At 38.1% G+C, this 288,358-nt stretch overlaps 1 pseudogene; it reads left to right on the top strand.

Annotated features, from left to right (window-relative positions):
- The first annotated feature begins 117,741 nt into the window (after nucleotides 1-117,741).
- Nucleotides 117,742-118,222, top strand: LOC110292013 (sterol carrier protein 2 pseudogene; annotated as a pseudogene).
- The last annotated feature ends 170,136 nt before the right edge of the window (nucleotides 118,223-288,358 follow it).

Below are 288,358 nucleotides of genomic sequence, written 5' to 3'. Positions count from 1 at the left end.
TAAATAAAGCACACAGAGTAAACTCTGTCCTATTATGTAGAGGATGCTAGTCTCAGACTGAGGCAACTTTGGCCATGTATCTTGTAGGTAATGCGCTCCTTTGTACTTTATTATTATTTATGCGGTATAGAGTTTGGGTTTTTTTTTTTCCTGGTTCTAGTGATAACTTATGGAGTCATTCTATCATTGCTATGCTCTATATTCCTAACATTTTTCTTTTTGCTTCTACTTCTGTTCAGGCTGTTGATAAATAGTAGACAATTTTGACAGCATCTTTTGTTGTGCTTAAGAAAACAATGATATTTTAGAAATGTTTATAGTATCTTGGAAACTAGATTTCTGTGATCAGATTTGTTCTAGTTTTTTTTTTCTTTTTTCAGGAGAAAACTAAAGTCTTGTCTGCCTATTGTGTTGGGTAGCCTCTAAGGGACACACAATGATTCCTTGTGTCCTAGGTAAATGCTCCTGTGCAATGCCCATCTCTTGGGCATGAACCGGATGTGTTGTCAGATTAACAGAGAAAGTGGTATGAGTGATGGGCTGCCACTTCAAGATAGGTTGTACAAGATTATAATCCCAACTCTCTCTGCCTCTGTCTCTTTCTCTTTCTTTCCATCTCTCTGTCTTTCTCTTACACACACACACACACACACACACACACACACACACACCATTTTACACAAGTCAGTAACCATACTACAAGGAGTGAGCATGAGCAGTCTACAGGTGTTTTCTGAGTTCTATCAACAGCCATACAAGTGCAGTTTGAGAGACATTGCTTGCAGTTGGACCTTAAGGTGGAATGTAGTCCTGAATGACAAAAAAAAATTGATTGTAGCTTCTTAAGAGACCCTGAGCCATAACCACCTAGACATTCAATTTGTTATCCTTCACTCAGAATCTGGGATAATAAATGTGTTTCAACATAAACTCCTATATTTTAGGGAAATTTGTTATTTGGTAAAAGAGAGTATCAATCAATTCACTTCATAAAACATACATCTAACTTACTATTATAGAAATTGAAATTGAAATATAGTCTTACATAGACATCAAGGTGGGCTAAAAGCATGCAAATTATCAGGCAGTGGAGTTATAATAATAAGCAAGAACTAAAGTGGGAGTATGATTCCCCAGTTAACATCCTGCACTAAGCAAGTTTTTGTTTGACTTTATTTCACTGTGATGGGTGCATGTGTATATGTGTATGTTTATTTGTGTGTGTGCATGCATATGTGTATGTGTTTGTGAGCATGCATGAGTCTATGAGTATTCACGTGTGCTTTTGTATGCAAGTGTATGTATTAGCACATGTATGTGTACATGTGTGTGTATGTTTATGTGTGTGTGCATGCATATATGTTTGTGTGTTTGTGAGCATGCATGAGTGTGTGACTATTCATGTGTGTTTGTGTATGCAAGTGTACACATCAGTGTGTGTATGTTTACTGTGGAGGGTGTGCACATGCACTAGGTTAGATGGCAATGTGTAGTTCCTGCCTTTGTGTGGGTTCTGGACATGCATGCACAAGGCACAGGCTTGAAATATAGTTTTACCTACTGAGGCATTACCTTAGCCCCTTAAAAATGCTTTTCCATTATAGAAACATCTTACCTCTTTATTAGAACTATCATGTCACAGAATTATTTATTATATTTAATTTAGAGAAATAAATATGTAGAAGAATATATTTTTTCTTTTTTTATTTGAACTTGGGTTTTCTTTTTTTTTTTTTTCTCAATTGATTGGATGAATAGATGTCAATGTCAAGTGACCAGAAAAATCCCAGGAGCAAATTTAAAGAAATGTCATCACCCAGACTCAATTATTATGTATCAAGTATTCATTTTTCTAATTGGAGTCATAACTTGGAAACATTCAACATTGCAATGAATCCTATGAACTTTAATACTTGAATACATGACTTTAGAATAATTCAGAATTTCAATCAGTGTTTCTTTCTACACTTAAACTGGGGCCTTATGAGATAACTGGTCAGCTGAGAAACTTTGTAGGCTTTATGTCTTCCCTAATCATAATTACATTAGGACTTGTTTAATCTCAGTTACCAGGCAAGATTTCTTTTCCGTGACTCACTTTGCCTTTAGCTACTTGTAGATGATGACTATGCATTTTTTCAGATAAAGAGTTTTAGAATTACTGTATTTATAAAAAAGCTGTAAAAGCAACCCGAAGTTTCCATGCTCCTTTTATTACCTTAATTTTTTCACTAGCATCTAACATTTCTTAAAATCAGTCAAAAGTATTCATGTTATTATTACTTACAGTTTCCAGATTGCAGGAGCTGCTTAGACTTTCCTTGATTGTGACAGTCTTGAAAGGTTTAACAAGCATCAGTTACCTATTTTGAAAGATATCTTTGCATGGAATCATAGGCCTTTGTGCCCATACATGGATTTTCTCTGTGCATAAGAGAAAACAGGACAGAGCAGGGCTCCCAGTGTCAGTGTTCATAATTTACACTCATTGGAATTCCCTCACGTCTCTCCACCAAACTTATACTTTTGTGCCCCTTACATAGCGAGGGGAATCAGTGTAACATCCAGGCTTCAGAATGGACGGTTCTAGACTCAGGAAGTTCCTTCACATGCTTTGCAGTCATTATTGGTAAGGAATGAATCTTAAGCTTTCATGTAATTCTTCATTTCAACATCTACTAATCATGTTCATTACTTTCTTGTTTTTGTGACCAAGCATTTGAAAAAAAACAAACAAAAAACAAAAACAAACAAAAAAACAGCATAAGGGAAATTTGTCTACTTTTTGTATAGGTTTGAAAGCATAGTTGAGGTATGGCAGTGGGTGCAGCTGGAGGAAGTGGGATATGGGGCTGCTGGATCACATCTGTATGAACCAGGCAGGAAATGGCTGTGAAACTCTCAACGTTCTCCCTGACCAAGGCTCTGAAGGTTCCACGAACTCCTCCAGTTGCTTCACCAACTGTGATCATGACTTCAAAGTACCAGCCAGTGGGGATATTTCACATCAAACTGTATCACATATGAATTCTTTTTTTTTTTTTAAAAAGATTTATTTATTTATTATATTTAAGTACACTGTAGCTGTCTTCAGACAGTCCAGAAGAGGGCGCCAGATCTCGTTACGGATGGTTGTGAGCCACCATGTGGTTGCTGGGAGTTGAACTCTGGACCTTCAGAAGAGCAGTCGGGTGCTCTTACCCACTGAGCCATCTCACCAGCCCCACATATGAATTCTTATGTCCTTCATGATCTCTTATCATGCCCCATGTCCTAAATTCCCAGTGAAGTTACTTGTAGCTGAACCATGCAGCACATGTCATTTTCCATTTTATTTCTTTAGCCACTTTTCTTGGCTAGATTTGAAAGCTTAATGTCTAACATCTCTTCTGCATCATATCCAGGAGAGATGTTAGGAAATATATTGGGTTTTGTTTGTAATTTGGGATTTTAAAGGGTATCTTCCCCTTTGGATTATTCCTAACAAAACATCAACAGAAAACCGCTTGTGTAGCTGTAGATAAAGCCTTTAACATAACCGATTATTGGATTTTGTATAATGTAGATTTGTATCTGAATAGTGTGTGATCATGATCTTTTGGTGACATGCAGTCAGTGAAAAATGAGATTGCCTAATGTAAACTCTGGCCTACACAGACTTAAAGCATCGAGAAGCAAGACCTGACTACAGCTTCCTGTATGGGCCTGAACAAGTGTTCCTGTTAGAAGGTTGAGAGTGAAGCTGAGAGTGAAGAGTGTCAATGTGTAGTGATGCATAGAGGCTTGGATAAGATGGATGAAGAAGCTATAAAGTTACCCACCTCCTCTGTTCTTCTTTTCAAACCTGGTGAGTCAATAAAGAAACATTCAGTGGATGTTAAGATGTGGGTAGAACCTGAGATGACAACACATGTGTATCTTAGTAAAATGACAACTTTTATTTCCCTTTCAGTGAAACTGCTTTTTATCATTATTAAAATTGCTATTTATATTTCTTCTTCTTTTTTTTATTACTTTCATTTTATTACAATGTGGCTGTTTTTTAAAAACCTTTCTGGTTGTTACTGACAACTGTGTTCTAAACATTTGCTGATGTGATTATGAAAACAATAAGAAAATACAGTAAGTAAAATAGGAACAGAGTAATAATATTCAGAATATACCATTTCACAAATATGCCTTTCTTGGCTAAGAGTTGCAGTGATCCATGCCAGACCCTGTTGGTGGCAAAGCTCTCAGAGCAGAGAGGCAGGGCAGCAGAGTGTCTGCTTCTAACAAGATGATTTTGTTATAGAAACAGCATGAAGAGAGAAGGTGCGGTCTCTGGGACTCATGGGGACTTGGTTACTCTTTTTTTTCTCCCAAGATGACAGTAAAATCTGAAATGTAGGATGTCAGGTGGCTCAGTGGCTGAAGAGTATGTTTGGATTGCAGAAAAAGAGAGGATGCTGTTCTGCAAGTTTGCAAGGATTACCCCCACTTCAGCACCTGCAGAGTAATTTACTCCCCAACCCCAAAACTGGCATGAATAAAAAGAAAAGCAGAAAAACTTCACTTTCTAAAATACTTTCTGAGATGACTTTAAAAATCAAATTAAATATTTTAACAGGAGTTGATTTCTTTACTGTTTATATATTTAGAATATAAGGTTTGGGGATGATTTTCTCTTGTTTCTTTCATGTAATCTCTTATTTAAGACATTGTTTTTCCCCCACAAAAATGTTTTTCTATTCTGCAATTCATTTTCTATTGAATTTAGTGACAGGGTCTTGTTACTTATGTTTCAGGATGATTTGACAATTCCACCTTTGCTTGAATGTCTTAATATTCACTTAGTTATGAGAAAAGAAGGCATTGTAGTGTCTTAGCCAGCAGTATCTGATCCTGAATGCTCAGCTCAGTCTAAAGTCATATAAACCCACAGAACTGGATAATGCTTGAGACTGAGGAGATTCACAAATGTAGGTGTTGAGTATATGTTTTAATGTTAACCCGTTTACACATGATGTGCCCTCTCCTCCCTTAGTCACAGAGTTCCCACTGTTGTGGGTCATATGGGGGCATTTTCTGCCTGACATCTGAAAGGATTTGAATTTCACTCTCTACTTTAAATATATTTAAATGAATTGAATATATTTTCTTATAGTTCCCATCTATTTAAACAACAAGCACAGAGCTCTCAGGGTCTCTGCACAAGCATATAACCAAGAGTTTATTTGGGTGGTATGACTCATTCACATCTCTGAACCATGGCATCATTAGGAGGTCTGACAAATGTCAGAGAACTTGATGTGAGCTTCCTGCTGCTGCTTTTCCCTTTTGATTTCAGTCTTCTTTATTTAAATACATGGTGACTTACTGGAGCTCCAAGAAGATGTATTGGTAAAAGCTGAATTTAAATAGCACCTCATACTTTCTTTGTTTTTCCTTTTTCTGCATTCCCCCATTTGGCAGTCAGTATTGTGACTGAGGCATAGATATGCTTTATTGATTTTAAGTAGAATTATTCATCAAGATGATTCTTTAACTTTTAGCATCTATCAGTGCAATTAAACATATTTTGCATTTTAAATTATATATTTATTTATGTTCTTACTGGACTAAGAGGAACATGGAGGTCAGCTTCAATCATAGCCTTTTTACTGGTGTTAAATTGAAAAATTAAATATTAATCATAAATAATACCAGATTTTATCTGCTGCAGCAGCTCTTTTTGATTATCTATATATAGATGCATTGCAACATTATCTAGCAATCTGCACTTGCATTTTATTAACATTTATTCTGAATAAATTCTTCCTTCAGATATGAATTTGTTCAGTATGAGCAAAAGATCCTCTTTTGTTCCCTCCTGTCACTTAGCAATGAAGCCGACTATGAAGAATTATTAGGACAATGAAAATTAAGCAAGAGTAAAGGCTGTAATTCGAGAAAGAAATAAATTTGCAGTCAGAAGAGTGAATGGGGTTTGGAAGATTTATTCTGTCTTTTAGAGTTGTCTGTTCTCTGCACAGTAACATCAGACATCATGGTGTTGATTAGGACTTTGCCTCATTAATAGCATTTCTAAGTGGCCAGCTTTTCAGGTCCTATGGGAAATGTCTTTGGGTCTATCCTTTATCTGTGCCATGAATGAATCAGCCACTCCTGGTATCTATCTATCAGCTGGGGAGACAGGAGTAGAATGTCCTGTCAGCCATGTGGATGTATAGTCAAGGAAAGTAAATAAACACTAGGCATACTGGTGATACAGGAAATCTCAGGCTTGACATAAAGGGACGTTGGTCAATTCTTCCTGATCAATGTTCTCCTATCAAACTAATTGTTTATAAGTAAGAACTTTAAATGACTAGTCATAAGAATCATAAATAACGGATTTATTTGTACCACTTAACTTTATATTTAGGTTAATATATATTGTGTAATATTAATCTATTAATATAATCTACAATATATTTTATGCTGTATTTACAATTTGTCATAATAACATGGATCATCATCTCACATAATACCATAGTGTAATTACCTATGGATCTAGGACAACAGGATCTGGTTCTTTGATTATGTCTATTTGTATTTTTTCCTTTTTTAATTAGATATTTTCCTTTATTTACACTTCAAATTTTATCCCCTTTCCCTATGTCTCCTTTGAAACCCTCAGATCCCCCCCCCCCACTAACCCACCCGCTCCTGCTCCCCTGTCCTGGGATTCCCCTACACTGGGGCATCAAGCCTACAATTTCTCTGAATGACTTGTATTACTTTGTCAGAAAAGATTATCTCTGTTTGAAGAACTTATAAGCATGTGATTATTTGGCTTAAGTGTTGGATTCACACTTGTAATGTTCCTACGGATTTCTATAGCTTCCTTCCTTCCTTCCTTCCTTTCCTTTCCCTTCCTCTTTTCCTTTATTATTTATTTATTTATTTTTACTTTTCAAGTCAGAGTTTCTCTAGTATAATGCTAGCTGTCTTAGAACTCACTGTGTAGACAAGGCTATCCACAAACTCAAAGAGATTTGCTTGCCTCATCCTTCCAAGTGCTGGGATTAAATGCAAATCTCAGTACAGCCTGACTTGTAACCATCTTTCATATATTGCATACCTTGAACAGGTATGTAGGCACCTTCTGAATTTAAATGCGGCATGAAGTTGGTGTGTTTAAGGATGTGAATCGTCTAATAAGTTTAATGAAGAACCAGAGTAAAATTTTGTGAAGCATGGAGGTTGATTATCTTTGAAAAAAATCAAGTAGAGCAATCCACTTCAGAATGGCTGGTGGTAAGATATTCATTTAACATGAGTGAGTTTGGTAGTCATGCTTACATGTTTGGATGTGGCAGTTTTATAGAAGGAGAACTGTGTTTAATGAGCATCTTGAAATAGACTGAGTTGAGGATGTATGTGAAGGAGAAGTAGGCTGATGACTACCCTAAAGAAAAGAAACCAGTTAACTTCTGGCTTCAGAGAAACTTAAAAAATTCTAGAATAGAAGTCCAGAGAAAGTGGCCCAGTGTCAGGCTTCTTCTGTGATAGGACATGACACTAGAGACAGGGGCTATGAAAAAACAAAATATTGCTCAATGAAAATGGTTGGCATTTAATTTAAAAAAAAAAATCAAAGCCATACAGGATGCAAAGTCTTCCAGAAACTCTCTTCCATGTTGCATTGCAAGACCACTGCCATAGCCAACTTCTGAACACATAACCTGCTCATTGCACTAAGCACATTGTTCAGTCTCTTTCTGCAGCGGATGCCTGGCACAGCATTGATCAGACTCCGGTGTGTTGTGCATGGTGAGGCACAGTGTTGTGATTGTTTGTACAATGTTTTCCCCTCCTACAGAAGTACAAGGCTTTAATTATGTAAAACTAAAATGTTTAATATTTCTCTCCTGCCATTCCTCAGCAATTAGGGATATTTTTGGACTAGGTTGAGTTAGAGTGCTTGGTTTTAAAATTGCTGCTTGAGATGCCAGCTATAGTCTTGAAAAAAAGTTACCTTTGCATTAGGATAGTGTTACCAAGAGCTGCTAACATGGTCCTAAAGATCCTTCTGTTATTTTCTACAATGTATTTATACAAACTGATACTGATTCTATTGATGTTTCAACTCTGAAAAATGAAGATGCTGCATCCCTAATATCAATTATTCAGCAAAATTTAATTCCTCACTGAAAAATAAACAATACATCTATCTCATTAATGTATATATATATATATATATATATATATATATGTTTTCATCTTTAATAACCACAACAATTGTATATAGAGTGCATATATGCCAAATACTTGTTTAAGATAAATTTCTTTATGCTTTGTTAACAGAAAATGTTTGAATTGTATATGTGCACTGATCCCTACATACTCAGGGCTTCATAAAATTTTCTTGGGTAAATGTCACAGGATTTTTTTCCTGTCCAATTATGTTGCGGCCTGCCCACAGTCCACAACACGAACGGTTCAACTGAGAATGGCAGTTCGAGCTGAAAAGAGAGGAAGCTAGACGGGGCGGAAGAAAGAATGGGGCCAAGACGATTCCATGTTCAAGGCCCACCTTTACTAATTTCAACATTCAGTTATAAAGGAAGGGGGAGGGATCCCAATTTCCCGCCAAGTAACTCGGGATCCAGTAGCAGGATGAACACGTGTGTGCCTCCAAGCAGCAAAGCCGACAGGGTCCAGCGGTGGGCATGGCAGCATGAATGAGCAGGAAACTCCACCCTTGAGCAAGCAGGTTCAAGCAGGTGGGGGAAGGGAGACCACACAATTACATCAGTGCAGGGGAGACCTGTGATTGGACAGGGAAAACGAAGAAAGAGTTAATTGTTGCAGAGAGACTGTCTCAGTAGGAAAAGGAAGAAAATGGGTATGGATATGTCATTTCCAGCCACCAGTAGCAACAAATTCACAAGGTTAGAAATATTGGGATAAAGCTTTTATCATTATCAGTTATCTCTGAAATTTTTGTATTGGCATCTTGTAAATTGTGATATCATTGAAAAATAAATCTGATTGGTAATTAAGTATTAAGTGACTTGATTCTACAGGAGTACTGGGTATTTTGATGTGGTGCCTGACCGTGGGATGCATGGTAGCTAGAAGAACTAGAGGAGTTGGGGTGTGGCACAGGAGAGATGGCCTGGCAGGAGCCCTGTGGTCCTGCATGACTGGAGAGTTGTCGGGTAGCAGGAACGCAGAAGTGTGGTCTGACCCCATGGAGAGTTGGCAGGTTCAATTTTAAAAATATTTCCTGCAACAGGTAAAAGTGAAAAAGTTAAATATATCTTGACCAGGAAAACCAACTAGCTAGACATTGTTCTGAGTGTTGGAGACACTACAGCAAAAACTAATGGCCAAGGGACTCCTACCATTCTTGATATAGGAAAGGAATCTGGATTTGGCAAAATCAGGTTGACAACTGCTGGCTTAGACATGGTATTAAGCATCCCACTTAATTAACAATTAATTGTTGGATAAGAGGGAACAATATGCTGTGCATGCTCATTTCTGGGTTCCAGGGATGAAAAACAAATTTGTCCCTAGAGATTTGTTTTTATATTAGGCAATTTTAGATAAAAACAAAGCTTAGTTAAACTTACTCCATAAACACTAGTGCTTATTTGACACTGTGTGTCATTGTGAAGTTATAACTAATGATTTCTGTATTTGTGCATAATATCTAGAATTCCATTTAGTTAATATTTACTAAAGTGTTATGTGTGACCTAAATTGGAGAAATGTTTCCAAAAGTGACCATAAAGATGCAGACTGACAGGTGTCAAAAGTTAAGTATGAAGGTAATGCTATGGAATCTAAAGAGACTGGGCAAATATGTGAGCATTTTCTTGAGTAATGATTGTTGCATGGGTGCCGAGCTGACTGTGGGCAAACCTGGGCAGTTGGTCCTGGTCTTGTATAAGAAAGTTGGCTGAGCAAGCTGAAGGAAGGAGGTAAGTAAGCAGCAACCTCCACAGTGTTTTCTTCTGTTCCTGCCTCCAGGTTCTCTTCAGTTCCAGATCGAACTTACCCTCAGAATAGACTGTCACCTGCAAGCCAAATAAACTCGTTCTTCCCTAAGAGGCTTTTAGAAAAGGTGTATACCTCAACAACAGAATGCAAACCAGGGAAAGAGATCATTTTAGTTAGTTTTGGATGCAGCAAGAAGGAACAGCTTGAATTAGACCAGGTTCTAGGAAAGGGCACGGCTCAGGCCAGAGGCAGAGAGCATGGAACATGGTCAGAATCTCACAGATGAGTCATAAGGTGAGGGAGTTCTTGTGGGAAGAGCGGAGAGTCCAGACTCTGCTCAGCTTCAAGTACCACACGAGACAAGCACGGTGGGAAGAGACATGTGTGGAGATGTACTCTCTGCAGTATACGAAGCAACATAGTGATGTTGTTCATATAGAAAACAGGCCTTCTGTTTACTTTGCGTTCTTTAAACATCTTTGTTTTGATATAAACTTTGATATGGATCAGTTAATTACATGGCATGTTTTATAAATCTCTCATTATATATCTCTAATTTTAGTAATTTCTCATATATTTCTAAAAAACATCTTCGTTTTTTTCAAATCTTTCCTATATCAATTTTGATAAATACTAAAAAAGCATATGTTGAAAGCTTTATCAACTACTTCCCAGTATTTATTGAATTATTTAGAATTTTCTCTCATGAAACAAAACAAAAGGTTGGTGCCCTAGGGCAGGGCTTTATTCCCCTCTTATTAATTGCAAGTGTCCATGACCCTTGCAATTAATCTTTTTTTCAGAACTATTTGTTTATTTACTTATTTAAATTTATTTATTTATTTAAATTTATTTATTTACTTATTTAAATTTATTTATTTATTTATTTATTTATTTATTTATTTTACACTCCATATTTTATCTCCCTCCATCCACCCTCCTACTGCTCCACTTCCCATACCTGCACCCCACCCGCTGTCTCCACATAGATGTTCCCACCTCGTACCTCACCTGACTTCTAAAATCCCTAGGGCCTACAGTCTTTTAAGGGTTCGCTGCATCATCTCTGAATGAATAAAGACCAGGAAGTCCTCTACTATATGTGTGTTGGTGGCCTCATATCAGCTGGTGTTTGCTGTCTGTTTGGTGGTCCATTGTTTGAGAGATCTTAGGGGTCCAGATTAATTGAGACTGCTGGTCCTCCTACAGAATTCCCCTCCTTCTCAGCTTCTTTCAGTCTACCTCTAATTCAACAACAGGGATCGGCTGCTTCTGTCCACTGATTGGGTGCAACTATCTGCCTCTGACCCTTTCAGCTGCTTGTTGGGTCTTCTGGAGTGAGGTCATGCTAGGTCCCTTTTTGTGACTGTTCCACAGCCTTAGTAATAACGTCAGGCCTTGGCACCACCCCTTGAGCTGGATCCCACTTTGGGGCTGTCACTGGACCTTCTTTTCCTCAGGCTCCTCTCCATTTCCATCCCTGCAAATCTTTCAGACAGGAACAATTTTGGGTCAGAATGTGATTGTGGGATGACACCCCCCCCCTGCCGCCATCTTCCAGCTGGAGGTGGGCTCTAGAATTTCCCTCTCCCTGCTGTTGGGCATTTCATCTAAGGTCCCTCCCTTTGAGTCCTGAGAGTCTCTCACCTCCCAGGTATCTGCATTCTGGAGGGTCTCCCCAACCTCCTACCTCCCAACGTTGCCTGTTTCCATTCTTTCTGATGGCCCTCAGGGATTCAGGTCTTTTCTCTCACCCCATAACAGATCAGGCTCCCCTCCCTCCACTATACCCCCATCATCCACTTTCCCTCCTAGGTCCCTCCCTCCCTCCCTCCCTCCCTCCCTCCCTCCCTCCCTCCCTCCCTCTCTTCCCACCTATGATTGCCTTCTTCTCTCTCCCAAGTTGGACTGAGGTGTCCTCACTTAGACACTTCAGCTTGTTGACTCTTTGAGTTCTATGGACTGTATTTTGGGTATTCTGTACTTTTTCTTTTTCTTTTCTTTTCTCTTTTCTTTTCTTTCTTTCTTTTTTTCTTTTGCTAATATTCAATTATTAGTGAGTACATTCTATGTAAGCCCTTTTGGGTCTGAGTTACCTAACTCACGATGATATTTTCTAGTTCTATCCATTTGCCTGAAAGACTCAGGATGTCCTCATTCTTAATAGCTGAGAAGTATTCCATTGTGTAAATGGACCACATTTTCTGTATCCATTCTTCTCTCCTGGAACATCTGGGTTGTTTTCTGCTCTGGCTATCACAAAAAAGGAACAAAGTCAAAGAAAAAAATCACATGATCACCTCCTTATATTTAGAAAAACATTTGACAAAATACAACACCCCTTCATGTTAAAAGCGTTGGAGAGATCAGAAATTCAAGGCCCATACCCAAACATAATAAAAGCAATTTCCTGCAAACCAACAGCCAATATCAAATTAAATGGAGACATACTTGAAGCAATCCAACTAAAATCAGGAACAAGACAAGGATTCCCACTCTCCCATATCTATTCAATATAGTACTCGAAGTATTAGCTAGAACAATAAGACAACATAAAGAGATCAAATTGGTAAAGAAGAAACAAAGGTATCACTATTTTCAGATGATATGATAATATACGTATGTGATCCCCCAAAGTTCTACCAGAAAACTTCTCCAGGTGATAAACAACTTCAGCAAAGTGTCTGGATATAAAATTAACTCAAGTGAATCAGTAGTCTTCTTTTACATAAATTATAATCAGACTGAGAAAGAAATTAGGAAAACAACTCCCTTCACAATAGCCACAAATAATATAAAATATCTTAGGGTAACTCCAACCAAACAAGTGAAAGGCCTATATGACAATAACTTCAAGTCTCTCAAAAAAGAAATAGAAGAAGATCTCAGATAATGGGTTACCTCACTCAGGATGATGTCCTCCAGGTCCATCCATTTGCCTAGGAATTTCATAAATTCATTCTTTTTAATAGCTGAGTAGTACTCCATTGTGTAAATGTACCACATTTTCTGTATCCATTCCTCTGTTGAGGGGCATCTGGGTTCTTACCAGCTTCTGGCTATTATAAATAAGGCTGCTATGAACATAGTGGAGCATGTGTCCTTCTTACCGGTTGGAACATCTTCTGGATATATGCCCAGGAGAGGTATTGCTGGATCCTCTGGTAGTATTATGTCCAATTTTCTGAGGAACCGCCAGACTGATTTCCAGAGTGGTTGTACAAGCTTGCAATCCCACCAACAATGGAAGAGCTTTCCTCTTTCTCCGCATCCTCTCCAGTATCTGCTGTCACCTGAATTTTTCATCTTAGCCATTCTGATTGGTGTGAGGTGGAATCTCAGGGTTGTACTCACTGATAAGTGGATATTAGCCCAGGAACTTAGGATACCCAAGATATAAGATACAATTTGCTAAGCACATTAAACTCAAGAGAACGAAGACCAAAGTGTGGACACTTTGCCCCTTCTTAGAATAGGGAACAAAACACCCATGGAAGGAGTTACAGAGACAAAATTTGGAAGTGTGACAAAAGGAAGGACCGTCTAGTGATTGCCATATCCAGAGATCCATTCCATGATCAGCTTCCAAACGCTGACACCATTGCACACACTAGCAAGATTTTGCTGAAAGGACCCAGATATAGCTGTCTGTTGTGAGACTATGCCAAAGCCTAGCAAACACAGAAGTGGATGCTTACAGTCAGCTATGGAATGGATCACAGGGCCGCCAATGGAGGAGCTAGAGAAAGCACCCAAGGAACTAAAGGGAACTGCAACCCTATAGGTGGAACAACAATATGAACTAACCAGTACCCGGGAGCTCTTGACTCTAGCTGCATATGTATCAAAAGATGGCCTAGTAGGCCATCACTTGAAAGAGAGGCCCATTGGACTTGCAAACTTTATATGCCCCAGTACAAGGGAACACCAGGGCCAAAAATGGGGAGTGGGTGGGTAGGGGAGTGGGGGATATGGGGGACTTTTGGTATAGCATTGGAAATGTAAATGAGCTAAATACCTAATAAAAATGGAAGAAAAAAAAAGAAAATGGAGCAATTTCCCAAGCTCACAGATTGGCAGAATTTGCATAGTAAAAATGGCCATCCTACCAAAGGTAATCTAGATTCAATGCAATCCCCATCAAAATCCCTACACAATTCTTCAAAGACATGAGCAATTCTCAAATTAATCTGGAAAGGAAAAAAAACAAAAAACAAAAAACAAAAACCAAAATAACCAGAATAGCAAAAACAAGTCTTAACAATAAAAGAATAGCTTGTGGAGAATCACCATCCCCAACCTCAAGCTTTACTACAGAGCAATAGTGATAAAAATTGCATGATGTTGCTACAGAGATAGACACATCTATCAATTGATCATTAGAATAGAATTGAAGACCCAGAAATAAAAACACACACTTACTGTCACTTTATATTTGACAAAGACTCCAAAAATATACAATGGACAAATGAAAGCACCTTCAATAAATGCTGGTCTAACTGGCTGTCTATGTAGAAGAATGAAAGTAGACCCATATTTGTCACCATGTACAAAGCTCAAGTCCAAGTGGATCAAAGACCTCAACATAAAACCAGATAAACTCAATCTAACAGAAGAGGAAGAGGGAAAGAGCCTTGAACTCCTTGGCACAGGGGGAAATTTCTTAAACAGAACTCTAATAGCTCATGCTCTAAGATAAAGAATTGATAAATGACACCTCGTGAAACTGGAAAGCTTCTGTAATGCAAAGAACATAGTCAATAAGACAAATTGGCAGCCTAAAGACTGGGAAAAAATCTTCACTTATCCCACATCCAATAGAGGGCTAATATCCAAAATATATAAAGAACTCAAGAAGTTAATCACCAAAAAACCAAACAACCCCATCTAAAATGGGATATATAACTAAACCAAGATTTCACAACTGAGGAATCTCAAATAGCTGAGAAGTATCTAAAAAAATGTTCAAAGTTCTTAGTGATCCGAGAAATGCAAATCAAACGACCCTGAGATTCCACCTTACACCAATCAGAATGGCTAAGATCAAAACACATATTGGAGAGGATGTAGAGAAAGAGAAACCCACCTCTGTTGCTGGTGGGATTGTAAACTGGTACAACCACTCTGGAAATCAATCTGGAGGCTCCTCAGAAAATTGGACATAAGATCTACCTGAAGACACAGCAATACTACTCAAAAGGTGCCACACCATACCACAGGGGCACTTGTTCCACTATGTTCATAGTGGCCTTATTTGTGATAGCAATTCATCTTTGTTAAAAATTTTATACAACTTGACAATTTTAATGTTGTTACAGGTGGTTAGTATTCTTTTCCCAAAGGCCTTTGTATATGTAGTGATATGAAAGTACAGTCATAAATCTATTCCTACAACGTTTTTTTTTCAGTTTTATGTTACAAAATACATAAAAATGCTTGTTCCATTCAATTGTGATTACTGGAAATGGGCAAAATTGAGAAGTTCTGTTTCCTACAGTGAAACAATGTACCCTTGACTTCCCTGACAACTTTTCTGAGTTCTGCATACCCATTAACCTCATTACCTTTCAGAGAAGTTATAAGGTAAAATTTGGGGGGAAGGCTTTTCATTGAAAATACGCAAAATACTTAACCTTAACTAAATCTCAGCAAGAGAACCAGCCAGGAATATGTTGATAATATGTTGATTATTCTCATGGTGTGATCTCCCTTCTGTCTTCTAATCTCTCTCTCTCTCTCTCTCTCTCTCTCTCTCTCTCTCTCTCTCTCTCTCTCTCTCTCTCTCTCTCTCGTGTCTCTGTCTCTCTGCTCTCTCTGCAAGTGCACACATGGTTGTATGGGCATGTGTTTGGCTGAAATTGTAGCATTTTAAGCTCGAACTTTTCAGTTCTCTTATATGGCTTTTATAAAAGATTTTTCTCTATTCTAAATCAGAACTTTGCACTCTGTGCCACTCTTTCTTGTATTCTGTACAATTTCACCTGATGAGAAATTCTGGTTTTATTAGTTCCACACTGAGAAAATTTCTCCTGAGGACAGCCTGCTCCTCATGGCATTTATTACTGTGGAGTAATCCCCTTTTGATTTAGACTGATAATGAACGTTCACTCCAGTGCTTAAAACCCGGCCATTCTAGAACTAAAGCAAATGGGAGTAGATTGAAGAACTGAAGAAAGATACAAACAGTAAAATCAAAGTATTTGTACAGCTTCACTCTCCTTTGATTAAAGTTCCCCAGAAACCTACTTATATGAGAGAAGCTAAATTACTATAATTAGTTCTGAGATCTGCTAAGTGATTTTTACCTGACTGAACCAAGAAGAGCGTTAAGTCTTTAAGTGATTGTATTTTTTTTTTACTTATGAAAAATATATTTACCAGCTATATATTTTCTTCCTTCTGACAAGCTTATTTTGAAGTGTGTGTGTGTGTGTGTGTGTGTGTGAGAGAGAGAGAGAGAGAGAGAGAGAGAGAGAGAGAGAGAGAGAGAGAGAGAGAGATGTAATTAACTTCATGTGGTTGAGGCTCTGATACCTAAGGCTCCAGACAGCCCTGGAGCTTCCTCCGAGGCTTGTAGGCAGGTGCATCCTCCAAGTCCCTTTACCCCAGCAATTGTTCACAGCTCACAGGACCTGGGGCAGGCCCTTGTAAGCACTGCAAGTTTCATGAGATTCTCAAGTGTCTTGAGATTTGGAATGTTTCAATCCAGAGAAGACAGCTGCAGAGCATCCGGACTGTCACTTTTTCTGTACTATTTATAAGGAGACTTAGTCATGCCCACTCCCACTGGGGAGATTATAGTACGACCACCCAGGCTATAGGCTTCTGTGGTCCACTGTAGGTGTCAGGACCCAGAGCAGAGTACACCTTTTCTTGTTTTCTGAACATTCAGTCTGTGTGAACTTTTAGTATATTTTGCGCACTTTGCATTACTCTTTTTTTTTTTTTAATCTGAATGACCTGATAGGTTTAGTTGCTTGTACAGGCATCTAAGGGAAATAAGGGAAATGCACTGATGTTCATCTCCAGTTCTCTATAATTAATTTTCAAAGAATCTGCGGTTCAAGTTTCCTTAGTGTATGACTGTTTATAGCAAATACAGAGGGAAAGACAGTGTTTATGAAGACCACTGGGATAAAAGTCATTGTAGTACCAGAGATGACGCTTACGACTTTCTTTAGGGTGTTATTCCTTTTAAAAAGACAAATGGACCAACTGGGATCATTTTTTTCATGTACTTTTTCCTTTTGTGTGGCTGCTGTGTACGTGCACTAGTGTGTACCTGCTGTGAGTGCACACTAAGGTGTAGCTACAGATGCACAGTTCTATGGTTTAGGTCTGAGGTGGGTGTCAGGTGTCTTCCTTAATTCCTCCCCATCTAATTTTTTGAGACAGTTCTCTCACTGACTGTGAGCTGACGGAGCTGTACTGACTGACCAAGGGGCCTCAGGAATCCTTCTGTCTCTAACACACCACCATATCTGGGTTTGACTTAGATTCTAGACCTTGAGCTCAGGTCCTTGAGCTTGTGTGGTAACTGCTCTATTGAGCCTTCTTCCCTAAGAGCAAAAAGGTTGCAGGCAGAATCCCCCTGTTTCCATCCTTTTTCCACTTCCACACTTTCCACCCTACACCTTCCTTTCTGTCCCTGTTTCTGGCACATACACATTGGTGCAGGTGAAAAGAACAAGGCTGACAGAGGTCTGCCTAATTTGTAACTCTTGTACCAATTATTGTCTCTCATGTTGAGTTTAATTGTCAAATCTAAAAATGAGAAAGTTGGTTGGAGTAAGACATTGTTTCAAGGAAATAGCTACAGAAAGACGTTCCCAGTCTTTTGGGCAGTGTCTAGAAGGTATGAGCTTCACTCTGAAAAGTCATGTGATTCCATTTGGAAGGAGTTCATTGATCACTAATAGACTGACTATAGCTGTCCACATGCTGACCTGACATGTGAATCAGGATGCCAATAGGCTTACTTGACATTTAACAATATCTGACTAAGCAACTGCACTGGCCATTTCTTGTAGACACTACACATTCAGTTACATATGGAGAACCAGACCTAGTGACCATGCGTTTCTATAAATATGTGTTCCAATAACCCAGGGAAGTTTGGTATAAGAACTGCCTAGAAATGACGATCTGTAAGAATCCTGGGTGGACCACGTGATCCATGTTTGGCAACTCTACAGTTTTCAATTGAGAACAACTTAACCAGGTGACATGCTTAATGCATACATAGTTATCACAGGGTACAACTTACCCTATTTTGAGGATTTTCATTTCTGCTTGCATTCATAAAATACTCCTTTTTTCTTTTTTCACGATGTGCGATGCTGTATCTTTATGGTATTGCCCTTTGAGACTTTTCTGGAAACCATTTGATCCTTGATTATTTGTTAAGCTTGAAAGATGGGGCTTGCTATAGCCTGTGTGTGTTGCCATAATAAAATAGTAGGCACATGGGTATCTATAATTAATAGAAATTACTTCTCTAAATCTTGGGTGGCTGTGCTATCTAAGATATCAGGAAAAGCATCCGCAATAGTCCCTTGTTGCACCTCCAATGCTCAGAAAAGGCAGGGAGTGTAGGAGTGCTAAGCTGTTCTTGAAGCTTTCCATACTGACATCTTTCTGCACATGAAGGCAGAGCCCTCACACCCCTCAGGACTATCATGTAGCCTTTTACAGTTGTTGTATAGCCTTTACAGTTGTTATAGACAACTGATACTTGTCCACACTATCAGTTTATTTTCCAACACAACAGAACACTCAACTGTACAAGAAATTTTAAGTAATTTTGCTTCCATGCTCGCTTTTTGCCCTATATGTCTGTGAGCATTTGACTTAGAAGGTGATATGTTTGAGTTATTGGATCACTGTAGAGTAATTTAAGGAGGAGCCACACTCAGTAGACATGATCAAGCCATCACAAACACATGACCCTAGGATATGGAACCTGCTTCCTTTCTCTAACGATATAATATTGCTGTGTTTATTATAGAGGAGGAGATTTAGACAAGATCATGAGTCAATATTTATGCTTATGTTTATAATTCCATGATTGCAATGAATAAATACTATTTTAAAACGCCAGTTCATGTTTTACAAGAGAATTTTAAATATATTATCTCAGTTGACCCCACAAGCATTCTAGCCATGGGGGAAAAATGATTATTTGTGATTGACGAATAATTACTCCTGATTCAGGTTGAGCAACTTAGAAAATAAAAACCACAATTTTGAGAGTATTTAATATGGTTTAGATGATGTCATATGCACTGTAATCTTTATTTCATTACTCACTTGTTTATGTTCTCTCTCTTTCTTTCTTTCTCCCTGCTCTCTCCCATTGTTCCAGTTTTAGAGATGATATGATTGAAGCTCTGGAAACATTAGTGGTATGAATATTGCCACTGTGAGCATGAGCAGTGCGATGGGTGGAATTCCATCCATCTGACCCTCTTGATCATCCTTGACCCCAGCAGTGTATCTTGCCAATGTGAAGACACAAATGTGGTTCACACTAAGATCACACTCCTAGTAAATTGTTAGTTTCTGCGAAGAATAATTAGTTCAGTTTTCTTAGTGTATTGAAGAAAAATCTTGACATTTTAAATAGGTGTGAAAGGAATATGTTATAGAAAACTACAATTAACCTCATAGTAGAAAGTGACTTCATGTGATCAGTGCACACTTCCAACAATGCTGTTCAGACAGACTGCCTCCCTCGATAATGTCACAGGCTGTGTGATTAACATGGCAGTTGGCAGAGTGCTGTGGAAAAATGCAAGCATCAGACACAATGGATGTGCTTCTGCTTAAGGTGTGTTTCTACTGTTTGCCAGATGTGGTCTCTGGTTTCTTCTCCCTTTGCTAGTGGAAATTACTAATGGTTTTAATTTATCTGGGCTATTCAGTCACAGGGCTTACTCAATCTTTCGAGGTACAAGAAGCAGCCTTTGCTTTTAGGGAACAAGTGATGTAGGGATAAAGAAACTTAGGGTCTACCCTGAAGTTCTGCCAACACTGATTAAATAGGGAACCTCTTTTTTTTCCCTCTGGTCACATGCAGCTACAAGCATAACTAGAACAGTCACAGAATGATCAAACCAGCTGAAAGAATTCAAGACACATGAAGATGCTAAAAGTAATCTCACTTTTCTAGTTTCTCTGCAACGACATCAAAAAATGTTGTTGCAGTAGTCGCTGGTACACACCATATACAGAAAACAAAACAAAGGAACAAAACCTTAAGAGGGTCCTTGCCCTTCCAACCTCAATCAAAATTCATTTGAATGGAGTTTTGGTCTTATTGATTGACTGTCAAAATTATACCTGCACTCATGACTTTGCTTTACACTATAGACCAAATGAACATCCAATGAGAAGGAACTTAAGGGGGAAGCAGCGGGGCCCAGTCACTCATGGTGAGGGAGCTATGGCAGCAGCAGGGTGAGGCAGCAAGTCACCTTGTGTCCACAGGCAGAAGGAGAGAGAGCAAGAGTGGTGCTCAGCTTGCTGCATTCTCAATCTGCTTTTGTTTAGTTCAGGACCCAGCTGGTAGGGTGATGGCAACAGTTTTTTGTGGCTTTTCCATCCTCAGGTAGTTCTTTTGAGGATTCATTCACAGGCAGGAGACAAGCCAGAGATGTGATTCTAAATCCAGTGGGCAATGAAGATTGAGCCTCACATTCCCATCTCTTCCAGCATTCTGTTCCAATATAGACCAGACTTTATTACTGCTGCAGTTTGCCTAGCTGTTCATCTATGTCTGAGTGGGCATTGACAATCACTGAGGCTTAGTGGGTGCAGTTATAACATTTATCCCTCTTTCTACAAACAAGAATGGAGTGGCTGTGTGATAGATGGGTGCAAGGCTTGCCCTGTACAGAAGTAGGATCTCAGTCAAGTGCCTTAGCTTTCTCCCCTAACATTAATTGATAAGCTAGGAATCAAAACCTAAGTAAAGCTGGAGTTCACTTACTCAGGTAGAATGGTCCAGAGAGAGCCTTTGATACATTCCTCTCTTTTAAAGTTATACCTACCTTGTGCTTGTGTGTGTGAGAACCTGCATGCATACATGTGGGTTGGAGTGGAGCTCAGAGAAACGTGCAGAAGTAGCTGCCCTCATTTCTTCATATGGATCACTCTGGTCATTAGGCTTGGGTAGTAAAGCAATTTTACCCACAAGGCCACTTCACTGGATCACTTGAGCTAACTCTTTAAGAGTATGTCTTTCAATTCTTCCTTGCATACATGCTTAAGAATGCCTCTCATCAGCACTGAGTTCAATCATCTGCCACATATTTCAATTGATATTAAAGCCACAGTTTAACTTTTACCTCTATTTTAGTCATCTGTCCAGGTTCTTAACGTGGATAATAAAGTCACCCTCCTAAGACTGGCCTTGAGTTTATTCTTATTTGTATTTTTCCTTCAAGTTCTATTGCAGAATTTAGAAAAATGAGACTATTAAACTGTTAGTGAGAGTGTGCTGAAAGTTATTATTATACCAAACCAAAAAGAGTGGATTCATTTCTTTTTTATTAATCATCTTATGTGGCAGTGCATTCAGGATGATGGCCTGCTTCTTTCCTGTAGCTATGTGGATTATAGAGTATTTTTTTAATTTATTTTTTATTAGGTATTTTCCTCGTTTACAGTTTCAATGCTATCCCAAAAGTCCCCCATACCCACCCCCCAATCCCCTACCCACCCACCCCCCCTTTTTGGCCCTGGGGTTCCCCTGTACTGGGGCATATAAAGTTTACAAGTCCAATGGGCCTCTCTTTGCAGTGATGGCCGACTAGGCCATCTTTTGATACATATGCAGCTAGAGTCAAGAGCTCCCGGGGTACTGGTTAGTTCATATTGTTGTTCCACCTATCGGGTTGCAGTTCCCTTTAGCTCCTTGTGTAATTTATAGAGTATTTAATCCAGCATTTGTTGTAGATTGTAAAGTACTTAATACAGTATTTTTTAGGTTGCAGAGTACTTAGTACAGTACCGGCTATGCCACTGCAAGTGTTTCCTAATTCCCAATCACTTTGAAACCCCCATGTCATTTTAGTGTGTTAAAGGCCAGTTCTGAAAGACCAAAAGGAATGTGCATGGTTGGCAGGATGAACAGGCATGTGTTAGGCTCCTGAGGATTTCAGTACCATCTGAAGGTCTTATGGGTGTTGTTTCTGGATGAATAGCATTATTTGAGTAAATATGTTTAGCAGTATCAGGCTCACACAGTCTTTCTACACATAGGACATAGAAATAGGCATGGAGTGTGATCTTATAAGAAAACATGAGATCTTATAAAAAATAACAACAATATTTGTCAACCTGTCAGTAATCAAAAAGGAAGACCTCCTCTTTCCAAAGAGACAGAGAATAAAAATGGAATGCACATGGAGAAGCCTACCAATAAATTACTTTTCAGTTATAGCTACTTATCCAGAAAACCTCACTCTACTTGAATTCATATTTCAGTACAATGAACTAATAAAGGAGTCACATATACATACACACACATATATATGCAGATATGTATGCACATATATGATTTATATGTCATATGCATGACAAAAATATCACATGTATATGACAAATCTATTTCATATATGTATGTAATATATACATTATATACATATTATGTATAATATTTTATTACATATTACACATTGCATATTATACATTACACATTACTTACTATATATTATACATTATACTTTGTTATACATTATATATGATATCACATATTAAACCATAATTATACATCATACATCATATATCATATATAACATATTAAATATTACACATTACATATTACATTTTATATATTATTACTATGTAACATCTAATATATAAAATAATATATAGTATAATATAACATAATGAAATATAATGGAATAAATTATACAATATATTACATACATACATATTCACATCAAAGTCTTCTTAAAGAGTTACTATTTGAGCAGTCAAATATTCAAATTCTCAACCTCTGGAGCTTCCATGTTTTCTTTATTTATATAGCCAACTGGATGTTAGCATCCTATGGAGTACAGGTAGTAATATTTCCTAGCTTATTTTTATCCTGACATTTGACACACATTAGGTAGCCTAAAGCAGACAGTCATGTTTCAGGAATAACATGTTCTTATTGCAAATGACCTTGGCTTAGAGGAGATGCTTGGATTGTCTTGTCTTTCTTTTCTTTAGAAATGCAAGAAATGTGTTGGCAATTAGGTGCAACACACCACAGGGAGGTAAAGACAAGATTTTATTCCTAATTTTTACAATACCGCACCATTCTTTATACATACAATGTTGACATACAAGAAAACAATATAAAATAATACTAGGAAACATAATATAAAATAATTCAAATAATTCACAGAAATGAATGTCTTAACAGAACCAGTTCATTGTCACTAACAGAGAGAAGTCTGGACTATGATTTCACTGGTCATAAAATAATTTTACATGAAAAGTATCTTGGGTATAATCTGATGAATTGCTAATCACTAAAACAGAATGTCTTCAGCCTTGTATACAAATGTTATGTACGTGTGCACACAGTTACTACCTTGTACAAAATGTTATGTATGCATACTGTGATAGGCTTGTGTTCAAATGTTATATATGTGCACAGAGATATAGTGTTTATAGCTAGGACATAACAAAAGTATGGAATCACCCATGCTATTTTAGCTTTAGCTTTTATAACAATACCATGCAAAGGACAGATTGTCTAAGACCTATTGTGGTGTCCTTAGTATTTCCTATCATCCCCTTTGCCTTTAAAATTCATAGCATGATCACTCAAGGCAAATGTTGATTTTTTTCTCCCAATTGTTGATTGATTTAAAATTAGCCTAATTTTGAAAGTCATCTTTGTTTGTTTTTCTAAGATTTGTGCAGCTGTTTAAGACTCCCTACTCCACTGCCTTTGCTCCCCATTCTTGGTATATATATAACCTTTTAAACCGTCCTGTGCTCAGTTGTTTTCATATTACTGGTGACAAAATTACCACATCATGAAGATTTAGGTTTGCACTGAGGTCTAGTGATGGAGGCTTGAATCCTTGACTCCCTTTGAGGACTAGGAACTCCAGAGACTTTGATGATGAACATGTTGATAGGCACTTAGTTCTTAATTTAAAATTATTCTCAATTATTGATTGATGTCTGAAATGTGTCAACAGAACAAAAATCTTTAGGTGGCATGTCTGTCTTTGACATCATTGATAAATCTTAGAATTAGCAAAACCTAACTATCTTGTTATTCCCTAGACTGAAAAATAAAATAAATAGCCTATTTAATCTTAATTTCTGCTTCCACTTTTCTGGTAGTTGATCTCTAATGTATGATATATTTTTTGAAGGTCTTAGCTGTCACTGTGGACCATGTGGCAATGGAACTTCACAAACTGGCTTTCACCCTGAGGTGTTTAGTGACTTGGATTGATTTCTAAGTCTATTCTGAGTGTGATGAAAGGGGAAGATAAGCGAGTAGCTTTCAGAGTATGTGGAATGGTTGAGAACAATAGCTTTCCATTATCTGATTGTTGACAAATTCTGTTCTGGTCATTGCTATTCAAAACCTCCTCTAACTGATGCATCTCACAGGTTTTGTGTTTGTGTATTCTGCTTTGCATTTGATCCAATGACTGTGTTGGCCTGTGTCTTAATTGGAGTATTGCCTGTAAGGTGTCAGGTGGCTCTTCTCTGCCTCTGTGAATCCCAGCACACAGGACTGAAGGGTTGTGAGAGCCCCACAGTCCGCCTCCCTGTATGATTCCCTGGTTATATTATCATTTTCCTCTTTTCACATACCTAAACCTAAGCATGACTTCTATTTTTGTTCTTTGATGTGTTCATTTTCTTTGTAGCTCAGCCTTTCCTCCCTTGACTTAATATTTGTATTCAGTCATCAGTCCTGTATCCAGAGTTAAGTGGCCACCCTCTTGCACAAGACAGGACAATCCTCAGGTAACCTTGGACTGACTTAGTTCTCACTGCTTTATTACTAGTTGATACTAAGAATAACTGTGATTAACGCCCTCAGATACAGAGAGCCTGGTAGGAGTAAACCTGGTTCTCTGTGAGCACAGGAAAGAACACTCTCCACTCTGTTGGCACAGGATGTTGTAAGGTATAACTATTGACAAAATGACACTCAGTGCATGGACCTATCTGAGATGTCCTATCAGTGATACAGCTAGGACACTGGACAGATATCTTGAACTCTGATCCACTGGCAGCAATCTATAGATCTCAGTTGTTACTTCCTGCATATCTGTAATTAACAAACACATTTCCTTGTGATCTGTGGTATGGGTAGGTCTCCTTACCAGTCACAGTATGCTTTGATGTTGTGTTATTTGAATCTTTGTCAGATGAGAGTTGAATGTGCAAATCTAGGTCTCAAAATTAAATTAGAAGTGCTTAAACCAGACTTTGAATCTTGGCAATGTGGCTGCAGACTATAGCAATAATGGTTGTGTTCTAAAGCCCTTCATGGGCTAAGGAAAAACATGGGAGATTCTCCTCATAAAATGATTGCAATTTAATGATTACAATAATCAAGTATGCATACAATCATGGAAAATGTTATTTCCCATGAATTTTAGATGAATAGTCAGGATTATGAATTGGCTCTCTTGACTTAGTTTGTTCATTGGAAATAGCAGCATAGTAATTTATTATTACTTATTTTCTAATAGTAAGAACATATATAAAATCTTTACTGGGATTTTCAAACCAGTCATTTCATTTATGCAGACAAAAGTGCAGCTGACAAATCTAAATATGTATTTAAATGTACAGAAAATCATTATTTTCCCCCAAGTAAGCCCTCTATTATTCCTTGGAAATTTCTCTTTGCTATGTAATGGCTCTTTTGTTGGTGAGATTTTTCCTGAGTTATTCATTGACAGCTGCAAAACTGCTTTGCCAAGTTAAAAATGAAATCTGTATTTTGCAAGATAGTTATTTGTTAAACATGAGATGATTCATTTAGTTGCCTGTTTATAGTAGTTCTCAAGCAATGTAACTTTAGGAATGTATTTTTATCCCTTATGACTATTAAGATATCATTATATCCTTCCCTGTTTAGGTCCCTCCTGTCTCATGACTGTAATATCCTCTGCAATTAAACACTATCAAAATGAGCTCAGTATTTTTATTTTATACTCTCTTCATATTCATCTTTAGCTATTTCTCTACTGACTATAGAAATATAACCAAATGAAAATTATGTTTTGGATGTCCATTTAAAAGGCAACACAGCAGCCAGAGTGGTGGCTCTGAGATTAAGGGCACCTAATAGGTGCTATTCCAGAGAACATGAATTCAGTTCCCATCGACAGTATCAAGGGGCCTCCCCAGACACCTATATACATGTACACACAGCTACATACAGGTATACATGTACACATAATTATGACTACAAGTGCCGATCTTTAAAAGAATTCAGATTTAAAGGAGTGAGGCAGCCTTCCAGCTGTTTCTACCCAGTCTGCACACTGCTCTAATCTCTTCCCTACACTCACCTTGGATTCCTTCTAAGTTTCTACATCCTAGTGTGCATTACTGGAGATCACTTATGGTAGAAATTGATACTTAGCAGGAAATTATTTAAAGCATCATGAAAACATTGATTCTTTTTTGCAGTTGTATATTGAAACTACTTTCACAATAGGCATTTCTTGATTCATTTTGCTGTTTTTCTCTCATCTTTTAGGTTGAAGCTTGAGGAATCTTTAAGCAGTATGTGTGTGTGTTTGTGTGTGAAGTGTATGAGTGTGTACATAAAACACGTGTTTAATTTATTCATCTTTCTTTAAAATAATTTTAATTACAATACTGCAAAAAGATAATAATTGTACTCAAGAAGGACTAGCAAATTCATTTGTCAGATAAAGTCAGATTAAAGACTAAGATTTGATCTGACATCTCTCTCTGTAGTAGTAGTTTCAGAGGTGTGTACAGCCCTTAATAGTCAGGAGTCTCACAATTAGCTAACACCTTCTGGCCAAATATCCTAAGATTGAAAACAGTTTCAACGAGTGCATTCATGGCTTGAATTGGTCTTGGGAAGGCCAGAGCAACTTAAATGTAGGAAGTCTGTCCTTGAACTAGTACCTCCAAGCCAATCCCAACATTCCTTCATACCAAAGTCAATGAAGATTATTTATGGAGGTATGTTATCCAAAGGAAGCATTAGAAGAGGAGTTGACTGATGGTTAGTACATCAAAGAGGGAGACATAATGTGGTCTATCAGTCTGTGATGGATCACTGATATTGGGTGGCCCTAACCTGGAAGAAATAATATTTTTTAACTGCTCCACCTAACTTACTCCTTTAATGGGGTGGTTGTATAGGGGAGCCAGAAAGAGTGAGTGTGTCACTATATTCTTGCCCTACTATGTTTTTGGAGTCTGGTCAGATGGTGTCAGACAAGCATAGGCTATGCCAAGATCTCTGTTGCATTCTTTTTGACTCCTTTTTTATTTTACTGACAATAAAACTTTTAATGACAATACTGTATACAGATAATAATTGTATACCAGAAAAGGCTGCAAATACTTGACTCGGATAAAGAGAGACTACAGACTACAGATTACAGATCTGAGGTCTGTCTCTGTAGTAGGATCAGTGTAGTACCTCAGGCAAGTGGGTGTAGAGAAATGGAGCTGATAAATGATGCTTATGCAACCACTTAGAGATATGAGGTCAGAAATTAGACCATGTGTATGTGTTCCATAAATTATGGTAATGATACTTAGTGTGACAGTTCCCATTTTTCTACTAATATAGTCAAGAGATAGCAAGACTTCCATCTTCTTACTCTGCCCCTGTGACCCATTAAAATACTGAATCCTGCTTTCTTATCAGAGGGACACTGTGTAATAGTCAGGATTTCCTGGATGTAAGTAAAATATAATGTAGGATAGATAGTCAAGGCCTTGGTGGAGGTATGAATGATACATATAGGATACAGGAACAGGCTTCTAGAAGAGTAGAGGCTTTAAGTTGTCTAACTTATCTCCTGCAAGGAAAGTAATATTTTATAGTAAAGTTTTAATATTTCACTAAGGATATGACTTATTCAAATCTATTTGTTCCTGTGACCTAAGATTTGGGATAAAAAACAGGTTCAGGCAAATGTGAAGTTATAGCCATAACTCAGATTATCCCTGGGGTTAGAGCTCTTCCTTTCTGTTTCTCACCTCCTATTGTTCTATCTCTATCACTATGGTAACCATGGAGCAGATGTGGTCCACATGTTTAAGTGATAATACTTTCCCTCTTCCACTAACCTTTTCTTAGTGCAGAAGCTGAAATTATTAGACACTTCTTGTTGAGAGGGCAGAGGTAGCTAACCTGGATTTTAATTCCTAGTTAGCATGTTACAATCTAGGCCAAGTATTCTCTTCTGTAACTTTGAGAGATTAGATATTCTGCATCAGTCATACTTTAAATGTGTCCTAGATTCCCTGCATTCATTGACATGCTTTGGACTGAGAAGCTGAGAGTGGGGAGGGAAGCAACTAGGATAAATTCCTCACTTGCCCTTTATAAAAACAAACAAACTAACTAACTACTCTAGAACTTCTACCAGTTGTTTGGGAGACAGCTCCCTAGGCTCTGGAGTGGGCATGGGAACAGGGAAGGACTTATAGAAATCCTAGAAGAATATACCAAGATGAAGAGGAAATATGAGGGTAGGTAGGTCTATGATTTCTGAATAACTACCCAGTAACTGAAGATGTGGGCTGAATTCAGGCTTCTGTATCTTAGTGTGTTTACAGACATTGAAAGTTTTGTAGACAACCAGAGAACAAGGTTTCAGCATCTTGCACTGGCTAGTTCACAAGGTAGATATAAATGCTTTGCACTGGCTAGTTCACAAGGTAGATATAAATACTTGTATATAAACTATCTGAGGCACCTGCTTGAGTAGCCCAAAGCAGACGATCTGGAAATAACATGCCAATGAACAACAATCTAGCAGCAATGAGAGAATGAACAAGTGTAGCACCCCAGGTAGGTGGATGTAGACAAGTGGAGCTGATATATGATACTCATGCAACCATTTAGGGAGATGGAGTCAGAACTCTGACCATGTGTATGTGTTCCATAAATTCTGGCAATGATGCTGAGTAAAAGTGACTATTCCCACTTCTCTACTAGGATACTTAAGAGAAGGAAAGACTTCCATCTTCTTGCTCTGTCCCTGTAACCTTGATTGCACTTATTCTTAATAGTGCAATACTAGGATTTGGAGAAACAGTAGCACGTATGTATTGACCTGAACCCCACAAATAGTCAATTCTAGTGTATAAAGTCACTGAGGTTTCTGAGTTTGTCTGTTCCCATTATATAAGCTAGATCATCCTGAAAGTTGTTGAGATTCTATTTGCATTTGGGAAGTTTTGTTACATAGTTGATTCTCTTACTCAAAATTACTTGCGCAGAGACAGAGGTATTCACAAATGTGAAGGGATTTTAACATTTAGAGTGATGTGCTTGTCCTGTTATTATGGAAGGCAGGTTTGGGGACACTGATGCTCAAACTTTAATATATGTATTTATCAACTAGAGATCTTGCTAAAATGCTGGTTCTGACTTAACCCATGATGAGCACTCAGTGATTTGTACTCCCTCTCAGTAGTAACAAGGTTACTACCAAGTGTATATAACACTGAATCAAAGTTTGCGGTTGTACAGGGAATGTCCATGACGCTTAACCTTGCAAATGTTTGAGGAGAAAAATGTTGAACTGGTAAGTTATGATAAAATATGAAACAGTGACTCATGGGTTGCTTCCTGTGAGGTTGGACTATCCATATTGATATCCTTGTGGGAGTGATAACTTCCTGTCCTTCCATTGTTTAATATCTTGAGTGATAGGCAATTAGTCAAAACATTGGCGTTGTCCCTGATGCTCCAGTGAGCTTGGAGCAGAGGATTCCTGTCAGCTCCCAGGCTTTCATACCGATTTATGCATAACAGCAGTATACAGCTCGAATGTGCTCCAGGACAGTGGGACTGCGATCAAATATTTGAGATGAGATATTCTTCTCTTACATTTATACACATTATAAGTCAATTTTAATATACTCAGGTGTTTAGGCACAATCAATGGCATTCATTTAAGAATCACCATGTTTGAGAATATTAGACATTCTAGGTGTTTATCATTTTAGAATACAAAGAATCACAAATGCTATGGTAACACAGCTATGTATATCATGCCATGATTGAATTTACTATTTTGTCTTGGCAGCCATATTTTATTCCTAGCCTATGAACTTATTACATTTTATCAAATTGACACAGGCTAGTGTCACCTGGAAACAGAAAACTACAATTCCACAATTGGATAATTGCTCTCATCAGATTGACAAATGGGCATGTCTGGAGGGCAATTTCTTAATTGGTGATCTTGGGATGAGAACACAGCCTACTGTGGGTGGTGCCATACCTGGGCAGGTTGTATAAAATATGGTATCTGAATATGATCAAGCTAGTAACCACTGGTCCTCAACATTTTTTGCTTCAGTTCCAGCCTCCAGGTTTCTATATTGAGTTCCTGCTTTGGCTTTCCTAGATGATCGAGTGTGACCTACAAGAAAAATAAACCCTTTTCTTTTCAAGTTTCTTTTGGTTATAGAGTTTATCACAGCAGCATAAATAAAGTCAGAATAGTGTATATTCAGAAAATAGGAACATAGATTCCTTTGTTTGTTTGTTTGTTTGTTTTGTTTTTTGTTATTTTCAGTAGAATGAGTAAAGGTTTATGACCCTAGTAGACAGTTCAAGGTTTTTTTTTTTTCAAAATATGATCTGAACGAGAAGGGTGAAAGAACTCTCTGTAGACTGGTTTCTGGAGAACTATGAAGAAATGTATCTCAATGTTATATGCCCCAGTATAGGAGAATGCCAGGGCCAGGAAGCAGGAGTGGGTGGGTTGGTGAGCAGGGGGGAGGGTAGGGTTTTTTTTTTTTTTTTTTTTTTTTGGTGGGGAAACCAGGAAAGAGGATAACATCTGAAATGTAAATAAAGAAAATAAGAAAAAAAGAAAGAAAATACAAATTGTGGAAAATGTATGCTAGGGATAATGGCAATATCCTCTGATATAAGTTGTTTTGATCATTTCTTAATAACTGTATATTTAGTTCCTGTGATTTATTTTCATGCATTTATTTGCTTATTCATGATGGGGATATATTTAAGTTGATTCGTTTTTTTCTTGTGCTCAAATTTGCCAGTTGGTATGAAATTGTTAATAATGTTTTTACAAGGTCTTCAATAGCACTGTATATGCCTCAATAACCAAAATAATGGAATAAAATGAATGTAAAAAAAGAAATGTAAATAAATAAAATATCTAATATCTAATAAAAAGTTTGAATTCAATAAAAAGAAGAGGAAGAAGAAGAAGAAGAAGAAGAAGAAGAAGAAGAAGAAGAAGAAGAAGAAGAAGAAGAAGAAGAAGAAATCAAGTAGCATGCTATTAGCCACATGGTTCCGAAGAAGAATATCACTTTTGTTAGTCATTATATGTTAGAACTGTTGAAAGAATTTGTGTCTGCATCAAAGAAATCATTAAAAAAAGTGGTCGTTAAAAAAAAGAGTCCCTTGGAGAAGCCAAGTCTTTCCTTTTCACTTCATGATTTCTAATCTGTCTGAGGTGTCACTGTCCGAAGCATGAACACTTTTAGGAATCCCACACACTACCCTGTTGATTTGCTAGGTATACATTCACATCTTTTTTTTTTTTTTTTTTTTGAGATCAGAAAAGCCACATTTGCTTATTTTTCCCTAATCAAATTAAATTTGTTTGTTAAATGACAGTTATCAATCTAGGGGGATTTCTTCTTGAACTCAAGAGGGTCTTTTTGGTATTCTTATTGTTATTTGGAGTCCAAAGACTTATAAGGTGGCTGGGATAAAGAAAATACTCATTTATATTTATCTATTTCTCAATACTATTGAATATGTATTTTCACTAATAATGAAGCATATTTCATTCCAACAATTCCAAATGTTCAAATTCATCTTGAGATGAAAACTACTAAATAATTTTGAGTCTTTATATGTCCACCATATAGAGATGTTTTTCTGATTAAGTGAACTCTCCAAAATTCTATGAATTATGACAGCAATATATCTTATTTAGGAATCAAATCCTCAATACAGACATATTATGCTCAGGTTTTGGAAAATCTTTTCTTCAGAAAGGAAATGCAGACCCAATGTAGCCTCAGCAACCCAGATTTTATTTGTTTAAACCACTCCATATTTCCTGTTTCTCTTTAGAGTGGAAGGGAAAAAAAGATGGGTACCAGGAAACAAGAAATGGTGGGGTGGGGATGAGGAGGAAGATGTAGAGAGGTGGGAGGAGATGAGAGGTGGGATTCTTACATGAGTCTGGACTCAGGAAAGACCGGGCATCTCCAGGGTAGAAGACACTGAAGAAAACCTTCCCCTGTGAATCCTGACTCCAGTATCAGGAGAAAAGTTGCCATCCTAGTTCAATGGCTTTCAAACTAGAAGAAGACTTTCTGTTTATACCGGATCCACACTGTCCTTCCAAATGGAAGTCAATCTGAAAAATACACACTTCAGAACGCTGCTCGTTTAGAATATGCTTCCTGGCTCCGTGTCACAGCTGCCAGCCTTTGTCCCCTCTTGAACAGTTTTCTCAGGATGGCTTTTACTCACTGTAACTTTCATTTAAAATACCTGCCTTTAAAAGGCATGTATCTCTGAGCATGTAAAATAAATAACATTATTTTCCCCTTTAAAGTTCTTATGTATATTATTTTAAGAAAGTAACACTGAGTTAATTGAAAACGACCTTACAATGTAAAACATATTTTTATTTTCTGAATCAAAGAGTTTTTCCTTTTAACTTGGTCTCAGAAAGCACCCACCCTATCAAGAGAGCGTTACCAACACCTTTTAGGTTCTATAAGAAGCTACCTGAGCACTTTGGAAAATCCCAATTTTTTTCTTATCATAGCTTCTTCAGAACTATTCCACTAAGTGGTGTTCTTGAAGAAAAAATTCTTGATCACATTATTTATAAAACAACACCCAATTATTTCATTTTATCTAGGTTTCCAAATTAATTCATTTTATTTTATTATGACCTGAAAAATTAAAACAATGTTGATCTTTTTGAGTTGATCTCATTGTTACTTGTAAACTCATGTTGGATTCATACTTTAGGTTAACAGCTTTAGTTTTGTTGAGGATGAGTACCACAAGCCCCTGTAATTCCATTTTTTTTTTTACCAAAGAATGACCAGATTTTATAAAGGAGCAGAGCATCCATAATAAGCATGCTTCACACCTTTCAGTCCAAATATAATCACGGGCATATGTAAGCATTTGTGAATAGATACTTTGTAACAAATAAGATTTTTCACCAGAGACTATGAAAGCTAGAAGATCCTGGACAGATGTTATACAGACACTAAAAGAACACAAATTCCAGCCCAAGCTACTATACCCAGCCAAACTCTCAATTAACATAGATGGAGAAACCAAAGTATTCCACGACAAAGCCAAATTCACACATTATCTCTCCACGAATCCAGCCCTTCAAAGGATAATAACAGAAAAAAAACAATACAAGGACAGGAACCACGCCCTAGAAACAACAAGAAGGTAATCCCTCAACAAACCTAAAAGAAGACAGCCACAAGAACAGAATGCCAACTTTAACAACAAAAATAACAGGAAACAACAATTACTTTTCCTTAATATCTCTTAATATCAATGGACTCAACTCCCCGATAAAAAGACATAGACTAACAAACTGGCTACACAAACAAGACCCAACATTTTGCTGCTTACAAGAAACTCATCTCAGAGAAAAAGATAGACACTACCTCAGAATGAAAGGCTGGAAAACAATTTTCCAAGCAAATGGTCTGAAGAAACAAGCTGGAGTAGCCATTCTAATATCAGATAAGATTGACTTCCAACCCAAAGTCATCAAAAAAGACAGGGAGGGGCACTTCATACTCATCAAAGGTAAAATCCTCCAAGAGGAACTATCAATCCTGAATATCTATGCTCCAAATACAAAGGCAGCCTCATTCATTAAAGAAACTTTAGTAAATCTCAAAGCACACATTGCACCTCATATAATAATAGTGGGAGACTTCAACACACCACTTTCACCAATGGACAGATCATGGAAACAGAAACTAAACAGGGACACAGTGAAACTAACAGAAGTTATGGATCAAATGGATCTGGCAGATATCTACAGAACATTTTACCCTAAAACAAAAGGATACACCTTCTTCTCAGCACCTCATGGTACCTTCTCCAAAATTGACCACGTAATTGGGCACAAAACAGGACTCAACAGATACAAAAACATTGAAATTGTCCCATGCATCCTATCAGATCACCATGGACTAAGGCTGATCTTCAATAACAAAATAAATAATAGAAAGCCAACCTTCACGTGGAAACTGAACAACACTCTTCTCAATGATACCTTGGTCAAGGAAGGAATAAAGAAAGAAATTAAGGACTTTTTAGAGTTCAATGAAAATGAAGCCACAACATACCCAAACTTATGGGACGCAATGAAAGCATTTCTAAGAGGAAAACTCATAGCTCTGAGTGCCTCCAAAAGGAAACTAGAAAGAGCACACATTAGCAGCTTGACAACACACCTAAAAGCACTAGAACAAAAGGAAGCAAATTCACCCAAGAGGAGTAGACGGCAGGAAATAATCAAACTCAGGGGTGAAATCAACCAAGTGGAAACAAGAAAAACTATTCAAAGAATCAACCAATCAAGGAGCTGGTTCTTTGAGAAAATCAACAAGATAGATAAACCCTTATCCAGACTCACTAGAGGGCACAGGGAAAGCATCCTAATTAACAAAATCAGAAATGAAAAAGGAGACATAACAACAGATCCTGAAGACATCCAAAACACCATCAGATCCTTCTACCAAAGGCTATACTCAACAAAACTGGAGAACCTGGATGAAATGGAGAAGTTCCTAGACAGATACCAGGTACCAAAGTTGAATCAAGATCAGGTTAATGATCTAAACAGCCCTATATCCCCCAAAGAAATAGAAGCAGTCATTAATAGTCTCCCAACCAAAAAAAGCCCAGGACCAGATGGGTTTAGTGCAGAGTTCTATCAGACCTTCAAAGAAGATCTAATCCCAGTTCTTCACAAACTATTCCACAAAATAGAAACAGAAGGTACTCTACCCAACTCATTCTATGAAGCCACAATTACTCTGATACCTAAACCACAAAAAGACCCAACAAAGATAGAAAACTTCAGACCAATATCCCTTATGAATATTGATGCAAAAATCCTCAATAAAATTCTTGCTAACCGAATCCAAGAACACATCAAAACAATCATCCATCCTGACCAAGTAGGTTTCATCCCAGGGATGCAGGGATGGTTCAATATACGGAAATCCATCAACGTAATCCAGTATATAAACAAACTCAAAGACAAAAACCACATGGTCATCTCGTTAGATGCGGAAAAAGCATTTGACAAGATCCAACACCCATTCATGATAAAAGTCTTGGAAAGATCAGGAATTCAAGGCCCATACCTAAACATGATAAAAGCAATCTACAGCAAACCAGTAGCCAACATCAAAGTAAATGGTGAGAAGCTTGAAGCAATCCCTCTAAAATCAGGGACTAGACAAGGCTGTCCACTTTCTCCATACCTATTCAACATTGTACTTGAAGTCCTAGCCAGAGCAATTCGACAACAAAAGGAGATCAAAGGGATACAAATTGGAAAAGATGAAGTCAAAATATCACTTTTTGCAGATGATATGATAGTATATATAAGTGACCCTAAAAATTCCACCAGAGAACTCCTAAGCCTGATAAACAGCTTCGGTGAAGTAGCTGGATATAAAATTAACTCAAACAAATCAATGGCCTTTCTCTACACAAAGAATAAACAGGCTGAGAAAGAAATTAGGGAAACAACACCCTTCTCAATAGTCACAAATAATATAAAATATCTTGGCGTGACTCTAACTAAGGAAGTGAAAGATCTGTATAATAAAAACTTCAAGTCTCTGAAGAAAGAAATTATAGAAGATCTCAGAAGATGGAAAGATCTCCCATGCTCATGGATTGGCAGGATCAACATTGTAAAAATGGCTATCTTGCCAAAAGCAATCTACAGATTCAATGCAATCCCCATCAAAATTCCAACTCAATTCTTCAACGAATTAGAAAGTGCAATCTGCAAATTCATCTGGAATAACAAAAAACCTAGGATAGCAAAAACTCTTCTCAAGGATAAAAGAACCTCTGGTGGAATCACCATGCCGGACCTAAAGCTCTACTACAGAGCAATTGTGATAAAAACTGCATGGTACTGGTATAGTGACAGACAAATAGACCAATGGAATAGAATTGAAGACCCAGAAATGAACCCACACACCTACGGTCACTTGATCTTCGACAAGGGAGCTAAAAACATCCAGTGGAAGAAAGACAGCATTTTCAACAAATGGTGCTGGCACAACTGGTTGTTAACATGTAGAAGAATGCGAATCGATCCATTCCTATCTCCTTGTACTAAGGTCAAGTCTAAGTGGATCAAGGAACTTCACATAAAACCAGAGACACTGAAACTTATAGAGGAGAAAGTGGGGAAAAGCCTTGAAGATATGGGCACAGGGGAAAAATTCCTGAATAGAACAGTAATGGCTTGTGCTGTAAGATCGAGAATTGACAAGTGGGACCTCATGAAACTACAAAGCTTCTGCAAGGCTAAAGACACCATCAATAAGACAAAAAAACCACCAACAGATTGGGAAAGGATCTTCACCTATCCTAAATCAGATAAGGGACTAATATCCAATATATATAAAGAACTCAAGAAGGTGGACTCCAGAAAGTCAAATAACCCCATTAAAAAATGGGGCTCAGAACTGAACAAAGAATTCTTGCCTGAGGAATACCGAATGGCAGAGAAACACCTGAAAAAATGTTCAACATCCTTAATCATCAGGGAAATGCAAATCAAAACAACCCTGAGATTCCACCTCACACCAGTCAGAATGGCTAAGATCAAAAATTCAGGTGACAGCAGTTGCTGGCGAGGATGTGGAGAAAGAGGAACACTCCTCCATTGTTGGTGGGATTGCAAGCTTGTACAACCACTCTGGAAATCAGTCTGGCGGTTCCTCAGAAAATTGGACATAGTACTACTGGAGGATCCAGCAATACCTCTCCTGGGCATATATCCAGAAGATGTCCCAACCGGTAAAAAGGACACATGTTCCACTATGTTCATAGCAGCCCTATTTATAATAGCCAGAAGCTGGAAAGAACCCAGATGTCCCTCAACAGAGGAATGGATACAGAAATTATGGTACATTTACACAATGGAGTACTACTCAGCTATTAAAAAGAATGAATTTATGAAATTCCTAGCCAAATGGATGGACCTGGAGGGCATCATCTTGAGTGAAGTAACACAATCACAAAAGAACTCACACAATATGTATTCACTGATAAGTGGATATTAGCCCAAAACTTAGGATACCCAAGATTTAAGATACAATTTGCTAAACGCATGAAACTCAAGAAGAATGAAGACCAAAGTGTGGACACTGTGCACCTTCTCAGAATTGGGAACAAAACACCCAGGGAAGGAGTTACAGAGACAAAGTTGGTAGCGGTGATGAAAGGATGGACCATTTAGAGACTGCCGTACCCAGGGATCCATCCCATAATCAACTTCTAAACGCTGACACCATTGCATACACTAGCAAGATTTTGCTGAAAGGACCCAAATATAGCTGTCTCTTGTGAGACGATGCTGGGGCCTAGCAAACACAGGAGTGGATGTTCACAGTCAGCTATTGGATGTATCACAGGGCTCCCAATGGAGAAGCTAGAGTAAGTACCCAAGGAGCTAAAGGGATCTGCAACCCTATTGTTGGAACAACATGATGTACTAACTAGAACCCCGGATCTCTTGTCTCTAGCTGCATATGTATCGAAAGATGGCCTAGTCAGCCATCAATGGAAAGAGAGGCCCATTGGACTTGCAAACTTTATATGCCCCAATATAGGGGAATGCCAGGGCCAAAAGAATGGGAATGGGTGGATAGGGAAGTGGGGGGGCGCTATGGGGGACTTTTGGGATAGCATTGGAAACGTAATTGAGGAAAATATGTAATAAAAATATTAAAAAAAAATAATAAAAAAAATAAAAAGTAGACTGATATCTAGTTACACAGCTGCCCTTACATACAAATATAATTGTTATCAATTTTTTTAAATAAGCAAAAAAAATAGTAGTCTTTCTACCTAATGCTATACAGAATTTAAAAAGTAATTATCATTTTCTACAAATTTTTTTTTCAAGGAGAATCTGGACTATTGGACTGGTAGTGTATATGATGAAACAACATTTAAAAAAGTCTAGAGTGAATGATGATAATAAGTACCCGAAGAAATACATTTGGGTATTTGTTGGCACTTTGTAAGTGAAATACAAGAAAAAAAAAAAAGAAAGGAAGGAAGGAAGGAAGGAAGAAAAAGAAAGTGAAAGGAAAGGGAAGGAAAGGGAGAGGGGGAGGGGGAGGGGGAGGGGGAGGGGGAGGGGGAGGGGGAGGGGGAGGGGGAGGGGGAGGGGGAGGGAAAGGGAAAGGGAAAGGGAAAGGGAAAGGGAAAGGGGAAGGGAAGGGAAGGGAAGAGGTAGAAACTTACATTGAGAAATGCATATTTACCTTTGGCATGTGGTGCTTGCCCATACATAATATACACTAGTCTAAGATGCATGTTTGGTTAACCAGTATAATATTCTTTCCTGTTTAAATTTTTTGCTTATTTACAAAAATTGTAATTCCATTTCTAACTATAACAGAATGGTCACTTTGGACATTAAAACACCTACTACAAATGTGCACAGGAAATGCCCAAAAAGAAGCTGGGGAGTTATTATGTTAAAATACAAATGAGAAAAATATCAACTGACCAACAAGAGAAATTTAAAATTAAGAGTTAAATCAAATTCTGTTCCGAAAACTTTGATACATCTCATGTTTTACAATACATAATTTTTTGATAGATTTATTCATCAAAGTTTATCTTTTACTTATTTACATGAGTATGATTCTCCTTGGTAGTCTGTGCAACAAGCACAAATTCCCATCAAATCCCTTTTCTAAGTGATATGCTTCTTATCCATCCCACTACAGAAATCTGATAATTACACATAACTTCACTCCATACTCTGGAGAAAGTGGACGTGTGGTTTCTTTGCTGTTTTTGTTTTGTTTTGTTTTTCTTTGAATCTGTCTGCCTTCTCAAGTTTAGATTTCTAATGCTAACCAAAGCTGTGGTAGCATTCTACTTATGTTTCTTGCTGTAACCAGACACTCAAAAGAAGCCACTCAAGAGGGAAGGTTTTTTATTTTTTTTCTTACTTCTGGTTTAAGTCAATGTGGTACTTCACCATGCAGAACATGATGAAAGTTCAGCCCAGGCCTGTGGTGTTGGGAGCAGGAAGCTGCTTGCTGACATTCGATGTGTGAGAAAGCAGAGCAAGGCACAAGACGAAGGGCCAGGCAATACTCAAAGCCTACTTCTTCAACATCTCAGATATCAACCAACGTCAGTGTCAGTTAGCACCCAGTTCCCAGTGGTTCTAAAATCTCCCCACATAGCACCATTCTCTCGGGACACATTATAAACGTACACATGGGTTTGGCCTCAAAATCTAACCAATAGCTTGAATCCTTGTATTTGTGTTTCTGATACTAAGCATGTTTGTCTACACAGCTTTCCTGTGCTGCCTCCTATACCTCACACTGTTGTCTCTGAGGGTTGGGGGGATGAAACCCAGTGTCCTCATAAATAACTAAGTTCCCGAAAGAGAGCGATCAGAAATCCTGATGAACTCAGCCATCACATTGAGCTTCCCTGGGTGCTGGGCTCGCTCTCTTACACAAGATCTATTTTTTCAGAGGTTGCTACTCATCCCCCTACATAAAAAAGGTTATATGGCCTGTCCTTATTGTGTATTAATATAAGATACTGCTTCTAGAAGGTAGAGAAGGCAATGATGCTATCACCTCCTAAGTGAAAACTGCGATATCAGATATAATTGCCTAGTCTTCAAGACATATGGCAAAATTCCAGAGACATGGTTTTATTTGCCATTGTATTTCCTCATAAAGCTTTATATAACCTATTGACTTTATAGCACACATTCACTATGCCCTTGCTGTAATCAATGTGAGTACTCAAACAAATGATTATTCAGGGGCTGATTAAATGACATTTCCTCTTTAAAGCTTTTCTTAATGCAACATTAAGGGAGATTGTTTTTTTTTTTTTCTTTTCTATATATTTCTGAAACATTCTGAATTCCCTCTCACAGCAAGAGCAGCTCTTACTTTGAATCACGATTACTTATGTATGTATTTGTAACCCATGGTAGAAGTCTTCTGTAGTTAATTCATTAAAATATCCCAGGCTCACCAAGCAGAGTAGGTACTCAATAAACACATGCTGAGAACATAATTTTCCCACTGAATTTTTAAAGCCATTGAGCAAAAATTTGGTTAGAAAGCTTTCACTTTGAAATCTCTGGTCTGTTAATATCCGCTTAAAATGTCATGCTAAATCACTTTAAGAAAAAAAGGTTTTATGTAAACCAATTGCCATTAAAGATACACCACATGACTTATTCTCATAGGGTGTGCAAAAAACTGAGGTTCACCTAGAAGTCATGGCTCTCTTTCTCTACTTCAGTCCCAAGAGAACATGTGCTTGGCCTGTATGGCACATAGGAACAGACTCTTATTTCTAGTGAGAAACAGGATCTGGATAGAGAACTTACCTTCACCTGCATGGAACATACTTGCACACTTTGATATTTACTTAATCATACATTCAAGAATTTCTCCAAAATTTCTGAAAACATTCCACCTTTCTCCATTCTGGACCTTTTAGGGATCAAATTGTATCATCTTATTGTATTGCCTTGTACATTGGGAACTACATTAATCAATAGTGGGAACTGGCTGTGTCTGTAAAGATCAGTGGCCATCTGCTTTTAAATCATGAAGAAAATGGATCTATAGATGAATGCAGTCATGGCTTCATTGGTAAATCAAACTCATAGTATGCACACATCAAGGGCAGATTGGACCCATAATATAGATGTAAATCAAGTTGTTGATGGCTGTATTTGTGATTATATTTTTACATGGCATTTTTGCTTCCATTTCAATTATTAAATGTTTTTAAAGAATTGATATTAGTTGATGTTTTTTCAAATGCAATAAGCCATAAACAGGGCATTAATATTTTTGAATTTGTAGACATTTAGTAAGACATATGACAAGGATTTTCTTTCATAAATTAAAAACAAAACAAACAAACAAACAAAACCCAGCAAATTAAAGAGGAGGAGATAGGCGGTAAGGGGGCGTTATGGTTGTTATAGACAGTGCTAAGCTGATCTCTAGATTCAGAAATGTCTCTATCTTTATAAACAACAGACACAGCTAAGTGCTGGCCAACAAATTATTTGCCAAAAATATTTTAAGGATGTAACATCAGTGTAATAAATATTTGGCCATAGACAGGAAACCCACATGTTACAATGAGATATAGCAGCTGTGTTAATTAGCTTAGGCAATCATTTGTGATGTATATGCATGCCACATCTCAATCTATATACTTTCATTTTCTAATCTCTAGCACTGTGGAGCTATATGATCCATATGACACATCTCAGTTACACATACACACACACACATACACACAAACACTCTTAAAGAAAAATATTCATGAAATCACAAGATAAAACATCAAGTTTCAAAAGAATATATGTGAAGAAAAAAATCCCTTTGTGTTACAGGGTGTAGAACATTTTACTTTTGAATTAAAAACAATTATACTAGAAGTGTCAGAAATGCTTTTCTCTTCTGCTTGTCACATAAGACATATAGGTAATAGTATTTCCACAGAGACTTCAAGAGGATGAAAGAATAACTCATACAGCAATCCTTTCCATTCTTCCCTCAAAAGGTAGAAATCTCAGAGTGGTCCTCTGAGCTGGAAATCCCCTTAAAGAAGGGTGTCTGGGTGAAGTGAGACCTTCTCACCTTACACTCAGGATTACAGTTGCTTTATGGGATTTTTCCCTTCAGTTTCATTTTGCTGCAGTCCTTCAAAAATAAGGAAAGGGGTAAAGTGTAAGAGACCTGACTAGCAGCAGCACTGGGAGGTCACGTGGAAAGATGGATGACAGCTGTGTCAGGGCAGTGGTTTGGAGGATGGAAACACCATCACTGAGATTGTTTCCCTGAGCAGCTTCTAGTCTCCAGTGCCAGGAATTTAGGTCATTGACTGGCAGCTCCACATCTGATATTTAGAGAGAGAAAGTCAAAACTGCTCACATCAGATTACTACAAACAATGGAAAGGACACTCTCAGAGGATCACAGTGAATAATTAAACCCACCCGCTTAGCAAACAGACTTGGGTGACACAAATGCACACCACATAAAGAAATTGGAGGTATTTCTCCATGTGAGTGAAGAAATAATACTGTGGATTCAGGTGTTATTATAGCAATATCACAAGAATACTGAGCTCCAAATAATGAATACACAAACATGAATATGCAGATTATGCTGAACAGGTAATTTCATCCCACAGAAATTAAGAAAAAGCACTGTAGAGTGTCTCTGGCCAAGATGAGATGAAATTCTAAACACCTTGCACTGGACTCAGAGCATATCTAAAAGTTGAGTGTGTGTGACCCATGAAGAGACTCTGATGTGAAGTTTTCTCCTGGCTTGTGAGAGTGATCTACTGTTCCCTAAAGGAACACCTGCTTCAGGTAACTGCTCCTTTAAGCCACTCAAAGGCTTTTGCCAGCAGGACATGGGGCATCTCTTCTCATCCCTACCTCCTCTCATCCAAAGATCATGTGACTTAAAATGACACATTGAAGTGTCCCAAAGAAATACGTCTAGAATAGTTTCTGACTTTGACAATTATATGACTTGACTGCCCATGGATTTTAATCATGGGAAATAATGTATTCCAGTATTGAGAGGCTTCCCGGGTTTGTACACCCAATACATACCAACCACATCTGATGGGGTTTTCTGTGATTACTGAAAGCTGCTCATTTGGCTCACATTTAGAACACATAAAAGGAATAGATTTTTAAAGGAAGTTAATAATCTTTTCTTAATCTATAAAAATAGATACAAATTGTACAATATTTAATGTTAGCATTTACTCATGGAAATGTGATATATTTTTGTATGTATATGATTATATAAAAGTTTAAATTTATTATATCATACCCATTATTCATGAGTGTAATCATAAAAATAAACCTACCTGGTAGTCATTTTCTATTTAAATACAAAAAAATCAATACTATTTAACTCTCTATAGACTTCATTTATCTTGTGTCTTTTACTCAGTGCAGAACCCATACTGTGAACCTGTATGGGATACAAGAGCAGCTTTTCAGTATTGACCCTGTGGGTGCTTTTTCAACAATGCTGGAACAATATGTTTTCTAATATTGTATAAATTTCATCAAAATAGTGTCATGACATGCACAATCCTTTGTGACTTGCTTTTTATTAGCTCAACATGAACAGCCATCAAAATTCATTCATATTGATGTGGAAAATATAGGTCATTAGGTTTGCATTTCTGTGGACTGTCTCCCTATATGACTCCACCCCAATGTATCTAGGCCATTTCCTTACGAATGATAAACAGGCTAATTTTGATTTTGAGTGTTTTGTATGAGGCGTGTGGAAACATCCCCACAATTTCCTGCTAATTCAAAATCAAAACTTCCTCTAGAGCATGTGTTTAAAAGGACAGTCACTGCCTCTAGAGCATGTGTCTAGAAGGACAGTCACTGCCTCTAGAGCATGAGTCTAGAAGGACAGTCATTGCCTCTAGAGCATGTGTCTAGAAGGATGATCACAGCTTGCCTCACCCTGAAAAATTGTGTCAGGCTGATTTTAAAGTTGTCCGCAAGGGTTTGACTCCTAACCAAGAGTCTTCAAACTGAACTGTAATTATATTTGATTTTGTCTATTTTTTTTTTTTTACCATTTGTAGGGATTATAGATAGTTTGCTAACCCTTAACTTGGGTTTTGTTTCCTGAAAGCCTTTTTAAAGATTGGTGTTGCTTATTAACATTTTTTTCTACATTTCATATCTGCTGAGGCCACTTTTCTGCTTTTACACAACCATATTCTTTTCTGAGTTCTTTACCTATAATAGATGCCTTCTCCCACACTTTGTGGGTTTCAATTGATTCCCAATCTTTGGCTTATGTTCTATTAACAAAGGCCAACAGTGTTTTCTAAATCTGTAAATGCCATTTCTGTGTAAATTGCATCTTCTTTGAGATAACAGTAGATGCTGTCATTGAATGTACACTGTTAGATTTTGCTTTTAATTTTCAATTAACTGTGTCATCTGTATTTGGAATCAGGTATTTATAACACAAGGATTTCAACATCTAGTTAATTTTAATTTGATAAATGAAACATAAACAACTTATATCTGAAAATGAACTTAGACTCTCTCCTCACCCTGGAATCACGATGAAATATTTGGGATTATAGTAGTTGCCATACATAAGACTTCTTCATAGTTCCTTCAAGTAACTAAAAGAAACATGTTTACTGGTTGAATTATACAGCTGGTTATTATATATATATATATATATATATATATATATATATATATATAATCTTCTTAATTATTATTTCTAAAATAAAAATGGTGTGTGGAATTTACAGTATTCAATATCCCTTATTGGCATTTGTAGATATGAAAGTCACACCTGCAAAGTCTGCCTTTGTCTTTTGTAGTTAAAGTAAAAAGAATTATCTTGAAAATATCCTAGACGTTGATCAAAGAAAGAACTGAATAAACTTACAAAGAAGTATAAAGTACATTTCCCTCCATGAAATACAATCATGGAAGATGCATGGTGTTTAGACAATATCTAGGGTTTTGTGGTAAATGTGTGTGTGTGTGTGTGTGTGTGTGTGTGTGTGTGTGTGTGTGTGTGTGTGTGTCTATGAGACAGAACATGTGGTTAGAACAGAAAAGGCTGGACATATCAATTCCTGGTATTGCCTTGAGTTTTCAGGTTGGGGACAGGACAGGTGGAAGATAAAGAAATCTTTTTGTGGCTCTGCTCCCTTCCCTCCGTGCTGACAAGATGTCTTTCCATTGGTGGGAGAAGGAAGATATTCTGTAAGACCACAGCCTCCTGAAGCCTCCAGCATTGCAGTGAAGGTAGTAATGGAGTCTAGCAGGTAATTAAGTTGCCAAGAATTACCCTGCCATAAACCAAGGTAAGTACAGAACAAAGAGCAAAAGAAAACACAAGAGGAGCTCTGTGGAGCAACACCTCCAGAGATCCATGAGATATGTCACAGACCTGCTTCCTGGTCAGTAGAGAAAACTAAGGCTAAGAGGGCATGCTTTGTCTTCCAGTAACTCACAGAACTAAATGCTGGCAAGCTTCTCAGCAATGTGCATGTAATGGGGTCAGGGTCCTAACTGTAAGCATTGTCAGCTGTCCTTCAGTGGCTAAGGTCCAGGCCTTGTTTTATCCAGACAAGTCAGTGTAGACAGTTGTTGATGGGGAAGCTTTATTAATCCTGGGTGCACCAAGGCTAGCTGACCCCTCTTGTGAGTGACATTCTTTAAGAAACAGGTAGCAATAAAGAGCTAATTGAATTTGATCATTGCATGTGAGAACGAAGCATTTGCCATCCTTGGGGTGCAGTTCTGGGGCCTCCTACCTAATACACTGTGGATGCAGTGTGGGGCATCTTAACTGCCTCACTGTGGGTACAGTGTGGGACATCCTGCTTTTCACATTGTGAATGAACTGTGGGACATCCCACCTGTCTCACTGTGGGTGCAGAATGGATCATCCATCCCCTGACACTGTAGCATCTTTTGGAACATAGATTTGTCTCCTCTTTGACATCATCTTGTTAGAATATTTTCTTTCTTCCTTCCTTCTTTTCTTTCTTCTCTCTCTCTCTTTCTTCTCTCTCTCTCTCTCTTTCTTCTTTCTTTCTTTCTTTCTTTCTTTCTCTCTTTTTCTCTCTCTTCCTCTCTCTTCCTTCCTTCCTTCCTCCCTCCCTTCCCCCTCCTTCCCTCCCCCCTCTCTTTCTTTCTTTCTTTCTTTCTTTCTTTCTTTCTTTCTTTCTTTCTTTCTTTCTTTCTTTCTTTCTTTCTTTTTTTCTTTCTTTCTTTCTTTCTGTGTTCTCAAGTCTAAGTTTTTATTTATTCTTCTCTCACAAATGACATCCTGACTGCAGTTTCCCTTTCCCCTATTCCTCCCACTTAGCTTCCTTCCCCTCATGCAGCTCCTCTCCCCCTCCTTCAGAGTAGAATAGACCTCCCAGTGATGTCAACTGAATACAACATAACAATTTACAATATGACTAGGCACAAATCCTCATATAGAGACCGGATAAGGTAATCCAGTAAGGAGCAATGAGATCCTAATAGTAGGTGAAACAGTCAGAGACAGCCTGACTCCCACTGTTAAGAGTCCTACAAAAACAAACAAACAAACAAACAAACAAACAAACATCAAGCTAACAACCACAACATACACACTAAGGTCCTAGTGCAGACCCATGCAGGCTCTGTGATTATGGCTTCAGTCTCTGTGATTCCCTACAAGCCCTGCTTAGTTGATTCTGTGTTCTGGTCACTTTGACCCCCTCTAGCTCTTGTTTGCTTTCTAAATTCAACAATTTAAAGAGTTGGTTTGTTTTCCAGTCTTAGGAACTCTAATGGCCAACTTGTCTAGAAAATAAACATTGTGTTTCTTCACTATGATTAAATCATAACTCCAAGTAAATACCAGAAATCCCAGAATATCCAGTAATACTCTAGGGATGCTCCATTTATCAATATTTTAATATTTAAAGAGATGTAATACTTTATAATATAATTTTTACCAGTGATATTTTTAAATGTATGTCCATTTCCTGTTTAATGTCACATTTTCTGCCTTTTTTTTCCATTTCATTTAATTCAAAAGCATTTACTGAACATACTTAAATTTAAGGGCATGGATTTGATTCTATATGCATCAGCCAACAAAACCTGTATGGTATCTTATCATGGTGTTGATCTACTTAAATTAGTCATTAAGAACAAAGAACAGGGAGAACACTGGACCAATGAGACTTTAGTTGCCCAAATGCAGGACTTTGGGACTCCTTAGTTCTCTGAGTATTCCCAGGAAAGCTGCACCAGACCCATGGCAACAGCAACCACAGGAATCTAATGCATCTATGAGTTTTCAGTCACAAAAGGAAATTGAATCCTTTAGGTATCTTCCCTTCTCTTTGAAGGACCCTTGCCACCCTAGTGGCACATTCTATTGTTCCGTATGATTTATGGTTATTGTCACTTAAAATCTCTTTGCAAAAAAGTATTTTATAGTTTTGAAGGAGATTTTTTCCCTTTTATCTTACGCCTTTACTAACTTGACTTTTGGACTTGTTTTTTCTTGCTAGTATTTCTTCCTATCTCTACCATTATGTTTAAAGCTGAATGGCAAATGGCAAAGAGTTTTTTACTGCTTTTGTTTGAAACCTAAACCTTTGCAGAACACCATTTTTACTGACACCAGTCATCCTGTTTTATTTAAGTTGGAAAGCATATGCTAAAAGAATTGAAGTTTTAATGTGCATTTAGCTGTTTAATCTCAAATTCAGTAAATTGTACATATTGTTTCGTGTCATCAGAGATTTATAACGAACTGGAATGCCAACTCATCATGCCACAATAATATAGGCAAGTCATTTATAAGTTAAAATGCCGTAAGGGAAGAAAGTGCCTGCATACATATCAAGGACTGGGGATAGAGCAGACTGAGGGATTCTTATGAGTAAAGCAATAATGACAGTGCTTTTGTGTTTCTAAGTAAGAGGTAATGAAGAATCACTCCCAACAGCACTTTAGCTTAAGTGATTTGCTGTTTATTTAAGGGCTCCTTCATAAAATGATGCACTTACTGTCTCCTGGTTTTCTCAGCTGCCTTCCCTGAGTACACAGTAAACTGGAACAAAGTAAGTCACAGTTGATCCTCATGTCCTCGTGCTTTACATCCCTACGTCTTTGTCAGAACATGATGAAAATGACCCCAGTGTGGACATTATGGGGACCAGGACTGAATCTCTCTTCTCCTTCTGTGCCTGGTCTGTTGGAATTCCCCTCCCCTATCCCTTCCTCCTGGGTCACCCAGACATGTATACATTATACATACTAGCACATGCTAGTAGGTGCCAGAGTGAGCAGTGATCAATTCATTTGGTTCCTTTTTAAAGAGTGAACAGAGGCATGAGAAGGCGATCTATGAAAAATGAAGCCCAACACATGACCAGGGGCCACTGCCTTTATCGCAATTCACAATAATCCCAGGGTCTCAGACATTGTTCTGTGTGGTTGTTGTCATGTTCCACTCCCCTGGGTTCTAACTTATTCATAGGGTTTGCTCTTTGTGTAATTTCACCAAGGAGCCCCCTGAACTTGCAACTTTGTCTTGAGGACTTGGGAGATTGGTTTGCTTGTTTTGTTTTGTTTTGTTTTGTTTTGTTTTGTTTTGTTTTGTTTTGTTTTGAGTTTTCCTTTTTCCAGGAGAATATACCTCAATGCAAGGAAAAGACTTCACCATAGAGTTAGTCATGATTTTACTCATGTGTGCACTGGGTGTTGAGCACACACACACACACACACACACACACACAAACACCTACAATAAAGTACAATATGACCAAATACAATCAAGGAAAACATGCACTCTTATTACTTATTGTTATGCATCAACACATAACTAAAATATAATTCTCTCTTTGTTTGTTTTTAGACAGGAACTCACTGTGTAGCTCTGGCTGGTCTGTATCATTATAGAGATGAAGCTGGCCTTGAAGACACATTTTTCTTTTCTTTTCTTTTCTTTTTTTTTTTTTTTTGATTTATTTATTTATTATATGTAGCTGTCTTCAGACACTCCAGAAGAGGGCACCAGATCTCGTTTCGGATGGTTGTTAGCCACCATGTGGTTGCTGGGATTTGAACTCTGGACCTTTGGAAGAGCAGTCGGGTGCTCTTACCCACTGAGCCATCTCACCAGCCCCACATTTTTCTTTTCTTGTCTGCCAAGAACTAGGATTAAATGTGTGTGCCATCACACCCAGATAAATTATAATTTCAATGTCTATAGAATATTAACATGCAGATATTAGAGATTTTTCATTATAATTCCTCATAGGTAAAATCTTTTTTAATCAATAATCAAAATTTTAGTTTTGCATTTACTAGACTTTTGTACTTTTGGCATGAACTGTCTGTATGTCTTGTTTTATTTTAAATCAATGTTTTCATTTTTTATTAGGTAAATAAGAATTTTGACATATTAGATAAAGTAAAACTATAAAGGCAAACTATATATTAAACACCTTTTCCAAATATTTTTTCAGATTGTTTTTTTACTCTTTTAAGGTGTGGGGCTATAGAGATGTCTCAGTGGCTATGAACACTACAGCAGAGGACCTGAGTACAGTTTCCAACACCCATTGTTGAGTGGCTCACAGCACCTTTGATCCTAGCTCCAGGATAAGCATATAGGTATATGTATGTATATATGTATGTATGTATATATGTATATATACATATATATGTATGTATATATGTATATATACATATATATGTATGTATATATATTCACAAATACATATACATGCATATGCATACATACATATGAAATATTTAAAAATACTTAAAACATTGTAAATCTGTGTATCTTATGATGCCAGCATTCACAACAGAACAATACAAAGCTTCTCACGTCTCCAGGCAACCTTAGACTCTACCACAGTCCCCTGCACCTTGCCCCAGCTCTTCCATGCTCTTGTCATAGTTTCCTCATCTATGCCTGATCAGTCATGCTCCTCCACCAGTCTCTGTGTCTTTCTTGGTTGCCTTTCTCCTTGTTGCTATGGATTTAGTTTTCACCGTTCTTTCGCAAACATTTTGGAAACTGCCATGGATGTAACAGAGGTCAGCCTGTTTCACCTTCTTACAGGATGATGAGAGGAAGATTGAGGAAAAGACCTATGACTCGGATGCAGAAGGTCTCAGAAAAGCTCCTTGTTTTCCTTGTCTGTTTAAACTATTGAATAGTGATTAAACCATATCCATTATTTTGATAAGGGATTTGGAAGTTTAAAATAAATGTCATCTTGTTTTATAAGTTCAGTGTCAGAAGAAGTGCTGTCTGCATTTATATAAAACAGAAAGTTCATCACACATACAGGTGCCTAAAATTAACAGTAATAACAGTTGAAATGATGAATTGCACCAGGTGTTTATTGGAAATGCTGACAGGCAATAGAAAGCATATTATACCACCTGTTTGTCCACCAGCTGTCTATCTTTTTTTTTTTCCTTAAGTGAACTTCAAGGATGTGGTAATATGTCCATTGAATTCTCCATGTATGCTATGCTCATGTGGATGTCTTCAGGTTGTGAGCAAGAACATAGCTTGCTGCTTTATCTGTGGTTTACACCGCTTTTATGACAGTTAGTCCAGGTCCTTCATCTCTATCCAGATAGCAGCTGGACTAGGTGCAATCCTTTATTATATCCCGAGTTCTTACAGTGAGCTGTTTGATAAAACTGGCTCTGCCATTTATTATACAAATGAAATAAGCATAAGAGTTGTTTTTAATTCAGCTGCTTATCCCAGATCATCCAAGATAATTGCATAATGGGGCATGCACAGATCAATAATGCTGGTCCACTGAATCCACCTGACCTGTTTGTAAACACCATGAATGTCTACAACAGGGGGATGGCTGCCATTCCTTGTTCATTTGGCAACTAGCAGGTAGGGAAATTGTTTCTCAGTCCTGACAAGCCCTGGACTTCAAAATGGTGATGATGAGCTTCCTGGGCTGTACAAGTCTACACACTCCAGCTGGAGAGCAAGCATCCTACACTTAAAAATATTGTGCCTCTGCGACTAATTATGCTTTCGCAAACTTAGTACAACATTACTGTTTATTTAAACTTGGGCTGCATACGCTCTCCTTCCAGTGAATGGGAGCTATTCTGAAAACCACGCATAAACATCTATTTTGTAGAGAAACCAGCAATTAAGGACTTGTAATGAATTCTAGTCTTTTTCAATCTTTTTCAAAGAATACCATGGAACCAGAGAAAAATAAGATATGGGGAATCTTTAAGAGTGTCCTGTCTTTTTCTGTTGAGTTAAAAAATAATTCACTTTTGTATGTATTTTTCATTTTTAAGTTCATTTTTTTTCTTTGGAAATTGCAACCCAAGTCTCTCTGGAAGCACTCCACATATCATTATACAGCTTAAATATCTGTATTATTCTAGATCAGTAAACTTCTAGAGATATTTATATGCTGACAGTGCATCTCCATAGTACAGATTTGCTTAATCCAAGGAGTATATAAAAAAATGTTCCATAAATACTGGATATATTTTATAATGTGTAAATGTAGCCACACAATATAAAGTCCCATATAATTCAGGCTATTTGTAGACATAATTGACAACATTTTTCTGGCACATCAAGTAACATACATAGCTTCCTATCAGTTAAGGCATAGTCAAAAGAATATATGGCTATATGTCTAGCAAGGATCCTATTCATATAATAGAAATCAAGGCCAAATGCAGACTAAGTAGTAACTGGTGTAGGCAGAGGTATCCATACACCTGATCATTCCACCTGGAGAGGACTGACTGTTCAGATACCACCAGAGTGCAAGCATGGGACAGCCCTAGGCCCTTACACATATGTAACAGATGTGCAGCTTGGTCTTCATGTGGGACCCTTAATGACTGTAGCTCACTCTGTTGTCTGCCTTTGGATCCCTTTCTCCTAACTGGGCTGCCTTGTCTAGCCTCAATAGGAGAAGATGCTCCTAGTCTTACTGTAATTTGATATGTCAAGGCTGGTTGATATCCATGGGAGGATAAAGGGAGGGGGATAGGAGAAGGTAAGGTGAGAGGGGAGGATTGGGAGGAGAGGAAGGTGGGGAATCTGTAATCTAGATATAAAATAAATTAATCAATTAACTAATGGAAAAGAAAGAATAACCCCCTTCCTGTGCTCAGTGAAGGCCCCTGAAAATGTCAGGTGGCCCCCAGAGCCTCCTATGGTGATCTTCCAAGTGGCAGGCCTTTTATCTCCTGCAGCTGTTGGTGCTTTCTTGATATCCTGAATCATAAAGAATTTATAAAGCAAAGATAAGCATAGAGTTACAAGAGTAGGGCTGACTGTAACCTCCATATTCTCTCACTGTAGAGTCTCTATCTTTGAATTTCAGGAGTGTTTAAGGTTGAACTGGATTGCCACAATGGACTAAAATGTCACACCAGATTGGAATAGTGCTATGGACTGAAACACTGCACCAGACTGGAACACTACTCCACACTGGAGCACCCCACCAGACCGGAACGTCACAGTGAACTGGAACACCGTACCCGACTGGAATGCTGCACCAAACTGAAAACTGGCACCAGATGGGAACTCCACACCAGTTTCAAGATGTCACTTTATCACATACTGAGGATCTGTATAAAAAAGATCAAAACCAAGAAATGAATAAAATCAATGAAAGGCAAATGCTTACCAGTGTTCCTGGATAAGCCAGGCTAATGACAGACACACATATCCCGTATTATTAGACCATGCATGCTTTTTGGCAAAGAAAGCAACTCAGTGTTAGCAGCACTGTATTCTGACCTTCTTTTGTCAGCAGGACACTAGTATTACTTCTTATAATTGCTGTGGTTAAGTTTACAGGAGATACAGAATTAGCATAAGATCAATTTGTTCTTTATACACACTCCATACATATTGCCGAACCCTAGAGGAACTCTTTCTGGGTATTTTCTATTTAGATTTGATGTGCTAAACCATATACATTTCTTTTACATCACTCTATTGCCTGTGATGCACTAAGACAAACAAAATAGCAAGATAGCATGCTATTTTCCTCCCATTTTGATGATAATATTACTACTATTATTATTATTATTATTATTGGTATTGTTATTACTATGTTGTTTTTTACTGCCTGTGTCTGTCTCTGTGTGTCCTGAGAACCAACTGTGAAGATCTTCAAACAGGGAGAAAGATGCCAGGGACGAAAGCAGGGAAGCTAGTTAGGGAAACCTTGAGGCCAGGGCAGAAGTAGCACCGTGTGAAGCACTGAGCCTGAACAGGCAAAGGGGTCTTTTATCCTGAAAAATCAGTTACGCTAAGTACAAACTTCAGAGAAGGAAATGGACAGGTAAGCCTGGAGCAGAAAGGCTCATGCCGAAGACGCATTTCTTTTCAACTGTTTAAGTGAACTCTGAAGCCCAAGATCTCCTTCAAATACATGAGACATGTGAAGGTATGACTTTGAGCAAACTACCATCAGAGTAAAAGGAGGGCATGAACCAGTATTAAGAGGTACAACACAATATAAATGTCCTGTGCTATCAGAAACAAAACAAAACAAAAGAAAAAACAAACAAAAGCCCCCCAAAACTGTGTCCAGTATGAAGCAGACACCACTACAAATTAAATACATCTTAAAGATAATTATTACTTATGAAACTGTATATAATATGCACAATTATTTCAGTGCATATACATGTAAGTATGTGTATTTTGAATTATGTGCTTTTATTTCCAAGGAGCTTGTTCTTCACTGTTAAATACAGAATAGCATAACACTGAGCTAATCCATGCAAATGCCATTTTTATTCAATATTTCTTTAAAACAAATAGTGCTACATCTGCATACCTCACAGGTTGAGCAATATACGATGATATAATACTTAGTTTATGCATTAATTAGTAACAGTCTTCTTTTTGATAAATCTGAGTAGATTAAATGCTTCATCTTCACAATCAGTTTTCTTCTGAGGAATGCCGTCCCTGCGTGTGACAGGACGAGAGCTATTGGCTTGTTCAGAAAGAGTGTGAAGACGGACTCAAGAGAAACAAGTCTTGAGAACTGCAGCCTAGTCAGGTGTTGCTAAGGCAACCGCTGCTTGATAATAGTGTAGTGATAGGAGAGAAAAGTCAATCTGAGGAACAAAGCCTCTCAAAACCCAGAGAAGAAACAAAGCCCAGAAAACCCAGACGCAGGAGAAATAGCGTGCAATGGCCATGAGCTGCATCTTCATAGGCAGCAGAGTGATGGATGGAGCCCAACAGGACAGAAGCCTGCGGGATTCAGAAGCCTGCAGAATTCGGGCGCTTTTGCTCTCTTTGCAATCTCACAGCCTTAAATTCTCAACATTAGTCCATGATGCTCTTAAAGGATAGACTCTGAGACCCATCTCCAGATCCTCACAGCTGTTCCCAGGCATTTCCATACCCCTGTCAAAGGACCAGAGTCACGTGATACTAGCGTGGGCCGGTGCATGTACAAGTTTCCATATATGTGCATAGAAGTTCTGAGCCTGGGCCAAAAAACAATGGGAATGGGTGGGTAGGGAAGTGGCGGGGGGAGAGGGTATGGGGGACTTTTGGGATAGCATTGGAAATGTAATTGAGGAAAATATGTAATAAAAAATATTTAAAAAAAAAGAAGTTCTGAGCCTGACTCAGGACATCTTCCTAGGTCACCCTCCACCTCATTCATAGAGGCATGATCTGTCTATTGGTGCAACCCAAATCTTACCAACAGTTCCAGGACAGCAGTCTATCTTGCTCCAAGTTTTCCTGCCTGAGATTTTCAGGTTCTGGTGTCACAGGTGACTGCCACATACACCCAGCAATTATTTATGTAGTCCTAGGACTCTGACCTCTGCATCTCATGGCTGCCAGATAAACAATTTATCTACTGAGCTCACCCATTATAACTTTTGAGACAGGGGACTTGCTGATTTTGCTGGGCTGGCTGCCCTGCATGCTCCAGGGATCCTCCTGTCTCTGCCTCCCAGTACTGAGGTTATAAGCAGACATTATCACACTTGACTTTATGTGGGTTCTGGGATTCAAAAAGAGGTCATCCGGTCTGCTTTGTAAACACTTTACTGTCTGCTCCCTATCCAGAGCCCAGATTATTTCACTTTAAGGAGTCAGTAAGCATCTTTGAGGCTGGTTTTCAAACATGGACTAGTCCCATGATGATGGCAAGTAGCAGATGTTCACCTGAAGAGAGGCTCCTGGGAATGTCCTAGTTTACTGTTATCAATATAACAGGTGCTGCAAGTTAATTTGACTGGTTAATCGAAGCCGTTAGTAAAAGAAAGACGGAGTGGATGGAGATGGCTACTTTAAATCCTCCATTAGCCCAGTGAGTTGGATAATCTTTCTACCTTTCTAATGATCAGGATGAAGGTTCTGAGGATTAAAGCCTATCCATCATTGGTGAACACGAATAGCTGGGAGGAATCCTGAGTTAACTTTTGCCCTCCACCTATACAGGCTACACTTCCTAAAATCCACAGATACATACGCAGAACAATTTGTTCGTATTATTTTGGGTATCATTTCTACATCATTGTGCTATTGTTGGCTTTTTCAGGTTTTAGAGATCATTTTGCAAGAACTGGCTCCCTGACAGTAGAGATCTCATTATCCTAGTTGGATCTGGTTAAAAGAGCCAATGCCTTTTCTCCAAACCTGCAATTTTAATTTGGCTGCTGACCTGCTACAAATCACCCCACAAATCAGTAGAAAGCACAGAATCTTATTCAGACACTCAGGTTTAGGTCAGACATTGGATTCCTTAAAAATCAGTGCTGCATTCGGAAGTCCCAGATGTTAGAACTATGTTAGGGGAAGCCTCTTGTCTACAAACTGATACTATCCCTTTACAGGGCACATATTGAGGTTGCAAACAGTGCTGAGCAAGCAAGGCATACAGTGTTGAAAACATATGTAAGGCAAATCTGGGAAATGACCATTCCAGAGAACAAAATTTATGATGTTTAATTAAGAAATCAGCACTTACAGATCTCATTTTGTGCAATATTTGCTTTTCTAACTTGATTGATATTAATATGATGTTTAATGGTCATATATAACCATAGGCTTCACATATATTTGCAAGTTTACCACTGCCTTGATATACATATTTTACAATAACATTATAAATACTATGAAAACATCAGACAGATAAATGGTCAGGGAGACTTGCCCATGCTTCTTGGTATTTCTAAAGTAAGTGGGCTGTAATGGGTGCCATGGTATCAATCTTCTCAGAGGCTGTTTACATTGAACAATGCTCAAAAGGCCAAAGGGGAAAACGATTTAAAAGTTCTGCTTCCTGAGACCTCACTGAGTAATGAGCTCCAACTAAGCATGGATGCCGGCTCACTGTTCATGCAGCTGATTCAGAAAAGAAGCAAGAGCAAACTGTTGTAGAAGACATGCATGATTTCTCCAGGAAAATCTTCACACATTTGTAAAGTCAGATTTAAAATGCCTTTACTTGCCATCCTTTATTGTTGCTGTAAATCGGTGCCTGGAGCATGGAGCGGTGTGGGCTTAGAAGTGAAGGCCCAGCCTGTGTCAAAGGCCTTTGAACTTACCTCTGTAGCAAGTCCATTTCTCACTGAGCTTTTGCCTATAGTGTAAGGCCACCTCCTATAAATGAATGTGTGCTGCATCCGTGTCTATCCTGTCAAATATCAAATATACAGTCCAACAGCTACTCTTGATTTCTGAGTGTTTGTTACTATCTTTCAAAATTACCATCCTGGTCACTCATGTAAAACAGTGTCATGTTTCTCTGAGAAGTCGGGCGTGATAGTAATTAAACTTCATGCTTCTTCCAGGAACATTTGGTTTCAACAGGTTTTTTTCTTCTTCTTCTTTTTTCTAAGTCAGCATATTTTTTTTTCTTATCCAATTTATTCGGAAGAAGGAAACAGGATGGATCTGTTATTTAACCAAGCTTTTGGTTTACACTGCAATTTGAAAGCTCTGAACTCTTTCACTTCTGGTGTGCGGTGTTCTCCATCTCTGTCAAATCCTTCAAACTCTCTCTCCATTTCTCAAGGACAATTTCCTTCAGAGCAGTAAAACATACAAGACTAATCCACATCACCCCGGAGAGCACGCCCTGTGCACTGCAGAGGAAGACAGCTTTCCATCACCTATATTTGCTAAATTTCAGAGCTGTGGTTTAAGAGACGTGTGACATTTTATTAGCTTTTGCAATTTACCTTTGGAGGTTTAAGCAATTTAGTCAGTCAGGACATCAAATCTGGTGGCAGTGGGAGCTTTCTCCTTCTTGTGCAAATTTGCCTGGCTATTGCTTTCCATATTTATTTACTTAGTCATATGAACTGTGAGACTCTGTGAAATGTATCCTTGGTCTTTGATTCAGTTTCCTTTCTTGACAGCTCTAAAAACAGTTGGGATCTCAGGGTCTTTGTCTGACCTTCAGATGACGAGTGATTCAGAAGGATAGGGGTGGGTCATGGAACAGAGACATTAGCATCCTGTATCTTAGGATGTAGAGAAAGTTGGCTGAGCCCACTTCCTGTGCACAGTGATTTAATCCACCATTTCTCTGTAGCAGTCTACAAGACTGGTTTCTTGATTCAAGATCAGTGATTAGTTTTATATATGTTATTGTGATAAAGCCCTCTCACCGAAAGCAACTTGGGGGGGGGGAGATTTTTATCAGCACAAGGGCACGAGCCATCACAGAGGAAATCAGGGCAGGGACTTGAAGCAGAAAACATGGAGGATACAGCTTGCTGGTCAGCTTATAGCAGATCCATATTTAATTAGATTTCTTATGTTCCCCAGGACCACCTGCCCAGGAAATGTTGCCATCTATGATGCCAATCACAGAAAACCAAGTCCACTTAACATCAACTGACAATCAAGACAGCACCCCTAAGACATGACCAAAAGCCAATCAGTTATAGCTAATGAGGGCAACCAGCTTCCTGGAAATCTATAAAAGATAAATGTAGCATGATGCAGTCCATTTTATGCTACCCACATACAGTTTAGTTCATCTAAGCTATCCATCCAAGTAAACAAATGGCCAGTTCATAGTTATTGATTCACACTGGTTCTCCTTCTGTGATGGCTGATGGAAATCCTCAGGGATGCACTTGCTCTTTACCACACAGGGCTTGATCATGACTACCTTCCTGCTGCAGTGGGAGCCCCTGCTTCAACATCTCAGCATGTCCATGTGTGACTTAACCTTGCAAATGTCGCTGGAGATTGTCTTCACCCAGACACTGTGATAAGCTGATCCAGTTTTTTTTTTTCAGGCCACCAGAGTATCTCACTTTAAACACTATAGACTCCCCTTAGAATGACATCAGAGTGTAGGACTTCAGGGGTTTTATGGGATGAGAAAGGTTCTATTTATTGGAAATGTTGGCCTAATTGTGTGAGGTTCAGTGTCATGACAGATCCCTATAATCTGGGTTGGAAGCCTCGGAGCAGTGGACATCCGGATGGGACAGCCCATCCAGCCCATCTCTAGCCCATGATGCCCACAGGTTGGATATGATCGTGGCTTCCCCCTCACTATGAGGAGCTTAGGTTGAAGTTCTGATATGTGCCCAGCACTTTGCTGGAGAATTTCTGCCTCTCTGTGCTGCTGTTCAGCTGCCTGCAGTGTCCTGAGATGCTTATCACCATCACCTTCACCACCACCACCACCACCACCACCATCTCCATCACCACTACCACCATCACTAGCATCATTCCTTGCCTTCCTCTTCCTCCTCCTCATCATCCTTTGTTCAAGACAGGGTTTCTCTGTAAAGCTCTGGCTGTCCCAGAATTCACTCCATAGAACTGACTGTCATTCAACTCACAGAGATCTATTTGCCAATGCCTCCCCAGTGTTGCTAGTGCCTCAACACCCAGGATTGCCCTGAGATTTATACAGCTTTTTATTTCTTTAATGGAAGAAAGCCAGTCTCTGGTCAGTCTCTTCCCTCTGAATTACTGAATCAAGTCCTAGTTTTTCACTGTGCATATATTTTCCCCATTAATTTATTTAGCCAGATCAATGAGCCCTCCCAATCTCCTCTCATACAGGCCAATCCCTTCCCCTTCTCCTCTGAGAGGTTGGGGCCTTATGGGTGTCTGCTCACCCAGGTACATCAAGTCTCTGCAGTGTTAGGCTCATTCTTTCCCACGGAGGCTAAACAAGGCAGCCTGTTTGTGAAGTGGATTCCACAGACAGGCAACAGCTTTAGGAATATCCCATGCTCCAGTTGTTGGGAGACCCATGTAAAGACTGGGCTACATATCTGCTACATAGATACTTTGGGTCTCAGTCCAGCCCATGATCAGTTTTTGGTGGATGGTTCAGACTCTGGGAGACCCAAGGGTCCAGGTTAGATGACTCTGTTGATCATTCTGTGGAGTTCTGACCCCTTCCAAGTTCCTCAATCCTTCCCCCAACTCTTCCACAAGACTCAATGAGTTCTGTCCAATGTAGGATGGTGAGTCTCTGCATGTGTTTCAGTAAGCTGCTGGGTGACTCCTCTCAGAGGACAGTTAATGCCAGGCTTCTATCAGCAAGCATAACACATAGTGCCTATTTTAATCTCACTGCTCCCTGATTACTTTATATTACATTATAGCTTTTATTTTTCAAAGGTATTTATTTATTTGTAATTTTTAGATTTTGGCTGATATAGATGTTGAAAGAAAGCTCTTTTTTTTTTTCAAGCCGTCACTTTAACTCCCTTTTTCTATTCCAGTACCTATAAGTCTGCTCATTGTTCTTCTCAGCTATTCCATGATCTCCTCTTAACAAATGGTTGTTTAACAGAGTATCTATTAAACATCCAGATGGCAGAGCTTCCCCCACACCATGATTTGTTCAGAAGAAATGAGGATATTTTAAATTTCCCTTTATTCATAATAATCATGAAGATTATAGGATGTTGATTTTATGCCTTCTCATTTCGTGAATGTCCAATGAAACTGAGACAACGGTGTATTATTTACAGAGGCTGAGATCCTGTGTTTGGCTTTATTAAGTCCTGTCTCACTCATGTGCTGAGAGTAGTGAGCTAAACACACTGTTGCGATCCTCTTCTTATTCACTCTCCTTCAGATCTCTCTCACTGTTGTTTCTTTTCACAGATATTAATGCTTACTCTACTATCCCCGCAGATTGTGCTTGCTACTTTAGTCTTATTCTATGAATAGTGTAATGCTTTCAATGCTTGTCCTGTGTAAGGGTCTCAATCTCTGTTTTCTCCTGTTTCCATCTGCCTGGTGAATTTTACTTCCTGTTTTACTTGTGTCTGCTTTGGACAAATAGGATCTTAGAATTTGAATTGTTTATTCATAAAGTTGAAATTGATCTTGGTCTCAATTCCACCAGAGTTGCATGTATTGTTTATAAGGCATTTATTTCCTATTTGTGCATCTCCTTCATTACATTCGCTTTCATGTTAGGAATGTCTGCATTTTCTGCCAATGGCTCCTCCACCCATCTCTCTCTTCCTTCTTCCCTCCACCCACTCCTCCTTTCCCTCCCTCCCTCCCTCTCTCCCTCCCTCCCTCCCTCCCTCTCTCTCTCTCCCTCTTTCCTTCTTTCCTTCTTCCTTCCTTCTTTCCTTCCTTCCTTCCTTCCTTCCTTCCTTCCTTCCTTCCTTCCTTCCTTCCTTCCTTCCTTTCCTCTCTCCCTTCCTCCCTCCCTCCCTCCCGCTCTTTCAGGACCAAGGATTGAAGCCAGGATTCCATGCATAAGGCAGGTGCTTAGCCCTGAGTGCCTGTTGAATGGTGGCTATGCATAAGTGAGTCTCCAAAGCGCTAATCTATATTTCATTAAATGGCCTCAACTGTACCCTATGACATGCCAGCTAGAGATGTCTCTACCCAGATCCTATCCAAGAGTAGGTACCAAGAGCAACACAATGGTATTACTGGAATTTCCTTTAATTCTTCCTTTAGAATTTCTGGATCTTCGCAGCTTTGGAGGATCATACATTTCCCATGCTGTCTCCATTTGACCTTAACATGGCGTTTGTTTCAGTCAAGTGTCATGTCTCAGTTTTGGTTTTTTTTCCAAAATGTCTAGTTTATATATGTATTCTCTTTTTTGACAGAGTTTGTGTCAGTCATTTAAGAAATTGGTATTTGCTAATTCTTTTGATTTTCTTTTGAGACTGAAACTCATTGAGCAAGGGCTAAACTCAGATTCATTGTGTAGGCTGGGCTAACATTGAGTTCTTCATTCTCATTCCTCAGAGTTCAGGGGTCATGCTTACAGGCAATACCACTCTCTGAGTGCTTCAGGGGCATCTGTGTCCTCTTCAGTCATCACCGCAGGGTTGCCACCTTTTTCTGGTTCTCCTTGAAATTAATTAAGGGTTCATGCAATCTAGGTTCTCCCTAGTGCTATAAATTGTAGCTTTTATTTCTAATACAATTCATGATTTTACTTTAGTAATTTCTTCAAATTAATTTGAATGCATTTTCAATTCTTTTGTTATTAAATTTTCTTTTGTTCATACTTGCTCTTTGTTTTAATCTTTGTGTTCAAGAAGTTTCATGCTGTTTGAGGATATTTGAGTTGGTTTGAGTCACATCATTAAAGGTGTCAATCTGTTTTTTTGACTGTTCATAGGAATTTTTCACATGTGTTTCTCATCATTTTGTCATAAAGTTTTGCATGAGTATGAGCTATGTCATGCTTTTTCACATTTCACTTGCTTTCCTTTATTGAGTCTATTCTTAAAGTCCCACCCCTTCAATAAGCTGTCATTCATGAGTAAGTGGCAGTACTGTCTAGTGTCTGAGGTTAGGTGTTTAGAAGTCTATTCTCTTTCCATTTCTATATGACCTTGGTTTTCTGGTTCCTTCCTTCTCCATATGTCTTATCTGTGCACTTTCACTAAATGCACAGTGCAGTTCCGTTAAGGTGTTTCCTCTTTTTCACTGATGGATAGCTCCTACTTCCTGTTCTGGAAAAGAAAGTCTTCTTTCACTGTACTTAACATTATTACATCCATTTTAGTCTCTTTTGGGTGGTATATTTAATTTGTATTTTGTTTAAGATGGTTTTCATAGCTGGGGAACACTTGCTGGGATGTGTAAAGTTCTAGGTTCCATTTTCAGTACTAAACACACAAACACACACACACACACACCAAACAAACAAGAGCATGACTATTTTCATCTCTCCTTTTAAAGAAATGATCCCATCTATAGACTACTATGAACTTACTATGTGTCTCAGGCTGCCTTTGAACTAATCTTCCTGCCTCAGCCTCCCAAATGTTGGGATTCTTGTTACACATTCGCCTACTTGGGAGCCACCTCTGATCTGTTGTTGACTCTCTTAACCCAACTCCCTTACACACACACACACACACACACACACACACACACACACACACACAGACACACACACACAGACACACACACACACACACACACACACACACACACAAGTTCCCATCCTCTACTCTCAGAGACAAGGAGGGATGTGATGATAGCATCCTTTAAAGTCAAGACTCATCCTTTCACTGATGCTAAGAGAGTGTCTGTTTTTTAATGTTCTATCATTGTCTTTATTTCTTAGGAAACACTTGGATTTTTTTTAACAAGGTAGATTTACTGAATTAGATTAGGCCCATGACTCTGCATTTTAATAGATCATCATACTAATTCTATGAAAGTTTTATAACCATTTCCTTCTAGATTCTTTCATATCAAAATACTATGCACAGTCTGGACAGCAGATTGGTGTCCTGAGTAGCTGATAAGAGATAAACACAACCTGCACACACTAGAATCATTTGATTTGTTATGTCAAATTTCTGGGTATGCACCTGGGACCTAGAATGTATACATCTAATAAAAACAACATCTTTTTTTTTATGTTTTTTACTTGGACCACTTTTAAAGCTCTAAAGAGAAAGATTAATAGATATTTCCACCAAGGCTCTGCTTTTGGCTATAATATTTTCCCTCCCTATATTGCAAATGTAAATTTATCCACTGGAAAGAAGATTCCATGGGTCCATCTTGATCTGTGTGTAGCTCCTTGACAAAAATTATGCAGTAGGAAGTCAGAATGAAAACCAGAATATATCTCACAGTGGAAAGATGTAATGAGCAGAAAAGCAAAGAATTTCTATCAGCCATGTACTTAACTCAAGAGAACTTAGACTTTAATGTATGTCAGATTTATACTAGTTTCAACAAACCTGAAGGATGGTGTTTGGAAGTCAAATTCATAAGAATATAATATCTTACCACATAATATAATTTAATAATTTCAATGACCCACACAATCAAGATGGCCCTGGGACTTGGGGGTGGGGGAAGCCAGAACTCCTATTCCTAAAGCAGTACATTGGCATCTTGTGTGCTGTGGAGCATTATAGATGCCAGAGAATCTGCACACCATTCCCTGACATTGCAGGATGTGTTGAGTCCTTTAATAGCACAACCTAGATGACAATTCCCGGGGAGTAAATGTCAGTTTCATTCCTCTGGTTTTCTATAAAACAAAACTGAATCTAATTTTTAAATCCACACTTGGTTTTACAAATACGTTGTTGTCTGGTCACAATAAACACCTAAAGGAGGAGGTCATGGGTCTGTCTCTGCTCTGGTGCACTAAGGAGTGAGCCCAGCCTGTGTGCATCAGATATGTTGTACTCGGGAGAGTTTTAAGCTGTGTGTATAAAGAGTGTTTGAAAACACTTATCTACTTCTTTGCCAGTCACAGGAATTCAGTCAATAGTTTTCAGATGGAATCTGGGGTTAGGGAGATTAGCTCAGGCTCTCACTCACACATCACAAAACAAAAATCAAACCAAACAAAAAACAAATAACAACAAAAGAAAACAACAACAACAACAAAAAACCCCAACAAGTTTGTCTTCCTAGTTCTGAACTGATTTTTGCTATCTGGTTTCTATTAACTGAAAAGGACAAAATGACATGTTTTAAAATGACCAAATTTGTAGTGTAACAGATTAGAAAATAAATAATATTTGGTTTTCTGAGTTACTGGATTGTGTATGAGTGTGTGTGTGTGTGTGTGTGTGTGTGTGCCTGTCTTCTGTGGATAAAGATTGCTATGTGAGCTTGAAAAATTTAAGCAATGTTTGTTCACTAGAGGGTAATTAACAGACTACATGTAATATTTCTTCTTTTAGTACAATGGCTTCTATTAGAAAATGCCCTTTAGCTGTGGCACTATTTGGTTCTCTTATGCATCCTGAGGAGTACACAGACTTTGCTGGACTTTCCTGTTTGTAGCACACTACTGGCATGTAGCCCTATCTTTTGTGTGATGTGCACCATTTCCTTAGACTAGCTTCTATTCTTTAAATTTTACTACCTTTAATTCACAAAAACACCCTTTCATTTTAACCTTCTGGTCAGCCATTATTGTATTTAGTTATCATTATGAGTAATAAACAAAAAATGTATGTTGATATGTATATAAAGCTTTCAAGGCATGTTTATTGTTCTCATTGTCTTTGTGACAGCAAAAGCAAGTATTCTTGAGTTCACCCTAAGACCTGATGGAGCATGCACCACACCTGGTAGAGGAAGCCCTAGTCCTTAGATACTCCCCTCCACCAAAGAAGGTTGAGCATATGTGGATACTCAGAAGGAAGAAAAATGTAGTTTCTGAGTTTTCAGCTGTGTGCGTCACTGGATATTTCCTCACAACAGTATTTATTTCTGCAACAAACCTGCTGAGTCTTAATGTAGTTTTATGAATAATTACTTCCAGGGTTGCCAAACATTTTATTCTAGACCTAGATGTTCCAATGTCAAAAAACTCTGTAGTAGATGCATTTTGTTAGAAGGCCAAAGATTTCTGTGCAAAAGACTAAGTCAATATTTGTTCTGATCTCAAGCTTAGCCTTCTTAAAGCCATCTGATGCCTGTGGTTTAGATTACAGAGTAGTCCGAGTGGAGATTTGTATATAATTGATTATCTGTGTGGGGAACTGAGCTACTGATTCATTCCTGCAAACAGAAGAGGATCTGAGGATCTAAAATGCCCTGTGAATATGATTAACTCCAGGTGGAAACAGACTTCTAAAAAGGAGTTTTAATCGGGCTTATTTCAGTATAATAAAAATATAGTTATATTCTCTCACTGTAAAAATACACAATAACCAAAATTAAATTAGACAAGGAAGTTTTTTTTTGTTTGTTTGGTTGGTTGGTTTTTGTTTTGCTTTGTTTGTTTGTTTGTTTTGGTTTCTTGGGGGGGGTTGTTTGTTTGTTTTGTTGTTGACACAGCCAGGACACAATCTAGCACAGAGGGAAGTCAGAGAGAAGCTCAAGATGGAACCTGAAACAGAAACCACAAAGGAATAACACTTCTCTATTCCCTCTCAAGCTCACACTTAGCTAGCTCTCTCATAAAGCCTAGGGCCACCTGCACAGGGAGTGCTGCCTGCCATAGCTGACAGAAACCTCCTCTACTGGTTAGTTAACATTCTAGACAGACATGCATACAGGGCAGTCTGAGAGGTCAATTCCTCAACCTAGACTTTCCTCTTGGATGACTGTAGGCCATGTCAACTTTACAATGGAATCCAACTAGGCCAAAGGATAGCAGGAGTTTAATCAAAGACTATGATGAGGATACAGTATATTTCTGTCATCTTTAAAAATTTCCCAAGCTCTCTAGTTAACTTCCCTTCATTCCTGGCCTAAAGCCCCCACTACCTACCCTTCAACAGAAGATTGGATTTTCCTGCTGATGGGAGCATACAGTAGATTTCTTCTATATCATTATTAGTGTGTTCAGTGTGTCCTGCAGGCTTTGTTCACCCTGTTACATTATAGGTAGTGTGTTCAGTTTTCTGCTGAGCTGGGATCACTGATACACACAATGTGACACTTTCTTCTGCTATCATCATGGAAGGATGATTCTTCTTGATTCTAATTTAAGAATGTTATGAAGATTTTCTTAGCATTTTTTTTCTGTGGACATATCTTTCATCCCGCTCAGCTACATAATAGAGGTTTAATTTATAAGTTACATTCGTTTTAAAAATAGATTTTATTTTTAACCTGTACGTGGGTGTGTGTGCACAGGATTGCAGTTTCCTGCAGAAGCAGAAGACACTAGATCTCCTGAAGCTAAAGTAACTGGTCGTTGAGAGTGGCTTGACATGGCTTCTGGGAATCCAACTGGAGTTTCCTCTGCAACAGCAGTAAGCTCTCTAATCTGCCGAGCCGTCTTTCCAGTCCCTTAGATATAGTCTCATGCTTACAAGATGTTCTTAACGATCTTGGGCTACTTTGTGTTTCTTCTATAAGTATGCAACATCCAGTGACTCCATATTCTACAATGCTGTATATGGGTGTTGCAGTTCTGGAAATTCATGGAGAAATATTGCTGACTCTGAATTTATCCTCATTCTCACTAATTGCAATGCAACAGTAAAATATGTAACTATATCACTCATAATTTTATTTGCAAGTACTGATTATTTATTTATGGAGATAAGATCTTCCTCTTTAGTTAAGACTGGCTTTTTTGGTTCCACCTCACAATGTAAGTGTAGGAATGAGCTATTTTTAGTGTTGTTTCCTTTTTAAAAAGTTAGTTGCAGGGACTTAAAGTTATGAAGATCTTTCACTTGATTAGTTAGAGTTATAACAAGATATTTTATATCATCTGTGACTATTGCTAAGGGTGTTGTTTCCCTAATTTCTTTCTCAGCCCACTTACTATTTATATAAATGAGGACACCTGATTTTTCTTTTGAGTTAATTTTATATCCAGCCACTTTGCCGAAGTTGTTTATCAGCTGTAAGAGTTCTCTGGTCGAATTTTGGGGATCACTTATGTATACTATCATATCATCTGTGAATATTAATACCTTGACTTCTTCCTATTTAATTTGTATTTCCTTGATCTCCTTTTGTTGACTTATTGATCTAGCTAGAACTTCAAGTACTATATATTGAATAGATATGGAGACAGTGACATCTTTGTCTTGTCCCTGATCTTAGTGGGGTTGCTTCAAGTTTCTTTCTCTTTAATTTGCTGCTGCCTATTGGTTTGTTGTATATTGCCTTTATTAGGTTTAGCTATGTGCCTTGAATGCCTATTCTTTCCAAGACTTAACATTAAGGGGTGTCAGATATTGTTGAAAGCTTTTTCAGGATCTAATGAGATGATCATGCAACTTTTTTTTCTTTTGAGTTTGTTTATAGAGTAGAGTACACTGATGGACTTTTGGAAATGAATCAACCCTGTATCCTTGGGATGAAGCCTTGATCATGGTGAATGATGTTGTGATGTTCTTGTATTTGGTTTGCAAGAATTTTATTGATTATATTGCATCTATATTCATAAGTAAAATTGGCCTGAAGTTCTCTTCCTTTGTTGGGTCTTTGTGTGGTTTAAGTATCAGAGTCACCGTGACTACATAGAACAAATTAGGTAGTATTCCTTCTGTTTCTATTTTGTGGAATAGTTTGAGGAATATCTATAGTATATCCTTCTTGAAAGTCTGGTAGAATTCTTCAGTAAAACCATCTGGCCCTGGAATTGTTTTGGTTTTGTGAGGTTTTTAACAACTGCTTTTATTTCCTTAGGGGTTCTGGAATTGTGTGGGACAGTGGACATGGAGGAATAAAGGGGGTAGGAGAAAACCCACATCCCACCAGAGTTCCGGTGCTCTGGGCAGGCAGACACAGAGGACTGCCACACACTTTCCATGCGGCCCTGAGTAGGTGACTGGCTGTGGGAAGCTATGAATCTAGCCCACAGGGGGTGAACAAGGGGCAGTGGAGGCCAGAGATAACAGATTCTCATGGAGGCCAGAGATAACAGATTCTCAGTCTCGGGCATCCCAGACACCACTGGACACTGCAGAAGGACTGAGAACAAAATGGGTCCCCTAGGGGCTGCTCGGTCAATCAACTCTGGGGCCGAAGGGAGGAGAGGGCAGTGAGAGAGGGGGCACTGGGTGGTTTCCACATAGGCAAGAGTTCTTGGTCCAGTCTGTGGCTGGAATGCAGGAAGGCCTTCCAGCAGGAGGTTAGACTAGGCTCTTTAAGGGAAAGGCAATCTCATCGTTCAAGTGTGGCAGGCTTTGATGAGCAGAGACAGGGGCCTTGATGAGCAGAGACAGGCTATGGTTTTAGAGCTTTATTGTAGAAAGGCAGAGAGAAAGAGAGAAGATATAAAGAGAGAGGTCAGCCATGGCCATGTGGAGAGAGGGCAGAAGGGAGAGAGAGAAGGAGGGCTAGAGATGAGAGTAAGAATGGTGAGAGATTAAAAACAGAGAGGAGAGCCCAAGCAGCCCCTTTTATAGTGGGCTGGGTTACCTTGTTGTTGTCAGGTAAGTGTGGGGAGGAGTCTAGCCAGAATGAATGCCAGGAGCTTGGGGCTGTATCTGTGTGTCTGATAGTCACAGAATTATGGAGTTGGGGGCTCTGTGGTGTCAGGCACCTTACTCTGGGAATGTGACTCACCATTCTATCCTTTGAAGAGTTTTCTACTGGGTCGCCAGAGCAAGCAAGCCTCATTCAACCAAAACAGGCTACCTTTCATGGTCCCACAGAACTCTTTAGTTTAGCTGATCTTGACTTAACCTTGCTATGTGGGGCTATCTGTCTAGAAAACCATCCACTTCATTTTGATTTTCCAGTTTTGTTGAGTACAGGGTTTTGAAGTAAGACCTAATGACTCTGAATTTTCATCAGCTTCATTTCTTATGTCTTCCTTTTTCATTTTGAGAGAAATTGCATTTAATCTGTACACTGTTTTTGTTGAGATGGCCATTTTCATCATGTTAATGCTGCAGCTCCATAAACATGGAAGATATTTCCATCTCCTGAGGTCTTCAATTTCTTTCTTCAAGGACTTTCATTATATTTTAATTTTGTGTCTTTATTTTCACTTAATCCCAGAAAAAAATTAATTTTCTTGATTTCTTCTTTGAGAATTGGAAAAAATATTATTTTTCTTGATTTGTTCTTGAACCATTTATCATTCAGGAAAGTATTGTTTAATCTTTATGAGTTGTATAATTACTGAAGACTCATTTGCTGTTGAGTTTATGTTGTGATATGTGTGGTCAGAAAATATACAGACTTAGTTCAATTTTCTTAATTTTGTTAAGATTTGCTTTGTTGTTCATTTGAAATATGTCACCCAGTGCTCTTCTCCCATCTTCTTCAGGTCTTTACAGAAGTGCAGTTCTCCACAGGTGACTCTAAAGGCAACAGTATAACATGTAGCCTCTCAATTTTCTATCTTTCCTAATTTTCTTCTTAATTTTTCACTGGACTCCTTTTAATCTAATTTCCCAATTTTCCATATTTGCTTATGTCCTCTATACTTCAAGAGAGCAGTGAATTTAGTCTGGTTTTAGTCAGTGAGCCTACTTACTTGTTTGTTGTGTTTTGTTTGTTTTAGTTTTCTCATTCTTAGGATAGTTTTCAGCCTGTGTTCACATCAAAGTTTGTTCTTGAATGAAGGTGGTACACTTCGGGTTCCTTTGAATTCTTGTATAAATGGTGTACATCAAAAGAAGTCAGCCCAAAGTCTTTGTTCTTATAGATATTTATAAACAAAGAGGTGAACTGTCACACCTGTCCTTGTTGGTTGGAGGACAGAGGACACTTTACCATAGGTTGTCCTCCTGAGGTCACTTTTATATATATATATATATATATATATATATATATATATATATATATATATATATATATTATAGGTATTTTCTTCATTTACATTTCAAATGCTATCCCAAAAGTCCCCTATCTCCACCCCCCACTCTCCTACCCACCTATTCCCACTTCTTGGCCCTGGCATTCCCCTGTACTGAGACATATAAAGTTTGCAAGACCAATGGGCCTCTCTTTCCAATGATGGCCAACTAGGCCATCTTCTGCTATATGTGCAGCTAGAGACACGAGCTCCGAGGGTACTAGTTAGTTCATATTGTTGTTCCACCTATAGGGTTGCAGATCCCCCACCCCAGCTCCTTGGGTACTTTCTCTAGCTCCTCCATTGGGGGCCCTGTGATCCATCCAATAGCTGACTATAACCATCCACTTCTGTGTTTGTTAGGCCCCGGCATAATCTCAAAGAGACAGCTATATCTGGGTCCTTTCAGCAAAATCTTGCTAGTGTATGCAATAGTGTCAGCATTTGGAAACTGACAATGGGATGGATCCCTGGATATGACAGTCTCTAGATGGTCCATCCTTTCGTCTCAGCTCCAAACTTTGTCTCTGTAACTCCTTCCATGGGTGTTTTGTTCCCAATTCTAAGAAGGGGCACAGTGTCCATACTTTGGTCTTCATTCTTGTTGAGTTTCATGTGTTTTGCAAATTGTATCTTGTATCTTGGGTATTCTAAGTTTCTGGGCTAATATCCACTTATCAGTGAGTACATATCATGTGAGTTCTTTTGTGATTGGGTTACCTCACTCAGGATGATGCCCTCCAGGTCTGTCCATTTGCCTAGGAATTTCATAAATTCATTCTTTTTAATAGATGAGTAGTACTACATTGTGTAAATGTACCACATTTTCTGTATCCTTTCCTCTGTTGGGGGACATCTGGGTTCTTACCAGCTTCTGGCTATTATAAATAAGGCTGCTATGAACATAGTGTAGCATGTGTCCTTTTTACCAGTTGGAACGTCTTCTGGGTATATGCCCAGCAGAGGTATTGCGGGATCCTCTGGTAGTACTATGTCCAATTTTCTGAGGAACCGCCAGACTGATTTCCAGAGTGGTTGTACAAGCTTGCAATCCCACCAACAATGGAGGTGTGTAAATGGTTCTGGCACAACTGGCGGTTATCATGTAGAAGATTGCGAATTGATCCATTCCTATCTTCTTGTACTAAGGTCAAATCTAAGTGGATCAAGGAACTCCACATAAAACCAGAGACAGTGAAACTTAGAGAGGAGAAGTGGGGAAAAGCCTCGAAGATATGGGCACAGGGGAAAAATCCCTGAATAGAACAGCAATGGCTTTTGCTGTAAGATCGAGAATAGACAAATGGGACCTCATATAATTGCAAAGCTTCTGTAAGGCAAAAGACACCGTCAATAAGACAAAAAGGCCACCAACAGATTGGGAGAGGATCTTTACCTATCCTAAATCAGATAGGGGACTAATATCCAATATATATATATATAAAGAACTCAAGAAGGTGGACTCCAGAAAATCAAATAACCCCATTAAAAATGGGGCTCAGAGCTAAACAAAGAATTCTCACCTGAGGAATACTGAATGGTTGAGAAGCACCTGAAAAAATGCTCAGCATCCTTAATCATCAGGGAAATGCAAATCAAAACAACCCTGAGATTCCACCTCACACCAGTCAGAATCAAAAAGATCAAAAGTTCAGGTGACAGCAGATGCTGGGGAGGATGTGGAGACTGAGATCACTTCCTGTGCAGGAATACATATTCACAGAAACTGTGTACATGATTTTCTTTAAGAACACTTGTGTTTTTTTTTTGTTGTTGTTGTTTTTGTTGTTGTTGTTGTTGTTGTTGTTTTCTACTGGCTAAGAGTTAAATGTCGATTGGGTGTTATAGAGTCGGAACTTGACAAGACTTAAGAGACTAAAGCTTCCATCTACTTTAGTTAATTGCCTGTTCTATCTGCAATGCTTGGACCATCTATTTCTGATCCTTATTAGGGAGCAGGAAGACAAGCACAAATGTAGGAACACTCTGCCTGGGTACTTTGAATAAATTTTTTCCCCAATAGTTTCATTAGTCAGGATGACTTCTTTGTTTTCTATTTTCTAGCAATTGTTTAATAAAGACCCCCTTCCCTTGTTTTGTTGATTTTTTTTTATCATTTCCCCTTATTGTTATTTCACCAAAGTCTCTGACCAGAACAGATTCCAGCCATGTGTGCTTAATCCATCATCTTAGAAGGAAATGTTTTGCAGTGTTTTAAAATCAATCAGAGTTCAGTCAGTGGCTAGACTTCCCAGTTTTCAAGTCCATCCTAATGCTGCTGTCAGTGCTTCCTTTTCCTCTCCAGTCCTCACAGGAGCAGCATGTCTCATGCCCTTCCCTTTTCTCCCCAATCCTTACACAAGCAAAATGTCTCATGCTCCAAGGAAGATGTGCACAGAGAAAGTCTCTGTTCTGAGTGACAGCCTAATATTTTCCAAGACAAATTTATCTTAAAATAATAAAATCAAAGTGCTTTGTGTTCACAAAACTAAAAAGTTATCCCTGGTTCCTTACCGCAGAATTCAGAGTATAGTAATATAGGCAAGGATGCAGGAGAAACCTGGGAGATAAAGAAATTCTTTACAGCATCAGGAAACATAACCAACCCAAATCACTAACAAGTACCTTCAGTTTAACACTCTCTTGTTTTGATAGATCCTGCCATTGTTAGTGGCAAGAAATTATTTTCTTCATTTTGTGTAAATACAAAAGATAAGAAAACAACTTATCAAATTTGAGAGGGGAGGATGTGGCCTAGGAAAGAGGTCTTTAAGATGAATCAAAGACTAGAAAGGAGTCTTTTAGACAATGGATAAGAAAACTGTTAGGAAAGTATCCCCAGTATGAGAAGTCTTACCTCTATCACTTTCCCATGTGAAATGTGCCTGCAGCTCTTGGCAAGGAATCAAAACTATTGCTTACAAAAAGTTCTCAGGGCATCTATTTTGTACATGTTCTTGATAGCACACCACTACCTTCCTGCCTTTTGATATACGTATCCTGGCTGGACCTCTCAGTCAATTGTCACCATAGACAGCTTGAGTGAGACCACAAATCTTTAAGTACCGAATACAGAAAACCATAGAATATTATTTCAAGGTTGTAAGGTAAAATGACATAATTCATATAAAAGAACTAGATTCAAAATGAGTGTCCCATGATTGAGGAAACTGTCATTTCAATGACTGTATCCAACCATGCTTCTGTAACTCCTTTTATATTAGACAACTTATTCTTAGCAAGAATGATTTGTGATCTTTCTTTCTTCAAGGCCTGTGGATGAAAAAACATTTAAACTCTTTAAAAGGAGTGCACCCATTTTGAGGACTGTGGCTCTGGGGTGTGTATGTTTTTCCTATACTTTACAGTTTTTTTGTTTTTTGTTTTTTTGTTTTTTTGGTTTTTTGGTTTTTTTGCTTTGTTTAGATACCTTTAGCAAAAAAAAAAAAAAAAAAAAACATGATTATTATTTTGGTAGTATTACTGAATAATATTTAGAAAAACTGTCCTAAAGATAATCTAAACAGCACAGTATGATAAAGAATCAATGTTTTAGTAATTTCTGAGCAATGGATAAAGTACCCCTTCATGATTTTTCCTGAGAAAGCATGACATTCTTGTAAAGGAACACTTTCAACAAAAAAAAATTAGGAGGGAATCAAAGTTGTTCAGATTCCTTCAGTGGTCAGCTCATTGAAATAGTCATTTCAGAGCCCCACAGAATAGAAATGTACAAAACATATTCAGGATGTACCACATTTTCTTCATCCAGTCTTCTGTTGAGGAACATTTATGTTTTTTATAGTTTCTTGCTATTACAAATAAAGTTACTAGGAACATAACTGTGAAAGGACTCTGTGGTATAGTGGGGCATCTTTTTGGTATATGTCCAAGAGTAGTATAGCTGGTCTTGGGAAAAAACTATTCCAAGTTTTTTGAGAAACTGCTGAATTGATTTCTAAAGTGGCTGCATAAGTTTGCACTCCCACCAGCAATGGAGGAATGTTTTCTTTGCTCCACATCCTTGCCAGCATGTGCAGTCACTTGAGTCATTGATCTTAGCCATTCTGACAGGTATAAGATGGAATCTCAGGGTCATCTTGATTTGCATTTCCCTGATGATTAAGGTCATTGAACATTTCTTTAAGTGCTTCTTGACAATTCGAGATTTCTCTCTTGAGAATTTTCTGTTTATCTCTGTATCCCATTTTTAATTGGAATATTTTGGTTGTTGGTATCTATTTTCTTGATATATCTAAATCTATATCATCTATATACATAAATTTTGGATATTAGCCCCATGTAGTGTTGAAGAAGATCTTTTTCCAATATGTAGGCTGCCATATTCTCTTATTGATAGTATCTTTGCCTTACAGAAGCTTTATAGTTTTATGAGTTTCCATTCCACTGTTCTTAGAGCCAGAGCCATTGTAGTTCTGTTCAGGAAGTTGTCTCCTGTACCAATGTGTTCAAGGCTATTTCCCATTTTCTCTTCGGATAGATTTGGTATATCTGGTTTCATGTTGATATCTTTGATCCACTTGGACTTGAGATTTGTTTAGGGTGATACATGTGGGTCTATTTGCATTCTTCTGCATGCAGACACCCAGTTAGAATAGCACTATTTGTTGAAGATGATTTCTGTCTTCCTTTGTAAAGTTTTGTCTTCTTTGTCAAATATCAATTGGCTGTGGTATGTGGGTTTATTTCAGGGTCTTTGATTCTATTTTATTCATCTATCTCTTTGATTCTAAACCAGTGCCATGCAGTTTTTATTACTACTGCTCTGTGGTAAATCCACACAATGCAACACTTTTTAGCTATTATAAAATCTTGGCATCATGAATTTTCAGGCAAATGGATGGAACTTAGAATATCATCCTGAGTGAGATAGCCCAGAAACAGAAAAAAATGGCATGTACTCACTTATAAGTGGACACTAGCCATGAAGTGCTACAATTAAAAGAAACTGGATAACAAGAAGGTCCCAAGGGAGAATACACAAATCTCCTCAGAAGGGGAAATAAATAAATAGTAAATAGTCTTCCATCTGAAGTGGATGGGAAGAAGGAACTGGATAAGAGAGTGGGTAAGGATGGGAACAGGGATAGCAATCAGGTTTGGGCAGAGTGGGGCTGAGAAAGGGCTGAAAGTAGGATTCAAAACCAGTGAGGGGCAACTAGTCACTAGCTGGAGGCCTGGGACAAGGAAGGTTATGGGGAGTCTATGGAAGTGTCCCTAGCCTGATATCCTTACCAGAGGGGGAAATAGAGATTGAAGTGTTTACCTCCTATAGGGAGTCAGGACTTCCAGAGGAGGGGTGGGGACATCAATATACCCACAAAACCTTCAACTCACAATTTGACTTGCCTATAAAATGTGCAGGAGTAAAGATGGAGCAGAGACTGAGAATGGCCAACCAAGACTGGCCCAACTTGAGAACCATCCCATGGAAGAGACACAACTTATGACACTATTAATGGTATTCTGTTATGACTACAGACAAGAAGCTAACATAACTGCCTCTTGAGAGGCTTCATTCAGCAGTGGATGGAGGCAAATGCAGAGATCCACAGCCAAACACTAGGCAGAGTACAGGGAGTCTACTAGAAAGTGGGGGATAGAATGTAGCAAGCCAGAGTGATCAAGGACACCACAAGACAGAGTCAACTTTCATGGGTCTATAGGGGCTCACATAGCCTAGGCCATCAACCAGGGAGCATGCAGGAGTTAGACATATTTTTAGCAAATGTGCTGCTTGGCCTTTATGTGGTTCTAAGAAGTGGAGAGAGGGTTGTTTCAATGTCTGTTCCCTGCAATTGGATTCCCTTTCCCTTACCTGGATTGTCTGGTTGGTCCTCAGTGGAAGAGGATGTGCCTTGTTCTGCTTGGACTAGATATCCCAGGGTGGGTTAATACCAAGGAGCCTTGTCTTGCCCCTATGGGAGAAGATGCACCTGACCTGGCAGATGCTTGATGTGCTCGGGTGGGGTGTGCAATATCTCAGAGGAGAAGAGATGGGGAGATGGGGAGATGGGGAGATGGGGAGTTGGGGAGATGGGGAGATGGGGAGATGGGGAGATGGGGAGATGGGGAGATGGGGAGATGGGGAGATGGGGAGATGGGGAGATGGGGAGATGGGGAGATGGGGAGATGGGGAGATGGGGAGATGGGGAGATGGGGAGAGCATCTCTGCATCTCTGTAAGAGCACAGGTAGGGCAGCCTTTGGGATGTAAATACATAAATATTAAAACAAAAATATCTCCAGGATATACATCAAAACCTGGAGGTAAAATAATGTATTTTGTTAATGCAGTAAATTTAGAGGCCTGATTAAAGAAAGCCACTATCTCCTATACAACAATTACAGGAGAATTATCTCTAAGCACTGACCTTAGAGTTAAAACAAATAACTGAAAACAATTGTCATTAACAACATACACAGGAAGGTGCTAACAGTGTATTTTTTTTTTAATTCTGTTTAAGAGTCAGCATTTTATGTTTGAAACCCCATTGGAGAAACTGAGAAGCCTGCGACATTTAACTCATTTTTATTATTGAGTAGATTCTCACTCAGGAAAAGTGAGCAAAAGGTGCAGGGGTCCTCATGCAACCCTTACCACACACTGCCCCAAACCTCTATTATTGCTTTTAAAAAGCTTGGTAAATGTCTTACCTCTAAGAAGCCAAGGCATTGGTCTCCAAGGGTTCACTCAGCATGGTTTTGCACTCTGTGCATTTGGAAAACACATAACATTAGCCTATTACTACAAAATCATACTTAACCATGTAGAGGAGCAAAATTATTCCTCTGTACCACCTACGCTCTTCCCATCCCTCATAATGTTGACAATGCCCTAGCCATGGGGATCCTTTTTGCCTTTTACATAGTGTGCCTTTCTAGAATGTCATAGGGTTTATATGATATCTACATTTATTTTTATTTTTATTTATTTTTGACATCCTGTGCTTGGACACATGGTTTAAGGCATCTTCAGTTTTTATGTGGCTCAGTTTCTCTTCATCAGACCATTTATTCATGAGTGTTTCCCCCTGTGGTTTTCTATTCACCCACTGGAAGACATGCTGATTGCTTCTTCAATGTTTTGATAATTATGAACAAAAGCCCTGTAGGCACTCAGGAGCAGGCTTCCCTGTGAATAAATTGCCAATGTATTTGAGTAATTATCAAGGAGCTGGTTGGTGGATAGAGTGGTAAAGTTATATTTAATTTTGTAAGGAGTCATCAAAGTGTTTTTCAAAGTGGCTATACCATCTTTCCCCCTTTTTAGTACTAAGAAGGAAGTCGTAATACTTTGAGGGGATTTTGGTTTTGGATTTGTGTTATTTGAATAGTTATACAGTGATACAGTGTGAATATTGAATTTTCTAATGATCTATGATGCTGAACATGCCTTCATATGTATATTTTCATTGTGAATATTTGCTTGCTTTGGTGACAGGTTATCATATACATAACTATATCATTTAGTTGGATTGTTAATTTTCTTGCTGAATGATGAAAGATCTTTATCTGTTTTTACATCAGATTTTTTTTTCAGTAGACTTTTCTCAGTTTCCTTCTTTAGTGTGTGAACTGGCTTTTTACTCTGTTGACCTCTCTGGCCCTCAAAGAGAAGGAATTTAAACATTTAATAATATCTGATTTAGTAATGTGTATACAGCTAAGTCTAAAGCTGCTTTAATCATATTTATTTAATAATTATATATAACATATATTATGTCATATAGTCTATACTATGTTTAATACATGAAAGTTGAAAAGTATTACCACTTTTCAACTTTATATACTTGTTCCCTTGGTCATCGTACTTAGTAAGTGTGATGAAAGTATACATTTTGGTATTTTTTTGGGGGGGGTGGTTCATGTTTTGTTTTGCTTTTGAGTTTCATACAACCCAGGCTTATACAGAAATGGCTGTGAGGCTATGGATGACATTGAACTTCTAACTCTCACATGTGTTGCTACCACAGGTGCGCATTGCAACCTCTGTCTATACAGGGTACTGGGGACTGTTCAGTGCTTAGAGTTCATGCTAGCAAGTTGCACTGAGATCTACCCCCAGATTTGTTCCTGATCCTACTGAGAAGAATTTACTTCCTCACATTAACCATACTGTAGAGGTAGGTGTCTGGAGGATGATATGAGTTAGGTTCAGAAAGGTCTCCTCTGCTCCTACTGTGATTAGATCCTCCTCTGTGGATGGCTGTTGAATTTGCTTAATGGCTTTCTGCATGCATGGACAACACTGCAAGAGCAAGATTTTTATTCTATAGTTATTAGAATATGTAAAAAACTTGGGTCTTTATCTAACCAGATTCTTTACCTGTAGTAAATTCCATTTGGATACACTATGCCAAGATGGAGAATATGAAGTCTTAGTTACAGAAGTCTTTGAAAAAGGACACAGCTGAGCACAATATTGGTAAAAAGGTAATGTACATTTGCTTCCTATTTCCTAAAACATCAATACAAGTTATGTGATCATCATAAGCTTTCTCCACTTAAATTCGGAAAAATCTCCAGGAATTCACTAACTTACAGCCACAAAGAGCACACATTATAAAATGAATCAGTAGGTTAAAAACATATTTACCCCAACATATTTACTTTATATTTTTTGTGCTTCTTGAATGTAAAACCTCCCTTTACTCCAGTGTTATTTTTCAATGTGGCTTTTGTTCTTTCTATCTAGTTGCTGTGTCCTCATTTAGTAGTGTGTCTGTGCTCACAATACCTTTACAAAATTATTGTCTTGGGGTTGAGCCCAGCGTGATAAATGTGAGCAAGCTTTCTGTAGCCTCTTTACTCTTCATGGAGTATTGTAAGTATAAACCTTCCTCTCTTGCTTAAAATCCATCACTGGCTCATCTTTTATAGTTAAGATCTATGTTCCCTTTCACATACTAGAAACATCTTTCCCCCTCCATCCACCTCTTGTCATCCACTTTATCTTTATACAAATTCCTGTCTTCATGTTTGCCATTCTCAGCAGAGCAAACTGGTTTAGGACAGATGATTATAACATCCTCTTCTTTCTTCATACCAACTTACCCTTCATATATGTGTTAGAAGTGACCATCACAAATGTGGCCCCTAGTATCTGGAGATGCTCAAGTTGCATATTCAATAACAGTATAGGGATATGCAGATGGATAGGTGGTTTCTGTTACCTTTTGTCCTGCACAAATAATATTATTTTCTTTATAAAATAAAAAACCCCAGCTATTTATTAAGGGAACAGCTCATGAGCAGATCAGAGGGTCTGAATGGAAAACTCTGGCAGTCAATCTAAGATGGAAGGGTGTAGGCTCTCTCACAAACCTCTGGTTCTTCACAGTAAATCTTATATGAAAAATATATTTCTACATTATTGCAAACCTCATTTCCTCTCTTATGAAAATGAAATATATGTGGTATCCAATTCAAAATTTATAAATATCACTTAATATAATTGATATCCAAAAGCTTTGTTCTAACTCCAAAGTATTAGAAATACAAGATATAAGAAATATCCTCCACAAAATTATTTGTCAATTCAAAAGTTTTCAGTACTTAACTGTTATGAAAAGGAAGTTTACCTATATTCTGAGCCATGGTTTTGTGTCCAGAATAGCATTGGTGAGATGTAGTTTCCACTGGGTATATTAGAAGCACTCACCCTTGTTACCATTGTGGATAGCATACAGCAGGACCTGACTCCATTCAGCTAGGGCATGTTCATGAAAATATACCTCAGCTGCCCACCTACACAAATCTGTTGCCTTCATATAGTCCAAACCTCTTCACTTCTAACAAATGGCTCATGCATTTGGAATTTATAAATAAGAACTTCTCAATTAGACTTCATATAACTCTAAGCTTCACCTTGCCCATGGCGATTTCTAGAGGGTAGACTGCAGTGTGTGGATCTTACATCACACCTGAACATTTCTTATTGTGTGTCCTGTTTTGTTTCCTTCCTCATTGTACTATTGATTTCAATGACCTTCACTAATTACCTCCCCACTTGTTTTCACCATCTTGGAGTCTATTTCTCTCTAACACATAGGAGTCATATGAGAACAGAGAAAAAATACAAGGAATAACACTATTATTTACATATCCTTTAAATCGACAAGACATTATGGCTATCCAGGGATAATAATGAGGCCTCAAGTCTCTACCACATGGGTTAATAGACTGAGGGTACATTGTGTAGTCCATTACTTAGAAAATCACATCTGTGGAGATCTAAATGTCTAAAATGCTTGACACATGCTCACTCTCCTTGTTTAGCCATCCAGGGTTACAAGATGACTGCACTTTATGTTATATCACAGTCTACTCAAGAACAGGATTGGCTGTCATGGGATTGAGACAGAGTCCACATAGCAAAACATCCTCTTCTACACAAAGATAGTCTCAGCAGCATCTGTTCTGATTTGGGAAGGCATCTGACCTCCCATTCTGTGGTAACTTTTCTGTTTTATTTACTTTTCTTTCTATGTGTACTACTCTCACAACTATCTGGATATCATCTTCGACGATTCACTGAATGCATCTTTATCGTATTTTATCATAAAAGCCTTTTAGCCGTTTTCTGGACATTCCTGTATTCACGATCTAGTATTTGACAACAAGTTTTTAGAGCGATAGTGATAAATACATTGTTTTCTGAGTCTGGGAATGTATTCTGTGTTGCAACAGTATTACTAAAAGGGTGTACTCAAAGGATCAGATGAAGTTAAATGCAGATAAGAGTGTATCATTAAGGCACAAAAGTGATTTTGCATTGCTAGTGTAACATAATAAATGATAGAAAAAAGTCCTCCTGCCAGAGTCTTTGTTATTCCCCATAAGAACATTCCTAAATTGTCTTTCAACCAGAACTAATGTATATAATAAAAAATGCAGTGGCAGTGAAGTTGGCAACTGTGTCTTAATGAATATGTGCTGCGGAAAACGTGAGTAATTGACAGCATTGGAAACTCTAACTCTAGTAGCAGATACAGCTCCAGACACTCATTCCAGACCCTCTCCACTGTCCCCCTGGACAGTCTGGGTTTGACATATGAAAAGGCAATTAAATCTATTTAGCTTGCGTAGAGATGAGGATAAGGCTGTGCTGAGTCTCCATAGACAGACATCAGATTTATTTTGTTTCTGTTCTTTTTATTTTTATTTTTTTAAAGATTTTCTTAGCAATGGAATCTCTCAACTGAGATATTGGTTTTCCTAAAGGTGTCACTCAACCAGAGACTGTTTTTTTTTTTTTTTTTTAGTCCTACAAGAAAATTTAAAATGCTTCTGTTGATGTAATAAGTAAAAACACAGAGCAAATCTTCTCACCCATTTACATCGGCATTATGGTCTCAGCCTGAAAATTCACGATCACTCTATTCCTCCCCAGAGGTTCTTGGCAGGTCATCTGGCATCTAATCCAGAGGGCTGCTTGGAGTTCAACTTAGATCTCTATTTTTCCAGAAGATGGGAATCAAGCAGGGGGCAAGGTGCTAAATGGGAGAGTTATTCAGTACGCTGACCAGCATGGGCTTCTGGAAGTTATTACAAAAGGCGCATTGAAACCAGTGGCTCAGTGCACAGCAGTAGGCAAGGAGGGCAAAGAAGATAATAGTTGATGTGAGGAGCAGGAGGAAAGGAGTGGCTTGATCATTTCTTTACAGTTTGGCTTTTCGTCTGTTCCATAGCAATCTAAGAGATCTGTATTACAGAAAAAAATATTATCACCAGCAGACAGACAATGTGTTATATATCACCTAAATAACTATTGCTGACTAGGTTCTGTAAGGAAGGTGACAAGCTTTTCTGATGGAAGGAGGTCAATTAGAAAAGGACAATAATAATAGCAATAGCTAGGTGTCAGTGACCATGCTCCAGAGATAAGCAGGACCACAGGACAGTGAAACATATAGACACACACACACACACACACACACACGAATAGTATGATAACTCAAGAAAGATAAACATTGCGCCTTTTATTCAAAGAAGAGAAACTCAGATTGGAGATTTTAAGGAACTTTCAAGGTCACAGTGCCTGCAATGAGGTAATCTGAATTCTAGAACACTGTGGACAGCGAAGTGCAGGTCCTTCAACTCCATGGACTGGTGCCTTACTCATTTCCATAGAGTACTGAAAAGAGTTCAAGTGAAAATGACTAGAACCTTATACAGCCCTTGAATTTAGGCTATAAATACAAATTTAGGGTATGTAAATGTGTGAATGGCTCTTGATCTACTCTGGGATTACATCACAATAACCCTACTGTAGTCTGAAAATGTGTAGATATAAAATGCATTGAATAGCCCTAGCCTGTAAAAACTCATCAGTAGGTGATATGGTACATTGTAAAATGGTTGTTTGCCCTTGTGCTGGCTGGGCTGAGTGGGGGTCCTGCCTTGTGCTTCTTGCCAAAGCTTGTTACTCTAAAAGCAAATTGCACTACATGTCACTAGAACAGTACCAATACTTCCAAATCTGGAGAATGGATCCTTTGAAACTCACGATTCTTTGCGGCATAGTAAGGTTAAAAACGTTGTTACTATAACCAGAGTAGGAGAGAGACATCTGTACAGTTCATAAAACCGAGGCATGTTATCATTGATTTCCTATTAGAAGTCCATGCTTTTCTATTCCTTCTGTGACAAATTTTAGAAGAATAGTTTAGTTTTAGGGGTTCTACAGTTTCAGAGATAGAGTCCATGGCCACTATGAAGGGGTACAGGGGTAGGGCATGGCAGCAGGCAGACAGGCATGGTGTTGGAGCAGGAAAGCTAATATCTTATTCAAAAATGAGAGGTAGCTAGAGCTAACTGGGAATGGTGTGGGCTTTTGAACTACTAATTCCAACCCCTAGTGAGCACCTCCAACATGACCACACCCTAATTCTTCTCAAATCAGTCTGCCAACTGAAACACAAACATTTAAACATATGGGATCATTATCATTCAAAACACCACAGGCTGATTCTAGTTCTGAAGACAAAAAATGTTCACGAAAATGTTCAGAGACTTGAGCCTAGTGAATGGAGGAACTCAGACAATTTGAAGAGATGCTGCTGGCACAGGAGATAGAAATTTTAAACCCATTTAAATATGTTGTGCTAAAATGCACCAAATTCATTTCAAGACAGATACATAAATATAATCTGAAAAATAAAATATATCAATCATCTTCATAGCCATCATGAATATCACAAAAGCTAGTCAATAAAATGAAGAACTGCCTATTGATCTTGAATTTACTACACATATCCATCCATAAGCAGCGTGTGCAGAGAGCAAGCCACTGAAGTCTGCTTGTAGGAGCTGTCCAGAAATAAAGGATAAGAGCTAGAATGTCATAAATCTGTGGGGCTGGAGAGCTAGCTTGGAGGTTAAGAGTGCTTCCAGGTGAACCAAGCATAGGTCTCACACTGGGCAGTTAACTCCCCTGAAATTCCAGCAGCCTGTATTCTGATGTACTATTCACAACTCCACAGCTGCCAGCCTCCACTCACAAATAATAAAGAATTAATTTAAAGTATCATAAATCTGTAAACTTTATGAGCTTATGGCATCTAAGATGAGAGCTAATGGCATCTAATTAACACACCATAAAAAGAAATATCTACCTCACATGATGCCCTGTGTGGGAAGAACACAGCCTTGTGACATCATCTGTGTAAGTGAGGGGTTCCCTTGGCATGCGAACCATAAGGGATGTATGAGGATTACTGTCACTGCCATTGGTCGCATGATTATGGAGGCCAGAAAGCTGTACTCTCCTGTGCTTGCAAGCTGTGAACCATGAAGGCCAGTGTTAAAAATCCTGTTTAAAATCAAAGGTTAAATGATGTACAGATACACAGAGACAGAAGACGCATCTCCAGTTAAATGGAGGAACCGGGTACTGCCTCTGCCTCACCCCAGACATTTTATTTTCCCAGTTGGTACTTGTTTTGATTGGTATGGAAATTAAAATAAAATATTTCCTATGGCTTGAGAACTTTATACATGTGTGTAATGTGTGCTGATTAAACTCACACCCAATTCCCTCACCAACAAATCTAGCCATCATGGTTTCTTCTCATTTTCAACTGTTCTATTTTAAACCCGCTGAGTCCATCTAGTAATGTCTGTGAATAATCTCCTACTGGAGAATAAATAGCCAGTCAAAGGATCCTGGGGTTCTCCACATCCTTCATCTTTGTAACTTCAGCTTCTCTGATGTCAGTTAACCCTTATTTTAAAATACTCAAAACAGAAACAGCAGTAAATGTACCCGTCTTTGCTAACTTTACTCAGAGAGAGTATATCATCTGTCCTTCATGATAACCACATCATCTTTACTGAATATGTAAGTTTTGTTTATCTTATTCTCATTTTCTGAACAAAACATAAACAGCATTGTGTCACATTTGTTCTAATAAGTAATATAGGCCTGCTTTGTATTGAGAGGCTTAGAATCCATAGCCTTTGATGTCTGCATGGGATCTCACTGTAGTCTCCATGTGGTACCAAGGAGTGGCTGTATAATAGAAACAGATACCTTCTGGGCATTCCTAGTACAGAATGGTATTCGTTTTATCCTAAAAGTTTTAATTTTGTATATGAGTGTTTTGCTGGCATGTTTGTGCACCATTTGCATGTCTAGTGCCCTAGAAGATCAGAAGGGGGCATTGCATCCCCTGGAACTAGAGCTGAAGGTGTTTGTGAACCTTCATATGAATAGTGGGATTCAAATTCAAGTCCCCTGGAAGAACAGTGTATGCTCTTAATCATGCAGCCATCTTTCTAGCCATTAGCCCAGTAAGTCTTACATGACAAATTTTTCAGTTTTATCAGGAAAGATTTTACTGCCTTAATTTTCAGCCAGTTACACAGAATGTCTCAACACCTTTTAACTCTGACACTGAGTTGCTATGTGCAGTCTATGCTAAGAGAGTCTATGCTGAACAACTTTGTGTTTCTTCTGCCTTTACTCAAAACTTCCAGCCTATATATGCATGTGTGCTCTGCGTTTCTGTCTCTGTTTCTTAGACTACTCAAGTGTTTCCTGAGTGGAGCCCATCTTCTTGTGTATCTTGCTTTGTTCATCATCATCAGGGTGCTGGGAGAGGCAAACACATTGTTCCAAAGGAAGTAATGTGGAAATATTGATCCTGAAGAGACTCAGCTTTGTCTTCCCCAGATGCAGTATAAAGCTTTTCATAACTCTAGATTGACAAAATATGAAATAGAAAGAAAAACTAACTTACCTATACATAGGAATGAAATTAGCAAAGCTAAACTGTAAAAAAAATGAAAAAAATATGGAATTTTCATTTATATCTAACTTAGTATAAAAACAATTATAAAAGTTCAAACTATCTATACATTTTAACATTAAATTCTACTTATAATTTATTTATATTTTAGTACTTTGTTTAAAGCTATCCATGTACACTTAACTATGCCAAAGCTTACTTGTTTAGATGTATATGTTCTTGTTGGATATATTTATTTCTTCAAGAAGGTAAACATGCACTTACACCTCTCTCTCTCTCTCTCTCTCTCTCTCTCTCTGTCTCTCTCTCTCTCTGTCTCTCTCTCTCCCTCTCTCTCTCTCTCTCTCTCTCTCTGACTCTCTGTCTCTCTCTCCCTTTCTGTCTCTCTCTCTCTTTCTGTTTCTCTCTTTCTGTCTCTCTCTCTCTCTCTCTCTTTCTCTCTCTCCTAACATGTAGAGATTTAGAGAGAGGAAAGAAAGGAACACAAAGAAAATATATACATATAAATACATACAAAAAGGATGTGACATACATAAGAGAAGTTTAATTTGTAGAGCATACCATCTATTTATTGATATTCATGAGCTATTTTCTCTACTTGTAAATGCAACTATAGTTTTGCATTATAAATCTAGAGACAGACAGACTCACATTTTACAGATACACTAGTTTATTTATGAATTAAATAATACTGTGCTTGGATGCTTGGGAATAGACATGAGGATACAATCTGTAGTAGCTCATCACTGGAGTAGATTTTTTTTTCTCCCCAGAAGAGCAACTCTCATTATTGTCATAACAGGAGCCATGTGCTCTGGGCAACTAAGCAAAGTGGCTAGGGATGCTGGGCACTTTCAGGTTCTTAATTCAAGTCCCTAACCCATGCCCACATGGAGAGACATATCAGAAACATTTACCTTAATATGTTATAGAATATGACCATTTGCTTTTATACATTCTTAAATTATTCCAATCTAGATCAAGTTTACCAGGATGGAAGTATGCTTTATTTATTCACCAGATCCCAATATTGGGATGATGCATAACTATGACCAATGCAAACCATCTCAGGAGGATTTAGTCACAGATGTGCCAATTAAAAAACCAATTCACAGTGATATGATAATTAACCTGTTTATACCCAAAAGAATAATTAAGCCAAATCTACTGTTTAAGCTTGGGAAGTCCAGAGCTATGGAGCCCTTTGTGATTAGTAAACCTCACAAACCAAGATCATGGCTAGAAAGTAGATGTTTAGAGTATGATGACTCACTTGGTAAGCTAAGTCTTTAGAAGGGATCCACTCTGCAGTTTCTTTAAATAAATGTCTCTTTCCTGCATTGTTCTGAATTGATTTACACACATTTGACTAAAATGCAAATCTTCTGGGGCTCACTCAGACTATGAATCAAATTGTAACTAAAACACTAAGTTCAAAATGTGCTAGTTACATACCTGAAAAGTTCAGTGGGGAAATACTGCAGCGCCTTTAAGAAAATCTACAGTTAAAAATCTCCATCGTGCTTCAGCCTGTAGTCATATATTACTTGTGAAATTTGAAACTCAATTCTTCCTGTGTTGAAAGCTCTAGAAGAACAGAAATAACAGAAATTCTACGAGGAAAGAAGTGTGAAAAATTCAACATCTAGTTATTTGCCTAGTCTTAGGAAAGATTCAGGCACCCTGGATTCTGTTTCTCTTTTCTATGCTTAACACAGTATAGAAAATAGACTTTAAAGATGCAAAATTAGGAGATTCAGGGAGTTGAGAAGATGGGATAGTATTGGTAAAAGAAGGTATGTATCAAGACGTGGGAAGGGATATGTATTTGTAATTCTTCCTCTCTCTCAGATTGGGAGAAAATGAAGGGTCAAAAGAGTCTTAGGGACTTTTAGCTTGACCAGTTGAAAGGGAAATTCAGCTTACTAAGGAAACCAGATGGAGGAAGTGTTAATGTGAATGAGAAAAATTCTACCATGGCCATTGAAAGTGTGAAATGCCTGGTAAGTATGAAGCAGAGGTGTTAAAGATGATTATGTCTTGTGACTGATAATATTGACTGTCAATTTGAAAGGTTCTAGAAGCACCTGGGAGGCAAACTTCTGAGCTTATACAGGAGGGAGTTAATGGGTTGGGGTATTGACGAGTGAAATTCACACTAAATGTGATGAGCACTGTTCCACAGACTAAGTAGAAGTTGAGCTGAGAAGTTTTCCTCATCCTTCTCTGCTTTCTGACTGTGGATGCAGTCTGTCTATCTGGTGCACTCTGCAACCTCCTGGACTGCAGGCTTAAACCAAGAGCCAAAATACATACATACCTCCCTTGTGAAGTAACCTTTATCAGGTGTTTTATCACAAGAATAATAAAAAGATAACAAGTACAGATAATGTTAACATGAAGTTAAGATTTGCAAAATAAATCTATACTTAGACTAGTTATAGATATTTAAGAGCTTTCAGAGTGAACATTAGTGTGTATGTGTGTGTGTGTGTGTGTGTGTGCATATTTGTGTGTATTTGTGTGTGAATGTACAACCATTTGAACACAGATGTGAAGAACTGAGAAAACTGAATCACACATTACAGTTTTAGTAGAAACAGAAGCTGAAAACATTGAGCATGAATAGTGTGTAATGACCAAAGTGTTTTTCAGTGTATTGCGACTCAGAAATCAGGTGAGAAAGTATTTCTAGAAGGGCAGACTCATAACCATGCTCTCATTATTCTTAATCTAAGGAAGAAATCAAACACTGGATGGTTACTTTATGTGACATCATTAAGCCCACTGCTGCCAAAGTCAGAAAGTTCATTTATGATCTGCTCAGATTCACTTTGTTCTGTGTTAATTGACAAATAGGCACATGTTTCTTTATAAATCATAGCCACATCCCTTCTCATTCTATTGAAAACGTCCTCATTTCTGGCACCCTTAAGATACAAGTCAAATACTGGCTTGTCCTCAAGTGGTTCCAACTGAGAGCTTGTCTAGTCCTGGCTGTACATCAATCTCCAGAGAAGTACTGGTTTATTTCAGTCTTTTGAATTTAGATAACATATCATAGTCATCGTGGGGGGTGTAAATCACACTGAAAGCTTAGGAATCTAATGCTGTGGTCACCTGCTGATCACTGGGGAAAACACAGAGAAAATAAATGAGAATATAGATGATTCCCTGTGTCTCTTTCACCTGTTTCGTCCACATGGCTACAAAGGGCTGATATTACATAAACCGAGGCTGAGAATATCTGTGATTTTTTTTTCTCTAGAGCTACAGAGTAGCCTGAAAATATCAATTTACCTTCATCCTCCATAATTTTTTGTTTCTTGGAAGCTACATAGTGAATACACTTACTCCGACGGTACACTTACTAACATCAGCATCACAGTCAGGAGCTGAATGATTGACAGCTCAGACTGAGCTAATGGCGATCTTTCTGATAAACCTAAGGATGGCCTCACAGTAGTGGGTTCAAGAGGTAACTGAAAACAAATCTAACCCTGTGAATCCTGTTTGGTGTTTCAGGTGGACTCTTCAACTATCTCTTTGTTAGGAGGCATGTATGGCTTGTCGTTTGCAATCTGTGTTCATTTTTTATTTATCTGCACCTACCAGATGAGGAAACACTGCTTTGTAGCTATGTAGGCTGGACCTTCATAGGGTGGTCACTCAGACCTTAACATGCATCTCCCTCTGCCTTTGGGTTCCTACTCTTCCTGTTCTCTGTGCCCCATTGTTGCTCATCCACAGCAAAGGTCCTATACCTTGATTTGTGAGCAGTGCTCACAGTCTTCTCAGCTTTCAATTGCTCTCTGAATTCTTGTATGTCTCACCCAGATATATGAGGAGAAAGCTACAGATTGTATTTTCCCACATGTTTTTCAAAACTTAACTAGAAATTGTATTCACCAAAAGAATTATCTAATCACTAATGTGTATATTGATCACTGTTGACTGATTCCTGAATCTACAATGAATTAATTCTTGCAATGAGCTAGATAGATATACTATTTTTACCACCTAGAAAGTAGGGACATGAAAACAAAACAAAAAAAATGAATCACAAAAATCCCCACAGATCCACATCCACTAATAATTCTAAAGTGAGTAAATGAATGATACACATTTGTAAAATATAGTAAGGAGATTGTAAGCATACATGGCGAGAGCAGGGAATAACATGTGTAGTTCAAGATGTATCATGGAAGTGGAAGAACATTCACTGCACAAAATAGCTTATTAAGATGCTGCCCCATCACTGTCTTCCTCAGTCTCCCCTAACAGGGTCGTAGTTGTCCCAAGAACCACTTTCTGATGATGGAGTTGTTTCAAGAATGAGGAGAAACTAATAAGGTTAAACAAGTCACATCATGCAGATAGCTTTAGATTTCTCCTCTATCTGTATTCTGAGTATCTGACCTTGACGAATGTGACCTGTTATATGTTAGTGAGAGAAAGCTACATCTACTGATATAACTGAGTTAAAGGGCAGCTCCTTCCCAGCTGCCCTCATCAATAGGAAAGGGGAAAAGACCAATTCAATATGCTGCAGTTATTTTTGAATATTCACTCTACGGGTCTCAAACTGGACTGAGTACTAATAAAACAGAGGCTAGGAAGATATTGTGCTGGCTTTCAAGATGGGAAGTGTGGTGGAATATACATTTAATACTTAATTTCAACCCCAGAGGGCAAGTGCTGAGTAGGGAAGGATACATATGAAGGAGCCCTGATTTTGAGTATTGATTTTGAGAACCTGGGAGATGCATTAAAGGTTGTAGTACTTGTGTTGCAAAGACCAAAATATGATTAAGGAAACAAGAATAAGCTCAAGTGCTCAAGACCTAAGCAAGTATTTGGTGAACTCCCAGGAATACTGGGTAGGTTTAAGAAAGAAGATTTTGACTAAAATTAGAGAAAATCCTCAGTATTGGTTGGGGCAGAACACAAACATTGTTTTCCGAGAGAATGGTATTCAAGAGAAGCCACTGAATTATTTTTAATAAGGAAGAAAATTATAACTTTTAAAAGATAACAGTATATGTAGAGGCTAAGGAACTCAGAAACACATAATTTATATATCAAATTGTTTATCACTAACTACTCTATGAGTTAATCCTCTATATCTATATCATGATAAGAAACAGATGTATGTATATTCATCAATTTGATACAAAATTTCTAAACTTTGAATTGATATTTTATTTCATGTTGGAAGCTTATTAATGTTGTATATATTAATCAAAAAGGGTATAAAAATAAAGATTTTCTTATAAAAACAAAAGAAAGAATTGCCTATGAATCTGCCTCTTGATTATGAATAATAAGATTTGAAATACAATTTTTATCTGAATTTATCAGCGGCCCAAGGGTTTAGACTTTGTCACTTCCCTTAGATGTGTTTGAGGTCAAGTTGCTTACACTTTCTAGCTCCAATTTCATATCAGTAAATGGGTGTGAATACAATACCCTTAAACCAGTGGAGGGTTAAGTGAACAGTACAATATTAAATTCTTGGCACAGTGACCTAGACATTTCACAGGATCAACAAATACTAATGACAGTTGAGGCTTGTGACCTTCCATAGCATGGTGCTCACTAGGTTTTCTTTGTCTTCTGCTTTCATGGGTACTTGTTCAGAAAAGTTGAGAATTGGTGGAAAAGGTGGTAGAAAGGAAGTATACAAGGGCATCTAGGTTGTATGTGTTTCCCAGATATCTGAGAAGCAAGAGAAGAAGTGAACATAGTTCAGGGAACATAATGGTAGGGGTGAAAATAGAAATATTTGGAGAATGGAGTGGGGGTCTGTGGAATGCGGCTTCCTGGACGTGGCCACTTAACACCGCCCGTGGATACCTTCACCTGACCTGTACAATATGAGGCCTGTGAAGATCCCAGTGTAGAACAGGCTCAGGAGGACCCAAATCTAATTGAAGAGCTTGTGGCTGTTGGTGCTGTTGGAGGTTGAGATGCATTCTTGGGAGTATGGCCATTTGTAAGCTGCCCAGGCTCTAGTGAATGGACCCATAGCTACATATATAGGAACCGTTACTTGGAGTAAGTGGGTTACAGAAAATAGATGAAGATATAGAGATGAGACAGGGACACACTGGGGCAGTGAAGGGCATGTGGAGGAGGAAAATGTGTTGTTAAAAATGCTTCTCAACATCTTAGAGCAGTGACTAAAAGAACAGGTGAATATAGTCTCTTAGCTTCTGCCATAGCTCTGCATCTTCCAAAGAGAGGCCAAGACTGTCTGTCTGTGGGATCATTGCCCTTACATACTAGCCTGTCAGGTATTTCTCTCTAGCTGCCTCATGATCTTGGTAAAAAGGGCTGTGCTCCCAGCTTCACACACTGCACCTGTCCTCTGCCCACCTGGTCTATACACAGCTTTTGGAGGATGGAAACTGTCATTTCTTTCTCTCAAATAAGTGGAAAAATAATTACGCACCTTATATATTATAAAAAGAATAAAAAATAAAAAAATTAAAAGCATTTCATATTTTTAATCATTTAGGTTTATTTATTTGTTTGGTGTGTGTGTGTGTGCATGCTCTGTGTGTTCATGTGTGTGTAGGGTAATTGTATGTGCACAAATGTGTGTGTGTTCACATCTGTACACAAACATGGCCATAGTATGTATGTGGAAGTATGTTCTGACATTTCACTCTGTGGGTCCTGGAATAGAACTCAGGTTGTCAGGCTTGACCATTAACAGTTTTACACATTGAATCCTCTCATTCACTTACCACATGCTTCTGTTTCTCTTGGCCATTCGTGATTGTGTAGGTCATTAGTTAGATAGTAACTTGGTTTCCTCAGATTGCTTTCTTTTATCTGTTTCAAATTCCTACCCATGCTCCAGCCCTACACCTTGATCCTTCTTTGATGTCATCACCTTCTCCTGCTCCCTTCTCAGAGACTCCTGGAACCCATGCATCACCGTAAGCAGTGTGATCCAAATCACATAGCAGACTGAATGAGTTCTGGCCAACAGAGAGTTGTGGGTCAAGGTAAAGCTTATGGACTTTGACTACAAATATAAACATTTTCTGAAGAATAGAAATGGATCTTTAAACTTCAGGCAATCAACAGCATTGCAAGTATAGTCTAATTTTTTTCCCTGTAGGAATTTCTCTATCATACTTTGATACCTTTCCACCAGTGGCTTCCTACTTTGAGTGAATCAGAAACACATGAAACTCTGATGTCATTGAAGCTATGAAAATATTGGTGATCTTTACATTGATTGTCCCAGAATCAATATAAATAAGACAGGTTCCTAGAACTAGAACATTTGGAAAATTCAGATAGTAGACAAACGTACTTATATTAGGAAGGTGTTTGCAGTGTCTATCTGTTGCTAGTTGTCTTTGATCTAGTACTTTAGAAAAGGGGGTCTGTTTAAGAGAGTTATCATGGAAGATAGAGAAAAAAAAATCATGTTTCTCTACACTCCAAAAATCATGGAGTGTAGAGAAAAAATTCAGTGTTGGGATATCTGCAGGGACTATGGAAGAACATGGGGAAAGTGATGCCTAAAGTTGTTTGGGGGTAGTATCACTCTGGCAAGTAAGCTGCACCAAAAGTCTAAGTATTGCGTGCTTGTCAGCTATTATTACCACGTATCAGGAAAGAAAATTTCTGATTGCTACATACATAGGTGAAAATGTTTTATTCATCCTTGAACACGCTCATTCAGAAGCACTTATATCAGCAGGACATGTCTGCTCACCTCCTGGTCTCAGTGGTTCCTGCTTACTTCTTTGAGTCTGTCTTCACCACACCACCATCTACTCACTGTTCTCTATCAAGACAGGCATACTGAGTGGTTCACACACCATGGTCCTCTAATTGTACCACTTTGCTTGAAGGCAAGACCACTCTCCCCATGGATTACTCCACCACCTCTGTGGGTAAAGGCAGCAGCACAGGCCCAAGCAAGGCCAGAGTCTGAGTGGAGAAGCAGACTGGAGAACTATTTGAGCTACCCCTTCCACAGTGGTGGCTGGAAATCATGATGCGAACAAGAGAAAGCTGTCAAGTAATCATTACAAATGGTGTATAATAAAGTTATCAGAGAGATTTGCTGGCCTTTGCAGAAAATAAAATCAGAAGATTAGGCCAGCATAGAATTCTGAGAACCTCTAACAAATGACGGCCAAGAGTGGGTAATAAGGATTGACTCTGAAGATGGAGCATAGGATGCCAGGGAGGAACAAGAGTGCTGCTAAGAATGGGATGGATATCAGAACTCATACAGAAGGGTGAGCTCTATCACTCACCCCAAGAAGCTTATTCTACACTATTTGCTATGAATTAATCAGTGGGTGGTTTTCCAATGGAAAGCTTTAAAATACAATTAAAACTATAACATTACTGTTTCATAGTACAGATCAAATATCTAAAGTACTAGTGATTAGTACTATCTCACAGGTGATCCAGTACAGGAGTCTTCATTTCTTCACCATTTCTATAATAAATGACATGAACATTTCTAGATAAATGAGACCAATACCTGTCCCCCAACAGATCACGACTGACAATGTGGCTGACTGTATAAAGGTGTTTACTCTCATGCCTGATGGCCTGAGTTTCATTCCAGGAGCCACATATGTATGTGTACACACACACACACACACACACACACACACACACACATACACACACACACAAACACACACACACACAGAGACAGAGAGAGAACTATAATACAAAATAAATGCAGTAGATTTAGCATTCCTATAGTTGTCATTATGGAAAAACACTGTTTGAGCCAGACACCAGATTTAGTGACTGATGTAGATTTTCAGTTTTTACTGCATGAGAATCTTTTATTTTGTGTTCATTTGTTTGTTTGTTTCTTTTTTGGTTTTGTTTGTTTGTTTGTCTGTTGAGACAGGGTTTCTCTGTGTAGCCCTGGCTGTCCTGGAACTCACTTTGTTTACCAGGCTCGCCTTGAACTCAGAAATCTGCCTGCCTCTGTCTCCCAAGTGCTGGGATTAAAGATGTGCACCACTATCTCCCTGTGAGAATCTTTTTTAAACTCTCTATATTCATTTTGGTATTAGTGAATGAACATGGTGATTCAAAAGTGGGTATACCCCAGAGTATGCAATGATAAACTGTAGAGATGTGGACCAGGCATCATTGATTAATATTGTGTTATTGACAATATAGTTACTGACTAATTTTAATACACATATTGCACTCTATAGTAAGTGAAAAGTCCAAAAATAAACACAACAAAGTCTCTTAGCATAAAGTTGTTTTCATCCTACTACTGTGAGTCTGTTCAGCATACACTGGAGAACAATGAATGGGAAATACAGCCAGTGAGCTTCTTAAGAACAAAGACACCTCCATATTTGCTGTGACTCTTCACTACTTGGTAAAAGTATTCATATACAGAATGCATCTGATTAATGTCATTGGATGTTGAAAGAAACGTAAAATAAGTAACAGCAGAATCAAAGGATACAAGAAGGCAGAACCATATTGAAAAATACAAAGCTACATTCAAATGCAAAAATAACACATATTATGAATTTCAAAGGAATAAAGAATCCCTGTGTGAGTAAGGAGATTGAGCCGAACCTGTAGGAGAAGTGGCATTTGACTGGACTTTGTATAACAGCTCAATTTTAACAATTGGATATTAGGGTGATTCTTGCAATACAAAGAGATGTGCAACAAACACAGACATGTCAAGCAGAATCATTCTAAGGTTTTGTATGGATTAATAGTATGTAATTGCATAATTCATAATTTTATGTTAGAGACTGCTGTAGTGCAGATTATATCAGACCAATGTTAATAAATAGTGTTAGCAAAATCCACAATGTGAAGAAGGGATTTTGAGAATTTGAGTCAGCTGATAAACGGCAAACTGATTTGGAAAAGAATCTTTTTGCTAGAGTGCAAGGATAATTTGATTAAAAACTAAGATACTTTAAATTAGTCATATTGTTGGATAATAAAAAAAGCTTTGCCTAATTGTTGACTAAATAGACCTTATTCCTCCTAGAAGGGCTATTAACAGAAAGATTATAAACTGTAGACAAATGTCTACTTTGTCTATTTTCTTAGAACTGCTACACTCACTTAGGTGTTCAAAGAGACATTTCTCAGTCACTACCACATTGCACACAGTCACAGCCACCTGCTGGGATGCTAAGAGACAGAGACAATGCTCAGGACACACTACCACATTACACACAGTCACAGCCACCTGCTGGGATGCTCAGGACACACTACCACATTACACACAGTCACAGCCACCTGCTGGGATGCTAAGAGACAGAGACAATGCTCAGGACACACTACCACATTGCACACAGTCACAGCCACCTGCTGGGATGCTAAGAGATAGAGACAATGCTCAGGACACACTACCACATTACACACAGTCACAGCCACCTGCTGGGATGCTAAGAGACAGAGACAATGCTCAGGACACACTACCACATTGCACACAGTCACAGCCACCTGCTGGGATGCTAAGAGATAGAGACAATGCTCAGGACACACTACCACATTACACACAGTCACAGCCACCTGCTGGGATGCTAAGAGACAGAGACAATGCTCAGGACACACTACCCCATTGCACACAGTCACAGCCACCTGCTGGGATGCTAAGAGACAGAGACAATGCTCAGGACACACTACCACATTGCACACAGTCACAGCCACCTGCTGGGATGCTAAGAGACAAAGACAATGCTCAGGACACACTACCACATTGCACACAGTCACAGCCACCTGCTGGGATGCTAAGAGACAGAGACAATGCTCAGGACACACTACCACATTGCACACAGTCACAGACACCTGCTGGGATGCTAAGAGACAGAGACAATGCTCAGGACACACTACCACATTACACACAGTCACAGCCACCTGCTGGGATGCTAAGAGACAGAGACAATGCTCAGGACACACTACCACATTACACACAGTCACAGCCACCTGCTGGGATGCTAAGAGACAGAGACAATGCTCAGGACACACTACCACATTACACACAGTCACAGCCACCTGCTGGGATGCTAAGAGACAGAGACAATGCTCAGGACACACTACCCCATTGCACACAGTCACAGCCACCTGCTGGGATGCTCAGGACACACTACCACATTGCACACAGTCACAGCCACCTGCTGGGATGCTCAGGACACACTACCCCATTGCACACAGTCACAGCCACCTGCTGGGATGCTCAGGACACACTACCACATTACACACAGTCACAGCCACCTGCTGGGATGCTCAGGACACACTACCACATTACACACAGTCACAGCCACCTGCTGGGATGCTAAGAGACAGAGACAATGCTCAGGACACACTACCCCATTGCACACAGTCACAGCCACCTGCTGGGATGCTCAGGACACACTACCACATTGCACACAGTCACAGCCACCTGCTGGGATGCTCAGGACACACTACCCCATTGCACACAGTCACAGCCACCTGCTGGGATGCTCAGGACACACTACCACATTACACACAGTCACAGCCACCTGCTGGGATGCTCAGGACACACTACCACATTACACACAGTCACAGCCACCTGCTGGGATGCTAAGGGACAGAGACAATGCTCAGGACACACTACCACATTACACACAGTCACAGCCACCTGCTGGGATGCTCAGGACACACTACCACATTACACACAGTCACAGCCAGGACAGAGTTCAACACCAAAATGAGTATTTACTTTGGGCTATAAAATGTTATTTCATTAAAAAAAAATCTTCCCCATGAGAATTAAACATTTATTTCCTTTTTAATTTATTTTTTCTTTAGTCTTATAGTTTTTCACTGACTGTGGAAGTCAATGAACATTTATTAAGACTACAGCTGCTCAACATGAGTCCAAGAACTGAGACAGTAACCAGAAGGTGATTTCCCTCTATTGTAACAGACACTTAAAGCATGTCACTTCTACCTGTGAAGGCAAAGAAAGAAGGAACACACACTAATGGTCGGGACTGAGGCATACATATGTTTTTTGTCATGTCTATTTTGATTCCTTGACCTGAAATATACACAGGTGACAACAAAATATAGAAGTAGGATGTACATTTGAATCCATTATAACATTCTCTGAAGAAATCTCTCTCTCTCTCTCTCTCTCTCTCTCTCTCTCTCTCTCTCTCTCTCTCTCTCTCTCTCTCTCTCTCGTGTGTGTGTGTGTGTGTGTGTGTCCTATTTAACATGTTTGTTTATTGAATACATAACTAGGACAGTAAAACATAAAAAGTTAAGATAAGTGAGCATTGATTACTATTTTATCTCCTTTTTGAAATGTTATTGCTCAAACTCTTTGTAAAGTAAAAATAAGAAAACAAGAGACACACATGCATCCATGTCTTCTTCATGTCTTCATGTGTAGAAGAGATGGCCATCTGTAGACAGCTTCTGAGGGAAGCCATTTATTACCCCACTTTACTACTTTTCTTCATGTTTCCTGACTCCATCTCTTTTCCTCTCCTAAGTGAGCACAGCTTAGCAATAATAGCATTGTGTCCTGCACAATGTTCTATATTATATGCATATGAAATATCTATAACACCTCTAGCTTTTCTTTTATACAGCTATTTAAGTACAATCCCAAGTTACTTATTGTTCTGGCTCCATGATTCTCTGTGATATGAATGTCTTAAGTTTATTCAACAGTTTCCCCACTAAATATCTTCTGGTTAGTGTGTATTATGAGAATAACATTTATTACACAATTGCAAATATTTTTAATTTCAATTATTTTTTTACTTTGAAGTGAGACATTAAAGCACATTCTATCATTTGAAAACTTGTCTTCCTTAAATACTTTTAAGTGTCTGTCTCAGCAATTTATTTTATACTTAGTTCCGTCAATCAGTTTCAGGTCAGATCCTATGCCATATGCTTCAGACTACAAAACAAGATATAGTCTAACCCATAGAAACTCAAGGAGGAATTGGGAGATCAAGAATGTAAGTTTATATAAGATGGAAAACTCTTCATGAGACAAAACAGACCAACATAGTTTGTGCTCTATAGGGTGAAGATGCCCATGTGTAGATTCTGGTATTAAGAAATAATTGAAAATTCAACTGGATTTGAAGTGAGTGGGAAATGATCTCACAAATATGAAAATTATTTAAGAAGGTTGAGGAAAATTGGGATTCCACCCAGGGTTCCTTTAATAGAACCAGTAGGCCAGAAACATTTGCTCATGGTTTATCCTCTTGATTATCATGGACAGAGGCAAAGCAGTCTAAGACACCTCCATGTTTCCACTCTTGCACTTAAGTGTTCGGGGAAAAGTTCTCAGTGTACATATTACATCATCGGAAAAGCAATAATGGAAGCTAAAGTAAGGGGGAAGACTACTCTCTGACGTGCTCAGTGTTAGGGAAGTATAGTCTCTGACCTAGGGAGTTAGTAGAGTAAGGGTCAACTGTCAACTACTCTGCCTTTAACCACCTTCAGTTTGTGTGATGAATGGACAGTGCCGCACATAGAGGACCTCAATCTCACTGTGATGGGATTGTCACATCCCTTTTACAGACTGAGGACACAGGAGCCATCAGTGTGGGATCCTGTGTGCTAAAGCTCCCTCATCCACCTTTTCTGAAGTGCCTTACCACTGCTCTCCATGGATCAGAGATACATTCATGTCCAGAGTACCATGACAAACAGGACTGACTGAATTGATTAATTAATTCTAAAACCAAGAAGTCAGCACATATATCCAAACAATCTTAAACAAGTCTAAGAAGTACCAGTTGGTTGAGAGGATATTTGTGAGAAGGACAAGTCCGATGCCATTAGACATATCCCCATTTCAAGCTTTCCTAACAATTAAGAGCATGACATTGTTTTCCATATGAAGATCAACACTGTTTCTTTTATAGATTCATGCATTAAGCACTTTAACCACCTTCCTCCTGTAAAATGTAGCCACTTACACTTTTAGAAGGTTATAGAGACCTTCGCACATTCAAGAGACAACACCAGTGTACCGCCTTGCCCTTAGATAAGTCTTAAGAAATCTTTAAAATGTAGCTGCATGTGGTTATAGTAGGGCACTTTCTAGGAGGATGAATAGTTCCTCCTTTCCTAGGAGGATCTGCTATAGTTATTTACTCAGCAATGGGAGTCCTCCAGGCAGGAAGAAGGGCAGTGAAACTTTGCCTGACTTTCACTGAGATAAACAGTGTGCAGTTCTCACTGAATTCCAGGCATCAGAACACGGGCCAAGGTTGTTATGGATGATGGATTTGCCCTGAAAATCCTCCTCCTAAGCTGGTGCCCAGTCTGCACAATTGTGAACAGATGCTGCTGTACCTGGACAGATGCTTATGGAGAAGCACAGGGGTTGATACAAAGGGTTTGCTTGCATACTTATCAGAAAATCCACCCACACTGTAAATCTAGCACCTGGTGATTTGTGGAAGTGGATTGGAGGAGTCTGGGGATTTGAGAAGCTTGCTAAAGGTCAGTACTAGAGCCTAAATTATCTAGATGCTCAAATCTCTGTTTATAGTGGCCTATGCTAAATTTACTGTGGGGAATGGAGAACAAGCTGGCTTCTAGTCTTCCATAAGATTTGCCCATGTAGCCAATAGCACAAAATAGTTGAAGAAAAGTACTCCAGAAACAGCGATAGACATCTCCTGTCTGAAAGCTCACTGTTAGACTGTCTATGAGGTTTAGGCGAACCAAAATAATTCTATTAAGGCCTACTTAGATACTACTAGGAATCTGTAGAAATTGCTCATGACATTTCCCCCTACTTTACTCTGTAACCTACCTCCTATATGTAATGACAAGGAAATTTTTTCTGCTACAGTTATAAAAATTAGTTGTCCATTATATATAATGTTTGAATTGTTATGTAATGACTTCTAAGGTAGACATTTTTAATCTGTGGGATTAACCACAATGGCATTTAAATAAATGTCATTAATAAATAAGTAACATTTGTCCTTATTTATACCAAGAACTATTGTAACACACAAGACGTTTCCTGTTACATGTATCACAATTCTTTTTTTCTGGTTGTTGCTCACTAGATGCATGCTGAACAAAGACACCTGCATGTTGTGCTCTAATGTGCTCTAATGTTACATGTATTGCAGTCAGCCCTCATCTATGAATGCAACCCCATACAAATGACCACAGGTGAGTGAATTCAAATGGCAAGCAGAGTGGAAGGGTTTCTGTTATTAAAGAGATAGGTATCTTAACTGACACTAGGCTATGTTCCTGGCAGATATATAACTGCTCATGTGAGCACCACTGTACACAGTGTGCCACTGACAGCCGGAGAAGTGATAGCTTTGGAGCAATTCGAGCAAGATAAGATTCTGGGCTCTCCTGCTGGTTTCATGTCAGAGAAAGACAGATAGCCAACCATTCAAACGTAAAGTGAAGGGAATATGTTTCTCATATCAGCACCTTGGTTTATGACTACAAGTTATTGAAAAAGAATCTTTTTATCTGTGAACACAATTTAGGGGACGTAAAATTAATTGTGATCCTCAGTGATTCTTCGGCAATGTGAACACACTCACTTCTACCCACAGGCCAGTGGAGAAGCTGCGAAGCCACTGGGCACAGAGATGAGCCTACTGCTCCATGGGAACATTTGCTCACTTGAGCTCAGCCTGAAGATGTGATCTCAAACTCAGGCACCACAGTCACAGGCATATAGGAAGAAAATATGACAACATGCAGTTGGCTCTTTGTGTTGGGGCTTCCCTAAGTCCTTTATACTACAGAGATGAACTTCCCATAGGTCCATTATACTACAGAGGTGAACTTCTCATGTCCAATATACTACAGGGGCAAAATGACTCTAGCTTTTATGAACCTAGAATCCTGAACTCCTGGGAATCCTCTATCACATGGCTGAGGAGATAAAATTTGCAATTCAGTCTGAGCCAAGCCTAAGTTATGACCATATACAATCTATCTGTAAACCCCTCCCCAGTCAAAAGGCATAATCCTGCACAGCATGTCAGATCCATATGAATTAAATGCATTATCATGATGAATTTTCTATGCTCTAGAAAAATATGATTTCATTTATGTTTTAATAATCATCCAATTAGATGTCCACAGGTCATTATAATTTAGTTCAAAGATAGGTTATCTTTTAAGTAAATGGATCAACTTTATGAAAAATTGTGTAAGCCAGTTTATTACCACTCTGTTCCTCTAAATAAAAAAAAAAACACCTAAATTATTGAGGGACTTTGATCCAGGCTTCAAACTAAACACAGTTCATGGCATGTGAGAAAAGAATAGTTAACACACGATGAACAGTATCGTAATACTTACCATTTATGTTAAAATCAACTTTATATGGGAATGGTTTTGTAAGTTATTATGAGACTCACAATGAAAAAAAAAAAAGAAAAGAACATGTTTTCTTCATCCAGCTTCCAGTTTTCATTTCTAAGTGGACCTCATCCACTAGTTTTATTAATTTGTTTCTTCTATTTATTTCTGGGGGGTTTTGGGTCAGGTAGGTATTTACTATTTTGAGATTTTAGTTATTTCATTTACCACATAAATATATACATACACTCCTGTAGGGGTGAGGTTTTGCTACACTGTTTTGGATCCTAGCGGATCACACACGCTCACCCACCCAGAAACACATACACACATTAGCTTAGTTTTAACATGCCTTACTAGCTTAGTGGTTAAACACTTCTGAGGCCCTCATGGCTAGCATGCCCTTCCCTCCAATACTCCAGGCTCATTGCCTTCTACATCTACTTTTACCTTCTGTGAAGCCCATTGGTCTTTGGTGCCCAAGGCACTTCTGGGCAGCCCTTCCAGAAATCGCTTTCCCTTTATTCCTACATTTTGGATGATCTCCTGTCTGGAGCTCTAAATCTGTTCTGTTTGTCTCTCCTGGGTCCTGCTGAGTCTCCTTTCCACCTCCTGTCCTGTGAGTACAAGTCTATGGATTCCCCACCCTAGCCTTTCTTTGCCTAATCATTGGCAATCCAGCTAGAGGCAGGCTTCCTTTAGCCTGCCTGCAGGACACTGCATACAGGATTTTTGGGTAACACAAACAGCAAGCGACCACCAGCCACTACACACTGCCCTTTCATCCTTTTACATATACATCAAAAGTTATGTTCACAGAAACTCTGTGTTCATTATTGACCTCATGTATTTTTTTCCCAATTGAGTCAAGTGGTAAACTCCAATTCCATATAAAAACATTATTTTTCTTTAGTAGTATTACTGGGGCATTTCTCATTTGTTTAATTTCCTAGGTGGTTTGTGTATTTTGAAACTTTGGCAAAAAATATAAATCTCTATTAAACACTCTCTGGACATTTTCTGATTGTTCCGGAAAGGTGGAGCAGTATATGGAGACTCTCAGGATCATTGGAGAGGCTGCCTAAAAGAATATTACAGCAAATAAGTACAATATACTAGAGAGAGTGTAGATGCTCTAGGAACAAACTGTCAGCCTATGGAATGGTGGGTAGATGCTGATGTCATTATAGAATAGGGTATCAAGGGAAGATGAAAAGGAACTGGGAGTTTGAACATGGTGCACAGAGCTCAGTGGGAAATTACTCTTCCCTGTTTGAGAAATGTACAGTAGGAACTGAAGAAATATCGGTTTGGAGATGGTGGTAGGAAACCAAGTCTATATGGTACAGGTTTGCAAGCAACTGCTCAGACATTATACTTTTATTCTGAGAAACAAAATTAATCCTTGGGATTTGAGAAGGTGTCACATGGTCTACCTTGAGGATTTAAAAGATGCCTTAACAATAACAGTTGGCACTGTGTTGACATGGGGAAAGAAGAGATCAGAGACGTGTTGGAAGGAGCTACAGGGTGGATAAGACATGGGGTATCTCTCTTGTCACACACAATTTCTACTTTTGTATTTTGATTTTAAAGGATATTTACTGGCAGTGCCCAACTTTCAGAGTACTGCATAGACAATCCTCAGTGACTCTCTGCTTCTTGGCTACTGCAGGACGCTGAATGTCCCCAGTGTCTGTCATCTGTCCAGTTTTCCTCTCTTCTATGATTTTTATTTTGGTGGACTAAGGCATTTAATAGACTCCTAAGGACAGACATATCAGAAGTATTTGTGGGTATTTAAATATCTTAAAATTAACCTTTTGCAGTCCTGTGGAAGTTTTCACTAAGTAAATAATTCTAAGTTAAGAAATAAACTCAAAAGTTTGATGGCATTGTTCATTGGCCACCTGGCACCCAGCACATTGATTATTTTATAATCAATGAGGCTTAGTGTTTTATTCTCCTTCTTCTTTATGCTTTTTAAATCTAAAGCTAAGAAGATTTCTATCTCTTTTAAATTTATGTTATTCTTTATTCTTCATTCTTTCATCATTTGCTTTTCTATGACTTGTTTTTAAGTTTATATTCCTAATTGGTAACTACTTAACTTCATTGGCTTCATTCCTGGCAGTGTTTGTCAATTCCCAAGCTGTTCAAATGAAGTGTTTTTGTTTTGTTTTGTTTGTATGTGTCCCCTGTTCATTCTTCTGGCCTCCTTTGTGTTCTCCCAAAGTCCTCTCTGATACCTCTCCATTATTCCATCATTCTGAGTGCTGTCACCCCACTATTCCTTTTTTTTCTAATAGATGATGGATTTATTCCTTAATCCTTGCACATAAATTTAAAAGACCTTCTCTACCACAGACATCTTTACCTGAAGGCCTTGCATCCTATTTCACCAAGAAATAAAATATCATATTTAAGCAAAGGGGTTCTATAATTTATCAGCACCATTTGTTTTTAGCAGAAGGACACCATCTGGACCCCATTTATTCCACCTTCTCTCCGTAATTATAGATGAATTATCCATGTTTCCATCAAAGGCCCACATCCTCTTACTGGAAGACCTCAGCTTTTCAAGTTTAACATCTTCTTTACTTATAAATGTTTAATCTGCTCCAGGACTATTCTCATTATCCTGTCAACTCACTAAACCCTGACTCACACTCAACAATTTCCTGATACTTCATCCTTCAAATGACCAGTCTATGTGCCCATCTTTGTGATACCATTTCTTGAAGTATGATGTAGACTTAACACCAGCTTTCTCTGACAGTTGTGTGCCTATTGGCTTCTTTGTTGAAACCATGCTTATTAAGTATTTGGGGTGAGATTTTTGCTTATCTCAGCAACCTATGCTTTGCCTGCACACTCATGTGGTTAGCACTGGGGTCTACCTGCACATTCCTGAATTCACCTGTGGTTAGCACTGGGGGGGTGGGAATGGGGGTCCTTGCAGACTCATGAACTCACCTGTGGTTAACACTGGGTCTGCCTGCCCACACCTGAAGTCATCATTTTAAGCATTTGTAGAATGTTTACTATCCATTCCCTGACAGTTATTTTGCCTAGCTACTCAGAGGCCATTGCTTTCCAGTATTTCCTTCTGTGTTGCTGACAAATTCACTGTAATTTAGGTGATTTTGTTATATCTTCCATGACTGTTGCTAGTGTGTTGGTCTCTCTATATTGCTGCAGTTTTTACTTAGCTTCAGGTAATCTCATTTAGCTGGGTAGATTTTCATATCTCTCCATTGCTTTCTGCATGTGCTTCTGGGATTTTCATTGACTCTGGTCTTCTCACACATGACTGCTCTTTCACATTTTTACCAGTATGCTTAGCTTATTATATACCTCAACATTTAAAAGATTAAACTTTAAAGTTTTACTTTTTCAACTCTCAAGCCAACTGTACTATCACCTTTCCCCTTTTGCTTGGTGACAATTTGTATCTTCCAGACAATAAAATCAAATGTTGAGGCCAACTTTTACTCTTTCTTTCACAGTTTACAAAAATTTATTTCACTTTACCTTTAAAGTATACAAGATTCAGTGTAATAAATCAAAATCTGTGGGTCAAGTTCCCCGCTTACTTGTGGTTCATTTCCAAGGTGTTTATCTTGTTCTTTTGCTTTCAGCCTTGATTTTCTAGGGTGTGTGTGTGTGTGTGTGTGTGTGAGAGAGAGAGAGAGAGAGAGAGAGAGAGAGAGAGATTTTTTAAATAAGGAGATATAGTTCTTTTGCTGAGAGTTTTAGAATAAGTCTTCTCAAAAAAATTAAGATTAAATAGAGCAAAACAAAGGAAAATACAGCTGAGATATATAAACAACACATAAATCTTAGCAGTATATTAGAAACTAAAAAGAAATAAAAGAATAACTCTCTAAGAAGTTTGTGCTTGCCCTCAGTGCACTTCTTCCTCATTCTCTCATGTTATGTTTCTGACTCTTTTAGTAACTGTCTTGTTACATACATAACACTCTTTCCCTTGATAAATGCCAACTTATCTTCATGAGAAAGCCAATTAAATGAGAAAATTGACAACTGGGATGTAATAAATAGTGAACATTAAGTAAAATATACTGAATGAGATTAACAAAATAGACATGATTGTTATGGAATTGAAATGGAGAAAATGCAGGAAATTTGAATATAAAGAACTTAAAAGGATTTAATTTGAAATAGGAAATGAAATCATGGCCCCACTGAAGAACAGACTTTATGAATTTGTGGCATCAGAATTTTTAATGTACAGACAAGTGATCTCAAATTCTGAAAATATAAAATAGAATACAGGAAAAATGGAAAAACAAGAGCCCAGTATGCCCAAACTTCAAAAAAAAAAAAAAAAAAAGCATCAGTCCATAAACTCGAAAACCGCTAACTATGAAATTAATCGGTAAGAATAAAATTATGTCATAATCATACTGAGAAATTAGAGATAAAATATGAAAAAGGCCAGAAATATATACATTGAAATGAAAACAATTCTAATACCTTAAAATTTTCAGCAAAAATGGAACTGGTAATTCAATGGGAGTGCCTTGAGGATTAAGGTGAAAAATTGCACATTTCTAGAAAATTCCTCAGCTGTAAGAATGAGAACATATTTATATTAAACCTTAAGATACTCTACCTTCACAAGCATTCTTTGTTCTAAGGAAACCAGCAAACAGGGCAACACCTCTTTTTTTTTATTTATTTATTTTTTTTATTACATATTTTCCTCAATTACATTTCCAATACTATCCCAAAAGTCCCCCATAGCGCCCCCCACTTCCCTACCCACCCATTCCCATTCTTTTGGCCCTGGCATTCCCCTATATTGGGGCATATAAAGTTTGCAAGTCCAATGGGCCTCTCTTTCCAGTGATGGCCGACTAGGCCATTGTTCGATACATATGCAGCTAGAGACAAGAGCTCCGGGGTTCTGGTTAGTACATCATGTTGTTCCAACAATAGGGTTGCAGATCCCTTTAGCTCCTTGGGTACTTTCTCTAGCTTCTCCATTGGGAGCCCTGTGATACATCCAATAGCTGACTGTGAACATCCACTCCTGTGTTTGCTAGGCCCCGGCATCATCTCACAAGAGACAGCTATATTTGGGTCCTTTCAGCAAAATCTTGCTAGTGTATGCAATGGTGTCAGCGTTTAGAAGCTGATTATGGGACGGATCCCTGGATACAGCAGTCTCTAAATGGTCCATCCTTTCATCACAGCTACGAACTTTGTCTCTGTAACTCCTTCCCTGGGTGTTTTGTTCCCAATTCTAAGAAGGTGCACAGTGTCCACACTTTGGTCTTCATTCTTCTTGAGTTTCATGCGTTTATCAAATTGTATCTTATATCTTGGGTATCCTAAGTTTTGGGCTAATATCCACTTATCAATGAATACATATTGTGTGAGTTCTTTTGTGATTGTGTTACTTCACTCAAGATGATGCCCTCCAGGTCCATCCATTTGGCTAGGAATTTCATAAATTCATTCTTTTTAATAGCTGAGTAGTACTCCATTGTGTAAATGTACCATAATTTCTGTATCCATTCCTCTGTTGAGGGACATCTGGGTTCTTTCCAGCTTCTGGCTATTATAAATAGGGCTGCTATGAACATAGTGGAGCATGTGTCCTTTTTACTGGTTGGGACATCTTCTGGATATATGCCCAGGAGAGGTATTGCTGGATCCTCCGGTAGTACTATGTCCAATTTTCTGAGGAACCGCCAGACTGATTTCCAGAGTGGTTGTACAAGCTTGCAATCCCACCAACAATGGAGGAGTGTTCCTCTTTCTCCACATCCTCGCCAGCATCTGCTGTCACCTGAATTTTTGATCTTAGCCATTCTGACTGGTGTGAGGTGGAATCTCAGGGTTGTTCTGATTTGCATTTCCCTGATGATTAAGGATGTTGAACATTTTTTCAGGTGCTTCTCTGCCATTCGGTATTCCTCAGGTGAGAATTCTTTGTTCAGTTCTGAGCCCTATTTTTTAATGGGGTTATTTGACTTTCTGGAGTCCACCTTCTTGAGTTCTTTATATATATTGGATATTAGTCCCTTATCTGATTTAGGATAGGTGAAGATCCTTTCCCAATCTGTTGGTGGTTTTTTTGTCTTATTGATGGTGTCTTTATCCTTGCAGAAGCTTTGTAGTTTCATGAGGTCCCACTTGTCAATTCTAAATCTTACAGCACAAGCCATTACTGTTCTATTCAGGAATTTTTCCCCTGTGCCCATATCTTCAAGGCTTTTCCCCACTTTCTCCTCTATAAGTTTCAGTGTCTCTGGTTTTACGTGAAGTTCCTTGATCCACTTAGACTTGACCTTAGTACAAGGAGATAGGAATGGATCGATTCGCATTCTTCTACATGTTAACAACCAGTTGTGCCAGCACCATTTGTTGAAAATGCTGTCTTTCTTCCACTGGATGTTTTTAGCTCCCTTGTCGAAGATCAAGTGACCATAGGTGTGTGGGTTCATTTCTGGGTCTTCAATTCTATTCCATTGGTCTATTTGTCTGTCACTATACCAGTACCATGCAGTTTTTATCACAATTGCTCTGTAGTAGAGCTTTAGGTCCGGCATGGTGATTCCACCAGAGGTTCTTTTATCCTTGAGAAGAGTTTTTGCTATCCTAGGTTTTTTGTTATTCCAGATGAATTTGCAGATTGCACTTTCTAATTCGTTGAAGAATTGATTTGGAATTTTGATGGGGATTGCATTGAATCTGTAGATTGCTTTTGGCAAGATAGCCATTTTTACAATGTTGATCCTGCCAATCCATGAGCATGGGAGATCTTTCCATCTTCTGAGATCTTCTATAATTTCTTTCTTCAGAGACTTGAAGTTTTTATTATACAGATCTTTCACTTCCTTAGTTAGAGTCACGCCAAGATATTTTATATTATTTGTGACTATTGAGAAGGGTGTTGTTTCCCTAATTTCTTTCTCAGCCTGTTTATTCTTTGTGTAGAGAAAGGCCATTGATTTGTTTGAGTTAATTTTATATCCAGCTACTTCACCGAAGCTGTTTATCAGGCTTAGGAGTTCTCTGGTGGAATTTTTAGGGTCCCTTATATATACTATCATATCATCTGCAAAAAGTGATATTTTGACTTCATCTTTTCCAATTTGTATCCCTTTGATCTCCTTTTGTTGTCGAATTGCTCTGGCTAGGACTTCAAGTACAATGTTGAATAGGTATGGAGAAAGTGGACAGCCTTGTCTAGTCCCTGATTTTAGAGGGATTGCTTCAAGCTTCTCACCATTTACTTTGATGTTGGCTACTGGTTTGCTGTAGATTGCTTTTATCATGTTTAGGTATGGGCCTTGAATTCCTGATCTTTCCAAGACTTTTATCATGAATGGGTGTTGGATCTTGTCAAATGCTTTTTCCGCATCTAAGGAGATGACCATGTGGTTTTTGTCTTTGAGTTTGTTTATATACTGGATTACGTTGATGGATTTCCGTATATTGAACCATCCCTGCATCCCTGGGATGAAACCTACTTGGTCAGGATGGATGATTGTTTTGATGTGTTCTTGGATTCGGTTAGCAAGAACTTTATTGAGGATTTTTGCATCAATATTCATAAGGGATATTGGTCTGAAGTTTTCTATCTTTGTTGGGTCTTTTTGTGGTTTAGGTATCAGAGTAATTGTGGCTTCATAGAATGAGTTGGGTAGAGTACCTTCTGTTTCTATTTTGTGGAATAGTTTGTGAAGAACTGGGATTAGATCTTCTTTGAAGGTCTGATAGAACTCTGCACTAAACCCATCTGGTCCTGGGCTTTTTTTAGTTGGGAGACTATTAATGACTGCTTCTATTTCTTTGGGGGATATAGGGCTGTTTAGATCATTAACCTGATCTTGATTCAACTTTGGTACCTGGTATCTGTCTAGGAACTTCTCCATTTCATCCAGGTTCTCCAGTTTTGTTGAGTATAGCCTTTGGTAGAAGGATCTGATGGTGTTTTGGATGTCTTCAGGATCTGTTGTTATGTCTCCTTTTTCATTTCTGATTTTGTTAATTAGGATGCTTTCCCTGTGCCCTCTAGTGAGTCTGGCTAAGGGTTTATCTATCTTGTTGATTTTCTCAAAGAACCAGCTCCTTGATTGGTTGATTCTTTGAATAGTTTTTCTTGTTTCCACTTGGTTGATTTCACCCCTGAGTTTGATTATTTCCTGCCGTCTACTCCTCTTGGGTGAATTTGCTTCCTTTTGTTCTAGTGCTTTTAGGTGTGTTGTCAAGCTGCTAATGTGTGCTCTCTCTAGTTTCCTTTTGGAGGCACTCAGAGCTATGAGTTTTCCTCTTAGAAATGCTTTCATTGCGTCCCATAAATTTGGGTATGTTGTGGCTTCATTTTCATTGAACTCTAAAAAGTCCTTAATTTCTTTCTTTATTCCTTCCTTGACCAAGGTATCATTGAGAAGAGTGTTGTTCAGTTTCCACGTGAAGGTTGGCTTTCTATTATTTATTCTGTTATTGAAGATCAGCCTTAGTCCATGGTGATCTGATAGGATGCATGGGACAATTTCAATATTTTTATATCTGTTGAGGCCTGCTTTGTGACCAATTATGTGGTCAGTTTTGGAGAAGGTACCATGAGGTGCTGAGAAGAAGGTATATCCTTTTGTTTTAGGATAGAATGTTCTGTAGATATCTGCCAGATCCATTTGATTCATAATTTCTCTTAGTTTCACTGTGTCCCTGTTTAGTTTCTGTTTCCATGATCTGTCCATTGGTGAAAGTGGTGTGTTGAAGTCTCCCACTATTATTGTATGAGGTGCAATGTGTGCTTTGAGCTTTACTAAAGTTTCTTTAATGAATGTGGCTGCCTTTGTATTTGGAGCATAGATATTCAGGATTGATAGTTCCTCTTGGAGGATTTTACCTTTGATGAGTATGAAGTGTCCCTCCCTGTCTTTTTTAATGACTTTGGGTTGGAAGTCAATCTTATCAGATATTAGAATGGCTACTCCAGCTTGTTTCTTCATGCCATTTGCTTGGAAAATTGTTTTCCAGCCTTTCATTCTGAGGTAGTGTCTATCCTTTTCTCTGAGATGAGTTTCCTGTAGGCAGCAAAATGTTGGGTCTTGTTTGTGTAGCCAGTTTGTTAGTCTATGTCTTTTTATCGGGGAGTTGAGTCCATTGATATTAAGAGATATTAAGGAAAAGTAATTGTTGTTTCCTGTTATTTTTGTTGTTAAAGTTGGCATTTTGTTCTTGTGGCTGTCTTCTTTTAGGTTTGTTGAGGGATTACCTTCTTCTTGTTTCTAGGGCGTGGTTCCTGTCCTTGTATTGGTTTTTTTCTGTTATTATCCTTTGAAGGGCTGGATTCGTGGAGAGATAATGTGTGAATTTGGTTTTGTCGTGGAATACTTTGGTTTCTCCATCTATGTTAATTGAGAGTTTGGCTGGGTATAGTAGCCTGGGCTGGAATTTGTGTTCTTTTAGTGTCTGTATAACATCCGTCCAGGATCTTCTGTCTTTCATAGTCTCTGGTGAAAAATCTGGTGTAATTCTGATAGGCTTGCCTTTATATGTTACTTGGCCTTTTTCTCTTACTGCTTTTAGTATTCTATCTTTATTTAGAGCATTTGTTGCTCTGATTATAATGTGTCGGGAGGTATTTCTTTTCTGGTCCAGTCTATTTGGAGTTCTGTAGGCTTCTTGTATGTTCATGGGCATCTCTTTCTTTAGATTTGGGAAGTTTTCTTCTATAATTTTGTTGAAGATGTTTCCTGGTCCTTTGAGTTGAAAATCTTCATTCTCATCCACTCCTATTATCCGTAGGTTTGGTCTTCTCATTGCGTCCTGTATTTCTTGGATGTTTTGAGTTAGGATCTTTTTGCATTTTACATTTTCCTTGATTGTTGTGCCGATGTTCTCTATGGAATCTTCTGCACCTGAGATTCTCTCTTCCATCTCTTGTATTCTGTTGCTGATGCTCGTATCTATGGTTCCAGATTTCTTTCCTAGGGTTTCTATCTCCAGTGTTGCCTCATTTTGGGTTTTCTTTATTGTGTCTACTTCCCTTTTTAGGTCTAGTATGGTTTTGTTCATTTCCATCATCTGTTTGGATGTGTTTTCCTGTTTTTCTGTAAGGACTTCTACCTGTTTGATTATGTTATCGTGTTTTTCTTTAAGGATTTGTAACTCTTTAGCAGTGTTCTCCTGAAATTCTTTAAGGGATTTTTGTGCTTCCTCTTTATTGTCTTCTGCCTGTTTAGCAGTGTTCTCCTGCATTTCTTTAAGTGTGTTATTAACGTCCTTCTTGAAGTCCTCTATCATCATCAGGAGATATGCTTTTAAATCCGTGTCTAACTTTTCCGGTGTGTTGGGGTGCCCTGGACTGGGCGAAGTCGGGGTGCTGGGTTCTGATGATGGTGGGTGGTCTTGGTTTCTGTTAGTAAGATTATTACGTTTACCTTTAGCCATCTGGTAATCTCTGGGGTTAGTTGTTATCGTTGTCACTGTTTAAAGATTGGAGCAGAAGCTGTGTTCCACTCACCAGCAGTCTCTAAATCCTGCGGCGGGGGTCGTGGGTAGCTGATGGTACCCCGGTGCTGGTCCAGCCGGAAGAGGCCTGTGGTCCTACTCAGGCCGTTTTTCTGCTTCCCTAACTAATGCAGTCTCTGGTCCCGCGTGCAATTGGATTGGAGCAGAAGCTGTGTTCCACTCACCAGCAGTCCCAAAATCCTGCGGCGGGGGTCGTGGGTAGCTGGCGGGTGTCAGGCAACCCTGCGCTCCTGCTACCCCGGCACTGATCCGGCTGGATGAGGCCTGTGGCCCTACTCAGGCCGGTTTCTGCTTCCCTAACTAATGCAGTCTCAGGTCCTGCGCAATTGGATTGGAGCAGAAGCTGTGTTCCACTCACCAGCAGTCCCAAAATCCTGTGGCAGGGGTTGTGGGTAGCTGGCGGGTGTCAGGCAACCCTGCGAGCTCCTGCTACCCCTGCACTGATCCGGCTGGATGAGGCCTGTGGCCCTACTCAGGCCGGTTTCTGCTTCCCTAACTAATGCAGTCTCAGGTCCCGCGCAATTGGATTGGAGCAGAAGGCAACACCTCTTTAGAAAGGTGTGAAAGTCACTAAAAATGTGGATAACTTAAAATAACTTTCAAATGGATCAATCTCAAAATTAATCCCTAAATTTGTTGAGACTTGCTTTTTGTCCTCATATGTGATCAATTTTGTTGAGAATTCTTTAGACTGCTGAGAAGAATTGGGTGGAATGTTCAATAGCATTTCTTATATTGATTTGGTTTATGATAGCATTTAGCTTCCAAGTCTCTCTACTTTTTCTCTGGATGCCCCGACTCTTGGTAAGAGTAGAATACTGAAATCATCCACTATCATTATGTTGGGACCAATCTATAATTTTAGAATTAATATTGCTTTATGAACTGATGATCCTATATTTGGTCCATAAATGTTTAGAATTGTACCATTCTCTCAGTGGAATTTTCCTTTAATGACTACAAAATGTGCCTCCCTGTCTCTTCCAATTAGTTTTAGTTTTAAATTGATAGACTTACTAGATTTTCACAGTTAATGTGAACAGTAAACACTAGAGCAGTATATAGGTCCACAGACTGTAGGATTATTACATATATTAGTAAAATAAAATCACCATGGAGTCACATACAAACAGCTGCAAAGGGCAAACCTATAGAAAAGACAGATAAAGTTGCCACAAAATGTTATATCAGAAGCCAACAGATATACAATGAGGTAGTATTTTAAAATGTCCAATACCAAAAAATCAATATGAGATAGGAGGAAAAAGAGTTGTAACCAAATCCAAACCATCCTGACAAGGGTTATATTATATATGCATGTAAGTTCTCTTCAGGAGATTATCAGGAGGGAAGCATAAGGCATGGGAGGAAATATGGGGACAGACATCCAATATTAGGAGCCATTTTAGGGGTCATATGGAAACCTAATATAGCAGATGTTGGCCTTTCTGCTCAGATGAGAAGGTTATCCCAAGACATGGGGGGCCCAGCAACTGTACAGCTCTGAGGTGAGACAGTGTCTCAGTGGGAGGGAATCCTGAGATACAGGAGCCCAGCAACCACACAGCTCTAAGAGGAGCTTCCTCAGCAAAGCATTATGTGGGAGTCAGGGGTGGGGTGTGGTGAGGGGTGAGAGGGGTGGGGTCCCCAGCTGTGCTCAGGAACTCGGGAACCTCAGCCCTGCTCCTTCTCTACCCTTCTTCCCTTCACTGTTTTGTTGTTGTTGTTGTTTATTTGTTTTTTGTTTTTTGTTTGTTTTGTTTTGTCTTCTTCCAATGAGAGAGTCACACCAGGAAGCAAATCCCATGAAAGAGATTTATTGGAAGGCCCAGGGTATGGATGGATGAATCCAGTTGCAGTTGCCTGTACTCCTAGGAGGGAGCAGACAACATGGAACTGGACAATGCACAGTGCTTATATACGTGTCTTGTGTGATGAAGCTTTCTAGGGTGGAAATTTCCATGGTGAGGATTGGTGGAATTTCAAGTCCTGAGCTTGGGGTGCTCAGGAATTGGTGGGTTTTCCTGTTCAAGGATTGGTGGGTATTTGTGCTCAGAGATGGCTGGGTTTCTGTGGGAAGTTCAGGGACTGGTGAGTTTTCCTACTAAGGGATTGGTGGCTTTTTTCAGACTTTTCAACTAAAATTAGCATATTCTGGGGAACCTCTGTTGCTGAGCAGAGTTGACCTTTTTCACAGTTAGGCAGATCTAGGGGAGAAGCCTGAGTGCATGAGCTCCTCAGGCAGGGTGCCTGGCCACTTTCCTGCCTTTACAGTTTACCAAGTTTACAACATGTGCAAAATATACAAATGAGTCCACTGGGAGGAAAGTCTTTTCTGCCACTTGAGTGACATGAACATCCAACAGTAGAAGGTCTTATATGTACATTGCAGAAGGCAACCAATATGAATTGCCAAGTGGTGAGGACACACATCCCCAGCTGAAGAACTCTGGTCAGCAGACAGAGTTTCCAGCAACAGAGCAGAGCTACAGCTAATGGGTTTACTGACCAGATGGGTCCTGTTGGCACTCCTTCTAGGCTCTGTCCAATGGTCCACTGCCCCACAAGGTCCCATGGAAGCTCTGAAACAACCCAGATTATTGGTGATGCTCCCAAAACTGATGGTGTCTCTCTACAAAGCAACTGAAAACAGCTATATAACTCATTGAATCTGGAGAAGCTGAGCTGGTGCCTACCTAGAACTGTGACCCCTATTGACTAGTTTTTATGATCTGAGAAGACAGTCCAAAGGAGAAAGGTAAAAACCAACCCAGATGCAAATCTGTTCATCTATAAAAGTAGGATTTCTGCAAAATATGTTGGTGTGATAGTGACAGCAAGCTTGTGGGGATAACTAACCAATATCTTACTTGACTTGAGATCCACTCCACGAAATGGAACACACACCCAATATTGCTTTGGTGAGCAAGAGTCTGAGACTAGAGAGATCCAGAACCTAGTTAAACTAGGCATTCCTTCTACTAAATAACCAAGTGGTGCTTTCTACTAATAGAATATAAAAATGACTTTTCATAACATTCTGCTAAACTCACAGATCAGTGCCTTGCTCAGCCATCCCCAGAGAGACTTCTTTCTGCAGGAGACCAGGAAGAAATGCAGACACCTACACCTAGATAATATGAAAAAATTGAGTCTTTGTAACACTCAGTCCATAAAGAGATCTCTCCTTTAAATCCCACCTTTTAGGGCTCAGGGAACTCTGGTAAAGATAAGACAAGAGGAATACAAGATATAAAGGGAAAGAATACCAAGGAATCAAATCCTTCTAGCTATAATAGAACTGGTGCACTTACAAAAGCAAAAGACTTGTAGCAGAATGCAAAGAGCCTTCATGGATTTGCACTAGGTCTTAAGCTGAAATGAAAAGTGAAGATGCATCCCAATTTCTGACCCAGAAGCAACCACCAACTGATAACAGCTTGCAGATGAAAAAGTAGTTTTCTTCAAAGGAGTCACGTTTGCGAAACAAACCACTATCCATCATTATTATTACTGTGTTGTTGTTGTTGATGTTGATAATGTTGTTGTTATTACTATAAGCCATTCATTTACTTTATATCCTGATAGCAGCTCCCCTCCTTCCTCTAGTACCAGTCCCTCCCTCTCACCTCACCACCCCCATCCACCCCTCTTTCCTTTCCCCTCAGAAAAGGGGAGGCTCACATGGCTATCAATAAGCTGTGGCATATCCTGTTGCAGTGAGACCACACACATCTTCTATTGAGGCTAGGCAAGGTAGTCCAGTTGATGGAAAGACTCAAAAGGCAGGAAATATAGTCAGAGATAGCCCCTGCTCCCAATTTAGGAGTCTCACATGAAGAGCTAGCTGCCCCACTGTTACATATGTGCAGAGAGCCTAGGTCTGTCCCATGCATGCTCTCTGGTTGGTACCTTAGTCTCTGTGAGTCTCCATGGGTTCAGGGTAGTTGATTCTGTAGATCATCTTGTGATGTCCTTGACCTCTCTGGCTCCTTCAATCCTTCTTCCCCTCTTCCCAAGATTTCCCAAACTCCACTTAATGTTTTGCTGTGGGTCTCTGCATCAGTTCGCATCTGTCACTGGTCAATTGTGTCTGATGACATTTACACTAAGCTTCTGTCTGCAAGAATAGTAGAATAACATTAACAGTGTTATGGGTCTGAAGCATCCACTCTATGGTCTTCCTTCCTCTTGAGTTTCATGTGGTCTGTGAGTTATATTTTGAGTATTCCATGATATTTGCTTAATATCCACTTATCATTGAGTACATTCCATGTATGGTCTTTTGTGACTGAGTTACCTCACTCAAGATGAAAATTTCTAGATTCATTCATTTGCCTGTGAATTTCATGAAGTCATTGTTTTTAATAGCTGAGTAATACTCCATTGTGAAAATGTATCACATTTTCTATATCCATTCCTCTGTTGAGGGACATCTGGGTTGTTTCCAGTTTCTTCCTATTATAAATATGGCTGCTATGAACATAGTGGAGCATGTGTCCTTATTATATGTTGGAGCATCTTCTGGTTGTATGCCCAGGAGTGATATAGCTGGGTCCTTAGGTAGTACTATGTCCAATTTTCTGAGGAACCGTCAAACTGATTTCCAGAGTGTTTGTACCAGCTTGCAATCCCACCAGCAATGGAGGAGTGTTCCTATTTGTCCACATCCCTGCCAGCATCTGCTGTCACCTGAGTTTTTGATCTTAGCCATTGTGACTGGTGTGAGGTGCTTCAGTCCTTCTTAGAAGGAGGAATAATATAATCAAGGGAAGTAGAGGATGGGAGGAACTTGGGAGGAAGAGAAGAGGGAGAGGGGAAAAAGAGGGGCAGAATGAGTTATGGGAGGAGATGGAAGAGATGTACAGAGGGTCAGGAAATTGAACAGAGATGTGTAACAATGGGATATGGGGAACTGGGGTAGCAACCAGAAAGTTCCAGATGCCAGGAAAGCAAAAGCCTCCCAGGACCCCACAGGGATGACATTGGCTGAAATACCCCACAAAGGAGAGGGAAACCCTGTGGAGACCATATCCAGGGGTAGGCATCCCTCCCTCCTGTTGAAGGATGGGGCCACCCGCCCATCTTCAAAATTTTAACCCAGAATTGTTCCTGTCTAAAGGAAATACAGGGACAAAGAGTGGAGCAGAGTCTGAAGGAAAGACTGTTCAGAGACTGCACCCCCCGACCCACCCTACATGCAGATACCAAACCCGAACACTATTGCTGATGCCAAGAAATGCTTGCTGACAGGAACCTGATAGGCTGTCTCCTGAGAGGCTCTGCCAGATCCTGACCAATACAGATGCTAGCAGCAGGAACCCCAGTGGAGGAGTTAGGGGAAGGACTGAAGGAATTGAAGGTGCCTTATCTGGCATCAGTGGGAGGGGGAGGCCCTTGGTCCTGTGAAGGCTTGATGCCCCAGTGTTAGGGAATGCTAGGGCTGTAAGGCTGGAGTGGGTAGGTGGGTAGGGGAGCACCCTCATAGACACAGTGTAAGCGGGGGGAGGGGTGATGGCATAGGGGGGTTGCAGAGGAGAAACCGGGAAAGGAAATAACATGTGAAATGTAAGTAAATAAAATATAAACAAATAAACAGTGTTATGGGTAAGCTTCTGCTCATAGCATGGGTCTCTAGTCAATGATTGTCCCTTCCCTCAAATTCTGCGCTATCTTTTATGACTATACGTCTTATAGGCAGGACAAATTATGGGTCAAAGGTTTTATGGCTAGGTTGGTGCTCTAATCCTTCCATTGGAAATCTTGCCTGGCTGGCCCCTGAGAGACGAAGCCAGAAAGAGTCAGTTTCTGGGGCAAAGGTGGCTCTGCAGCACACTTTAGGCCTTGGAGGAGCTGTGGTTGTCACCCTCTACAGGATGGGTTTTCTGGAAGCTGCCAGCTCCTTCAGAACGCACCAGATTTCAAGCTATTCCTACCAGCTCTGCATGGGATGGATTCAAGGCAAACCTCGTCTTTAAGGAGATCGAGAAGAAGCTTGAAGAGAAAGGGAAACAGTTCATGAAGAAAATCGATAGCATTTTTGCCTTCAAAGTGAAAGATGGCCCTGGGGGCAAAGAAGCTACCTGGGTGGTGGATATGAAGAACTGCAAAGGATCTGTGTTTTCCAATTCACATAAGGGGGACTGCACAATCACCATGGATGACTCAGACTTGCTGGCTTCGATGACTGGAAAAATGAACCCTCCGTCGGCCTTCTTTCAAGGTAATGCTGGTAACATGGGACTGGCCATGAAACTGTAGACCCTTCAGCTTCATCCGGGCAAAGCTAAGGTATGAGAAGTCCCTCTGGCAACCTCAAGACATCAAGATGAGATGTGTAGATAGGTAGAAACCCATGTCTCCTTGTCAGGACTTACACTGATACTTCCCAAATAGCATGAGATAGATTTGTTACTAAGTGGGTGTGGCCAATTGTATTTCCCCCAGTCTGGGGTTACAAAGGGCCTCCCAGCCTGCACTGCTGCTTTGAGGACTTACATTCTACTGTGCTTGATGAAGCTACTATGTCAATGATGGTTTGGGGTTAACTTGAGTCTCAGAATAAAATTCAGTATAGTAAAATCTAAAGACTGTGTAAACAAAGCCCTTGTTTTGCCATGAAGTGTATTAAGGATCATTGTGTTGGACACTCTTTATGATATTTCCCCTTAGGGGGACTGAAGAAGAAACAGATTTCCATAGTTGACCAGGAATTAGTGTCTCACACTTAACTACCTCCATCAGTTTCTCACTAATAGTTTTTAAAATAAAATTCTGTACTAAAAGTTTTAAAAAAACTTTAAAAATGTTCATTTCATGCCATCAGAAACAGTTCTTCGCAATTAAAATACAAGAATTATGGTCAGAGCTTAAGAGAGAATTTACATCTGAACAGAGCTGTTTTTTTTAAAAAAAAATTATTTAATGGGCATAATTTTAAAAATCAAGAGTATCAGAGCCATTGGATGCCATTACTAAAAATAATTGAATAAAGTTTCTTCCAGAGATACAGGCTTCAAATGATAGTTTCATATTAATAATTTTATAAACTGAGTCTCACAAATATCCTTTTTCACACATTTGATTGTCTGCATTTAATCTTTCTTCCTAGTTTTTCTAATTCTAATGATGTTTGTTATAATTTAGTTTTGGGATAAAATTATACTTTCAGAAGATTTAAGAAGAAAATTAAAACAGCTCTTCCTGAAAAAAAGAAGAAGAGAAATCTTGCCTGGCTACACGAAATGTCTAGTTCATGCTTCATATCTTACCCATGGTCACCCTCCCAGAGTCCTGGGAGTTTCTATTATCCTAGATTTCTAACTAATCTTAGAGATGCCCACACTCAGTCAAGTTGTCTATCCCAGTACTCTCTCCTTCTGTACTCCCACCACCTCATTCTTCCTGTTCCCATTCTCCCTCCCCCACCTAGTTCCCTCCTTCCATCCTTCCCCTAAGTATAATCTTATTTCCTTTCTCAGTGAGGTTCAAGTGTCCCTTCTTGGGCCCTCCTTGCTACTTAGCTTCTTTGGGCCTGTGGTTTGTATCATGTATTTCATGACTTATATCCACTTATAAGTTAATACATGCCATGTTTGTCTTTCTGGACCTGAGTTGCATCACTCAGGATGATTTTTTTTTTCTAGTTGCATCAATTTGTCTGCAAATTTCATGATGTTATTGTTTTTAATAGCTGAGTAATAGTTCATGTGTAAATGTATCACATTAAAAAAATCCATTCTTTCATTGAGAGACATCTAAGTTGTTTCAGGTCTCTGGCTATTATGAATAAAGCTGCTATGATCGTAATAGAGCAAGTGCCTTTGTGGTATTATGGAGCTTCTTTTGGGTATATGTCCAGGAGCAGTACATGGGTCTTGAGGTAGAACGACTTCCAATTTTCTGAGTAACTGCCAAATTGATTTCCAGAGTGGTTGCACAAGTTTTCACTGCCACCAGCAATGGAGAGGAGTTCCACTTGCTCCACATCCTTGCTAGCATGTGCTGTTACTTGAGATTTTGATTTTAGCCATTCTGACAGGTATAAGAGGAAGTCTTGCAGTTGTTTATATTTCCATATCTTTGATGACTAAAGATCTTGAACATTTCTTTAAGTGCTTCTTGAAGATTTGAGATTCCTCTGTCAAGAATTCTCTATTTAGGTCTGTACCACATTTTTAACTGGGTTATTTGCTTTGATAATGTCTAGTTTCTTGATTTCTTCATATATTTTAGATGTCATTCCTCTGTTAGAGGTAGATTTGGTTAAAATATTTCCCATTCTGTAGGCTGCCTTTATGTGGTTTTGATTGTGTCCTTTGCCTTACAGAAGGTTTTCAGTTGCATGAGATCCCATTTATAAATTGTTGATCTTAGTGTTTGAGCTGTTGGTGCTCTGTTAAGCAAGTTGTATTCTGTGAAAATGCATTCAAAGTTATTGCCCACTTTCTCCTATATCAGAGTTAGTATATTCAGTTTTATGTTCAGATCTTTGATCAGGTTGGACTTGAGTTTAATACAGGGAAATAGACATCGATCTACTTGCATTCTTCTATATGCAGACATCCAGATAGGCCAGGATCATTTGTTAAAGATGCGGAATATAGGGAACCCCTAATCAGAATGTATTGTATGAAAAAAAAAAAAACATTTTCAGTAAAAGAAAGTAGGAGATTCTCATACTGTGTAAAAATCCATTAGGAAGTCCCAATTTATGTGGCCTGGACTTGTGGGTTTAGTTCTTTTGTAAAGATTCACTTTACTGCATGGAAAGTGTTCTCTTCCACTAGAGGCAGAAGCCTGGGTTGTTGCGTATAATGAGACAGACAAGTTTCTTTCAACATTGCCTTACTCCTATTTTGGGTACAGTGTCTTTACCTACACTCCATCCACCACTCTTGCTTCCAAGCCCTCTCTGACTGAAATACTGTTATCCCAATTACCAGAAGGCTTCTCCTTGGGAGTTATCTTGGCATAATTGTCATCATAATCATTTTTTCTCCTAATAAAATTAGGATGGTCCTAATCTTTAATTTATATATTTGACAACTAGGTATGTTTCCATAAGAAATGAATACATATACACAAATTACAGGAATGAGAAAAAAAAACATAACTACTTTCATTGTAACTGAACACAAAGTGTAACCAAATGTGCAATGTTAGCACATTTCACCAAAAAGCAGAGTTGTTTAAAAAATGGAACCTAAATTTCAATGGTATGGACAAATTGCTACCAGACGCTTCAAGAAAAAGCCCAAAGACTTCACTGTCAAACCACAGCAAAGCCAGATACAAAGGCTTTCCTATCACTGACTCTGTTTGTATATGGTTCCATGGTAAATACATTTTGCCTATTATAAAGCAAATCAAAAGAATGCCTGGCTTTGAAAGTGACCACCAGTGAATAGACATGAAATGATGCTAATCCTTGAGGCAGATAAATATAAATATCTGTCAGAGCTCACAAGTATTGAGTTGTGAGCTCAATAATTAAAGTTGTCTGTCATGGTGACGCTGTGGGAAAATAGGTCCTGATTCATGGCTGGTGGGAATGGAATCTAGTTGTGATATTATGAAGACCTGCATGGAGGAGATCAGGACAATGAAAAGCAGAACTCCTCGATGGCCCAAGCATACTGTGCTTGCGAATGTCTGCAGGAGACTGAGCCCTACTCTAACATCTACGATTTTACTTCTCTGCTCAAAGATCCAAGGAAATGAAGCTAGCCGAGATCTCCATCAGCAAATGAGTAGATCATGAAAATGTGATTCATATGTACAGTGAGATGCAATGGAGCTGAACTCTTCAAGGAAAATTAGTGCTTCTGGAAAATATCAAAATAAGTGAGATGTTACAGACTCAGACAAGCAAGATTCTCCTGTTTTCTTCAATATGAAGATTCTATAATTGTGTGTGTGTGTGTGTGTGTGTGTATGTATGTGGTGTATATGTGCAGTGTATTGAGAGTGTGTGTATGTGGCATGTGCGGTACCTGTGTGTGTGTGTATTGTATGTGTGGTGTGTGTAAGAAATAGGCATGGAGGGGGGTCAAAAGGTCATATGACATAAATGAAGACCATGGGTAAAGCATACAGTGGGGAAAAGATGTGGGAGATGGGGAGAAAAATCATATTTTTTCTGAAAACAGTATAAGGAAATTTAATTTATATTCTGAATAAGAAAACAAAAATGTACCCATCAGTTGCTTTCTAAATTATTTATAAACACTAAATTTGCATTAAAACTGGATTCTTCTCAACTTTTCCTGAGACTTGGGTGGCCAGCCCTGCTGTCAACTTAGAATCTTGCTGTACTTGTGTCCCAAGTGCTGAGAGTACAGATTAGCATAAGCACACTCAGATAAATTTTGAATTTTACAGTCAAACAGCCATTTTAATATGTTAGTAGATAAAATTTAGATTCTCACATCGTATGATAACAAAGGAATGATTCTTAGTAAGCATTTATTTAATGAAGAATAGTAAGTAAAAGCACAACTGCTACAAATTAACCGATTCAAAAATCTAATGAGTACAACTAAATGTTACAATTAACTAAATTGAATACTGCAATTTCCCTGCTTGAGGAGTAAGATGCATTTTTCTTACATAATTACTTACTTGGCTTTGGAGGTTAATATCAAAAGATTGGTAAGATGAAAAGATCAGTCATTTTCCTTTTGACTAATGTTAAAATCATCAGATGCACACTGCACAGTACAATGTCACAACAACTGGCATAATCCCTGTATTTGAGAAAGAATTAAGGATTGGGTCAGGTCATTATTACCTAGGGATATTTGTTTGGCATACTTAGGCATGCACCAATTTGGTACATCATAACTTAGTTCAATGGTCTTATTCTAGTCTTCCAGTGGGGTAGGCAGAAGCTGGGTGGGAATGTCAGTACTCACATCTAGACCAATCAGCCCCTGCCTTAGAGGAAGACAACTTGCTCATGCATCTTTATTACAGGCCAGCAGCAAACACATTTAATCTCAGTAAGAACTTGTCTCCCTGGTTCTCATCCTTATATGAAAACCTTGGTCATGTCTTCTAAGTTGTCTGAAAGTCAGATGTTCATCTTTACATTTTGATTGCTCCTTTTGGTCAGAAGCCTAATCAATAAAAGCCAGAGCTCTGACAGAAAAAAAGGAAAGACATAAGCTCTAAAAATAATGTGATTAATTCTCAATTCTCTGTTACATCATTAAGGATTGGAAATTTAGAAGTTCATTACATATAAAAAATGCAATGCCTATAGCATTGACTAATGATACAAACTGTATGCCTGATTTTTCCCCAAAATAAGAGTTATTTTGTTAATATTTTTTAATCTCTGAGGGGGATCTATCAATTTTAGTGTCAAAAATTTGATCAAATGAATTAAATGGTAGACTAGTAGAAATATCATCTCTTTGGACACTAGAAAACATACATCAGGTGTTCTATTTCATGGTGATTATTTCATGACCATGACTTAATTTTTATGTACTATGAAGAAAATGGTCACATGTTTATAGATGTTTGGCAGGCAGGAAGTCTAAAAGGCACTATCCCAAGTCCTTTTCATGTTTAAATAAAATCAGTAGAAATGTTTCTATGTTTCATTATGTAGTAGCAGAGTGACAAGAAAGACATGCTAATGAGATTATTTTCAATCAAATATTTTAAGTGCTAATTCTGGATGTGGTGTGAAAATTTGTGCTCTAAAGGTTGTATTCATCCCATGGTAGTTAGGTGAACTATTGTCTGTATGTATCCCACAATGCTTGTGGGGCCATGGCCTCCTTTGCCTTATTATTATGCACTTTCCAAATTTTGCTTGATACAATAAAATTTGCATTTTGACCTTTTATTGGTTCTTTGTTGTATTTTTGTTATTGTTAATACTAATCTTCTATAAAAGCACCAGATAGATTATGTCTTCATAAGAGTTTTATCGTTGTGAAGAGACACCATGACCCCATCAACTCTTAGTAAGAAAAAAAATATTGTGGCTGGATTAAAATTTCAGAGGTTTAGTTCACTATTGCCATGGAGGGAAGTATGACAATGTGGTGGTGGAGAAGCCACCTAAAGTTCTACATCTGGCTTGGTGGGCACAAGAAAGAGAGAATGGGACACTCTGACTGCCTTGAGCCTCTGAAACTTCAAAGCCCACTCCTGGTGACACACTCCCTTCAACAGGGCCACACCTACTCCAACAAAACCACACCTCCAGTAATGCCACTCTCTATTACCATGGGACCATTTTCATTCATACCATTACAGATGAATCTATCCCTCTATTCTGACACCTTAGGTCATGTGTTCTGGCCTCTTTTGGTCTAATCTTTTTCTTGATGAGTATATTAGGTTATTTTTAAATTTCCAGTCAGCATCATTCTCCAAATCTTCTTGGATTACTTCCAAATCTAGAAATAACTTAATAAATGCATTTTTTGCACAAATACTAATGCATAGGTACTGAATGTATCTAATATACCAAGTATCCTATATAATATCATAGAGAAAAGTATTGTTATTTTGGTCCCCTTGGCATGAGGAATCTTATACAGGAAGGTATTCAGTGGGACCAAGTAGTCAGAGAAGAACATTTTATGCAACATGAGTTTATACAAAGGTCTAAAGAAAGAAACATTACTTGTAAGACATGCCTTCACAGAACTTCAACTCCAGTCTGTCCCATTAACCCATATGTATATCTTCTCTTACTCTGCAAGCCGTCACCACCCACCTTAACTCCAGAATATCTTCGGTGGATGTCTCTCTGCCATATCTTCCAAACTTCTGTTCTAGTTTTCATGTAGCTCCATCTGTCTGAAATATCTGCTGTTCCTCTTAGCCATCTGTCAAACTCTTGTTAATACTCTTCCATTTAAACATTAGCCATTACCTGAAAACTTCCATTACATAGCACAGGAGGCCAAAATACCCATTCTTATACCCGGTGGAAGTTATCACCATATACATTAATATAATTTAAATCATGATATTTTTAACATGTTTTAGAGCTTCTAAAAGAAGAGACTAAAAGATAGTATGCATACTTCATCATTAGAACATAATAAAAGTTTATGAAACGAAGACAGGTGTCCAAAAAGGAAGGAAACTCACATTAAGAAGAAAATCTTTTTTCAGTGGGCTCCAGAAGCAACTTCCTGTTCATAAGTTATTAATTTTGAATTGTAATTAAAGCTGCCTAGAAGGCCCTCACATTGTCTTGCTATCTTCATGAATCAGGTAGTGTCTTTATGAAGAATCTTCAATGTGGAAGAATGGACACACTCTGTTTTATGTCCTTTAAGTTCCAGTGCTGACATTTCTAAAATGGATCCAGACAGAGGCATCAGTGTTTATTCTCATAGACTCTGCCTCCTGCAAAGCACGGTTTCCAAACATGCAGAACAAAGAAAAGAATGCATTTACTCTTACCCTGGAATGGCTGGTTGTCCCTCTGCATGCATTGGGGCTGACTCGGTCATTTTAACTGCTCTTGTGTGGAGGAGAATTAAACACTATACTCAAGTACAATTGAAACCCATGTGTAAAAATGGCCCACCATCCCAATCACAAGCAAGAGTACTGCCATACATACACAAACATAAAATCTACTGTAGAGAAGCTCACAACTGAAAAATAAACCAAATAAAGTCTTTGGCTTATTAAACCATTCTTCTGAAATTTGCTCTCATTAATTGAAATAAGCCTTTACAGTTTCACCTCAGCAAGTCTGCAGAAGACCCAGTGGTCACTGTTCCTGTCTTTTAATGGTATTTTAGGTTAACTATGCATAGCTGCCATTATAGGCACAAATTTTACTTTAGAAGTCAGGAGTTAATACCAGGTGTTGGAGTTGAATAATGCTCTCAAAAATGTGTTACCTCATGCGTGCTCACACACCTGTCATGACCTCATAAGTGTGCTTACTCGTGTGTTCACACCCTTGTCTTTTTTGACACTTGAGTAACAGATGGACACAGGTTTCTCACTCATTCATCACAATATAAGTACGAGTATTTTACTTTTGACCCACAGGACATTTGTGTAGTAAAATCCAAGAAGATAATCTCATGTTATTATTTTTTCACCAAATTACCTATTATTTAGCATTAATAATTATAATAATAATTATGCATGCTGAGTAAATCATAAAGCTATGAGCATTTTCAAGTTAACATTTCCTGTACAATGCACCAAAATAACATTTACCTAGTAATATTGCCACACTGCCTTACAGGCTGTGCCTGCTTACCACATAACTAATATTTACTGTTTGTCTGTATTACTACTTGACATGAAAAATGTAAAAATATCTGAAATTCATTGTGAAATTCAAAATGTAGTACTTTCAAAAGCTGTTGACATAGGCACCTTGAAAAAAAAAAGACAGAAAAGAAGAGAGATATTTTAACTCACTGACCTCCTTGGACCACAGCTTTGGAAGCTTTATTTCTTCCTGTGATGTAACACACGATTACAGAATGGTAAAGCTTTGGCTGCAGAAAAGGATTAAGTGATCAAGAGCACCTGCCTCTTCTACAGAGGATGCTTCTTTGGCTCACGTGGTGGCTCAGAACTATCTAAACTCCAGTTCTGGGATTTCTTTTCATGAGCACTTGACACCTAGAGTTCACAGATGTACATGCTGGCAAATAATCATACACATACAAATAAAATATATATTTTTAAAACGAATGACACAGTTGGGACAGAGTGGATCTCAGTATAAGTCATGAATGGGCTCAGAGTCGTCCTTCGGGTCCTTCACATTAGATCTGTTTAATCTCAGTTCTCTAAATTGTCCGAACTTTGAGCTCCCTAACTGATGAGTTCTGTAGAGATGCTCTTCAGAACTCAAAGAATGGTAGCATGTATATGTGTATATTTAAGTATGCATGCTTATAGAAACCGGTAGAGGAGCTTGGATTCACTGGATGTGAATTGTGGCACATGGGTCATTAAGTCCTGAGAACTTTATTGCTGGAGCAGTTCACACTGCTAACCACTTAGCTGTTCCTCAGACCCTGACTCAAACTGATAATGATATAAAGAGACACTAAAATTTACTAGTGGAGAAAATTTGTCCCCATGTTACCACAGTGTCACAATTTTTCTTTGAGACCCTGAGCATGCTTTGATCCCTTAGGGACAATAAAGTAGATACAGGGAGTAAAACAACAGCTTTAGGAGTCAGTGTGTGAACAAAATACTCACACACATGCACATGCACACACACACACATCTCAATCTCAGAGTCTGTGAGTATTTAGTAATGACATAATTTCTAATGTGGTCTTTCTTACAAGATGGGAACTTTCATTATGCCTGCCCATGAGGTTGGTGAATACCGAGTAGTGTGATCACTGGATCTCCGCAGGTCAGTACACAGGCCACCTGTTCTCAAGACTGCTGACTCAGCTACCGTGGCACACAGTAGGAGCTGTTGTGACCATGCAATCATGGAATAAATATGCCACAATAAGGGCTTAATGAAAAGCCCCGAAGAAGTACTTGTTAGAAAGGATGATGTTTAAACGGCAGAGCAACCAGGAAGCCTGGTGTTTGTAAGGGGTGTGCAGTCAAAGTAAAGTTTAGATGCTGATGATTTTCTATTGACTGTGTTTCAAACCTAAGAGCTCTGAATTTCAACACAAATTCACATAAGATAGTTTTATTTATACTACATTAGGCTCTGTTCTACTTCGCTCAAACTGTGACATTATATTTTCAAACCCATTGCTTTGCCATCGATTTTACTATGGTCCCCTGGAGTTGTTACTGAGGTGATGTTTCCTATATGAGATGTGCAGCCAAATAGCTATTTTAAGAGAAAACTCATCTGTATGGAAAGATGAGCACTTCATTTTGTATTTTATTTGGTGCTTCATAGAGGTTGCAATAGTTTATATAATGCAATGTGTTATTTCGAAATTCAGAGAAAAATATTTACTATTTTATGTTTTAATTTTTTACTTCTTTCAATTCAACTGTTTTATCAAGAAACAGCTGCATATACAAACATCTCAGTAGCTTATTCTTGCTTTAAGAAAGGTAATGAATCATTTAGTTTTGATACTCAGGTAATATTAGTATAAATCATTGCTATGTTGCAAACATGGAAACGTTAGAGGTTGATTTATATCTAATTTAATAAAATCCCTCTTAATTTCTTCAGCAAGAACTTCTGAAATTTCAAGCAATATTTTAAGCACTCAAAGTTAGCTTTTAAATAAATTTCCAACTGTGAAATTCATATTTTACCATTTCTAGTAAGTTCAGTATTTTTGGCAAATGTTGGCTAAATTATATTTGATTAGATCAAGTAGATTGAATAAAACATTTTAAAACCTTAATAATTACTACATAAAGTAGAATAGCAGTAACAATGACAATATACATGTATATATACATATATATGTATATATAGTGCACAATTTATTAAATATTTTCCTTCTATAAATGTTTTTCTGTTTTGCCTAACAAAGAAACTTTGACATTTTAGTCAATGTTCAATAATCGTTATGAGTAAATTTTAAATATCAAAGTAGATATTCAATACTTATTTATTTATTAATTCTGGTACTATTTTAAGGCGTGGAAAATTTTTCAATTTATTTTTTATAGTATAGGTATATTTCCCTGAATATGTTTTATTTCATACAGTATAATTTGTGTATTTTAATGATTCTCAACACATTTTTAAAATGCTTAGTCTATAATAGACATTTAATATATAGCTATTAATTAAAATGCCCAGGAAGTCATTATCATAGGCATCTATTGGAAAGTGGATAGGATGAATTCTTAGGATGCATGAAGAAGCCACTATATCCATGACACACACACTCACCTGTGAAGACTTTCACTGTTCACTAGCACCTCAGAGCCACTTTGCTCACTTGCAGTTCCCAAATAACCACTAGATGGTGGAAGTCTTAGTTATTCTAGGTCTTATCAGGCTCAGAGATTTCATTACTCCCATTCCTTCTCATTTCTCCTCCATCTATCCATCCATCCACCCACCTACCTACCCACCCAGCCAAACCAGCCAGCCACCCACCCCACCCATCCATCTACCCACCACCCATCCACCCATCTATCCATTCACCCACCTACCTATTATCCACCCACCTATCTATCTACCCATCCATCCATCCACCACCCATCTACCCATCCATCCACCCACCCATCCATCTATCCATTTACACACCCACCCACCCATCTATCCACTTACACACCCACCCATCCACCTATCCATTCATCCAACATCTACTTATCCATCCCTCCACCCATGCTAACATTCTCCTAACAATGTTTAGTTCAAAGATAAAGTAAAACCCCACAGAAGCAAAGCCGCATCCCCCAAACTGAAGCCTAGGTTATCCATTCTAAAAGCCACAGATGCTTGGAAATGCTATACTTTTTTTTTCTTCAGAAAACAATTATAGGGCACATGAACAGTTCATTTTCGTCCTAGACTCAAATGTCCAGGCAAAGAGAATAAAGCTCTCTTCTCATTAGTTTGTATTATAATAGAACAGAAGGTGTGACTTCTTACCAGAAAAGATGTCTACTCTCCCAACCTTCCTCACACCCACTGCTCTAACTTACAGCATCAATTTCCATTAGTGAGATGCAAAGCCATATATACTACATTTTTTCAGAAGATCTGTTTTGTCTGTTTCGTGTTTGCCATGGTCCTGTTATGGAATTGCACTTTAAATTTCCCCTGAGGCTAAACTGTCCAAGAACCATGATGGGTTTTATTTTTAGCAAATTAAAACTATAAAGTAATTGTTCTCTTCTTTTGGGAAAGCAGAGCAAGTGCCTCTGTACTCTTTTGTTTGACATGCTATTTGGTTAAAACAGGGGCATTTTCTTCTCCCTCCACCTGAGTGTCTCTCTGGTGAAGAAGAGTTCCAGGCAGAATCAGATACTGTAGAGGAGAGAAGCTGCTGAATGCCTGAGGCATGTCTGAGCAAGCTTCACTGCCCTATTTATAAGACAACAGGATGCTCTGCTTGGAAAGCCAGGCTTCTTCAGGGAGCCCACAGGCAAATCTGTTACCAAGCGACAACTGATTTCTTATGAAGCTCAAATTTAAAAGCCCACATCATTAATTAAACAGATAAGGGTGAAGACTTCCCACTGATAGTAACCTACAAGCAGGGAGGCTCTTTGTCAGTTTGGAGCGAGCATCGCCATTTTGTGTTTAGACAGCTATTGTTGTTTGCAGTCAAGAGAAGTGTGCTGTGGTAAGAGAGAGGGGGCATCCTTAAGAGATCATTTATTGGCTAGGCTGGTGAGTAATTTATATGCCAGAGATTAGAAATGGTCTAACCTTTTGGAGTTAGATTCTGTGTTTTCTTAAAGTAGACTAATTGCAAATACAACTTTGCAGCAACTTGCATACTTTGTATTAGGTGATGCTAAGAATTGAGTCTAGGAAGAGGTATTAAATCAGTCACTTGATGATCTGTGTCTTAAAAATACAAAGACTATTGATTAGCACTCTAGCCCTTTATGTGATCCTTCATTTGAAATGTAGACTTCTATAGAGAAAGGAGGGTACAGAATCCAAGAAAATGATATAGAAGTAAAATAGCTAGAAAAGGCAGAGGGTAGGGCGGACATCATTTTTTCCTGTATATACTTTGTCTATAAATTGCCCTGTATATACATTACTCTGTATATACATTTCTCTGCATATACTCTGAGGCAATGGCCATGATTTTATAGAAGCAGCTGACACTCTGATGAACTGGCATGTGGCCACTAAATGCATGCTTTGTTTTGGAAAGTTCTGTTTGCTGTTTTTTTTTTTTTAACTGATTTAATGATATCTCCATTTAAATGGATAGAAAATTGAGATATACCTCACCTGTGAACATAGTTGGCCATTCTTAAAATTAATAAAAAAAAGTTTGTTTTATAACCAGCCTTATGTTATATCCCAATGTTTTCTGTTGCATAAAATATACTGTAGTGCACATATTAAAATATATTTTGGTTTTGAACTTACTGTGTTTGTGTGCACATGCATGTATTTCACAGCTACATATGGGACAAGAGGTTGCTGTGGTGTCTTCCTCAGTGGATCTTCTCACTTTGGAGACACCAACTTGGAGCTCACATAGGATGTTTGACTAGTAATTCCAATGTTCTTCCTGCCTCTCTTTCCTCAGCCGTGGGGTAGGGTTGTGATCTTCTTTTTCATGGCCTCGAGGACCCAAGGCCAGGGCTCCAAAACCGAATGGCAAGTTGAACACACTCCTTTTTGTTCCCTATCACTTTAAAAGAATGGCTCCTGCAAGGCACCCGTACAAATTGTAGGAAAAACATTTCCCTGCACTTCACCAGGCACAGAGTACACCCCTTGTATGCAAACTGACTTCTCTGCTTAGGGGAGAAAACAGATTGTATTGCAAAGGTCTGCTAACAATGTTGGGATTTTTTTTTTAAGAACAGATAGATGACTTAATTTTTTTTCAGGTTAGAAAAAGTCTGTTAGGTACAAATATGAGACTTGGGCTATATGTACTCTGACAGTCTATCTGAAGATACTAGAATAAGAATTTGGGTTAAAAGTGAGTTAAAAGTAGGGCTGCTTGACTAGTAATTTTAATTTGATTCACAGGTCAAGGTAGCACCTGTGTGGCCTTATTCCTCATCATCTCTGTCCCCCTCCGCCAGCAGTATACTCTATGTGATTCCTTCTTGTCTGACTGGATTGCTGTCATCTTATCTGTGATAAGTTGGTTTTCTAACTCCTTGATCCTTCCACTTTGTCTACATTATTTATTCACTGATTTAATTAGTTAGCTATCTCTGTTCTAATCTGATTCCTTGTGTATCCCTCTAACTCAATTAGTGAAAAAAATATTGATAAAATTGATTTTTACTTAAAAAGACCAATGTGTATCATTATTTAATTTTTATATGCAAGGAGATATTTTTCTTCCTTAGAAAATGTATATTAAAGATGAAAAGATGAATATAATCTCAAGTACCTCATAAAATGTAGAGAAATTCAACAGAAGTCACTATATAGAATGGACATCCATGAAATTGTGTGTTTCCATGAGTAATAATGATAAGAAAACATAGAATGTAAAAAAATTGATGAATCTTGTTCTTGTTCAATGCAGAAAAAATAAAAGTCATGACCAGTATTTTAGGCATCATGCACAATTTCTCTGATGTTTATAGTCATATCATAAAACCACGCAAACAATTTTTGAGGTTGTTAGATCTAAGACTATTAATCTAAGATTAATTTAAGACCTCAAACTCTCTCATTGGTCTATTTCTCTTCTGTTAGATTTCAATTTTGTCTCCACAGTGTTTTGAATAGAACCACATAGCTGTGATTATGTGAATTTTAAATGAATTTAATATCAGCATAATAGAGAAAATTCTGAATTGTAATTTTGTGATTGTGTTTTAATTCATAGGAATTTGTAGTAAATATGTAGAGAATCCATTAGACTGTGAACTATTTCAGGGTATTATGCTCTTTTATCTAAACTTCCCCTAGAGCTGGTAAATGCTGCAGGTTTATGGCCACATTTTATAAAAAGTTCTTACTTTATTTACTAATTTTTGTGTTCATGTGCTTATATGTGTGCGTGTGTGTGCATGTATCTGTGTATGTGTGTGTGCATGTGTGAACACACAAATGTGACCATGTATGTACTATGGCATGTACATACAGGTTAACATTCAAGAATCCCTCTTTGCCTTCCACTGAGAGTTCTGGTATATAATTCAGGGCTATGTGTTTGCAAGACAAGTGTCCTACCTTTTGAGCTATCTTTAGCCTTCTTGGTGTAGTTTTAGTGAAGGCAGTAAATAGCCATTAGTACCTTTTAAACTCTATAGGATTCTAGTAAAGGTGCTAGCACCCAGTTCAAAGCACTTTGGTTATGAGTTTATCATTTTCTTACTGCTTCTGCTTTCTCCCATAATTATATTTCAAATTGTAACATACATTAACTGTGAGTGAAATTAGTAAGAATATGGGGAGGGAACATTTTCTCAAACAAGTTTTCAATTTCATTTTTAAATAAACATTTCTCCTGTACTCAAGACAGTTAGAGCAAGATCTTCGCAGCACTAACAAATACACAGCCAGGGCAGCCTTCTTGCCCCTCCATGTGTTTTAATCCAGAGGCTGGTGAGGTCATCAATACATTTGCTTTGTACTTGGTTTGGTGACAATGCATTCTATGGCTGCTCATTGCTTCTCTTATGAGATTTATTGGTTACTTTTCCTAACTTTGCAAAAGAATACCTAGCACCAACAACACTGGGAAAATGGTGTATTCTGGCGGCTCATGTCTCAGAGGGTGCAGAACATCACACCAAGAGCAGGAAGAAACCCTGGCTGCCAAGGATGCTCTGGCAACCCCCACAGGGGAGGGTAGAAGCAGCGACTCACTTCTTGGTGGAGCTGGAATCAGAAAGATCTAGAATGAGACCTGAGTTCTATGTGATTTCCAACTGCCTTCCCCAGTAATCTACCTCTCAAAACCAGACCTCAGCTCCTAAGATTGGGTAACGTTGTCTGTGCAGGCTGTAGAGCAATTCTAGGTCAAAAAGTATGTCATATATTTATTACACGAGAATCATTAGACCAGTCCAAGAGGAAAACTCAGAGAAAAGGTTTCTGTTTCCTTAACTTTTCTAATCACATCTGGATTTTAGACAGGCTACATTAGAAGTAATATTTGAAAGGCTTAAAAGAACTGTGAAATAATCAATGCCATCTAGTGTACATATATGCATGTTTGTGTATGTACATGTGTGTAGGTATGTATGTAAATATGTGAAACATACGGTGAGTGTATGTCTATATATGTATATATTTGTCTGAAAGTGTGCATGTGTGTATGTGTGTGAGCATGTTTATGTGTGTATGCATGTATGCTTGTGTTTATGAATGTGTATACATGAATGTGTGTATGTATGAGAGCATGTGTATACTTATGTGTGTGTGTGTGTGTTTGTATATTCGTGTGTGTATGTATATCAGTGTTTATATGGGTGAGGTAGACTGAGTGTGTGTAGGCATGTTCCTGCAAGTGTGTGAGAAGGCCAGAAGTTTTCAGGTGTTTCCTCAATCATGTTCCACCTGAAATTTGAGAACCAGTCACTCACTCAATATTTTAGTTTTATTGTTTGAAACAAAGTCTCTCACTAAATATGGAGACTAGCTAGAGGTGACAACATGCAGTTTTTAATGAATACTTACCTAAAGATCAGAGGGTTATTATGAATAAAGTGTGTGATACCAATAGCTGGAAACTCAAGGGAAGATTAAGCTGTGAAAATATCTACAGATTGGTGGTTTCCATGGCATAAGAAGAGAAATGTTTGACTAAATAGAAGACAAAGTAAAACTGTCCTGTGGGGTAATATTTGATTGTCAAAACTCAAAAAGATATCACATAGATAATTAGATAGATAGATTCATTTGATAGGTAAATAGATACATACATATATATACACATAAATAGATACTACATGGACAGATAAATGGGTAAAAACACATAAACATAACCACTTATATTAAAGCACATACATATATATAGTTACACACACACATATATATATATATATAACACTACATATATATGCAGATATATAGTAAATGTGAATTTTAATTGCTATATACCATGAATAACAACTTATTTGTCACAAGTATTTACTGGAGAATGGCAGCCTTAGGAGACTGAACTGTCACTTAAGGCTCTGAATGTTATTGTCAACAGCTTAGTAAGTCTCACATGAACCCAAAACTGCTCTAATGAAAGTCTGTGTTTAAAAAAAAAATTAAACTTGTATTATGTTCAAGCCAATCTTTTTGGATTGGAGCTGTATAAAGCACAGAGGAGTAACAGAGAGCGACACTTAGAGAAAACAGATCTTGTGAGCTTGGGAAACTCACTGAGGGATTTGGCTTTCTGCTTCAGCAGTCTTAAAAATAATTATGCTTGGCTGGAGATAAAGCTCAGAGGTATGTGAATAGTGCTCTTGCAAAAGTTGAGAGTTGGAAGTTCAGTTCCCAGCACCCATACTGGGCAGGCATCTGGTGAGGTGAGAGGTTGGTTGAGGAGAAGACACCCAGTGCAGAGTCTCTGGTGGGGAAGGTAATGGCTTTTCCTTGTCCTCCTATGCCTGCAGCAAGAGAACCTCATCTACCAGGTTAATCTGTTGGTCACTTGACCTTCGATATTACAGCCTCTGATTACAAACAAGAAATGTGTGCTGCTGGGGCATTCCAGATGTTTATAGCTGCCTAGATGATATAAAGGACACACAGGACGCTCCCTGAATTCTTCTCATTTAGGATCAGCACTCAGGCTGTAATGCTTAGTGTTATTCCACTGTGGTTTAGTTGCTTAAAATTACTAGTTAGATTTGATCTTTCATACTTAGGACGTGTTATATCAACTATATCCTTTTAAAACTACCTGCCATCTCATATCAATGAAAACTGATTGATGGTTGGTAGAAGGCAGTACACCCTATGCTGTCTTTAAGTTCTGACTTGCCTTTACCTTACTGCCTTGTTCTTAACCTCCCTGTTCTGGCTAAATCGTGACATAAGCTCCAACTCAATGAAGCTTGACATTAATCTCAAATGTTGGAGTTTGTACCGCCAGAACCCACTAAATTTAGTATCACATGGAGCCCATAACCATGGCCACTGAGGTAAGACTTTTTCAATTGAGAAGTCCAGGGTAAGGCCTCATTGCTATTAGATGGTGGAATGGGATAGTGGCAACCACATTACAACCTGTATACAGAAAGTGGAGGAGGCATGGATCCCTGATGGGAATTCACAATGCTCCAAAAAGGCAAATGATGTCAACAAGCAGGATCTCTAATCTCTATGAAGAGTAAACTACACATGGCACTGTAGCTTTCCTATCTCTTCTTTCCTTGTCAATGATCCTTTTGAACACTGGTTGCCTACATGATCTACTTGGACATATATATTTTCTCATCTCTCTTGATGCTCTATGGGGCCATATGGGTGTAAGCAAAGGTGATTCACACAGATTCTGAGAGAATCTCCACAAGTATTGCTGTACCACATTTTTTCCCATTATGTAGACAGTGAAATGAGAATAGTTTGAGGATATCAGGGGAACCAAGTCTGGAACCAGCTGAACCCCTGGGCCACAAAAAGTGGTGTGACAATCTTTAAATCAAGGCTCTGCCCTCCAATTTGCCACACTCAACTTGTTACAGTTACAAATATAACTGCTAAGTGTGTGTTGGGATGAGTGTGGTTTGTCTAATAGACAACAATAAAGAAAATTTCAATTCTTACACATTGTGCTGCAAAAATATCCATAATACATGTGAACTTCTAAGATGATAAATCTGTTCCTAGCAGCAAAAAAGATAGATTCTGATTAAAAATTTGTCTGATGCAAGAATGGAAGTCTGTGCCCAAGGTGTTCTGAGTGTCTCATCACAAGGATAGCACAGATGATAAGAATCTGTCACCCACCCCTCCTTGGTCTGGTGCAACTTGTGATTCTTTGTTTTCTGTGCTTGAGATCAGACCAGGGTCTTACACACCATGCCCAGTCTGGCCAAGCCTTCTATACTGGGCTACACTGGATATCGTATGACAAGATCTTAACAGGTATCCAAACTTGCTCAGACTCACAGTCTTTCTTCACTTGCCTTCCAACTGCTGGGATGACAAACAACCTTTGGTTACATTTGTGTGGAGACTTGTTTTAAATTGGGAGTAATTATTATTCAATAAGTTCGCAGTCAAGATGACCACAAGATAAGCAAACATTATCTCAACTTCAGAATGGACTTTTTAAAATGCAAACTATGATTAATTTTGACACAAACCATGCTATGTCTCAAATTATGTGTCCTGGTGGGTTAGACTACACTGAGAAGATGTTCTGACCTTCTTGACGGGTATAAATGAGCTTCGCTGCCCAGGCAGACAGCAGATGTCTCCTAGCAGAGACCACTATGGTTTTAGAAAAGCATAAAATTAGAATTTCAAAAAAAGTAATGAAGTTGAAAAAAGTAATTTTCTTAATGAAGTATAAATTAAAATATTCGAAAGTGTTTCACAGGGCCATGGGTCAAATGATTTCAGTGCCTATATTCTTGGCCTTTTATTCACTTCTTTGTTTGATGTGGGACTGGGCCACAATAATTATAAACAGTCCACACTTAGAGTCCACACTCCTTTATGCCTCAGAGCTTTTGGTAAAGATTCTTACACGAGGGGAAAAAGATACTGCTGCTTCCTAATACAATGGGATTTCCTGTCCTCTTTTCATATAAGCTCTTTTAGTATGTGTGTGTGTGTGTGTGTGTGTGTGTGTGTGTGTGTGTGAGAGAGAGAGAGAGAGAGAGAGAGAGAGAGAGAGTGTGTGTCTGTGTGTGTGTCTGTGTGTTTGAGGGTAGAACTATTTATTTGCCAAGACTAAGTTCCTAAAAATGACAATTTTCCCCACTTTCCTGACAATCAGAGGTATACAGAATCAACTGGAACAAGTCTATTCTCTAAGACTCTCAACCTTCAGTGTGCTCCAGCTAAACCTCTACTCCCCTCCTTGAACTAAATTCACAGATCCACATCTGGATTATGACTTTCTTCAGCAAAATGAATGTACATAGTTTGATCATTTACAAATGTTTAAAGGCTATATTTATCCTATTGCTTTCCATTATATTTAATGCAATATCATACCAGATATACTTTATGTAGTAATATTTCAATACAGTTCAAAAATAAATAACATACTATAACGCATTTTCACAACTATTCCAGAGACCATTTTCTGATAGCTTACTCACTAACAATTGCTCAAAATTTTACATATTCATTCCACATATTGACCTGGAAGTTTGAAATTTATTGAATATATAGCCTATACCAGTTCTATGAAAGTGTTATTATTAGTAGCATTTTATTTTTTAAATTAAGAGCTTTACAAATTAAGAAAACATGGCACCGATGTTTTGTTCAAGAGAAGTCAATTGATTAAGGATATATTCTAATCTGAGCAGTGTGGTCATGCCTACACTGTGTTCTTACTCAAAGTTATACACTCTGTTAAAAGGAAATATACATGCTTGAAAAGACATTCATGGAGCTTAATATACATGCATGTATTTAGTTTTCATTGTGTATGTGCCCATATATACATATACATACATATATATATATATATATATATATATATATATATATATATATATATATATATGCATATACATATACATGCATCCTATTAGGTGAAAGAATGATTAGAATTGAAATTGCATTCTGTAATGGTAAGAAAGTCATAGTCACTAACTTCCATTTTTTTCCATTAAGTATTCGATATTTAAGGAGCCAAAATACACATTATAAAGCCATAATTCCTCATGGCTACTGGATGAAAGACTGAGCTGAGAAACTTTGGAGGGAAGGCAGCATTCTATGTTTGAAACACTCTCATGGTTTGTAAGGAAAATTTTGAGATTGTGAGGACTGTCTGTATGTGGAGTGTTGTAGATGCCAGTGTCCTTGAGAAGCAGTTGGGTGTAGTCAGAGTTTAAGGAGAATCTCCAGTTTGCCTTCGGAGTGGAGTCATGCAGGCAGCAGAGCATCTACAGTCACAAGAGCTATGGTACAGCTCCCAACATTCCTTCTGGTTTGTGGTTGGTATTTTAGATGAGCATTGCAGCCTGTAATACACTCTTCACCACTGGGCATGGCTCTCATTCATACTTTGCAAATTCACTAATAATAAGACCCAACAGGAAGACTTTCTTGATGCTCCTGTTTTGTGATCTTGCCAGGCATTTGCATCAGATATAATCAAGTTCCATGGAAGAGTCTACTGTGGTGACCTTCTTTCTCATCTACAGAGAAAGACAAGCAGCTTTGGCACAATTACTGCTGATGAATCTATGATGTGCACAGGTTTCTTTTCTATCTTCAAGTATTTCCTTTTGTGTCAAACAGCATGTTGGCCTTTTCCTATGGGAGTATATCTATAGGAAAGAAAGCAACTGCTATCCAGGTCTATTATGTACTGAATTATTTATGGAAATACAAAATCAAGATGTAGCTTTGGATTCAGAATGTCTAATGTTACTAATGACAGTTAACAATATGGCGAAACGTCCAGCAAACCAGTCTCAGAAGCTTGACAATTTGGGAGAGATTCATGAAAATATTTGCACAGTGAAAGTATTTTCAATTTTTCATAAATATCAAAATTTAAGTAATAGGAAAAAGTAATAGAAAAAGGATGCCTTGATGTCACCTGGCTTATATAATCCATACCCTGGATATTATGAAATGATTTATCTCATCATGGAGAAATTCAAACCCAACTGATCCCAACGTTATAACGTAGAAGAAGGAGTCATCTATTGATTACTGATAATGAGATAGAGCAGAGTTAAACCCCAAATAATAAGATAAAATAATATAAAATTTATATATAATATATAAATATATTATATATAAATATATTATATATATAATAATATAATATAATATATAATAATATAAAATTAGAACTCATCATGTTCTATTACTGCAAAATAATGAATTTGCCTTTCATACACTGTTACAGGTATGCAAATATTTAGTTAATATTACACTTCTGTTTGGGGATCCATTGTATTTTAAATTTTATATGGTACGCAGAATCTAAAATGCAATGTTGTCTAATATTTGGCTCAAAATGTTTGCCCAGACAACATAAAGTTTAATTAAGGCATTAGCTTTTTATAAAATTACTTAGAAATTAAAAAAAATAGATGGAATGTGTGATTTGTTCAGGCAACATTTAAGGATGTTGACATTGTTCCATTAAGTGACTCTTATGTTTTTATTTTAAGTAACACTTCAAGGAATAATCTTTTTCCACAGATCAATCATTTACCTCTTTATTTGACAAATATTAATGAATTTTGAATTCATTCTATGAGAAGGTCACAGGAAGTTAAAAAGTCTTTGTTCTCTCTGGTACACAGGAGACAAACAAACACATGAAACACATTGTCATACATGCCTCACAAGTGTGTTGTTACCATGTGATAATTTCTATGGCATGGAGGGAATACAGAACAAGATTGTACGTTGGTGGTACCAGAGGCTCAATGTGTTTTTATTTCATCTTAAATGTCCTCTAAAGGTCAGTGCACGGAAAGACTCCTCCTAGTTGTGGTGTTTTAAATGAGGAGTGTCCCTATAGGCTCTTGTTTTTGAACTCTTGGTCCATTGGCTAACGATGCTGTTTCAGACAGCTACAGAACTCTTCAGAAGAGGAGCCTTGCTAAAGGAAGTATACCATGGTGCCTGGCTTTGAGGATTTGTGGCTTTTCCCCATTTCTAGTTTACACTCAGCTTCCTGCCATGCTGACATTTCTTTGTCCTCTGTGCACATCAAACCCTCTGGAACCATAGGCCTCAGTGAGCTCATCCCTGAGTTGCTTTTGGTTAGGGCGTTTATCACGGTAGCAGAAAAGTAGTTGTTACACCTGCCCATGGCATCACTGAGAGTCGATTGAGTTCTCAATAATGGCCTAGTGAACAGAAGTTAGTTCACTGGGGACCACTGTGGTATGGCCTTTCCTCTCTCTATTGACTCTTGGCCTTTCTCAGGTAGGCTCCACAGGCCCAGGCCATAGTGTTCAACATATGAAATCAAGAGACTATTGACTGAAATCTTTGAAACTATAACTACAGTATCCTTTGCCCTTTATATGTTGATTTTCTCCAACTTGTACATAATAAACCTCAGTGGAGGTAGCCAATTAGGTGCACAGGATAAGTCTTCCTAGTGCTAAGACCAGTCACTGAGAGGCTTAGAGTTGGAGAAAGAACCATGTTTTTCTAGAGTTCAAGGGAATACCCTAAGGATTGTTGAGTTCACCTTTCATGTGCTCTTGATGACTCTAGTTGGATTGATGTTCCAGGATCTGGGAATTTGTTTCTCTGAATGACAGAATACTCAATAAAATCCTCGCAAACAGAATCCAAGAACACATCAAAACAATCATCCATCATGACCAAGTTGACTTCAACCCAGGGATGCAGGGATGGTTTAATATATGGAAATCCATCAATGTAATCCACTATATAAACAAACTCAAAGATATACATCTCTATATACACGTTACCAATATAATAAAATATTTCAAATTATCTGTGAGTGTGTGTGTGTGTGTGTGTGTGTGTGTGTGTATGTGTAAGGGGGGGGCGAGCACATGTTAACATATGGAGGTTAAAAGATGATTGTGGTAGTTGGTTCTTTCCTTGGTGGGTCACAGTGTGGGTCACAGAGGTTGAACCCAAGTCATCCATCTTATAACAAATGCTTTTACTAAATTCAGGGCTGGATTTTTAAAAATTCATTAAAAAGCACTAATAATGGCACTTAAAATAACTTTTATCAACTGATTTGGTAATGTTTTCATCTCTCATTCTTGGTTGTTAAAGAAGGAACACCCTTTATATTGAAAATAAAAGTCAAGGGAGGCTAAGATGAACTTTGAGATATATGAACTGTAAGATATTTGAAGAAGACAGTAGAGTTGAGAAAGTCCAATGATATGTAGTCAGGACAAAGAGGTAAATCCTGTATATCTGGCAATTACATTTACAAGTCTCAGACAAACCTTGTAAAATTGCATGACCTCCAGCCTTGTCTGCCTTTACTAAAAGGATGGGAATTACCAGGAAACTATGTGGAATATAGTCCACCCAACTGACCTAATGCTTTGCCAAAACAGAGATTCTGACAGCTTTTCTCTTTAAGATACAAACCACATACTCATTACTGCTCAACATGCTGCCACTTGCAGTGCATTATGCAAACCTGTTTCTTTTATGTGATCTAAAGGGTAAATGTCTTTACTTTCTGTGCCCACCAATCCATACCCTACTATAATGGTGGCCTACTTAACCACCCTGACCATTCACAGACCTTTTACTACAAAGAATGATAGGCTTCATTATTTGATAATGTTCATGATTTCTCTAATATCAAATGAAATTAGTAATCTCACAGCAAACTTTTAAAGAACTCCTCAATTTAGAAGACTCCTATTAGGATTCAGGATACAATCTGAGACCTGGGCTTTAAAGTATTTATAAAATTTTATTTTACTTCTATATTTTCTTTCTTTGTAATTTTGCAATGAAAGGGGAAAGTCAACAATTTTGTTTAATTTGAATGCATAATCTTATGAGTATAAAGAACTGTTAATCCCAAACTGTCCAGCATCAAGTGATCTCCCAGGAATAATTTCTAGCTGTGATAGAAACAGTAGTAAAAATGGCCTCTGATGGTGGAGATAGGTGCATTATTTTAAAAGTAGAAAATAGTCCCACTAATTAGTTGTAATAAGGAAACACTGCACATTTATGTTCAGTTTCATATGCCACTGCCTATAGAAGGCCAGCAAAGATACATGACCTCACAGGAACGCTTAAAGGAAAATAATTTATTTCATGCATGAACATTGCTTTTCCCCTTTCAGATTTTAAGAGTGAGCAAGCACTTTAGAGATCCATCCCATGATCAGCATCCAAATGCTGACACCATTGCATTCACTAGCAAGATTTTGCTGAAAGGGCCCAGATATAGCTGTCTCTTGTGAGACTATGCCGGGGCCTAGCAAACACAGAAGTGGATGCTCACAGTCAGCTAGTGGATGGATCACAGGGCCCCCAATGGAGGAGCTAGAGAAAGTACCGAAGGAGCTGAAGGGATCCGCAACCCTATGGGTGGAACAACATTATGAACTAACCAGTACCCCAGAGCTCTTGACTCTAGCTGCATATGTATCAAAATATGGCCTAGTCGGCCATCACTGGAAAAAGAGGCCCATTGGACATGCAAACTTTATATGCCCCAGTACAGGGGAACGCCAGGGCCAAAAAAATGGGAAAGGGTGGGTAGGGAAGTAGGGGGAAGGGTATGGGGGACTTTTGGGATAGCATTGGAAATGTAATTGAGGAAAATACGTAATAAAAAATAGTTTTATATGTAAAAAAAAAAAGAAATTTGAGGGGAAAATATGGAAAGAATGAAGCACTGTCACACAGTGACCACAGACTCCCAGCCAGCCGCATGGTATCGGGAATCACATTCCCTGGCACAGCAGACAGATTAAATGACCTGGTAATTGTGTAGCCTCTTCCTTCTGGAACTTCTATGAATACAAATGAACTCTTCATGGGGATCTCAGTAATAGGAACCTTTCAATGATCTGATCACACACCGAGCATTTCTGCATAGCTGTTGCTCACATTCTCGATCAGTAATGGATATGACTTGGAAGGTTTTTTGACCAAGATTTTGAAGTTGTTGGTTCCTAAAGTTATCTCAAATTTGAATGGTGTCTGGATATTCTCTTGTTTCTGATGTGTGTGTGTGTGTGTGTGTGTGTGTGTGTGTGTGTGTGTGTGGTATGTGGTATGTGGTGTGTGTGTGGTATGTATGTATATGTGTTTGTGTACTGTGTGTGTGTGGTGTGTGTATGTGTATGTGTGTTTGTGCATGTATGTGTGTATGTGTATTCATGTGTGTAGTGTACATGTGTGTTCATGTATGTGTGGTATGTGTGTGTATGTGTATATCCATGGGTGTGGTGTGCCTGTATGTATGTGTGGTATGTGTGTGTATATCCATGTGTGTGTTGTGTATTTATGTGTAGTGTTTGTATATGTGTGTATGCATGTATTTATGGTATGTGTGTATGTATCTATGTGTCTGTTGTATGTGTATAGGTTTTGTGTATGCTGTATGTGTTTATGTGCATATTTGTGTGTGTATGTGTGATGTGTGGGGGTGTGTTATGTCATTATCTGCTCCATTTTCTTCTGTTTTTTTCTTCCCTCTCACTGTCAATATCTGCCTCTCTCTGTTTGTCCCTTTTTCTTCCTTCCTCCCTCCCTCCCTCCCTTTCTCCCTTCCTTTAGTTTTTGACCTCAGCTTACTTTTCTTCTACTTTCCCACATTAGAGTAATGGCATTGGTTGATGGAGATGTTTAACTTCCTATAGAGAAATAATACTGTGCATTCAAAACAGGAGCCTTATATGGGGTGAGCACTCTTGCTGCGTGGGACAATCTATGGCTTAGACCATTGTCTGAGCTGACTGATTGGTTATGAACATGTCAGTCACTGTCAATGGTTCTATAGTGGTACTGGGGTGGAGCCATGCTGGTCCCACATAGTTTCTGCAGTGCAGTCTTGTACTGTAACTGTGGTGGTGACCCAGTTTCTACCACCAGGCCTCCAGAAAATAAGTAAGAATTTAAGAGTAAAGGGACAATTATTATCTGTGATAATATTGCTGCAAACAGCTCTCAGTGGTGGGTGATGGAGTGTGAACCATAGTAGTCAAAAAATGATTCTCTGTGGGGAAATTAGCTGCTAAATAATAAAATCGTGTGAATAATTTGGGGCAGGATGGATCAAATGGGAGATGCTGTAAGCACAAAGAGACTAAGAGGAAATGAAGCTTGTGCCATCTACAAAGAGGAAACATGCCCATGACTCAGTAACAATGAAGCAGAGAGGCATAGGGGCAGGCTCACTACATTGTGAGGAGAATCATTGTGTTGCCCATTGTCATTCAAAAATGAGTTTCTATCATTCTGTAACATGTTTGTCAGTTTTCTTAGGAAGATAAGGGAAAATATTAGAGAATACGTTCTGAAGAGAAACAAAGAATAAACAAGAAACATTTCTCTAGAAGGGCTATTAATGGTCCTGGAAGAAAAGTAAGGGAAAGAGAAGAGGAGGAGAAATGAAACCCGGCAAATAGTCCTGGAACTCTCCTTGGAGAAAATCAGTATGAGCTCCTTTCAAAACAAGACTAATGCTTCATTTTTGATGTTCTGTGGATGCATAACCCTGTACGCACATTTCCATCAAAACCCTCTTACCCACAACTGACTGTTTCTGAGCACTGTTGTAGTGGATCCATGGTTGCATACAGAGGAAGCCACTGTGGGGTATAAAACCAACAACAAGAATACAACCTGCACTAGAAGTGGAGGAGAGTTCAAATAGGAAATGGGATTTATAGAAAGCTAGGGTCCAGATACTCTTACCAATAGGACTGGGTCCCCACACAGCCAACTGAGTTGATTGCTATGTTGAAACATTTGACATAGGGCAATGTTAGAAGAAAAATATCCCAAATCAATTTGAAGGTCCAAAAGCTGAACCTAAAATAATCGTCTTATAGTGATAGCAGTGCCTTATGAAAATAAATGAGACTCGGAATCAGTAAGAACTCATTCTGTTTGCATATCTTCATTTCATTCAATTGATGGCCACAGATAAACTACAGAAAGCCACACAGCTCGAGTGTTTCCACCCTGGATAAACAACAGAACGCAGAGTCCAGGCTTGGTGCGTATTTCCATGAATATGAACACATTGCTTCCTCATTTTAAAATCAATTTGCTTGTTCTTAGGTGGTGGAGCAGATAAGCAAAGCTGTCAGTGCCACACTTACTCTGAAGGTGACATCTGCTCAAGCAGGTTTCATCTTTCTATTGTCTCGGCCGCCTTCATCACCCATCTCCGCAGCTGTCTAAAAGCACCCTTCACTCATGCTTTCCTTGGGGCAGAGAAATGGAACTGCCTGTGCATTTTGACCACTTACGAAGCTACTGTGTATCGGAGGGTCTGAGCCTCTCTGGGGGATGCAGCTGTTTCTTAGGACTGGTTCTTTTATGCTTCAGAGAAGGAAAGAAAATAGCTCTATTTACTGCTTAGAAAAAAATATGTATCTGTTTTGAATTTGCAGCAATTAGATTTCTCAAAATGGAAGCGTTGAACTTGGATGGTTCTCCGGTTAAGAAATAATAAGGCACATGCTTGATTACTGAAAAGCCTCTTCTTGTCCATGTGTCAGAATTTTAAATTTTATTCAATGAGCATCACTCCTATTTTCTTCAAAATCTGCCCCCTTATGTATTACTGAATCTGAGAACAGCACGGGCTCTGGGGAGGTAAACGTGCTACTTGCAAGCCCCTACCTGGTCAGGGTTCCTTCCTTTTCACAAACACACATGGACCTCATATATGTAGCAGCGATTTTCAGTATAGAAACAAATAAAAATATTGGTATTTTAGGCTATTTGGTTTAGTAAACAGCTATGGTACTGAGTGTGGGGCTCTTTTCTGGTTTTCCTAGAGCCCATCACAGGCTTGCAATATAGCACTGCAAATCCCTGTATTTATTAATTTGCTTACTTATTTTCATTATATCGCTCACTCCTTCCTCCTGGCAGGATCCTCTACCGATGTCAGTGGGCATTATCTAAAGCAAGCTTTAGTAAGGATTTATGCCTACAGCAATAGAGTAATGCAGAACTCATGCCAGGTTAATGTTTTAAAGCAGCAATATTACAGGTGGCTTACAACTTTTTAGTTCTTTTTTAATTGTTAAGTTTTATTTATTTTTATTTATTCAGGGTGACATAGTATGAAACACACATGGAGATCAGATGACAACTTGCAGGAGTCAGGTCTCTCCTTCTTTCACCAAGTGGGACCCAGGAGTCTAACTTAGGTCATTAGATTTGGCAGCAAGGCCCTTTACCTTCTGAGATATCCTGAAAACCCATAGTTTACTGTTTAATACAATGGGTTAGACTGAAAGCTATTGCTAATGATTTGCTGAGTCACTGCTGAATGCCAACTTTATTCAACAGTATAAATTCAGCAGGGATGCAGATGTAAGGTTGCTTCATGTCCTCCTGTTACTGCTTTCAGCTACACAGGCAAGCCCAACTCTCTTGGCCATTATGAAAATCTCAGACACATTTCAAGGTTTCCTGAACACTTTCAGTCTCGTCTACTTACCCTGGTTGGGTACCTTGAAAATAGATCCAAGCTAGTCTAATCTGTTCCCCTTTCCAGGCCCAGCTCAGGCTTCAGACTGATGACAAGATACAGGAAAGAATCAGTGAAGGCCCTGCTGGGCTGCTAGGAATGCTGGGCTGTGATTTCTGTGAATGTTAGTTGGGAGGAGACAGGCAGGACTGTCCTTTCCAAGCCTGACACTCAGAGGTGCTATGATACTGCCAGGGTTGGCTGTGCCTGCACCTTGCCCCATCTATGCCCCTGTATCTTCTCCATTCTTTCATACTGGTAATTACATCAGCATAAACATTAGATGTGAGAGGATACCTCACTGCCCATCTCTATGTTCCCATTTTGGGTTTTTGTCTTCAGTAGTTCTTTCACATTTGTTAAGTAATTCTCCTTGCCCTGATATTCTCCATAAAAATAAACTATTGCCTTTGAAATCTCCAGTCTCCCTGTTCTTCATGAATTTGTATACCCTAGGGTCCGGGGGAGCAGGGGATATTGAGAGCCAGTTAGTGTTACAGTTCCTCAAGGGGCTTAGCATAGCCTCTGTTCAGCTTTAAATTCAAATAGCCATTTCTAGAACAGCAGAAAAATTATCAGACACTTGGACAAGGCTTTGAAATTAATTTGCATTATTCTTTTAAATGAGGCAATAGATAAGTAATAGGCTAGGTGCCTTCATGAAGAGGTCCTGTCAAGTGTTAATAACATGTATCTGCATCTGAAGTGTATGCAAAGAATCCCTTTACATCCACAAAACTTTCTTACTAAACGCTCCACTCAACAGATAGCCACTCTTGAGTTTTTGCCTGTAGCGAGATAAAAGGACAGCATGGAGATTTTGACAATATGAGGATTAGGGAAAAGACATGATAAGAAGATTAGAAAGCCTATGTGTAAACAAATAACAAAGATTTTTTTTCCTTTGGTGAATACTAAAGGAAAACATGAAAAATTCATTAATAATATGTCAGTAGTAAAATGTGTCTTTAGAAACGGTGGCTCAGACACTATATTGCTGTCCCTGTGTCTCTGTTTTGTTAACATCACAGAAGATTCACTGCATGTCTTGTACTGACATGCACTTTTAATTTAGGATGTTTCTTCCTGGCCTTTGTTTGTTTGATTTTTACAATAGAACAATTGTAAACCACTGTAAGTAGTGGCATGGTAACATTGTAAATGCTGTGGTTACAGTCTACCTCATGGATTCCATTGCTATAATTTCTATAAAAGCACAGAGATGGGCTTGGTGGTGAAGGCAGAAACATGCAGATGTTTGTGAGTCTGAAAAAGTGGGGACGTAACATCGTGTTCATCATATTCTTTTATTTGTAATCTAGACAGCCTGGTGTAGGACAGATGAGAAGGTGGACAGCAGAGGAAATAACAACCAAGAAGAGGAGTTCTTCATAGCTTTCCTAAGTCAACATAGCCCATGGACGCTCTGCAGTTCTGGGAGACAGTGCAGTATATGGCTCCTAATAGTATCAGGACTATATTTGTTATGAGAAATATGATTACCTTTGTGTGTGTGTGTGTGTGTGTGTGTGTGTATAGCAGTGCCACCGACAGAATGAACAATTACAAGATGGTCTATAAATGTACTTTCATAGTGAACTTTGGAAATCCATACATCTGTAGTTTTCTACCCATTTGCATTCAGGTATTAATGAGTTAGTTTCCCACCCAGTTTGTAATAGAAATGGTATAAAATAATATGATAAATTATCATTAAAATTCAATACAGTGTCCAAAATAAATTAAAACACGTTTAAATGCCCTAATTTGAGAATTAAATATTGCCTCAGTCTAGTGCCCTGAGCAAGCAAACCATTTAACCTCCACCTCAGCTTCCTCAAATTGGGAGATAACAATTATTTACCTACCTCAGAAGAGTGGAAGGTCTAATTACTTAATGTTTATAGAGCACTTTAAAGTGGAAAGGAGCTGAATAAGTATTACTATTAATAGTATAGGCTCCTTAATTTGATTTCAGTGTTTGGGAACAATGAAAGTCTAATTCAGCAGCTTCCACACAGCCTTTGTTGCTGTGACTATAAAATGAACTTGTGATGCATTACGGTTTCTAAAGGAGGCTCCTATAGAATGGCTGGTATAGAATTGTAAACATGCCAGTCAAGGACTATGCTCAGAATCTCAGAGACAACAGGGATCCTTTTTCAAATAAACCTGAGTGGAAAAGAAGGGAAGGTGCCCAGTTCTGTGTGAAATGACAGGCAGCACTGTTTGTGTCCTCTGCATTCCCAGAACAGGTCACACTGCCCTGTGGAATTTTGTTCTTCATTCTATTGAGTAGGGATTCTACTTGCCCCATGATACATGGGATACTGAGGTTGGGAAATGTTGCATAACTTGATGCAGCCTCCATAGCTACTCATTAACAGAACAACACATGGAGTGTTTGTGCTTATACTTAATTTGTCCCTTCTAAGAAGAAGACTGAAGAAAAATGGTTCTTCGTTGATACATGTCTTAGTTCCTTGCAGGAATCCCAAAGATCCCTCAAGTCTACTCCACTGGACAATGTCTCATTCTCTATGATTGTTCTGTCTTCATAGTTCACCCATCTCTTTGTCTTTTAAGGTGGCCAGCAATATGCTATAGAGACCCAGTGCACAGCCAATGAAGAGAATATCTTGCAAATCAGTATAGGAGAGATTCTATATGCTACACCTGAATTGTCAACCTCTCTTGTCAGCTTCTCTCTTTTGCCTTCACCCTTTCTCAGGTTGGTATATGGGTTTGACATATGTCCAAAGGCTTCCCCATGCTCTTTTCCTGGGTGGATTTAACTCACATTTATTGATAACCATGAATTTATTTCTTATCCTTTCCATTTTATAAAAAGTTTGAGCCCCTCATTTCATAACCTTGCCTTTTTTGTACAACTTTCTAATGAGTACCTTAGAAACTGTGTGTCTATGTTTTGCATGTGAGTGTGATGTGTGTGTGTATGTGTGTGTGTCTGTGCGTGTATGTGTAATGTAACCTCTATCCCATTTGCAAGAAGGTTACACCATGATATCAACTAACAATTTCAAGTCCTCTTTCCTTTAGCCAATTAACATGACTCTGCCATACCAGCTCAAGCATGCCTCCTAGGTCATCCTTATCTCACCATGACCACCTTACCAGATAGATGAAATATTTGTAAGCATGATTTTCAAGCCACAACTGAGGCTCTGAGGAAGGCTTTCAGTTATTTTAATTCACTCTGAGATAGACTTTGAGTCATCTTTGAGTTGCATGAAAATGACAGGTGGCTGTAGCCAGTGATAGCAGTATGTGTGTTCTGAAGGGATTCTAGCCAGCCCAGCCTGACAAGTGTGGCTCAGGCAGACCTTGTTCTTCTCCCTCATTCCCTTGACTCACTAAAAACCTATTAGATTACATTCCTTAATCTGCACATCAAGGACTATTCCCTTATCTGGCCACTTCATCCTCCTGAGGCTGATTACCAAGTTCTAGCTACCAAAGTATTAAAGTCCAGCAATCCAAAGACTTCATCGGCTCACCTAAAAACCATGCCCAATTAAAATTAAACATCTCATTCTAGCATTGTGTTTCTCCTTGTACCTTTAAAAACTGCCATTTTCCTGTGTTTGTCTCCTCTCTATCTTTTGCCTTGTTTTCCTCCAGAAGAAATATCCCTTTTCTCCTCTTTCTTGTTCCCTTCTTATTTTCCAAGCTGCACTATTTTCTGTCTCTGTCTCTTATACTCTACTCTCTGTCCTTCTGGGGAATATACTGACAATTGGTCTTGGCAATCCTGAGCATTCTCCTTTTATAGTTTGAGGATATAGGCTGTTTATTTTCATACAAACTATCATGATGATTTATTACAGTAGCAGAGAACAGTTATGTGACATGCATAATTGAATTATGTGACACCTGTTCCTTCTAATCTTAAGATTACAAAGCCAAAAATTTCTATAACTCTAGGGGTGTAAGAATATAGGAATTCCTAGAGTGCATAGAGACAGATGGGGCCTACATCGGGTCATTCTCTCAATATGCTATGTGGATCTGTGTGGTGGGTATTAGTACCAATAATGCCATAATCCAGTAACTGCTTCTGCTTTGCAGATGCTCTAACAACTTCCAGACTTTAATTCCTGTCTTCCTGTGTAATATTAAGAAAAACTGGCACATTTTCACAATATTTGCTCAATTAATATGCATAGTACCTGAGACTCATACCACATTGCATATAAGAGCACTTATTAAGGATTATTTGCAGTGGAGAAGTTAAAATGATCATTATTCTTATGTTCAAGCTCCAAAGATCTAGAAAGCATGTGGAAAATACTGAATCAGGAAGTAGGCTCCTATTCTTCAAGGGCAGGTTGAAATGGCCATTGGATTCCTGAGGAGAAATGTCGATAACCTAGTTTGTGGCATGTTCTCATTTTACAGTTGAGGAAACTGAGTGAGATTCAGACAATTGATTAGGGTCTCCAAGTTATCAGACTAGTTAATCAGCAACCAGCAGCCAGGCCAGTCAGCATAGCAAGAGCATGTTCCTTTTCTCTCTGTGCTTGTATCTGTTTTATACTACTAACTTCATGAAAGCAATTGCATAGTTGCAGGTAAATCTGTGAGAAAATGTTATACAGTACTCCAAACATTATTCTTGAAGAGAAACTGGGTATTTATAATTAAAAGATGAAATATTTGCAAAAATGCTTCTCTTTCTAAAACACACAAAAAAGGAGGGTCTTCACCTAACAATGCTGTAAAATTTGGCTAAGTTGACTTTCATTTTTCATTGAATACAGCATTTCTGAATGGTGTGTTGACCACATTGCCTAACCAGGTTTTCGAAAAATAAACAAATATTTACAAAATGGACTACCCCTGGTATCTCATAGCAGAGAATAACAATGTCTTACATGAATTTCATTACAAAATAACCAGAAAGCTGCAGACTATTATAAAACAGATACTACCCAAAGACAAAAGCTAAAACATTCCTGGTTCAATTCCCACCACTATGCATTTTGGAGAGTGAATAGCAGGAAACCTTACCTTAAGTCATGAGTCTTTGGATTAAGATCCAGTAATCACATTTGTTTTAGCCAACAGCATAAGCTTCAATTATGAAGGGAGATGCCTAACCTTTACACATCTGTGTTTATATGTACAAGCTTGTTAATATTCTAATACCATGCTTGGTGATGAATATTTCAATTTCTTGATTCTGTTTTATGCCTTGTAACACAGTAATGGATCTCCTGCATGCTCTTTATGTGATGGCCTCTTTTCCATGCCAATATGAACGGCTATTGTTCTTCAGTATAATTACCTGGTGATATGGGAGAATTTATATTCTAGGCTGTTTCCCCTTTTGTTTTGTTGAACATTTGTCAGTGGCCTGAAAATTTAGCATTTCTGTCCATCAATGCACAGCTGAAAGAAAGTGTTGGGCATGTCCAGAGCTCAGACCACAGCGTCACTTTTCAGACATGTTCTTATTTGGCACCTTTCTTAGGTTTTGTAGAAGTTGCTGAATGACTTATTAAAACTTCTATCACTGATATTCTTAGTCCCACTGTGAACATTTTGAGCATTTTTTTGTTAATATATTACATTAAACATGTTCTAAAAGGCTTTAAGAGTAACTCTGATTTCTAATCATCTACTTATATCTAAAGTTGGATTATACAAAAGATAAGTTGAAATGATACATCTCCAGGGCAAGGGTATTTATATGGGATGCAGATTACCATTGCAGTATATTCACTACAGTTTGTGGATCATTGTCACTAATTATATTTAACATACACACACACACACACACACACACACACACACACAAAACAGCTTTAGTGATTGAATGCAGTTCACAACAACTATGAGTCAAGATTTTTAGAATTTGAGGTCTGCCTGGCAACATGCTGTTTTACAAACATTCCATTTTTTGGTCTCATTTCTACCTGCCTTCACCAAGCCTGCATAATAAGAACAAGTGGGTAAGATTACTTTCCCTGGTCTGCCATGTCACCAGGGGCACACTCAGCTGCTTGGGAAATGTGTATTGTCTCCTGAGTTCCATTGTCCAACTCAAGGCAGCCTACCAGAGGCCTGAGGCACTCAGAATTATCAGGTTAGGCCCTCATCCCCAATATCTGTTACATATTCCAGGGACAAATATATGGCTAAAGGACAGCATAAGAACACAATCAATAAAAGCCAGGGCAATATGGCATCTTCAAGCACAGCTATCCTACTATAGTAAGCCCTGAATACCCTAACATAAAGCACAAGAAAATAACTCTAATTACAATCTTATAAAGATGATAGAGGCCTTTAAAGTGGAAATGAATAAATCTCTTAAAGAAATGCAGGAAAATACAATTAAACCAGTAGAGGCCTTTAAAGAGGAAATTAATAAATTGCTTTAAGAAACACAGGAAAATTAACAATTATTGGACATGAGTATCTCTATATATCAAAGAACTTAATTACCCAATAAAAAGACATAGGCTAAAAGAGTGGATGTGAAAATAACATCCATCATGTGAATAAAACATGTGAAATAAATGAATAACGCTGTTCAAACATGAAAATAGAACTAAAAAGAATGAAGAGGAAAATACTAGAGATGATAAACACAGGGAAGAGACCAAGAAGTACAGACACAAGCACCTCCAATGGAATAAAAGCGATGGAAGATGGAATCTTACGCTTAGAAGATGGAGAGATGAAAGTGATTAATCAGTCATAGAAAATATTAAATCTAAAAAGACCGACTAATGTACAAAGATAGACCTTTCAGGATTATTCCAGACTTCTTAAACAGAGATTCTAAAAGTTAGAAGAGCCTGGACAGATGTCTTGCAGCCTCTAAGAAACTACATATTCCAATATAGACTACTATATCCAACAAACTTCTCAATCAACATAGATGGAGAAAATAAAATATTCTAAGACAAACCAAATTTAAACTATATCTATCCAAATATCCAGCTGTACAGAAAATACTAGAAGGAAAATTCCAACACAAGTAAGTTTTCATCCAAGAAAACACAGGAAATAAATAATTCCATACCTAAAGAAACAAAATAAGGAACACACACACACACACAAACATCATCAACAACAAAATAATAGGAATTAACAATCATTGGACATGAGTATCTCTATATATCAAAGAACTCAATTCCCCAATAAAAAGACATAGGCTAAGAGAGTGGATGTGAAAATAACATCCATCATCCTGCTTCATTTAAGAAACACACCTCAGCAACAAAGATTACCTCAGGATAAAGGGGTGGAAAATTTTTTTCCAGGTAAATGCACATAAGAAGCGAGTTGGAGTAATCATTCTAATATCTACTAAAATATAAATTCAACCAAAATTAAAAGAGATGAGGATCAACAGTTCATACTTGCCAAAGGCAACATATATCAAGCCGACACCTAAAGTCTGAATAACTATGCCCCAAACACAATGGCCTGACCTAAATAAAAGTACATTACTAAAACTTAGATCTTACATCAAACCCCACATAAGAATAATGGGAGACTTCAAGACCCCACTCTCACCAATCAGAAAAAACACTAACCAGTGAAGTAATGAAACCAGCCAACATTATGAATCAAAATGAACCTAATAGATATGTACAGAACATTTCACCAAAACACAAAAGAATATATCTTCTCAGCACATCATGGAACCTTCTCCAAAACAGACCATATATTTGTTCACAAAGCAAACCTCAACAGATACAAGAGAATTGATATAACTCCTTGTATCTTATCAGACAACTATGGATTGAAGCTGGACTTCAACAACAACAGAAACAACTACAAAGTTATGGAAATGGAACAACTCCCTACTTAAAAATAACTAGGTCAGAGAAGAAATAAAGAGATGAAAGACTTTCTAGAACTCAATGAAAATGAAGGCACAATGTACCTAAACTTATGGACACAGTGGAAGCACTGCTAAGAGTAAAGTTCATAGCACCAGGTGCCTTCCTAAAGTAATTAGAGGAATCTCACACTAGCAACTTAACAGCACACCTGGAACATCTAGAACAAAAAGAAGCAAACATGCCCAAGAGGAATAATAGATGGTACAAAATGATCAAACTCAGGGCTAAAATTAATCATTAGAAACAAAGAAAATAATACAAAGAATCAATTTAAACAAAAGCTAGTTCTTTTTAAAAAAATTAACAAGATAGACAAACCCTTAGTAAAACTAAATAGAGGCAGAGAGATAGCATCCAAATTAATAAAATAAGACGTGCAAAGAGGACATAACAAAAGACATGAGGAAATTAAAAAAAAATCATTAGGTCTTAGTTCAAAAGTCTGTACTCTACAAAATTGGAAAATGAAAATGAAATGGATTTTCTAGATACAGCTTACCAAAGTTAAGTCAAGATCATATGAACCCTAATGAAATATAAGCAGTCATTAAAGTCTCCCAACTTTTTGCATGGTTTGCATTCAGGATTACCATGCTGCAATCCAACAGACCCAAAGGAACTGGGCAACAAAAAGGGCCCAAGGAAGGCTATGTGAATCTCACACAGAAGGGGAAATAACATAGTAATTGGAGATGAGTGGAGAGAGGGAACTGTGTGGGACAGGGTGTTAGGAGGGTTATGGGAATGTTGATCAGATGTCTGGGGGTACGGGGGAGGAAGCCTTAGAGGGCTGGGAGTGAGAATGGAAATCAGTAGGGGGCATCATGGGGACTAACTAGAGCCCTAAAATCAAGAGGTTATAGATTATATATATATATATATATATATATATATATATATATATATATGTGTGTGTGTGTGTGTTATATGTTATATGTTATATGTTATATGTTATATGTTATATGTTATATGTTATATGTTATATGTTATATGTTATATGTTATATGTTATATGTTATATGTTATATGTTATATGTTATATGTTGTTATATGTTGTTATATGTTGTTATATGTTGTTATATGTTGTTATATGTTGTTATATGTTGTTATATGTTGTTATATGTTGTTATATGTTGTTATATGTTGTTATATGTTGTTATATGTTGTTATATGTTGTTATATGCTGTTATATGTTGTTATATGTTGTTATATGTTGTTATATGTTATATGTTGTTATATGTTATATGTTGTTATATGTTATATGTTATATGTTGTTATATGTTATATGTTATATGTTATATGTTATATGTATATGTATATACTGTCTCCCAGGGCCAGACAGTTTTAGCACAGCATTCTATGAGACTTTCAAGGAAGAAGTAATGCTAACACTCCTCAATCTATTCCTTAAAATAGAAACCGAAGGAATACTGCCAAACTAATTCTATGAGGTCCTAGTCACTGTGATACATAAACTATATAGACTCAACAAAAAAGAGAATTACAGACCAAAATATCTTATGTACATTAATGCAAAAATACTCAATAAAGTAGTTGCAAAGCAAGTCAAGAACATATCAAAACCATCATTTACTGTAATCAAGTTGTCTTTATCTCATAGATAAAAGCAGACAAGTTGATCAGTGAAACAGAACTGAAGACCCAGAAATAATCCACACACTATGCACATTTGATAATTGAGAAAGAGGTAAAAACCGTACAATAGAAACATGAACACATTTCAACAAATGGCGTTTGTTTAACTGGATATCTGCATGTAGATGAATGCATATAAACCAATATCTATCATCTTGCCCAAAATTCAAGTGCAAGTAAATCAAAGACCTCAACATAAAATCAGACATGCTGTATGTAATAGAACAGAAAGTGGTGAACTGCCTTGAACTCATTGGCACAGGAGACAAATTCTTGAGCAGAAAACCAACAGCTGAGGCACTAAGACCAACAATTCATAGATAGGACCTCATGAAATTGGAAAGCTTTTGCAAGGCTAACGACACTATCAACAGGACAAAATGGCAGCCTGATGAATGGGAAAAAATCTTCATCAATCCTATAGCCAACAGAACTAATATCCATAATATATAAAGAGCTTAAGAAATAAGACATCAAGAAAGCAAATATACCAATTTAACAGGGGGTAGAGAAATAAACAAAGAATTCCCAGCAGAGTAATCCCAAATGTCAAAAAGCAGTTAATGAAATACTCAAAGTTTTTAGTCATCAGAGAAATACAAATCAAAGGTCTCTAAGATTCCATTTTACAACTGTTAGAATCATCTAAGGTAAATATATATATAATGACAGTACATGTCAAGAATGTGGAGCAAGAGGAACATCCTACATTGCTGGTTAGAGTGCAAACTTACACGTCAACATTGGAAATCAACTTGGCAGTTTATCAGAAAATTGGAAGTTGTTCTATCTCAAGATCCAACTTTACCAGCCCTGGACATACACCCACACTATGTTCCACCATCTCACAAGGATGCTTGCTCAACTGTTATAGCAGCCTTAGTCATAATAGTCAGAAACTAAAAGCAACCCAGATGTCCCTAAACTGGTGAATGCATAAAGAAAATATGGTACAGCTACACAATGGAATACTATACAGCTATTTAAAACAAATATATCATGAATTTTGCAGGCAAATAAACGGAATTTCAGAATACCATATGGTGTGAGGTAACCCAGTGCCAGAAGGACACATATGGAATGTATTCACTGGTAAGTCAACATTAGCCATAAAGTGAAGGATTACCATGCTGCAATCAAACAGACCCAAAGAAACTGGGTAACAAAGAGGGCCCAAGGAAGGGTGTAAATCTCACACAGAAGGGGAAATGACATAGTAATTGGAGGTGGGTGGAGAGAGGGAACTGTTTGGGACAAGGTGTTAAGAGGGGAATGGGAATGTTGATCATATGTAGGGGTAAGGAGGCCTGAGAGGGCTGGGAGTGAGAATGGAAATCAGTAGGGGGCATCAAGGGGACTAACTGGAGACCTGGGATCAGGGAGGCTATAGAGGTAACATTTGCTGAGATTCCTACCAGCAGTCAGATAGAGAGACTGAAGTGGCTACCTTCTGTAGCCAGGCAAGACTTCCAGAGGAAAGAGAGGAACACCCCCCCCCAACACACACACACACACACACACACACACACACACACACACACACACACACACACACTATTAATGATATTCTGCTACAGTATCCACTTACAGACAGGAACCTAGCTTTACTGTCTCCTGAGAGCAGGTGGAAACAGATTCAGAGACACACAAATATTAGTTGGAGCTCAGTAAGCCTTGTGGAACATCGGGGATAAAGTTGTGTGAGCCAGAGAGGTCAAGGACACCATATGAAAACCTACAGAGTCAACTAACCTGGGCCCATGGGGCTCACAAAGATGGAACCACCAACTAAAGAGCATACATGGGCTTGATCTAGGCCCCCTATACATCTGTACCAAATGTGAATCTTCATCTTCATTTGCGTACCCTAATAATTGGAAAGTAGGCTATCTCTGTCTCTGTTGCCTGCCATTGGAGCCCCCTCCCCTATCTGGACTGTCTTGATGGACCTTAATGGAAGAGGATTTGCTTAGACCTGCTGGGAAAAGATGTTCCATTGTGACTGGGAAGGGGAACTTCCTCTTGTCTGAGGAGAATAGGAGGTACTAACAGAGGGAAGGATTTGAAGAGCAGAACTGGAAGGAAAGGAGGGAGGCCGGCTGTGACAGTGATGCAAATCAAATAAAAAAATTATAGAAAAATTAATAGTTTGTGGTCTGTTTTTGCTTGTTTGTTAGTTTTGTTTTGTTTTAAAAATTTGAAGGTTACCTGAGAAAGTTTTTCTTTGGGTGTGTAAAGGAAGGGGAGATACTCCATGCCCCATTCCTGACTGGATAATAGGAGTAAGGATCCAATTACTTTAAGTAAATTCCATGAGTGAAACTTGACTGAAATTCTCAGTGGCTACAGTTCCCAAAGCAGTCAACAAAGAATCAAATTCTCAGTTAAACATGGGGAAAGCCAGTAAAGGCAAGATGGCTGCTCCAGAGCCATGCTGTGAACTGAAGGAAGCTTAAGCAAAAATAAATCCAAAATGGAAACATTTTCAGATGAAAAGCACTGCCTCATTAGTCAAATCAGACATCTAAATTGGGAAGAGATAAATCTTGTCACATTTTGGACTTGTTAAATGTCTGGAAATATTTTCAAATGAAAGATGTTTCTAAAATTCAATGCAACAAAATGTCACTCACTTATATCCTTAATTTTAAAATATCTGAGTGGCATAGATGTAAAACTTCTCCCCATACTTTCAGACTACTTTAGTGTCATCCTATTAAAGTTTGCTTTGGGGGGATGGGGTGCTTTCAAGGAGAAAGCTCTAAAAGGTTTCAGACTTAATTAAATAAGCTCACTGAATTTAGCTGTTCTACTTTGAAAAGTTCATACCCTAGAAAACACCGGTCATAATGGAGTTGCTGGTTTCTTTAGTTACTCCCTTAAGAACATGCACTTGAATGTGCTGGACTCATGGTCCACCTGCTGTTCCATGATGTAAAGGAAAGTGAAGGCATTAAGAGGAATGCTCCTCTACAGTAGAAGGTAGACAACTTAGAAAATGGCATTGATCTTGCTACAGCATAGCAATTCTTACTTTATTAAGTTACTTTGAAGCAAATGTCTGACTAAGAATTCACTCCTGTTTTTGTCTGAAGGGAGATGCTTTTTACACTGTAAGAAAACTGAACATCTATCAATATTACCACTGGAGGTATTTTCAATTCTTTCCAGAAAAAAATATCAGCATTATATTTGCTTTACCAATGAAGTTACATGATTCTCTGATCTCCTGGAATATTGTATTTCATTTGTAAAATGGTCTAAACAGTTCCATTTTAACTGTAATTGGTGAATAACAGCATTCAATACAAGATGGATTGGAGGATTTAGGCTTTTGTTTGTTTGTGAGGTTTTTCAGTTGTATGAGTTAAAAATAATTAATTAAATTCAGGATCAATTCCGCATACGTCTTTCAGAAGTTACCCTTAGACTCTGCTGTGACTCATGTGTATAAAAGTTCAGAATGAGGTAAAATCTAATGTTGCAGGTAATGAGTGCTGTAGTCTAATTAGAATAACCTATATACACTGTGTTAATGCAGGTTTATGATTTTAAATGGAAAAATTAACAGAAAATATTATTTGTCCATTTAGCTTTGCGATGTTCTGATTGTTTAAAATGCACACATGTACCCATATACATATACTCACACATGCACCCACACATATACCCACATAGACAGGAACATATACAAACATGTATACACATATACATACATATTTGCACACATCTGTACATGTCTTTTTTTTTTTTGGTTCTCTATTATAAGCGATGTACTCTACAAATTCTTTTTACTACTGGTTTTCTGCATATAGCTGTAGTTAGAAATAATGTCCCATTATAGTAAAAGGCTTCTTTACATTTTTCCTGGTTGATGAGAATGATATGGCCCAGTTCTCAATTATTTTTTCCCTTGAAACTGTCCCAGCACAGGACACAAGAGGTGGTTTGGTGGTCAAGAGAACGTGTTCATGGCTTTAGAGCCCCACAGTAACCAAATAAGATACAATAATTACATTCTTACATGAACATATCCCAGTCGTGAGTCATCATCTTAGAGACAACCTGAATTCAGTTCCCAGAAGCCACAGCAGGGAGATATCACCACTAATAACTCCAGCTCCAAGAAATGTGATGCCTCTGACCTTCACTGACACCTGTATGCACAGCTGCTCATACCCACAGAGTCATGTCTAGATATGATCAAAAATAATAAAATATTTTAATGCCCAAACACAGTATTATAAACAACATTGTATCTAATATGGTTTAATCTTCACTGTTCATTGTTTTATGCAGGTTCCTGGGTGCCTGATAACTATAGAAATGTAGTTTTCTAGGCAAATGACATGGACAATATTCTCCATAGCTATTGAACTACTATTTATTGTTCCCTGCAGTTTTAAAGAGGATAAAAATGATTTCATCAAAATTTTCTATAAACTTAAGAAATTCAGCAACAACCAACTCCTGGGCTCAGGGCTGTGGAATCATTGGCAGCCTCTGCAGAAAGTATTTCTGGGAAGTGACAGTACAGTGCACACGATCTGTACAGACTTGAGAGACAATTATTGTAAACATGAGAACCTGCATTGACAGATTTCCTTACATTGAATTATTCTCTACTTCTGTAACCAAACCTACCAAAGGTCAAGGTATTATATATTCAATCTTTACTCTGTTTATTAAATATCTTTCCTAAGGAATTTTTATGAGAACACAAAATTTTAACATCATTGGCAATTGTTTGACGGGAATTTGTTAAAATTTATCACACTATGGTCACATCCTAGTAAGAGGTGTATTGATGACTCATGGCTGGGGTATGTTCATGTAAGAGTGTAATTATTATATCTTATTTGGTTACTGTGGGGCTCTAAAGCCATGAGCACATTGTGGAGGTTCATTTCCTAGTGTTAATTTTCATACATCCAACATCACACATTATAGACAAAATAAATTTCAAAAACTTTCTGAACTTTTTAATAATCTTCAATTTGATGGTTATTTGTTTGTATAAGTTAATGTATTACTTATCCATGTCCCCAGCACCCTAATTAGATTTTCAGTAGTTGACCAGTGTTTTGGTCTTATGCTATAAATTTGGGGTTCTTTTCTATAGTATTCTATGTCCTAGCTTATTAATTTGTACCTCAACTTTATTTCTTCAACTGACTATTTTGTCTTTATTTTTGAACAGTTTTCTAAATTATTTAATCAGAAGCTAAATTTGTCTTTACTTTATCAAGTACTTTGATAAATAATTATACATTCTTGTTCATCTAACTTACTGTTATATGCCCAAGTAATATGAATGCAGGACAAAAACATACACTATTAGTCCCACAGGTTATATAGCCCATGAGATGTACAGGGTACACTGCCAAGAAGGGAAGCAAAAAAGCACCAGACTCAGCAGAACCCAGGATCGAAAGAGATATATTTTCTGTCAACCTATGTGGCTGTCAGGACACCCACAAGCAAGAGGGTGACCTGCTACTGGCCTGTCATCTGCTCTCACAAACTAAACTGTGAAGGTTCGATACCCCTCCTCCTAAGGAAAATAGCCAAGATCTGAAAACTGGGAGACTTACAGTTTTACTTCTTCCAAGTAATGGGATTACTAGCCACAAGCTCTGATTACCTTTCATAGACTAGGTTATTCCAACTAGGATTTTATTAATATTATAAACTCTCAAGTGAGGGGAGAAAACCCATCCAGACCTGTTTGTGCTCAGTCTATTCTTAAGAAATCCAGATTATTAACTATATCATCTCATTACTCCTTGTTCTTCACAGATAATAATGGAGATATTGGTGGTATTTGAGATTAGTGGTCTTAGTGTTGTTTTGAACTTGGAACTTAACATGGACTTCATGAATATGAAAACACAAAAATTAACATAAAAACATAAAAGTTTTTCTTATGTGCAATTATTCAACATACAGAGAAAATGGATGTTTATTCTATGTACAAGAGAATTAGAGGGTATAAAAGGGTATTTATATTTTTTCTTTGTCTGTGCCTCATGGGCATCCTATAGGGATTTCCATTATAGTATCTTCCTTGGGGACTTAGGTTCTGTGGATGATGGAGAAAATGGTTACATAACTACTAGCGCAATATTGATAGCTGGGATCATATATCTATTTATTTTCTTTGATTTCAGCAATTGATATCTTGTCCATTTTAAGGTAACTTACCAAAACACCTTCTTGTTTCAATAAACAGGCACTTATAGTTTATTTCTTAAATTTCTATGACTCCTAGGTACCAAATACATCATCAAACGCACAGGTGAACATGATCGTCACATATGTTTACATAGTGACAGACCACGGCATCATTGGTTTTGTGAAAGTGTTTGGTAGAGAAATGGGTAGGTTCTGGAAAGGTAACAGTCAACAAAAGCTTTCAACATATGGCAAAACTCTCTACTGTGCCCCTGGCTTTTTAAAGTTTTTCACTACTGTGTCAGATTTGTGAGTAGATAATTAGATCTCACAGTACAGGATGGCTGGTTCCACCTAATGGGCCTATCAGGGTGGGTACTTGTCTGGAGCTGTGACTGTTTTTGAGTGGATAGCAATGGATTAGCTCATGAGGAAGTTAACATGTTTGGGTGTGTGTAACGAACATGATCCTACAGTTCACTGCCTTTACTTATGTCTGGGTTTTAGTGTTCAGACAGGTTTAGGACTTGACCTGTCTCTGCATGTGCTCCTTGGTGTCAGCACCGTGAGATATTTCAATCGTGGTCTCTAGAATTCAGTTCTGTAATCTAATGCTGACTTGTAATTATTCTGATGAAATATTGTGGCAGCCTATCAATTTATTCAACCCGGAGCCTGCTTCACTCGTGACATTTATTGTCTTAGGTTATATGAAGTCACAAGCGTAGTGCTTCCTGGAGTGCAGTGTCAGGGTTGATTTTTCCCTGTCTCATAAGTGAACTGCCTCCTGTTTATAAAAGCTGCTAAGGTATCAAAAGTCTCTCTTTCACTCTCATTTGATGGTTTCGTTGAGAATAAGAGGAGCAATAAAAGGTGGCTATCTTTTCTAAATTTCCTGTGTCATCTATCTGTAGTCACAGGTTTTCCCAGGAAGATGCCTCCCAGTATCAAAGTCCAGAGCATGGCAAGTGATGGAGATGTTTTAACAAATCTCCCAATTAATCCCCCCATGACTTCTAAGATAGAAAGTATCTTAGGACTGAACTAGCTTTCTATACTATTATGCTATGCAAACTTCTAATGCTCTATGCTGTAAGCGTGGCCACTTAAGTGTGACCATCTCTTGACTTTCTAGAGATGTTGGAGAGATACAAGGTGAAAGAGGAAGGACTTCCTCCAATGCTCCAGGTGGCTAAACAGGTGTGGAGACTTCTCTGAAATTAAAGTCTTCCTTCAACATTTGAGAGATGTACTCCAGAAGTCTCGTGAGTGGTACGGACTTGAGTGGTGTTGCCTATCAAATTCTATTCCTCTTTCACTAGTGGTGTATATATCTCACTCAATTCGATGCAGAAAGAAGTTTTCTTCAGAGAGGTTATAATCAAATGTCATCTTTGCAAAGACTACATCCTCCAAAACTTATAGTTGAACTAGACAATCTCTAACTTTCAAGGATGTATAGTAAAGACAAATGACCTTTCTGCTATATAAAGAAAAAAGTCTGAGTCTCTATATTGTGAGTAGTGTCTGATTGTTGAGCTTGTGATGAGCAGTGCTACTCTTTAGTCTAAGTCTATAGAATCCATATGTAAGTTCTAGGCATCAAAGACATTCTTTATAGATTAATTTGGGCAAAATACTGTCTTAAACTAAGCATCTTCTGAGAAAATGAAGCATTATTTCTCATAGATTATAATTTTAATTATAAAAATTAGGAAGCTTGCCAGGCAAACACATTCTTGGCAATGTGTTGATTTTTTCTTAAATATCAGAAACAAATACCTAAGCTTCTCATGGTGTTTTAGGTCACAGTGTACCTGCTGAGAAAGTTGTATTCATAAGCAGATAATTACAGCAAAATTGTAGATACTCTCACTGAGCTTGGTTGTCCATGTTACAACAGGCACAATAGAATATATTAACTTGCTTGTGAACTAAACTAGTTCATCTGTATCCATGCCCATCCAAAGGTGATAATAATTAAGGAAAAAAATCTTTGCTGAATTCTAGGCAACTCATTTATTCAGCATTGGTAAACAAAATTGGAAGGTAAACATCAAGATACCCCCACCCCAAAGCATCAGTTATTTAGACAGTGGGAAGCATGCTTGAAAGATTACTTCTTGGCAATAAAGATGTTTGATATAATGCATTTCCTTCATATCACCTTGATAAAATAAATAGTTGAGTTTTGGGGTAAACACAGAGGCCTCTAAGAAAAATTAAATCATGTTAAGGGGCTCTTTCTTCTATACCCTGACCTATGGTAGGGCTGAGAATACCTGTTCTATTGATATGATATATCTATGAGATCTAGATCACTAGTAGCTAGATTCTAAGTAGGATACGAAAGACAGTGCTTTTTTTTTCTGATATTAAGAGGTATATTGCAAGGAAGCCCATAGGCAGAGAATATGCACATGAAAGTTAGCACAGAATTAATTTAACCCTGTAGACTTACTGCCTTTATACGACTTTCTTTTCTCTATCTCTCTGGCATAATGGCTAGGCAAGGTGCCTCATTATGAGGCAAAGGTGAATATGCTATGGAGTGGGCCTTGGTTGTGAGTATCTGCCGTTGCATTGCAGGTGAGGCCAGCAGAGTCAGAGGAGAGCACTGTAAGTAACAGTGAAAGCATGCTCACTTGGTCTTGCATAATTTTCCTTCCTAGATGCTCAGGGATTATGCTAAGCTTCAGGAAAAGATCAACTGGGCAAGAAGCTGAATGAGACACTTGGCAGCAGTATAGAGAGTGAATGTCCAGAGTAAATTAGGCAGTACTTGTAAATTAGCCCAGAAGTCCCCAGACAGCTACAGTGAAGGCCAGAGTCAGTATGTTCAGGTAGACTTGCAAAGCAAGAATGATTTTAAGTGTGATTTGAAGAGAGTGAATAGCTGAATTGAGAAGGGGATAAAAGAAGTGGATAGCCAAGATTCAACATGGAATGGATACATCTGTTAAAACCAACATGTGTGAGGAACAATCAAACTTTATCACTAATAAAATGAGTATCATTTAGAAAATAATTAAGTATCACATGATTGTAGGAAAACCAAATGAAAACATTCAGAAGATGGTGTGGTAAGGACTGTTAGCATTGAGGGATACAGATTGGAATTTTATTTCAAGCTATTTTCCTCAAAGCATTATAAAAAGAACAAAATTCTGGAGGATACTTAGTCTCAAATATTATACTAAAGTCATAACATTGAACTTACAGGACTGGAGCGTGAAGAAAGGCAGAAGTTTCAAAGAAAGAAAATAGTGTCTGTGTAGTTATTGGAGAGGCAGGGAAATTGTGAGTCCCTTGCTGGCAATGGGCTACATAACCAGACTCTATTTCACATAACCTGTTGTGAACAAAACATAGCAAACATGTTAAACTGACCACTGATGTTCACTGTAGAGGGAACTAGGAAATCAGGAACCTTCCTGCTGCTTTGCCTTTGTAGGCTGAGTGATATCCATCCAACTCTTTGACAATAGAAAGATTTTTAGATATTGGAAATTTCCAATTTAGAAATGTTTTGCTTTAAAAATACATATTGCGAGAAGGGAACAAATGTGGCCATGATGTTCATCTGTGGTATATATATATATATATATATATATATATATATATATATATGTGGTATATATGTATATATATATACATATGCTTTATACATGACTTAAATGTAATCTGACAAACTATTTTCAGCACATTTCTGACCAATCCATCTAATGAAGGCATGTTTGCAGCCTTTCCATTGTATCATCACATAAGTAAAACATAATTTTGGACTTAAGCACTTTTGGAAGTGGAGACAGTTTGGAACTGAATGAGGTTTAAAACAGATGGTAACAGGATTGATTGCTATAACCAAGATTAGGGATAAGTGGTGGATAGGGTTGAGTGGCTACCTCTACTGGCTCCTGATAATGATAATCTATTCAAAGCCTTTTATTCTTCAAGGGAAGTCAGATGTATGAGATGGAGGAGAGATCGCTGTTATTTGTGATGATGGCATTCTAGAGGGAGTTGGTGGATTAAAATGAAAATAAAATGCATTTTAGAAGATTGGCCTGCCATCAAATGCTACAGAATCATGGAGCAGATAAGGGTTTGCAACATCCCTTTCCCTGTTTTGACATGTTGTTTCCCTGTTAATAACAAAGGCCATTGATTGGATGTGTTGTTCTTGCTCTCTGCCTTTTCTGCTATAGTAAAGTGTCCATTTCATACACATTGTCATTGATGTTTAGAGCCTAAATGATTAGCTTTCAACATTTTATACTGATATTAATCCCATTATTGCTAGGGTCACTGGACTTGTAATTTTTGTACATTACTTCCATTCACTTCAACTACCCACACTCACTTGACTCTCTAGAATTTAAAGTCCTCATTGCACACATTCAACAGGAACCTTAGATAAGTTGTGGCACATACACTCTAATAAATAGGATTTTATTTATGAATAATAATTCTTTTGATTTAAAGGCTGGACTAGGATTGCATGTTGTTTATTTGAGACAGGGTCTTATTATTTAGATGAGGTTGAGTTAGAATTCGCTACATAACTCAAGCTTGCCTCTCTATCTTTTTGTTTGAGGCTCCCACATGCTGGGATGACAGGACTAAGTGCCATGCCTTTCTTTGAACACAGTCCTCATCCAATCATCACAGGATGGACACCTAGGTTGGTTGTAGATTTCACTATTGTAACTAGAGGGGCAAACATGATGTACAACCTTATGATCATTAAGTAATATGTGTCCTGACTTTTGAGTTCATTACCCCACTATTGTTTGGAAATTTTGTTTTATTGACATTTAATTTTCAGATTATCAGTTCTTTGTATTGTGGCATATCTATTATCTATTTATCATAATCTATCATCTATCAATCTATCACCTATTTATCTATCATATATATAATACCTAATATATCCATGCATCCATAGAAAAAATTGTCCAGATCTGTAGACTTTCTCTTCTCTTGGTTGTAACATTTTAGTATCTATCGCAAAGTTCATCATTTACTTTGAGCCTTAATTTAATGCACCACCAATAGTGTCCCACCAACTTTCTCTCAAAAATAGAATGTGATTTTCACATATAAAGTTTTCATCATAAGAAATGCTTCAGGAAAAGTTAATCTGTGTTTTACTCAAAAAGATGGGCAGGAGAGAAGGCTCAGAGGTTAAGAGCACTGACTTCTTCCAGAGGTCCTGAGTTCAATTCCAAACAACCACATGGTAGCTCACAACCATCTGTAATGGTATCTGATGCCATCTTCTGGTGTGTCTAAAAACAGCTACAGTATATATATATATATATATATATATATATATATATATATATATATATACTGTATATATATACAGTGTATATATATACTGTATATATATACAGTATATATACTGTACTTATATATACATAATATATATATTATATATGTATAATATATATATAAGCTTTGTTTGTTTGATTGGATATTTTCTTTATTTACATTGCAGATATTATCCATTTTCTAGGTATCCTGCAGGAAACCCCTGGAGTCCCCCCTCCCCCTGCTTCTAAGAGGGTATTTCCCCCCCAACACCCACCCACCTCTGCCTCCCCACCCTCAAATTTCCCTGTACTTGGGCATCAAGCCTTCACAGGGCCAAGGGCCTCTACTTCTATTGATGCCTGACAATGTCATACTCCACTACATATAATTTGTTAAAAATAATTCTGGATCTTCACATTTAGAATTATTCTCTGATTTTCCATATGACATACTCATTCCCTTAAGAGATATAGTGCTAATGTGTTTCCCTGGGAGATTCTGCTGTTTTTTCATGGGTGGGTATTATCATCAAGATACACACCATACAGATCTTGGGTTGGTCAATGTCTGCTTTACTTGATTTTCCTCTAATTTCTGTGATATTTGCCTTAATGTGGAATAAAATGATATTTTCATAAACTTTAATTCATGAATCAACAATGGAGGTGGGGCCATTCAACCATTTTCCACAAAGGCAGTAACATAGGAAAGCTAAAACTTAAACTCAGTTCTGTCAACTCTAAACTTTGTCTCAGGCTGTCTCTGAGAAAGCAGGTCTTTAAGAAAATCTCACATTATTTCCAGAGATTGATAACTTTTGAAATATTGACAGCCTCTGAAAGTCATACCATGGGAAGTAGGTATAAATTTTGCTGTACTTATTAAAATCTAAAAGTACTTCTTTCACAAAGATGTACTTAAAAATGGCTTGCCATTTCAAAATAAGGAATGAAAGGCACAAGAGAGGGTTTTACCTGTAACTTGTAGAGTATATCTATTTTTTTGTTTATTGGGTTATGGCTATGACAGTTTTAATGTCCTTACTATATAGATATTTAATATAATATTTCAAATAATGCTTGTGAATATTGAGGGTGTATCTACATATTCTAGGTCAGAAAACAAGTTTGTTAAGATGTGATTAGATTAAAAACATTGCAAAATGCTTATATTTTCAAATATATTTGATTAGTTTCATTCTTAAACCAAACAAAGGAAAGACTGTTTGGTAAATAAGAATGGTATATGGGATGGGAGAAATGGCTCAGTGGCTAAAAGCATTTGTTGCTCTTACAGAGGACCTGAGTCCAGTTTCAGGAATCCACACAGGGGCTCACAACTAGTAATGCCAGTTTCAAGGTATCTGATGCCCTCTTTTGGCCTTTGTAAGCACCGGATATGAATTTGGTACACACGTATATGGGCAAGCAAAGCAAATGCACATAAAATAACAAAGTAAATAATCTTAATACAAATCATGCTCATTTGTTAACTATTATTTTCCATGATGTTTATACTTAGCTAGTCAAGAGCAATGTCATACACAGAGGTTCCTTGAAGCAAAAATTAGCTTTTCTTTGCCACATGCCATGGTACACTGATAGAGTTGGCAAATTAAAAAAAAAAAAAAAAAAAAAAAAAGCTTGTGGTGATTTGATTTTGTTTCATGTGTTTTCAAAACAATTCATCTTTAGTTAATAAAATATTTGCACTCTAGAGGGTTTAATGGATATTGGAAACGAAATAACAGGCAACATGAAGACTGCTGTGTACTATGTAAACAAATAGTGGGCCTATCTAGCCAGGTGTCGTGTTTCTGTTCATAACATTTGAACATGAACTTTCCTTGTTATAGAGTGGTTTTCACAATCTTTTCAAAGTGCAAGAGAAAACTTTTTTATTTCTTTTGAGTTTCTTTTTCTAATGAGTTGGTAATGTGTGCAGCACCCACTGCTGATGTAAACCTGATAGAATTCTCAACTCATTTAGCTACTGTCTCAACAGGCAGACAATGCCTGGTGGGAGGGATGATTAAAAAGTAACAACAGAGGCAGAACAAGCATGAAAAACATCTATAATAGGAGCCTCACTGTTGTTGGGCTGTCCTGTCAGCGAAGAGAAGACAGCACTTTAATTATACAGTGTGTTGGTTGAATGATGGGCACACCAGAGAGGCAGTAAAATAAAGAATAGAGAAAAAACGCCCTTTGATCATGTGCCCTGACCATCAACTAGCAGAGGCAGTCTTGAGGACATGTTTCCTGAGCTGTTAGATGGTATTCACAAGAAAACAATGAGGTAATTATTTCCTGCATGTAGATAGTCAGGCAGGGCAGGGAAGGCACAAGGTCATCTTTCTGCTGCTCAATTATCTTATAATTTTCAAATTCCTTATGCTTCTGATTTTAGAATCACGAAAAAGAGGTAAATCCAGTGTTGGTCCATGCTTGCCTCCACATTTAGAAATACAGCCTATCATTTCCTGTATGGCTCATTTGATTATAGTGGTATGCATAGGGTAATCTACAAAAAAAAAAAAAAAAAAAAAAGAAAGAAAGAGAGAGAGAGAAAAGAAAAGAAAAGAAAAGAAAAGAAAAGAAAAGAAAAGAAAAGAAAAGAGAAAAAAATTGAAAAAAGAAATATTTCTTTATGTTGTTTCCCAAGTCACATTAGTGCTGGAGCTACAATGTGTGAGTATGTTGTATGTACATGTGTGTATGTGTGTGGGTGTGTCTATGTATCTGTATGTCTGGGCTTGCTTATGTTTGTATTGTGTAATTGATGGTTTTTATGCCAAAGGGAGAGATAGATTGAGATTGATTCTTTTGTTCTAAGAATGTAGACTTCATGAAATAGCCAATAATTCTCTTCACAGTCAATAAAAAGCATACAGTATTTCTTCTAAAGATACAAGAGAAAACAAGGATTTAAGTTCAAAACAATCAGGTTTTCAAAGTGCTCATCACGATATACAGTGTATAGGGGAAAATTGATGTATTCAAATAAAATGCATTTGCAATTTAAAATGTCTACCTTTTTTTTTTTTTCTGAAAATGTCAGCAGTTCAGGTATGTCATGGAAAGCATGCTGCGTCCATCTTATAGTTACTGAGCAGCTGCTTCCTCTTGGGTACTTTTGCAGCATATCCTTACAGGGTGGTGTGATTATACATGCTGCTTCCTGTCCTCGGGAGACTCACTGTGACATAACAAACATGCAAAATTTTTGTAACATCAAAGGTTGTTACAAAGTGCTTGAGTTCATATTCAATCCCTCCCCTGAATAAAGGGTAAATGTACAGAAAATCTCACAAAACAACACATTTATACCTATGGCAGGAACCAGTCTGATACTGCCGAAATTAAAGAAAAACAGTTTCCCTGGGAACAAGGCACCATGTGATAGGGCAGTCCCAGATGATCCCCTCCCTTGTAGAAAGCTTTGGTTTTGCTCTGCTTTGTTTTGTTTTTCTTGCTTTCTGATTCCCTGTTTGCAGATGAGCTTTGATAAAAAAAAAATCAGCTCCTTGCTCTGGCAGGTAGATTCAGCAAGGAGCAGATACACTGACAGGTAGCAGCCTGTATATCACTCAGGAGATCTGTATCCCAGCACTGATTGCTATCTCTGTGTTCCCAATCTATACTTTTACCTGCAATTACATTGAAAAAAAAGAATGTGATGAAAACAAAAAAATATATCTCTGGGCTTTGTTCTTAGTTGTAACTATGTTTCTAGAAGGAGTCCTGAGAAGTTTGTTTCTGGGCACTTGTTCCAAAGGTTTTTTTTCACCACAACAAAAGTAGCAATGGGCAGCCATCAGGGGTGGCAGGAGTCTTTCAGTAAAATAAAAATCCAGCTGGTGGGATAAATGCCGTTTGTAGCCCCCTAACCATAGGGGAGTTGGTGGACATTCGTCAAGCTAGGTTAACAGTGGGTGAATGGAAAATGGTTTAAGGTAATTTCCTAAATGGCAAACTGCAGTGGTATAGATTTGCATAAATAGCAAAATGCATTAAAACACTCTTTCTTTGGCCACCTACATTTTTTCCTCAATACTTCTTTTGAATTACTTAGAAAATTAGTAGCTACAAAATTATATCCATTCAGTGTGGACCCTGGGAGCTACTTGGGAAGAGTGGTAGAAAAAACTGGACTTCCCTCCCCTGGATACTGGGCAGCAACCTTTGTTACCTTATACTTCAGCTGCCTGTTTGCCGTAAGGTCAAAAGCCTAATAAACATGGAAAAGGATCTTAGAAATCTACAAGGAAAAGGCATGTTCTAGGTAGAGTTTAATGTGGCACAAATTTCAGGTTGAGATAAGTATCTTATGCTACATTGACGGCTGTGGTTAGAGGTGCCAGAAGGCGAGAGCAGTCACTGTCCCTGACATTCAGGCCCAGGGAGCACAGTGTACCACAGCACAGTGATTAAAGCCAGAACCTAAAGGAGAGAAGGTTTTATCTAACAGAAGGACAGGATGACTCTCAAACCAGCAAAGGTATACCGTTGCTATTATCAGTGAAAATGTTTGTTACTTAGTATATCTAATGGGAAAGATAGCTCTGTATAAAACCATACATTAGTTCTGGGCCTCTGGTTAGAACCACAACATTGACCAGCATGGTGTGATGCCTCTGATGGTAATAGAGTGTACTTGTGGCACTGGAGAGAAAACAACTGCTGTCTAACTGAACTCAAAGACTTTTCTATGGTAGGGAATTTATGCTTACTATTGTAAACCTAGATAATTAACTGCATTCTTAATGTTGATCTTTATATATAAAGATACACATTGATAGACACTTTAGCCCTCTTCATCAGAGAAGCTTCTTGTTGAAGAAGATGGAGAGTATTACATATATTCACAGCTGGTCAACATACTGAGGACAATTGACAACTCCAACTGAAACATCCACAACATAATCTCTAAACCTAAAGCTCAATGGACTCCACTGAGGGAGAAGTGAGAAGGACTTGTAAGCCAGAGCTGGACCAATATAGACGTGGATGTACACAGCCAAGCATTGGACTGAGTGTGGAGACCCCCATGGGGGAAGTTAGGGCAAGGACTGTAGGAGATGAAGGGGTTTGCAACCCCATAGGAAGAACAACAATATCAACCAACAAGACCCCCAAAGTTCCCAAGGTCTAAGCCACCAACCAAAGAGTACACAGGGCGTACATAGCTCCAGCTTGTATGTAGCAGAGGATTGCCTTATCTGGCATCACTGGGAGGGGAGCCCCCTTGGTCCTGTGGAGGCTTGATGACCCAGGATAGTGGAATTCTAGGTCACTGAGGCAGGAGTGAGCAGGCAGATGGGGGAGGATCCTCATAAAGGCAGAAGGAGGGAGGAGGGGACAGGGGAACTGTAGAGGGAAAATTGGAAAGGAAAATAACATTTGAAATGTAAATAAATAAAATAACCAACCAAAAAAAGCCTAGAAAGGGACACCTGGGTTCTTTCCAGCTTCTTGCTATTATAAATAAGGCTGCTATGAACATAGTGGAGCATGTGTCCTTATTACCAGTTGGAACATCTTCTGGGTATATGCCCAGAGGAGGTATTGTGGGATCCTCCGCTAGTACTATGTCCAATTTTCTGAGGAACCGCCAGACTGATTTCCAGAGTGGTTGTACAAGCTTGCAATCCCACCAGCAATGGAGGAGTATTCCTCTCTCTCCATATCCTTGCCAGCATCTGCTGTCACCTGAGGTTTTGATCCTAGTCATTCTGCCTGGTGTGAGGTGGAATCTCAGGGTTGCTTTGATTTGCATTTCCCTGATGATTAAGGATGTTGAACATTTTTTCAGGTGCTTCTCAGCCATTCAGTATTCCTCAGTTAAGAATTCTTTGTTTAGCTCCCCATTTTTTAATATGGTTATTTGGGGTTTTGGAGTTTAACTTCTTGAGTTCTTTGTATATATTGGATATTAGCCCTCTATCAGATTTGGAATTGGTAAAGTACCCATGGATGGAGTTACAGAGACAAAGTGTGGAGCAGAAACTGAATCAGTGACCATTCAGAGACTGCCCCACCTGGGGATCCATCCCATAAACCCAGGCACTACTGCAGTTACCAACAAGATTTTGCTGACAGGAGCCTGACATAGCTGTCTCCTGAGAGGCTCTGCCAGTGCCTTGCAAATAGAGAAGTGAATGTACAGTCATTCATCAGCTGGAGCACAGGGTCCACAATGAGGGAACTAGAGAAAGGACCCAAGGAACTGAAGGGATTTGCAGCTCTATAGGAGGAACAACAATATGAACTAACCAATACCTCCAGAGCTCCCTGGGACTAAACCACCAAATCAAAGAAAACACATGGTGGCACTCTAGCTGCATGTGTAGCAGAGGATGGCCTAGTCAGTCATCAATGGGAAGAGAGGCCCTTGGTCTTGTGAAGGTTCTATGCCCCAGTATAGGGGAATGCCAGGGCCAGGAAGCAGGAGTGGGTAGGTTAGAAAGCAGGGGGATGGGAGATCAGATAGGGGATTTTTCAGAGAGGAAACTAGGAAAGGGGATAACATTTGAAATATAAATAAAGAAAAAAATCCAATTTTAAAAAGCCTAGAAAATAAAAGCAACAAACAAACAAACAAGCAAACAAACAAACAAAAAAACAGAACAAAGGACTTACATGTTTACACATCAGTTAGACAAATGGAGTCTCCACTGATAAAGACAGTGGGACCATAACAGATGTGAAACCCATCAGGATAATATTTAATTGTGTGTTGGTTTTCAGGATTTTTTTTTCTAAATTTCATGTCTTAACCATTCTCTATGTTTCTAGAAAGGCTTTACTATAGCACTCACAATTGAGGGATAACCCTCATAAATTTGCCAGGTACACAGTGTGACTTTATGTGAGTCCAACATAAATCTTATCACTTACTCTTTCATTTATTATCCAATACTTTTATATTCTGTATGGGGTCTGTGGTTTTCCAAAAATGTTTTCTTTTCAATGTGTCTCTCTGTGTGTAATAATATCTGTCATTGGAATTAGATGTTGGCATTGTTGCTGAAATCAGGTATTATAATATGAGTTTGGTTCCTTTTGGGTGGATCTCATTTGCTATTACATAGCTCATACTCAGCTTCCCCTATTAAATTCATGATGAATGGATGGAATAAATGTGACCAAAATGAAAGACTGGTTCATAATTAGAATATACTGTGAATACACATGTGTAGTAAGAAGAATACAAGAATACTGGTTAAACATTGGGCTTTGAAGTTAAAATCACATTTCCATGGCTGAATTATTTTCACTTACAAAATGGACAATTAGTTTAATATCTGTATACTTCTATTTATTTAAGTAACAGAATTTAATGATTTTTTAGCATAGTTAAACAGGAAACCGAATAGTGATGCAATCATAGACTCATTATCATGGCCTTGCTGTCAAAGGTCCCTCAACATCCTTCCAAAATGTACAGGCCACTCTGCTCATGATCAGCAGGTAACACCTTATTCTTTGAACTTGCCCAACAATCCTGGCCACAGGATTAAGTAATAATACTTAACTTACTTAAATACTCCCTAAGCTTGATCTTTTATACTATCTTTTAACATTCAAGGAAATATAAGTAAGTTGTTTTTTTTAAATCAAACTGTTGTTCAATTTTTAGTTTTCTTCTTTGTTTGCCAGAATGATAGAAGATATCATATTACTTTTGGGCTGTGTTGTATATCTTAAGATGATTCTTCTTGTATTTCATATTATTTGTGTCTTATAATGTTCTTGCAATAATGAATAAACCAGTAATAATCATTTATAATATAGACAAAGAAACTAAATTCTAGCCAGACCTTCTAAATATCAGAGAGCTAATGGAGCTAAGGAGATATGTAGAGTATTCATCTTGTGCCTTTATTCTATGGTTTGTTGTTGTTGTTGTTTCTATACCAAATGCTTGTTTTATCTTGTCACATGACTATTTAAAATTCCATTGCCATCTCATTGGGAAAAGAGACCTCATTTTCAGTTGCTGTAATGGTTGTCCTTGTTATGACCTGTTCTTTGATTTTATGGTTCTTTGATTTTATGGTACTTTTCCTCATGAAAAGGAAAAGAGAGATTGCTCAAAAAATGTGGCCAATGCTTACTGTTGTTGGAGGCCAACGGCTTTATGTCAAGTAGTCTCAGAGGAGAAACCCATCTCTGTTTGTGAATAGTGGACATAAGCTTAACTACCCTAGAACTGTCTTGTCAGCAGTTACCTGTAAAAAGCAGGTAACTTCATTTCCCAGAGTAGCTCCTTCTTTGAGTAGCCTCTCATCTGCTTGCTACCTGGAAGAGAACAGATGCAAACAGTTCAGAGGTGTGTGACACACAGTAGTGGGAGACCATATCTGTCACTCTGATTGTGGAAAGATAGTCTTTTTTCAACTGTGAAAAACTAAATTAATTGAGCGGTTCCCTAAAAATTATTGATGGATGACAGTCCTAAATGTGAAGCCTTTTAGAGACAACAATTTGGAAGAAGCCTAGGCAGTTCACCTCCACTAGAGTGGCAGATGGATCATAGCGTGTATTGGAAGGGATTGCAAGATCAAGAAGACTTCATCTTGAAGATTTAGTAGCTAAGTTGCATCTGTAAGGAGATGCTTCAGGATGGTAGAAATCTCCAAATAGTATAAGAAAAAATATTACTCAAAAAAGCTTAAGACCCTGTGAACACATAGCCTTGGCTATGTATTGTAATAGTTTTTTAGCATCATGCATTCTAATCAGTCCTTCTAGGACCAGCATAAAATAGGGTCTACAATGGAGCAGTAATGGAAAATGGGATATGTCGTCTTAATTCATGTTTTTATTTTTTTTAATGACAGATAAATGGATGCTGCCACCTTACTGCTCCAGAGGAGAGACCTCACTGAGAACAGTTATCATGATAGAAAGGAACTAGAGTAGATGTTTCAAGAAAGACCTACAAGTTCTAAAGAGATATTGCAAGCCATGTGTAAGCTACTTATAAATATCATATTTATTTAGTGATTGCAAGCAAGCTTGATTTAGATGCTATGACCATATATCAAATAGATATGAAAAATGTGGTTTTGTGTTACTTATTCTTCTTAATGTTTGATAAAAAGAATAATTAATTCATACTGAAATGGAAATCTTAGAGTTAAATAAAATATTATAATTCTCTATAATAAAGTGAAGTTTTAGGATAACATACTCCATAGTAATAAGCATTAACATTTCTCCTTTAAGTGAACATTGGATAGTTTTTGTTCACTCAAATGTAGAATTGACCAAATCTCTTTCACAAACACTACAATAGTTTTGTATGTCAATTCCTATATGTTATTTGTCCCGTGTCTCAAAGATTAGACAATCTTAGATGAGTGGGTTAGAACCATAATGTGGTCCTCAGAGAAATTTTGGATGCATCGTATTTATATATGACTCCCAATAATTGTATAAACTGACATCTCTACTATGAACATTTTCCTAGATTTATTAAAAGCCTCTTGGAAAAAATGCACTAACAACCTGTCCCCCAATATTTTTGCTTTCTTCCTTCTGATAGTTCCATAGTATCATAGTTTGAACAGGCACTTATAGTTGCCTGTAAAGTAGTCCACTTTGTTATGTGTATGTATGTGATTGCTAATAACTAGTATAGAACTGTTAAAATCATATTATAATAATTAAAAATTCCAACGTTCTATAGTCTTCACTTAACCAGTTTTAAGTATTTGTAATTAAATTTACAAGAGATTGGGTTTTTGTATTTTTAAATTTTGAAATTCAAATATAATATTAATTTTTATTTTCTTATTTTTGTCTTCCTTTAAGATCTTCAAATTGATAGATACTTTAATTTATTTGTTAAATAAAATATGCTATTGAATTATTCTATGTGAAATATTGGGAAAACAAAAAATAATATACTAAAGAAAGAAAAAAAGTTAATCACATACAAGGGTTCGATTAGGATGAACAATTATTCCACTGAGAGTATTGAGACTCTAGTACATCTCAGATATGGTGCCTTTTGGATACAACATCATATACAGGCAAAGGGTTTTAGGAATCTTTGGGACCCTGAGCAGGAAGCAGGTAAAGTAAATTAAAAGGAGGTGATTATGAATGTAACAGTCAAATTTAAACTTGATCTGTGAGGACATTCCAAGGCAAGTGGACAAATCTCTTCTTTGGGAGTGAGTGCCCTTAGGTGAGGAATAATGTGAAACTCATGGTTGACCTCTATGTTGAATTCTATGTTTTTAGTACTTAAAATATATCTGTATACCTAACAAAATAGAGGACAAGAACACACTTGTGCGTACATGTGTTCTGGAATTGTTGGGATGTATGCATGTGCTGGGGAAAAGAAAAACCTATACACACAGTCTGTTTATTGACAGAGGGAAAGTGTGTATGGTTCAGAAATCCCCACTAAGTCTTCCGTCTTCTCAACACACTCTTTACTTGACACCAGGAAGCTTAACAGGCCTGTTCTATCAGATTCTGCCTGCTGTGAAATAGTCTCAGACCAGAAATGTGGAAAATATCAAAAAGACTTTTTAGCTGGTTTCAGAATGAAGGTCACATCCATATTAATTGCCCTGGTACTGAGGCCCTCCTGGAGACCACCTGTCAGAACATCTGGAGCTGTTGTTGTGGAGGCTTCGACCCACCACCGTTCCTACCTCTGTGCTGACTTCAAAGGCTCATCAGAGTTGAAGGACCTGGGAAGGGCATCTGCCTGGATTCACTGGTCCAGGAGAAGTTTGCTCCCATAATGTTTTCATTTATTTTTATAGTTAGGGACTTAGGAGAAATGATGTTTGGACAAGCTTTCACTAGAAAATATGATTTTCTAAACTTCTCTCTAATTTCATGATGAATATAAATCAAAATCATCGGTTTCAATGCCAATAGATTGAGTGCAATCAGTTTAGTGACACTGTGATAAAGTAAAGGTTAGTACTATAGTTGATGAGATGAAGGGAACCCCAATAACTGGCTGAATGAAGATCTGTCATCTTCACCAGATGCATGTGGCATTGCTCAGTAGTCACATGACCAAGATGGACCAAGATGACTGACAACTTGTAGAAATGTTGAACAAAAATAAACTTGATCTTTCTCTCTCTCTCTCTCTCTCTCTCTCTCTCTCTCTCTCTCTCTCTCTCTCTCTCTCTCTCTCTCTCTCTCTCTCTCTCTCTGTGTGTGTGTGTGTGTGTGTGTATGTGTATCTCCCTCTCCCTCTCATCTCTTGCTTACCTTTGTACATCTGAACTACATCTTGAAGGACCTACAGAAAAAATGCATATTTATTATTGCAGGGTGATTATAGACATGGAGTTTAATTGATTTTCAATATTGCTCAACAGAATGCAATTTTTAGTTCTCATTAAAGTCACAGGAACAGGAGTTTACTTTTTATAATGTGGTGCAAAGTAATAGATGATAAACTGAAATAGGAAAACAGGGATCTTCCTCAGTAGGTTTTCTTACTACAAGTTTCTTTTTAGGTCTGGCTTTTCAACTTAAACCCCAAATAAAGAATATGGTTCATAGAATCATTCTTAATTGTTTTACAATCTAATTGTTTTCTCACTATAGGATTTTTGAAGTATTTCATAAAATGTATTTTGAAATATTTATTAAGTAGATGCTCAGCATTCAAGCAGATAATGTATATTGTCTCTTTGTACTACCTGCAGCCTGATGATGTTGGACACAGTCACAGATACACACACACACACACACACACACACACACACACACAGAGAGAGAGAGAGAGAGAGAGAGAGAGAGAGAGAGAGAGAGAGAGATTGAGATTCACATACACATGTATGCATGCATGTATGTGCACCTTTATATACCTTTATATATTACTGTATCCTACATACAGCACCCTCTTTATTGTGTCTTACATCTTTCCGCAGCCTAGAATTAATAATTTGCACATAGTTTCAGTGTCTATAACGGAGGCTTTTATTATATTTGGCCCAGAAATGGTCAGTTAGTAGGTAAAAATTAACAGAATGCTGCAGAATCAACACTATGTTCCTATGCTCATTTAAGGAAGCCACCCATGCCTTCCCCAATCAGGCATCCTTATACAGACACCTGCAAAGATATCTGTTGGTTGATTAAAACAGAAAAAAACCTGTCCATGAAACTTATTATAACTTTATGATGAATATTGGCTTTCTTCAGATCAGGCAGTGTTAACCATGCAAAAACAAAATGTAAACAAAAACAAACAAACAAAAAACTTAAATGAACTTGTCTGGAAAGGTACATACCCCTTTTCCACTGCTTTGAAAATATTCTAAATCCTTATCAAAAGACTAATTTATATAATTTTTATTTTATTTGAAAAAGATTTTAAAATTTAAACTTCCATGAAATAAGTTTCTGAGCTCTTCATATCTTTTGAAAAATCCATTTCCAATGGAAGCTAATAACTGAGTATATAATTTTATAATATCAATTTCTTTTTGAATCAGAATAGACTTTCTCCTTTGCTGATCTGAGAAATTCATTTAATATAATATCTCATGCCTTTAGCTCCTTCTGTTGAATACTTGGTGTTCCACTGGTAATGCTGTCTTGAAGCTTCTGGCAAGTTCAAGATGTAGAACCTAATCGGGAGTCACTGAATTAGGTCAGTGAAGTCATGTTCCTGGGCACTTTATTTTGTTCATATCCTTTTGTACCTCCGCCTCAACATGTCACCATGATGTTCTTTCTCAGGATAGACCTATAAGTTACAGACCCATGGATGATGGATTGAACTCAATAAAGCTAGGAGCCAAATTAAATACTCCTTCCCTTAAGTTGTGTGTATGAAACATTACAACAATAACAACGCACTAACATATGCTCTTTTATCTTCCTTTATAATATACTGAGTACCAAAAAGAGATAATTGAGCCAACCAGTAGGGGAGGAAGACCAGTTCCTGAGAAAACATTGAAATGTGGTCATTGAAACAATGGAGATGGAGATGCAGGATGGTTTTAAATGCATAAGTGAGAGAATAGAATCACTTGGATGAAGATTAGAATAAGGAACCAAGTATCTATGGAAAAGGCTGCCCAAGGTCAGACTTCTTCCTAGGTGTTCTTACTCCATGTGCCTCCCTACTTTTCTATACTTTATTCTTTACAGAGTACCTGAAAATCAGTAAGGTTTTAACAGCATGGTCATGGGAGAAGCACGAAGGTTTTTGATGGAGAGGCCATTACTGAGTGCCTGTAAATATAGCAGATCCTACAACCGAATTTTTCCCTCTGCTTATTATATCTTCCTATAGGCATGGTATGAGAGGATGCTGTTTCTTATAAATGTAAGAACCACAAAGTAAGGGGCGGGGTTCATCAAAGTAGTATGCCATCCTATATTAAACATGATTTATAGTATATTGAAAAAAAGTCTAACTACCTCTCCACAGAAATAGTAACACAAGTCTAGCTCCCTCTCTTTACCACCAGATAATGCACAAACCAACAAAGATAGAAATGAGTCTGCCATAATTGATCTGGATTTGCCATGTGTTTACTGGGGTTATTCAGAGAACCCAGAGAAGGGTAATTTACAGGAATGTATATTGACCCAGAAGCAACTGAGTCACAGAAATCTCAACCTAGCACAGGTAAAGTCACTAGAAGTTGTCTTCTTCCCCTGACTAGTTCCTTAACACCTCTGCCAAATTTGCCCCACCCTCACCCCCGCTGAGGTTGACTGAAAATAGAATTTATGGAGGGTACTTTGTGAATCTTGTGAGTTTCATGAATTTTCTGAATCTGTTAGGATTTCTTAGTTCCCTGGAATTTAACAGCTTCTCTCTTTCCTCTAGGAGAATAAGCTTACATTTGAAAGAAATGGTCATATAATATTTGGGGATTAGTACTTTCATACTCAGAGTACAATGACATTAAGAATAGTAATAGATACATTCAATCTTCAGGCTCTGTTATAATTTTATATACATATATCATCAAGTCAATTTCTACCACATAGTCATACTAAAGATGCATACATGCACACATGGCTGTAAAGGACACAGCATGAAAAATAAATTAGATATTATAGGATGCTGCCCTCATAGAATTTTCTATTCTATAGGACATACACAATAATCAGTCCATAAAAGACAGTATTGATTTAACGTTTCTATGGTGAAGAGAAAGTATAACTGAACTCAAACTTTCCCTAATCTAAAGCTTGTCTGCTCTGTCTTTCCTCTTTCTACATCTGAAGTGAGAAATAGGCAACCTTGTCATTAAAATGAGGGTTAATAGATATTAGTCCAAATCTTGTAACTAAAGGCATGATATACTAAATTATGATCTCTCTCTCTCTCTCTCTCTCTCTCTCTCTCTCTCTCTCTCTCTCTCTCTCTCTCTCTCTCTCTCTCTCTCTCTCCAGTTACCTGGGTTTAGCTTGAAAATATTCACTCAAGGTTCTGGTTTAGGATTTAGGCTTCACTGCCCTGTTCTTAGATGGTAAGGATTTGTGATCTGCATTTTCAGCATGTTTCCCAATTCCTTCTGATGAGGTACATTGTCCTCCAAACTCAGTGAGATTTATTTGGTGATAATAAGGTCTCAACATGCTAGGACAGTGTTTCCATTAGAGACAGTGTCTTGTTGTGATAAATCAGCATGACAAAAACATCTTGTAGAAGAAAAGGGCAGGGAAATAACTTACAGGCAAGGACTGGTTCAGAAGCCATGGAGGAGTGCTGCTTACTGGCTTGCTGATCATGATTTGTTCAACCTGCTTCCTAATACATCCTATGATCACGTGCCCAAGGCTGGAATCTCCCAGACTGGCCTGGGCTCTTCCAAAGAAATCACTAATTAAGAAAGTGTAACAGGCTTGCCTACAGGCCAATCTTGTGTGGACATTTTGTCAATGGAATTCCCTCTTCCCAGATAACTCTAGCTTGTGTCAGGTTGACATCAAACATTACACAGACAGACAGTGAATAACAAAGATAATCGATCTGGCAGACAAGATGACTTGAGCAGAGCCAAGAAGTGCAGCCCCAAGAGCTCCTATGAGTTAGAGACACTGTAACAGCCAGAACAGGTTTGGCACACTTAGCTTGTACACTTGACAGTAGTGATTCAGAGGTTTCTGTGAATAAACAGCTGACACTTATTCCAACTCAAATCTGAGGGAGTGTTTCATCAATTCAGGAAACTCTTGTTCCTTCATCATCACAAGACTTACAATAGCCTTTCCTAAATTTTTAAGAGTTTACTATCAACAGCCAAAAACTAACCATAGACCAAATAGAAATATTTTACTTTGGTGCAATGGTAAGGTCTAAAATGTGAAGCCTCACAGGCTTTTAATAAGCTGGTGGACATAGATATGAAGATCTTTCTGATTTCAGAAAAAAAGGAATTATGATAATTTATTTCAACATATACACTTTTATGTCGTATTTAATATATACCAATAAACATATGCATGTTTTAATTCTCAGGAAATTAATCTCTTGATGACATTTTGAATGGAAAATGTAAAGAAAAATGTACTGCAGACACCTTGGAAATCTTTTACTGTGCTTAAGAAGTTCTTTGGGAGATACCAGGGAAGTGTGCGAGAAAATAGCATTTTGAGTGGTACAGATGCTGACTGAGGTCACGTCTTTAAACCTGAATATCTAGATTGAGCTAGCATGGCTTTTAAAAGTTATTTCTGTCAATTTTGAGGTTATAATATAAATATATCATTCCCCAACTTCTATTCTGTCTCTTCAAGCCCTGCTATACATCTCCCTGTACTTTCTTTTAAATTCATGGATATATATCATGGATATATATATATATATATATATATATATATATATATATATATATATGACCTGCTCAATCTTAAAAGTAGTGTTATTTATATGGATATAGAAATATATTTGTGCAGTAATGAGCATTTGGTAATTGATTACAAATTTCTTTTTGCTAAAGAACACTATTTCTCATAAATGAGCATAGTCCTTTCTGCTCATTAAGAAAACTTCTCTTTGCAACAGACAGAGAAGACCATTACAAAAAGCCATAAGAAATCAAGAGATTTGGAGCCCCATCCCAATGGATACATATACAATATGTATATACATATACAATATGTATATCTATCATACCTAAGGCCCAGAGAATATTACAAAGGAGTGGGGGGCAGATAGATATAAAAGGCAGAGAATCAGGGATTTTACTGCAAGATTGTGTCTCCTAGGAATGTCAGATCCTATACCCATAAAGATTCACCAACAAGACTGCCTACACATGATCTAAACACAGTTGACATGATAATGTGGATGGGTGGGGTTGGGGCTCTGTAGGCCTCAGCCCTACAATGGAGGAATGCTGAGAGTATTGACTGGGAGTCAGGAGTCTTTTTTTCTTTCTTTCTTTCTTTCTTTCTTTCTTTCTTTCTTTCTTTCTTTCTTTCTTTCTTTTTTCTTTTTTTTGTTGTTGTTTTTGTTTTGTTTTGTTTTGTTTTGTTTTGTTTTGAGACAGGGTTTCTCTGTATAGCACTGGCTGTACTGGAACTCACTTTGTAGACCAGGCTGGTCTCGAACTCAGAAATCCGCCTGCCTCTGGCCTCCCAATGCCACCATGTGCCACCATGCCCAGTGTGTCAGGAGTCTTAAAACTATTGCTGATTTTGTTGTCTGCACAGTATGATGTGTTTTGTGTGATATGTTGTCTCCTTGATATCAAGATTAGGAAATGTATGTGAAGTTTTCAGTATGTACCACCTAGTGCTTCACACAACTGAATATAATCCCAACTATTTTCTTTGCTTAGATTTAAAAGACAGGGCTAAGTGCTATTTTTTTCATTTTATGAAAACTTTCCTTGTTCTTCTAAAATAATTAAAAAATACCCACACGTTTCTGATCATTTGTTTGATATCTTTCTTTCTTTCTTGTGGAATCTGCTGACAATAAACTCCTTGTAGATTCCATCATAGCTTGTAGCTCATAGATGCTTAAAAACACTTTGGAACTGAATGGATAGATGCAATTCTAGGAGTTTCAGGAATGTAAATAATGTAAAGAAAATAATTTTCATAGTCAAGCTCAGGGATTGTTTAGGAAAAATAAACTGTCTTCTGAAACCCAGAAAGCTGGACTCGGCATCTCCTTTGATAGGCTGATAGCAGGAACAACAGTAATGAAAGCTCATTATTGTCATAAAGTAGGAAGTGGAACCCTCCTCTGCAGAGGTTCAGTGAGCACCTCAAGCCTGCATTTAACTTAGTCTAGTGACAATAGTTTTAGGTTTCCACAGAGGATTCAAGGTATGTGAAATTCACCTTTGTCTCAGCTCTGGTTCTCCCAGTTAAGCCATGTGTTTTTACCCCGTTCATCATTGCTAACATTTGGCAGAATCAACATGGCTTCTGAAAATGAATTCTCTCTGCTCTAGCGTAAAGTCTCTATCTTAGATAATTGTCCTCCATTGCAGGTGGGTCAAGTGTAGGGATTTTGGGAGAAATGGATATAGATCAAAGTCAAGAGGAGTAAAGAGTATAGGAACAGAGCTAGTGGAAAAGTTATGGAGAAGTAACAGGGGATGGAGTAACATGGAGACGGGCTTAGTGGAGTAAGGGTGCAACTGTAGGTGTGGGAGAGGAGTGGGGTGAGGAATGGTGTTAGAGGAGTAGAAGTGTGCCTCTTTGAGAGACTGTGCTCTCTCTGGAATCCATGCTACTGGAGACATTGGTCAAGCACTCATCTCTGTTTCTTCAGCTTTGGCTTCCCCAGTGCCCATGAATAGTCAGTGCTCCTTCACAAACACAGGTTGTTTCAGTAGGAAGGAAAGAAGGAAATAAAGAAAGGAAGAAAGGAATGGATGGAATGTGGGAGGGAAGAAGGGAGAGAAGGAGAAAAGCAGAAGGAGAGAGGGAGGGAACCAGAGTAAAGATAGGCAGCTGTGCAGTCAAGTGAGAGTGTGAATTTATTTAATTACTGACCAGGATCCAGTCTGTGTAGCAAAAGCCCACAATATTCAGAGCTGTGTTTGGGAGCCTGCACTACAGCCCAGGGTCTTTCATTGGGTGTCTGACCTTGGCAAGATCCTTCTGACCGCTTTAATTTTCATTGTTGATTGAAAAAAAAAGCTGCATTTATGCTACCACTTCCTGATACTGTATCACAGAGTACTTCTGTGCACACTCTTCATCTTTCTTCCCAAACAGCTGACTGTTCAGTACACCCTGGGAACAAGGTGCAGAGAAATGAGTTTATTTTCAGACTTTGTCAGTCTGTTTCCTGGGTATCTATCTGCAAGTCCTGCAGCTCACTCAGGCTTACCTCACAACGTGGCAGATCTCTCTCTTTAGGGCAGACGCATCACTGCTAGTCTTATAGAACCACCAAAGCCATATTCCTAGCTGCCTTTTAGAGTTGATTCATCCCCCCCATGTGCTCAAGGAGGCGTGACTAAGCCACAAGGCCTGCAAGAGTCTCTGGGATTGGAAGTCTTTTAATAGCTATGGAACCTTGTTTTAGCAGAAGATTGATTAAAGTGGTACAGCTCTTATAATTTACTTTATATATATAAAAGCACTCTTTACATACGGAAATGAACCTTCCTTCTATCAGGCAGCAGCCAGGCACCTTTTCACATTATTTAACTGCAGAAAATATTCAAATGAAAATACAGGGCCTCAGATTGGGCTTGTGCACATGACTTTCATTTTGACCTTGACTTTGCCCATGGATAACTATACTGGGTAAATTAAATATACTAAAACTATGTCCTTAGTTGTATCAAGACTCTAACCTCTCCTCCAAAGAGCACAAAAGGTTAAAAGAAAAGAAAACAAAACCAGAAAAACCCCTCTTAGCTCCAGAGGAGTTCATTCTCCACTTTAGCATCATTTACTCTGATTTAATCTCCAGAAGACAGGAGTCTATTTTGTGACATGCATTCGATTATGGAGACCTTACTAGGATAGTTTCTGTACTTACTGTATTCACTCTGCACTCTGCCCTTTGAACCCTTGTATTCCTCTGTCTCATCTGAGCCTGGCGCTGGGCAGAAGTGCAAAGGGCAGGGACCCTGCTTCTCATGCCTCTTCTGTGCCTCTTTCTTCAGCTTATTGACATGAGATCACTTTCCCATTCTCAGAATATACCGAGCACTTTACTCCTCTCTGGTTTTGTTAACATTGTGCTTCCCATTTAGATGACATCCACTATGAAACAATATTCTTATGATTCAGATAAGATATGATACAGATCAAACTCAAGAGGCACAGAGGAAACGCTGAAACTCTGCTGCAGAAGCAAAACCAGCCAGGCCTGCCAGGGTATCTGGTGTGGGAGAGGTGAACAAGTAGGATGGCCTGGATGCTTTTGTCTCCCTCCAAACCCAGGTTGAACTTTAATCTCAGTGTCAGATCATTATGAGGAGTGTTTTCTGTGTCTCCTGCTTGCAAATCTCCTCCAGATGCCATCACAGCTTGATTTATTAATTACTTGGTTGTCATAGTAACTGCCTGTGGCCAGTACAAAGAATAAAATGCCTCATGCTCTTTCTGCTACACTATCATTTTCTGTCATTTATCACCATTTAAAATCATTTCTTTCTCATTGTTCCCTGAGCCTTAGGTATGGGAGATGTTTTATGGATGAAGCCACTAGGACTTGGCTCAACAGCTCTGCATTTTGATGGATTGTGATTCTTTTGTGTGTGATTGTCTCCTTCTGTTGCAAAAAGAATTTTTTTTTTGGTGAGAGTTGGGACTTATATTTATTTGTGGTTATAAGAACAAATATTTAGAATATAGTGAGCAATTAAGCTGGTTTAGGAAAATGGTAGTCATAGGTTCTCATCTAAGATCTATGCGTTCACTAGCCCTGGGTAGTTGGCTAGGCTTTCAGTACTAGACATGTTCTTCCTACTGTTGAGTTGTAAGTCCAATTAGAGAACAGTTGGTTACTACCAAGGTATTTGTACCACTAATGCACCCTTAGGATAAGAGTGGCACACTGTTTGTGAAAGTTGGATAGGACTGTTGATCACTTCCACTTGGAAGCTTGCAAGTGTCATGTCATGACAATGGGTGGTACAAAATCCTGTCTTTAGCGAGGAGACTTTCAGGTCAGTTCTCCTTCATTGGCCTCTGGGCACTGTCTGAACTGCATGGTATTTTCAGCAATAGGAACGTGCCTTGTACCTCTGGGAGCAATCAAATTTATTCATAAATATTATTAGTGAGTTATAAAGTTCTAACAGATCTTTATATATGTACATAGGCATACATACAGTCATATGATCCTATCTACATGTAAGAAATAAACTACATTCTTAGGTCAAAAAATTTTAATATGTAACCCACATTTTGCTCTGTCCAAGCCCAATCTATATTCATTTTCAGCCATCTTTGTCTTCTTCCTGTAATTTCATATGGTGTGGCGGTTGTGCCTGTACCAAAGGCTTAGATTAGACTTGTCATAGCAATCTTCTGAACTCTCTATATATTAAGAAAACATGATCAGAAGGTAGCATCCCTGGTTTTATACCATTCTTCATTTTTCCCATTAAAAAACAGAACATAGGCAACAAGGTTTAAATTAAGATATTTCACACAAAATAATTGAATTAAAATTTTAGGATTAGGCCAGGCATGGTGGTACACACCTTTAATCCCAGCATTTAGGAGGTAGAGGCAGGTGAATTTCTGAGTTTGAGGCCAGCCTGGTCTACAGAGTGAGTTCCAGGACAGCCAGGGCTACACAGAGAAACCCTGTCTCAAAAAAAGGAGGGTTTCATCCTGGGGAGAATCTAAGACTCTGTATATGGTAGGTTTCAATTTTCCTTTTAGAGCTCTGAAGACAGAATTGTTCTACATTTAAGCACACCGAGTTTCTGGTTCTAGAATTCTATGTTTTGACTTTAAGTCTACTTCCTTCCTCATGAGATTTGTTATTTGGCCTACATATGTTTTCATACATTTTCCTGGAAAGTCCTTCTCTAAGATGCCAGTCTTATGAAATTTTAAACTAACTTGACACAGGGGTTTATTCTAACCAGAAAGTGTTTCAGTGAGGTATAGCCAGTGAATGCTGAGGGGCATGTTACTGGAGGTTCTCCAGGGCACTGGTGTCAACTGCTGATTTTCCCTGTGACACTGATGTTCACTGTGTCAGAGTTTTCCTGTCCTGCTTTAGAGTCAAGGTTTATAATGTAGGATAATGCATGCATTGCTAGCAAAAATAACCCAAGCTCAGCGGGTGCAATGTACTATAAATTCATTTCTCATTCTACAATTTTGTTCCAGACGTTATTCAGCCACCTGGAGATCTAACACCTTTCTGCTGTCTCCTGGGAGGAATGGTAGGGGGCAATTTTTGACCTGTCCTTGGATGGCATATGCATACTAGTTTGTACAGCAGTGGGGAGGTGGGACATAGAACAAATGACTTCCCACTACATATTTGAGGATTGTGTGCCTTCAGTGTTTTCACTATTGCTATTGAAAGAACTCAGTTGTTGGTTTATACCAATTTTCAAGAAAAAGTTGAATCCAGAGGTAAAGTAGAATAGGCCACTGTTCCACCTGAGTTTAAATACTTTACAACAAAATGGACCTGCTGTGCTAGAAAACAGATTTCTATAGATTTAACAATTCTTTCCTTGATTTGTAGTGTTAGTAATTTGGCTAGCATGGTATCTGCTGGCCTAAGTGTTTCTTATTTGGGTTTTACATCTCTATGTTATTTTAGTTTAAACTCTGCTTCTTGAATCTACCTAAATTCTATATGGTCTGTCATTCAAATTTATCTTATGTCATTGAAAGCTACAATAGTGACATGATTATTGCTATCATGTCCCAATCTTGACGCAAGGTCACATTCCACACAATGAGTCCTGGTATGCTTCATTACCACTGCTCTGTATTTGGGGGTCTGTGGGCAATGTTCTGATCCCAAAGACACATATCTGCACACCATTTCCAATTCCAACCTCCAGCCAGCTATATGCTCAGGTTCTAACTCACATTCATTGGATAGCTGTTTTTTGAGCCTCAGCTGTGGGTTCCCTCTCTGATATCAAAAGTGAAGTGTTGGCCATGAGTATTATTTCTAGCAGAAATAATATATAGTCTTACAACTTTCACTCACCTCTGTCAGTGTAGGAAGATGCAAGCTATGACATAGAATTTGGGAAGAAAAGGCTAGAAATGTTAGTTGAGACTTTCTTTTTTTAAAAAAAAAAATATTAGATATTTTCTTTATTTACATTTCAAATGTTATCATCTTTTCTAGTTACCTCTCTGAAAATCCCCTATTCTCCCTCCCCCTGTTCCCCAAACCACCCACTCCTATTCCTGGTCTTGGCATTCCCCTATACTGGGGCCTAGAGCCTTCACAGGACCAAAGGCCTCTCTTCTCATTGATGACAAACTAGGCCATCTTCTGCTACAGATATAGTTAGAGCCACAAGTTCCACCACGTGTTTTCTTTCATTGGTAGTATAGTTCCAAGGAGCTCTGGGGGGGGGGGGGTGTACTGGCTAGTTCATATTGAAGTTAATCCTATAGGGCTTCAGTACCCTTGAGCTCCCTGGGTATTTCTCTGGCTCCTTCACTGAGGACCTTGTGCTCCATCCAATGGATGACTGTGAGCATCCACTTCTGTATTTGCCAGGCACTGGCAGAGCCTCGCAGGAGACAGCTGTATCAGGTTCCTGTCAGCAGGCTCTTGTTGGCATCTGCCTAGTGACTGGGTTTGGTGGTTGTTTATGGGGTGCATCCCCAACAGGGGCAGTCTCTGGATGGTCTTTCCTTCAGGCTCTGCTCATAACTTTGTCTCTGCAACTCCTTCCATGGTTATTTTGTTCCCCATTCTAAGAAGAAATGAAGTATCCACACTTTGGTCTTCCATCTTCTTGAGTTTCATGTGTTTTATAAATTGTATCTTGGGAATTCTCATTTACTGGGATAATATTTACTTATCAGTGAGTGCACATCATGTATGTTCTTTTGTGATTGGGTTACCTCACTCAGGATGATATACTCCATTTGCCTAAGAATTTCATAAATCCCTTGTTTTTAATAGCTGAGTAGTACACCATTGTGTAAATGTACCACATTTTCTGTATTCATTTTTTTGTTGAGGGAAATCTGGGTTCTTTCCAGCTTCTGGTTATTATAAATAAGGCTGCTATGAACATAGTGGAGCATGTGTCCTTCTTACCGGTTGGAACATCTTCTGGATATATGCCCAGGAGAGGTATTGCGGGATCCTCCAGTAGTACTATGACCAATTTTCTGAGGAACCGCCAGACTGATTTCAAGAGTGGTTGTACAAGCTAGCAATCCCACCAACAATGGAGGAGTGCTCCTCTTTCTCCACATCCCCGCCAGCATCTGCTGTCACCTGAATTTTTGATCTTAGCCATTCTGACATGTGTGAGGTGGAATCTCAGGGTTGTTTTGATTTGCATTCCGTAATGATTAAGGATGTTGAACATTTTTTTTCAGGGGCTTCTCAACCATTCTGTATTCCTCACTTGAGAACTCTTTATTTAGTTCTGTATCCCATTTTTTAATAGAGTTATTTTATTTTCTGGAGTCCAACTTCTTGAGTTCTTTGTATATATTGGATATTATTCCCCTAAACTGGAGTAGCCATTCTAATATCTAATAAAATCGACTTCCAACCCAAAGTTATCAAAAAAGGCATGGAGGGGCATTCATACTCATCAAAGGTAAAATTTACCAAGAGGAACTCTCAATTCTGAATATCTATCCTCCAAATGCAAGGGCATCTGCATTCATTAAAGAAACTTTAGTAAAGCTCAAAGCACACATTGCACCCCACACAATAATAGTGAGAGACCATAACACCCTACTCTCAGCAATGGACAGACCCTGGAAAAACAAACTAAACAAAGACAAAGTGAAACTAACAGAAGTTATGAAACAAATGAATTTAACAGATATCTACAGAACATTTTACCCTAAAACAAATTGATATACCTTGTGATGGTTTGTATATACTTGGACCATGGAGTGGCACCATCTAAAGATGTGGCCTTGTTGGAATAGGTGTGACCTGGATGGAATGGGTGTGTCACTGTGGGTGTGGGTATAAGATCCTCACCCTAGTTGCCTGGAAGTCAGTTTTCCACTAGCAGCCTTTGGATGAAGACATAGAACTCTCAGCTCCTCCTGCGCCATGCCTGCCTGGATACTGCCATGCTCCCACCTTGATGATAATGGACTGAACCTCTGAACCTGTAAGCCAGCCCCAATTAAATGTTGTTTTTTTTTTTTTTTTATAAGACTTGCCTTGGTCATAGTGTCTGTTCACAGCAGTAAAACCCTAACTAATACATACCTTCTTCTCAGTACCTCATGGTATCTTCTCCAAAATTGACCATAGAATCGATCATAAAAGAGGCCTCAAAAGATACAAAATATTGAAATTATTCCATGCATCCTATCAGATCTTCATGGACTAAGGTTGATCTTCAATTGCAACAAAATAATAGAAAGCCAACATTCACGTGGAAACTGAACAACACTCCACTCAATGATATCTTGGTCAAGGGAGAAATAAAGAAATTAAAGACTTTTTAGAGTTTAATAAAAATGAAGCCACAACATACCCAAACTTATGGGACACAATGAAAGCAGTCCTAAGAGGAAAACTCATAGCTCTGAGTGCTGCCTGAAAGAAACTAGAAAGAGCACACACTAGCAGTTTGACAGCACACCTAAAGGCTCTAGAACAAACAGAAGAAAATACACCCAAAAGAAGCAGACTGCAGGAAATAATCAAACTCAGGGCTGAAATCAACCAAGTAGAAAAAAAGAAGAACTATACAAATAATCAACCAAACAAGGAGCTGTTTGGTTTTTTTTTTTTTCAAAATAATCAACAAGATAGAAAAACCCTTAGCCAGACTCACTAGAGGGCACAGGGACAGTATCCTAATTAACAAAATCAGAAAAGAAAAGGGAGACATAACAACAGAACCTGAGGAAATCCAAAATATCATCAGATCCTGCTACCAAATGCTATACTTAACAACACTGGAAAACCTGAATGAAATGGACAATTTTCTAGACAGATACCGGGTACCAAAGTTAAATCAAGATCAGAGTAACAATTTCAAGAACCCTATATCCCCTAAAGAAATAGAAGTAGTCATTAATAGTCTCCCAACCACAAACCACAACCCAGGACCAGATGAGTTTAGTTCAGAGTTCTATCACACCTTCAAAGAAGACCTAATTCCAATTCTCTTCAAACTATTTCACATAATAGAAACAGAAGGTACTCTACCCAATTCATTCTTTGAAGCCACAGTTACTCTGATACCTAAACCACACAAAGACCTAACAAAGAAAGAGAACTTCAGACCAATTTCCCTTATGAATATCAATGCAAAAATACTCAATAAAATACTTGCAAATGCAATTCAAGAACACATCAAAACAATCATCCATCATGACCAAGTAGGCTTCATTCCAGGGATTCAGGGATGGTTTAATATATGGAAATCCATCAATGTAATCTTTTATATAAACAAACTCAAAGACAAAAAAACACATGATCATCTCTTTAGATGCTGAGAAAGCATTTGACAAAATCCAACACTCATTCATGATAAAAGTCTTGGAAAGATCAGGGATTCAAGGCCCACACTTAAACATAATAAAAGCAATACACAGCAAACCAGTAGCCATCATCAAACTAAATGGAAAGAAACTCAAAGCAATCCCACTAAAATCAGGGACTAGATAAGGTTGCCTACTTTTTCCCTAACTATTCAATATAGTACTTGAAGTCCTAGCCAAAGCAATTCCACAACAAAAGGAGATCAAGAGGATACAAATTGGAAAAGAAGAAGTCAAAATATCACTATTTGCAGAGATACGATAGTATATATCAGTGATCCTAAAAATTCCACCAGAGAACTCCTAAACCCGATAAACTGCTTCAGTGCAGTAGATGGATATAAAATTAACTCAAACAAATTAGTTGAGAATTTCATTACAGTTTTCAGTGTTTATGCCCCAGTCATCTCTAGACCACTTTATGCCTCACTGTCAGAATGACTTCTAAAAGATACAGGAAAACAAATGTGGCACATAAAATATAATGGCATAAAAAATTATTTAGTAGATAAGATGGCCTCTATCACAGTACTCCAGTTGTCCAGGGTTGACAAAAATGATGTCAATAGTTTGCAGATTTTTATTTCAGGGGTGAACCTGAACATGTACACACAGACTTTCATGTACATATGAACATGCACACACAGACTTTCATGCCACACACACTTTCATATACATATGAATATGCACACAGACTTTCATGTACATATGAGAACATCTGCTGTCATGTTGCTGAATCTTTACTTCCTCATGGAATCTCACATGCTGTGCTGTGCAGGGATCTAACAGGTTAGGTATTTACTTTCACAGAAGAGGAAATAAACACTTATATCCTATCAATGTATCTGTAGATATGAAGAATGATTGATCACAATGTACTCTTCATCCCAAGCCACTAGTCTTGCTTAGTTTATAGTAAATATTTCTATTTTTGCCTTTATGTGTATTTATCTGCCCCTTTCTTCAGGATCTGAAAACTAATAAACTTTTGTAGTAACCTTAGATAGAAACCTTATGTTTAAGTCTTTTATTGTTTTATTTTAAGTTTTTAATGTGGCTATGTCCTTTTCAGTAACTGTTGGCATTTACAAAGGTCAGAAATAAAAGAATTTAATCCCTGATAATATGGTATACACAATACAGCAAATTCCTCTCAATTTCTCTTCATAATTCTCAGATGATTTTAATTTTTAAGCCCTAATTATGACTTTAGTTTGGATATCTGTGTCTAGAGAGTTAGATGGTTTCTTATCCTCTCTCACAGGATGTGTGTGTGTGTGTGTGTGTGTGTGTGTGTGTGTGTGTGTGTGTGTGTGTTTGACTCTGAAGAATAATTCTGCCAAATTTGGGAGCTGTATCTGCTAGTTATGAATAGTAGAAATGCCCATAACATTACAATGTTTTCAGCTTCTTTCAGGCCTCCTTTCTACTATGATTCTAGTTGAGACGATGGTCATAATTTCTGTTCTACTTTCTTCCTCTGCAACCTGTCAGCCCAAGAGTGGCTTTACATATCTAGTCCCACTTAATTGTCTATGTCCTCTGTGGTTGTTATGGTGTCCCATAGGTTCATCCATTTCTGTGGCCTGATCATCTTTCTAACAACTTTTCAATATGCAGTTTGTGTTAAATCCAACTCCTCATGCATTTGGAACCTGAGCTCCTTCTTGCTCTTAGGTTGTATGCTGCCTTTTCTTGTAATAATATCTTTACTTTATAGCACCTTTCCTTTCTAACATATGATTTCCAGAAGAGACTAATGCAATCCTAAGTGTTTCCCTTCTTGGTTAAAGGAAGTTTCTGGAAACTCTCATTCTCTGGAATTCCTTGGTAATGTTTGTTTGGTTTCAGTTCCTGCAAAGCTTCCCTTCCACGGAACACATTCACTGTCTCTATTCACCTTCCATCTGGAGGCATGTATTAGTGTCACTGTCCTCAGGTCAGCTCCTTCATCATCCTTCCTGCCTGTTTTCTGGCTCTTCTCTCTCAGATTCACTTAGGAAAAGCAGGCTGATCTCATACATCTGGTTCAGGACCTATGAGCATTCAGTATATCTCTGCTGAGAGTATGATAACCCAGGCTCAATAACCTCTTATGTGATAAGCAATGGCATGAGGAGTGGCATGATTTCCCACATGCACAGTCCAAGTGCACAGTCCAAGTACACAGTCCAACTGCACAGTCCCAGTCTGTAGTCCATGTGCACAGTGCCCAGCACTTACTTTGATTTTTCATGAAACATATGCTTTGTAATGCTGAGTGTCTCAAAATACAACATTGTATTATGTTGTGTGATCATTTTACATCACACTACAGTTATGGTCTCTAAGTGAAAGAAGAAAAGTAAGTGCAGATGGCGAAATCTACATGAGACCACAATGTCCTGCTCTGGAGGCTTGGACCTGTTTCTGGCTGTGACAATGGCTGATCTTCTATTTTCGTTGTCAAACTAGGACAGTCATGTGCCATCTTGGCTTTGACAGATTGGCAGTGTACTTGGGTTTTGCCAATCCAACCTTGCTCCTATAAGATTTTCTGTGGTGACCTCTAGTATCTCACCTGTTCACACCACTGCTTGCCACGTGATTTCTGAATCATGAAAAACTATAGCTCTTCCTACTATTCATGATGAAATTCTCCACATTGTTTACTCACAACTTCATCTAATGGCATTTCAAACACAACTGTAGCCCTGGTTGCTGCATTTCTCTATTTCAAGTTTCCCTTTTGCCTCCATTTGCTTTTATATGCTTATTTTATATGAATCCCTCTTTAATTATTTTTATTACTTTCAGGTTTGTAGCTAGAGAATTCTTTATTTCCAGTTTATATCCATTTGTAATGATATTTATCACTTTGCTCTTATTTTAGATTGTTTCTCTCTCAAGTGTTTCTTCTGAAAACAACAGGTTCCCAAATCATTCTTTGCTCTTCACTGCAATCGGAGAATCTTTATCTTTAATCAGGAAGGTTAATCTGTATAGAGCTTTTATAATCATCAGGCTTTTATGGTTTCTTGTTACACTGAAATTTAGGTTATCAGGCAATCTTTTCTTTTGAGTATTCTCTATTAGAAATAGCAATTAAATTAGACTTTTTATTTCCTTGTTCCTTTTTAAAATTATGGATTTTCTTTTTGTTTTCTTATTTAAAAAATAATTTGTGACTAAGGCACAGACCAGGGCTCAACTTTGCTTACACTGTAAGAAGGTCAAGATTTCTATGTGTTGGGACTATACATGTAACAACTCAGAGGAACTGATTTTTTTCTTTCCACTATGTGAGCTTTGGAGAAGGAAGCTACGTCAGTTACTAGGAATGGCTGCAAACACCTTTACTCACAGGAACATCTCCTGAGCCCACTTCCACAGTTTTGTTTGACTTGCTATTTGTTCTTTCAAGACCTCCAGGCAAAGTACATTGGCTTATGCTGCAGACAGATGACACTTTATGTTTGGGGTTGTGCATTGAGCAGACAGTAGCCAACCATTCTGCCTATTGCTGATGCACTGGCTCACCCCCATTTCAAGATACTCAGACACCTGTTTTAATATGTCTGCTGCTTCTATTGTTGATTCTATGATGCTTGTGTTAGATTGAGTGCACACTTGCTGCATCCATGGTCATGTGATTTTCCACTTAGGGTTCATAATGATTATCTTGGTTGTAGTTTGGGCAAACAAATCCTGAAGGATCAGGATCATACTTCATAATGCATGACACCTTTCATCCACTGGATGAGTTTTCCGGATTGTGCACCTAAGTAGTAGATAAACCAAAATAATGAGGGGTCAAGAATATATGGTTTAAAAGAGGCAGATTTTCTCTCTAAGATGTAGAGAAAGAGGAATACTCTTCCATTGCTGCTAGGATTGCAAACTGGTACAACAACCCTGAAAATGAATCTGGAGGTTCCTCAGAAAATTAGACATAGATCTATCTGAAGGCTCAGGTATACCACTCTTTGAAATACACCCAAAAGATGCCACACCATGCCACAGAGACACAAGGTCCACAATGTTTATAGTTCCATAGTTATAGTTAATGGATACAGAAAGTGTGATTCATTTACACAATGGAATACTATCCAGTTATTAAGAATGAGGACAACCTGAGTTTGCCACACCATGCCACAGAGACACAAGGTCCACAATGTTTATAGTTCCATAGTTATAGTTAATGGATACAGAAAGTGTGATTCATTTACACAATGGAATACTATCCAGTTATTAAGAATGAGGACAACCTGAGTTTTGCAGGCAAATGGACAGAACTAAAAAAAAAAAAAATCTTTGTGAGTCAGGTAATTCAGACCAAAAAGGACATGCATGGTATGTACTCACTAATAAGTGGATATTAGCAAAAAAAAAAAAAAAAAAAAAAAGGACAGAATGTCCAAGATACTGTTTATAGAACTCCAAAAGGTCAACAAGCTGAAGTACCCAAGTAAGGATGCCTCTTTTCCACTTGGGAGTGAGTAGAAAGCAATCACAAGTGGGGAGGGAGGGTAGGACCTGGGAGGGAAAGTGAATGGGATGGGATGGGAAAGTTGGGGAGGGGGGAGAGGAGAACCAGATCTGATATTGGGTGATGGAAAGGGACTGAAGCCCTGAGGGCCAGCAAAATGAATGAATGGAAACAGGCAACCTCGGGAGATAGGAGGTTGGGGGACCCTCCACAATGCACCAAAGACCTAGTTGGTGAGAGACTCTCAGGACTCAAAGAGGAATCTTATATGAAATGCCTGACAGCAGAGAGAAGGAACTTCTAGAGCCCATCTCCAGCAGGAAGACAAGGCATCAAATGGGGGGGGGGGCTCCCACAGTCACAACCCTGATCCATAATTATTCCTGTCTGAAAGAATTACAGGGATGGAAATGGAAAGGAGCCCAAGGAAAAGAAAGTCCAGTGACAGGCCCAAAGTGGGATCCAGCTCAAGGGGAGATCCCAAGGCCTGACACTATTACTGAGACTATGGAGTGCTCACAAAAATGGACTGAGCATGACTGCACTCCGGAAGACCCAACAAGCACCTGAAAGAGTCTGATGCAGATATTTGCACCCAACTAATGCACAGAAACAGCTGGCCCCTGTTGCTGATTTAGGGAAGGTTGAACGAAGGTGAAGGTGACCCTATAGGTGGACCAGCAGTCTCAATCTTAATCTGGACCCCCGAGATCTCTCAAACACTGAACCACCAAATAGACAGCATACACCAGCTGATATGAGGCCATCAACACACATATAGAAGAGGACTTCTGGATCTGTGTTCATTCAGAGGTGGTGCACTTAACCTTCAAGAGACTGGAGGCCCCAGGGAGTATAGAGGTCAGGTGGGGTAGTGGGTGAGTACATTCATGTGGAGAGAAGGGATGGGGTGGAAGTATGGGATGTGGAACAGTTTGAGGGTGGCAGGGGGTGGGGAATACAATATGGGGTGTAAATTAATTAATTAATTAATTTAAAAAGATTATCTCTCCAATCTGAGTCTCCTAAACTTGCTGAGCTGAATTTGTCTAAGTTTCAGTCTACATCTGCTATAATTACACAAACTCAGCTTCTTTGGAACATGTGAAGGAAGAGGATGTAGCTAAATCCATGCACATCACTTTCTATATTGAAGGCCCAGAATCAGCCTGAGGTACTGACCCATGGGGCAGCTTCAACTCACTTTACCCAAGGGGCCACGTTTTCTTATTAATTTCATATGCATTCTGCCTTTCTTGGTCTTATTTCTTAAAATGTTGTGGTTTTGTTGTTTATTCTATACCAAGCTGCATCCTCCTTGGAGGAACAAAATACTCTGTCTCAAGTACATAGATGTCCCATAGCGAAATTCTCTGCACTAAGTTAAGATAGCTAAATGACTTTGCTCTGAGATGCCTGCAGGAACACAAATGACTAAGTGCACAGGACACATCATCTCTTTTAAATGGAATGCCCTGGAATGGAAAAGTTATTTTTTCAAATGTATAATTTTTCAGAACTAGAAGATATTTTACTTTTCAATCACATAAATTATATCTGCTGAGAAAGTGTCACAGCACAGTTGTTTATCGTTGCCCCTAAAGGCTTATCTGAGAGTCATGCTGCTTGTATGTCAAGTGCAGTTAATGTCTGGTTTCCTAAAGGGTTGCGATGGGCTTAGAGAGAAGGAGGGTGAGCAGAAACTACCAACAGGAATTGTTTGTCCTTGGTATCTTAAAAGTGAGTTCTAGCAAAATCTGAAGCTATCAAAACTAAAAGGAAGTGTCTGAAAAGATTGAACAAAGCAACAAACTGCAAATATGTATAAAAAGCATGGTTTTTACTTATTTTTTTAAAAAAATATTTTCTGATAATTTTATACAGGAATATAAAAACATTTCATCTTATCCGATAACCATTCCCTCTCCAACTCCTCCCTCATATTCCCCCTCATTCGTTATTAGCTTCTGGTTCCTCCTCTTCTCACCTCTTTCTCTCACAGTGCAAAACCCAGCAACAACAATGACATCCAACACCACTACACACTCATTCTTTAGTACTAATTGATCACTTTTAAATTCATAACAATGCTGGACATGGTAGCTCATACTTGTAATCTTAGTAATCAGGAAGCTGAGGCAAGTGAGTTCAAAGTCAGCTTAGTATGTGGGATGTGTTCTACCTAGGCTGCCTTGTCTAGTCTCAGTGGGAGAGGAAGCACCTAGCCTCATAGAGACTTGAATTGCCAGGGTGCAGGTATACCCAGGGAATCCCCTTCTGCTCACAGGAGAAGGTGAGCATGGGGGAAAGATTGTGGGGGTGAGAACAGGAAGGGGCAGTGAACAAGATGTAAAGTAAATAATAAAAAAATGGATAAAATTAAATTTTAAAAAGCCATGTTAGAAGACTGAATGAGTTCCAAACCAGCTTAGACTATACAGTGAACCCCTATGTCTAAAGACAAATAAATAACATTTTTGAGTAAAACAAAAACAATATCCTGTCTCACAAGGTAAGTAAATTACCCAAATTTAGCTCCACTTATGATTTATGTTCATTGTAAATATAAAATAGAAGGGCATTTGGAAATAGATTAAAAGCTCCTGGTATGACACTTGGCATACAGTAGATATAGATGCTGATGTGAACAATTATACAATCTTCCTGCCCCTACTAGACTACTGGCACTGCGCCAAAGCCTGCTTACCCTTGAATAAAGAATAAAGAACTGAAAGTTGTGAATTTACCTATTTGCTGTATTTTGCTGTTGCCATTCTAGCTTCTATTTTATTTTGTTCTTTTCATTCATATCCTCAAGTGATAAGTGTTCATGTTTTACATTTTAAATTTGAATTATCATTTTGTTTTCTGTATAAAATGGAAAAACCCTATAGAAGAAGACAGTAATATTGGATTCTGCTTTTCTATGGGGCACATACCATATAAGAAGCTTATCTCATCTCTAACTTAATCGCAGGGGAATGCTGTTAAGGGAAAAGCCAAGGATGAAAGAAGTGTGCCTTTCAGAAACTTATTCAGGTATAAACCCATTATAATAGCAATCATATATTGCAATAATATAGTAGCAATAATATATTTCTTCCTCTGCTATACTTAGATAAGATTTATTGTCTATAGCTATTGAATTTCGATGGGGTGAAGGCAGAAGTAAAGAGGTCTTTAACGGATGTGATTTAAGTATCAGCATCTGATAATGCTGTGGGTGTAGTATAAATAAGTAAACATGTGCCCCAAAGGGACACACTTCAGACTGTCTAAACGGCAGGCTACAGAAGTGACAAAGGGTTCCTTGTGTGACTTCTCCCATCTGAAATAGTTCAATGAAGATGGAAAACTATACCTTAAAACTCGCAACTCTCCATGCAATACGCCATAAATCTGAGCCTGCAATCCTTTGCCTTCCTGTGTAACCTAGACATACGGAAGAAGGCCCCTTGCTCGCTCATTCCCGTACCGGGTTTGAAGTGTTGCATTTATATTTTCAATGCCTATTGTGTCTGTTTCCTTATGTAATATACTGGAGTACTTAGGCTTTGTGGACCAGGAAAGATATAATTTAAAGACAACAGAGTGCATTCAGGTGACGGATTATTAGCTTTGGAAATGTGCAGCTTACCACAGAAACCACTGTGTCCTTAGACAGAGAATTGCAATTTTTTTTAATTGTTACCTTTATTTTTTTACAGTACAGCCATTGCCCCCTCTTGTCTGCCCTCCTACAGCTACTTATCCAATTCCTCTTCCCCCTGTCTTCTAGAGGATGTTTACCCCCATTCCCACCAGGCCTCCCTACTCCTGAGGTCTCAAGTCTATCTCAGGTTAGGAGGCCAGATCAGAGAGTCCTCTGTTGTATATATTTCAGGGGTCTAGTACCAGCTAATGTATGCTGCCTGGTTGGTAACTCAGTGCCTGAGGGATCTCAGGGGTCCAGTTACTTGAGATTGTTGTTCTTCCTATGTGATCAACTTTCTGATCAGTTTCTTCCTGCTTCTGTCTTGGTCAGCAGCTTGTTGGACCCCTTGGAGGGCAGCCATGCCAGGCTCCTGTCTGTAAGCACACCATAGCATCAGTAATAGTATCAGGCTTTGGAGCCTTCTCTGGAGATGGATCCCAAGTTGGGCCTGTCAATGAACCTCCGTTCCCTCAATCTCGTCTCCATTTTTGTCCCTGCAGTTCTTTTAGACAGGAACAATACTAGGACAGGGTTTTTGACGGTGGGATGGCAACCCAATCCCTCCACTTGATGTCCTGTCTTTCTACTAGAGGTAGACTCTGTGGGTTGCCTCTTCCCACTGTTGGGAATTTTATCTAAAGTCCTTCCCTTTGAGTCCTGATAGTCTCTCACCTCTCAGGTCTCTAGTACTTTCTAGTAGGTCCCTGGACCTCCAACCCCTCAAGATTGCATATTTCTATTCATTCTGCTGACCTTCAGGGCTTCTCTCTTGTCTCTCCCCACATACCTGACTGTGTTTCCCTTTCCTCTTTCCTCTCCCCTCTCTCATCCAGGCCCCTCCCTCCCTCTGCTTCCCATGATTGTTTTCTTCTTCTTCCCAAGTGGGATTGAGGCATCCTCACAGAACTAAAGAACTAAAGTTAATGAGCAGAAGGGCCCAAGTGAGGATGGCAAATTTAATGAGCACTCTTTTTTTATTTGTTTTTATTTTTTGTTTGTTTTATTATTTATTAGATATTTTCTCCATTTACATTTCAAATGCTATTCCAAAGTAATCCCCTATGCCCTCCCCAACCCTGCTCCCCAACATACCCACTCCTGCTTCCTGGTCCTGGCATTCCCCTATACTGGGGCAGAAGACCAAGGCCTCTCCTCCCAATGATGGACAACTAGGCCATCTTCTGCTACATCCCATAAACAGCCACCAAAACCAGACACTAGAGTACTCTTTTTATTTAAATGGGTTTAGGCTGTTGCTTACACCAAGAAGTTCTGGTAAGCAGTCTACTCCAAAGCCCAACCCTCACCCCCCCCACACAAGTAAGTTTGCTTGCTTTGGGGGCTCACTTTATATTCATCTTTTGGGGTGATAAGAGTCACACCACATTCTAATAGCACTGGTTTGAAAAGGTCAGAACATCTAGGTTCTACCCAGCCAGTCCAGTGTTTACCAGTTAAACTGAGGGTTTTTTTTTTAATTAGGTAATTTCGTCAATTACATTTCCAATGCTATCCAGAAAGTCCCCAATACACTCCCCCCCCCAGTCCCCCACCCACCCACCCCCACCCCTTGGCCCTGGCATTCCCCTGTACTGGGGCATATAAAGTTGGCAAGTCCAATGGGCCTCTCTTTCCAGTGATGGCCTACTAGGCCATCTTTTTGTGTCGCTTTGTTCTGTACTAAGCACAGCTGTCCATTTGCTGTTGCACTTAAAATATTTTATCAAATGGCAAGGAGTGCTTGCTCATAATTTTGATGGCTATTTACATTCTCCAATTTACTTAAAATAAAATTTATCAGAGATAAAATTAATGAATATCACAGAAAATGTCTCCAGTGATGCTCTTCCCTTGAAAAGTAGCAATAACCTATTCAAAGACCTGTGTCCCTGGATCATGGCAGAGTTTCTTGGAGACTAGTGTGTAATGTCCTGATAGTCCCATATGTAGGCATGCAGCACTAGAGTAAATAACTGACGGTCTCTGCTAATTTTAGGGTATAATAACTTTGCATGAAGATAGAGAATACTTAAAATTAATTCTGTTCTTAAAACAAGAAGTTTATAAAAGTTAATGTATGGCAAGAAATTTTAAGTTAAAATTAACTTGATTTTGTGTTTTAGTTTGGAATATATTTGAGGATGAATTCTGGAATTTGGGATGATGTTTATTTACCTCTACGGTCTCACCCATGTGGTGATTTGCAGTGGTTCAGACTCCTGGTTTTTCTGCATTTTGGTCAGCAAAACATGTTATGTTTAGATGGAATCTATGGCTTGGTATTGTCCAGTTGAAGATATAACAACCATAGTTAAATAGCTAACTTTCTGTCTCTGTCTGTCTCTGTCTCTGTGTCTGTCTCTGTCTCTCTCTGTGTGTCTGTCTGTCTTTTCTTTTTTCATAATACTCTACCTCTACATAAAGTAGAAACAGGTTGCTATACCTGTAAGCTTTATACAAGAAGTAACCATGTCATAAAACAGCTTGAAAAGCCTCTGGAAATAGACTGTTCCTTTATCCGGAAGGAAGCAAATGCCTGCTGTCCCTCATGAAGGAACAAAAAGACATTATTTCCAGGTTGAGTGATCTCAGAGATAGATAATTTCTGTCTCCTATGTGAGACTATAACTCATTTAGGATCCTGAACTGTGGCCTGTTAAAATTTTGAAGTTATTACTATTTTAAATTGTGAATATGTTAATTTGGTGACAGTGCATACATACCAAAAGGAAACAAACAAGATTCCCAACCTGTAATGGCTTATCTGTAGTTTAATGATGAGAAAATACTGTAATGTAATAACAAAACTTAGATTTATTTTAAATTACATTGTACAGCTACCTCAGTCAACACACATGTTGCAAGTATGTATATTTAATAAGAAAATCTGAAACTTTGCTCTATTTTATTTTTTATAAGAGCTAAAAGGAAGTTTCTAAATATAAGAATTTTGGAGCAATCTTAACTTTGTCTCACTACAAATATGTTAATTATGAAATTTCCCCCCAAAATGGTTTGAAAGCACCACTAATCACCAAGTCAAAGAAGTTAGAATGACCTCTTCAGATTATGTAGTTTTTTCTTTAAAATTAAAAAGCAATGGTTTCTTGTGAAAGTGAAATGCCTTATAAATATTTATAGAATAATTGCTTAACTATGTAAGAATGAGTGAAAATTGCACAGTGGGTAGCACATTATCACATATGAGATAATGTACTGGTCAGACATGGGCAGTCTGTACAGGCTTAGCATGTGACAGAGTCATCTGGTGATGGCATTTTTGGTCATCACAGTTACCACAGAAATGTAAAACAGAAGAAAAGTCAGTGGTATCTCTATGTCTTGAGGAGTTTTCAATGCATTAAGATTGCTATTTCCAAAGATCAATCTATCTATCTATCTATCTATCTATCTATCTATCTATCTATCTATCTATCTACCTACCTACCTACCTACCTACCTATCACCTATTTCACTATTTTGAAGGCGCTTTGATGGTTTTCAAATATCTGAATAAAGAGATCCTACTGTAACTTCTCTCATCTTCCATAATTGTGTATTTAACAAAACCATGGCAGGGATGTCTGAGCCATGCTATCCACCTATTTACATATGACATTCAGATCCCAGCGTCTGTGGATCCCATGGCTGTCCTTTCAATTTGTCCCTATGACACAGGCCCGACACCACTTTGCATTTGGTCACCTTTCTAATTTTCTATATCAGTGAAGTTTTCTGCCTTGAGTTGTTCTTTATACCACTAACAGTTCTAAAACTACACATCAGCTTCATGTGTTGTTTGATCATTTATTTTTTTTTTAATAATCTGAGGGTTTTTTTGTTTTTGTTTTTTTGTTTTCGAGGTAGGGTTTCTCTGTGTAGCCCTGACTGTCCTGGAACTCACTCTGTAGACCAGGCTGGTCTTGAACTCAGAAATCCACCGGCTTCTGCCTCCTAAGTGCTGGGATTAAAGGCGTGCGCCACCACTGCCCAGCGAGATTTTTCAATAAGAAGTAGCTACAGAGGAGAATGCCCTTCTCGGCCTTTTCCTTTGTTTTACACACATAGTTTGATTGGTTGCACCTTGATTGATTAAGATGGTAGCAACCATGTGTCTCTACCTCACATTTACATTTTCCCTTTCCTTTTTTTTTTAATTTTAGAATCATGTTATTCAATTTATGGTGCAGACAAGAGAAACAGAATTATGGAAGGGAGAATATCAAGTTTGTCATGGGAATTAGTTAAACATTTCTGGAGAGTTTTAGGAGCGACTTCTAGGAATTTGGCAAAAATTTAACATTGGGCTAGGACAAGGAAGTAGGCACAGATAATAACTTAACATTGGGCTAGGACAAGGCTCAAGATGAATGCAGTGAGGAAAATATTCCTTTTATTTTGGTCATTCTGATAAACCACTAGACACAGTGTCCACAGGACCTTTTTCATTGGCTTGTTTGTTCTTTAACTAATTTGTCTATGCTTTGTTTTTATCTTTGACTGCTTTGTCTTTGATCAAAGAACTGACACTATTCTTTGCATGTACTCAGAATGGTATAAAAGCAGACTAGAAAAAAATATATAAACCTGCTTCAGCCTCAGCCTCAGTACTGGCTGGGGTCATGTTGTCATGTTGTCTAATTGTCTTTTTCTTTTCACTCCCTCCCTCAAGACTCTGTTGACTAACTGAGCTGGCTTGGCTAAACCTCAGACCAATTCAGATGTACTTTGTAGGACAGACATTAAGGCAATTGATGTATTTTATTTTATTTTGTTTCATATTTTGGCACTTCTCTATTAATTATGCCTGCAGCATTTATGACAAGCCTTCTAACTGCCAACATATTTTATCATTTTTTGTACATTTGCCATTTTGTATTGTTCTGTGAATAATCTTTGTTCCTGCTCTTGTGTTTAATATATTCAATCAGTTCTATGCACCAGTATACTTTTATGTGTCCTTATTTGATTCTTTAAACCTTGCTTATGAAGGTTTAAAGAATAAATTAAGATATATCTGTGAGCTTTACTACCCACATCTCTGTTCTCAAAACAACTCAGGAGCTTATCAGTTATTAATAATAAAAGTAGCTCATAAATCAATTAACCCAATTATATTATTCTATGTCTGCCACATTGTTGGTTATCCTCAGTTCCATTTGTCTGACTTCCTCTGAGTCCATGTGGCAAAGCCTGCACCAGACTACTTCGCAGAGTTCCTTACCCCTTTCTCTGCTAGATGTCCCACCTCCACATCCTGACTCAGCTTATTGGTCATCAGGTTTTTATTGACAGGTGAAGCTTTTACACAAAGTTCAATTCCCCTTTTTAGTCCAATAAGTTTATGTCAATAAGCCATATCAATTAGAATAATTATGAAAACTATCAGGTAAAATTACATTCACAATATCTAGCCTATTTGCATTTGGCAAATGTGGACAAAATACTTGATTATTCATCCTGTCTTGGTGAGTCTAAAGTTCTATACCAAAATCACTATCATAATTTGCATTACCAAACTAAAATTATCTTTTTAGGCTTTATAACTTTTTTTCAATCCTAAACAACTTAAGCTTAACTATAAGACTAAAACTATATAGTCCTCAACCTCATCAGAGACCTGAGAAGGATAAATATTACCTCAGTAAGTAGAAATAACAGAGAAAAAAGCTTCCAAAACTATAGAAATGACAGAGCTTTGGAGTAACCTGGACAGTCACCCAAGGATTCTCTAAATTATTGAAGCATAATTTTTGACATTACAGACCAAAATGTCTGACAGATTTTTCTGTGAAGCAGTAACTATGAGGGACTGCTTACTTTGTCTTGACCAAGCGAGGCAGTTGACTTCCCTGTGTCCTGTTTGTCCAGTTTGGACAGCATTTTATCTGCAGTTGAAACAAGGGCAGTTTTTTGACCATTGGCTAGCTTGCCTCTATATTGTAGTTCTTCAATGCTCACCATCTTCTTTGAAGGGGTGTAGAGGTGCTGCCAGGAACAGTTGTGTCTCACTATCACTAAAATCCTTATGTTAATAGAACATATCCAATGGCCTTATTCTGTAGATCTCTGAGGTTTTTGAAGATCATCTATCTACCTATCGTATATCAGAATAGGCAAACATTGCTTGTTTCTAGCTATATACTTTGTTCAACCTAGGAAACATATTTCTGAAATTAACTAAACTAGTATCTAACCTGACCATAAGTTTGATTGACTGAATACGAACTTGCTTTTATAATTATCCTAAATATTCTGTAATAGTAGCATTCAAGAACTAGAACTTTAAATTGCATTTTTAACTGAGCTGCATAGGCACAATACCTTATACAAGAGGTAAAACAACATATTCAGTATGCAGTAGAAAATATAATCCTAAATTTATATCAGAATAGGAAGTTCCTAACAAATGTAAAATATTTGGCTTATTAATGCTCATTAGTCTAAAAATAGATTCAGTATTATATCCTTTCATTTCATCATTTCTATATCCTCCTTATTTTTCATCCCTTCTCCCCTCTTCTCCCCATCCCTAACACTACATAAAACAGAAAGAAGGATAAAGGAAAGAAAAGGAAAGAAAAAAAAAAAGATCTTTGAATCTAACCTCTTATATTTTGTTTCTTCCCTGACTTAGACCATCAACAACTTGTGACCAACCCCTTTAAAACAACAAACACCTACCATCCACTGAATGGCTAAAACCCATCCACCCCATTTTTGGGGGGAATTGGACATAGTTCTCTTAAAATTGCTTCCTGATGTCTGAGGATGATATTCTGTTTTAGGGTGCCTAAGAAATTTGGGGATAATGGCCAAATCTTAGAAATCCTAGATATATCACTTGATGTCTGGTTTGTGTGTTATAGAAAATTTAATATAGGCCCCAGTACAGGGGAATGCCAGGACCAGGAAGCAGGAGCGGGTGGGTTGGGGAGCAGGTCAGAGGGAGGGTATAGGGGACTTTGTGGATAGCACTTGAAATGTAAATGAAGAAAATATCTAATAAAAAATGCCTTAAAATATTTACTCACTATAACAATATCTAGGCATTTGGCTTAATATATTCACTGTGATAACTTGCTATTTACATCTTTTCCAAACAGCTTTTCTACTACTGTCCCAGTCAGAGGGCCCATGGTCCTTTTTCATAATTCTGCCATCAGATCATACTGATAGACTGAATTTTATTTATATTTTAGTAGTATTTCTAGTAGCTGTTCTGTGTTTATCATTACTTTCTTAGGAACTTAATGATGACTTTAAGGACTAGTAATGGTGAGTTTGATATCCTTATCTTTTTATATTTGAGGAAATTCAGATATATAGCCAATGTTATTTTTTATTGGTTTACTTTTACACTCATCTTCTACTTCTGAATGTGCTCAATTTTATGTTTTCATATATTTGATAAATATTTTGTAATAGTATAACTCATATTTTTATCTTCTTAAGAACATATTTTTATACAACAAAATATTTTAGTAAACTCTGATAAATATTCTTTACTTTTAAGATTATGAACTGACTGTCCTGTGTATTAAGTCTTAAATCAAAAATTAGCCATGTTTTCTTTCATAATTTCTTCTGCACATTTCAGAATTTTGCAGTTTACATTGAGAGTTATGATTAACTTTTGCTGACATTGTTATAGATTATGAGAACTGTGCTGAAGTCCAGCTCATCATATTGCATACAACATTGACTTGCTACAGATCAACTGTTGGAAATGCATGGATGCTTTTGAATTCATGAAATTCTGTCTGCTCTGTACTCCAGAGTCCTATGTGGAAAGCAAATATCTCTGCCTTTGAACAGAAATACATTACTAGATTTTTCTCTAGTAGTTTCACAGAGTGGGCTCTTACATCCACATCTTTGAATCATTTAAATCAGACATTTGTATGGTTTAAGAGATAAAGGTCCAGTTTCATTTTTCTGCTTATTGAGATCTACATATCTCAAAATCATTTGTTGAAGAACCTGGCATTAATTTAATGGATAATTTTGATATCTTTTAAAAATATCAGGTAGCTGCAGTTTCTTGAACCTATACCTGAGTCCTCTGTTCTGTTACACACACACACACACACAGAAACACACACACACATATTCACAAACATATACACACACACTGATCCTGTGAGGACATATTAATCAAACAGTTAACTACTGTCAACAAGCATGCCTACATTTTTGGCATTGTGATACCCCATGGTCACCTTTAAGAGTTAGGCTTCACAGAGCGATGCTGACTTTAAAAAGTGGGAATATATTTTATAATATTTTAAATAATTTTGTGGTTTGTGTTTTGTGTATCTGGCTACTTAAAAAATAATTGACAGAGGCCTTAGGTGTATATTAGATATAAATTCACTACTTCAGGTAGCATCTGAATTTCGTGCTTTTGTTCAGATGTTTCCAAATGTTATAAGAATTTCTTGCTATGACTTAATTCCAAGAAATGAATATGGAAAATTTTATATATTTAAAAAAATGGAATTGGCATTAGTTTCCCTATACACTAATCTGAGCTTATATTTATGTTATCCATATGTGCTTATCATACACACACACACACACACACACATATACACACACACAAATGTGTTGTATATAAAACTCAATAATTATCATATTTAGGAATAAAAATGCTAAAGGGATGAAGGAAGATAAATAGAGACCCAAGAACACAAAACATCAGTTGGACATGAATTTTCAGAAATGTCATTTCTCCTCTGGTATCAAGATTTAGTACTTAAGAGGCTAATGAATTAGAAATGTTAACAGTCCAGAAAATAAAAACAACACCAACCATTTATGCATTCCTCAATGCAGCACGACAAAATATGTGTGACAATACCAGGTTTGTTTCAGCAATACTCCTGATAAACATGACTGGACTCAGAGTCACGAATACAGATGGGAGTCTAGAAATCTCTTTTCACAAGCAGAGGGAGAACAGGAAACTCCTGTGTGTGTGCTACTCAATGCTGAGGGAATAAATCAGCCTGTCATAACTACCAGGTGTAGACTGAATCCCATGGTGACAAATGTTGTGGGAAACCCTGGCTTGTCAGAATTTATCAGTCATTCATTTGTTTCTTCATTCCTGGGGTTGCAGTTAGAGAGTAGAACTGCTGTCCCATGCACTGACCAGGAGGACATTGTCCATGTGTCAATGTGTTCCACAGTAGGACAACCAATTCCTCACAGTAACAAGTGAGGAAGCATTGTTTAATTTCAGTGTACCATATATGGTATGGTGAAAACAGGCAATGTCAATAACATATAAAGTCCCATGTTTGAACCATTAATTCTTTAATCAAACCTAAATCAAAGGCATCTCAACCTGAAAATGAGCAGATGTCAACAACTATCCCTGAGCAATAGAGAAAGGAGACAGAAAAGAAAAACTCTCAAATCTGAGACATGTGGGTTTCTTGCAAGAGGTCTGATTCTATTTTCTTTAGATTCTAAGAAAGAGAAAAGATAGAAGTCAGTATGGGATAGGTTTCACAAGAAAAGAAAAAAAAAAACCAAAAAAAAAAAAAAAAAAAAAACCAAACAAAACAAAACCGAAAAAGAAAAGAAAAAGAAAAAAATGTATTTGAGGAAATAGTTATTGACTATTTCCCAAAATTGGAGAAAAACATAATTTACATATTCAAAAGTATATTGAGACACAAACAAATACTCCAAAAGAAACAGACTAAGAATAAGAAAATAAATGAAAATACATGTCAAAGCATATTGTTATCAAGCTTCTAACTACCTAGGAAAACTTTGCAGGCTGTCTTAACAAAATAAAGTATTACCTACAGGGGAAAAATAGTTCAGATGACAGCTGACTTTGCATCAGAAGCAAGAGCAGCCAGAAGGAAGGATACCACATCTTTCAAGAGCTAAAAGTAAAGAACTGTCAACCTAAAAATTGTATATCCACTGAAAGTACCCACTAGGAGGAAGAAAGCAATCAATATATCACAAGGTAAAAGAAAAGTCAGAGAGCATGTTGTCAGCAGACATATTTAGTAGATTGACCAAAGTAATTTTCGTACACTGAGTAGAAGCACAAATGCTGAAGCATAAGGGAAGATGAATAAGGAAGAGAGTGAACTTGTGCAGAAAGGTCTTTCTGTGTAAGAAATTTTTCGATAATTGGGGTATAGTTGAATCTTTCTAGGGTGCTTCAGCAGGCATTACTGTTCTCCCCTGACAGTTTGCCTAGAACTTTCCAATAGTATGAGAGCTTGTCCTCAGGGAGGAGGCGTCCATACAGAACCATCTGCCAGACACTGTGTCTGTTTATCTGTGGTATATTCAGCAGTGTGTATATACTTTCAAATTCTGTAGGCTAGTAAGGAAAACAGAAATATCATATATTGTTTTGGGAGTTGCTTGGAGTATTTGTCATGTAATTACCATGCAGCACAGCATTGTCTAACATCTGGGAAATATTTCTTTGATCACCATTTTTTTTTTTTGCCTCAATCCCAACTAAAATGAAGGCTTGTAAGACTGTAGACTCATCTATTGGGTGTTCACCTGCAATCCCAGAGCATAGATTAGTCACTGACATAGATGACAAACAAAATAAATATTTGCTGAAAATGATGAACATAAATCAAGAAAGACACAGGGCTGAAAAAAATAAAACAGAGTAGATTTCACAGATGGTGATTCAAAGCATTTAGACATGAAGGGAAGCAGAGAGGACAAAAAGAGTAGCTTGAAAAGGGAGGGAAGCTTGACTGTGGATGAGTGGTGATGGACACAGAGGACCATTCTGTCTTCCATTACTGCCTCTAGGGAGTTGATGACCTTAAGGAGGGGGTGGGGTGGGACTATGAGCAGAAAGGGAGATAAATGGCCATTGCACTGATTATTGTGAGAATAATATTAGGCTTGGATAAGGACAGAGAAATATTTCTGCAGACACAGGAAGCAGATCAGAGACACTACCCATCTATTCCCCCACACCTTCATTCTGTAAATAAAACAAATAAGTGGTTGTTGTGAGAAAGTAGCTATGATGGCTGTTGTTAATTGTCAACTTGACATAATTTAGAATCACTTGGGAGATGAGCCTCTGGGTGTGCTTGTAGGCAATAGGGAGGGAGCAAGGATTAAAAAGAAAAAGGAAAAGACAACACTGCAGCATGACCTCAGCCAGTTCTGAGGCTGAAGCCAGTTTATTTTTCTCCCAGTCTTCTTTTATACCAATTTAATTACATGCAAATAATAAGATCAGTTCTAGGTTAAGGAACAAACAAGGCAATAAACACAAATTGTCAGGGAACAAAGAAGGCAATAAACAAAGTATCCTGCACAGTGTTTCTAGGGGCTTATCTATCAGGATAACCAAGATATCTGAGCCTACTTCCCTGTCTGGCCAAAAGTTAAATTCTTGCCTGAAGCCTACTTCTTTGTTCTAGCCCAAAATCAGATTCCTGCCTGAGCTTACTTCCTTGTCCTGACCCAAAGTCAAATTCCTGCCAAGTTTCTAGAAGTGGCCCCAAAAGCTCTCTGCAACTTGTCTTTTTTCATTGAGGTGGGAAATGCCAACCAATTTTAGTGGCACCTTTTCTCAGCTACTCCTGGAATATGCAAGTGGAGCAAGGGAATTGGGCATGGCCTAAATCTTAAATATCTGCTTCTTGTTTGAACATGTAGTTATGATCATCTCATTCAAGCTCTTGTCCCTGTAATTTCCACATCATAGGGCTACACACTTGAACCTTGAGCCAAAATAATTCCTCTCTGCCATAAAGGTCATTTACTAAAGTATTTTATCACAGAAACAGAAAGGTAACTAGACAATGTCAGTATTCCACTCAGACAAATTTCTCATTTTTAAGCCTCATTTTTTCTATAGCTATAGGCACCATGGTTCCTTACTCAATAAAGGATTAACCATCAGCCTTGACTTCACTAACATCTTGTCTTTCATGCGTTTCACCATGGGAAGAACTCATTACATAAACCTGCTGGTCCTTTCAATACCTTTTGAAGAAAACATGTTAATGAGTTTGAAAGATGTTCTTTTAATTTTAGCTCAGTAGCTTTTTGTGTCATTCATCTTTGTCTTTATCTGCCCAATCCAAAATGTTTCATGTTTACTTTATAAGAGAACATTGCCATTATTTTGGCTAGAATGGAAATTTTTTTTTTATATCCACATATACATCTCTATTTCTGTATATGCTGTCTTTCTCAGTTTCCTCACACAGCAACAAGATGTAAATGCCCCCAACTAATACTTTGGATTCTTGTGGCAGAAACTAATCACCTGGTGTTGGTTTAAGAGGTTGTTAACCTTTGACAAAATATGTATGTATACATATAATTTGTGTATATGCAGTTTTATTCAGGCATTATATATTGAACATTTATGAAAATAGTTTGTATTTTATAAAATATTTCTGAGTGACACAGATACTCTCATTTTTTCTCTCTCTCTCCCTCCCCCTCTCTTATTCTCTCTCTCTCTCTCTCTCTCTCTCTCTCTCTCTCTCTCTCTCACACACACACACACACACACACACACACACACATCTGCACACAGAAACTTAAAATTTTAAAAGCCAAAATTTTGGATGTTTATTTAAATTCCATTTTACCAATATGTAAATGCCTATTTACATTTCTCATCAAGTCTCAAATGTGTTGAAGGCTGACACATCTTACTTTTTCACATATCATTCTATGGTCCTATCACTGATAGGCAGTTCATGTTCTTTGTAGTAAAGTCTCACCTGCAGGGATCACACAAGTGGCACAGGGAACTAAGTCCCTGCTTGGCTGTTAGATGAGCCCACTACAAAGAAAGTCCATCCTTAGAGTTCGGAGCCAACCTATGGAATATACTTTGTGGTTTGGAAATATATATCACTCCCAAAATTTTTAATGCCCAAACCCAAAAGTTTCAGAAGTTTCTCTTGATTTTTGATTGCACCTATCCTAATTTTGTTAGAAAACTTGTGATGTTCATTGTGTCACATTTTCATTTAATACTCTAATATCATACTGAAGGGAAGCCAGACATTCCTCTGTCTTTGTTCTGTCCCATGTATTTCTTCTGCATTTTATGTAGCTGTTCATTTGTTTGCTTATGTATAATATAGTGGTTTTCTGGATCATCAGCCAGATGACACAGAGAAGCACTTAGAAGATACAAAACTGAGTGTGTCTGTGAAACTGTTTTCACAGAAGTTTAGCACAAGATGAGAGAGGCATGTGGTATACACAGCATCATTCTGTGGCTGTGGTTCAGATGAATTGAGAGGAAGAATCAGAATATTGCCAGCACTTATCTCATGCAGGTCCATGAGGACACTGTGGACACAATCAATCCATTTCTTTCTTACCATGAAAATATCCATCCTCAAACACTGGAGCCAGCTTTTCTTGAATTAAGTTGTGTTTTCAGAAGAACTTTGTCATTTCTATAAAATAACAAAAGTTAACTAATGCACAGCATGTTCCATGGTGGCCAGGCTGCCTGAACCTCACCATGTAGCTCAGACTGTCCTCCATCTGAGGTCACCCAAGTGCGGAAAGTTCATGGATATAAGTCATCAAAGATAAAGCTAGAAACTCACAACTTAATACTATTAACTATTGACTTTAGGAATTGCCTAAAATTACAACTTTTTAGAAAACTTTTTCCATTTAATCATTTTTCCCCATGAATACCAGCTAAGAAATCCAACTGTAGTTTATTTTGTAAATTACAACATACATGGTATAATTTTGTAACTGTACGGGAAGAAGCAAAAACAGACACACTCAATAGTAAGTTGATAGCACTGATACATGTGTCCCTGATAGCCAAGCTATGAAATCCAAGTAGTCTCTTCAAAGGAACAGTATTACTTACTTGGCTTTAGTGGAGTTATGTCATTGATGACTATGCAGTTGTAGAGTCTGGGGTTGTCTGGGGTTTCCTGTTTTAGGAAAATTCATCTTCTTTCCAAGTGTCTGAATATGGACATCAATGTGACTGCTTCCAAGGGACATCAATATGGAGTCAGAGACAGAGAAATGTTGCCTCCTTCCCCCCTTCTCACCCTTCCCACTGGTCTCTAGTCACTGTAGCAAGTAGGCTCAATTAGATTATACATTGTCCTGCATAGCTTTTCTTAATAATATTCATAAGATGCATATTCTTTCTTGTTTTATTTTTATCAGAAAAGTCAGAAAAAATGTATTAAGTATATACTCATTATCATATATATGTAATATTAGAATATATAAATATCCATATCTATTATAGAATTATATTGTTTGTATTCAGTCCATAGGGATTTTTAATATATTTTAGCATTAAGAAACATTTAGTGGCTTTAATCTTCCTACAAACTTTATTTTTTATTATTTTATTCATTTACATTTCAAATGATACCCCTGTCTGGTTACCCCCCACAAGGCCCTCATTCTTTTCCCGCTCACACTTGCCTCTATGAGGGTGCTCTTCCACCTCCTCACCTGCTCCCTCCTCAATACTTTTGCATCCCCCTACACTGGGGCATCAATCCTCCACAGGACCCAGGGCCTCCCCTCACATTGATGCCAGTTAAGGCATTTCTTTGCTACATCTGTTGGAACCATAGATTCCCTATGTATACTCTTTAGTTGGTGGTTTATTCCCTGGGAGCTCTGTATCCCTAGGTGTGGAGGTATCTAGATGACCTTTCCTTCAGCCTCCATTCCATTTTTTGTCCCTGAATTTCTTGTGGACAGAAACATTTCTGGGTTAACAATTTTGAGATGGGTGGATGGCCCTATCCCTCAACTGGGGGCTGAGACTATCTACTAGAGATGGACAGTAGAGGTTCTATCTCCTCTTTATTGGGTATTTTGGCTAATGCTGTCTTTGTTGGGTCCTGGGAACCTCTTGCTTCCCTGGCTTCTTGGACTCCAAGTTCCATGTCCCTCACTACTGCATATTTCTATTATATTTCCTGATCCTTTGTATTTCTCTCCTGTACCTTCCATACCTGATCCAACTCCCCTTTTTATCTCTCCCCCTCCTTTCTCCCTCCTTCCCTCTACTTCCTGTGATTATGTTGTTCTCTATCCTATGTAGGATTGAAGCATCCATACTTTGATCTTCCTTCTTAAGCTTCACATATGGTTTATGGGTTGTATCATGGGTATTTTCTAAGCTTTTGGGCTAATATCCACTTATCAGTGAATACATACCATGTGTGTTCACTTGTGTCTGGGTTACCTCACTCAAGATATTTTCTTTTTTGTTTGTTTGTTTGTTTTTTCTGAAACAGGGTTTCTCTGTATAGCCCTGGCTGTCCTGGAACTCACTTTGTAGACCAGGATGGCCCCGAACTCAAAATTCTGCTTGCCTCTGCCTCCCAAGTGCTGGGATTAAAGGCGTGTGCCACCACTGCCAGGCTAGGATGATATTTTCTAGTTCCATCCATTTGCCTGTGAATATCATGAAGTCATTGTTTTTAATGCATGAATAGCACTTCATTGTGTAAATGTACCCCATTTTCTGTATCTATCCCTCTGTTGAGAGACATCTGGGTTCTTTCCAGCTTCTGGTTATTATGAATAAGGCTGCTATAAACATAGTGGAGCATGTGTCCTTGATAAATAATGGGGCATTTTGGGGGTATATGCCCAGTATGGTATAGCTGGGTCTTCAGGTAGAACTATTTCCAATTTTCTGAGGAACTGCCAGATTGATTTCCAAAGTAGTTTTACCAGCTTGTAGTACCACCAGCAATGGAGGAGTGTTCCTCTTCTCCACAACTTCACCAATATCTGTTATCACATGGGGGAAATGCCTGTAGAGTTCAAAAGAGTGCATCTGACCCAATGGAATGCTAGTTAAAGACACTTGTAAACCATCATGAATGTGCAAGGAATTGAACCTGTGATATCTAGAAGAGCATTTGGAACTTTTACTGCCGAGCCATCTCTCCAGTACTATGGCCATCTGCTTCATCATCATTTTGACTGTTCTTGTAGTTTTGTGTAACTTTTACTCTTCTGGTTATATTGCACATATTTTTCTTACTCAAAATTTAACAGTAAATACACCTACCAAGTCTACTGTTTCCCCTACTCACCACTAAATCCCTGATAGATTCATCAGGTATGTTTCAAGATGGCAGTTTGTTTTGGACCTGGGTAATTGTGCCCCATCATTATGATCACCATGAATTACGCTGGGTATAATACACAAGTTTCATCCCTGACTTTCAAAATCCTGTTTCTCATACTATATCCTTGAATTTAGTTTTTAAAAATTCACCTTGCATTATATTCAACACATAGTAAAAGCATGAGGTGTCTACTATTACATCACTTCATTGTATTTTTCTCTAATTACATATATTTTAAGGGTTGTGTGTTTGTTAATCTTAAAGCATGGAAATACAGTCTATTTCTGTGTATTTTACTGATATGTATTGGCTCCAAAAGAGATGGTAAGAGAACAGAATCTGATCCTGCTCCTGGGTAGCAGGGGAAGAACCTGCAGGTAAATTTCAAATAAATTACAAGGAAATTTTTATTAGAAAATGATAACAGGCCCTGTGACACCAGGACTTGCCCTATCAGGCATGTAAATGCTCATATTTAATATTTATCACTAACCATGTATCCTCAGTGTACTGAAACCTAGAGATAGATTCATAAATAATTGACCTGGTTTGAATGGAGCTGAAGCTGTTAATACAGGAGATAGGAAAATAATTCTGAGGCAATACAGGCATAGCCTTGAGATTTAGAGTCAAACTGTGTACAGCTAAACTCTGTAGGGAAGACAGAGTCTTTCATGATTGTAGAGATACCCAAGCATTGAGTTAAAGAACTTTTTATGAACCAGGAAAATGGGGAGCACAGTAGTTTGGACCTTTCTGTCATTTAAAGTATTTTCTAAAGAATTTTTGAGTTTTATATTGCACAAAGTAAACTGAAGTATACTCTGAACTTAAGGAAGTCCTCCCATCTAACAGTGACATGAATGCAGAAGAAGGGGAAAGAAATGAATATTACTAAGTCAAAATCATTTAAAAGAGAGTTACTCAGAGTTAAATTGTACCAAATAGACATGGAGAAACCTTTGCTAATGAGGATACAATATTTGACTTTAAAAACAAAGCATGTAAACTTTCAATTTTTCTTGTATATTTAGAATGCATTTTTCTCCTCTATTGAAGATAGAGAACAATAGCTTCCTGTCTACATTTGTGACAATCTAGTTAAGGAATCTCTTGCTTTTGACTTCTTTCTCCCCCCAAATCCAAAGAAAACAAAAAAAAAATAACTCCACTTCCTCTCACATAAAAATCAAAACAACAAATAAAAAACTGTATTCCACCCAGTATCATTTCTTAGGCATGAAGTATTCTAGTGCTTTTCCTAAATTAAATCGTAAACAAGTTCAGCAATCCATAATGCAGTTACATTTGCAGATACATAAATTTTATCTGGATAACTGCATGTCAGTTTCTTAAAAAATGTACATGCTGCTAAGGAGCATCTTATTCGCATACCAATAAATCACAGGATTTTCGTGGCTTAGTTGTCATGGATACATACCTTTTGTTTGAGAGATCTATCAGATGTGTTCATTTTAACCTTTGCTTAGCATATCTGCAGCGATGGTACAGGTATTTCAGAGTAGCAAATAAAATTAAGTCACTGTATAATTTATGCTTAAAATATAAGCACCTCCACTGCATGTATTTTAATAAATCAGCCCTTCCTGGCATTTGAAATGCAAGAAACTAAGTAGCGTGCTAACAGTTCATGAGTTGATGGATATGGGATATGGGCATATGGTGCAGAAGGCAGTATGACCCAGGGAAATAACATGAATGAGCACCACACCTCCTCAAACATCACATCCTTTGTTCTAAGCAGACCTCTGTCCTGTGGAGAGTGAGCTTTGCAGTTCCAGATCCCAGCTCTCACTCAGTTCCTACGTCCTATTATCAGTGTCTTTATTATGTTATCTTCCTGTGTTGGCACATCCATGAAACTCATATATTTTTATCTTCAAGCCCTAAACTAGGAAAACATGGCACTGTAACTCTACTTTGGCATGTGTGAAAGTCACTGATACAAAGGAAAAGGATTTTAAAAAGAACAAAGAAAATATGAGTGGAATGGAAGTTTTCTGTTCTTGAATTTCTTGATGTTACCATTATGTCAGCTTGACAGTCATGCCAGCATTTTGATGAGAAGGTAGAATGCTCAGTATGCAATGACTATTGGTTAGTGGTACCCAGAAGCAGCAGACTCTTTGGAGGCTGTTAATAAAGTGTTGCAAGACAAGTAGAGCACATTGTAGTTTTGCTTCTATATCGCTGCACTTGCTGATTCAAATGTCTCTAGTAAACAAATACAATTAACTATAAAAACTTCAAATTTGGCCCCATTGATATCTTCCTTTTCAGAATATTTGCAGATATTTACTGTGTGGCATCTTGCTGATTATCATATTGCTTCTTCACTGCATCATTATAGATGTTTGCATAGATGACAAAATTCTCATTAAATGAATAGTTTTTTTTTAGAGAAATTAGATATATTGAAAGGTTTTGACTTACTACTTGTTTGATACGTAAATTCAAACTCCTATGTAGATCCTATATGGAAACATTTATGAGAGGTTTTCTATTTTTTAATATTGTACATGCTGCAGTTAATTATGAGGTATGGGGAGATGTGGGCATGAGTTTTATCTTTAAGTCTTTATTTCAATATTAACAGGGATGATTTGGTGCAACTTATGGTCCCATCTTATGAAGAACATTTTGTAATGTTATTGAACATGAAAACTTTTCCTTCATTTTCAAAAAGAAGAAGTAATGTTGTTAGAATTACTTCTTTCGTTAAGTTAATAACCAAAGTAAGAATTCATTTTTTGATACTTCCACTGTGGAAAATTCAGGATGCTTTATAAACTGCCTTAAAATGGAAACATTATTTAATAGTCAATATTATCCAAACCTTTCTTTCCTTATTTAAAAATATCTAGAACAATCCTGACAAGGTGCACAAATGGGATGTGATTGAGAGAAGGAGGAAGAAAATAAATCCTATTGTATGTGAGATCTGATCAGATGCATTCTAATAAAGTCACTGACTCAAAAAGAAAAGAAAAAAGGCTGTGAATTCATGTTGAATTGAAAGTTCTAAAGGGTATTGGTACTTTGTTTTAAACCATAGTATATTATTACTATTATATATTTATATCATCTATAAACTTATATGATATATAATATTGTATTTATAGTTATATTTCTATCATATGTCATATATAACACAATTAAATTTGTATATACATAAATACATATATACATAAACATAAATATATATATTATATGTGATGAGTATATATAATATATACAGTATGTATGTTGTGTTGCCCCTATCAGAGGTGAGTGCTAGCTTGTTAGCTTCTGAACCTTGGCTCTAAGCAGAAGCAAAGAACAGACGATGATAAAAATTCAACCATGTATTGGATTGTCTGCAGTACAATATACCTCAAATAAATATTCTTAGAAATTAAACTATCCCAGAAAAGATCAAGCCTAGCACAGCAGCCATCCCAATCCTATTTTCCTGTGCCACTTAGGTCATTGACAGCCAATTCACTGAATGAAATTAAGTCAGATAGGTATATTTCATGAAAACACATTCTGTATTTTTCAATGTAATCTCTGGTTAGGATAACCCCTGTTAGCACAGAATGATTCAATGAAGATGGATATTCTCCTTGTACTCATTAGAATAGTTTTAAATTACAGGTGATGGTTCAAAATAAAACCTGACAATACTTAGTGAAGGATCTCTGTGGGGAAAAATTGAAAAAAAATTCATTATTGTTTTTTACAGTCTAAGGAAATGTGATGAAATCCTTGTATTTGTATGTGTGAGTTCATATGCATATGAGAGTGCACGTGTGTATGAGTGCACATATATACATGCACTCATGTGTGTGCGAGTACAGATGTGTTAGCACGCGTATGTGTATGTGAGTGCACCACATACGAATGTGCATGTGTGAGATTGAGTGCACATATACATGTGTGCACATGTGTGTGTGAGAGAGAGATTGTACAGGTATGTAGGAGAGAGAGAGGGGAGGGGGGATATTTATTTGAACTTAACAAAGATTGTCCAGTCACCATACAGGAAGGGTTCAGCCCCATGGTCATGACACAGGTAAGACTCTCATGAGGATCCCAGGGTGTTTCTCCATTTCTAAGGAAGTGAGTATAAAATGAGGCTTCCCATCACCCTTGCTTTGTTTGGTGACTGACCAAAATGGTTCACATACCTCAGGAACATCCACCTTGTTACTGATGCTTGTAGAAATGCCACACTTGATGCAGGTGGACAGCCAATGAAGAAAGCAACAGAGAAAGGTCCACATGGGTTCTCATCATGAGGCTTCTGTTCCATTAAAGTCGGGAGCCTTGGCCCCAAGCCCTGGTGTCTTTGGAGAAATTGGAGGGGGTTTGCTGCTTTCTTGTGTAAGCAACATCAGACAATCATATACAAATTAATTGCCAGGTAGTTCCCATCTCCAGAGTCCATTCTAAGACTATCAAGGGCAATGACATTAGAATAACACATATACTCTTATCATTAAGAAATTATCAGAGAGTTTAGGAACAGTGTGTTAACAAAGACCAAATTACAAAAATAAAACAACAACAAAATGCCTTGAGTTCTGCTACCAACTAACACAAAATACTCCTGGCATGAGAATCACTTGAGTACTGGAGAGTTGGAGGTATGTTGTTTGAATTAAAACAAGAAATTCCTCATACTTGTTTTATAGAATTCAGTGAAAGCAGCAAAGGTTCTGAAAATGGGTTATGAATGGATATGAGTGCTTACATTAGAAAATAAGATTTTTGAAATAATAACGGGTCTGTGCTTACTGCTGTAATAGAAATAAAAATATAAGTTATAGCAACAAGATAAATGTAAAACTAGATAAAAAGGAAGCAGAAGACACAGAAATGGTCATTTTAAAACTTACAAAACTGACAAATACAACCAAGACAAGCAAAAGCATTAGAGGTTAATGTTATAATTAAAATAGAATAGAATTAGAGATATTTCAGGGATTAATCAAATTTAATTCAGAAATTTTAACAACAATATGAATGCATTCTGAAATTTAGAATGAATGAACACAAATCTATCAAATTATAATCTACTACAAGGAGGCATTACTAAATAATATTATTTTTAATAGTGTCAAATGTAAGAGTGGTGACAACTAACGCATGAATGCAGTCAGCACAAATTCGGATTCTATAAGGTATTTCAGGATATGAAGTTACCATTTCTCATAATACTTCCAGATGCCCAGGTTAATGACACATTAAATTTCACTAATGATTTCTGGACATGCTGGTCCTCACAGCAAACACAAGTCTGTGAGAGAAGGAAAGGAGAGTTCGGTTTCAGTCGCCAATCCTTGTGCAACTTTACAAGACAAAAAATTGAAAAATTTATCTATAAGTGTCAACAGTTCCTAATATTTATTAAAATACTACAAGGCTAATTTAAGATTAAGACTGGCTTCACATTACTGTCTGAAGCCACACATGTCAAATGGATACCATCTGACCACTCTGTATGGAAAATGAAAATATCAGTAAAATTGCAAAACCCATTTTGATGAAGCAAAATTGTAGAGAATGAGAAGCTGAAATGAATTATAACAAAATCTCCACAGCTGATTCATTTATGGGGAAATGCTGAGTGCATTACTCTTTTTTGATAGTGACAAATCACATAAGCGATTATGAATAATAGCTGTGATGTATTGTCCAGGTGTTAACTTTTATTGTGTGTATTGATTGCACATGGTACTGTTACATAAGGACATTTTAATAGAAGGATTTTGGGCATAGAGAAGCCATTACATCAAGAACACAAAACTAACCTCTCATTATTTTTTTTATTAATTTATAACAGTAATATGTGGATGATAGCTCAAAAAAGATGGATGCTTTTTGTGAAGTAATTGGTAAAATTGGGGGAAAATAACATTTCATAAAAGATCAAGTAGAATTTCGACAAATGAAAAGTAAAATGTCTTAGAAATCAAAAGTTTTTACTGGGTCAACTTATCAGTAGTATGGACTCTGATTCTCATTAAGCTTTAAGATAGAACTATAGAAATCATCAAAATTGAAGCAGAGGCACAGAAAAAAATGTGAAAAAGTACTCAGCAAGACTAATATACACTCGACATTCTCAGTAATTTGCAAGACAAATTGAATTACTAACTTTTATCATTTTCCTTTATTCTTGAGAATTCCATGCAACTATGAAGTAGGATAATATCTATGTCCTGTCTCCATCAACTGCCTCCCTCTTCCTTTAGAGATTCCTCTCTGAACTTTATATAGCCCTGTTTACAGATGATATACTAAATCCAGACAGCAATTTCCAGGCAATGCTGTGCATATGTGTGTGGTTATCAATGGTCCATCCACTGACTCATGAGAAGCATACTGGTAGGCATATCCCTGAAAAGAACTGGATTTCAAACCTTACCACAAGGGTCTGAGTACATCATGAAAGAGGGTGAGAACAGTGTATGAGCCTGAGAATGGGGAAGACAGCTACAGAATGTTGTCTTCTAGGTATGGCCCTGTGGTTACACTGAAGAACTCACAGCACACAGGGTTAATAACACAATATCAAGCCAGTCAATATTTTGACATAAATAGAGTTGAAAATCATTTCACATTTTATTACATTAATTTGTGAAAATTTCAGAGGAAATGTGGTTTCTTTCTGTATTCCTGAAGCCTATGGTGAAAAATATTGGAAGAAATGAAATAAGAAAGAAAAGGGGGTGGCACTATGGAACTTGAGCTTTGAGGATGGCCTGGAGGCATGACCCACTTCACTGAGAGTTGTCAGCTTTCCAGTGGTCGTCTTTGGCTACAGTTACCAGCTTCTTCTGTCTGCAGAATCAATGCAGAGACTGGAGTGGGCTGATACATGCAGTACCATCCAGTGAGTCCTCAGAGTGTTCTAGATATCCTGCCTAGTTGTGAGTTATTTACACAACCAGACTCCTCTAGTCCCTTGTGTTCCATGTCAATCTAAAAGGACATTCTCCAACCAAGGTCTTTTTTTCTCACACACACACTGATGAATTGAGACCAGGATAGACAGGAGACCCTGGAACCATCTCCTTTACTGCAGCATTATTTGCATTAGTTAGAGAAGGGATCAGTGTATCTGCCTCTGTGGGAATGGAAAATAATATGGTCAGTGATCCTTAGATGACATGCAGGCTGGAAACTGAAGCAAGTTTTACCATTTATAGTAACATGGATGAAACTGGAGCACATTGTTGAACAAGCAAGTTCACAGAGACATGGATATGATCTCATGTGTGGGTTCCAACAATCCCCACGCCATAGTGACAGAAAAGGACAATGTTCACAGGAGTGTGTGGCTCAGGAAGGACAGGGAAGAGGAAAGCACTGGCTTAAGGCTATATTCTACGTAGACTTCATGCTTCTCATGCTCTTCTCATCTTTCTCTTCATTAGAGTGGTAAGATACTCTAATCAAAACCAGTTGAGTGGAGAGGAAAGGATTATTTGGGTTATGTTTCCATCTTAGTCTTTCGCTGAAGGAAGTATGAGAAGAAACCTGACAAGGACCCTGAAGCAGGTAGGCTGGCTTTTCTATGCAGCATTCCTTTCAACCAAGGAACTCAAAGCCATGGAAGAAGAGCAAGAATCCTGGAGTTTTCTGTTTGCTGTCTTCTGTGGGTTCACACCCAGATAGACCTTCTTAGCTGTTATGTTTCTATATTTTATAAGTAAATTTATAAGAAAATGAACTTTTTCTGTATGTTTCCTTCATATCAGATCATTAAAGGATGAAATGGTATATAAAATTCATGTTAGATTTTTGTGAGGACACATTTTTGTTTTTCCTCTGGAATAAATACTTTGTGTGAGACTACTTGATCATATATTATATTTTTAAATTGTTAAATCTTACTATTTGTCAAATCCATAATGTAAAATTATGACTAAAGGGCTATATAGTAAATACATATATATTGCATTGTCTAAGAGATATTTTAAGATCCATTTCTAGAATTTAGAAGTATTTGTAAGACCAGAAGATTATTTAAAATCCATACAAATAATTCTTTTCTCATTTTTATCAAACAGAAATACAGCTTCCTCTTTCTCTGAATATTTGCTATTAAATTTGCTTCTATGTGCAAATTCATGTAAATATAATGTCATTTTATGCACAATACAGGTTTCTTCCTTCCTTCCTTCCTTCCTTCCTTCCTTCCTTTCTTTCTTTCTTTCTTTCTTCTTTTTTTTTTTTTTTTTTTTTTGTGAGTGCCAATGCACAAAGGCTTGTGGTATTTCCCAGGCATCCTGTGAAATTCTCTCAGAAATACAAACTTACAGAGTGATGTCACAGGACATTATCTTTTTCTCCCTTATGGGGTTATCTAACATTTGGCCCATGAAAACAAAACACCTTTCTGTGTAGTATAGAAGAATGTTCTTCACTTGGGAACTTCCCATTGGATTCTCAAACTGTATTAATATGTTCATGGAAAGTGTAACTTTCATTTACCCACAAGAATCTGACACTCCCTGGGACAGTAGTTTCCTAGAACTGTGGAAGTCAGCTTTTCTTCCCTAGAATGAAGCAAATAAATGAATTAACCTATGAATTTACTCCAGCAAATAATGCTGTCTTTTTGTTGTCTGAGCACACTAATTCTAAGTGTCTGAAAATTGGTGAGATTTTGTCATGGTTTGACCTATGAAGTACATGTTGGTGACCCTGAGGTTGGAGAGGTGGTCAGGATGCTATAGGGGTAGTGATGTTTGTGCTGGTCTTAACTGTGAGAAGGAAGTAGAGAGGTGTTGGAAGATGTGGCTGTACTGCTGGGAGTCTTGAGTTTAGTTATAACTGATGGTGGCCATGCTTGCTCAGATGACTGTAAGGATATTATTGTTGGTGAAGTAGTGGTTACTGCCAAGGCATCAGTAGCTGTGGTGGTTATGGGATGATGGGTAGATAGAGAATGGTTAAGGAAAGATCTGAGTAGTTTATGAATGTTACTTGTGGAAGTGTTGATAACTATTGCTGGCTGTGTTCTATGGAGATCTGTAGCTCAGTCCTCATTTGCATCATTTCAGGGTGAGAGGGGAGAGCAGGCTGAATGCCTGCATACCTGATCAAGAAACTTAGGCTCTTACAACCCATTGCAAACATTATAACTCCAAAAAATGTGTGAACAGCACATGCATGGCATTTTGTTCAGTGATAGTGTGGCAATTATAGAGGACACATGGGAGTTAAATGGTGTTAGAGGATATGTCAACATGGATGGAAAATATGCATTCACTAGAGGGAACACAGAAATCAAAACATTGAAAGGTGAATCAGTTCTTACTACGGAAAGGTTAACATAACAACAGTCACTCATTACAGCCTGTTGAGGAAGAATAACATGTCTATTTATCCCTCAAAGTCCTTTGGGTGTCCACTGGCCAGAACGTGTCTTCACACCTTGTCTCATAGGGTTCTATTGTACTTTACCTAGGAATGTTTACTATTGATCTCAGCTTAGGATGCTACCACATTTGATTTAAGTTTTTGTTCCCAAACCTTAGATATGCATATAAAGTTTTCTCATGCTCTAAATTTTCATAACCATGTAGAAGCCATAATAGTAACATGCAGACTTCAAATACATTTAGCACTACAAACTTGACACTTTGTTCTTCATTTTGAGTATTTCCCTGACTGCATTGTCCCCCCTGGCATGAAAATCTCAGTAGAAATTGCATCATCATCACTGAGTACCTAGTACCCCTGAGCTCTTCCTTCCAGTGGTACACTCTACTCCATACACCCTCTGAGTGACACAATAGTATATACTGGCATGTCCCAGAAGGATTAGATATTTGACAGACATGACTGTAATGTTTCCTTCTGAAGTTTAAGTTTCCAAGTAAAGGACATGTTAAACTATTTTATTTTAAAAAGTTCATGTTTGTGAGATGACTTAGTGACTAATGATACTTGGCATCAAGGCCAATAATCTGAACTTAACCCCAGTGCCCACACAGTGAGGGGAGGGATTAAATCCCTGTGAGTCTGAGTTTCTCTCTTACTTACTTCTACAGGGGTTTGGACTTGAACATACAATGTTCCTGCTTGGATTATGGGTATAACTGCATATGCCATGCAGTGGTAGAACTGAGCCTATGGAAAACAGTCTGTCAAACAGGCTGCATCTGCAAACCAGTTTGTTTAACTCTTAAAACTTACTTCCATTGGCTGAACTTCACCAGGGTCCACAACAAATGCATGGATGTACGTAGCTCTAACTCTGAAGGCTGTTATTTTTACCCTTTAATTATTCATTCCTTATTGTTTCCTATTGCCACTCTTTCCCCCTACAAACTACATGAGTTTTGCATTCTTTTTCTTTATATAGTTGCAGCTATTACATCTAACTCTTCCCAGGTCCATGTCTCTGCAGTGTTTGTGAAATGGACAATTGGATTCAAGAATAAGAATAGAAACTTTAGGCCTCTCACTTTAAGTGATAATACCTCTGTTGCAATAGCTACTCTCCACCACAGATGAGTCAAGACTTTTTGTAATTACATAACTTACATATGTTATATGCATATATATGTATATACATATACTTGGGGTCTAGCATATATATACAATTACATATATATGTGTATATATATAAAACATAAATAACATATATAATTATATATTACTATATGTATCAATATATAATTATATATTTTATATGTGTATATATATGTACATATGTGTGTGTGTGTCTTTTTGTGTCTCTGTGTGAGATTTATTGGCCTAAGTAGATAACCCAAACCCTGTAACAGTAATATAAATGTGGTGATTTGAATAGGTATGGCCTCCATAGATTACTGTCTTTGAATTCTTGGACCTTATGGCGGCACCCTTTTAGGAGGTGTCACCTCGTTGGGAGTAGGTATGGCCCTGTTGGAAGAAATATATCACTGTGGAGATAGGCTGTGAGGTCTTCTATGCTAAAGTTACACCCAGTATGGCACAGTCTCTCCGTGATGCTCATGGATGAAGATGTAGAAATCTCAGCTCTGTCTCCAGCACCATGCCTTCATGTTATCATACTTCCCACCATGACATATAATAATGGACTGAACCTCTAAAACTATAAGCCAGCCCCAATTAAATCTTTTCCTCTATAAGGTTAGCTTTGGTCACAGTGTGTTGTGTCTTAACAGCAATAAAACCATAAGACAATAAAATAATATAAGCTCCTAACCCAAGTTTGCTATACAAGGCTGAATCCTGTAATCAACTTCAACAAAATATAACAATTATCAGCTATAAAGTGAAGACTTCATTCCGGGGATCTAACCGGACCATGTAAACCAGAATCAAAGCCAACCCTGGACCCCACAGGCAGAGCTCTAGCTTAGCCTGTGGACCCAGACAGACCTGTGCTCATGTGAATGCCCTTTGATTCTCTATATCCTTTATATATTAATCACTCTTTATGTCCATTTCTTAACAGTTGGCTACAGTTAAAACTTTCATTTCTATATTTGGTGGTTAGAATAAGTATGTGGTGTGAAAGAATACTATTTATTAAATTATGTATGAGATTTATACATATTCATTTTTATGCCATTGCTAATGTAAGAGTCTGGTGCCTGACTATATACATTGATATGTGGTACAGACAGCAGAATACAATTGCTAGGTTTTAGTATTTTCAAAGTCTTCAGTTTTATACAATTAAGGTGAGGCACTTCGTGAGTTTAAAATTCTTCATCTTTTCAAGAGAGATTTAAAATACTAATTTCCTTTTGTCCTCATCAACCTTTTGCATTCACTAAACATTTAATTTGAAATAATTTCTTGAGCATTAGTTCTAGAGGAATTTTAATCCAGCAACATGGCTACTCTGACCACATCCAAAGACCTTCTAGGTTGTGTGATCTGACTAGAATGCAGATAATCCATACCCCTTTAATTCCTCTGGATAGAATCCTTTAGTATATGCCTTTAGTCCCAAACAATGACATCTAGTTGAGTGGCATACAAAGTGATGAATCAGAGAAATATTTGACAGATAGTCACAGATAGGATACACCCAACTCTTAGGAGAAAAGTTATTTAAGAGCAGTGCCCAGGAGGCAGTCAGTTCAGCTGAGTGGAGCTGAGATCAGTGTTGCCAGATGGGGGTCAGTACAGTGAGTGCAGTACAGCAGTGCTGAGGTCATTCATGTGTTCATGCAGCTCAGTGCAGGTCAGCAGAAGTCACTGAAGCTGCAGAATGAGGAGCCGGAAGAACACATGGCCAGAGTTAGTTACATTGAGGCCTTGTAGAGCAATTCAGTGAGAAAGAAGCCAGAGTGAATCAGTCAGCTTGGAGAGGGTTTGAGACACAACAGCTGAGTTGAATCAGCCACCCAGAGTTCAGAAAATGCTAGAAATGTGAGTTCATTCAACAGTAAGTCTCTGAGATGACAATTGAATTAAATTTACCTTTACAATTACATTATTTTTAAAACATTGTCTTAATGCTTGTATGGCTTTAAGTTCTCATTCTAAACTAATTGGAAAAATAAATTACAGCACCAAGGATGCACAACACATGAATCATGAAGGATGCTGATTCCTGTCTACAACATTAAAGATGAACAGGAGCCATGACACATTTTTAGTGTGAAAGTCATTTTGGAAACAATGGCCCATAAGCTGTACTTCATAACTTTGGAGTCAAATTATAATATCAATGTAAGCTCTGTCATCTGACCCACTGTGCATTCCAGACATTGTTCTTCTTGATAATCTCACAATTAATTTATCTCTATCTGATAACCCATAAAAGGGGGTAAGCAGAACTGGGAAAGCAGGTGGCCTTCTAAGTGCAAGGGACCTGTGGGAACCTTGCTGTTTACTATGCTGAATTACTCTGAAATTCTAAAGATATGGTACAATATGCATATTTCTGGAATTCTTAGGTTTAAAGTCTGAGCAGGACTCCACAATCTAAATGTGTAATTATAATCATTTTACATGAATTAGACTTATGGGTATACTTAATACATTTATGAATGTGACATATAGTTTGTTCTTAGCAGCTAATATCCTCCAGATGAGAGCTAGTCTTGCTCTAGTATCATTTGTGTTAATAGGTAACATTTTTGTGATTTTTTTTTTTAGTGTAATGAATGAAACTGAAGTCATTCATTTTTCTTTAGGGAGCACCATTAATGCTGTTTCCATAATACTTGAAAAAAAATCATAATAGAAATTCTCCTTTTGAAACATGAATTGAAGAGATATTCCTGAGAGCATATTTAGAACTAAACAGAAAAAAATATTAAGTCTGAAAATAAAAAAACAACTATGTCTTTCTAATTACATGTGCAGAAATGCACATATTGGGTTCAAGTAAAAGTCCTTTGATTTATTAAGTCTTTATTGCATAAAGCTTTTGCTCTGAGATACTGTTTGACAGGATCACAACTTGGAATGTGCTCTCGTTTCTACTTCCAGCACAGTGTGGTCAGATGGATCAGGCATGGTGCTCACTGATTTGTGGAGTTTCTTCATGTGGCACATGGTCCTTTCTCAAGTCAAGATGACTCGGCTCTATAAAGTAAAAGCTGAAGTATCAACATCTATTTACTCTAATATTAAACTAACATATTAATGATTTAAAAACAATATGACATTCTAAAAGGAAAATACTGTATTTATTTCTTTTATCCAGGGTTAGTGAAATTGTTAATATCATTTTTTAAATTAACAAACTAAAGCTAATTAAAATGCTTAAATATGAAAGACTGAAAAATCATTGTTTGGTTTGGTTTAGTTTGGTTTGATTTGGTTTTGTTTGTTTGTTTGTTTGTTTGTTTGTTTGTTTGTTTGTTTGTTTGAGACAGGGCTTCTCCATGTAGCCCTGGATGGCTTGGAAACTGTTCTGTAGACCAGGCTAGCCTTGAACAGATCTACTTGCCTCTGCCTCCCCTGTGCTGGAATGAAAGGTGTGTGCCATCACTACCTGGTTTCAACATCATTTTAAAATGGTTTAAAAACTAATGAAAAACTAATAAAAACTAATGGAAATGGGCAGAATGTGTAAAGGAAGCAATGAGGAGATTGGAGTCACTAGTAGTCCTTACACAGTGGCTAGAATGTTGATCTGCTCTGGCTCCTTCTGATTCCCTAGCTGCCCATTTTCTTTAGTTCTTATGATGATAAGCAGTAGTTTTGTTTTCTGCCTTCAGGATTTTGAAATATTTAGAAACGTAGAAAAATCTCCACACAAACATATTTCCATTTTGTGGGTGACATGATTAGAGCCCAACTTTGAATATTTACTCTCCCTAGATTCAAGCAGTCGAGAGATGAAGAACTGATCTAAAGAGTTTTGGGCTGCTACTATGAGTGAACATTATGCATTAATGAGTGACCTAGAACTGTGATGGAAAACCAAATGTCCATTTTGATATAAATTAAAGCTAGATTTATGACACTCATTTTCTCTTTTTAAATCAACTTTCAATATTTATATTCTTTATTCCTTGAAATTTCCACCTACTTTCTATTCCCTATTCTTCCAAATACATCTTCCCACCAAATTAATGTCCATATATATCTGTGTGTCATACTAACTCCAATTAGTAAAAAGTCTCAGAAAGAAACTCTGCATGCTTTTCTATTTCTTGGATAAATGTTGAGTGTTAGAAAAAACGATTTTATATTATATTAATATTGAGTTTATTCATGTGTATATTCCCTATCTATCTATCTATCATCTATCATCTATCTATCTATTACTGTTTTCTGTGTTGTGTGTATTTGTGTGTGCACTACATGCAAGTATCTGGATGCAGGGAGCCATGCAATATATGCAGAATCAAGAGCAGTATGTAGAGCATCTTCACTACCACTCTATGCCTCATTGACTTGAGAGGAGACCTCTCACCAAAAGTGTGTACTTTTAGGCTCAACTGCCTGCATGTAGATTTCCCAAGATGCTCTTATCTATTTAACTGTAGATAGATTTACAGGCACACCATCCATGACTGAGTTAAATTTACTAAGTATCATGGCTTTCAGAAATTACCATATGATAGTTGTTATAATAAAAAATTAATCTCTAATGGGAGTTACTAGCTACCTTTGATCATTCAGTTCCCAAATAAAAGATGCACAACTTTGATATTTATAATAATCCTTTAACATACTAGAGTGAGGTGGATATCTATGTAGAGCCAGACCTTGGGAATCAATATTAAACATTACAGTAGATATCAAAAGACCAAACCCCATCAGACTGTCTTTGATATCTGGAAACCAATATAAATTGTGAAGTATGAGTTTTCCAATAGTAGATATTCATGATGCATTTGTTGGAAAAATACTGATTGGATGAAAATGTTTTAAAATGATGCATCTAATAGTACACATTTATTGAAAATATTTTAACTAATGAAAGTGCTTCAACACCATTTGTCTTGCTGTAATCATACCAATTAAACAATGCATTTTACAAACCACTAATACATTGAAGCAATGATGTACTTTCCTCTTCCTGTTCTACCTGGCTGCTGTTTTGATGGCTTTGACTGCTCAGCAAATAATGTATATGAAGGAGTTGACTGCCCATAGTTAATTAGGCACAAACATTTATACTGCAAAATGTCAGATATAAACAACATCCTTTGATATTAGTGAATAAAACTTATTAAAAGAAGAAAAGAGAACTTATCAAAATGTTACTATCTGCATTTTTATACCTAAAACAAAAGTGGAATCTTGCTTTTTTTTTTCTAATATAAAAACATTAGGACACTTTTAGCTTTTACTTACAATTTTTCTGAGCTACTAAGTTTGTGTCAGTAAAACATGATCATGTGGTATGCCAGATTCTAGATCAATAAGATCCCAGGTAAAAATCTATTAAATGCTACCTTGAGAAAAATTTTAATTTCATTACAGTTTCTTTGTAAAAAATGTTGGATATATACCAAATAGTTACTGTTACATTAACATGAAATCCTGTGTTCTACACTTAAAATAAATTATAGCAATAGATCACTCTAATAGACAGTATTTTGATTATGTAAAGCCTTGGATTTGGTAAGCTACCCAAATTTGAAGACATTATTAACACAGTGATGTATTCATCTACCATCCATCACCTATTTGGCAAATTCCATCAGCTTATATAGCACTATGTCTAAGGCTGTAAGGGCTCCTCAGATTTATGTAACGTATATTTTATCCCTAAGGTCACTGTGGTAAAGTTATCAAGATATGTCACTCTTAAGAGTAGATATAAAAAGGGACTGTAGAGAATGAGTGATCCATTTTGACAGATTTCTACACTAAATGTTCACATCTAGAATATCACCCATGCTTTTTTAACTGAGCATTAAGAATGTGTCTGTCTCCACAAACACAGCACCTTGTGTGAAAAAAAAAAAAAGAGATTGGGCTTTGAAAAAGCTCGTGACTGCAATAGAAAATAAGGGGACAAAGGCATGAGCCTTAATGTTTAATAGAATATATCAACACAAGGGATCCATGTTAGAACTCAACACAAGGGATATGTCAGGACTCAATACTACCTGTCTCCCAAACTAAAAAGGATTGGACAGCAAAACACCAAATGAGGTGTTCAGATAGTATCCTAGGATGCCCCACCAATTCTTTGTTTTCCCTTGTCATTTGGCTTTACTTTTGTCATGCTGATGTTATTTTCCTTCTTAAAAAAGCAAAACACTAAATAAAATAGTGTAGGTAAACAGTGAAGACGAATATGCTTGAGCTGAATGGAAAACAGACTAAAAACTTTATGTTAGTACTGCCTGGCCTAGATGAACTAAGGTACAGGGTGAAATATTTGTTCCTTAGTCAGCTTTAAGATTAAAGATTTGGAAACTGCATGTGTTGAAAGCAACAGTGAGGGTTTAAACGTAGGCTGGTGAGCAGTAGAAGAAACTCAATGTGGAATATCTCTGAGCATACAGATATTTAACGGGTACAGTCATTACACGTAGAACACCATACCTGGGGACAAGTCAGGGTCTCAGTTATAACAGTGCATATGGTTCTCATCCAGAAAATATAGGGTAGCCACTATAAATCTAAAACCTTCTAGAACAATCTGTTAAGACTATTACACAAACTTACCCATAGAATATGTAAAAAGGCAGAAATATGTTTTTATGGAGATCTGTGTTATATTTGATTAGCTAAATGTCCACAAGGAATTTCAAAAATAATGCATTATCTTGAAATTGGAGAGATGACTCAGTAGTTGTGAGAACTGGCTACCCAATCAAAAAGATCACATTCTAGTAATACACACACACACACACACACACAAATACAACAAATCTTAAATTCTTAAATACTATAAATATATTGCCATGAACTTCTTATCTAGCTCTACTTATAGTGGCACCATCTGTTCCTATGGCACATGAAAACCAGGAATATAATTTTATTCTTTCCTATTCACTAGACCTTATTTAGTTTTTACCTTTCTTTATACAGGATTCAACAGAACTTGCTGCGTTATAAATTTATGTTACACTCATCATTGTCAATATATGAAATTATTCAACACCACAGAACAATTTTCTCCCAATTTCTATCTATGTCCTCCCAATAGACTAGGCTATTTGCAACTTCTGTGTTTTCTTCTTTCCTTCTTTCCTTCTTTCCTTCTTTCCTTCTTTCCTTCTTTCCTTCTTTCCTTCTTTCCTTCCTTCCTTCCTTCCTTCCTTCCTTCCTTCCTTCCTTCCTTCCTTCCTTCCTTCCTTCCTTCCTTCCTTTCTCTCTCTCTCTCAGTCTCTCTCTCTCTCTCTCTCTCTCTCTCTCTCTCTCTCTCTCTCTCTTTCTTTCCTTCTTTCTTATTTTTCCAATCAATAGGACAATAAAAACAAAACAAAACAAAAATAAACTCCTGTACCATGTATATTTCTTGGATATTTGTAACTGAGCATAATGCTCATGACATTCACTCAGATTGTTTTATTTGAGGACAGCTGATTATTTTAGACAGCTCACTTGTATTCCATTACAGGGACAAGAGAGTACAAACACCAATCAGGTATGCATTCTTTAAGGGCCATGACTTCTTTTTAATTTTTAATAGTTTTTATTACGTATTTTCCTCAATTACATTTCCAATGTTATCCCCAAAGTCCCACATACCCTCCCCCACCACCACTTCCCTACCCACCCATTCCCATTTTTTTGGCCTTGGCGTTCCCCTGTACTGGGGCATATAAAGTTTGTGTGTCCAATGGGCCTCTCTTTCCAGTGATGGCCAACTAGGCCATCTTTTGATACATATGCAGCTAGAGTCAAGAGCTCCGGGGTACTGGTTAGTTAATAATGTTGTTCCACCTATAGGGTTGCAGATCCCTTTAGCTCCTTGGGTACTTTCTCTAGCTCGTCCATTGGGAGCCCTGTGATCTATCCAATAGCTGACTGTGAGCATCCACTTCTGTGTTTGCTAGGCCCCGGCATTGTCTCACAAGAGACAGCTATATCTGGGTCCTTTCAGCAAAATCTTGCTAGTGTATGCAATGGTGTCAGCGTTTGGAAGCTAATGATGGGATGGATCCCTGGATATGGCAGTCTCTAGATGGTCCATCCTTTTGTCGCAGCTCCAAACTTTGTCTCTGTAACTCCTTCAATGGGTTTTTTGTTCCCAATTCTAAGAAGGGGCACAGTGTCAACACTTTGGTCTTCATTCTTCTTGAGTTTCATGTGTTTAGCAAATTGTATCTTATATCTTGGGTATCCTAAGTTTCTGGGCTAATATTCACTTATCAGTGAGTACATATTGTGAGAGTCCCTTTGTGAGTGGGTTACCTCACCCAGGATGATGCCCTCCAGGTCCATCCATTTGGTTAGGAATTTCATAAATTCATTCTTTTTAATAGCTGAGTAGTACTCCATTGTGTAAATGTATCACATTTTCTGTATCCATTCCTCTGTTTAGGGGCATCTGGGTTCTTTCCAGCTTCTGGCTATTATAAATAAGTCTGCTATGAACATAGTGGAACATGTGTCCTTCTTACCGGTTGGGACATCTTCTGGATATATGCCCAGGAGAGGTATTGCTGGATCCTCCGGTAGTGCTATGTCCAATTTTCTAAGGAACTGCCAGACTTATTTCCAGAGTGGTTGTACAAGCTTGCAATCCCACCAACAATGGAGGAGTGTTCCTTTTTCTCCACATCCTCGCCAGCATCTGCTGTCACCTGAATTTTTGATCTTAGCCATTCTGACTGGTTTGAGGTGGAATCTCAGGGTTGTTTTGATTTGCATTTCCCTGATGATTAAGGATGTTGAACATTTTTTCAGGTGCTTCTCAGTCATTCAGTATTCCTCAGGTGAGAATTCTTTGTTCAATTCTGAGCCCCTTTTTTTAATGGGGTTATTTGATTTTCTGGAGTCCACCTTCTTGAGTTCTTTATATATATTGGTTATTAGTCCCATATCTGATCTAGGATAGGTAAAGATCCTTTCCCAATCTGTTGGTGGTCTTTTTGTCTTATTGATGGTGTCTTTTGTCTTGCAGAAGCTTTGCAGTTTCATGAGGACCCATTTGTCAATTCAGTGAAGTTGCTGGATATAAAATTAACTCAAACAAGTCAATGGCCTTTCTCTACACAAAGAATAAACAGGCTGAAAAAGAAATTAGGGAAACAACACACTTCTCAATAGTCACAAATAATATAAAATATCTTGGTGTAACTCTAACTAAGGAAGTGAAAGATCTCTATGATAAGAACTTCAAGTCTCTGAAGAAAGAAATTAAAGAAGATCTCAGAAGATGGAAAGATCTCCCATGCTCAGGGATTGGCAGGATCAACATTTTAAAAATGGCTATCTTGCCAAAAGCAATCTACAGATTCAATACAATCCCCATCAAAATTCCAACTCAATTCTTCAACAAATTAGAAATAGCAATCTGAAAATTCATCTGGAATAACAAAAAACATAGGATAGCAAAAACTCTTCTCAAGGATAAAAGAACTTCTGGTGGAACCATCATGTCTGACTTAAAGCTTTACTACAGAGCAATTGTGATAAAAACTGCATGGTACTGGTAGAGTGACAGACAAGTAGACCAATGGAATAGAATTGAAGACCCAGAAATCAAGCCATACACCTATGGTCACTTGATCTTCGACAAGGGAGCTAAAACCATCCAGTGGAAGAAAGACAGCATTTTCAACAAATGGTGCTGGCACAACTGGTTGTTATCACATAGAAGAATGCAAATAGATCCATTCCTATCTCCTTGTACTAAGGTCAAATCTAAGTGGATCAAGTAACTTCAAATAAAACCAGAGACACTGAAACTTATAGAGGAAAAAACGGGGAAAAGCCTTGAAGATATGGGCACAGGGGAAAAATTCCTGAATAGAATAGCATGGCTTGTGCTGTAAGAGCCATGTCTTTTGCAATGTTGTTTCCAGTGTTATAGTCTTAAAAATAAAGCTGTGATGGATAATTGTGTAACAGTGCTCCTGTAAATAAAGGTTTCAATTACATATTGCATATCTAAGAGTAGGCTCAGTGACCCACACAACAGATGCACATTAGCTTAGAAATAAACCACAAAGATGATAGTGATTTTAATATCATACAACCTTGACAAGTCTTTTCAGTAACTATGTTCAACTAAAATATATTTTTCAATGTGTATTAAAAGAACACAGAATCCTTTCTACAAAAACCTATATTAAAGAGATCACACTGGCTTAAAAGAATAAAACAACAGCACCTATCTATATATTCCACTTCATTACAGCCTATATTTATGTAAACATTAAGTCACATAGTTACATTCTTAAAATGATAGCAAAGATTTGTTTCACATGATATAATTCCTATTAAATTTGGACTTTTACTATCACAAGTGAAATAGACAATATTGAACACTCATCTATTTTTATACATCAATATATTTAAATTTTATATAGTTTTATCTTGATTCTTCACACTACGTGATTAAATTTCTGAACTTATTGGAGGAAAAAGTTTTGTGGAATTTTTCTAAATTAATATTTATCTGCATTTAATTATGTCGCTTATCATTAAAATATTTGTCTTCCCTAGCCTCATCTATTTTATGTTATTTTCAATCAGTGTTTAACTATGAATAATCTTTTTTTATTTTGTTGTATTATCCATCAACTGATTATATTGATTTTTGGAGTTTATAAAAGATATGTATAATTTATCACAATGCAACAATTATATCTATATCTATCTATATCTATATTTAATTAATTAAAGGGCATCTTTATTACTTTTTATTGCCATAACAAAGCATCATGATCAAGGTAACATATAAAAGAAAAATTTTTGTTTGGGGCACAATTCTAGCATGTTTGAGCCTATGACCATCATTGTGGCGAACATGGGAGCAGATAGGCAGGAAAGCATGATGCTGAGTAGTACCTGAAAGCTCACAAATTGAGACAATAAACAGAAGGCAGAGAGAGAGAGAGAGAGAGAGAGAGAGAGAGAGAGAGAGAGAGAGAGAGAGAGAGAGAGAGAGAGAGAGGTGTAGTGGGTTTGGCCTAATGCTGCTTGAATTCTAGTGTTAATTTGAGTGTCCAAAATTGCTAATATGAGTGTCTATGTGTAGCTTCTGGGAACTTGACCCAAGTTGGTTATGAGTTGGTAAATAAAGATGCCAACAGCCAATAGTTAAACAGGGCAGACAGAGGTGGGACTTTAGATTCCTGTGCTTGGGACTGAGAGAAGAGGAAGAAGGAGAGTATGGAGGAGAGGAGAGACACCAGGCCTGAGAACAATACAGGAAAGAGAGGCATGGCTGCCGTGTGAAGGAGCCAGGCGAGCACAGCCTAGAGGGGGGACCCATATGAGGACCAATATGGGGACCTAGATGGGCCACCCTCTGGGTCTAGAGCAGTTTAGATAAAATATGGAGTTTGGTCAGAAGTAACTTGGAACTATAGGTGGAAATTGGATTAACTGCTTGGAGGTTAGGAACTGGCCCAGCAACTGAGTTGTATTAGGGATATTAAAATTAAAGGCTGTGTGTGCGCCAATCATCCGAGAACATCAACCATTGAGGCAGGTAACAAATCTGCTTCTGGGATTAATTAATTAATTAATCAATTAATTCAACAGGTAGATACCTAGATACCACAAAACCCATCTCCAGCAGCACACCTCCTCTAACAAGGCCTCACTCCCTAATCCTTTCCACAGAGCTCAATCAACCAGAGACTAACTATTCAAATCTATAGACTGTGTGGGGGAGAGAATCTTCTTTCAAACACAAACAGCTTATTAAGATATGCTTCGTTTTTCTTTACCACCTCTCTGTCACTATACGTGTCCACACTTACAATAACTCTTCAGGGTGTTATGCTACTGTTGCTCTGTACAATTATCTTTTTACAAGCAGCATAATGGAAACAGTACTATATGTCACCTATTTTAACATTTCCTTTATGTTTCTGTGATCATATGCCTTTATGCAGATATTTCTTTCCATTTGCTTCTGTTTCCATTGAATGATTACCTTAGACATTTGCTATAACTCAAAGTTACTAGTAACTATTTCAGCTTTTCTACCTATGAAAAGCCTTTATTGTAAGTTTGTTTTTAGAACAAATGTTTAGGGATTTTAGCTTATTCTTCTCTGTTTTAAAACCCTTGATGTGCTAATGTACCATATTATGAGAAGAAATCTGACCTAATTAGATATAACCCAATCCCCATGGTGGAAACTTCATGTGGTGAAAAGAGGTGCATTGCTGGGGCTCTATCTCCCTCAATATGTAGTAATATCATTTAGATTGCTCTCATATATATAAATGTCTGAAGAAGCTTCTACTGTATTAATTAGGTGTTCATACTACTTAAACTGGCTTTAAGTATCACTCTGAGTGAGTTAACCCAGCCAAGAAAGACAAATATGATTTATATTCACTTAAATATGGATATCAGCTGCTAGGACAATCGTAAACATGCTACAATCCATATAATTACAGAAGCTACATATAGAGCAAGGGACTATGTAAAACAGATTTATCTCCCTAGGAAAGGAACCTAGAATAGTAGTTTTGGAAGAATGGGGGTGGAGAATGGAAGTAGAGAATCAAGTGGGGGTTGTAAGAGAGGGATAAGGAAAGAAATATGGGGAGAAAAAAACAAAATTAAGGGCCATTAGATTTTTTAAATTATAATCACTAATCATAAGAACTTTTATAATAACATGAGGTGATATTATGGTTTTATTTCTAAAATGAATATTTTTATCTTGGGTGTGTCTGGAGGACTCAAGTCTGAGAATGGTTTTCATTCATGTTTCTGACAAGTAGATGTTAGTATTATTCATTCTGTAGACTTCTATTTCTCAACTTAGAATAAACAATTTTGCCAGATTTTATTGATCATTTGATGTTTTCTGGCATTATATTTTGCTCTTTGAAATTAACCTGTAGCCAGAGGAGAGGTGTCCACCCCACCCAGGAGGGCTTTGCAGGAGCACCTGGGGGAGCCATCTTGGTTTTCAGACCCCTCCGAGACTAGTCTGCACAGGTGAGAGTGTGGACTACAGAAGCTAACAGCTTCTGAGACAGGCCCTATTTCGGGCCTTCATCTTCTGCCAGGAGGCAGGTCCGAATGCCAGATATCTGCACACCTTCCCTGCAAGAGGAGAGCTTGCCTGCAGAGAATGCTCTGACCACTGAAACTCAGAAGAGAGCTAGTCTCCCATGTCTGCTGATAGAGGCAAACAGAATCACAGGAGGAACAAGCTCTAACCAGAGACAACTATAACAACTAACTCCAGAGATTACAAGATGGCAAAAGGCAAACATAAGAATCTTACTAACAGAAACCAAGACCACTCAGCATCATCAGAACACAGCACTCCCACCTCAGCCAGTCCTGGGCACTCCAACACACCCGAAAAGCTAGACCTAGATTTAAAAGCATATCTCATGATGATGGTAGAAGACATCAAGAAGGACTTTAATAACTCACTTAAAGAAATACAGGAGAACACTGCTAAAGAGTTACAAGTCCTTAAAGAAAAACAGGAAAATACAACCAAACAGGTAGACGTCCTTAAAGAAAAACAGGAAAACACAACCAAACAGGGAGAAGTCTTTAAAGAAAAACAGGAAAACACAACCAAACATGTGATGGAAATGAACAAAACCATACTATACCTAAAAAGGTAAGTAGACACAATAAGGAAACCCAAAGTGAGGGAACGCTGGAGATAGAAACCCTAGGAAAGAAATCTGGAAACATAGAGGCGAGCATCAGCAACTGAATACAAGAGATGGAAGAGAGAATATCAGGTGCAGAAAATTCCATAGAGAACATCGCACAGCAATCAAAGAAAATACAAAATGCAAAAAGATCCTAACTCAAAACATACAGGAAATACAGGACAAAAATGAAAAGACCAAACCTACAGATAATAGTAGAAGAGAATGAAGATTTTCAACTTAAAGGACCAGCAAATATCTTCAACAAAATTATAGAAGAAAACTTCCCAAACCTTGGGAAATGATGCCCATGAACATACAAGAAGTCTACAGGACTCCGAATAGACTGGACATGAAATTCCTCCCAACACATAATAATCAGAACAACAAATGCACTAAATAAAGATAGAATATTAAAAGCAGTAAGGGTAAAGGGTCAAGTAACATATAAAGGCAGGCCTATCAGAGTTACACCAGACTTTTCACCAGAGACTATGAAAGCCAGAAGATCCTGGACAGATGTTATACAGACAGTAAGAGAACACAAATGCCAGCCCAGGCTACTATACCCAGCCAAACTTTCAATTACCATAGATGGAGAAAAGAAAGTTTTCCATGACAAAACCAAATTCACACATTATCATTCCACGAATTCAGCCCTTCAAATGATAAAAACAGAAAAAAAAAAAAAACAATACAAGGAAGGAAACCATGCCCTAGAAAAAGCAAGAAAGTAATATTTCAACAAACCTAAAAGAAGACAGCCACAAGAACAGAATGCCAACTCTAACAACAAAAATAATAGGAAGCAACAATTACTTTTCCTTAATATCTCTTAATATCAATGGACTCAATTCCGAATAAAAAGACATAGACTAAAAGACTTGCTACAATAACAGGACCCAACATTCCCTGCTTATAGGAAATCCACCTCAGGGAAAAAGACAGACACTACCTCACACAATAATAATGGGAGACTTCAACACACCACTTTCATTAATGGACAGATCATGGAAACAGAATCTAAACAGGGACACAGTGAAACTAAAAGAAGTTTTGAAACAAATGGATTTAACAGATATCTACAGAACTTTTTATCCTAAAACAAAAGGATATACCTTCTTCTCAGCATCTCATGGTACCTTCTCAAAAATTAACCATATAATTTGTCACAAAACTGGCCTCAACAGATACAAAATTATTGAAATTGTCCCATGCATCCCATCAGATCACCATGGACTAAGGCTGATCGTCAATAACAACATAAATAATAGAAAGCCAACATTCATGTGGAAACTATACAACACTCTTCTCAATGATACCTTGATCAAGGGAGAAATAAAGAAAGAAATTAAAGACTTTTTAAAGTTTAATGAAAATGAAGCCACAACATACCCAAACGTATGGGACACAATGAAAGCATTTCTAAGAGGAAAACTCATAGCTCTGAGTGCCTCTAAAAAGAAACTAGAGAGAGCACACATTATCAGCTTGACAACACATCTAAAAGCTCTAGAACAAAAGGAAGCAAATTCACCCAAGAGGAGTAGAAGGCAGGAAATAGTCAAACTCAGGGGCAAAATCAACCAAGGGGAAATAAGAAGAACTATTCAAAGAATCAACCAAAGGAGGAGCTGATTCTTTGAGAAAATCAACAAGATAGATAAACAATTAGCCATACTCACTAGAGGACAAAGAGACAGCATCCTAATTAACAAAATCAGAAATGAAAATGGAAACATAACAACAGACACTGAAGAAATCAAAAACACAATCAGATCCTTCTACAAAAGGTTATACTCAACAAAACTGGAAAACCTGGATAAAATGGAAAAATTTCTAGACAGATAACAGGTACCAAAGTTAAATCAGGATCAGGTTAATGATCTAAACAATCCTATATCCCCTAAAGAAATAGAAGCAGTCATTAATTGTCTCCCAACCGAAAAAAGCCCAGGACCAGATGGGTTTAGTACAGAGTTCTATCAGACCTTCAAAGAAGTCATAATTCCAGTGCTTCACAAACTATTTCAAAAATAGAAGCAAAGGGTACTCTACCCAATTCATTCTATGAAGCAACAAATACTCTGATACCTAAACCACAGAAAGATTCAACAAAGATAGAGAACTTCAGCCCAATTTCCCTTATGAATATCAATGTAAAAATACTCAATATAATTCTTGCTAACCAAATCCAAGAACACATAAAAATAATCATCCACCCTGACCAAGTAGGCTTCATTTCAGGGATGCAGGGATGGTTTAATATACAGAAATCCATCAACGTAATCCACTATAGAAATAAACTCAAAGATAAAAACCACATGATCATCTCTTTAGATGTGGAGAAAGCATTTCACAAAATCCATCACCCATTTATGATAAAAGCCTTGACAAGATCAGGAATTCAAGGCCCATACCTAAACGTGATAAAAGCAATCTTCAGCAAACCAGTAGCCAACATCAAAGTAAATGGTGAGAAGCCTGAAGCAATCCCACTAAAATCAGGGACTAGACAAGGTTGCCCACTTTCTCCCTACCATTTCAACATTGTACTTAAAGTCCTAGCCAGAGCAATTCCACAACAAAAGGAGATCAAGGGGATACAAATTGGAAAGGAAGAAGTCAAAGTATCACTTTTTGCAGATGATATGATAGTATATATAAGTGAACCTAAATATTCCACTGGAGAACTCCTAAACCTGATAAACAGCTTCGGTGAAGTAGCTGGATATAAAATTAACTCAAACAATTTAATGGCCTTTCTGCACACAAAGCATAAACAGGCTGAGAAAGAAATTAAGGAAGCAATACCCTTCTCAATAGTCACAAATAATATAAAATACCTTGGCGTGACTCTAACTAAGAAAGTGAAAGATCTGTATGATAAGAACTTCAAGTCTCTGAAGAAAGAAATTAAAGAAGATCTCAGAAGATGGAAAGATCTCCCATGCTCATGGATTGGCAGAATCAATATAACAAAAATGGCTATCTTGCCAACAGCAATCTACAGATTCAATTCGATCCCCATCAAAATTCCATCTCAATTCTTCAACGATTTAGAAAGGGCAATTTCCAAATTCATCTGGAATAACAAAAAACCTAGGATTGCAAAAACTCTTCTCAATGATAAAAGAACCTCTGGTGGAAATACCATGCCTGACCTAAAGCTGTACTACAGAGCAATTATAATAAAAACTGCATGGTATTGATATAGCAACAGACAAATAGACCAATGGAATAGAATTGAAGATCCAGAAATTAACCCATATACCTAAGGTCACTTGATCTTTGACATGGGAGCAAAACCATCTAGTAGACAAAAGACAGCATTTTCAACAAATGGTGCTCACCCAACTGGCAGTTATCATGTAGAAGAATGCAAATTTGACTAAGGTCAAATCTAAGTGGATTAAGAAACTCCACATAAAACCAGAGACACTGAAACTTATAGAGGAGAAAGTGGGGAAAAGCCTCAAAGATATGGGTACACGGGAAAAATTCATGAATAGAACAGCAATGGCTTGTGCTCTAAGATCGAGAATGGACAAATGGGACCTCATAAAATTGCAAAGCTTCTGTAAGGCAAAAGACACTGTCAATAAGACAAAAAGGCCACCAACAGATTGGGAAATGATCTTTACCTATCCTAAATCAGATAGGGGACTAATATCCAATATATATAAATAACTCAAGAAGGTGGACTCCAGAAAATCAAATAACCCCATTAAAAAATGTGGCTCAGAGCTAAATAAAGAATTCTCAACTGAGGAATACTGAATGGCTGAGAAGCACCTGAAAAAATGTCCAACATGCTTAGTCATCAGAGAAATGCAAATCAAAACAACCCTGAGATTCCACCTCATATCAGTCAGAATGGCTAAAATAAAAACTTCAGGTGACAGCAGATGCTGGCAAGGATGTGGAGAAAGAAGAACACTCCTCCATTGTTGGTGGGATTGCAAGCTTGTACAACCACTCTGGAAATCAGTCTGGCGGTTCCTCTATTGTCTACTATGCTGTATTATTTTTTATATGATTTTCTTTTCACATATCAATATTAATGTTACTTATCTATCTTAACATGACTTCTTTAGAGGATTTTCTTGAACACCTCTGAGGGTCTTTCTCTGTGCATCTCTGTCTCCTGCCCAGAATGTTTGCTGTAAAATTCCCCCTTTTTGCATTTCCAGAAGTAATTTCCTTTGTATAAATCATGGATAACCAGATGTTAACTCCAGGTAGTGAGTAGGGGTTCTGAGGACGAACCTTATGTTTGCTGTCTCTTGCAGAGCACTGTTGTTGTCTGGCCTTCAATGTTTGGTTTTTCTTGAAGTATTCATCAGAATATTGTTTTGAGATAGAAAGATCCTTCTAAGTCCATCTTGACAATAAGAAAATTACACTTATAATACCACCATTCTCTTTCCCAGTTCACAATTACATCACATTACTTGCTCACCACTCCAAAACTGCTTTGATCCATAATGGCTTTGGGACATTTTCCTTATTCTCTAGTATTGAGTCTATAGCTTACCAGTGTGTTATGTTAACCCAGTTTCTCAATTGTCTCACATATCATCTGCCTTAAGTCTTCCCATTGAACTCTATGGTTTCCTCAGAGACTTTGGGATCTCATGTATTCTACTGTATTTGAATTATTATAGAAGAATAAAATGTTTCCCTTCTAATTTTATCCTCTATTGTTAATGTTCTGTAGTTTTATTTTACATTTCTTTCGCTGCTGATTCCTTATGGAAGGCTTTTTTTGGTTTTAAAGACTTTGTTTCTGTTTTAAATTTCTTTCTCATAAATTCATTGTTTTTAATAGTTTAGTAGTATGCTATTGTGTAAATGTACCACATTTTCTGTATCCATTCTTCTGTTGAGGGACATTTGGGCTCTTTCTAGATTCTGGCTATTATACATAAGGTGAACATAGTGGAGCATGTGTCCTTATTACAAGTTAGAGCATCTTTGGGGTATATGCCCAGGAGTGGTATTGCTGGGTCCTCAGGTATTACGATGTCTAATTTTCTGAGGAGCCACCAGACTGATTTCCAGAGTGGTTGTACCAGATTGCAATCCCAGCAACAATGGAGGAGTGTTCCTCTTTCTCCACATCCTCACCAGCATCTGCTGTCACCTGAAATTTTGATCTTAGCCATTCTGACTTGTGTGAGGAGGAATTTAAGGGTTGTTTTGATTTGCATTTCCCTGATGATTAAGGATGTTGAACATTTTTTAGTTGCTTCTCAGCCATTCATATTCCCCAGTTGAGAATTCTTTGTTTAGTTCTGTACCCCATTTTTAAATTAGGGTTATTTGGTTTTTTGGATTCCAACTTCTTGAGTTCCTTATATATATTGGACATTAGTCCCCTATTTGATTTAGTATTGGTAAAGATCTTTTCCCAACCTGTTGGTGGCCTTTTTGTCTTACTGACAGTGTACTTTGGCTCACAGAAGTTTTGCAATTTTATAAGGTCCCATTTGTCAATTCTTGATCTTACTGCACATGCCATTGCTGTTCTGTTCAGGAAATTTTCCCCTATGAGATCTTCAAGGCTTTTCTCCACTTTCTCCTCTATGTGTTTCAATGTCTCTGGTTTTATGTGGATGTCTTTGATCCACTTGAGCTTTGTAAAAGGAGATAAGAATTGATCAATTCACATTCTTCCACATGCTAACTGCCAGTTGAGCCAGCTAACCATTTGTTGAAAATGCTGTTTTTTTCCACTGTATGATTTTAGCTCCTTTGTCAATGACCTTAGGGGTGTAGGTTCATTTCTGGGTCTTCAATTCTATTCCATTGATTGACCTGTCTGTCGCTGTACCAGTACCATGCAGTTTATATCACAATTGCTCTGTAGTACATCTTGAGGTCAGGGATGGTGATTCTATCAGAGGTTCTTTTATTATTGAGGATAGATTTTGCTATCCTAGGATGGATCTGGAGGATATAATCCTGAGTGAGGTAACCCAATTACAAAAGAAGTCACTAGATATACACTCACTGATAAATGCATATTATCCCAGAAACTTAGAATACCCGAGATACAATTTGCAAAATAAATGAAACTCAAAAAAAAAGAAAGACCAAAGTGTGGATACTTCCTTACTTGCTGCAGTCTAACCTCTTTTGGGTCTCCTATCTGTGTGGAGTGGGTCTCCTATTTGCAGGTGTGCAAAGAGTCGGTGAGAAGTAGGGGTAACAAACAGATATAACACACGGCAGTGTGGATCTGAATGTAATTTGTCAAGTTGAGCATCAAACTTTTTATACAGAAGAAAATAGGGAAGTTGGGTGACACACCAGCAAGGTACAATGAGGTTACCAGATTCTTACATAAAACAGAGGAATGCAAACAGGAAGGACTTGCAGGAACCAACTGGGATAAAATTCACTGTTAACAACTGGGATCAAAAGCAGCCCCATCTAAGTTCAGATTAATCTTACAAGCCAGGGGCAAGGGCTTCATGCCCTTGCCATAGTTCCTATTCTAGTTTATTGTATAGTCCACCTTTCCCCTAGGCCATTGTAAATTCCTGTGTATGGGTGTAACTCAGCTATCTATAGTTCTAAGTATCTACTCTTGTTCCTCCTTAGATTACAAACTTCCTTCTTAGCTATCCATGCCCTGGGTTGGCTCAAGGACTGACTGCCTAGGAACTGGTGAAGAATCTTACTTAGCTATATGTCAAAAATTCAATCCTTAGAAGCACTTATAATAATGCAATATTAAGGGAAAGCACACAGATCTGTTTACCAACTAAAGCAAGGACATTGGAAAATCTGTTATACAGGATGCCACAGTTCCAGGAGACTAAGTTTCTGTGAAATTTCGCCTCCGGACTACACCCAGGCTTTTCAGCCTGTCAGACAGGTCACTACTGGAGTGGATGTAGCAGTTACTTCTTAGAATGGGGAACAAAATACCCATGGAAGGAGTTACAGAGACAAAGTTTGGAGCTGAGACAGAAGGAAGAACCATCCAGAGACTGCCCCACCTGGGGATCCATCCCATAAACAACCATCAAACCCAGACACTATTGCATAAGCCAACAAGAGTTTGCTGACAGGACCCTGATATAGCTGTATCCTGTGAAGCTATGCCAGTGCCTGGCAAATAAAAAAGTGGATGCTCACAGGATGGAACACAGGGTCCCCAATGAAGAGTTAGAAAAAGTACCCAAGGAGCAGAAGGGGTCTGCAACCCTATAGGAGGAACAACAATATGAACTAACCAGTACCCCCAAAGCTTGTGTATCTTGCTGCATATGTAGCAGAGGATGGCCTAGTAAACCATCAATGGGAGGAGGGGTCCATGGTCTTATGAAGATTATATGCCCCAGTTTAGGGGAATGCCAGGCCCAGGAAGCAGGGAGTAGGTGGGTTGGGGAGTAGGGGGAGAGGGAGGGTATAGGGGATTTTTGGAGAGGAAACTAGGAAAGGGGATAGCATTTAAAATGTAAATGAAGAATACATTTAATAAAAAATTTTAAAAAAAGAAAAAATATTCTTTTTCTTCTAAAACTATTGAAAAGCTTGGTCAAACTCCACACACTCTTGTCACATGGGTATTCATCTTAAGTATGTAAAGCTTTTAAGACCCATGTATAGAATATTCTTATGCCACATCTTATTCCTGCTCCTCCATTTGAATGTACTCATAAATACCTAAATACATGCTTCACTCCTGCATACTGATAGCCATAATACAACATAAAGAGGCTCGTTACTTCAGATCAATTATGCTGACATCTGGAGGAGACTTGACAAGTGACCATATTCTTCTGAGTATTGATGCTATTTTTATATTACTTCTTGGCTATTGTGAAAGAGTTGAGTCAAATGAGGACACAATGGCTTTATATTTCTACCAAGAAGAATAGAAGAAAAACAAGGAAAGATGAAGCTCCCAGAAGGGTGAATTCTGTTGAATTAGCTGCTTTCTAAGGCATGGCAGAGGCACTGCAGTTTGTATGCTAATGTACTGTTCAGACTTATCTTGGCAGTAGCTATGTCAGATTTTTATTTAACAAAAAATATATTCCTTATCAAGGAAAATATTCCTGTGGGCAGAGAGCAGTTGTTATTGCCACTGCTTAAACACATGTTTAACTTTGGGGAGTTTCATCTTGAGTTAACTACAGAAAGAAGCTATAGATGGGAGGAAGGGTTTGTAAAGTGATAGGAAGGACAAAAGAAGGATGGTAGAGTATATGTGACATTATAGCAAAGTTAGAGACTTATTGGGAGCTAAAGGTCATCAGCAAGTGGGCAGAAGAGTGTGGGAGACTGGAAACAAAATCAAAATGCGATGTTTAACTCCAAGAAAATGTCATCATGAAACTTGTCACAATATACACTAACCTGTGTCCACCAAACCTCTTACTACAACCCTGTCTTAGTCAGGGTGTCTATTCCTGCTCAAACATCATGACCAAGAAGCAAATTGGGGAGGAAGGGTTTATTTGGCTTATACTTCCATACTGCTGTTCATCACCAAAGTGTTGGGAGCTATTAAGACAACACTATTGTCTTGATCTCTGAATTGGGCCTCTCCCCCCAAGAAGAAAAGGGGGTCAAAAGCAGGCCATCGACACATCGATTCCGAGAACAACCAAGGGATGTTCCAGCCCTAAGTCATCGCAGATGTCCTGACCACACCCTGATACAACCAAGTTCCTGCTTCCCCGTGTAGCTGCCAAAAGAGAGAATTTCTATTGCCCCCCTCCCACTGATAAGTTACCTGTACTTCCCCTTTTGCTTGTGCATTTAAGCCTTGGGCCTTTCTCAATACATTTGGGGCCTTGATGCATTCCAGAACTGTTTCCATGTCGTTATTCGCACAAGACCCTCGTCTCTCTCTACCCACCCCCAATTTGGTTATTAGGAGAAGGTACCCTCGAGACCCTCGAATAACTGGACCTACTGGACGGGTCACCAAAGGACGTCCGGACTGGAACTCAAGCAGGTCAGAAAGCAGGAGCTGATGCAGAGGCCATGGAGGGATGTTCTTTACTGGCTTGCTTCCTCTGGCTTGCTCAGCCTGCACTCTTATAGAACCCAAGACTACCAGCCCAGAGATGGTCCCACACATAAGAGGCCTTTCCCCCTTGATCACTAATTGAGAAAATGCCTTAAAGTTCGATCTCATGGAGGCATTTCCTCAACTGAAGGTCCTTTCTCTGTGATAACTCCATCTGTGTCAAGTTGACACAAAACTAGCCAGTAAAAACCCTGGCAGTCTTAAGAAGGGAAACACAGACTTAGTGCCATGTCTGTAATTTAATATCAATTATCCTTCACAGCTACCATAGGCTCCATGATTATCTTTACTTCTACATTTCTTTCTCTAAATAAAACTGCAGTATGTGTCAATTGTATGACATTTAAGAATGTATACAGTGAAATATAGTCAAGTACCTAAGACAGAAAGCATGGATTGTGGTAAAAGACACGATTCCTCACGTCTGGTGTTCATGCTGTATCCCCACTAGCACCAGAGATTTAAGGACTGTTGTTTGAGTCAGGCTAACTTGTCACCACATAGCACTCCATTCATCAAGAAACTATTCACCAAAAGGAAGGTACATGTTTCCTTTTAATAACTCATTCAAACTTAGATGTTTATGTGTACAAGTGTATAAGCCTGAGCATTCAGATATCCTGGTGATCATATGGAGGTCAGAGGCCAGCTTGAAAATAGATTCTCCCCTTCTATATTGAAACTCAATTTAACTATATTTATGGAAAATGTCTTTTCTGAGTGCTTTTTCTAGCAGATGACTCAACTCACCCACAGAGTATCACTGGGATTGCTCTTTTCCAGGTGAGATGCTGGGAAGGATAATGTAGAACCTTCAACCACAGACTAAACACACCTATAGTTTACATCACAATGTGAATTTCTGGGACCCTTCTGAGCCCCAATTTAGCTTCTCAAGTGCTAGAATCTGTTTATGCAAAACAGTCAGGTGACTTTATAAGTGAAAAATTTTAAATAGTTATTCTAAAGGTAGAGATAATCAGTTTTTTAATATGTAGAAAATACCTTTCATTAAATAACACATGTTGTTTGGAGCAGGTAATATGAACTAATTGTCTCCTGGAGACAGAGCATAAATGTAATTAACCATGGTACCATGCAAAACTGTAAGTCCTGCCCTGGAAGTGATGTTCTTGCAGAGGATGGAGATAAATTTCCCAGCACATGCCTTTGAGGTAAGAACTGAAAAATGAGGTAGAATTTAATAGGCAGGGAAAAGTTGAAGACAGACATTTTGGGGACAATGGCTCAGAGCAAACACAGGGAAATGTGAATGAGTCATAATGGGCTCTGGAAAGTGACAGATATATGAAGGGACTTGAACTCAAGAGGGAGGGAATAAGTTCTCATGTCAGACTCCCATGGCTTCAGTCTGGCACAAGTTTATTCCCTTAGTGAATACCTGCAGAGTAGAACTAAATAGTGTCCTAAATATTTAACCACATGCCTGGTTAGGCTGTAGTTGGATGCTGCTCTCATAAATTAGCATTGTAAGGCTCACAAGTTCAAGGTCATTCTCATGAGCTTCACTTCAGCCACTACCAAACACTATCCTCTTTAAAACAAACAGGAATAAAGAGCTTCAGTTGCTGTACATTGGTTCTGTTTCAAAACTAAAAGACCTAGTTTACAAAAGTTTGATAGATTCCTTCCACATACAAAGGTTATCCATGGGTAGTTTGCACACACTGTTCTTGCATGAATTGTGAATTTGATACTTTTAAAAAATTTCTTGCAGTTCTACTGTCCTTCAAACTGAAGTTCATCAGTCCATCTCTATTGCATAGACCTGAGAGCATTCACACAGAGCTGGAGCAGATGGAGCGGTGGTTGTCCTTCTCTTATGTCCTTGGGTATCCTCACCTCCTAACTTCTGCAACTCTGTCATATATTGCAACCGTGACTTTGCATGTGTTTATAACTTAAGGACTGCAAGTTGCCCCAAATTGCCCCAGTGTAACCCAAAGAAAATTTGAGGGCAATCATGAGGGTAGTGATCTGAGGAGTAGCTATAGAAGACTGACTAGGACAAGACTCCCCACACTCCATCCATCTAGATACACATTGGTTGTGGGTATCAGCATATGTTTCTGTTAGCTACTGTGTGGACTCTCTCAGAGGAAAGTTATACTAGGCTCCTCTCTGCAAGGATAATATGGTATCATTAATAGTGTCATAGATTGGGTCTTACTTTGGGATGGGTCTCATTTGGTTGGCCATTCAGTCAAACTCTACTATATCTTTGTTCCTGCACATCTTGTAGGCATGACGCACTTTGGGTAGAAGACTTTGTGAGCAGGTTGCTGTCCATATCCTTCTACTGGGGATTCTTCCTTGCTACAGGAGGTGGTCACTTCAGGGTCTCTAGCCCCTTCTAGGAGTCTCAGCTAGAATACCCACCCCATAGACACCCTGAGGCATCCCCCTGGTCCCAGGTCTCTGGCACTTCCTGGAGATTGCTTCTCCACCTCCCATCAAATTCTTCTCTCTCTCTCCCTTGTTTTCCCTATACTTGATCACCCTTTCTGCCCTCTCCCTAAACCCTGTCCCACCTAATTCCCTCCCTCCATCTACCATCAATATTTATTTTACTTTCCTTTCTGCATGATTGAGGGACCTAAAAAGAACAAGTAAGAACAACAGAGTCAACTAACATGAATCACTGGAGACTCCCAGAGACTGATTCACCAACCAAAGAGCATACACGGGCTGGACCTGGGCCCCACACATATGTAGTAGATGTTCATTTTGGTATTCATGAATATCCCCCAACAGCTTGGGCATGGGCTGTCCCTAAATCTGACTACGGATCCTGTTCCCCTTACTGGGCCACCTCAGTTTCAGTGGGAGAGGATGACTTGATTGTGGCATAGGGGGATAGAGGGTAGTGATACCCAGAGGGGGGGGGGGCTTCCCCTTCTTAGGAGAATGGGAAGAATAAATAGGGGGTCTGCATGACAATGTATTTGGGGGAGAGGAGGAGATATTGGTATATATAGTTAATAAACAGATTTTTAAAAAAAAATCACAGAAGACCAACTTAAAGTAGTGTCTATCAAAACCAGAGAAAGATAACTTTGAGAAAAGCAGAGTTGCCATCCAACAACTAGAAAAATGCAACATTTCATTTTTATCAAAAGTCTCCAGTAGGTACAGAACCTGTTAACACTTGAACTTTTGCCCACACAACTCATATCAGTGGTAGTGAAGGTGCTCAGAGAGTAAAAGTGCTTGCTGTCAAGTATAATGACCTGAGTTTTATCCACAGATCCTTAAGTTGGAAAGAGAGAAGCAAGTGCAAGTTCTTTATATTGTTCTATGACTTCCACATGTGTTCCTTGTCATGACCTTGTATGACTTGTATGTACACAAGCATGCACACACACACACACACACATACAAATAAATGTAATGAAAATTTAAATGATATACATTACAGATTTTTTTCATCTCCTGAAATAAAAGTACTTTTACTCACTGGCTCTGACAGGAGCTTTGAGGGCTAAAATCCAGGTGTCAACAGTGTGGGTAAAGCCCCATAAATTTCCATTAGTTTATCATGTTTAGTAGAAAATATGCGTGTTTCCATGCACATAACCACCAGGCAAGGAAGAACATTGAGTAGCTTTACCTCCATCCAGAACAAACCTATTTCATTGTCTCTCTGAAGATGGTTGAATGCAGTGCCAGCCCAGTGGATACTTGGGGACTTAGGGATAAGTGGCTGAGATCCACTGGACTTGCTTCGTCTGACCTGTCAACCAAATGCTGTCCCACTGAAAGTGATCTAGAAAAGAAGGAAGGGCCAAGGTCTCATTTCCATTCTCTGATGTCAGTTGCTGATTTGCATGTTTCTTGGCATTCTTGGGAATGTGCAGATGGCTTATTCAATCCACACAGAATTTTCTTTGCCCAACACTGGCTAATTTGTATTGTAGAAGACAGCTTGCCTCAGGGTTCCCAGCAATTAGAGCTGCCATTCTCCTAGTTGAACACTCTCTTGAGTCAGGATAGCAGCTACCCCATGGCTCCTACCTAGGTGGCCATGCTTTGGTGCCTGGAAGTGCCTCTTTGCATCAAAGGATTATTTGCACAAGTCAGCTGAGTAACAGAGCCCTCACATAATGCACTGATGTGTTCCACCCATTTTGTGATGCTTTTCAGAAAACTTTCTTCCTGGCTGGCCATGTATGCCCTGAGCTTTTGGATATATTTCTTCTTTCCTCTCCACTGGCAGCCTCTAACCTTTCTCATACTCTCTGCTGGCAACATGTAACAGTCCACCAACCAAAGGAAAGATATAATTGAAGATTTGTGGCACAAAGTTTTTTTCTTAATAAGCTAATGTCATCCCTTTTCACAGCTGTGACAATTAGGTTCAAGAGGAAGCCAGAAGTTCCCCTGAGTTCAAGAGGCCTGTAATCTGAAGCAGGACTAATTACAAGACAATTTCAACTTCTAGAGAAACCAGCATGCGTGCAATGTAGAATACTGGTAAAACTAAGCTTTGAAAGCCATCCAGAAGCAATCCCTAATCTCACTGCCTGCTAGCTCATGGCAAATTTACTTCTTGTCATAGACCATATGGATAATTTTATAAGGCATTCTCCGTGCTTTTAAATGAAATTATCTCATCTAGTTACTTACAGAGAAGCAATGATTAAGTGTGGAACACTCGCTTTGAGCTGTATGGCTGATGTTTTCTATGCTCTAATATTGTTCTCATGGTAAGTGGGATGTTGTATCCACTTATCCTTCTTCATCTGTTTCCCAGTCCCAGATGAAGGTAAGAGACACGTTATTGAGGGGTGAACAACAAATTTATCTTGGCATGACAACTCAAAACCATGATGAGATATTACCCATCCTCATAGTAAGGACAGCTAACTGATAATGCAAAAAGACAGATGATAGCTTGCATGGAATGGGTATGGGGAAAGGAACTTAGGGACATTGTGGATAGGAATGTCAGTCAATGGAACTGATGTAAACACTGTTATAAATATAGTAGTAACAGAGGAGCCAGCAGATGTATGGATGTTGCATTCTGAAAGAACATGCAACCCATCTGCTGAAGAAGCTTCTGAATTCTCCTGTTAAATGCAGCATTGCTCACAATGGTAAAGCAATGTGAGCAACCTATCTGTCATCTGCTGATGAATAAAAAAGCCTCAATATCTATACAGAGTGGAATATTATTGAGCTATGAAAAGGACAAAAATCATATCACCCGTGACACCTTGATGGAATCAGCCTATAGATAACAATTCAGTAGTATGGGCCCCATCATTAAGTAAAGTGGAATGTCAGGCACAGAATTATGTTATTTATATGTGGATTCTAAAAACTGTTGATCACATAGAAATCAAGAGTAATCTGGAGGTTGCCAGAGAGTAATGTAGGTGGGCAGAAAGATGGATCTGTTTAAGTTTGACCAATAGACACTAAATAGCAGATGTAAGACAGTCTGCTATGGCTGCATGTGATAATTATATGCAATGTGTTTCAGAAGGATTCAAAATATTTCCCATAGAAATATGTTTAACCATGTTTAAACATCTCAATAGTGTACACACATCAAATAATCACTTGGCACACTCCATTAATATGAGCAGTTACAGAGACAGGGTCTTGCTATTTAGCCCAGGCTGCTGACTTCAAATGAGGGAACATCTTACTACAGTCCTTGGAATGCTGAGATTACAGGCAGGAGCTGGTAACTCTATGATGGCTGTGTAGCAGTTCATCATGGCAAATGAAATCTTGAAGATCCGGTGGGTAGACTTAACTTCTGTTGTACATTTTGCTCAGAAAAGTCTATCAGTTTGCATTAACAAAAGTAGATTATGAGGATTGGCTGTACCCCTTGAATAAATACAACTCTTGGGATTGTTGCAAGCCTATCAGGATAGACTTGTGTAAGAATGGAGAAAGGGAGATGCTGTGGTTTAGCATAGGTTGGCACAATCTGAAACAACCCATGGGGACATAGTACAGAGAAGACAGGATTTCACTGGTTTCCTGTAGAGTCATTCTTTAAATATATATTGGACCTCTTTGATATCCTACATGTATAAAGACTGTCTGCCATACCTCAGTACCATTCCCATCTTTATTACCTTTCTTTCTCAATCTCTTCTCCATATTCTTATCATTTTGTTTGTCTTTGTCATTGGACTCTTCATTGGGTACATAACTGAAGACAATACAATACCTTCTCTGCCTCAGAGTCCATCAGTAGCTAACAGTTAAATAGTGCCTATGAGCTTCTCCTCAACCTATGATTAATAGCTGACAGATTCACTCTTCTCCAGTCCTGTACATAAATCCTGTCATTAGACAGTGGTTGCATTGGCTATGCCATAACCAGAAGACTGAAGTTCTCAGCATCTTGTGTCTGTGTTTGACTGTTCCATCTTTCTGTTGTGACACATGGGCCTTAGCTGTTGTGCTGTAAATGTCAAGCCTTACCAAGAAAAGCTTCACAATTAAGGATAAAAGAAGTCTATTTTGTTGATATAAACATAGATATTCATTAGACTTTTTGGGGAAGTGACAATTTAAGCAATAATAGCATTTACACCTATTGCTTGTAAACTCCTTAGTCATGGGTTTTAACCACATTTACATGATTATGCATAAATCAGCTCTTATGAAAAGGACTTCAAATTAATGAGAGTTGGTTACCCCTATAGCCATATTGTTACCATTCATAATGGCTTGTGTCTCAAAAGCTATCTATGAGCGAGACTGAGGAATCATAAAAATAATATTTTAGGACCTTTTCTAAGTCAGTACTTTTTTTTTTTTTTACAAATAAACATAATACAAAGAAGTTAAAACAAAATAGAATACTTATTTTAAAAATAGCTATAATTTCAGAGTAACATACATGCATTGCTTTGTTCTCATGTTATGAGATGTGCAACCATGATGTGACACTGCTTCAGAATCCATGTTCTAAACAACAACATTGGGAATTCATGGAAAGAACACTGAGCTGCTTTACAAAGCAAGGAGGAAACGTTTATTGTAGTCAACTCAACTCTGAGTTTAGTTGGACCTTTCCTCCCTCTATATTTCACATTCTCTATGGAAAGTGGATCATACACAGTGTGGGAAAATGACAGAGGAGTAACTCCTCTGAATCTCAGCTTTGTTGTGAACTCCTGCCTATAAGACACTGAAAAAGCAAAAGTGACTAGGGCAATGTCAGAGGTAGTCTCTATAACCATGATTTATCTCTGTAACAAAAAAATAATAACAAGCAAAGACAAAAACAAAAGTTTATTAGCTACTTTTCTGTTTTAATAAAACACTTAAAGGAAACAAGGAAAAATGATTGATTTTTCCTTTTTACAATTATTATTTTCTTTATTTACATCCCAAATGTTCCCCCATCCCAGTCCCTCCTCATAGAGTTCTTCCACCACACCCCTACCCTTTCCCTCTGATAGAGTGCCTCAAACAGGCATCCCTCTTCCCTGAGGCATAAATTCTTTACAGGATTAGGCACATCCTCTCAGTGATGGTTTGTTTATTCTTGGATCAGGGAGTGGCACCATTGGAAGTGTGGCCTTGTTGGAGTAGTTTAGTCACTGTGTGTGTGGGCATAAGATCCCCATCCTAGTTGCCTGGAAATCAGTCTTCCACTAGTATCCCTTGGATGAAGACAAAGAACTCTCAGCTCCTCCTGCACTATGCCTACCTGGATGCTGCCATGCTCCCACCTTGATGATAATGGACTGAATCTCTGAATCTGTAAGCCAGCCCCAATTAAATGTTGTTTTTTTATAAGACTTGCCTTGGTTATGGTGTCTGTTCATAGCAATAAAACCCTAACTAATGCACTCTCCCACTGAGGCCAAACAAGGCAGTCCTCTTCTATATATGTGCTAGTGGCTTCAGACCAGCATGTGTATACTTTTGGGTTGGTGGCTAATCGCTGGGATCTGGCAGGGAGGGATCCAGGTTACTTGACACCCTTGGTCTTCCTTTGGGATTGCTACCCCCTTCGTTCCTTCAATCCTTCCCCCAACTCTTTCATAGGAATCCTGACCTTAGTCCAATGCTTGATTGTATTTGTCTTAGCTGATGGTAGAGCCTCTCAGAGCATAGCCATGCTAGGCTCTTATTTGCAAGTACAACATAGCATCAGTAATAGTGTTAGGGTTTGATACCCACCCAAGAGATGGATCCCAAGTTGGGCTGGTCATTTATTGGCCATTCATTCAGACTCTGCTCCATTATTGTCCCTGCATTTTCTAGAGTGAATGCATCATGTCAGAAAAGGAAGACCAGCATGGGATATGTGAAGTAAGTTGGGTGGTCACATTCTCAACTGTACATGGGAGACAGAATAAGAGCAGTAAGTGTTTGGTGAGGTCATACCCTTTAAAGCCCATCCCCAGTGAAATACTTCCTTGTGCAAGGCTTGACACAACCTCCCCAAACCGGAACCACTGCTGGGGACCCAATATCCAAGGACATTTGCGTACACTGGTGCATTTCTCATTTAAATTAGCGCATAGATATTTCAGATTTCAAGAACTGTAATTGCATACTTAGGACAGATGCTGGTCTTAAGAAACACCTATTCTGAATTTAAAGTAAACACAATGAAATCAGTGCACTTGTTGAATATGTGTTATATTTTCATGAGAGAATATTTATGAGGTCTTTATATACTTTAGACATTAGCCCTGTAACAGGTGTAGGGTTGATGAAGATCTTCCTTCAATGGTACTCTGCCATTTTTTCCTATTGACAGTGTCCTTTGCTTTACAGAATCTCTTAAGTTTCTTGAAGTCCCAATAATTAATTGTTGATTTTAGTGCCTGAGCTATTGGCATTCTGCTCAGGAAGTTGTCTCATATACCAATGCATTCAAGGCTATTCCTTACTTTCTCTTCTATTAGATTTAGTGTATCTGGTTTTATGTTAAGGTTTTTGATCCACTTGGACTTGAATTTTGTGCAAAGGATTGAGAAACCTGGAGGAGCTAGAGGCTCCACAAGCATACCAACATAGTCAAGTCATCTGGACCCTTGGGGGCTCCTAGAGATTGAATCACAAATCAAAAAACAAGCATGGGTTGGACCTAGCCCTACCCTCCTTCCCACACATATATATATATCAGATATTCACCTTGGTCTTCAGGTGGATCCTACAGCAATGGAAGCAGCAGCTAACCATGACTCTGTTTTCTGCCTCTGGATCCTTTCCCCTTAAATGGGCTGCCTTGTCTGGCCGCAGTGGGAGAGGATTGTTTAGTCCTCCAGTGACTTGAGGTGTCAGGGTGGATTGGTATCCAATTGACTGACACAGATGGATTAGGAGTTCAAGAACAACAGGAATATATAATGAGACCTTAAATCAAAATAACAATATTAATAAGACATGCATAATCATAGTGAGAGTATTTATACTCTAATAAATGATTTTCTTTTTAAGTTAGCTTGTTGGTTTGTTTAATTCATTTTGAGGGAGCATATCATGTAACTCCTAGTTATTCATCATGCCTCCTCCTATTACTTGCTGCATTACAGACTGGAGGCTATAATCATTCATTGTTTTTGTCATTGCATATTTGATAATTTACAGAATACTATTTAACAATACATGCTAAAAGTGTTTTTGAAAAGGATTAAAACCATCAATGACATGGTGAGAATAGATTTTTCTTTATAGAGAGTTAGGATGTCCTAAGTAGCTGTCGTGAGACTCTTATCCCCTTCCTATGTATGGTCAGACCCTTGCCAATACCATTTCTCCAGGAAGTGTGTAATTTCATTTTTAATTCAAGGTCTTATTATATTTGCCATAACACTTCAGAAGACACACAGACAAATGAAAGTTACTTATATTTGTGTTATTTTATGTCAATATGTCTGTGTGTATTTTAATACATATAAAGTGTAGACATGATGCAAATAAAGAAGTTATGAACTAAAAACACATCATAAAACAATTCAGGAGGAAAATGTTGCCATTCACCATAACATCATATGTCTATCTAGAGTCCCATTTCTATCTCCACCACTCTATCTGCAAATGGAAGCAACAAGATCTTCAGCTCAGACAGTTATAGCTTCCCCTTCCACTCCTTTCCTCAGATGCTCTTCATGATCAAGAGCTGGCTGGTGAGGCCACAATTCACTTTATTATTACTGGGCCATATTAAATATTTTACAACATATTACATTGCTTATACATACAGACATGGCTCAGTGTTTATTATATTTTTCTTTGTATCTTCTTGTGAATTAGGCGTGACTCTTTTGAGCAAAGGAAATGGTGGAATGGTGGGCTAGTACTGTCACAGCTACCTGCACAGTTGGCATACTGACAACCTGGTAGATGTTCAGAACATGAAATTGGATGACTCTTCTTTTACAATTAGAGGCTCCATGAAAAGCCTCTAGTATGCATTTCTTTTTAAAAGTCTCAAGAAGCTAATATAAATGAAGAGTAAAGGCAACAGGAACATATGCACTCACTCAGAAAATAGCAATTCCAGGCAGATGGCAACAAATTTCCCTATGCTTCTTTATATCTATGGTATTCATCAGAAGACACACCCTACTTTAAAAGAAGGTCTTCCCCTTCTCAGTAAGTCCTCTCTGAATTTAGACTAAAGCTAGGAGATGCACCTCTGGGATAGTCTGCAAGAGACTTATTTTTGTTTTATTTTGTATATTATTTTATTATTTATTTAAACAATCTTAATGCAATTTAATGTTCTGTTTCCTTCTGCAGTTTCCTCACCTGCTTCTCTACTGAGCCTGTCCAGATTGGAACATTCATTTTGGAAAACTGGTTCAATTTGTTAACTGAAAACCAATAAGAATTATGGCAGCAGGATCATCTGGGTGTTACTCACTCTCCTGCTGCCAAATAACATGCACTTGTGAAAGGTAGGCTTCTGAAATTCATGAAGCAAAATGTTAAATTCTAGAATATTCTGGGGAAAGAACCAGCAATGTTAATATTCCCTCTCTTCTGTTTTATTTTCCATTGTGAATTTCTTTGTACATTTGATTTTGTGTAGTGACAGTCCATAAATCCTTGTCACCATATTTATTCTTATATCCTTTGTCTTTTTTTTCCATGTGAAAGTAGTGACCATTAAACAATTATGTATTTCACTCTCAAAAGGAAAAAGACATTAAATAATTTTGAAACATTATCTTCATTTTAAAAAAGTCATTTTCTGGGTCTTCAGTGTACAGACTCTCTTGCAGTAAGTAACAGTAAATCATCTAAGGACTGTGAATAAGTCATTGGAGTGAAAGTTTGGCATATGAACAAGAATAATCATGCTTGAACGTTATAATGTCATGGATGTATGAAGCACATACACATTCTGTTTTGGTTAACCATAGTCAAACAGTAATGCAAAATATGACCAAGAAAACCTGAAAAAAAACAGAGTTACTGTAATGTATATGGATATATACATGCATACACATAAATTCTGGAACACATATATGTGTGTATATACACACAGCTTATGAACAAGAAATAACTACAAAAATTCATGAACACCTATATATAAAAAACATCCTATTCAATATTTTAAAATGAGCATTTGGTGTTATTATAGTCAGTACTAACATGAACATAGCATGCTGAAGATAATTACTTTCTAACACATTTAAATTCTTTTTATAATCTCTTCTGAAATTACAATGATTATATTTTGCATTTCTTTCCAAAATGTAAGTCTTTTGTTCCAAAAATTTAAAAAGCAATCACAAAACCATTATGTATGAAAAAGTGAGCACAGACATAAAATAAAACAATCAAGGCAATAAAAATAAAAGTTCCTCTATGAACTAGCCCATTACTATATTACAGGAAATCATGTCACAAATGTGGTGACACACCTGTATATGCCCACAGGAAAATTAACTGGAAAGAAACTGGAAGGAAAAGGAATCTTCAAAATTAAGTTAAATTTAAAGGTCCTCTATTGTTGTATTTTTTTATTTCAAAACACTTCTAATTTGGACAGAGTAATTTCCTGGGGACATCCTGTCCTTAGTACAATAGAGATCAGTGTGTGTGTGTGTGTGTATGTGTGTGTGTGTGTGTGTGTGTGTGTGTGTGTGTGTGTCGGGGACAGAGGGTTGGGAGTAACAGACATAGTAACAGAGATCAAAAGTGTTGACCTTGGCCACATAGGGAAAATGGATAATTTTAATATGTAATAACAAGAGTTTACATCATTTTGAATACATTGTAAACTAATGAAACCATACATATAGAAATTGACCAATAAGTAAGAAGAATAAATGAGAAGATGATGCTATGCTTTGTAGAAGAATGCCTCTTTGAAGATGCAGAGAGTAATAGAATCATGTTGAAGCACCTTAGTGGCCACCTGATTAAATTAAGTAAGAGTTATGAATGTTTGTCAAAAGAGGTGGCTGATGTAATATTATATCATTTGCAGAACAAAAGATGGAAACAGAGATAATCATGTTAAACAAAATAACCAAATTTATTAACACAAATATTTCATGTCTTCTTTGATATATAAAATCTAGATTTATTATAAAATGTCTATGTATGACATAAACATACTGAAACCCATGAGTAGAGAGGAGATGAGGATGTGATCTAAGGAGTCAGAAGAGGGAACAATAGACAAATGGCAAGAAACCCCAAAAATATTACATTTTAACTCATACGAAGAAGCCCATCTGTGATAACTTTTTGTGCTTATATGTGTGTATGTGTGTGGTGTGTTTGTGTGTGTGTGTGTTTGTGTCTGTGTAATTTGTGTGTGTACTGGTGTGAGCATGTATGAGTGTGTATGTGTGTATGCACGTGGCTTTATGTGCATGCAAGTATGTATGTGTGTATGCATATGTGTATGTGTGTTTGTATGTGCATGTGTGTGCATGATATGTGAGCAATGAAGAACTGCTGTTTAAGAGGAAGTAAAGCAGTAAGTGCCTGGATGACATGTGTGGCAAAGTAATAGATGGGCTGAAATTGATCAATGTAAAATGGTTTGTATATATTAAAGTGTAAGAATGAAACCTAGTCCTTTGTGTGCTAAAGTTAAAACAATGAAAAAAGAAATACCCGACAGCTAGATTTAATGTCCATATGAATACCCACAATGCTTTAGTGCAATCCTCTGCACCTCAGTTTTGTAGTTTAATAGACAATAGAGAGAAAACATGAGCCCTTTGTGTCAAGAACAAAGGCTTTCATTCTGTGATACTGCTACCCCACTCACCCAGACAATACCCTGACTCCTGTTCAAGTGTCAGTTCACATTATCTTGTGATCAGAGGAGTGCTGCCTGCACAAGCACTGAAGGTGCAGAATATCCAGGAGACTAGAAACCCTTCCTTTATACAGACATGCTGCCAAGCCCATCCCCTCAGAAGAGATGTGATGCTCCTTACACTGCAAGAGGAATGTGCTTCCAGGATGACAGAGGTATTTCCAGATTGGAATCAGTAAATAAATGCATTTAGAATGGAATAGACATCTTTAGTCTTTTATATCATTTGCTATAAGTCAATGAAAGTCAGAGCTTCCTGGTACTGGCTTGTGATCCTAGGATTCTGGAAGTTGATGAAGGAGGCTTATAATCACCTACCTGGGATTAAAAACTCAGGTCAAGCCGAACTTACATAAACCAAGAGGATTCTATCACAGATTGAAAGGTAAATAGAGGGCTGGGTGATTTACCTCACACCAGAGTGTTTGCCTGATAAGCCCAGCTTCAGTTTCCAGCTACAATTAACAAGAAAACCAAATGTGGCAAACAATATGTCCAGACTGGTGGCTTGGATTCTTTCTAAGATAAATTTAAATGACTTAAAATGGACATTGCTTGCAAAGACTAAATCATTATGACTCAAACATCCTGAATGCAATGATTCCATGTATATATTTTATAGGAGTGTAAACAAGCACAAAATGAGGAATAAAATCAAGACATGATGAACATATGCCATAAAGATTCAGTTCAAACCACTTAAGGAAGTTGATATTCATACTAATGTAAAGACATATAATGTGGTGTTTGATTAGCAATGGCACCCATCAATTCATATGTTTGAATGCTTGGCCAATAGTGAGGAGCACCATTAGGAAGTATGACTTTGTTGGAGTAGGTGGGGTGCTGTTCAAAGAAGTATGTCATGGTGAGGAGGTAGGCTTTGAAGTTTCCTGTGTGCAAGAAACCACCCAGAGCTGCCTTCTACTGGCGCAGATCAAGATGTAGAACTCTTGACACTTCAAGCACCATGTCTTCCTGGACTCTCCCATGCTTTCTGCCATGATGATAGTGCACTAAACCTCTGAAACTGTAAGCCAGTCCCAATTAAGTGTTTTTCTTTGTAAGAATTCCCTTTGTCATGATGTCTTTTCACAGCAATAAAACCCCAACTAAGACACATATTCATGTACTTTCCAAGTAGGACTTAAGTGTTCCAGTTGTAATAGAAAATTAGAAAGTCTTTGGAAGATGCTGTTTTAGGACAGAGGGAGGGAGGGAGGGAGGGAGGGAGGGAGGGAGGGAGGGAGGGAGGGAGAGAGCAAGAGAGAGGAGATGAACATACATGTAGACATAAATACAGATATGTTTATTGCATCTTTCTTTAAATCTATAATTATAAAAGTCTAAATGTATTATATTTAATCACATATTTAATGTCCTTGTCAAAGGATTTTGAATTAAAATACAATGAGCCAATATCTTTTGTGAGTCCTTTCTTATAACTGAAAACACACCACAGTTCGGTATGTAACTGTAAGAAACATTACCTAGTAGTGGTCAAAAACAGATGTGGCACTTCTAATTTGACACCATAGATGTCTATGTGTAATTATGCCAACTGAATATGAAGGCTGTTGTGAAAACAGCACAAGGGTGGTCCACGTCCTTGTACACTGCTGTGTTTCACAAACTTAGTCACCACTACCTATATCTCTCAGTTCTATAAGTGTCAAATACCAGAAATCAGGGGCATGTAAAACATCACTAATCTCTAGACACTTGTACACCACTCTTGGAAGATATAAGGATAGGATCCAACGTGGGTTTAATTTTGCTTCTGGCTGTTTTCTATGATAAGTCATCCAATTAGTGGCATGGAGATGATCAGCCCATGGAGATAGAGGCTTACACATCCACATGGCTTCCCAATTATTCACATCCAAAGCTTAGTTAAATTACATTGGCAACCAAATCTCCAAAATTAACTGCAATAGACTGCGTCTTTAGAGAAATACTCCAACATTAACAATAAAACAGGATGGCTGCTGGATAGAGAATGTCCCAGTGTGAAAGAACCACGGAGAGGTGAGAATCTTAGGGTGGGGTTAGAGTAGAGGAGGAGACAGAAGGCTACAAATACATAGGAAAGAGTCAAAATTGTCACAAGGAAAAAACACTAAAGTAATGTAGAATCTCAGAAAAATAGGTGAATAAGAGAGCTTAGCATTCATGGAACTTGAAATGGGTGGTTGGGAAGAGAATGGGTCCAATGAAGAAGAAAGGATGAGAAGGAGTATCTGTTGTCATGGAAAGTCCACTCTGACATAAGGCTGAGGTGTTTATGAAGGAGGCAGACATAATGCTGCAACACTGACTCAGTTCATCCTCTAGAGAAATAACTGTGGGCTGTTGTAATGAATAGGGAAGACTGAAGGGAGTGACCGCTGCTTTACTTGGATGCTAGCATCAACTTTCTCATTGCTTTGTCTTTACACAATAGCGTCTGCTTTAGCTTCTTCCTTTCCTCTCCATTTACTCCATTCCTTTGTTCATTTATTTTGCTTTGAGAAATCTTTTTTTTTAATTAGGTATTTTCCTCATTTACATTTCCAATGCTATACCAAAAGTCCCCCATACCCTCCCCCACCACCTCCCTACCCACCCACTCCTACTACTTGGCCCTGGCGTTCCCCTGTACTGGGGCATATAAAGTTTGCAAGTCCAATTGGCCTCTCTTTCCAGTGATGGCCGACTAGACCATCTTTTGATACATCTGCAGCTAGAGTCAAGAGCTCCAGGGTACTGGTTAGTTCATAATGTTGTTCCACTTATAGGGTTGCAGATCCCTTTAGCTCCTTGGATACTTTCTCTAGCTACTCCATTGGGGGCCCTGTGATCCATCCAATAGCTAACTGTAAGCATCCACTTCTGTGTTTGCTAGGCCGCGGCGTAGTCTCACTAGAGACTGCTATATCTGGGTCCTATCAGTACAATCTTGCTAGTGTATGCAATGGTGTCAGCGTTTAGAGGCTGATTATGGGATGGATCCCTGGATATGGCAGTCTCTAGATGGTCCATCCTTTTGTCTCAGCTCCAAACTTTGTCTCTGTAACTCCTTCCATGGGTGTTTTGTTCCCAGTTCTAAGAAGGGACAAAGTGTCCACACTTTGGTCTTGTTTCTTCTTGAGTTTCATGTGTTTTGCAAATTGTATCTTATATCTTGGGTATTCTAAGTTTCTGGGCTAATATCCACTTATCAGTGAGTACATATCATTTGAGTTCTTTTGTGATTAGATTACCTGACTCAGGATAATGCCCTCCAGGTCCAACCATTTGCCTAGGAATTTCATAAATTCATTCTTTTTGTTAGCTGAGTAGTAAAATCTTATATAGCCTAGGCTAGTCTGGAATTCACAATTGTCCTGCTTCTATTACCAATCACCATGAGTGAAGACAAGAAGCACCATACCTGGTGATATGATAACAATGTTATATATACTTCACACACACACACACACACACACACACACACACACATATGTATGTATGTATATTATGTATATGTATTATGTGTATATGTGTGTATATATATGTGTGTGCAAATATATATATATATATATATATATATATATACATACATGTGTGTGCATTTGTATATACATACATGTAGACAGATGAATAGATAGTGTTGTAGAGAGACAAATAGGTAGGCAGATATATAGAAAGACACATGCTGATTGATGAGTGTATGCTCATATGGTCATTCTTGATCTTGAAGAAATACGGTTTAGCTGTAGCAAAATAAAGAGACCTTTGAAATATTCTGACATGGGCATGTCATAAAATCTACCAAAGAAATAGCCCCATATCTCTTAGCTTTTAGAGACTATGGGCATGGCTTTCTCTGATGCTCCTCTTGTTCTCTGCTAGTTGGCATGCTTTAGTTCTAAGGAAGGTTCTGAGACTGTCTTCCTTATTGACTTCCATTTTCTTATTTAAAATATATGCCTCAGTACAGGGGAACACCAGGGCCAAGAAGTGGGAGTGGGTGAGTAGGGGAGTCGGAGTGGGGGGGGGGTATGGGGACCTTTTGGCATAGCATTTGAAATGTAAAAGAAGAAAATATCTAATAAAAATTTTTTAAAAAATGATTTATTATACACACACACACACACACACATGCACCATATATGCATATGGGTACACTATAGCTATATATATATATATATATATATATATATATATATATATATATATATACATATATATGCATATGGGTACACTATAGCTATCTTCAGACACACAAGAAGAGGGCATCAGAACCCATTACAGATGGTTGAGAGCCACTGTGTGATTGCTAGGAATTGAACTCAGGACCTCTGGAAGAGCAGCCAGTGCTCTTAACCTCTGAGCCATCTCTCCGGCCCCTATTGATTTCATTTTCAAGCATTTTTCTTGAGTTATTTTCCTCCTAAGAACAGTATCTTTCAAGAATGCAATTGTTGTCTCAAAATTGCAACCCCAGGGCTTGAAAAATTATCATCTTAGAACAGATATGAGTTGCTTATAGAAGTGGAAAGTGTAGCTTGCTACAGAGAATAAAGTTCTGTTTTAAATCTCCCAAGTTTTTTATCCTGTCTCTTTTCCTATCTTGTTTCTGTTATATTGAACCTTTCTTCAAATAAAGGCTGTTTCCTACAATACTAAAAACGTTAAAACCATGTTACTTTAAAGCTATTGCTTCTATTTACTAATTAATTAATTCACTCACTCACTCACTAACTCACTCACTCACTCACTCACTCACTCATTCATTCATCCAAGTAACAAATGAAAACCTTCTCCCTAATAGAACTTCATTTTTTTTAGGGAGGGCAAATAATCAAGAAATACGTAGACAATAATTAAAATATCTGGAAAAAACATCAGGCCACATCTGGGGGGGAGGGTATTTAAGCTAATCATGAAAAGTGTTTGTTTGTTTGTTTGTTTATTTATTTTGTTTTGAGACAGAGTCCAATTATGCAGTCCACTGTTATGGAATTCATTCTGACTGGTGTGAAGTGGAATCTCAGAGTGGTTTTGATGTGCATTTCCCTGATGATTACGGATGTTAAACATTTTTTAGTTGCTTTTCAGCCATTTGGTATTCCTCATTTCAGAATTCTTTTTTTTTAGCTCTGTACCCTATTTTTTAATAGAGTTATTTGGTTTTCTAGAGTTTAACTTCTTGAGTTCTTTGTATATATTGGATATTAGCCCTCTATCTGATTTAGGATTGGTAAAGTACCCATGGAAGGAGTTACAGAGACAAAGTGTGGAACAGAGACTGAAGGAATGACCATCCAGAGACTGCCCCAACTGGAGATCCATTCCATATACAACCACCAAACCCAGACACTATTGTGGATGCCAACAAGAGATTGATGACAGGGGCCTGATATACCTGTTTCCTCAGAGGCTCTGTCAGTACCTGACAAATACAGAACTTGATGCTAACAGTCATCCATTGGATGAAGCACAGAGTCCCCATTGAAGGAGCTAGAGAAAGTACCCAGAGAGCTGAAGGTGTTTGCAGCCCCATAGGAGGAACAAAAATATGAACCAACTAGTACTCCCAGAGCTCCCTGGGACTTAACCACCAATCAAAGAAAACACATGGTGGGACTCGTGGCTCCAGCTACATATGTAGTCTAGGATGGCCTAGTTAGTAATCAATGGGAGGAGAGTCCCTTGGTCCTGTGAAGGTTTTATGCCCCAGTATAGGGGGATACCAGGGCCAGGAAAAGGAGTGCGTGGTTTGGTGAGCAGGGGGAAAAGGGAGGGTATAGTGGGGGTTTCAGAGGGCAAGCCAGGAAAGGGGATAACATTTGGGGATAACATTTGTTCTAACATTGTAAAGAACAAAATGTCTAATAAAAAAAATAACAAAAAAAAAGAAAGGAAGAAAGAAAGCCACTTCTTGCACCTTCCTTTGTGACCTGACTGCCAATGTAACAGTGTTGATGGACTCTGTTCAATGCACTGCCCAACACCACACAGGCAGCTGGATTTCCAGGTGTCAGTGTCTTTCCTGTCTCTGCTGGTTCTAGTGGGTCTCTCTCAGTCTCCCATATAATGGAGTATTCTAGTTTTATAGGAAAAAAAATTCTGTTCACTTACCCTGAGAGAATTTACCCATTCTCATAATTCAGTTTGCTTGATGGTAACTCCATGGTTTGATCCGCAGATATGGCAGCTTGAATACAAGTGGTCCCTACAGGCCCTATATTTGAATGTTCAGTCATCAGATAAAGGCATTGTTTTAGGATTAGGGCAGTTAGGAGGTGTGGCCTTGTTGGAGGAAGTGTGTCACTGAGGGTGGGCTTTGAGGTTTCAGTAGTTTACATCAGGTTGAGTGCCTGTTTCTCTCTTTGCCTATAGATTAGAATGTAGGTCTCAGCTATGCCCTATCTCCATGCTTACCACCATGGTCCTGCCAGGATGGTGATGTACTAACCCTCAGAAACTCTAAGCCAGCCCCAATTAAATATTACTTTTTATAAGAGCTCCCTTGGTCATGGTGTCTCTTTACAGCATGAAGTCCCAAAACAGTGACTAAGACAATAGTACAGAATGCTTCTGCACCTTAGTCTTGCATATTCATATATCCAGACTCCGATGTATCACCCAGGCCCACCTCAGACACCTTACAAGCAGACAGGAATTGACACTCTGACAGCAGTTCTTGATCTCACTGTCACCACTTGGCCCCTACCCCTCCTCTCTCCTGTGTGGCATACCACATGGTAAAACTGTCCTTTCGAATTTGGTTAATGCTGTTTAACTGTAACATAGAAAACTTTTCTGTCTCCCGCCTCTATACCTAGCTACTGTACAAAACCTGGCTTAGGGGAAAATTTCTTATCTCCCTGGATTCTCTGTTCCACCATATTATCATGTGACATCCTGTAGATGTGTTTCATATTGATCATCACATTTTAATTTCTTCACCAGTATCTGAATTCAGTACAAGATTTTATCATTTATCAGCTCATAGTCACACACATCTCTGTGATAACATCTTCGACACAAAACATGGGTTTAGTACATGCTGTATACTAAGCAAATACTGGTTGAATGAACAGATGGGTGAGTAAGTGGGGCATTTAAATTATGGATTATCTCTACATGGAAGAACACTTGGAAGAACCAGAATATTTTATATTTAGACGCTATTTCTGACACATGACCCGGAGTTCGGGTATGTTCATACTAAGCAGAGAGATGTTATATGCTTTATAAGCAAAGATTTCTAAGCAAGTTTTATATTTTACCTGATATTTTACAACGAGGGAGAAGCTTCATTCCCTCAGAGCTTTGATTTCAACAAACCCTTCCTAGTATGGGCACAGAGTCACTGGTCAGCTGGGAGGCACTAAACCATGTCAGTGAGTGTGGCACCCCTGGGCATTCCTGGAATGAAACTTCTTCTTTGGCTCTCACCTGATTTGACGATGCTTTTGCTCACCAGGTCCCATAGATAGACACTTGAGATTTGGATTTATGTATTTTATATCAAAATGAAGCAAACTATTTTAAAGATCATTTTAAAATAAAAATAGAAGGGTGCTGGAAACAGTGTGGCTTGGAAAGTGCTCATTTGGCACTTAAACAGGAAAATAATTTGTAGGTGCTAAGGAGGTAATTCAAACGCAGTGACTCAGCCCCATCCTGGAAGGAAAGGTAATTGAATTGCCTCTATCCATTCAGTAACTCACTCAGAATTCAAGGATTCATTATAACTATCAAAGTTTTATTACTTCCTTAGAGTCTAGGGTGGGTTTTTATTTGAAGGTAGTGGGTGATATACAGTTCACTTGTATAATACAACAACCCTAGTCAGAAAATATGGAGCCTTGCGACGGCACCTTTATACTGAGATTATAGCTTGCCTTGTCTATCTGTTCCATTAAATAGGGAGGAAGAAAAAGAGGAGGAAAGGAAAAAGAAATCCCTGAAACTTGACTGTTATTTTAACTCATGGACTACATATTCATAATTTAGGATGAGCTACATACACAAAAAAACTGTGTGTGTGTTTCAATAATATATTTATACTTTCTCATATGTATTAGTAAAAACCTATGGTAGTAGTCATGGAACAAATGGTGTCTAGTTTCTAACAACAACAATAATAAGTACAAGGAATGACGGTCTTCACAGTCAATTAAAAATAGATTTTGTTTAGCTTCATCATAATTAAAATTGTAAATAAGTATGAAAATGTTTCCTGTGCTCATGTACAATGGAAAGGTTTCTTTGTCCTCTCTAGTCACTTTCTTCCAAAGTGGTAGAAAGGATGGAAGAAAGGGATGGAAGGAGAGAAGGAGGCAGGGAGAGAGGTGAGAAGAGGGAGAGAAGGTGTTGAGAAGGAATAGAGGGGAAAGAAAGGAAGGAATGAGAGAGGGATGGAGGAACAGAGAGAGGGAAGGTTGAGAAGGAGAGAGGAGGGAAGAAGGGGAGGAGAGAAGGAGAGAGAGAGGGAGGGAGAGAAGGTGGTGTGAAGAAAGAAGGGATTTTATTCTAATATAATAATTTCAGGCAATTCTGAGGTTCTCTATCTATGTTTGTCAAATACAGCTTAAAACTTAGACTCTTCATCTGTGCAGAGGGATCGAAACCATTTGCCTTTACTAGCTACTCCATCGTGATGGGTATCCCCAAACTTGAATTCTCTCTGATCAGTGTGCTTGTTTTAACCTCCAAATCCATCATAAAAATATGTACAAACATGAACCATTTCTTTCAGTTTTTAGCTCTTACAGTTTCACTGACATATATATATATGTGTGTGTATATATGTAAATATACATATATATATAATGTTATCTTTATCTTCATATATTTTACATAAACTTAAACCTACTTATTTGATTATAGATACTGGTTTTGGCAGTGTTTCCATAACTGCATGGTTACCTTCACAACATAATTTCAGTGTTTGAGAAGTCAGGGCACAAACATAGTTACCTCCCTAATCCTTCTAATCCACCTAACCAGTAGGAGCCTCTAATCTTTCTATGCCTTTAGATTTTCATGTTCACACCTCCATATAAGCATAATCGATATGTCAAATTCTCTAACTGGTTTCCTTTCCAAGCATAGTGCTTTTAGACTCACCAATACTGTAGTACAACCAGGACTTTTTTTTTTTTAAACAACCAAGCAACAGTCATGCAAAAGTTGTCTCTCTGTCCTCTATTGCCTGATATTCAGATTGTTTCAGCTGCTGTGGCTATGTACAACAACATATAGACCAATTTGTTGTTTGTACAGGTTTGCACTTCCACCAGCTACATACTAAGAAACAAAATTTCTGTTTGTAATGTGTGCTTAGAGTTTAAAAAGCTAGAGAAAGCACCCAAGGAACTAAAGGGAACTGCAACCCTATAGGTGGAACAACAATATGAACTAACCAGTACCCTGGAGCTCTTGTCTCTAGCTACATATGTATCAAAAGATGGCCTAGTCGGCCATCACTGGAAAGAGAGGCCCATTGGACTTGCAAACTTTATATGTCCCAGTACAGGGGAACGCCAGGGCCAAAAAGGGGGAGTGGGTGGGTAGGGGAGTGGGGAAGTGGGTATGGGGGTCTTTTGGGATAGCATTGAAAGTGTAAATGAGGAAAATACCTAAAAAAAATAAAAAATAAAATCATATATAAAAAAAGAATATGATTCCACAATGGAAATAAATACAAAATCCTTTGGAAAAAAAAAAAGCTGCCTTTAGAACAGAAAGACCATATACTTCCCATGAGCAATGTATTAAAGAACTCACCTCACTGAGTTTTACCCAACTCTCGCACTTATCTGTATTTTATCCACTCTAGTTCTATAGGGTTTTGCTTTGTTTGTTTTGTTTTTAATTTCAGATATCTCCAGTTATTGGGTATGTACTGAGTGCTCACTAGTACTTTCTGGAACTTTGTGTACTAACGTCAACTCAGACTCCCAGTTTTTCATTTTCTTGGAACACTAGTGTAAGATTTGTGTTTGTGTGTGTGTATACTGGTTATACTTACTGTTTTTGTGCTAACCTTTTCATCAGATAAGAAAATGCGGCGCAGGCTGCATCTTTTCTGTGTATATATTCAAGTAGTGCCCTTTGCTATCATCCTGCCTCTCTCTGTGTGAAATAAGCTTTTCAGTCTGGCCTTTTTGAGTCCATTTCTCACAAGTCACACACATACTGATAACAATAAGTTTCCCTGATTCTTGTTATTTGAATAAGTTTAATATGATTCTTTTTCTTCTTGGTGTAAGGGAAGCTAGCTTAATGGTTAGTCCTTCAGTTGGATGGCTGGGGATAATGCAGCAAGCAATGGCAGTATCCACAAACATTCCCTCAGAGAGATGAATATAGCTTGTTTCCTTCCTCCTCCTTCCATGCATGCTACCTCCTGACCTCTCCCTACCCCAACTCCTACTCCTCTCATACTCCCTCCCTAGACCTTCTCTTCTGTACCCCTCTCTATCCCGTCCTCTGCACCCCTCCACATGCACACCTGCCTGCTCAGACACTTCTGAACATCCCAGCAGGAATTTTTTTCCCAGTTAACACTTTACATACTTTGATCTTCTTTTGGACTATCCCCACAAGGTACACAGACATACATCCTCTTGTGCTGCACATCACTTTACACAGTCACGTAGACAAGCAAGGTCCATCAGGCCAGTACTTCATTTATCCACTCCCCGAGTTCCAATTATGCAATGTCTTCCTGTTTCTCTTGTTATTTTTTTCAACACTATATCAAAGGAAACGCCACAACATCTTATAAAACTCACATTTGATTCTGTTCTGTTATGGAAATCCCATGTGACTTGGGCTTGCCACTCTCTGTCATGGCGGTGCTGGATTCTTTGTCATCTGTTGCCAGAGAAAGACAAAGCCTCGGCAAACGCAGGGGCTCATTGATTTGCTTCTGAAAGTGTGCCTGCGTATCATCAATCCAGAGTGTCTGCTGAGAGCAGAGATGCGCTTCCCTTTTAGCAAGCTTGGCAGGAGCTGAGGTGGAGCAGGGAAGGGTGAGCAGTGAGCCGTGACTGTGAGCTCAAGCATTTGTCCACGTTCTTTCTAGTATGTAACTGTTTATTCTCTTTCTTAAAGGTTGATTTATGAAGTCTGACAGGATAGTCTGTAAACTCAACCCAGAGCTACTTGGAGAACAAGAGAAAATGATATATTAAGTCGCAGTGGCCCAATTGTTTTGAGATATTAAGTCCCAGGCTGCAGCAGGACAAATGAAAACTCATTAGAAGTGAATATTGATGTCCTTCATATCTGAAAATGGGGTTTTGAACAACTGCCAAGAATATCTCTGTAGGCCCCCAAAGGCTGGCTAACCTGTGCATGAGTGGTCAGTGTCACCCACTGGCCTATGCACGGGTGCCCACTGGTTCTATTCTTGTATTTTATTTTCTGATAACACCACAAACTCCTCTCAAAACACAGGTTTAAACTTAGCATAAGCTGTCAGTAAGTCACACACAGGAGTGATCTACAGTGTTTAATTTTGTGCATGACCAGTTATGCTCACGACATAATTACCTAAGAAGGATGCTTCTTTAAGCTAATTCATGAGAGGTTAGTGGTAAAGACTTCCATATCTACTACAAGAGCTATGATTTTCTGGGGTTTTTTTTTTGATGAAAACAATTTATTAATTTCCCATTCACTTGAAGCTGATACAAATGGAGAGAGAACCCCTGGAAGAAAGACTGTATTCTTTTCATAATTTGAATAAAATTATTTTTATCTTCTGAACTCTTATCTCATTTCAAGAAACTTTAACTGTATTTACTACTATACCCAGCATGTACTTCTCTGGCTTCTGGAAATCTCTGAACAAAGGTGATCTCCAGCCTTGAGTGATAGCAGCCATCGTACCATCAGCTGAGATCAAAACCACAAACAGAGAGTTTTTCCTGGTTTGGATATTTGCTTATAAGTTTAATTCCTCTTCCACTACCTCTTCATTCCACTATGTCTTTAATTCTCACTGGACCCCAGGAATGTCTTCCATTTTCAAATAGTTATGTTATCATGAAGTTACTTGTAAAAGTTAAGCAACTTAGGCCTGACTATATTAGGAACTCCACAGGGGAAAGTCTGAGCCTTCATTTCACAGGACTTAACTTGTAGGGTAGTACCACATAAAATCTCTATCTGTGTTATCCCAGTGTGGCTGTCTAGTCTCACTTTAGTCTGTAGAGAAAGGGGACAGACCCATGCATTTATTGCATCCTGTGTGTTAACTGAGATAAACTACCTGTGAAATATAAAGCAACATCTTCAACTTAGCTAAAACACAAATCAAATTTCATTAAAGGAAAATAGAATTATTTGCTTCACTCTCTATGAAATACTTATATTTACTAGATTTAATTATTTCCTGGGTATAATGAAAGTAGCTGTCATTGATGTAAGAACCCTTTACCTTTGTGCTTTTATGCTAAACATTTGTAGCACTTGATACTCTCTAATATTCACAACCAATAAAAGGAGCTAATTTATATCCCTTTGTTACTTTGTTTGTTGTCAACTGAGAACACACAAAATTGTGAGTCAGGTATGAGTAGGAATGGCTTAGTATCCCATGAATTCTTTTTGTTCAGGATTATGCATACCCCCTTGGCAGCCAAGTTTTTTTCACTTACATATATGTATACAACTATCTCCAACAAACCACCTAGCAACCTCACAACCTTTTTCTCCCCAAGTACATCAGGCTTCATGTATCTAAACCATAACATGAGTTTCTCTGCTACAGTAATAACACCGTTTTGAGTTTCTATTTCTTTTTATACTTTTCTATACTTTTGCTTAAGTATCTGAACATGGAGCGTAGAGGGCTAATCTAGGCAAGCCAGACTGACTGATATGGCTACATGGACAGACAGATCTGAACCCTCTAGTGACCTCTGCAGGAGGAATCTATGTGCATCACCCTTCCCCTTTGCATAATTGGGAATGCATATAATTGAAATCAGATGCCTTTTGTGAAGGAACATGTGTACTAGAATAAATAATTTTTATTGGTATCTATCAATCAAAAGCACCCAAGCTATGGCCCTCAGAATCAAGCCCTTCCTCCCCTTAGATGCCTGTCAAGAGAGCCCAGGCTTCATGTTTGGCACCATTGACTACTGTCCCTCATGGCAGTTGTTAATATTGAAAATGTATCATTTTTAACATTTAGAATTCTTTTGTCCCAAGCATAGTTATCTTGATCCCTTTCCAAATCTTTATTTTCAATTCTTTGGATAGGAGTCCAAGAACTAGAAAATACATCCCATGACACTGCCTAACAGTAACAATTATTATTGTAGGTCAGATTTATGCGGCCAGAAATTTCAGAGGTTGGGATTTTAGTATAAGATAAAATAACAGTGAAACATATGCTGTTCTCATTCTCTGCTTTAGACGAAGAAGGTGCTTTCAGCTGGGAGACAAAAATTAAAAACATGAAAAACGCATTGACCTTCAAGTCTTATAAGTATTCTTTCAGAGGGCATTTGGAAAATGGCTGACGAAGGCAACTCATCTCCTCCCATCATGCATCACAAGTGTAGTCCAGAATGAGTGGACTATGCTCACACAAAATTAATTTGATACAGTGATTTTATAGTTAATATGGTAGCTAAGCTCTACAAATTTCTCTCAATGATTGGAGTCTCTGAGGTTTTGTGCCTTAACAGCTTTCCCCCACATTACATCTTGTCAGTTTCTCTCTGCAATGCAGGTGAAGTGCTGGGGGAGAAATTGTTTCCAAGTAGATGCAGAAAGGCCCTTTATAGATATTTGCTTGGTGACTCTAGTGCTCTGGATTCAAGTATCAGCATAGAATGAATCTGATGTTCATACCAGTGGTAGGCTGGGTATGGGACAAAAAAATGTAAACCGAGGTACCACACCATAAGAAAACCAAATGTGTCTTTTAAGTCATTGGTTCTGCCAGGGAAGATGACATGGTTCTGCAAAGTTAAATAATTATGGTTTGATAACCTTAACATAGGTCCCCTTCTAACGTTTTTTGTGTCTTTGAAACCAACCACTAAACTGATAAAAAACTTTGTTTTCTTCTCTGTAAGAGAAAAATAAATGTAATTCAACAGGAATGTATGAGACATTGTTTGTGAGGATTAAAAAAATATTCCCCAGCCATTTCAAATTCTATATTAAATACTGTTTTGTTTTGTCTTTCTGATGAGATATATGCCATGTGTGGAAAGATTAAATGACCATCTCAAGACAAAGAGCTTGCAACTGTGAACAGGAGTGTGACCCTAAAGCTTCAGTGCGCAATGCCTGTCCTGCCGTTTCATGTAGCCAATGATGTCGTCTACTGGTAAATGGGTCTCTAGGTTTTACTCATGATGCCTTGGATATACAGCGGTTCTTTGTGGATAATAGAAAGTCACTTTACTTGTCAAGGAATGAAGAACACTTCATTTAGAACACACACCTTGAGCATAGTTTTCTGATGACCATTGAATATAAATTTGTCTAACACAAAGCAAAACATATCTGTCAGAGGACAATAACACTCTCGTAATATGTTTGGCTAAAAGTTTATGCCATTACTTTACATGCCCACTAATGATCTTACAACATGTTTTTCATTCTGGATGATGATGATGATGATGATGACTATGACGACAATGCAGATGATGTATAGGAAGAAGGTAGCTTTATTTTAGGTTGGAAAATAAATGGCTTGAGTCTATCAACTACTTTTGGAAAAAAATCAATAAATTTACAGGAGTACTTAAGAATACTCTCATGGTTTAAGCACTATACCCTATATATCTTATCAAAGCAAGGCAATGTATTACAATGTATGATCACATTTATCAGTTAAAATAAGTATTTAAATGCTAGGATTTAGAACAAGTGTAATTTTTATACATATGTATGCATGTAATGCAGGTATACTTGCACAGGTATTGATGAGAGGATTTCCTTGTCCGTGAGCTCCTGCCTGGCACATGGGTTGAAAAAGCTTGGGGATGATAGCAGGTGTCTTTCTTCTCTCTCTCCACCCTCTAAATTAAGTCAGGGTTGCTCCTTGAAATCAGACATTCTGAAGTCCACTGTCTTCTCACAAGTTATAGTATTACAGACATGGCACTCATTAACACCTTTTTATATATGAGTTCAAGATATCAAAACTTCAGTTCCTTTGCCCATGCAGCAAACAAAATACTCCCAAGCCATCACCCTTACCCTCAAGTATGACTTTCAGGAGCATTTTTGAAATTCAAACTATGTTGTAAGTAACTCTGTTTATATCCATAAACACGATATACTCAGCCTTTAGCAGAGAAATGTCTCTCTGTAGAGAAGGTTGGTAAGTTCAAACAGTAATGTCTATCTATACACAGTGCTGAGGATGAGTGGAGGCTGAACGCTCAGCCCTATACAAGACATCGATGCTTCCTACTCTACTGCTCACAGAACACTGAGAAAGATGGAAGAGAAAGAACACAAGAGCCAGAGAAAGGGAGAAGAGCTTTCAAATGCCAGCCTCTAAGCATGGCACAGCGACTGAAACCATGAACTTACAAACCACCAACAGTTGTGGTTACATGCACTATAAGACTATGTAAGACTAGACCTGTGTGGAATAAAGAGAGAGCATGATAGCTAATATCATGTAAAGGTTTTGTAGAGGATTAGGTTGGGTTTTCAGCACCCATTTCAAGTGGATCACAACTCTAACTCTAGCTCTGGGGAGATCCAATGCCTCTGGCTTCAGCACTTGCATAGGCATACATGATTCAAATTTTGTAATTTGTATTTACAAAGCTGTTGATATATTCTGAAGGATGTCATTCACTTATGTCAGTATCTGCAGGAAGCGGGTGCAGCTGCATGGGCCAAGATGGTGCCCTGGCCCATTGCCAGGCCCCATGAAACCCACATGTTTACTGCCTTGCCCGAACATGCGCAGTGAAACTGCATGCGTAAGCTGCCTGCCAAGTTAAGTTATTCCTCGTGATCCGGATTTGTCAACCTATCTGTGACTGACCTGAGCTCGTAGCTGAACCATGTTTGATTCTGATTGGATGAGGTGGTGCGGAGCGAGATGAGGTCAGTTGCCGCTACTGTATAAATATAGCCCTTGCCTTAATTAAAAGAGCTGTAAGTAAAGCTAAAGCTGGAAGTAAAAAGCTGCGGAAGCTGCGTGAACCCATCTTGGGGTGACTGCGACAAGTACCCACTGCTGATCCCACCAGACACTATCAAGTCATTCCAGTACTGTTGATCTCAAAGATGGCATAGAAATGGAGATGATATTTGCAGGAAGTAGGGATAGAGTAGATGGGGTATAACAAAAACTAACAGGTTATGAGTGACAGTGTTTAGGGTGCATCATGTTATTCTATATATTTTCAAAGAACAAAGTTAAGTTAAAAAACAAGAATATTTTCCTATGGGGTTGCCATCCTCTTCAGCTTTTCAATCCTGCCCCTAAATCTTCCATATAGGTCCCCAAGCTCTGTCTAATAGCTGGCTGTAAGTATCTGTACCTGCCTGCTTCAGTCAGCTACTGGTAGAGCCTCTCAGAGGCTAGCCATGCTTCTGTCTTCAAGCACAATGTTGCATTAGTAAAATAGTGTCAGGGTTTAATGCCAGCCCTTTGGATGGATCCCAAGTTCGGCCGGTCATTGAATGTCCTTTTCTTCACTCTCTGCTTCATTTTTAGATAGCAACAATTCTTGGCCAAACATTTTGAAGGTAGGTTGGTGACCCTATTCCTCCACCAAGGGATATCTACTGAATGTGGTCTCTTCAGGTTCCATATCCTCCCCACTGTTGGACATTTCAACTAAGGTTATCCAAATTGAGTCCTGGACGCCAATCCCATAGAAAGACTGTTGAGTCTCAATTAATCTGGATTCCTGGGAGCTCCTAGCGACTAAGTCACCAACCAAAGAGAATATGTGGGCTGGTCCATGGCCCCTGGCACATATGTAGCAGAGGATGCACCTAATCCTGTGGAGACTTGATGCCCCAGGGAAGGGGGATGTCAGGGGTGGCAGTGATGTGGGGGTGGGAGGGGTGGGGAGCCCCCTTCTCAGAGGCAAAGGGAAGCAGGGATGGGGTGAAGAACTCTTGGAGGAGGGACCAGGTATTACATTTTGGAATGTAAATAAATAAAACACTTTTTTTTAAAAAGTGAGACTATTTCACATCATGATATTTCTTAAAATAAAAATAAACAGTTAAGGAACTTGTTTTGCAGCAATGTTTACAGGAAAGGAAAAGGTAGAAGAAACAAAGAATGAAGAGCTGACTGTATCAATATGTGACAAGGCAGTGTGCAGGACAGGGGTAAGATGACAGGCACCCCTTCTCCTGTGCTAAGCTAAGGCTGCATCTCATGAGGATACTGGCTTCACATGCACTTGAGTCCTGACACATGTCCTGACATCTGTCACAGGTGGCACTTTCACTCTTGTTAAACTCCATTTGGTGGATTCTAAACTCCCCCAGAGCCACAGTGTGGACAGGATCCTCTGTCTACAGTTGATGGTGATTCGGGATGTTGGTTGTTTTCTTAGGCAAAGCGGACTTTTACTGGGACCAAAATACACACATATGCAGGGTTCAAACAGAAGATGTTTATCACATGATCAAAATTTATGAATTTCCTATCCCTTGCATTTCTGTTTAACAACGTGATATTTTAGTCACCAAAATATACTAACTTTATCTGACCATTTTAGCCAAATGGAAGTCCAGAATTCAGTGATTTAGATATTTACCAGTCATACATAGGATCACAGAATTTCTGGAAACTTTTCTCCTTATTTCATCCTTGTTGTGAAAAGGAAATATTTTAAATCAATCTCTCTTTCCTTCTCCTCCTCCCCCTCCTTTCCTCCTCTTCCTCCTCTTCCTCCTCTTCCTATTCTTCCTCCTCTCTCTCCCTCTCTCAACTTTTTTGCTTTATAGAATTAAAATGCAATAAAAAGATGATTTGTAATAATAATAAAATTAATAATTTTGATCGTGAAGATCTATATCGAAAATCTCAAGTTGAAGTTGAAAAGGCCTAGATAAAGCAAAAATTTTGACAGGTGCTGCTTCTGTGCCTCTTTCCTGCTGTAAAGAAAATGAAGGATCCTGGAATATTATGGAGAACACTTTCCCATGTTTCCCAGGCCTTGTTTAAGGAATACTGTCAGAATCATGTGAAGATGTGAGATCTATTCTCTGAAAAAAAAAGTGGGTAAATTGATTTTACTTTATCTAATTGATAAAGTAATATTAGAAAAATAAGTGGTAGTTGGCTGAGATCCAAGAGACCAAGGGTAAAATCCTGGTACAGAGCCTGACTGAGAGCAGAAGAGATTGGTCAAGAGTGGGACTCACTATATTCATGAAATGGGGTTAGAATCCCATCCTACCAAGATCCATCCTGCAAGGTTCTGGGCTAGGCAACCCAAGTGCAGTTGTGTCCAAGCTCCAATGAGAAGTGTTAATCAGACTGTTGGGGCCTGGAACTGAGATGAAGCCAGAGAGAGTCTATTGTGGGAACATCTGTTCCTATTTTTTCCCTTGAATAAATCAGTGAACTTCATATAGGCATCTGTGAGTAAGAAAGTCAGTCTGAAAGATTTTTATTTGTATTTCACACAGGTATGTGTGAAAGCCTTAGTGTATGGATGTGCACCGTGTGCATGCAGGGGCCTGAATGCACCAGAAAAGGAAGGAATTTGATGCCCTGAAACCTGACTTGCAAGTGGCTGTGAAATGGATGTGGGCTCTGGTAACCAAACGTGGATCTCAGCAAGTCCATCAAGGGCTTTGAACCAATGCGTCATCCCCACAGCCCCCCACATCACCTTTGAAAATGCCTCAAAGAAGAATTTGGAAAGAAATCTGCCAGGGAAGCCTATTAAAGTGCCCATCTCTGTAGGAAGATGCTCTTTTGTTGCCAGGAGCATAGTGAACTTCCACAGCCACATGATTAACACCCAGCAGGGCTGCAGGAAAGCCATAGCACCTTTGTGACAGTAACTATGCATCCGAAACTGAAGATGCTTCTCTTTACCTCAGCTGAATTACAAACTCCTCCCTGTTCCCTAAGACGTTTACATAGTTCTGGGCAGAGAGACTCAGCCACCCTGACATAATGTGGTATCTTTACAGAATCTGCTTTCTTCTAGCATAAGGAAACAATTCGAGAATAAGTTCGTGACCGGTACTCAGTTTCACTTCTCTAATAACCACTTGGCTACACTCTGGATGTTAATTCCAGTGGCCACACTATGTAAAATGTACAAACCTGGGTCATACTTCACAGGTCCTAAAGTCTAACAAGAGGATATACACAGGTGCAGCTGAGAGCCTGGTGTGGAAGGATAATGGAGAACTCAGAATCTTACAGACATTTAAAAAAAAAGCAAAAAGAGACAGCCTTCTCCCTGGTTAGAGGGGCAACCATGAAAACCCAGTACAACAAAATGGTGGCCACTACAGTGTCAAGGACAGGTGAAAATTACCTTAGTCTTTAGGAAAATAGTATAGGCATTGTTGCTTGAAAGTAGAGAAATAGTTCTATGTTACTAAATATTGTACTAAATCATGAGCAGGTAGGTGAATTATGGGTAACAGACATTCTCCTATGTGTACACATATTGTGACACTATCTACAAACCAAAGATTTAAAATAAATGGAGATGCCTGCCACCATATGAGCAAAAGTGTATGCACATCTGTATATGTATGTGTGTGCATGTAACACGGTTGGAACGCAGCAAAGAATTAATCCTGACGTTTGAAGCAAAGTTGATGGAATTTAACTTTGTTGTGTAATGTGAGATGATTTTGGCACAAAATGAGATAATCCCCATCCTCCATCATGTTGGAAGCTCCTGGAAATCAGCCTGAATGCAGAATTCTGACTGGCAGAGAGAGAAGGGTGGATCAGTTTATAAAGGGAGGTTGCAAAAGGAAGAAGTTATGGAATCCCAAGCCAAAGGCAGGCTTATGGTTCCCATCACACAGCTTAACTCTAGAGGAGCTTGAAATCCTCAAGCAAAGAAATCAAAAAAGGCAGAAATGCTAGTTACTTTAATCAACCAGTGCAAGATCTGTTCATGTTTTGAAATATCACAGTGAGTTCTCTTAGTAAAATGCATCTTAATTAGATGTATATTTCAACATTGGCAAATGCCATCATTTCAACAACATGAATGATGTGGGTGTTTGTTAACTAAAGTCAATCAAATCCAGAAAGACAGGTACCATCCTTCCAGGGCACTCTAGAAACAAGCGCCACTGTTGTAGACAAGGAAAAGAAGAACTCAACAATGGGTCCCAAGCTGTAGTTAGATGATACATTTTCTTCAGCTGGGTAAGATATCTATCAGTAAATACACTACACAGTGTGCGTCAAAATGACTGAAAGAGTATGCAATTCCAAACATATACAATAAGTAATAGTTGAAAAGATGCAAATTTGTACTGCCCTGATTTGATTAGTTTGCATTTCACACCTGTCTTGGGTTATCATAATGTTCTTTGTAAAGTTGTATAAACATTGTGTCTTTAAAACATAAAGAGATCTGTTTAATATGAAAAACACTGTGTCTAAGTCTGAGAGGGGAATCTCAAAAAGCTATAATTATTCTAAAGCTAAAGTTGATGATGAAGCAATTCAAAGGACACCTTGCAGCCTTCCTTATGTGCTTTATTTGGGTCCACTATGAGTGTTGTGGAGGCAGAGCCACACAGACACTGTTACAGGGCACAAATGTTTTAAGTCTTACAAGTTCTTGTAGCATACACTGTAATGCCCTGGTTTCTAGAGTACAAATATTACTGCCTGAAGGGTTTCTGGCTATGGGGTCTTGTTTATCCTGAGGCCACACTCTGACTTCTGTGAACTCCAAACTAACTGGTCTTCATGTAAATTTTCTTGGTTAAAAATAAAGTATCAAACTTTATGATTACATTGGTATAAAACAAGTTAAAATGTGATGAATTTCTAGAATTCCATACACATTAGTTTAAGACCAAAGTATGTGTCTCGAAGTTAGATGTTTGTAACAGATAGGATATTCCTCACAGATTAGGTCTCAAAATCAACAACACACTCACACAGCAAAACAACAAGAAAGGTGAGTGAAAAATGTTCATTTTAAAATGAATTACTCATAAACACCACATAATATAAACATCAGCAGTGAATACGTACTATATTCTAAAATAAATATGGAAACCTCTTCTCAAATCAGAAGATATATACAGACAGAGACAGAGTCAGAGACAGACACAGACACGGAGTCACAGAGATAAGAGACAGAGAGACAAAGACAGCAAAGAAAACAGTTACATAGTCTAAACCTCTGATATTTTGTCAATGAGCTTCACTACACTGAAAAAAAAATTGAACATTATTTGATTCTTACACTTTCCAGGAATGTGTTAATTTTATATAAATATTTTTTCTATAAAACCAAAAATATCAAATAAACAATTGTGCTCATTTGTTAAATTGTTTTAGTATAATTGTATGAAATATTACTGGGAATACTTTCATGGATTATATGTGAGCATAAAAAAAGAACAACAGTATGCAACAGCAAACATACCTGAGCTGTACTCTAAGACCCTATCTTAAAAAACAAACAAACAAACTAAACCAATTAACAAAGAGTCATACATTTCAGATTTATTACTTTGGATTGTATAACAATGGTAAAATATGCTTGAGTGACTGCCTGGCTCTCAAGAAGACACCTATGTACTTGTGCAAGGCAGCTGAATCATATAGTTCACTGTAGTGAGTAACCCCCCTGTGCAGGGAGTATCCCCCACTGTAGGGAGTACCCTCTACTGTAGGGAGTACCCACCCTGTGGAGGGGGAACCCAGCCACAGTAGGGAGTTCCTACCACTGTAGCAAGTACCCCCAGATGCCAGCATTCAAGACCCTATAACGTCTTGTACAGTAAATGCGTCACCATAAAGGCATGGTCAGTTTGTGAGGCACCCACAAGTACTCATTCAGTTTGTCAGGTGTGAGCATTCCAAACAACCTGTAGACCTGTGTTCTTACTGCAGACATTGCAACAAGATCTGAGCTTAATGGTCAGACCATATTTCTTCATTTTGCCCAAAGCAAATGCAACATGTCTATTCACTAAAAATTCTGAAGTTGGCCAAAAGAAATTATTTCTAGGTCTAAGTCATTGGACACCTATGGAGGTTATGTGGTTAAGTTTGTTTTTCTTTCTTGCTATCATGGCATGGCCTACTCTAATTAATTGACATGTCTTAAAAGAGATAATCATTGAGTTGATTATAAACATCTATTTTTTCTAACTAGTTTTCTTTGCAATTCCCAATCTTTTGTGATAATATTTTTCATTATATTTGAACAAGGCTGTGCTACCACTTGACTTCTCTTTGGCTATGACCCTCTGAACCCTCTGCCTTCATTCATTTCCTGAATGCTGTGTCTTGCTATGTTTGAGTCCTCTTTTAATATTTACATTTTTACTTTGACTCAAAGAACTAAATCAGTATCTATGAGTTTCCATCTTGCACCCGTGCCTGTAACTTCCAGGGCCTGCTTCTCTCCCGGAGTCCTGTGTGTCTGGTGGATCAAACTCAGGGTCATTACTCTTGGTGGCAGTCACAGTTCCCAGAAGAGCCTCCTGCCAGCACTCCTGTGTAAATATTTATGGCTACTCTCTGCTATTTACAAGAAATTAATAAGGTGGTTGTTGTCATTCTTGGGGGCGAGGGTTGGTTTTTGTTTTTCTGCCCAAGAACAATATAAACTACCCATAATAAGTATTGAACATTTCAGTAACTGCTAAACTAATTTTTAAAAGTGAATTTATTACTTGTACTAATATAATAACAGCAGATGTGTTGCTTTATCAGTCAGTCCTCAATTTCTGTAAAAATGCCACATTGTGAGAATCCTTGGAGACAGATACAATTGGATATATTGGATATTATGAAAAATATTAATCAGTAAAAATGATTCTCTATATTCAAATGCTGAAAATGTTTTAAGTAGGCCCAGAAAAAGCATCATGTGTTCCTTTACACTGGCATATTCTAGATATGTGTCTTCCTTAAATTCATATATATAATGCAATTCTGAATTCAGCAATATAAGAAGCAGGGCCTTTGGAAAGTGAATATGTCATGGGCTAAAGGCTTTTAGCAAAGCCTGGCAGAGCAGAGCAGTGAGACTGTCCACATACAAGGGCACCTCATAAAATGAAACATGGCTGTCATCAGGCATGGAGCATGTTGATGCACTGGCCTTATTCTTCTGCTTCCATTGGACACAGAAATCTGGACTTCAAGAACCATCCAGTCTAGTATACTTTGTTGAAGCTAAGTACAGGATTTGGAGACAATAGGACTCTATGTGAAGTCCAAAAGTGAATCATTTTCTCAAAACAGTAATAGTTCTTAAAGTAGAATTTTCTTCTGAGTTTCAGTAGCTTTTCTCCTTTGGTTGCAGATATAGTGATAGATGTTCCAGTAAGGGCTAGGAATTTTGAAATTTGGGCAAATATATGAATATTTAATGATGGAAAATTTTTTTCTAATATTTATTTTAACTGATGGACGTACCAGATGCATACATACAGGTTACAGGGATTGATAGCTGCGGTTGGAAAGTAGATCTCTTGTTCTTATAATTTTGAATCAAATGCACTTCATCTGATGAGCCATCTTCAGAGATCCTAATGGATTTAAGATTACCATTACCATGCCGCTGTTCAGAAAATCTAAACTTGAGGATTTATGGAGAGAAAACAGAGAACGTGATATTTAACCAACTTTTGACTAAAAGAAAGCAAGTGATAGATACAATAGATAGAGTTAACATAGACACAAACAGTAGAAATATAATCCAGATAGAGCTGATGGAGTGCACACACAGTAGAAAATAATAAACCCTTCTACATTGGTCAGAGGTAAA

The sequence above is a fragment of the Mus caroli genome, unplaced genomic scaffold (assembly GCF_978045245.1).
Source record: "Mus caroli unplaced genomic scaffold, Mus_caroli_1 scaffold_3, whole genome shotgun sequence".
NCBI lineage: Eukaryota > Metazoa > Chordata > Mammalia > Rodentia > Muridae > Mus > Mus caroli.
Note: the sequence above shows the minus strand (reverse complement) of the source record. Positions and strands in the feature narration are given on the sequence as shown.